We start from the raw sequence: 246,469 nt of genomic DNA on the forward strand, positions 1-246,469 counted from the left end.
CCCACGCGCCGCCAGTGGTGGTGGCGCGTGGGAGGACGCGCCGCCACTGTTCCTGCACACTGTTTCGGCTTGCAGAAGGGTTTCCTTGTAATTTCAGATTGTTTTGGGCTATTGTTGTAATTTTAATGTAATGTTTGTTTATTTGTTTTTGAATTCTTGTATTTTGTAAATATGGATGTAAAAGAAAAGAAAAGAAAATAAAAAAAGAAAACAAAAGAAAAGAAACAAAAATAAAATAGTGAAAGTGTATGTGTGTGCTTGTATTTTGTTTTATTTATTTGTACATATTTTTTAATGATAAAATTGCAAATATATTAAAGAAGAATTTAATATTTTGATCGGATCACGGTTAAGAATTATTAACTTATACGTAAGTGATATTTCTAATTTTCCGATGAAAAGACAATTATTAAAACTTCTTTAACACATCAAATTCGCGAAGCAGCTTACCTTAGGTAGGGTGCGTTAGGGGTGCTAATACCTTCCCTAACCACAACCAGTCCCGTACCCGTGAATCTCTGACGAGACCAGTACATCCGGTTTTCTAGTAGCCCGCAATCAATTACTAGGTGGCAACTCCAACGAACCAAATTCAAACCTGACGCAACGAGACGCAAAATCGCCAGCCCGATGCCGCGCGCTGATTTTTTTGGGGTGCGACAATGTTCTTACCTCCGAACATCCATGGGCCTTTCTCTAGCACCGAATGCATATTCTCCTCAGTGTTAAACCGAAAGATCATAAAGCCATTGGCAGTGGCTGTGACAAGCTCTAGACCACATTGCTTCCATACCCGAGATGCAATTTTATTTACTGCATGGTATGGCATTTTGTATCCTGGAAAAAATCCAACCATGCATCGTGACCACTGATCAGAATTCTCCAATAGCATCGCTTCGGACACCTTAAGCCGGTGCCCTATAGGTTGGCGAGCAAGGTTTTCAAGGGTGAAACGAGTGCTGGAATCAGAAATCCTGACTCTATCAGCCCATGATGTTTGGTCAGCAGCTTTGGGGGTTGGTTTCGTCTTAGGAGGCATCATGTTTGTGTTTAGGTGGTATTTGGTAAAGGATAAACAGGATCAAAACAAAGAAATCGTAGCTGTTATGAAGGGTGGGCGAGAAAAAAAGATGGCGATGGTGTATGAGGGACGGTGATGGTGTGTGTAGATATATTTGTTGAAGAAACTGCTCGGTGGAAAGGTGAAGATACGTAAGGGGAACGTGTCTCAAGGTTGAAGAAGGAAAAACAATGGCAATTGGCGTAGTTCTCAGGCCAGTAAGCTAGAAAACCAATATCACCAGTAGCAGCCATTTTTTCCATGTTTTTTCCCTCCCTCCCTAAACCCCAAACCCCAAACCCCAAACCCCAAACCCCAAACCCTAAACCCTAAACCCCAAACCCGAAACCCGAAACCCAAACCCCAAACCCTAAACCCTAAACTTTTTTGTAAAAATTAAGATGTATATAAATGATGGAAGATTCTCTACATTGCTACGAGGGGCATACCCCAAGAGAAATTAAAGAAAAAGCTGTTTGCAAGCAGCTGGCAAAAAAAACGAAAGAACAATGTAAAGAAAAGAATAGAATACATACATGGCCTTGAAAATGAGTGCTCCTATGTGCAAAACCATGCAGACTGCACGTGAACAGTGGCCGATCATACTCCAATTGTGTTCAAAATGGAAAGCAGGCGATTCTTACTCTTTTTTTTTTTTTTTTGCTTTCCCACCTCTTTTAGCTCCTTGGCAGACTTCATAGGCATTTGAAATATGCTAAGTCTCTTGGGCTACAGGCCCCATCCGAAGAAAATAAAGAACAAAACAAAAAAATTAACCTAGAGATAATTCAAAAAACTTATTCATGGCATTACTCGTGAACAGTAACCGGGCCTTCAATTCTCATGTTTCAAAACTCCTCTGTCTGTCAACTTGCACTAAGGAGACCGACGCCAATCTTCATCAATTTTGCCAAGGCAACTGGATGAGGACGAAGGAGTTGAACCTAGAGTTCATGATTCTGGGAGACTCCATATGTTTTTAAAGCAGTTGGGGATCCTGTTTGGATCTTGTTGCAGCAGGCAAGCTCGAATGAGTTGAAAGATTTCTGCCCCCAACTCTTGCACAGTTCGGTTGACATTGTTGAATATCCTATTGTTCTGCTCATACCAAATGAAATAAACAGTAGTGGAGAGAATTGACTTGGCCAGGTTGTGGACGAATATCTTAGGACTCTTGAGTGTTGCAGCAGCCCACTGTAACAGATGTTGCCAAGGCATAGAAGGCCATGTTATACTGCTTTTCCTTGCAATTTCCCTCCAAACCGAAGCTGAGTAGGGGCATTGAAAGAAGAGATGCTCATGTGTCTCCTCTTGTGCACCACAGAGGATGCATGTGGCTGCATGAATTATCCGGAAGGATTGGAGCCGATCCATTGTGCTAAGACGTTCCAGTGATGCAATCCACAGGATAAAGGCATGGCGAGGGACATGTCCTGGGAACCAAATTAGGTGGTAGAAAGTGTTTGAGGGTCTGGATTCTCTTATCAGTTCCCATGCTGTGTTAATGTTGAATTGGCCCGAAGGGTGGCCTCTCCAAATGTAATGGTCTGGCAAGTGATCTTGTGGAAGAAAGTTGATAGAGTTCCAGAGAGGTAGGAGGTCTGCATGTCCTTCTGGGAATGCCCACCTTCCTTCTGAGATGATATCAGCCACTTTAGCATTCCATGGCAGGTTTGTAGATGATAGCAGTTTAAAGGGGAGGAAATCACAGAACCTTCTACCATTTGGCAGCCAGTAATCCAACCAAAGCGAGGTTTGCCTACCATTACCAATGAAGGGGGCAAAATAGCCTTTGCTCCAAGTTCGGCTGAGAAGCAATTTTCTCCAAGACCAAGTGGAGGATGAAGGGATATTGCAGAACCAGAAGCAACGACCACGCAGAAGAATAGAGTGGGTCCAGGCCACCCAAATTGAGGAGCTTTCGGTGAGGATCCTCCAGACCAGCTTGAGGATGGCAGCTTTATTCCAATCCTTTATTCTCTTTATCCCTAGACCTCCTTCTGTCTTCGGGTAGCATAGAGAAGCCCAAGCAACTTTTGCTCCTGTGGGGGTGAGGGAAGTGCCCTTCCAAAGGAAGGCAGCAAGGATGCCTTCAACTCTTTTGATGATGGAACTAGGCAGGATGAAGAGGCTAGACCAGTAGACTTGTATGGAGAAGAGAGTTTATTTTATAAGTTGGAGCCTACCTGCATATGTGAGTGAGGCAGAGGTCCACAAATTGATCCGTGAGATGATTCTCTCAACTAAAGGAGTGCAATGGCGATGGGATAGTCTGGAGCTGATGAGGGGCACTCCAAGATATTTTATTGGCAGGGCTCCTAATTGGAAATGAAGGCAGTTTGCAATGGCCACCCTGATGTTGTCCTCTACTCCTGAGATGAAGACAAAGCTTTTATTGTGGTTGATAATCAGACCAGAAATGCTAGAGAATGATTTCAGGGCTCCTCGGATTAATTCCACTGAAGCCAAATCTGCATGGCAGAAGACCATAAGGTCATCGACAAATGCTAGGTGGGTGATGGAGTTGAGTTTACATCTCCAATGGAATTGGAAACCTGGAACCTGAGCAACCCCCTTAAGTATACCCCCTAGGCCTTCCATGGCTATCACAAATAGGTAGGGGGGGAGAGGGTCACCTTGCCTGAGGCCTCGGCTAGATGGGAAGAAACCATGCAGGGAGCCATTTAGCCCCACTGAGAAGAAAGCAGAGGAGATGCAGGCATTAATCCAGTTGATCATACGTACTGGAATGCCAATACACTGCAAACCTTTAAGAATGAATTGCCAACTAATAGTATCAAAAGCCTTCTTTAGGTCAATCTTGAGGGCGCATCTAGCAGGGCCTTTGTTGAGATGGTAGTTGTGCAGCAACTCCTGAGTGAGAAGGATGTTGTCTGAGATTTGTCTGCCGGGAATAAATGCTGATTGGGAAGGGCTAATTACATCAGGGAGGATGAGCTTGAGCCTGGCTACCAAGACCTTAGAGATGCACTTGTATAGGACGTTGCAGCAGGAGATTGGCCTGTAGTCATCCATGCACGCAGGATTTTCTACCTTGGGGACCAAGGAAATTCTGGTGGCATTAATGCAGCGATGCATAATGGAGTACTCGAAGAAGTAGCTAACTGCCCTCATAAAGTCAGCCCCTATGATACTCCAGCTCTTTTTGAAGAAAAGGGATGTAAAGCCATCTGGTCCTGGGGCTTTGTCATCCGGAATGGAGAAGAGGGCGGTCTTGATCTCTTCGTTTGTAACAGGCTGCTCAAGGTCTGGTATTTGAGCACCAGAGATAGAGGATGGGAATAGTCTGGAGATATCCTCATCTGCTTGAGGGGGGGCAATAAGTAATCTTTGGAAATGCCTAACAGCCAATTATCCCATGTCTTCTTGGCTATGGATGAAGTTCCCGGATTCATCTGTTAGAGCATGGATCCTATTTATGGATTGTCTATGCACCAGGGAACGGTGAAAAAACTTTGTATTTCTATCCCCCAAGTGCAACCATTGAACTCTGGAGCGTTGCCTATAGAATGCTTCTTCCTCCCTGCAGAGTTGGGCATAGATCTTGGCCTTATCCTTTTCAAGAGCAATGAGGTCAGATGCAGCAGGGGAAGAATCCAATAGGACCTGAGCTGAAGTCCATGCTGCCTTAGCATCAGCCACCCTCTTAGAGATATTGTTTGAATTGTGTCTGTGCAGGTCCCTTAAGGCGAGCTTGACGGTTTTGAGCTTTGCTGTAAAGCTATAGATAGGGTTGCCAGAAGAAGACGTCTACCAAGCTGCACTAACAATATCCATAAAGTCCTCTCTATCAGCCCAAAAGTTCAGAAACTTGAAAGGAGAAGCAGGGGGGCGCTGAGAGTGAGGCTGACACTCTAAGATCAAGGCACTATGGTCAAAGTGATCCCTTGGGAGGACCTTGTAATACGCTGAAGGCCATTTGAGGAGGAATGAATGGTTGCCAAATATCCAGTCAAGTTTCCGCATGATTGCATTCCCTCCTAGCTGACCATTGTGCCAAGTGAACTTTAGTCCTGAGTAGGGAATCTGAGTTAACTCAAAACCTTATATGCAGGTGCCAAAGTCGTTCTGATGCCCATTCCAGTTCTGGTCTCCCCCAGACCTATCCGAAGGCTTGAGGATGGCATTGAAATCCCCTAATAATATCCATGGGGCCGGAGAGTACATAGGAGCTTGTTGTTTGATATAGTTCCATAGGGAGCTTCTGCCAGCGGGGGTGTTTAGCCCATATACAAAGGTAATTTTGAAGGTGTCCTTTGTAATAAGGGAAAACACATCACAAGTCACCCACTGATCAGAAAGCTGTAAGCAGGAGAGATTAAACATAGAGGGATCCCAACCTACTAGGATTCTGCAGGTGGGGGATGTGCCAGCATTCGATAAGAACTTCCAAGCAGGGAGGTTGATGCTTGTGGTAACAGCATTCAAATTTGCTGGAGAGATCTTAGTCTCAAGCAAGCCAATGATACCCAACATCGAATTAAGAGTCCAATTTCTAATTATAAAATGTTTTGGGGTGCTGTTAAGCCCCCAGGTGTTCCAACAACCGATTTTATTCATAATACATGGGAATGAAAAACCAAGCAGAGAACTTAAAGGCCAATGGCCTTTTTCACCTTCTTCCCCTTTTTTTTCTAACATGAAGAGAGGAGGTAGTACCTTGAGGGAAGGAAGTATCGGTTGAGGTTTCTACCAAAACTTTGCTGCTACTAGTAAGGGATGCCATTCTGTTTTCCATGCATTTAGGGAATCCTGTAAGCAGATGCTGACTTTCTTCCAACAAAAGGGGATCATGGACTGACTCTTGGTCTGAACTGCATTCATCATGCCATTTGGTTGCTAGGATTGGGTTGGCATAAGGAATAATGTGTAGCAGGGAGGCTACCTCTTGAGGTTTGTCAGAATCACCGTTGCTTGATGAAGCTGGTAAGGTCTGCTTTTGCATCATATCATTAGAGTTAACTTCATGGCCATGACTTGTCAGGGGTGGAACAACTTGAAGGGCCCTATCAGAACTCTCGTTGGGGGAGCTTGCAGATGCTGGAGTGATTGGTGTGACCTTAGTAATCTCATGCATCTCCTTGCCTTTGTCAGTAGGAGCTACAAGTGGTTCAGGAGGACATACATGACCAAATAAACAACGTTTTCCACACCTTGGAGGTTTCCATTCATACTTTACCCGTATGAGAATAGGATCCACATAGAGAGGGATGTCAATTTCAAATTGGTGGATGAGTGGAAGGGCTACATCTATCTCTATGCAAACTCTAGCATAGTCCAAACGTGTGTTGTTGAATGTTTGTTCATCACAAGATAGGGGCCGGCCTGCCATGCTGGCTGTGAGGCTTAGACCCGATTTTGACCATAGGGGAAATGGCAACCCATGCAACCGAACCCAGACAGGGAGCTTGGATATCTTGTTCTTATCGAAAACAAAGTGGGGATGCCATTGCTGCAAGATTACAACTTTTCCCCCAAACATCCAAGGTCTTTTTTCCAAAACTCCATGTATGGCTGCTACGGTGCTAAACCTGAAAATCATGAATCCACCTGTTGTAGTCATAACGTTCTCAAGTCCGTGATTCTTCCAGACCCTAGAGGCAATCCTATTGACAGTGTGGTAGTTCATATTGAAACCAGGGCAGAAGCCGACCATGCACCGATTCCATTTTTCTGAAGAATCTAGCAGAAGCTCTTCAGGAATGATGAGTCGGGTTCCACAAGCCTGTCTGGGGATAGGGTCCAAGGAAAACCTTGTGGTGGTGTCTGTTACTTTGACTCTCTCAGCCCAAGAGCCAGAGGAGGGGTGGAGGGGTTTTATGGTATGGGTAGATGGGGGCTGGTGCTTTGGCAGAGGGGGGATACAAGGGTTATGTGTTTGGTTTAGCAATCCCTCCATCATACCACAAAGCCCCCTCCACAAACAAACCAGCTCAAAATCCTCAAGACCTTCTCTCTCTAAAACTCAGAATTTTCCTCCCCCTCCCTAAACCCTAAACCTGAAACCCTAAACCCTAACCCCTAAACCCCAAACCCCAAACCCGAAAACTCTAAACCCTAAACCCTAAACCCGAAACCCCCAAACCCTAAACCCCAAACCCCTAAACCCTAAACCCCCAACCCCCAACCCCGAACCCTCAAACCTAAAACCCTCAAACCCTAAAACCCTAAACCCGAAACCCCAAATTCTAAACCCGAATCCCCAAACCCCAAACCCAAAACCCAAAACCCATAAACCCCCATCCTGAAACCCCTAAACCCCAAACTCCAAACCCTAAACCCCAAACCCTAAACCCTAAAACCCTAAACTTTAAACCCTATACCCTAAAACCTAAACCCTAAACCCTAAACTTTTTTTTGTAAAAATTAAGATGTATATAAATGGAAGATTCTCTACACTGCTACGAGGGGCATACCCCAAAAGAAATTAAAGAAATAAGTTGTTTTCAAGCAGGTGGCAAAAATAATGAAAGAAAAGAAAAGATTACATGCATAGTCTCTGCATGTACAATGGCAATGAAAATAAGTGCTTCTATGTGTAAAACCATGCAGACTCCACGTGAACAGTGGCCAATTTAGACTCCACGTGATGATATCAATAGAGAGTATGAATTTAGACTCCACGTGAACATATCATCATCAATTGTGTTCAAAATGGAAAGCAGGCGATTCATACTCTCTTTTTTTTTTTTTTTTGCTTTGCCACCTCTTTTAGCTCCTTGGCAGACTCCGATGCATTTGAAAGTGTCAGGGATCTTAGTTTGATCCTTTTCGAGAAGGCAGATATGGATGAGCTCAACAGCTTCATCCATACGCTCTTGTGTTGTTTTAAAAACTTTGTTGAAAATTCTGTTGTTTCGCTCAAACCAGATGAAATAAACAGATGTAGAGAGAACCAGTCTTGCTATTATATGGGAGAATTCCTTGTTGTTCCTCAGTGTGGAACCCGCCCATAGAAGCAATCCATTCCAAGTTAAAGAGGGCCAGGCTATAAGTGTTTTTGCTGAGATGTTACCCCACAATGTAGATGAGTATGTGCACTAGAAGAAAATGTGGTCATGAGTCTCATTATGCATGCCACATAAAATGCAGGTTGATGAAGATATGATACTGAAGGAGGTGAGCCTGTCTATGGTGTGCAGTCGCTCCATTGAGGCTATCCAGAGGATAAAAGCTTGACGAGGAATATTCCCTTGGAACCAGATTAGATGATATAATGAGTCCAATGGCCTGGAATCCCTAAGCAGTTCTCATGTTGAATCAATTGAGAAATTTCCTGAGGAGTGTGCCGGCCAAGTGTAATAATCACATAAGTGAGGTCGGGGTTGTGAAAGGATGGAATTCCAGACAGGTTGGAGGTCAGGGTGCCCAGGAGGGAATGCCCATCTTCCATCTGAAATTATATCCGACACTTTTACATCCCATGGTAGACCCGTTGAAGATAAAACTCTGAAGGGGAACAGATCACAAAACCTTTTATTATCCGGGAGCCAATAGTCCAGCCATAGAAAGGTGTCCCTGCCATTTCCTATGCATGGCGTGAACATGCCCTTGCACTAGCTTCTGCTTTGAAGAATTTTCCGCCAAGACCATGAAGAACTTGAGGGGACATTGGTATACCAGAAGCAGCGTCTTTTAAGAAGAACAGAATGTACCCAAATCACCCAAAGTGAAGTCCCCTCTAATAGCAGCCTCCATACATGCTTTAGTAGAGCAGCCTTATTCCAAATTTTAATACTTTTAATCCCCAAGCCACCCTCTTGGAGAGGGTAGCATAAAGAGGTCCAAGCAACTTTGGCTCTTGTATGAGTGAGTGTCATTCCTTTCCATAAAAATGCAGATAGGATGCTTTCAATTTTCTTGACTGTGGCACATGGCAAAATAAACATGCTGGACCAATATACTTGTATCGAGAAAAGAGTGGATTTAACAAGCTGAAGACACCCAGCGTAGGTGAGGGAGGCTGAGGTCCAGACCTTTATCCTAGAAGTGATTCTGTCAATCAAAGCCACACAATTATGATAAGTCAGCCTGGTGCTAATTAAAGGGATGCCAAGATACTTCACTAGCAGAGTCCCCGGCTTGAAGCTAAGCTGGTTTGTGATTGCTATCCTGAGATCCGGATCCACCCCTGATAGGAAAACATAACTTTTGTCATGATTAATAGCTAGCCCTGATATCTTACTGAAGGAATCCATGGCTACACGAATAATGTCAACCGAAGCCAGGCCTGCTTGGCAGAAGATCATCAAGTCGTCCGCAAAACTGAGATGAGTGATTTTGTTCTGTCTACACCTCCAATGGAACTTGAAGCTGGGATCCATAGTAGACTTACTTAAGATACCTCTTAATCCTTCCATAGCCAAAACAAAGAGATAGGGGGAGAGAGGATCACCTTGGTGAATGCCTCTACTGGACTGGAAAAAACCATGCAGAAGACCGTTGATACCAGCAGAAAAAGTGAGCTGAAGAAATACATAGGTGAATCCACCTAACCATACGGTTTGAAATGCCAATGGCTTTCAACCCCATCAAAATGTAAGGCCAGCTGATTGTGTTAAATGCCTTCCCGAGGTCCACTTTTAGTGCACATCTTGTCGGGGCCCTTTTTAAATGATAGTTGTGCATTAATTCTTGAGTTAGCAGTATATTATCTGAGATTTGCCTTCCAGGGACAAAGGCGGACTGTGAGGGACCAATGACTTCGGGTAAGATAGTCTTCAACCTAGCCACCATGATTTTGGATATGCACTTGTACATTACATTGCAGCAGGAGATGGGCCTGTAGTCATCCATGCAGGTAGGATTCTCTACCTTAGGGACTAACGCAATTCTGGTTACATTGACACATCGTGGGAGAGTGGTATGGTCAAAGAAATATTTTATTGCTGCTAAAAAATCAGCTCCAATAATGTCCCAGCAACGTTTGAAAAATAGAGATGTGAATCCATCTGGCCTGGGTGCTTTGTTGTCTGGGATGGAGAACAAGGCAGCCTTGATCTCTTTGTTTGTGACAGGAAGTATAAGACCTGGGATCAGAGAAGTGGGGATAGGGTTGGCGAAAAGCATCGAAGGATCCTCCTCTGGATGTGGGGCAGCAGATGTCAATAAGGATTGGAAATGCTTAACTGCCAAAAGTCCTATCTCTTTCTGATCATGGATTAGATTACCCGTCTCATCAGCAAGAACATGGATCTCATTCCTTGATTGTCTATGTAGCAGAGACCTGTGAAAGAATTTTGTGTTGCGGTCCCCTAACTTTAGCCATTGGATCCTTGATCTCTGCTTAAATATAGCCTCCTCATCCTTACAAAGCTGAGAATAAAGTACAGCACATTCCCTTCTTGCAGCAAGAAGATCTTTTGAGGTGGGAGACTCATCCAACAGAACTTGAGCTAGATTCCACCTTGTTTTTGCCTCTGCCACTCTAGCTGATATATGGCTTGAATTGTTTCTATGCAAGGCCTTGAGTGCATGCTTGATAAGTTGAAGCTTAGAAGTGAATTTGTACATAGGGTTGCCATTTACTGGAGATTGCCAAGATGCTTTGACAATGTCCTGAAAGTCCATTCTGTCCGCCCACACATTCAAGAATTTGAAAGGTGCAGGCATACGGGGTGAAGAGGGGGTTAAGGCTAGGATCATGGCACTGTGGTCTGAGTGGTCTCTTGGAAGGAAGTTAGCGTGGGCTACTGGCCAATTGGAAAGGAAATGGAAATTACCAAATATCCAATCCAATTTCTTCATAATAGCATCCTTTCCCAGCTGGCCATTATGCTAAGAAAACTTTAGCCCTGAATAGGGTCAGCTTCATGGATGCAATTGCCAAAATCTTCCAGATGACTACCAGTTTGTGTCACCTCCTAAGCGATCCGTAGCCTTCAGTGTAGCATTACAATCACCCATAAGGACCCAAGGTGATGATGAGAACTAAGGAGCTTGACTTAGTATGTAATCCCATAACACCCCCCTACCAGCAGGAGTATTGAGCCCATAGACAAAGGTTATCTTAAGACTAATATTAGAGGAGAGTGTAGTAACATCACAAGTTACCCACTGCTCAGAAAAATTAATGCATATAATATTATACTTCAAAGGGTCCCAACCCAAAAGGATTCGATAGCTTGCAGATACACTAATGTTGGATAAAAAAAATTCCAAGAGGGAAGGGCTAGACTTGAGATAACTGGATCCAGTCTGGCTGGTGCAATTTTGCTTTCCAACAAGCCAACAATTCCAAGCTTGTGTTTAGTAACCCAATCTCTAACAGTTTTTTGTTTGTTGGGAGAATTAAGCCCCCATATATTCCAAGTTCCTATATTTATCATGATTATTGATTATATATTGAAACAAACTAAACACAGCAGGCTATTATTGGTAGATAGCCTTCTTCATTTTCTTCCCTTTCTTTTTCTTGGTCTTAGTTGAGGAAGGAGAGGTACTTGTCTGAATCGACGAGGTGTCAAAGGAACTTTCTTTGGCAGTTGATGAAGCTTCACTACAGCTAGTAAAAGCTACCATCTTGCTCTCCACACAGGATAGGAAACCAGTTATGAGATGTTGGCATTCTTCAACTCTCAAAGGATCAGCTTCTAAGCTATGGTCTGACCCGTATTCCTCCTCTCCATGAATTCCTTGTAAGACAACATTGCTAGTTGAGGGCAGCAGATGCAACCCATCATCGTCAGAGCCTACTTGAGTACCATGTGCTAATAAGTTAGCTGCAAGACTGATAGAAGTGGGAGTAGATGCAGAGGGAGCTTGAACACCCTTAAGGAAGTTAGGTGCAGATGGACTGGTAACGGGGGAAGTAGAATTTGCAACAGGAGGGTTTGCAGCTACAGTCGGAGTGTCTGCATCCTTGACCTTAGTAGGAGGTTCTTTGCTTAACATGCTAACATTAGTTGGACAAGGTACAGTGTTTGTTTGGCCCACTGTAGTCACCCCACGGCATACATGTCCAAAAACACAGCATTTTTCACATCGGGGAGGCCTCCATTCATACTCAACCTGAATTAATACTGGCTCATCCGCCAGCTTGCTTTCTATGTCAAATTGGTGAATGAATGGCAATGAGGCATCAATCTCCACACATACTCTCGCATAATCCAAACGGGTGCAATTGTAAGTCTGCTCATCGCATGACAATGGCTTACCTGCCATACTAGCTGCGAGGCTGAGTCCAGATTTTGACCACAATGGAAACAGCAGACCATGTAGATGTATCCAAACAGGAAGTTTGGAAATTTTATTCTTGTCAAACACAAAATGAGGATGCCATTGTTGTAGGATTATGGCCTTTCCCTGAACATTCAAGGTCCTTTCTCCAAGACCACATGCATTTCGGCCTCAGTTTTGAAACAAAAAACCATAAAGCCATTGGCAGTAGTCATCATATTTTCTAGTCCATAGCTTGCCTAGACTCTAGATGCAATGGTGTTAACAACATGAAATAGCATTTTAAATCCAGGGAAGAAACCTATCATGCATCGGGTCCATTTCTCTATAGTCTCTATCAGAATTGCCTCAGGAATTTTAAGGCTAGCTCCAATCTGCTGTCTCGGTATAGGATCCAAGGAGAAACGTGTGCTAGTATCCATGACTCTTACCCTCTCCGCCCACGAAGGAGAAGGAGAGGCTTTAGAGTTGCTTGTGATTATTTTAGGCTGAGAGTGTAGAGGCAGTTTTTGAAAAGAAGATAAGTTTGGTTGTGCTTGTTTTTGTATTTTCTGGCTAGTTCTCGACAGGGGAAAGGGGTTATTGGCCATTGGTGGATAGCAAAGTGAATCAAACGATTGGTTTTTTCAAAGGTGGTAGGAGGGAAACTGGGAAGGGAAGGAGGCAGGGGGGATAGCCCCTAAGCCCTAAGCCCTACGCCCTAAGCCCTAAACCCGAAACCCGAAATCCTAAATCCGAAACCCTAAACCATAAACCCTAACCCAAAACCTAAAATCCTAAACCTGAAACCCTAACTCGAAACTCCTAAACCCTACCCTCTAAACACCTAACACTTAACTCCTAACCTCTAAACCCCAACCCCTAACCCTAAACCTTAAAACCCTACGTTGAGCCCCAACATCAAACCCGAACTTGAACCTCAAACCTCGTATCCCGAATCCTAAACCCTAACCCAAAACCCTAAACCAAAAACCCCCGAACCCCGTAACCCGAACCTGAACTTCGTTCCTTAAACCTGACCCGACCTCAAACCCCAAACCCGAACCCTATACCGTAAACCCTAACCCCGAACCCGAACTCGAAACCCAAAACCTAAATTGTAAACCTTAACCCCTAACCCTAAACCCGAACTCGGAACCTAAAATCTTAAACCCTAAACTCCAACCCAACCCCAAAACCTAGAACTGAACTCTAAAACCCGGTACTCGAAACCTGAACCTCGAACATCGAACCCTGAAACCCTAAAACATGAAACACTAAACCCAACCCTAAACCCTAAGATCCTATACCCAAAACCCAAACCACAAACCCCAAACTCTAAACCTGAAACCCAAACCTCAAACTCTAAACCCTAAAAATCTAAACCCTAACCCTTAACCCCTAAAATCCTAAACCCTAAAACTCAAACCTCAAATTCCAAACCTAAACTTGAAACCCGAAACCCAAATTCTAAAACCCCAAACCTTAAACCATAAAACCTAGAACCCAAAACCCAAAACCCAAAACTTGAAACCCCAAAACCGAAACTCTAAACCTCAAACCATAAACCCAACATGTAAACCCTTGTAAAAAATAAAATAATATATATATTATTTTATTTTTTACTGGGGTTTACACAACCTAACCCCAAACCTTAAAACCCTAAAACTCAAACACTAAACCTAACTCTAACTCTAAACTTAAGCCCTCAACCCTAAGGATCGGTAGGTATTTAAAGTTGTGTCAAGATTTTCCACGCCACAAATTAAAGGCAAATAACTACCAAACTGAGCTCCGACAGGCCATCGACCTAGAAATCATTCAATTTTTTTCTTATTAAATCCAATCCTTATGTTTTTTTTATTGCTATTGTTTTTTACTTTGATAAATTTTTTAAATTAATATTTTTTCTAGTTTATCTTTCATCATTAAATTGGTGAGGAATTAGTTAAGCTTCTTAATTGAGCTCATGTCTAAAATTTAACAAGTTGTGAGCCTAGAATATTAACCTAAGTTTAGAAGATTTTATCAGTTTCGATTGGGTTTTTTTTTTTTTTCTTTTTCAAAACTTTGTTATTTTTTAATTTTATCATTTAGCATTTATTTAATTGAAAATTAAACTTTGTTATTTTTTCATTTGATTTCTATAAGATGTTTTATTAATTTTGAAAATGATCGGAATTATTTCAAGTTAATATTTTCAATTAAATATTTAACTTTGTTAAAGTTAATGTTTCATAATATTTTGTTTGGTTTGCTTTTTAAATCATTACTCTAAAAACATGTGTTGTCTGATTTGGTATTGTTGTGCAGCTTTGTACAATGCCATTATAATCATCTCTGTGAGCACTTTCTACTGAGTATTGTTGTGCAACTTTGTACAATGCCATTATAATCATCTCAGTGAGCACTTTCTAGTGAAGCAACAGTAAATCTTCAAATGCAATTAATAAGTTTAGTTAATTTAATAATATAATAAAAATAAAAAAAAATATTGATAAAAAATAAAATAATAAAAAATAACACAGTAGAGGCTCGCAGTTGAAGTAGAGGCACGCAGCAACATTCATTTTCGCACACGGCAACCTTTTTCTTTCAAGGTTCAAAGCGGAACGAAAATAAAAAAGAGGAAGATTTAGCCTGTTATGCTACATGAAATGCAAAATTCCATTAATTGCAAATGGTCGGACAAGTTTCACAATCACTACAAGAAAGAATACATTCTTGAATCCTTACCAAATTAAAGACCATGGTTCATAATCATTACAAGGATGGTACCGAATAAAGTCAAATTATATCAAGGGAGACATGCCACTATATCATTCATATATTCCACATTGCCATTTCCCTTGTGATCATTCACATTACTGCTACATTTCATATCTGGGATTCACCCTAGATGCCTGAAATCAAGAAGAGCAATTAGACTGTAATTTTCTTTTTCTGAGAAAAAATAATCAATTTAGGGACAAGCAGCAGCATATCTGCTTGAATATTTTGAATGAATAGTAACATTATATTCCCCAATTATTCAAGGGAGATAACATCAGCCCAAAACACATCTCCAGAATGTCTTCATTCTATGGCACAAAGGAATACAGAAGAATTAACCAAACAACAGCACAAGATTATTTACAAATCAAAGTAGAGGATTGGAAGTAGGTTATAAATATCTGGAAGTCTCTTTCGTTATTCCCACATGCCAACTCATTCAAGCTTTGAAAGAAAGAAGTAAGATCGATAATTTGTTCACTCATGCACCATGACTAGCACTATATACAAACAAGGCAATGATCTTTGTGCATATCAACTTCCTCACCAAAGGGGTGGGTACCTAAAAATTCAAAGACAATTGAATAATAGAAAAGACTTGTCTTTTGAGGATTTGGTGCCCAAGTCAACAATTCTTGACATGAATGGATACTGGACCAGAAAGATTGCCTGAACTAGAGATGATTATTTTCTGTTCAGTTCAGTTTTTATCTATAAAAATAACCAAACCGAAATTTTGAAAAAAAACCGAAACCGATTCCAACCGACCGGTTTCAGTTCGGTTCAGTTCAGTTCAGTTTGGTTTTTTATGGAAAAAACCAAAACCAAGATAAGCAATGCAATGTCATTAAAATATGTACTTAATCACAACACCATCTCCATAAACAACCAAGATATTTACAAGAAATTAACCATTTGAATAGGCTTTTAGTATACTTCACTGCAAAAGTTGCAGGTATACCTGCAGCCTTGGTAGCTGAGGCTGATAAAGCTTTATATGGTTGTTGCTCAACAGCTGTCTCCTTGGTAAGGATGACAACCCCGGCCATGACTTGCACAAGTAGTGCTTTCCCTTTTCTATGCCCACATACAAGGCAGTGAGGTGGTAGCCACACCCACCCCAGGAATATTTATTGAGCATAAACGAAAAGATAATCTTGTTGTTTCTGAAGCATTCTCAAGGTACGGACAAAAAACAACCGATGAACCGCATCCCCAATTACAGAATAACAGAGAAAGAAATCTTATTATAAAGAACTGAAAAAGAACGCTTAGATGGACTCCTGTTGAGTGCTAAGGTTTGGGAGTGCTGCAGAGATGATACAAATTGAAGAATAAAGACTGGAAGGTGGCGTGTTTATGTCTTTAAAGGGAGGGGGCGGCTGCTAGGATTACTGGGTTTAGGTTAGAATATAAAGCATTTTTTTTTTCATGTATAGTACCTTTTTCTTTTAATATGAACCGGTTCGGTTCGGTTCGGGTTTATCGGTTTCAACATTACAAAACCAAAACCGAACCGAACCGAACTGGAAGTTTTCTAAATATTATAATCAATTTAATCAGGTTTTTTTTTTTTTGTTTGGTTTTTTCAGTTAATTTTTTTTCGGTTTATTGGTTTTTTTGCTCACCCCTGGCATGAACTATAGCCCTAACTTCCCAGGTGACAGCTAATCATACTTGGGCATAGTTTTAATATCCCTGGATTTGACAGCATGTTTCCAATGGAACTGGAAGTTCCTGACTTTGCATCTGGACCTTCCATTGGGTTTCTTCCAATTGGTAAAGATCTGGAAGGTTCAATGAGCGTATTCCAGTGCCCCTTTCCTTAACCAACTGGGAAGTATAATAATCTTTATCCAATCTAGCAAGGGATTCTATTAAATCCAGTCTATGAATACTTCAAGCATGCCTAATAACGAGAGCACAAAGGGTAAGTATAGTATCTATTGCTCCCAGATAACCCCCTCCCTCCCAATATGCAACTAAACTTGAAGATTCCAATGATAGGCAGTCTTCCTCCATTTCTCTTCATTTTTTTCATCTTTTTCATTCTTGTTGCTCTCCATTGTAATTCAAGACACTGAGATTTTTCTTGTTCTACATTCAACCATGGGGGCTACAAACTAGTGATTGCCCCTAATATGATATTAAATCAGCTGGACTCAGATTTTTGTTTATTGAATCTTTAAAGAAAAATCAATTTAGATATGCAGGGATTGATTGAGTTTTGAAACAGTAAAATCTGAAAGAATTCCAAGATCAAAAGGTGCAACTTCTATCAATTCTAGCTCAAAGATAGTGAGAGTATTGATGCTACATACCTCTTGCAAAAGTCAGTGACGTATCGCGATCCATTGTAGAAAATGAACCACATCAACACGATCACCAGAATATCTGCCAAAGTTTAGGAACTCACAAAATCGAATTCAATATTCAAAATAAATTAAGACAGAAAGATGAAATAATAAGGATCTATCTGATCTGATAAAATAATGGAGGATACTGAAAAGGCAACGCTCCCACCAATCCAACATGAAAAGACCAAAAGTGACATTATAGAGGTAGATCTTACGTTGAACCCAGTTCATTGCTCTTGAGCCTGAAAAGAACAGATATGTTGGAAACGAAAGACAGGAATAAGATCTGTTGAGAAAGGAGAGGTTATTACCTTGCTAATTTTGAAATAGTTGATTTAGAGTCTCTAGGTAAGAGATTGGTCTTGTGATTTTGCAGGCCTTGTCTGGTGTAAGTTTTAAAGGTTTGCTTGTTATATGTTACAAGTTTGGAAAAGAAAAATCATTAATCTTATTGCACACCACATCAAAAGAAAACACACAAAATCAACCACAAACCACACCAAACACAAGATCTACAATCAATGTATAGCAATTAGGACTCAAACTTCAACAAGATAAATTGCAAAGCTTCATCACAAGAGCTTCTTAAGAGAAGAATGAAACAACTCAACAAGATAAAAGGAGAGAGAACCATATCTCCAACAAAGATCTTTCTTTCAGCCTCCATGTCATTCCTAGGAGAAAGTCAAGAAAAACTCTTACCAAATGCCCAGAAAAACAAATTACAACCCCATCAACCAAACAAAATACCTACACAGCATATAGACCTTAAAAAGGAATACAAGACAAAAGCTAGACAAAAGAAAATCTACAAAGAACAGATATGCATATCCAGTTATCAGCCACTCTTCATCTTCTCAAAATCAATAACCAAAGCGAAAAATAAGGCACAAAATCAATTCTTATTCTCTCTTTATCTCATTCAAAAAAGAATTTCAAGTTCAAATCAATTAAAATAAAAATAAGTTAAATTATAAAAAAAAGATTCGATCTATGAATCTCTCATTTCAATTCATGCATTCTATTCTTAAAATTAAAACACAATCAAACAAGCGGATAATTCATATTCAAAACAGTTCAAACTTAATAACTCACCTAAACACCAGATCCTTAGATCAAATACCAATCAAGCCAAAATGAAACACAAGAGTACCTAAAAAATATTGAGACCCTAAGCCTACTTGTTTTTGCTTGAAAAAAAATACTAATATAATATCTCGGAAAAGGAAACAAAAAGAGAAACTTTTTTGCGTTAATAAAATCGTTATGAGAGAGATAGTACCTGAGGGAGTACTTGCAAAAAGACGGAAAATTTCAGAGAAAAAGTTTCCAAACGCGGAGCTTTCTTGAAAGTTTCCTTTGGAGAAGTCAATGGCCGTTACAATTGAGGTAGTCGTCGTTGCAAGCGGCTCGGCCGAGGTTCCGATGGCTAATGTATCATAGACTTTTCATAGGACACAAGTATCATTTTAAAATTCAAAGGGATCATGGGGTCATTTTATATTTTGTTTAAACAATGAACATTAAAATAATTTTTTGGGAAAAAAATTGAACTTTGTTTTAAGTATTTTGTCATCGTGTTGTTTTCTATGAACAATAAAAAGATTTAAATTCTCTAGTAATAAAAAATTAAAGCTTCATTCTTGGGCATTTCATTTTTATCTTCTAGAAATATAAAATAAAATAAAAAGTTATTAACAAGTTATAAATACACGTCGGCAAGTAAAAGCTATTTGCGCCTTTCAAACAGCATCCGCCACCTTTATTAGTGGTGTTGAAAGCGTGTTGTCGTCCTCTTCCTATAGATACTGTGCATATAGATGGAGGAGTGACGGTTAGTTGTTGGTGTTGTTTCTTTTTTTTTTCTCTTCTTCTCCCTCCCCTCCTCCATAAAAAAAAAAAAAAGTACAAGTTTGTCCTTTTTATTTTTAGTATTTCAATTCAAGTCCCTATTCTTTTGATTTATAATTTTTGTTCTTAACTCTTTTATAAAAATTTTGTTTGTTTTCAATTTAGTCATTTAATTACAATTTGTCATGCATTATGTTTTCTAGTTCCACCCTTATTCTTTTTATTTCTATTTTTTTTCATTTATTCTTTTGTTAAGTTTTATTGGTTTTAAATTTTATTATTATGTTAATCTTTGAGTCACATAGTAATGTTTTTATATATTTTGATGATAAAAATTAAATGAAAAATAGACAAATGATATTCTTGTTTGAGAATAAGTTTAAACAGGTTTATATGAAGATCATATTAATAAGTATGAAGAATTGAATGAAAAAATTAATCAACAAATCTAAGATGCAAAGCAAGCGAAGATTTAGTTTTTAAATATTCATTTTAGTGCTAAATGTATAAATTTTTTATATATTACTTGATAGCACAATTAAAATGAACTTATATACTTCACATTACATGCATTACAGGATTTATATATAATTTGATAAAATCTAGATTAGCCAGCTCAAGATTCATTACGTTTAAAATTGTCAAAACTAATATTTTGCATGAAGTGGTCGACCGCTTGACTATACTAAATGAACTAGTTAACCACTTGTTCATTAAAGATAGACACTTGAAAATTTGTAGGAACCAATCAATTAATCGGTTTGAACAATATAAATTAGTCGACTGTGTTTAGTTATTAGTGACTAGTTTCTTTTGTAAATATATAAATAACTCTCATTCTTGCCAAAATAAAAGAGGATTTTGAACAAACATGATATAAAAGCTATTCTAAAAGAAAAACCAACTAAAAATTATCAATCCTAAAATGCTCTAAAGTTGTGCTAAATGAACCTTCATATTTTAGGATAAGAATACAAATTCTCACACTCATTAAGTGCTACTCAGTGTGTTATAAGGATTATAGATTGAATTTTGTTATCTACTTTTTAAGAGAGTATATCACCAATGTGGTATATCACCTTAATGAATTTAGGTGAAAAACTCTTAGCCATTGATGAGGTATATCACCAATGTGGAAAAATCTTGAATAAAGTATTTCTTCAAAAGGTGAAAAGAAGCTTGGTGAGAATTCATCAAGGACATTGCAATCTTTAGCTCGGATTAGTAAATAATACAATGCTTGAGTACAATTTGGTACTTAAAGTGTGGATGTAAGTTTGTTGAACCACGTTAAAAACTGAGTTTGCAATTTCTTTTCCTTACCTATTTATTTTAAGCACTTTAATTATATTATTTGGTTATTGTGTTTAATTTAATTGAATTGTATTATTTATTAATATTAGTAGAACACCTAATTCATCCATTTAGGTTTTATTTTTGTATTGATCCTAGAACAACACATTCAATCAAAGTTTATGGTACATTATTTTTTCTAATTTAATCCATATTCTTTTGATTTTTTTTTCTTTTGTTAAAATTAATTTTCTTTTGGAATTAACCCTCCAATCAAATATCTTTGGTTACCTTTAATTTATTTTTTTTTGGATTTTCACCCTTATTTTTTTTCCTGGTTTAATCCTTCTGTGTTTTATTTGTTAAGGATTGGGATTTGCGGTTTTTCCATTCACAATGCTTCTGATCTAATTACTTGTATTATGAGTTTGAAAAGCTAACGTGGGCTAACATCATTTTTTGTCTCATTTTGTTTTTTAATTTCATCATTCAACATCATAATTTTTTTTTTAAAAAAAGATTGACTTTATGGTTTTCTTCAATTTCTTTTCTATCAAGTTGTTTTGATCTCATAACTTGACCCATAAGTTTTGTGGGTTAACCCAGGTTTTGATTTCATTTTATTATTTTGGAATATATTCATTTTGTCATTTCTCTCATTATTTTATTCATTAAACACGTTACCAGTTTCTTTGTCTTTACGAATTCTAAAACAAAATTCATTTTATGGAGGTCATCCCCTCCATTATATATCACTTTCAGTCTTACGTTTACATGGCAGGTTATACATCCGCATATTTAAATCATAAATTTTCTAGGGTTTCACAATTCTTCTAGTAATAGGCTTGCTAAAGGATGGCAACATGGTATAGATATTGATAAGAATTTTAGAAAAGTTCATTGCAAGTATTTTAAAAAAATTATAAGTTGAGGTATTTTTCATTTCAAACAGCATTTGGCTTGCACTCGTAAGGATGTTGAGTCATGTCAGCAAGTACCAGAAAATCTTAAACAAGACCATTACAACAAGACCACTTTGAAAAATCTCTATATTTTTCACCATTTTAAAAAAATCTTCAAAAATCTTTGCATTTTTTCACTTGGGTATGTTACAAATTACAATAAGACCACCTTAAAAAACTGTTTTTAATTTTCTCTAGGTAGGTCACCCACAATAATTCGACTACTTCAAAATCTATGAATTTTTAAAAGAAAAATCTTCCAACTTTTACTTAGAGTATGCTTTCTAGCCCTCAAAAGGATTAATCATTTCTCAATATGATGAGTCCATCATCTCTCATTCTTTTTTTTCCTTCTTTACAACGCTTATTATCTAAAGTCTCTTATGAGACTTTCTATCGTAAGAATTATAAAGAAGGGGGCAAATGTCATAACCCAATTATGGGTTATTCCCAAAAAAAAAAAAATTTTATTCCCCAACCTTCTATCCCCGAGTATGGTCCGTTCAGGCATATTAACATCAAAACTGCTTTGGTGATTGGCCTAAAGTTGTTAACTCGGGCAGACTTGGACTGTCAGATTTGGCAGTTCAAGGTACATACCTTGAACCAACGGTTTAAATTCTTCCAATCAAATCAAGGGCTAAAATTTTTTCCCAGTGAAGACAAGATCGCTTTCTTCTACTGCTTATAAATAGAGGTGGATTTCATGGCCTGAGGGAGGAGAAAATCGAGTCCAAAATCGGAAAAAACTAGCTTCCTCCCTAGTTTTTTTCCAGCCAACATTTATCTCTTCTCTCTCTCTCTCTCCTCGCTGCTTCTTCAGCCTTTGAAGACCCCATAAAAACATTTCTCCTCCACCAACAGATGGCGTCTCAGCCTCCCCACAAACCCAAATCCTCACCAGTGATAGGAGCAGCCATCACGAGGGCTTCCTTCTCTACTTTGCAGATTTTGTTCTTCTGCTTCTTCTTCTTCTTTCTTCCTCCACCATTAGCAACCAGCACCACAACCATTTCTTCCACCAGCACCTCCGCCAACTTCATGTCAGGCCAGTGATAGCAGCTTCTTCTCCTCCACAAGGTTACCTCCCATTTCACTACGCCGTCTGCAACTGCAAAGTTGCATGCAGAACGTGAACTTACTGTTCACGTTCTACAAATAATTCTTTTCTCATTTGGGTCGAGCTAGTTATAGCCCAACCCAAATGTTTGGATGGGTCCGGCCCGACCTTAAAAATTAAAATTAAAAATAAAAAGAGCATATTACGGGTCGATATCGGCCAACTATTTTCGGGGTTTATGCGTGGCCCAGTTATCTGGGTCGACTTGACCCACATGTTTTAATAATATTTAATTAATATATAATATTTTATTATATATTTCTTTTTTTTAAAAAATCTAAACATTTTCAAAAATCCTTTGAAAAAAATTGTGATTTTCTTAAATATTTTTCTACCAAATTTGCATGATATCGGGTTGTATATTTACACTATAAAATACAAATCCGATATTAAAATACTCGATTCTCTCCAAAATATTTTTTTTTAAAAATCAAAACATTTTTTAAAAAAATCTCAAAAACTTAAAAAAATAATTTTCATACATACGGCCAAATCCTAAAAATTTTCCAAGCATGTTTTAATTAAAAAAATAAATTGCATCTTTCTCATGTTTTGAAAAAAAAATGGATATCATAACCAATTTATGATCATCCATTAGGGTTTGGCTAAAATATCAAAAACCTCTTTCCATTCTTTTTTTCTAGGATCCAGATGTAGACTTTAATATTTGCGGAGTGTAAAATTATACGATAAAGTACACCCTCAGGTATTAAAGATATAAGGTGTAAATAAATGCGATGCTAAAATTAAAACTTTATAACGGTTAGGATTTAACCCGATAAGGTAAAGATTCTCTCATAAAGACAAATCTGCCTTGAATCTTAGAAAAGACCAACGAATAGAAACCCGACTTAGAAGAAAAAAAAAATCAAACAACAATGCAGCTTACCTTAGCTAAGATGCACAAACAGTTCCTTACTTAGACTCTCACAGACCATAGGTTCCTAGTGACCATAATATTAGGTGGCAACTCTTAAACATTAATAATAATTTTATGATTAAATCTAAAAATCCTTTTCAACACACAACACCTCACACAGGAGGCATGACAAGAGTCTCCGCTATCGCCAGATGACGTCGTGTCGCTCGCACCCCCGTAACAATTATGTTGAAATAAAAGAAATTAGCTCCAGGGACAAAGGAAAGAGAGCAGCTAGAGGGAGTGGAAGTACACAAACAACCCTAAATCAATTGCTAAAAAAGGATATTAAAGAAGAAGCATGTTGATAAATTGCAAGGTTTTTCTACATTAGTACAATTCCATTTAATTGTGTAAAAAACCCTGAGTTTTTTAAGACATTTGAATTGGTTGCAAAGTATAGGCTAGGTTTCAAGCCTCCATCCTACCATGATATTAGAGAGAAGTATTTGAAATAAGAAGTGGATCAAATAATGAATTTGCTTGAGGAGTACAAGCTAGAATGGAAAAAAATAGATTGTTTAATAATGTCTTATGGATGGACATATAAAAAAAGACGTTATATTTATAACTTTTTGGTAAATAGTACTAAAGAGGCAATTTTTTTGGTCATCGGTAGATACTTCTAATATGTCCAAGATTGCATATAAAAAAAGACTGCTTATCATTTCTACTGGCCTAATATGAGGAGGGACATCAACACTATTATGAGCAAATGTTAAATGAACAAGGATGGTAAGAACAATAGTGGCTTATACACACCATTACCAATTCCACATAGACCTTGGGTTGATTTGAGTATGGACTTTGTACTTGGCCTTCCAAGAACTATTCAAGGTAATGACTCTATCATGGTGGTGGAGGATTGATTTTCTAAGATGGCTCACTTTGTTCCATGTCGTAAGACTTTTGATTCTTACATGGCATTCCAGTCTCAATTATATCTTATAGGGATGTTAAATTTGTTAGTTATTTTTGGAAGACTCTTTGGGCTAAGTTGGGTATCAGACTCCTATTTTCTAGTGCCTTCCACCCATAGACGGATGACCAAACAAAGATGACCAACATAAGCCTAGGCAATCTGCTCGGATGTTTTGATTAATGAACATGATGCAAGTTGGGATCTAATTTTGCCACAGACTGAATTTGCATATAATAATTCTGTCAATCGGACAATAGGCACCACACCATTCGAATTAGTTTATGGGTTAAAACCAAAGATTCCTACTGATATTACTCCTCTGCCTCTACCTCAAAAGGTTAGTGAGGCAGGAGTGGATTTTGCATCCTTTATGTCAAACCTACATGAAGAAGTTAAAAGCAAGATGACAGAGGATAGAGCTGCATTTTAAGGAAGGGGACTTGGTTTTGGTAAAGTGGGCATCCAAGCTGAAATCAGAAGCAGTCTGGTTACAAGATCATGAAGTCCATCGTCTTAATCCTCAACTTTATAAAGATTATGTTGAACATTACTTGCTCGAGGCAAGTTAATGGGGAAGAGAGGAAATTGATGCAAATGAAAGGGACCAAAATTCCAACAAGGAGCAATGTGTTGCAACTACAGATTTTGCAGACTCTAGAGGATTGAAGTACTCTGTGCAAGCCAAAATTCCAACAATGCATGTTGACATGAATGTTTCAGCAAAGCATGTTGACAAGGAGGCAGTTAATTAATAATGGATGAAGAATCTTATAATTCCAAGTGGCAGGAGAAGTTAATTATAAACTGCCATTGTCTTATCTTAGTTGGTAGTTATTTAATAAATATATAATTGTAATATTTATTTCTATTTAATATAGAATGTATGTCTGGAAGGGTAGATTGTAATGAAAAGTTTTTTGATTTGGTGTGATTTCAAAATGCGATTGATTCTCTTGAGTCTACTTGTGTCTAATTCCTTGTAATCTTTATTTTTTTCTGCAATTCAATATCGGACTTCTTTCCTTTGTTAATTCTTTCTTTCTGCTATCTTTTCTATTGAATCCTAGAATCAGTAGACCTAGTTCTTCTTGATATGGCTTGAGATTAATAAACCTTACACAACAGTATGATCCATAGAAAGTGACGTAAATAATGAACAAAATCCAAAAAAAAAAAAAAAAACACAAGAAGAAGAAGAAGATCAAGAGTATAAAGACAAAACATACCGATATATATATATATATATATATATATATATATATATATATATATATCTATATATATTTTACTTCTGTTGTTCATGTAATGATAGATTCCAACTCGAAATATTCTAAGAGAGGAAGAATATTAATATCAAAATTGAATTATAGTTGATCTTCGCGAGGAACCCACTTGAAACCACATACAATTAATTAATTGATATTTATTTTGGCAAGGAAAGTAACTAGTACATATGTATATTATGAAATTATAATGATTGGAATAAAAAACAACAATAAAAAAATATCATGGCGTTTTTTTATTTTAAAAAAAGGTTGATACAATCATAATATAAAATTGTCAAAACAATAAAGGTTGTCCTCAACCTTTCTTTATCTTTTAATCACCGTGCCTCTACTCCCTCTTCAAGTTGTTCGCAATTAAGTACTTCATACAATCCGAAGAATTATTCTATGGTTGAGCACCACCGCTTTGCTGTCATTATTCTCTCTTCTCTCATACAGCTACCCATTCGACGAAACTGTATCAGGTGGAATGGGGTCTGGTAGCTTGACTTATATGGTGTATGGCTTAGGCTTGGGCAAGCCCTTGACTTTCCCACAAAGCAGAGCATTGTCAGGAATGTTGTACTCATCCCTAAGAGAGAGTTCAGGGGAGAGAACACTGACATAGAGCTGCTGACCAAGGTATGTTTTCTCCCACATCTCAGACCTGATGTTCCACATCCCAGCGTTATCAAAAGTTAAGAGGATGGCAGCCCAGGATTTGGGAAAGACCTGGATAGTAGTCCTGCTCACTGCATCAAGGAGATTATAGTTCTTCCTCTTCTCAGGGGTCCAAGTGCCAGGCTCGATACTGTGTGCATATAGATATATTATTGTATTAATCAATATAATTAGTTCAATCTCAATTAAAAAACATATATAGAATATTAGCTTGCAAATTTGAGAAATCTAATTAAACTAATTAATTAGATAAAATATATACTTACGCGACCGCAAAGAAGGAATAACCATCCAAATGGTATGATTGCATGCTCTTCTCGTGGTTCTCGAAGATTATTTCAACAAAGTTGCGGAAGGTTTGGTTGAGGACATTGGGTTGTGTGACAACCTTACCAATCTTAGCTGATGGCATGTCCTTGATGGTGTTATATTTGAACACCTTGTCTGCAATCCCATAGTACTCCGCAAGTTTGAGAGGTGTCTCTGGATCAACGTGAGAGACGCCGTTGAGGGCATAGCGAAGCTTGCCACCTTCTCGGCTAGCTGAGTTTACGAGCTTAATGGTGCGGGTAATGTTGATGGAACCGTAGTGGTAAGAGCCTTGAGGGTTAGGCCTAGCAGCACTGGCTGTAAGGTTCCAGCGGAAGGAACGGAATTGATTGAGAGACCAAGCCCATCCAACTGGTGCCTCAGGGAGCTCAGGTGATGCTGGACCCTTGCCGTTGGTGTAACGAATGATGCCCTTGGCGGTGAGAACCTGCTTATTGAATCGGGTGGAAGTTACCATGTAGTAGTCTTTGGGAGCTTGGTTAGCTGTCACGAGGACACTGAAGCATTGTCCAACATGGACATCGAGGGCCTCATACACGTTTTGCACCACATGGGATCCCTCCATCTCCACAAGCTTCATTGTATGGCCTTGGATCCTGAAATTGAGAGTATTCTTGATCCCAGCATTGCAGATCCTGTACTTGTAAGTCTTTCCAGGCTTCATTGTGAAGAGAGGCTCATCCTTGCCATCTCCCTTGGCGTTTTTGCCATTGATAAGGACACCAGTAGGCCTTGCAAGAGAGCGGCCGTCATCCAAGTATTTCCTGAGAGTGGCATGACTGCTGGTATACCAGTCATTAAGTATGACGGTGTAGTCATCCTCGGGATCAGCATAAGGTACAGGGATGAGTAGGCGGCTGTTGATGCGAAGGCCGCCAAAGCCTCCAGCTGCACGGTGCATGCCCGTGGTCGGGTAGTAGATGTAGCTACCAATCTGGTCCTTAACCTGGAAGTGGTAGGTGAAGTTGGTTCCCGGGAGGATTGGGCAGTTGGTCCCAAGCACTCCATCTTGCCATGAGTTCTTCCTTTGTTGGACGCCGCTCCTGCATGCATGCATGCATGGATTTATTTATTTTGATCAAATGAAAATTCAATTAAACAATATTATATGGGTGTGTGAAATGAAGCAAATTAAAGAAATTACCATGTCAGAAGGAAGGGCTCATCAAGGTTATTGAAGACATTGAGGACGATGTTGTTGTTGGATGTAGAGTTGATGTTGGGACCTGGAAATTGATCGTTAATGAGAATGACTTGCTGAGGAATTCCCAGAGGAGAGCGGGTACCATAGGTGACATTCCATGTGAAAAACAAGTAAGGGTCTTCACCCTGGACTCCCAACATGGTCCCTGCAGAGAGGCAGAGCAACACCATTATCATAACCCCAGCCATTTCGATGATCGGGTTATGTAGTAATTAACCCTTATTTCCTCCCCTAGATCTAATCACAACGAAATTCAAAATTCTCTCTTTTCCTCCCTAGTTAATGGAAGAAGATATATGGATTTGCCTTCTTCTCTACATTGTCAATTCTGCTCCCTCTCTTATACTCGGATCCTCCATGCATATACTAAATATCAACCATTGAATTCCCGCAAATTCCTCTGTCCTCATTCTTTGCTCTGCCCCCTTGCATTTCTCCCTTCCTCACATCTCACATAATCAAACTATACGACTCCGAGTTTTATGCATTGCTTTCCTAGAATTTTGCTTTGGAAGACATTACCTCCTGCCTAAATTTACACGTACCTTTTTCTTATTATATATTCTTCTCCTTTTTTTTTTTCTTTGTTTGTTTTTTTCTTTTGAAAAATAAATAGAATACTACTTACACACACATGTTGATTCTTCTTTTTTCTCCATATCCTCTGTTCACCCCCCACCCATCACTCTCATTGTACTAATTAATCGTTAATTTGCTATGATGAAGTCTCATAAATTTAATCCCGGGTTAGATAATTGGTCCTAATAATCTTATTTATTCTTCCTTACTAAGGTGATTGATAACTTGTATTTGAGACTTAGTAAGCCAAAATGGCTTTTAGCTAATACATGTAAAAGATCCACTATGGTGGAGGTGTAGATTCCTCGATGCTTAAATAAGTATCTTTTTAGAGAGAAAAAATACAATAATACTCTATAGAGAGATGCTCTGAAAATATATATGCAATAGAGAATGAAGATTGTGAATATTTGTTCTAAAGATTTTATGGTGTATTTATAACTCATGAGTTTTGCCTTTTGGTGGAGAGGATAGACTAAAGTGTGATGTCATCTTTGTGATATTTTAAGTTGTATTGTGGGCTGTATTTTACTCATTTTATCTAGCTAAAAGATGATAACAAGATTGACCATGAAAAACTTTAATACATCCAATGATCCTGGTAGAGTATAGACCTGTTTAATTAAGTTTCTTTGTTGAGAAATGATTTCTCTATGATTTTATATAAAAATCTATAAAATTAATGTTGTTAGACTCAATTATCTCTTGGGTTTGGCCAGCACCAAACCCACCGTGCCTAGGCTAGGCATATTACTAAGCCCATCCATGGCTGGGTTTGGTGCTACTGCCAAGCCTAGTTATGGTTGAGTCTAGCTAGCATCAAACCTATCATGTCTAGGGCTTGGCACACTATCAAACTCATTCATGGCTAGATTTGGCTAGTGTCAGACCTAATATGTCTTTATTGGGTGTGTTTATATTCCAAAAAATATATACTTGTAAGTTTTTCTTGATCTGATGTTATTTGGTAAGGACTTATTGATAAAATCTTGGTTCATCATTAGACCCCCATCCTCTGTGATATAATAATATGTGAATAATTTAATTAATTTCCCAATTTAGGTAGAGATACGAGGTTTGCTAATATAAAAAGCAAATGTAAGCTAGAAAACAATACGAAACAATATGTATCTAAATTGAAATAAATTCTTTTAGACGTAAAATACCAAGAATCTATACTTAGAAAAATTCTAAGAGATTGAGGATATTATGCCCATCGTCTATACAAATTTCTAAATGGCTGTGTAAGATCCAAAAATGATGAACCTATACTTATAAATTTCTAGCTGATTACAAATTCTTTAGAGAATGGGAGTATGTAACTTCCCCAACATTGTCATGGGATTTAAGAGCTCTTCACTAAATAGTGGTCATCATGATCATTCATTTTTTTTTTTATGAGGGCATGAGAGTCACCACTAAAGAGTAGTGATTAGATAATGTTGCTATTTGTACTAAAGAGACCAAGTCTATCCATTGGAGAATGATGCATATAGCTTTAAGGCGACCAAGTCTATTTCTTAGAGATTGATGCATATAGTAATGGGGAGATCACATTTATCTTTTAGAGATTGATATATATATAACACTAGAAAGATCACATATGTAACAACCCAACTTTTTCAAAGCCAAAATTAGTGGTGAATTTTATTTTTTTTATCATCAAATTATTGATGCTTTCACAATATCATTCTGCGAATCTATAAACGTGTTCCATTCATTAGTAAGGCACAATCCACATAAGGTAATGTAAATCAACATCCCATAAATAATGACAGTGTGCATTCTTGCAATAGTATTCAGGGGTTTATTATAATAGAATTTATTTCTCAGTATAGTACAATATTCAAGTGATTTCACCATACAACATTCTCATAAGAAAGAATACCATTTACATGAATTTATAACATAATGTTTACATGTCCATACATTTGCGTCAATGTTCCATTAAAACTATCGATACCAGTCATTCCAAAAGTGTCGAATAGTAAGTACACACTTAGTATATTCGTCCCTACAAAATACATAACACCGATAACAAGTGAATATAGTTCTTTTCAAAATGTGTGAGCCACGAAATAGATTTTCTTATGCACCTTGTTAGTATGATGTCCTGTTACAACACAAGATAATTTCAAGCATTATAATTAATTTAAAAACATATAAATGGATAATTAAAGAATTATTAATGATACTTTTTGTTTACAGTCCAGAAGAGTACAATTCTTTCATTTCTCCTTACTTACATAACACCACCCTTAATAATTCGTCTATTATCGAGGTTAATTACAATAATCAAACTTGGTCATCCATCTCAAATACTGTTAATTGTAACCAACCCTTGAATTCAAACTGGTCATCATTCTAGGCTGTTTTTAGTCAAAACTAATCATCAAATGTAATGTGGTCATCCTTCTAGGATACCATTAGCCAAAATTGATCAACAATCATAACCCGACCATTTGTTTTTGATGTTATTAGTCGAAACTAATCATCAAACGCAACCCGATCATTCTGCTAGGATACTGTTAGCTGAAGCTTGTCAACAATCATAACCCGGACATCCGTTTCAAATGTCATTAGCTAAAATTAATCAACAATCATAAAATGGGACTCAACGGTACAAAAAAAAATTGATCCACTATTTTCTTCTTTCATTTTTTTTTTTTAGCTCCGACGCCACCATGTTGATTGAACATACATATGATCAACTAAATTACACTCGAGAACTCACTTCGATGGTTGTCCCTGTACTCTTTATTAATATTATCATTATTATCCCTTTATTCGAATTTGGATTATATCAACCCTTTTACTAATGATATTAATAGGTATTAAACCCTCCGTTAATATTATTAGATATGAAAATCTGTTAAATTAGATGAATAGTTGATATTACCACTTGTACGGGTATACTTGATTAAAATTAAAAGAAATATATATATATATATATATATATATATATATATATATATATATATATATATATATATATAAAACGGGAAAAATTAAAGAATTGAATTGATGAAGATTGAAAACAAGAAAGAACAAACTTAAAATAAACTATTTGCAGTACTTCGTATTTCTTTTTGTGAGCAGTCTCTCTCTCTCTGCCCATGAATTTAGTGCATCTTCTCCGCAATTTATATATATAGCAAATGGTAAAAGATGATGGTGTTCTTACTGATAATGGAGACTATATTAATTATGCCAATGTCTTGTGCCTTGGTCAATTATGGGTTTTTTTTTTAATGTAGTTTTAATTCATTACTTTTTATACATTCTCTTTCTAGTAAAATACATAATGAAGCTAAAACTTCGAATTCGTCATTTTCTAACACGTCATCCAACCCACTAAATTAAGAAGGATTATATATTAATTATAAATAAGGATTTGGTGAAGGAGTTGATATAACCATAAATAAAAAGTTAAGGGGGCATGAGGTGATTTTTTAGCCTGTCAGCCATGCATGCATGCAATAAAACTCACGGGATTTAATCTTGAGAGGTATAACTTAACTGGTTAAATTCTGAATTTGCTTTTTATATATCACCAGTTTAAGTCTCACAAATCTTAGGGCTACTAGAGACTTACATGGTCATTAGTTTCAGGGCCCGTGAAATTAATCGAGATACACGTAAACTGTCTTGTACACCTATGTTAGTAATAATATATATATATATATAAAACTCACGGGATTTAACCTGCACATTTTAAGATGATATTCATGTTGCCCTCATAAATTGATGATAACTTTGCCTCAACTGTCCTGTAAGAGATATCAGCGCAGCGTCGTTTCATCTTCTTCTCTGTTTCAATAGATAGTCATGCCCTAATTTTAAGTTCTTAAGATGACAGACAAGGTCAAAATAACCGAAAGCTGTTTCCAAAGATGGACGAGAAAGGTACTCTCCCCACTTTTATAACATTCGATCTCTAAATTAACATAGCATCTTCTCTCTCTTTCATTTTCTTTTTTATAAAGATATGTCGAGCCTTAGGTGCCTACCATATTAACTTCTTACAAAGTGTCTTTCGATTAAACCATGTTCGTCTTGTCATGAAAATTATTCAATTTTGTCAACTTTTCTTAATATTAATCAATCTATTTGATTTAGAAGAAAAAAAGAAATCTTAATTTAAATTTAAATATGGATTTAATTCACATCTCATGTCCCAAGAAAAAAGGGTATTTGTCAAATTTAATTTGTACGATTCGTATAAAAAAAACAAACGGGAAGAAAATATGCGTGCTAATTGAATTACAAGCACGCACGCTAGTTTAATCATTAGAGATCATATCAATCGATTATCTGCAAGGCATCTCGTGTCTGCTTATGTTCATCCAATGGGCTTCAAGGAAATCTCTGGGGTCTCCAAACTCTTTCTTTTTCCCATTCTGATATAGCACCCACAGATTTTCTTTTCCCGTTGCATCTCCAAGCAGTTGAATTTTCCTTTCACAGTAATATTATTAGGTAGTTGTTCTGGTGCGAGGAAAGTAAATTTTTTAAAAAAGTACAAGAAAATTATTGATATATTTTGTAATAAAAAAATTATTTTAATAAATAAATTTAGCAAACATAATAAGATAGATATCTTATTTTATAATTTTAAACATCTTAATCTATATTTATCTTTTAATTTTTTTATTTTTATTTTTAATTATTGTTTTATATTTTTTCTTTATTTATTGATATATATAGTTCTAGAGTTTTAGATTTATTTGATTACATGTAAGTATAAGTTTTTTTTTTTTTTACTTAAGAAAATTATAAATATAGAAACATGTTGAAAATATATATATATATATATATATATATATATATAGTTTTTTTATTTAAAAATATATCTAACACGCAATGAATCTTAAATTAAATATCTTAAAAATATATCCATTAAAAAAATAAAAAATAAAAAAGCAAAAATACGAAGAACAAAAAAGAAAGAGACGGAAGGAGTATCCTCAAACTAAAAAATTATTACAGAAAGATTATTTTGTTCATATACGTACCTTGGCAGAAACGATTGATTTATTTCCACAAAGAAATCCGATCACGAATTTCTCAATGGCACTCCGTCACCAAATGTTTATCCGATTTCTTTTCAAATCGACCGAGAAGTTTGAACAATCGTATAAAAAAATAAACGGGAAGAAAATAACAGAAATATGTATCATAAAAAAAGGGTATTTGTCAAATTTAATTTGCCACTCGTGATATATTGATAAGTCTTACACTAATTTCCAAGTTTAAATTCTCGATCGGTTTTAGCCTTTACTAGCTTCAAAATTTTATTTCTGCAAATATCCTAATTAATTAAACTACAGATGGGGATTTGTTCCAGTTTGATTAAATATAAGTATAGTAATAGCTTAGAAAAATAATTTGGATTTAAAAAAAAAAAAAAAAACCAAGGCAATTCCCTAGACATTTGACACAATATTTGAATTTCATAAAAAAAAAAAATAATAAGGCAGTGTTTTAGACATTTGACTGAATATTTCTCTGTATTAAGTAACAAATTGGTCATAGTTGGTTGCGATTGAAACAAAAATGGTGGAAAAGATAACAAAATAAATTAAAAGCCTTTAAAAAAGAAAAAACCCTACTCATTTGAAACAGGGGAAACATTAAAAGCATTAATTTTGATCATATAATATATCAATCACGTCAAAGGCACTTGATATGAATTTTAGGAAATTAACATGAGTTGTGGGCATGCATCTGTTAATTTTGTAAAAGGAGAAAAGAAAAGCAAACTTAGGAGTGCATTAAACTCGGGGTAGATCCTCATTTATTGTTTTGAATGTGAGGAAGGGAGCAATGCAAGGGGGGAGAGCCTAAGAGAGGAATATGCGGAATCGGATGGTAGAATTTCCTTGCATGCATGGTATAAAAGAGGAGGGGACGCAGCGCATTCCAGATGTAGAAGAAGGTAAATCTCTCTTCTTAATTATAGAAGAAACGAGATTAATTGTGTGAGGGGGGAAGCTGAGGAAAGGGATACACGATCCAAAATCACACACACAGATCAGAGATGGCTGGGGTGATGTTCATGGTTTTGCTTTGCCTCTCTGCAGGAGCAATGTTGGGAGTCCAGGGTGAGGACCCTTACTTGTTCTTCACATGGAACGTCACCTACGGCACCCTCTCTCCTTTGGGGGTTCCCCAACAGGTGATTCTCATCAATGATGAATTCCCCGGACCCAATATCAACTCCACCAGTAACAACAACATTGTCATCAATGTCTTCAACAACATTGATGAGCCCTTCCTTCTGACATGGAGCGGCATCCAGCAGAGAAAGAATTCATGGCAAGATGGAGTTCTTGGGACCAACTGTCCAATCCTCCCAGGAACCAACTTCACCTACCACTTCCAGGTTAAGGACCAGATTGGTAGCTACATCTACTACCCAACCACAGGCATGCACCGTGCAGCTGGAGGCTTTGGCGGCCTTCGCATCAACAGCCGCCTACTCATCCCTGTACCTTATGCTGATCCCGAGGATGACTACACTGTCGTACTTAATGACTGGTACACTAAGAGCCACACTGCTCTCCAGAAGTTATTGGATAGCGGGCGCTCTCTTGCAAGGCCTGACGGCGTCCTCATCAATGGCAAAAACGCTATGGGAGATGGCAAGGATGAGCCTCTCTTCACAATGAAGCCTGAAAAGACATACAAGTATAGAATCTGCAACGCTGGGCTCAAGAATACTCTCAATTTCAGGATCCAAGGCCATACGATGAAGCTTGTGGAGATGGAGGGCTCCCATGTGGTGCAAAACGTGTACGAATCACTCGATGTCCATGTTGGACAATGCTTCAGTGTCCTCGTGACAGCCAACCAAGCTCCCAAAGACTACTACATGGTGGCTTCCACCCGATTCAATAAGCAGGTTCTCACCGCTAAGGGCATCATTCGTTACACCAACGGCAAGGGTCCAGCATCACCTGAGCTCCCTGAGGCACCCGTTGGATGGGCTTGGTCTCTCAATCAATTCCGTTCCTTCCGCTGGAACCTTACAGCCAGTGCTGCTAGGCCTAACCCTCAAGGCTCTTACCACTATGGTTCCATCAACATCACCCGCACCATTAAGCTCGTAAACTCAGCTAGCCAAGAAGGTGGCAAGCTTCGCTATGCCCTCAATGGCGTCTCTCACGTTGATCCAGAGACACCTCTCAAAATTGCCGAGTACTATGGGGTTGCAGACAAGTTGTTCAAATATGACACCATGCAGGACAGTCCACAAGCCGACATTGCTCACGCTAAGATTGTCTCACAACCCAATGTCCTTAACCTCACTTTCCGTAACTTCGTAGAGATCATCTTCGAGAACCACGAGAAGAGCATGCAATCATATCACTTGGATGGTTATTCCTTCTTCGCAGTCGCGTAAGTAATTAATTAACTAAACAAACGCAGATGCATGCAGTGAATGTCTTTAAAAAACTTATTGTGAATATTTATAACCAACCAACTAATTAATTAATTAATATGCAACAGAGTGGAGCCAGGCACTTGGACCCCTGAAAAGAGAAAGCACTACAATCTTCTTGATGCAGTGAGCAGGACAACCGTTCAGGTCTTCCCCAAATCCTGGGCTGCCATTCTTTTGACATTCGACAATGCTGGAATGTGGAACATCAGGTCAGAGATGTGGGAGAGGGCTTATCTAGGACAACAGCTGTATGCCAGTGTTCTTTCCCCTGCTCGCTCCCTAAGGGACGAGTACAATATTCCTGATAATACTTTGCTATGTGGCCTCGTCAAGGACTTGCCAAAACCCGAGCCTTACAGCATCTAATATATAGAGAGCGGCTGATCCTCCATGTGTTAACCCTTTCCAATTTGTTGCCATGACTTCTTTTTTTCCGAATTATTATTATTTTTTTCATCAGACAATTGTTCTGTTCGTTCTCTCTTTCATGTAGTCAGAATAATATATATTGAATTCAATAAAACTTAACCTTCTGCTTCTCGTACATGTTTTCTTTAATCTCAAAGAAGAGGTCTGTCTCGGTTGATGAGTTAATTATTAATTTTAAATGTTCAAGAAAACAAACACATTTATAAGGCAATGTCTATGATTATATATCTTTAAAACATTAATAAAATAACAATATCTTGGAGTTATAAACTATGAATGTTTTTATTTATTTAGTGTAGGTAATGATTTATCTACTCACTCGGTCAAAAAGATATATCTTATTCATTTTGTAATTTAACTAATTACTGATCTACAATTATGATAATAACTGATAATTAAATATAATTTTAAAAGTATTATTGTTATGTTATCAATTGGAGTAGAAAATATTATTTAAGTAAATAGAAACTAAAAAAATATAAGTGTCCTTTTATTACCTTTTTCCTTGAAGTCTTGATAGATCTATCATCTTCAGTGTGGAACATAGATGAGGTATATGTAATACCTTAGTTCACTTTAAGGTAGTCGGTAGAAAAAAAATCAACACATCTCTCAAGAACTAATCAATGAGAACTGGATCAATTACCAAAAATAAAAACCTAGATCATCCAATCCTAATATCAAGAACTAAAAATCAGTTCCTCCACCCGAAGTTGTTTCTTGTAACCCATTTCCTTCAACTTGTTTCCTTTCCTTCCCACTTGTTTCACAAAAGGCAAAAAACAAATGGAAACCTGCAACAGCTGCCAAGAATACACAGGTTTCATTGCATGCTCATGTTCCATCTCACACAAACCAAGGCGATTCTTTGGTTTTAGGGCTAAAGTCGGCTTTTTGAACTCTCTCTGGTGCTATTTCCCATATGCCAGTCACAGATCTACCCCCTCCCTCTGCTGTCTTATCATCTAGCGGCATAGGTACAAGCACGGTTAGAGAGGCAAATGGGTCTCCGATGGCTAACAACTCTCCACCTCTTGATGGGTTTATTGTTGAAGATTGTTCTGATGATGCAGAACTGGAAGAAGAGCAGATAGACTTCACTTTCTCTGAGGAAGAAGATGAAGGGTCTTCACCATCTTCTCTGGCTCCGGTCACTCTAGAACTACCAGCTAGTCTCAAAGGTGCCAACTTTAACCCGTCCAACACTGTTAAAGCAGGTAAACCTCTCTCTTCTCCCCTGTTACTGGTAAATGGAGAGATTTATTCTCTTCCAATTGAAGCATCTCATCTTGCCTGAAGCTCATGCATTTTTCAGCCTTAAATGATATTCAATCCTACCCTCTTTTAACTGAAGACTTAGATCATTCTTGTGATGACTAGAAATTGTGTGCCATTGGTTATGTTTCTGGTAAATTTCTTGGTTATAGAGCCTTGAATAACATCATTAGGAACGTCTGGAAATGTGAAGCCACCCTTAACATACATGAATCAAGCTAGTTAGTTTATAGATTCCAAAATGAAGAAGACAAGTTTTCTGTATTGTGTGAAGGGCCTTATTTAATATATGGCAGGCCTCTTATCTTACATCCCATGTTTGAATATTTTGATTTCTCATATTCTGAAATGACTTAAGTCCCTGTTTGGCTTAAGTTCTCAAACCTACCATTGAAATGCTGGACACCGAGGTGCTTATCAAAGCTTGCAAGTGTTCTTGGTAAACCAATACAATGTGACAAGTTAACTTCCACCAAGGAGAGATTATCCTATGCTCGGGTGCTTATGGAAGTGGATCTACTTGCTGATCTTAGATCCTCTATAAATGTTACCCTGCCTAATGGAAACCCCTTCATTCAAAAGGTTATTTATGAGACATTGCCTAAATTTTGCAAACATTGCAAAGTGATCGCCCATTCCACTGAAGCGTGTTTTAAAGGTAAGGAAGAGGCCACAACAATTAAGAAGGCAAGTTCAGCTAGTGTTGCTACTAAGAAAAATGTTAAAGGCAGTGTCTTCACTCGTCTCAGCCCTATTGTTGATACCCTGGTTGATGCCCTGCCTGCTGCTGCTCTCCCAATTAAAGTCTCCCCTGTTAATGCTCCTCTAGTGGATGCTCCAAAGCTTAATGCTCCCATTGTCCCTTCAGAGACTTGCGTAGCTCAGGATGAGCAACTTTGTTCTTAAGCCACAACTGCAGTTTCAGAAGAGTGGCAAACTGTTTGAAAAAGGAGATAACATAGGTAACAAGCAACAGTCATAAAAAATTTTGCCCGCTGAAAGTAACATGCCTCCTTAACAGAATGTTTCCACTGGAGCGTGTTCTAAAGGTAAGGAAGAGGCCACAACAGTTAAGAAGGCAAGTTCAGCTAGTGTTGCTACCAAGAAAAATGTTAAAGGCAGTGTCTTCACTCATCTCAGCCCTATTGTTGATACCCTGCCTGCTGCTGCTCTCCCAGTTAAAGTCTCCCCTGTTAATGCTCCTCTAGTGGATGCTCTAAAGCTTAATGCTCCCATTGTCCCTTCAGAGACTTGTGTAGCTCAGGATGAGCAACTTTGTTCTTAAGCCACAGCTGCAGTTTCAGAAGAGTGGCAAACTGTTTGAAAAAGGAGATATAACATAGGTAACAAGCAACAATCATAAAAAATTTTGCCCGCTAAAAGTAACATGCCTCCTTAACAGAATGTTTCTTCCAAAGGAAAATCTCCTACTATCTCTATTGACATTGCTTGCAACAAGGCTCCCCATTGTCCAATTTCAGGTATGCTCACTAGGAGCTCGGTCCAAAAGAGTTCCAATATATTTTTTGGCAGTGGTGGGGTTCCTCCCACCCTTCCCCACCTATGATTGTTTACTGCTGGAACGTGAGAGGGCTTAATATTCTTCTTAAACAGCATGAGGTTGTTGGCCTCATGAAGGGTAAAAAGATTGATGTTTGTGGTCTCCTAGTGACTAAATTGTCATTGGCAAAAGTTGCATGCATGCATAAGCTATGGTTGAAGTCTTGGCAGTTTGTAAGCAATGCTAAAGCTGCAATGTATGCCCGAATAGTTGTTTTTTGGAACTCTAAAACAGTGGAGGTTGAGATGCTTCACTTATATACCCGGGGGATACATGTTCAAATTACAAGCTTGTTGCAACAATATAGTTTTATAGCCACCTTCATATATGGTTTCAACATCATTGCTGCCAGGAGAGCATTGTGGGAGGATTTTAAGAGATGGGGCACAAAATCTCCATGGATGCTTCTTGGTGATTTTAACTCTATTCTCTCCCAAGATGATAAGCATAATGGGAGCCAGTCTCTAACTATGAAATTTTAAACTTCAAGGAGTGTTGTTCTGATCTTAGGATAGCTAACTTGAACTCTACGAGTTGTCATTTTACATGGATGAATGGTATAGTCTGGAAAAAATTTGACAGGGTTATGGTAAATACCCATTGGTTCTCATTGCAGCAAATGGCCCATGTTCACTTTGGCACCCCATGAGCCTTCTCCAACCATTCTCCAGCTACTGTCCAGCTGAGAATTCAAGAGTTTCATGGCAAACAAAATTTCAAATTCTTCAACATATGGGCTACTTATCCTCAGTTCTTGGAAATCATTTCCCAACATTGGTCCTTGGATATATATGGGACGTACATGTATATTCTCTGTAATAAGCTCGAGCAGTTAAAAAGGTGCCCTGAAGTCTCTGAACAATCTTTATTTCAGCCACATTTCGGAGAGGGTTGCTAGAGCAGAGAAAATGTTCTTTGGCCAAAAGTTGAAATGTGCTTTCTTTAAAGATTGTGACAAGGGAACCAGATTTTTTCACTCTTTGATGAGCCAACATCACAGGAGACACCATATTCTTGCTATTATTCGAAGTGATGGTTTGCTCACTTCTTCGGCTGAAGAGGTTGGTAGAGAGTTTGTCTCATACTATTAAAAGCTTATAGGGACTTCCAAGCATACTATTTCGCTAAAAGTTGAGGTAGTTCATTGTGGTGCCTGCATTAATATTGATTCTCATGACTTTTTTCTTGCTCTAGTTTCTGCTGATGACATCAAGCAAGTTCTCTTTAGTATGGATGATGACAAAGCTCCTGGCCTAGATGGATATACCTTTGCCTTCTTTGAAAAAGCTTGGAACATCATTGATGAAGACTTCTATTCAACTGTTCAAGATTTCTTTGCCTCAGGGGAGATTTTCAAGCAGCTTAATCACTTTATCATAGCCTTTGTTCCAAAATCAGCTAATGCCAACTCTGCTGCAGATTACATACCTATTTCTTGCTGCAATGTCACTTATAAAGTTATTTCCAAGATCCTAGCAGGGAGGCTGGCTCATGTGCTCAATGATATTCTTAGCCCTTCTCAGAATGCTTTTTTTAGTGGGAGATTCATGGCTGATAATATTAACCTCATGCAAGAACTTGTGAGGAGTTATGGGAGAAAACGTGTATCACCTCGCTGCACCATCAAGATTGACTTCATGAAAGCATTTGATTTGGTCCAATGGTCATTTCTTCGTGATCTCCTTCATCTCTTGGGGTTCCCTACTAGGTTTTTTCATCATGTTATGAAATGCGTTGAGACTGCCTCATTTTTTATCTGTATCAATGGTAATCTCTTTGGTTTCTTCAAAGGCAAGTGTGGTGTTCGGCTAGGAGATCCATTATCTCCCTACCTCTTTATTATTTGCATGGAGTACTTCTCTAAACTACTGAAAAGTAATACTCAGCATTCTGGTTTTCACTTTCATCCTAAATGCCAAGCTTTGGGAATCAGTCATCTTGGTTTCGCTGATGATATTCTTTTGCTCTGCCATTATGAAATGGTCTCTGTTAACACTAAACCCTTAACACTATTCTCCATCAGCTTCATGTCTTTGGGGTGTCATCTAGACTGGTAATGAATGTAGCCAAATCCTTTATTTTCTTTGCTGGTGTTTCGGGGGATATGAAGCAAGCTATTCTCAACGTCTCCCAGTTCACCAAAGGGAGCTTTCCCTTTAAGTAACTCGGTGTCCCTATATAACAACCCTAGTTTTTCTATTAGTTTATTCGTTAATCTCTCCCCCTATAAAGGGTAGATGAAGCAATTTTATTTTTTTTACTCGACGAAATTTCGGCAGAGTCTCCTCTATACCAGGAGATCCCAAGTTATCGACAATGTACCTGCACACATTTTGAATCACATCTCCTCCACAATCACATCCATGTTTAGTACAATTAACTACATAACTCATTCTAGATTATGCTCAGGACCATATTCATTCCCAAACTCCATCTTACATCACATACACAACTTAAGAATTAAAAGAGCCAATTTCAACACGAAATTTCATATATATATATATATATATATATACACACACACACAACATAGTTTAATATTCTAACATAGTCTAGTACATTCTAATATCTCAAGCATAGGTTGATACATTTAATATTTCACAAACAAAATATTACGAATAGAGTATTCCATATAGGCTACATGTTTACTGCATGAAAAAATTACACCACAAATCCCTAAGTTCCTAACTTATACGGAAAGGGATCAAAGAACTTTAAATCTATTCCTGATGTGAATGGGAGGGACCTGCAAAAATATAAATTTTCCATATAATTAAAAACAAATGATTAAAATACAAGCAATTTACATAATAAAATTAAACAACATATATATCTACTTAAATCATATGAGATTCTAAATACAACCACAAACCCCCTTTTATGGTTATATAAGAATTCTTTATTCTTCTTCTCTTTTTTTTTTTGTTAACTATTTCTTCCCCCCTATCAGAAGGACTATTGCTGACACCAATGACCTCCATTAGTGTCTTTAGTTGCCCGTCCTGGAACAACTAATTAGTTTCATGAAAATGCCGACACAAATGTAAACGTTTGTGTCATTAACTATTTTTAAAACTAAAATAGTTAATCATTGTTCCATATTACCTTGGGAGGTTCTCAGGTATGCCGATGTCAAAATTCTTGACATCATTAGCTTTCACCTCGGAAAGCAAATCAAGTTTATAAATTTTGCAGATATCGACGTCACGTGCCGATATCATTAACTATTCTGAAACCGAATAGTTAATCAATTTTATAAATTTTGCCGATATCGACATCACGTGTCGATATCATTAACTATTCTGAAACCGAATAGTTAATCAAGTTTATAAATTTTGCCGATATCGACGTCACGTGCCGATATCATTAACTATTCTGAAACCGAATAATTAATCAAGTTTATATTTTTCCTCTCACGTACCAGTAATGCCGATGTTATCCAGCTTGGTTAACATCATTAGCCTCCCATATCAGGGACAACAAATCAAATTGAAGAAACAATCATTACTAAAATTCCTTGTTACGATCTATTTTGCTCCAAAAGAACCCATAAATTAAATCTAGTTCTCCGTTCCATTTTATTTTTCATCATTTAACCTTTCCTTTTCCTTTTTTTTTTTCATCAGTAAGCACCAAATTTTTATAGTTCAAAAGTTAGTTAAAATAATTATTAACTAGAGGAGATATAGGTACCAAGTACCTACCTGTTGTGGACGCTCGACTTGTGTTCCCCTGTGGTTGATGTACTCCTCCTACGGTTCCTCCTGAAACCAAAAACACCCATCATTATTCCATATTAATCCACATATCACACGCAACATCAACATTGAAAATAATATTCATTTCTCTTTTACCAAATCTTTTCTTTCTCATCACATACATTCCTCATTATTATCCTTTAACTTTTCAGCTCATTAGTAGTCCAAGTGGATATCATAAATTCAATTTTTTATTACAGTTTATTCTTTTTGAAGATCAAGACACACTTTATGAAAGGCAAGAAAACAAATTCTACACTTGATATGACTAAATTTTGTTGTTTTATCAACTTGGCCGAATCTGCCACCAGGGGTTGCAGCTCGACCTCTCCTTAGTTTTTTATTTGTATCTGGAGTTCTAGGACTCCAAATTAGGCGAGGTTAGATTTGTTGGAAAGCTAACACTCCTAGCTACACTTCTATGAGGGGACCCTCCCTAAATTTTATAGTTTTTAGGTCCAAAATGCCCTCAGGAAACAGGGCAACGAACTTGCCCTGTTTTGCTAAGGGAGAAGGTATCTCCATTTCATCTTAAATCCCTGCTTCCTCATCAGTCACAACCATGCCTTTCCTTTATTCATGGCATTCTCGTCTCCTTTTATGTCTTTCTAAGGTCACTGGTACCAAATTAATTAATTAAACACATCATAAGTTCTCATTCCCTCTCTGTTGTATCCAGTAGAGAACGTGGCCAAGGGAACCAAGAGTTCCCTTCTTCTCTTTTATGCACTCATTTCTTCTTCTTCTTTAAGGAACTTAGATTAATCTAATCCATTTAACCTCACTCATTTCTGCATTTCCCCAACATTTTATGTTAAAGAAACCTAATTCCCAATTCAAGAAAGGCATAAACTTCTAATCAAATTGAAGTTGATTTCATAGAAATTGGAATTAGAACTCCTTACTTGGATGGAATCTAAACTTTACTTCACAAATTTTAGAAGAATCTTAGCCTTCTTCTCCTTGTATGTTGTCAACCACTCTTCCCCCTCTTTTCTTCACCAATTCTTCACTTTTCTTCTTGTTAATTCTTCCACCCGATTGTGTTCCTCCACTCTATAATTCCAAGGCTTATTTGGGTTTACTAATTTTAGGTGTTTACTCCAAGTTTTGATGAAAGAAAAATCTAAAATTCTCCCCCCTCCTTATTCTTATTATCAGCCGGCCATGGATGAGAGAAGGGATGGGTATTTATAGTCCCATCTCTTCTTAATTTCATTTTGGCCCTATCTTTCACCCCTTTTTTTCAGTATTATTATTATTATTATTATTTATTTATTTTATATTATAACAACATTTAGAATTATTATAAACCTCCCCCTCTTTGTATACTTTATTCTCGGGCTTCACACCCTAAGTCAATTCTCTCCTCTTATTCATAAGTTAGAATTGGCTATTTATAGTTAGATGGGAAAGCAACTCTCGTATACTGGTTGGTTGGAGTTAATAAAATCGATCATGCATGGCATGGTGCAGTTTTAGATTAGTATCTTTCCTATTCTAGCTGTAGTTATCAACAAGATTACCAATCTGTGTAGAAATTTCCTATAGACCAGGGATGTGCTTAGAAGTAAATCTGCTCTTTATGCTCGAAAGCAGGTGTGCTTGCCAAAAGATGAAGGGGGTCTGGCGGTTCTTGACATCAAATCCAGAAATGACAGTTTTTTTTGCCAAACATCCATGAAATATTCACTTGAAGTCCGATTCCCTTTGGATTCGATGGATAGATCATTATTACATTTCGCATGCCTCCATCTAGTCCTTGGACACAAAGAAAACTGACTCTCCTCTATGAAAGTCAATCTTCTCTTTTCGTAACAAAATGATTGATCTTTGTGGTGGGGTTGCTCTAGTGCAACAATTACTCTCAAGCTGGCACTTTGGATCGGGTTCTTTTACAGCCAGTGCATTTGATTTCTTCAGATATAAAGTTGATCATGTCCAGCGGGCTAGTGTAGTTTGGGAGCAATGGTCTCTCCCAAGACACAGCTTCTCCCTATGGCTAGCAATGTTGGGCAAGTTGCGAACAAGAGATTGACTTTAGTTTCTCTCCACAGATTCTAAATACCCTCTTTGTTAGAATGTTGATGAATCCCATACTCATCTCTTCTTCAATTGTGACTGGTCGTCTTCTTTTTGAAGTAAGGCTAGATTTTGGCTTAAGCTTCATAATAATATGCCTTCCTTAAACATAGCCACTCGGGTCTTACAAAACACCAAAAAAAGGTTGCAGCTAAAAAAGAGAAAAGTATCTCTTGCTATTCTTGTGTATTTGATTTGGGAAGAAAGAAATAGGCGCATCTTCAACAACACTGCAAAATCAGTTGAGACTATCTTTAGGAAATTCCAGATATTGTTCTACACTATTTTGTATTTCCATGAAAAAAAAATCACCCAGCCTACAGTGTTGCTAATTGAATGGAACCTCCTTGGTCTTTCGTATAGTTTGGACATGCATGGTTCTCCATGGTTTTCTCGTCCCTTTATTGATGAGCCTCGACCTCCTATTTTTGGCTAGTATTGTATTTATTTGTTATGGCTGTTTTTATTGGCAGTTATGCATGGTAGGTTGTAGGCTTCCTTGTCCTTTCATGGTGCTCAGGGGTAGCTGGTGATGCATGGAGATGTTTGGTAGAGCTGATAGGATATTTTAGCCTATGTTGATATTATGAATCTTTGTTCAGGGTTGGACGTGCATGGTCCCTCGTTTTTGCATGGGTGAGCAGTTGTCCACTGTTATTGGTTGTTAGTGTTTTCAATTTGCTTGGTTGTAATTTGGATGGTCCTCCTTTCTACATGGTGAAAGTAATTTGTGTCTTTTGCTTGGATGGCTAGCGTTATCTCTACATGGTTGAGTTGTGTTTGCATGGCTTCTTCATTCTACATGGAAAAGATGTTGACTATCGGCTGGTTCCTCTGTCTTGGCTTGGCTGGCTGGTAGCTAGGTTGGCTTTATTTCTGTATGGATAAGTTTTGTCTCTGCATGGAAGAGTCAATGCATGTTATTGCTCCTTGACTGGTGCTGATTTTCTGTATGTCTGTTACTGGCTTTTGGCTTTAGTTAATTATTTGATTTGGTGGTGGTTTGTAATGCTTTCCAATTGTCTTCTTATTTGTCTCTTAGGGAGCTTGTCCCTTTTTTTGTTCTTCTTGTATTTAATTCCTATTTTGTTGCCTTCAACTTTGTAACTTTTGATCTATAATATATTCTTACATTTGATAAAAAAAAAAAAAAACTAACTAAAAATCTTTAAAGAATAAAATAAAAGAAAGTGGAGAAATTAAATATAAAATCTACGATCACAAAAACTAAAAAATCTTTTAATGATTTTACGAGAAGACAATAGAAAATTTAGTTTTATGCTACTAATGGATGATCAGTACTAGAATACATATGTTGAAGTGGTGGCATCAAAACTAGAGGTTATTATTAGTTATTTTTTAGTTTTACTTATCAATTTATTATGGTATTTTCTTTATAAAGCTATGAGTAAAGAAGTCTTCACCATAATTATGGCTTGTCAAACTGTTAAAAAAACATGAAACAAGTTAAAAGTTGAATTTCATGGTGATAAAAAAAGTCTAGAAAAATGCAAATTTTGAATTTCAAAAGACAGTTTAAAGGTCTGAAGATGAAGGAAACAGAGATTGTCAAAGACTTCTAAAAAAATTCAAAGATTATGAATCAAATGAGGCTATTGGGGGGAGATTTTCCTTATTCAAGGATAGTAGAGAAGGTTCTAGTAAGTTTACCAAATAAATTTGAGCATAAAATTTCCTTTCTAGAAGACTCAAAAGATTTCTCATAAATGAGTCTTTAAGAGTTAGTAAATACATTACAAGTCGTAGAGCAATTAAGGCAAGCTTATAGATAAGAAGGCACAAGTAAAAGAGCCCTTATTGCAGTTTCAAAAGAAAGGAGTTAGGCAAAGAACTCTTATAGGAGAAATCAAAAGGGAAAAACAAAAAAAAAATAAAAAGATTGACAATTAAATAACTGGTAACAAAGCAACTACACTGAAAGGAAAGAAAGGAGAGCACTTATCTTCTTTCAAATACCATCAGAAAACAAATCAACTTGAAGTTTATTGTTGGATCAAGAATGCACACGCAAAAAAATACAAGCAATTTAGCCACATTCAAAGATTTTGTAAGAACAAGGTAGAGAATTCAGAAGCTAAGGAAAAGCTTGTGTTCATGGCAATAATAGAAGAAGTGTGTATCACAACCAAGGTAAACAATTCATCATGGCTTATTGATATTGGTTGTACTAATCACATAACTATAGATTAAAGTTTGTTCAAGGATTTTGTATAAAAGCTATTCGTTTAAAGTCAGAATTGGTAATGAAAACTATATGAACGTTGAGGGAAAAGGAATGGTCAAAGTACAAACTTTGTCATGTAAAAAATCTCTCAAAAACATTGTTTATGTACCTAAGATTAATCAGAATCTTATTAGTGTAGGACAACCAATTCAATTTGGTTACTCATTGTTTTTTAATGATGGAGTGTGTGACATTAAAGACAACTAAGGGGTATTATTGATCACTATTAAAATGATGGATAAGAGTTTTAATGTTGATTGGAAAGAAGTCTATTTGTGTTCTAACACTATTGTTGAAAATGATTATGTTCTATAACACAAAAGGTTGGGGCATTTTAATTATGCAACTAGTTTACAGATGGCCTCTAGTTTACCAAAAATACAAAAACAAAATGACATTTGTAAAGCCTGTCATTTAGGAAAGCAGACCAGAAGTGTTTTTCTTGATAAAAGTTTTAGAGCTTTAGTAATACTTCAGTTAGTATACATAGATGTCTGTGACCTTATGCAAAATAAATTTTTGAATGGTTCAAAGTACTTTTCTCTATTTATTGATAATTATAGTAGGTATTGTTGGTTTTTTTTTTTTTTAATCCAAGGCTGATGTATTTGTTAAGTTTGTGAAGTTTAAGATACTAGTTAATGATATTGAGGTCTAATAATGGGTTTGAGTATACCTCTAGGTAGTTTGAGGGTTATTTGGTGAAAGAAATGATCAAACATAAGTTGACAATACCCTATAATACAAATCAGAATGGGGTTAGTGGGAGGAGAGCTAGAACGTTGATGGAGATGGCAAGATGTTTGCTAAATGAGAAGAAAACGCCATTAAAATTTTGGGTTGAGGCGGTGGTCATTATCAAAACCACAAAAATTAATTATGACTTTTCTTTCTTTTTAAAGACTTAATTTTTTTGTAACACTATAGTAAAAGCCAGGTCAAACCTAGTAAAAATTATTCTAATTCTTCTTACAAGAAACTAAAAAAACAAAAGACTTGGGATTAATAAGAAAACTTAAATAAAATTAAAACTCTAAAAAAAAACACAAAATATAATTTAGTGTTTATATACTTGGCTCAAAGATATTGTCCATTCAACGAATTAGATTGATCATTGAATAAAATAAATATTCTTTTAATTTGAGCAAATACTAAAATTCCTTTAAGCAAGGAAAATAAAAAATATATCAAATTAATTAGAAAACATCCCTAATTAATTTCTTAACATTAATTAAATTAAGATTGAAAATCAATTTTTATATTTGGTGAAAAAAGCTTTAAGAACGAAAAACGATCAAGTATTTCAAGCTATCGTTAAAAAGCTTAACAATTTTTACCTATCTTATTCGTTTAACCTGCAAGTTAAATTAACCAAATTCACTCATTTTTCTTCCTTCTTGATTCAAATCAACAATTACAGATTGAAAATTTATAAAAAAAAATGCCTACTACAGAAGCTATTCAAAAAGTTTGAATGAAAAACAATAGCTTGCATACCAAATTCAGGAAAAATAAGTACTTGAATGTCCAAAAATAAAGTTAGAAATTATTTCTTCTCACAATCTAACACAATAATGGAACAAAACTCCTTTAAACCTAAAGCCAAAGTTTAGTTGATAGCAACTGCAAAGTTGAAAAATAGAGAAGAAAAAAAGGTTGCCTCCCTCTTGTTTCAACCATGTTTTGCTCTATTTATTATCTTCCTTAGCTACTGAATTTCTTCATGATTCTTGTCACACGTCACTTGCGCGGCGTTTAATGGTGATTTTTCATTTGTTTTGCTTGATTGGTTCTTTGGAGTCACCACCTAGTATTTTGGTCACTAGAAATCCTAACTGGTCTTTCAAAGATTCTAAGGCAAGTGACTGGATGTGTAAAGGGAAGGTATTAGCACCCTTAGTACACCCTACCTAAGGTAAGCTACTTAGTGTTTGGTTTGCTTTATAATTGATACGGTGTTGGTGTTTTCTAATCCCATCAGTTTTTCCTAGGTTTGATTCAAATTAAATTTATTATGATAGAAATCCAAGGAGATTCAATGTGCTTTAAAAGCTTATTTTTCTCTTAGTATTTCAAGAGCTTGTGACTCATAAATCGCAATGAGGAGGGACAAAAATTTAGAAATCTAATGAAATTCAGGGCGTTTTAAAAGCCTATTTTTGCCTCAGTATTTCATACTCTCACAACTCGTAAACCGTGGAGTAAAAAAAAAGGCTGGACTTTATTTCCAGGCTAAACCCGGTTACTAGCTCAAACTAATAACCGATTCTGACAGCAGGAGACCCGCGTAAACAGTTACTGGGGAATTGAAATTCACATGCATAATAACATGTACAGTAACAAAGTGAATTAAATTCATGCATGCATAGGGACGAGAAGAGCTTACCTAGTGCAGGGACGAAGCTGGTGCTCGAGGATGAAGCTGGTGGGTGGTGTCGACCGGGATGGAATTGGTCTCATGGCTGGGCTGCTGTTTCGGTTAATACCTATTCCTATGGAAAAAAAGTTGCACCACTAGAGGAGAAGAAACTAGAGATGGAACGAAGTGACAAAGGCGTGCTGGTTGGTCTCTCTGGTTTTCGTCTGTTTATCTTATTTCCTTCTGCTCGTCCTTCATCTCATTCATGTATGTCTTATCTCTATTGAGAAGAAATGGTTGCTACTGTTGTGGGGCTCGGTGGAGGCTGGTCTGAGGCTACATTGACAAAGAGGGCTGCTTCGAGTGTAAGGGAAGAATTGGCCAAGAGAGGGGAATGGCCAGAAGGGGGACTGGTTTTGGGTGCTCTCTCTCTCTCTCCCGTTCTTGTTCGAAAGAAATGGAAATGAGTAGGTTGTTAGGAAGAGTGAGATGAGGAAATCGAGGAAGGTGGTTGGCTATGGATAAAAGGAGAAAAGGGTTCTCTATGGGAAGAAAAAGTGAGCGAGGAGATCTGGTTTTGGCCGGTTGCGAGAAGAGACTACTGATCTATGGCTGGATGAAGAGGGAAACCGAGAATTCTCAAAGGCCAAAGCAGGGGCTTTTCTGGTTTGGCTAAAGGGAGGAGATCCCGTGAAGGAGAGTAAGCTAGATGAAGGAGAGGGGCTGGTCTTTATGTAAAAAAAAAAAATCGCTAGGCCAAGGGTGGAGGAGCGGCTTGGCTTCGGTTGGGAGAAAAAAATAGGTTTAGGTTTTTCTTTTTTTTTTTGCGATAGCCCTGAATCTCTCTTTAAAAATTTTCCTATATAAGTTTTCTTCTTCCTCTTTATCATGGCTGGAGGTTCACTTATATAAAAAATCTCTACACGCGCTATTCAAGGAAATATTACAATAATTATTACAGAGATTGTCTTCTATAATCAGCAACAAAAAAATCCTATAAATATGGTATTCTATATTGTAGAGATTGTCTTCCATAACTAGCGCGAATCAAATCATATAACTATTATATTTTATATTGCAGTAATTGTATATGATTCAATAATTATCTCTTTTATATATTGCTTTTTTAATATTAGCCCTTGCTCTATGTTATTGCCATATGCAAACCTTTATTTTTTATTTTTTTTATTTTTTTGAAAATTTATCAAAACATGGGTAAAATATTGGGTAGCAACAATTTGTAGGCTAATTAAGGATCCTTATGCTATGTAATTCCTTCCTTGTTTATCTGGTCCTCAGAGTTGGTTAAATCTCTCAGAATTTATTTTGAAAACAGACTATGTTGTTGTCATAACTCTATTGTAATTCCAACTCTGCTGTAAAATAAACTATGTTTCTGACTTGATTTCTTGCACTACCCGACAATCTTAGCTTTATTATTTCATTCGTTACATGTTAGAGGTTTGTTCTGCCTCTTTTTTGGATCCTAAAATAAACTATGTTTTTGGATTCTTTCATCGTTTCTATGTCAGACTTTCAACCTTTAATGGGATGCTCTGCACTTAAAAAAAAAAAAAAAAACATTTGCGTTAATAGCAAATATTTTATGAATTCCTTAAACTTTGTTGATTCTTCTACAAATTCTTAATATGCTTATTTATGCTTAAAACATAGTATAAAAACATATCATAAAAGGACTAAAAATATATTTATTGTATGTTTATCAAGCAGTGAACACAACATCCTTCCCTCTCAATCACATGGCCACAAAAGTTAAGACTTGTTATGTTTAAATGGTCTGCTAAGACTCTCAATTGAAAGATAAGACTTTCTATGAAATATGGTATGGTTTTAAACCTAATGTTAATCATTTAAATGTTTTTGGTAGCCCTTGATATGTTTTGTAACTTGAAGTTAAGAGGAGTAACCTTGATCAAATGGCAGATGTAGGAATTCTTATAGGCTATAACACTTAATATAAGGCCTATAAAATCTATGATTTGAAACTTAACAAGGTGGTGATTTTTAGAGATGTAAAATTTACAGAAAGTTCTACATCAAACTGGAAAATTGTTTTAACTAAAGGGCCAAAATATAAGCAACAAAATGGAATGGATGATGGAAAGGATGATGATGTTGATGAAAAACCATTAAATGGGACAAGGTCTGTAACAACCAGGCTGTACGACTAGATGTATTTATAAAATTTTAGCTTAGCATATAGTACCTTAGTTATCTTGTAATTAACCCTTTTGAAATGTTTAACACTTATTATGTTGTAATGTTTTCTTTGCATGTTAGTATTTATTTTTTCTTTTAAATTTTATGATATGATATGTGGACTATATTCATATTGAACTTACTTGTAGGATATATATACAGTAACAGTCAAAGTCTAGACAGTAACGGTTGGACAGTAACAGTTCAATGTCTAGACAGTAAAGGTTGGACTGCAACAGTTCAATGTCTAGACAGCAACGGTTGGACAGTAACAATTCAATGTTTGGACAGTAACAGTTGAACAATAACAGTTCAATGTCTAGTTCAATGTCTAGATAATAATGGTTGAACAGTAACAATTTAATGCCTAGACAATAATGGTTGGACAGTAATAGTTGAATAGCAACAATTGGTATTGGAGACCTGGTATGGGTTTTAGGAAGAATTCAAAAGAGGTTGTTGATTGATTAGTACTTAAAAGTATAATTTTATCAAGGTTTTATATCATCATTTTGCACTTTAAGTATCAATAACTCCTTAATAAAAACATGTTTTACAATAAACAAGTCTGATACTATAAGATACCTTTAATTTATGGTAAATGTTCATCTTAAATGCTGGTCTATCACATAAATCAAATGATTGATTGATGAGTTTAACTACTAAAATTTAAAAGACAAAAAAAAGGTCAAACTTAGAAAAGAGATGTTGATTCAGTCCGAACTGGAATACTATTCGGTCATTGGGTCATATCTAGAGCTGTAGATCTTGGATTTAGGTCTGCTTTATATGGATGGAAAGTTAAGACATAGGCCTACAACTTTAATGTGGAATCCAAGATTTAAAAAAGGCCATTTTCAAGTCCAAATTATAGCAACAATGAAGAAGTCTGAATCTGTTCTGCAGCCCATACACTGTTCAATGTTCAGCCCATATCTCAAGTTCTAAAAGTTCAAATGACCTCAAATTTTTTTTTTTCTAGAAAGATAAGACAATTTTCTTGAACTTTCATGAGTATAGTTGGTACCAATTCTAATGTTAGCAATGACCTTTTGTTCAGACAAGAAGATAAGGATTTTCACCAAGTCAAAATATGGCTACCCACTCAACAATTAGTCATCAAATCAATAGTTCTAAATTTTAGCCTATAAAAGGAGGCATTTTCCATGCATTTAGGCATCTTGTTTTTCATATCAAGATCATGCTTTTTATTTCTTTCTTTATATTTTTGTAATGTTTAAGTTTTATTTCATGTTATATTTTCCTTAATCTCTTGTTTATGTTTTTCATTTCCTTTACTATACTTATATAATTTTGTTCTTATCTTCTTTATTTATATTTATCTTCTTTATTATGTTTAGCTAAGTTTATTATGTCAGGTAAAAAGGTTACACTAATGGTGTAAGAATAAGTATAATATAAACTCAATATGGACTTCAATGTTTATATCCAAGAAAGTTTGTTATTAACATGTCTTATCTTTTTATCTTATTAATTCTTAATACCTTGCTTGTTAAATGGTTAATCTAGATTTGTGTTGTATAACACTTGGTAGAACAAATGCTTGGCACTTTCATAGCCAACCGTATGGTATAACCTACACATGTGTTATGAAAGGAACTTGATTTGTTGTTAACATAAGTTAGCATCATGAATTCCTAAAAATATTTAAAAGTATGGTGTTACTTAAATAAGATAACTAATATGATCATGTTAAAAATTTATAATGAACTATTAAGAATAAATCATCTGATTGAATCTCCTTTGAGTGTGGTTTCCAATTTATTAATAAATAAAATGTATACTATATTTATTTCTAATACTATTAGTGGATCCTCTAACCGTGACAATTGTTTTATCATTATTTAATCATTACATCAATATCCCATAAAATTCTCATAAACTCTTTGTTTTATTAATATATATTATTTGTAATTTATATAGTTCACCTCCATATGGTTCGACCCCGGTTTTACCGCGTTATTTATTACTTTGACACTCCTGCACTTAGAATAAAACATCAATCTTTCGGTCGTTTCATTGATGTTCAATAATTTATTGCAGGATGGTACATGCCCGCTAAGATATTAGAACAGATCTAACCTTTTCAGGGAGGGGTAATAGAGATATAGACTTTTCCAAAGGGCAAAAAAAGAGCCCTTTGGAAGATATTGCTTCACATGCACCAATAGTATCAACTCAAGCAGGGCATGAAGAATCAACGGGGCCTCAAATTTGAAAGGCACCAAGGCAAACAAGGGATGTTCAGCCGACCATGTCAGCCCCATGGGAACGAGTAGAGGATCCCCCTCCGACTACACCTGTAGGGCCATCTATTTCTTATGTTGATCCGATGCTTCTAACCTAACTAGTCAAAGCAATAATGGAGGGTATGGCTAATGTTGTTGCTCATATGTTAGCACCCTCACCTGCACCCGTCATACCAACCATTTCAGAAGCAGCTACAACTACTAATGACATGGTACATCTAGTTCATTTGATGAGAAGTATAAGAGAAATGAGTTGTACACCCTACTCAGGTGAACAGGATGCTGAAGTGGCGAGAAGTTGGATTAGAAAGGTAGAGAAAACAATGATTCAAATTAAGATACCACATGATCTACGGGTAGATTGTGCTACTCAATTACTATCAGATGGTGTTATGACTTGGTGGGAAACAATTCAATTGAGTAAAGCTATAGAAACCCTATCCTGGGATGATTTCAAGACAGAGTTTAAGAATCAATATTACTCCAAATACCATTGGGAGATGAAGGAACATGAATTCCTAGCCTTGAGACAAGAGAGAATGTTAGTACTTGAGTACGAGAGATGATTTCATGACCTTTCACTATTCGCACCATATTATGTCCCTTCAAAACAACACATGATAGAAAAGTTAAGGGATGGCTTCAGACAAGAATTGAAGCAGGGGTTGATTGCTTTACAATCCAAGAAAGTAAGGGAACTGATTGAAGCATCACAGGCTTTTGGAGGCTTGTATGGAAGAAGGCCAGCAAAGTCACAAAGGTGCAGGAAAACAAAAGGATATGGAATTTTTAGGCAGGACATCGCTTTCAAAGAAAGGTAGGGGTGAACAATTCCTTCAATTAAAAAAGAAGGGGGGACATCAAATAGCTTTCGACGAGATATTAATGGGAAGTCAGGAAGTGGTCAGACATGCTCCAGGGCTATAGCTGCACGGAGGGTTAATGATCAGAAGGAAATTATGTACCCTCGATGTGTTTAATATGAACAAAGACACCCTAGAAGTCATTTATTTTCTCCTGGACAATGCTATATATGCCGAGGAGAAGGTCATAAGTGGAAAACCTGCCAGTACTTGGGAAGAGGATGTCATCACTGTGGTGAGAAATGTCACTTTAAAAGGGAATGCCCTTAGTTAAACACTGTAACAGCCTGGCCCAATCTGCCATATATTATCCGCTTTAGGCCTTGCCACCCTCACAATTTTGTTCTTAGTGACGCGAGCCCACATCTCAGCCTGACGCCCCAAAACGCGTATGACAAGTTAGCAATCAGCACTACTAATAAGCCCAGCTACGAATCCTTTACCCACTGATGTGGGACCCAAACATTCTTTGTTTCTATTTTTCTTTCCCCATCCTTCCTCTTCCCCCCCCTATGTTCCTTTTTTTTTATCTCCCCCCTGTTTTCTTCCTTTCGTTCTTTGTGTCTCCTGGTTTTTGCCTCATTTTTCTTCGTGGTTCCTCTGTTTTTATAGAGCCCAACCGGTGGTAACGGACGATATACAAAGGGATGACAACCATTAAAACGTCCATAACTGAAATGAATGGATGATTACTGCTACAACGCTTCTCCGCCTTTACTATTGAAAATGGACTTTAGTTAAAGGAGAAGAAGATAAACAGCGTTCTTTCAAATAGCGCCAATTTGAGATATAAAATGGCCATTTGTCTTTTGACCCATGAAGTTTTGTAATTAAGCCCCTGGTTAAACTATAATTGGACCTTTACATTTCCACGCCATTTTCAAGTCAGTCCCTGGATTTTAATTTTTGCAATTTTGACCCCAATTAAACCCCAAACTTTGATATTTCTTCAACTAAGTCCTTGAATAAATTAATTCCAAGTTCAATTAAGTCTAAAAACTTATCAATTCTCCAATTAAGCCCTTGATTTGATTAATTAAATTAATTCCAAGCTCAATTAAGTCTCAAAACTTATCAATTCTCCAATTAAACTATTAATTTGATTAATTAAACTAGTCAAGAGTTTAATTAAGTCCTTAAACTTCTAATTTAATGTTATATTCGCCCAAATTTCAATTTATTCCTTATTTTTTCCATTTCATATTTTTTTTGTTTTTTTTTAGTAAAATAGGAGTCAAGATTGGGTTATGACAGTTACCCCCTTTTTATAATATTTACGATGCAAAGACATTGGAAAATTTTGTTTTCTTTTGGCTTTGCGTAGTAAATTTATAAAGAAAAATGGACAAAACCTTTGACAATAGTAGATTGACAAACGACCTTCATAGAGAGATGTTAATATCGAAAAATTAAGTCATTTAAAAGACGGCCAACCTTGTAAAGGAAAAAGAAATTACGATTCAAAGTAATTTGATTACTTGCCTAGTAGAAAATTACGAGGATTTTTTATGATGGTCATATTGTAATGGGTTACCTGCCCAATGGAAAAATATGAAAATTCTTAAAGGGATGACATGATAAGGCTTGAAGGTGAACTATTCAGGAAATGGAAGCTCGAAGGAAATGAGGGCTCACATGCGAGCTTGAAAGGAAATGAAGGCTCGAGAGCACACTTAAAAAGAGGTAGGATTAGGAAACGCGCTACCTTGGATGATCGAGGACTCGAAAACACACTCGAAGGAGATGAGGGCTTGAAGGCACACTTTGAAAGATGGTTGTGGGCTCGAAGGCGCACTCGAAGGAGATGAGGGCTCAAAGGCACACTAGAAAGAGATAGGGTGGAAAACACACTACCTGAAGGATGGTTAAGGGCTCGAGGGTGCACTTAAAAGGAGAAATGAGGGCTCGAAGACGCACTCAAAAGTAGATATGGTTAGGAAATGCACTACCATTAATGGTTGAGGGCTCGAAGGCGCACTAGAAAGGAAATAAGGGCTCGAATGTGCACTTAAAAGGAGGTAGGGTTAGGAAACGCACTACCTTTAATGGTCAAAGGCTTAAAGGTCCACTTCAAAGGAAAAAATATGGAAAAATAGAAAAAAAAATTTCAAGTGGCTTAATTGTCGTAGGTGGCCTACCTAGGTCAAAAAATTTCTCAAAAGTGAAAAAATTTTGAAAGCATCTTCAATTTTGGCCCTTTTTGAGGTGGCCTTCCTTGTGATGGATCCTATTGAGGATCTATTTTGAAAAATTTGCAAAATACATTATTCAATGTTTCAAATTTAAATGATATGCGTGCATATTTACATAATTTGAAATATAGGCCCCTATTTTTTCTTGGTGTTTGATTGATGAGGACTTCTTATCTCTATTAAGTCATTTTCATCATTTAGCTTCTAGCCCACTTGAGTTGGCCCATATAAGTCATTTCCCAGATTTGTTTACATAACTCAGCATTCAGGGTGCCTATCATGACCCATTTACTTGTTGGAAATTCTTTGTCTTGTTGATCAATATGAGATGATCATTCGTTAATTCCTTGTCTCACTTCAACAACATTCAGTATCACTTGTTGAAAAGATCAAGATGCATTTTGTAAACAATAATGCCCCCTTGTCTCATTGTAGGAAATTTCCCTTCTTCTTTTTCTGTTACCTAAAAGAATCAAATCCCCTTCTAAGAACAATATTACCCCCTTGTACGAGTCATTGTTCCAAAGTGTGCTCCATCAATGACTCAGACAAAATGATGGTTTTAAGTAACCCTTCTCTCCTTCTTTTTTTTTGGTTTTGGTGAAAGAATCTTTGTCTAGAATGAATCTTGAAATCTTGATCATGCATTTTGACAACAAAAATTGTTTTGATGTGAGTTTAAAACAATTTGCTTTTGAAATCTTACAACTCCTTAGTTATTTTCTCAGAAAGGAAATAATTTGTTCTTGTGCTGGTGATGTTGCCATTGGTGAAAGTATATCATGAGGTGACCTTCCACTTTTATGGGTTTTAATGTGAAAAGCTCAAGAAAAAGCTCAATGTTTTGTTTGAGAAAAATTTCTCTCTTTGAACATTCATTTTATCAATATGAATAATAATGAGTAGTTTGTTCTTGATATTATGAGTACTTATGAAAAAGTATTCTTTGCATTTTAAGAACACCGTTTATTGTTTCAAGTCGTTTGCTTGCTTGATTAGAAAGGACTTCTATAGGCATATAACGTAGGTTGTGGTTCTTAGCTATGAAAGAAAAGGATTTATAAGGCTCAAATAGTGTTTCAAGGTTTCAAAGACTGAGGATCACTATTAATAGTTTGACTATTTATGTCTTTCAACTTTTCTTGTATTGCTTTTTTTATTTTCCCTTTTTCATTGTTTTGGCCAGGACATATATACTTTGTTTTAGCTGTCACTTTTATTGTGATTTGGGCATGCCCCCTAGCATTTGAGTTTCTTGGGCACTTTTTCCTTTTGACTTTCTCACGGCGTTATCATTTTTCTTGATCATTGAAATTTCACTTACTCCTAATGTGAGGTGTGATCCTAGTAGAAATTTTTCATGAAAGAAAATTTATTTAGGCTAAAAAATGAACCACAAGGGATTTATTCATTTTAGAACGTGAAAGGGATAACCAAGATGGCCTTTCATCATTTCAAGCGCAGGTAGGTAAGATCAATAAACTTTGATCTTGTCCGGTGTGATGGTTTGGAGTTGGCAAAGAGATGTATTTCATCAGTCCATGAACAATGAATTCACTACGTATTATTATTAATACATTTAAAAAACCTGGTTCAAAAGTTATGGTGTGAAGGTGACAATTCATTTTTCTATTCATATTCTCTGATTTAGAATTTGGTCACCTCGATGAAAGAGTTGCTTGGTTCATGTTATTTTTAAATAAACATCAAATTGTTATTTTGAAACCAAAGCAAGTTTAATTTTTCAAAATTCATTCTAACAAAACAGATTTTGGTAAAAGAAATGAATTGGATCTATGAGATCATGCAAGGCTACAAAGGTGTATTTGTGAGTTTGTAAAAGGAAACTCTCTTAGAAAAATGAATAATGCTTGGTCATAAACATAATTAAAGGATAAACTCAATATTTCATTGATACTTTGAAAAAAAAGGTTCAACAACAAAGATCTTATGCCAATATCTTGAGCTACGAATATTGGTATGATAACACATAAAGGGGCTAAAAATTTAGCGATCATTGATTGGAATTTCTGAAATCTTTCAATCATTCATTCTCCTCGACAAAGGCATCTTTTCAACGGTTAATTTAAGTCATACGTAGACCATTCTCCACAGTTAATATCACCATAGCTTTATCTTTAAGATAGTTGATTTCTAGAGTCGGTGTGAAGAAATTAGCTATAGGAACGATAATTGCCTTTGCAACCACCTTCAGTGTCCTTTTCTTTTTTAGTAAAACCATTCTTCTTAGTCATGTCAGCAAATCTTACCTAACCCAATGGCTTGTTCAGTCCTCTCAGCTATAACAACTAGGTCAATGAAATGTTGTGCAGAGCTTCTAAACAAGTATTCTAAGTAAAGAGCTTTAAAGATGTTGGGGGGGAAATTGATCATCTCTTTTTTCCAATATGAAAGGGTTAAATTGTGTAGCTACCTCACTCCATCTTCGAGCATATTCCCTTATGGACTCTTTATTGTCCTTCTCCATAGCTTCCAAGCTTAATCGATTAAGGCCCACATCTATATTGAACTTATATTGCCTCATGAAGGCATCAACTAAATCCTTCCATTTTTTAAACTTGGTATTGTCCAATCACATATACTAAGTGAGGGCAGCGTCACTCAAGCTGTCTTGAAAGAAATGAATCAACAATTTCTCATCATCAACCACCTCAGCCATCTTGTTGCAGTGTGCTTTGAGATGAGTTATAGGGCATTAAGTTCCCTTATATTTGACAAATTCAGGCACTCTAAACTTTTTGGGAAAGACCACGTTGGGCACCAAACACATCTCAACAGCCTTTATAGGATCATATAAGCGAATTCCCTCAAGTGCCCTCAACCTTTGCTCTAAAGCAACAAATTTGTTCAGACCATCTTCTTTTTTCCATCTTGCCCTTTTAAGATTCCTTCTTTGTAGAATCAATGGTAAACATCATTCTCGTAGGGTATGCTGGTTGGAAATGCATGGCTTGTTGAAAATCAAATGACAAACCATTTGCCCCCAGATTTTGTGGATTGAAAAGATTTACGGGCATAGGTTTAAGTTGAGCTATATGTGTTGCTGTTCCGAATTTATCTCTCAAGGCCTGTTCGAGTAGACTAGTAAGCCTTGCGACTTTTTCTCTAAGATTGTCCACCTCTTTTTGGTGTTGAGCTTCCAACTAGGCTCTTTCTTTGTTTTCTATTTGTCTTTTTCTCGAATGATTGTTATAGGTGGGTTTCAATGAGGAACCTATATTTCAACCTACTAAATGTAAATCATGCAATTATGCAAAATATTGATTCAATTAAAAAAAAATGTGTTTGAAATACGAACTCACCCTTCATGGGATGACAACCTAATAAGAAAATCCTAATTATTGAATGCACCAAGGGGTTGGTCATTATCTAGTTTCAAAGGGTCTCTCGCATGCTCAGTGATCATCCTTGAAAGGTCAATATGAGGCTTACAAATAGCGTGAAGATAGAGGCCCTAAGTAATATCAGTTTGGCATATCAACCACTTCCAAGTAAACAATCAAACAAGAGTTGGATGGTTTCACGAGTCTTGCATAGGCTAAAGTCGTTGGGGTACCATTACTTCCCCACCTATCCTAGATTTTCAGGTATATGCTCTTAACGTGATGCATGACAATATAAAAAAGGATGCATGCTAAAATAGTAAATGCAAGAAAAATAAACAAATAAACACAACATAAAAAATATTATAGCAATTGACAAACAAAAGGCAAAGCTTAGTCCATTAGTCCACAGTGGAGTCGCCATTATGTCGCACCCGACGTCCCGACGTCCCTAAAAATAACTCGTTGGAAAGAACATATTTTTGACATCCTATTCTTTGATGGGGAATGGTCTTATTTAAGGAGTCGCCACCTAGTATTATGGTAACTAGAAAACCTGACTGGTCAATAGAGATTCTATGGTGCAGGACTGGTTGTGGCTAGGGAAGGTATTAGGACCCCTAGCGCACCTTACTTGAGGTAAATTGCATTGCTAATCTTATCTTAAATTGTTAAAAATTTTGTTTATTTGTGTTATGACAATTCACTGCTAATATTCCTAACTCTAGCATCAATGAATATTTAATTACAAATACTTTCAATTGTAGTGTTGGTAAATATTCAATTGAGGGTAATTCCAACTCTAGCGTTGGTAATTACTTAACTACGAATAATTCCAACTCTAGCATTGGTAAAAATTCCATTATGAATAATTCCAACTTTGGCGCTGGTAAAAATTCATAGCTAAAAAAATCAGTATATATGTTTTTATCTCTGATTCTGACATTAGTAAATAAATTAGTAAAATACATTTATTTTTTTTTCTAAGACATGCACAATTTCTATTTCTTTATTTTTATTATTTTATTTATTTATTTGGGGTTGGGTCCAGCTCAGCCCATGTGAGCTGGGCGTGACCTAGCCAGCCCCGATAGGTCACTAGCCCTAGCCAATGACCCGACTGGGCAAAAGAAGAGGAAGCACACGTGAAGTAAATTCAGTGTGCATGAACAGTGTGAAGGTAATTAAATTACCTTCACACTGCATTCGAACGTTTTATTGAATGCGGAGAATGGAAACTTACCTGTGCAGCGAAGGACGACATCAAAGACGAAGGCGCGGTGGTTGGTTATTCCCTTTCTCTTTTATTGCTTCTTCTTCCTCTGTTTTTGTTTTTGTCTGCCTGATTTTTGTACTCTCTCACCTGCTCGCTTTCCTCTCTTTCTTTTTTTTAGATTGTGTTTGAGTACAAAGCTTTAACGTTTCTCGACGGTTGATGCAAAGGGATGGCAACCATTAAAACATCCATAACTAAAATGAATGGATGATTACTGCTACAACGTTTCTCGGCCTTTACTGGTGAAAACAGACTCTGGTTAAAAGAGAAGAAGATAAACAACGTTCTTTCAAACTATGCCGGTTTGAGATATAAAATGGTCATTTGCGTTTTGACCCGTGAAGTTTTGAAAGTTTTGTAATTAAGCCCCTGGTTAAACTATAATTGGACCCTGCATTTCCACACCATTTTCAAGCTAGTCCTTGGATTTTAATTTTTGCAATTTTGACTGCAACTAAACCCCAAACTTTGATATTTCTTCAACTAAGTCCCTGAATAAATTAATTTCAAGTTCAATTAAGTCTAAAAACTTATTAATTCTCCAATTAAGCACTTTGATTTGATTAATTAAATTAATTCCAAGCTTAATTAAGTCTCAAAACTTATCAATTCTCCAATTAAGCCCTTAATTTAATTAACTAAACTAGTCAAGAGTTTAATTAAGTTCTTAAACTTCTAATTTATGTTATCTTGGCCTAAATTTCAATTTATTCCTTATTTTTTTTCCATTTCATATTTTTTTGTTTTTTTTTTTAATAAAATAGGAGTCAAATTTTGGGTTATGAGAGCAGTAATAAAGAAGGAGCTCACCATGATTGAAAAGAATCAAACTTGGATATTGATAGACAAATAAGTTCACAAGAAAGTAATAGGCGTGAAATGGATTTTTAAAACTAAATTAAATATAGATGGGAATATCAATAAGTACAAGGGAAGGTTTGTAGTAAATAGATATTCATAGGAACCATGTATTGATTTCACTCACACTTTTTCCCTAGTGTCTAGGCTTGATACAATAAAATTTTTGCTCGTTTTAATAGGTCAAAGTGCTTGGTATATCTTTTAATTGGATGTCAAATCTACATTTTTAAATGGCTTTTTAAGTGAAGAAATATATGTTGAACAACCTGATGGTTTTAAAGAAAAGAATGCAGCAAATAAAGTATATTTGCTAAAGAAGGCTTTATATGGACTTAAACAGACTTTTAAGGCCTAGTGTAGCAGACTAGATGGTCACTTTTAAGCTTAGGCTTTGAAAGGAGTATAAATAAAGTAACTTTGTATGGGAAGCATGCTAGTAAACATAAGCTAATTGTGTCAATATATGTAGATGATTTGTTCATCACAAGTGACAAAGAGAAATTGGTAGAAGAATTTAAAGCCAACATGAAGAATAAGTTTGAGATGAATGAACTTGGTTTGCTGACATGTTTTTATAAGCATGAAGGTAACTCAATATGCATATGGTTATTTCTTGTGTCAAAAGAGGTTCCCTTTAAAGCTACTAAATAAGTTTGCAACGAAAAATTGCAAACCAGTTAGTACATATATGGTACCAAGAAAGAAGTTTTAAAAAAAAGGATGGAGCTCAAAAACCAGATAGTAAAGCTTATAGAAGTTTAGTTGACATCTTGTTATATTTAACTACTACACGTTTAGATATTATGTTTGCTATCAATTACCTTTCTAGGTTCATGCAAAATCCAAGTTAAATTCACTATGTGGTAGCCAAAAGGGTTCCAAGATATCTAAAAGGGACCATAGAGTTTGGCATACATTTTGTGAAATCTAGTTTTATTAAACTTGCTTTTTCTAACCGTCGTTGGGTTAGAAGTGATGATGTAATGATGAGCACCTCAAGATATTGTTTTGCTATAAGAGGAAGTATTTTCTGTTGAAATTCAAAGAAGCAATCATTGGTTGCACATTCTACCGCGAAGGCAAAGTATATAGCATCTTATATGGTAGTAAAACAATTGATCTGGTTAAGGAAAATGCTAATTAATCTTGACTTTGATCAATGAAGTCCCACAGAATTGTTCTATGATAACACTTTAGCAATAGCTATTTTAAAAAATTATGTTCATGATAGAACTAATCATATAAACATTAAGTTTCATGCTGTTAGACAATTTCAGCAAGAAAGGGAGTAGAGTTAGTTTATTGCACCTCATCAAAACAGTTAGCATATTTGTTTATTAAGTCTTTAGCTAAAGACAGATTTAAAGCTACAAGGAAAAGGAGTGGAATGTGTAGCTTTGACACCAAAACATGGAGGAGTGTTGAAGTGACACAAAGCTTAAGGTTATTATCAGCTATTTTTTAGTCATACTTACCTATATGTTATGGTATTTTTTTTTTATGTCATGAATTTTAGGCTTAAGTTTAGCTAGATATTTACTTGACTTAGAATAAGTCTACGTAATTACATGATCCCTTAGATAAAGATGGATATAGCTGTTATGATTCTTTTATTTATGATAATTGATAAACATCTTGTAATCTTTGATTTTATCTATAAATAAAATTTGAGGGATTGCAATAACCTCTAAGTTCCTGTTCTGCTCTTGATTCTTTGTTCTTCGAGTAAGCTAAGTTTTCTAAATACCATTTAAAAGGCATCTTTACAAGCTGTCTGAGAGAGACATGAAACTGAAGCTGGACAAAACATCTGCAATAAGCATTATTGATAGATGTAACAACCTTGCCAGTGCCACACTATCAAAAAAAATAAAATTAACAATTACAATTATCTGATTCGTTTCTTCTGTTATTCACTACATAGAGCGCACTGTAAACTATCTCCGAAACTTTTCTGTTCATCATCATACAGATAAATCGGATTATTAGACTTGAATGAGAAAAAAAAATAGGGAAGATTGAAAGAACAGAAACACAAACTGACCACAGTCACACCCTAATCAAACATCTACTTTGATGTGGCAAAGCAACCCCTTGACAGAATACAGAGTGACATGCTTCTTCACAAACCCACTATAGTCTTCACCATTTCCTGTTTTCTCTCTATCTCTCTCTGCAAACCTTCAAATCACAAGCATTCATCTTCGAGGGGGGTCTATAGTCCGAACATTAGCTCCTGTCATTCCTTCAATTCGATCTTTGGTTATCTCCACAAAATGACCCACAATCTCATGAAACTGCTTCAGCCCAGAAAGTGGCAGAATTATGGAGGACCTATCATTACCTGCAACCTGCATTTCGACAACATTCCATCACGATTTCAAATGGACACCATAAGCCTTCACTTCACAACACAGAATCATGGATACGTGGCTTTCCTGACCCAGTATAGGGGCAGTGCCCATTGGCCATTGGTACCTCTTCTTAAATAGAAATTTACATTCTATCAAATATTAATCACTCCACCCTTCCCACGGCCAAAAAAGAAAAATAAGAAAAACTCTTATTGGACTATAATTAAAACTTCTCTTAAAATCTCACCTCAGAAATCCTCAGAAAATGACCTCTGTTGTTGCTACCCAGATCAAAGAAGAATCTTTTCTGATCAACTCTGATTACCTTTGATACCCCCAGATTACCAATTTCATCCTGTGGGGGCAGTTCAACCGATCTGTCTACATTCAGTTCAGAAGTAGGCGCGGGTGATTGGCTACTGTGCCCAGATATGAAGCCAGCCCCTACGTCATCAGAAAGTCCAGCAAGTTGCTCTGAAGTTTCAGAACTTTGCTGTTTTGGCAAGCATAAAAACAGATGGATGAAATAATACAAGTGAGACCCCCTTAATAAATGAGAAAGTTTTTCTTTTTAGTGGAAGAAGGGAAAGTGATTGCACATGTAACACCGCATCACCTGATTGGGCAGCATAAAAAGTCTTGATGCTTCATTTATCTCAGCCAGAATGTTCCTAAACGCTGCCCACCCTTCATCCCGCGAACTTCCAGCAGGAATAATAATAGTACTTCGGTTTCTACTGACAGAAGCTTCAGACACCTGTACAAGTATGTCTATTAGAGAAGTGAACTTCGATCATTGTAGCAAGTTGAATAGTCCCTGAAGGGGAAAAAATGTACAAAGAACACCGATTTCCTTTTTGTTTTTTTCTCAAAGTGACGGCATGCTTAATGTCTGAAAGTTCTGCTGCTCTGTCACTCTTGCATATGTTCAATCATTCTTCTGCACGCAAATTACATCTCCTAAAAGGAAAAAAGCTAAGCAGACTTTGTATAACTTACCCAGGAGTTTTGAAAGAATGAGCAAATGCTAGTGAAGATCAAAAAAATATGTCAAGACATTATTACATTCTTTTCCTTGATAGTTTTTCTTCTCATATTTCATTGAAGCATAAATATGGCTTTATCTCTCTTCTTTTTTTAGGTGATAAACTTTATATAGGATGAAGTTTCTTTATCATGCTCCATTACTTCCCATCAAGTTTCCTCATTATACAAAATTACAACATACAAGTTAGGAGATTTTGAACCATGTTTTGACTTTGTGGCATCAACAAAGACTCCCAAAAATAAGGGGTGTATAAAATAAATTATACAATGACAGAAAGAAAGGTTTTGAAGCTGAAGGGAACAGTAAATTTGATAAAATATACAGCTTCTTTAAAGGAACTTTCCATAAAAGTGGATTTTCAGGACATGCATAGCAATTCCTCTAGTAGAAATCTGATCATCCCAAGGGATGGTGATTTTGATGCAATGGCCACGAATAGCCTAAAATGGTCTTATAGGTTGCAAGTTCATACTAGGTTCTGGATCCACTATAGATAGGAAAGACAACTTGATGTGGTCAAGCTAGAAGAAAGTGAAGGTTTTGAAGAGTTAGATGGGGATCTGCCAAAGTTAGATAGGGGTTTGCCACCAACAGGTATGCAGATAGCTTACCAGATGCATTTATAGATTTGTGAGACAGAGCTACGCCCAAACCAATAACTTAGCAATAAAAGGCCATAACTTTCAATCCCCCAATATCAGGTCCCGAAGATATTGTTTGAGCCAGCATTGTTATTTTTCTGAATTTTATGTTGTTTTTGGATATCTTGTTATTTTTTTCTTTTTATTTAAGGATTCTGATTTTCTTTTCTTGTTAAGGTCGGTTTCTGAGATATAAACCTCTTAGAGAGGCAGAATATATCAAACTTCATTATGATAAATAAAACTAGGGTTCTTGTTGTGCTAACCCTATTATGTCAAACTCTGTCATTCTTGTTGTTGTCTTCTTTGTTTTTGTGTTTCCATCTACATCACAACTCATACAAATTTCTTTCACTAATTGGAGTTGGAAGGTACGAGCAAATCAAACATTTCCTAGAAGAAAGTACGTTCTTGAAAAGAGTTGGCAGCTTGCAAACTATATTCATTGTACAGTTGATAGAGTAATGCTCAGAGAACTTATATAAAGGCGATTGCAGCTCCCTGGAAACTCTCTTCCTAATAGCATGTCCATGTGCAGCATCGAATGGTCACAACAGAGGAGAGTTTACGAGAACAGTAAGACCTAGGCAAAAATCTTGTTTCCATTTTGCTCTTGTGATTTAGAATGACCAATGTTTAGACATATAGATGTATCTAGACTTTTGCTGAAACATCCAAAACTGGGAAATGTTCAAACTCTTTCATGCAAAAGCCTGCCACTACATGAAGCCTGGTTGTATGAATCCTATACTCTGCAAGGATTGTACGAGATTATTGATACCCTACCAATTTGTCCCCTTTTTTTACGGAAGAATAGCATAAGAGCATGGAAGTTGACCATTTAACAGCAAGTGCAAAGATAAAATCCTGTCCATGTGTATGTTCTTAACAGTTCTCAAAGACAGCGCCGAGGTTAGCCTTAATTTCAAGTACAGCATTATTATTATATAGGAACTAGTTATTAGTTGGAGGAAAAAATAAAAAACTACTAGGAGGGAAATATACAAAATTTTGGAGAATGAGTTTCTCCAAAAGAACAAGCTAGAGGCAACCAAAAGAAGGGAAATAAAAGCACCCTCGGATCTTCAGGAATATGGGTAAATGAAGTGCCTATAAAGGCTCTTGTTGCATCATAGCGGAGTGAAGAAGAAGTGCTTATCCTATTCCTATCCTGGGTAAATAAATTTAAGGAGATGACAAGAGTAAAAGGAGCTGTAGTCTCGGCAGCTGCTTCATGAAGAAGAGCCCACGGAGTGGCAGAATGATATTTTATTGAAGTAGGAGGTTAAGAGGTGGCAAGCCCTCTCAATTCGATGTTGGGATAGATAAAAATAAGTACCAGGTAACGACATAATCTCTCTCTAAACCTTAAACCCTAGACCATGCCACGGAGCATAAAAGGCTGTGTATAGATAAGCATGGCTTGTTGTCGGGTCTGCTTAACAGCAACAAATAAGAAGCATAGCATAGCACAGTGTCACAGCAAATAGATTGAGAATCAATGTGGTTATTAAAAGCAATTAAAATAGGAAGCATAGCATAGTTTTATTTTATTATGTGGGGAGCAACGATTTAAATTTTGGAGGGGGAACAGTGTACCTTCAAGAAGCGGCCCCTTCTGTTTTCACCAATGTCAAAGTAGAAAACCTGACAGTAATGGAAATGGGAATTAATTAATTGGAATTTGGAATGAATGGTAACGCTATTAGTGATTAGAGATAGTGGTAACAGAGAAGGAGGTGGAATTAAAAAGAATGCCTTGGTGTCGAGCTGCAATTCCTTGCTAAAGAGGTCCTGATCATCAGCAGAATTATCAACGTAGTGATTGAAGAGATCCAAGAACCAAGAAATCCCAGAGAAGGGGACGATGATGGTGGACCTGGTGGCTGAAGTCTTCTCCGATATCTTCAGGTAACGACCCCGAGGATTCTCTTTTAGATCAAAATAGAAAAGCTTGTGTTCCACTTGTAGAGTCTTACACATGAGCTCAACATCATTCCCTCCTCCTCCACCCGCTGCTGCTGCTCCACTGCCACTACCTCCACCAGAATTCCCCTCCATCTAGTCTACTAAATAATAATAAGTTATTTTGATTTTTTTAAAAAAGGACTGGTGATGGAGGAGGTAGATCTGAAAGATAACGATAGATTGCGACACGCTCCAATCGGGAAGAGCAGGAGCAGCAAAAACAAGAACAACAATAAGAAGAGTAAGATGTGGAAGTTAGAGGTTTAGGAGGAAGATCGAGGAGGAGGATGGCGTAATAGAATTTTGGTTTAGGGTTCGGAGAGAGAAGAGAAGAGAAGAAGGGAAGGGGAAAAGGAGAAACTGAAGCAAGAGGGATAGTGAACGAACCACCATACCATTGACTTGGCCCCATTTTCATTTGGTTTTTAAAAAAACAAAAAATAAGGAAAATATAATAAGACAGCCAGTCTAGTCTGTCTGGTAAAATAAAATTTACAACTACTTACTTCTCTCTGTCTCTCCCTCTCTGTGAAAAGTGAAGTGAAGTCTCCCTCCTCCAACCCAGTGAAACTCTTGTGAGCTGAACTCAAGTCAAGGACTGAACTGGACGACTAAAATAACAACAAGACAAGGCTTTTATTTATTTTTTTATTTATTTAACTGCTCGCTTGGAGTTGGCGAGCAAGCAGGGCCCTTAATTTGCACAATTCCCTTGTCTTGTTTACCCCATCTATGCATTACTATTACTTATTTATTACAATCCAGCCCACTCCTGTCCTCTTCTTTTTTCTTTTTTTTCCTTCAAAAAAAATAAAAATAAAATATAGGATGCAATTCTACTTCTAAAGGTTACTAATCCAACTTCCGGTGGCGTTGGATAACTAAATGCTGTAACCATCTCAAAGCCTGCCGTACTTCACATGTTCAGCAGTCAAGCAATAATACTCACATTGACATGGGAATGGCTTCGACATCTCATTTCTCAGCAAGGAGTTGTGTCTTTGCAAAATCTGCATATTTTTCTTGGCCTGTTGGTAGATTTTCATGTTCACACATATCAATTTTCCTTTTCCTTCCCTGCTTCCAATGTTTTGTTTCTGTGCTAATATAATTCCAGGTATGCAGAGTTGGCAAGTTCAGTTGCAAAAATGATGAAAACACAATCAGCCTGTTAATATTGAGGTTCCCTTTTCTTTTAAAAAGACAAGTGAGTTGACAGATAATCAGCTTGTTTGACACTCCTTCCTCCAAAATCCCATGTAGTTCTATTTAAATAATGCTGCTGCTACATTTTGTGAGTTCTCGTTCAGGAAAAATAAATAAATAAATAAAAATACAGACTGGACTCACAGCATAAGAATTTTTTATGCAAGATAGCTTCTAGGATATCCCACTGTTGTAGCCTTGCCAGGGATAGTAAAGTTGAAATGAGCATATTGTATACAGACAGAAAAATAAATATATACATTACACAGGTCGTCATCCACTGGAGCTGCTTCAAAGCATTAAACCATAGAAGAAATCATGGTCAAATCCCAGGTTATAAAGTCCTAATCCTAGAAGAGCACTTGAGCATAAAATCTCGATTTTCTGCATAACAACATGGCATATTCCTGCCCAAAACATGAGCAAATTGTAAGAAGATGAACTGTAACCTTACTAAATAGGAATAACCATGAGATACAAGTTGGTTTTTATTTCATGGAAGTTACCTTAGAGGTTTTGTTTTTAAATGTTAAAGGAAGAAAAAAAAAGGGGGGGGGGATTTGGAGGTTGGCCATTGCTCCATTTATAACCATGAACATGGTCAAGACATGAGAGAAATATTTAGTTTAGACATTGAAGTTTTACCTGTGTTCTGAACTTTTCCTTCTGGTTTACCAAATGGCACAGCTAAGTCCTCATGATTTTCGCTGCTCGTAAATAAAGCTCTTTGAGATTTCAACTGAAGAAGGCCATGTCTTGTCTCTTTTTCCAAGGGTTGAAAGGAGTAAAAACCTTGAGTTTCACTGTCTTCCATATTTGATTCAGTGGGTGCTTGCTGACAGCATGATTTCAGTTCTAACATGGAAAAGGAGACACCGGAATCTCTTTTTGAACAAACAGAAGTAGTATATAACTCAGATGGATAACATTCACTGCACCCACTGTTTTTTAGCAGGAAACAATCTGAACTTTGTATTTTTCCTTCTGGTGCCTGTGTAGTTGACATAGCATTGACCCCGTTGCCATCCTCACATTCTTCAAGTCTAGGAGAACACTCATCTGGTGGAAAAGAGGTGTCATTTTCACTATCCCCTGTTAATGAGCCATCCATGGAATGCTGTATTTGTATCGTTGTTTCCCCTCCAGTTGTCTGTAATGGAGTAGTAACATCGGATCTTGAGTCCTCATTAAATAAATCTCTTAACATCTTCAGTGGTTTTTCAATGACCACTTCTGATATGGGCTTTCCAACTGCCCCTGTAGTTGCAAGATTATTTAATTTATCATGGTTGACAACTTCTTGCTTTGTATACACATAGTCTTGCACTTTCTCGTCTGCTTTGCTCTGTACATCAGTCTTATGTTTCCTCTCTGGAATTGGAACAGCCAAAACCCGTTTTGTCCTTTGACTGCAACTACTTAGAGTGGATTCACTCTTCTGTAGATGCAGCCAATTATCAACCTTCGAAAATTTGATATGGTTAATTTTGTTCATCTGTCTACTGCTATTTTTCTGGATGTGACTGATGCCAACCTTTTGACTAATCGAATTTCCTGGTGCTCTTTCTTGTTCTTGGAGACCATTGGATTTAAAATCAGTTTCGGATGCGTCTTGGCTGCATTCTGTTGCATTATCAGCACTAATTTTCATGTTCAACTCAGCCAAACAGCTAGATCTGGAAATGCTGCGGTCTGAATTGTATTCTGAATGATCCTTTACAGGGAAACTCACTGACTCTGCGCGGTGAGATATTGGTCTTCTCCTTCTTGTCAGGACTGTGTCATCTCTTCCTTCAGAAGTTTGATGCCCCCTCCCAGATTTTCTTTTGCTGCAAATGGTTGGCCTCATAAATCTTGGTACCTTTGATAAGGGAGTCACTGTATTATCTACTATCCTGCTCTTTGTAAGCTGTTCGTTGATTAAAGAATGGAATGCCTGCAGTTGCTCCTTAGACGATGGATTTGTCCCTGTTAGATTTTCTAATTTCTTGTTTAAGTTCTCAATGTCACTTCTAACAAGCATCCGTTCATCTTCAATATGTTTCATCTCTTGCTGCAGATCTGCCATTGCAACTTCCTTTTGCTCTTTCGCTTCCTGATTATCAAACGTTCACCTCATTGGTCAGTTCGTCTATTATTTTATTTTACTAGCTTCACTTAAACTGTTCAATAGAATTTGAAAATCTAATTATGTTCATGAGATTATATTTAACAGACTTCTTCTGGACTCAAAACATAGTCGTGGAAGAGTTTTTGGAGTTAATAACAAGTGACGTAGTTAAATTTTATAATTTGACATAGTCATTTAATCAAAGGTTTTTTTTTTTTCTGTCTACTTACAATTGTATCCTGATCATTTCCTAGATGAACGCTTTTCACCCTTGTTGCAAAATTTAAAGAACATATGGTCTCACACAAATCTTCTTCTCTGGGACTGACATGGACCAGCATAATTGTTTTTGAATCATCACCTGAGGATAGGCGCGGAGGGGACTACATTAGCAAAGAATATTTAGATGGAAGTGAAGAAGATGGTCTATATGACAATGAGTTATTTTCTTCAACAAGTCACGTATCAAGAAAGGAATATATAACAGATATGAGAGAAATAGCTCTGATATAAATTGTTGTTTGAGAATTAGTAGAGCACTAAAACAGAGATGAGAACAAAACACCCCGCGTCTGGTTAGCGGCTGTAATCACATAGATAGGAGTGTGGACATGATTAAGGATAGTTACCTAAAGAATCTTTAAGAACTTGTGTCAGCTTGCTATTCCTGTCAAGAGTAAAACCATAAGTTAGCTTTTAGTTGGGACTCTGGAGAAACCATAAGAACTAGTGACAATTCTATGACTGTTTTAAACAACCAACTGCGGATTCTTACTTTGATGGAAGATATGAACGAAATAGGGCTGAATGGCCAAAAGGCCAAACTCTCATATTTGGTGAGCTCACTGTTACCTGTAAGGTATATGGTGCCTTTTCCTTTGGAGGGCACTAATCACATCCCCAAGAGCAGAGAGTGACAGATTAATGGCTTTCCCTTCATCGAGTCTTTTGCCCCATGCCTTAGTCTTCAATACACGCTCGCTTCCCCCGAGGTCAACTAACCATAATTTATTTGTTTCCCGTCGCCTTTCAGCAGCATCGAAGCAAGTTATTGCTACCCGTATCATGCTATTATGAGCAATATATAAGAAACAAGATTAGAACAGAGGATAATAACTTCCTTTTCTCAAAGGATGTTCTGGAATCAGTACATATATCAAGACCACTGCACGGCTGGCTGTTTTTCAAGCTCTATTCTCGTGCTGAACTGCACTGACTGACATACAACAGTCTAATCAGGTAAAGTCGATTACCAGTGAGATCTGCTGGATGTCAGGTTGGAATTTGTGGAGGCAGTTGTTCTGAATCGGCAACCCAATCTGTACAGCCTCAGAGCTTGGTTGAAGTCGTTCACTTTAATGGCCACAAGGTTGTCAATTTCAATTCCTCCCTTTGGATCTGTTTGAATTGAAAGGCTGTATTTAGAGATTTTGGATCGTGTCAGAAAGGATCGCCTTAATACATTTAAAATGATTAAAAATGCAGCTAGATAACCCCGTGCCTAGAAAACATTTATGACCTGAGAATATACTGTTCTGCAAAGGCAGGTTAGTTACTGATTTATGACCTGTTTCTTACACTGATTCCAATGACTGGTGGATTAGCTTTGTGGACTCTTAAAGAGAACAAACCTTCTGTTAATTCTAGCAATTTCGCTAGTTAAACTTACCAAGGTGGCATCGGGTCTGTAGCTTTTGTTGGTTTGGGGACAAGCAAGTCCTTTAGATGCCCCATGTAAATCTCAAGCATACTGAAACTGATGAGAAATGCATGGTTACAATCCACTGCTTGCTTAAACAGAGCCTCAATAGCCCGTGGCACTATGCCTGTAGTATCTGCACTACCTTCCTATTATTTATTAAACCAAGAACAACATACAGTTAGAAGAGTCAAACGTAGATTGAATACCTTAATCCAAGTAGAATTTTTGTCTTCAGCATAGTGTGTGCCGTTAGGACTCTAGACAAAGGGCTGTGTAACAAATAACCTCTGAAATACCTAAAAATGTTGCGAGTGAAATCTTAGATATATAGTTAGTTCTTACCATTGTGAAAGTTTTTCCTGTGCCGGTTTGCCCATATGCAAAAATGCAGGCATTGTAACCATCAATGACTGATTTGATGATGGGTTCAACTTCTGTAAACACTTCATCTGGAAATTTCCAACTATTAAAGCATGGTCATGTCAAATGAAGATAAAATAGCTTTCTACTTGCTTTTTGTTCAAGGAAGAATAAGAAACGAAATCACCAGAGAAACTTGATCTTCGTCAAGCACCTTGGGAGGAACCTGGATGGAAAACCTTGTCAAAATTGTAACTCTTGCTCTTATTCTCCATAAGCTTTAGAACAACTTCATTTGAATTCGATGCTACAACAGGTCTTAAATGGCCTAAATTCTCCCCAAATGCGATAGGTCTTATTCGACAAAATACACGGATGTTCCCTGCAATGACAAATATGATGATCATATATACAGTTGTAGTTAGTTGAAAGCAATCATCCATGCAATGACTTGTTGGAATGGCGTGAAGTGTCAGTCCAGCAACTTGTCTGCCTCTACTCAAGCTATCAGTCGATATTTAAGGTGACAAAAACATGATCATGATTTCGTAGAAGCCAAGTCTCAATTTATGGCTGTTTCTCTGCACAACTTGATAATTTTTTATGCTCGTTGAATCACAGTAAAGAAACCTGACTAACCTTTCAAGTCCAAGAACTCATTTAGGATCTGCCTCCTCTTTATGTTCAGTTGGTTTATGTGGTTATTCAAGACAGTCAGTTCATCTGTTCACAGAAAAATTTTATAGAAGAGTGAGCAGTAAATATAAGAAGAATAAGGGACACGGGAGCATCTAGATTTAGGAAGAAAAAAAATCTAGATTTAGGAAGAAAAAAAACGAGGGTTTTTCTTTTACCTTGTATTTTTGAAATTGAATCACCATCATCATCGGTATCAGACTTGGTTGGCTGCATGTCAACTGATTTTTCAGATGGAAGGGTTTTTATTGTTTCAGAAACTGATTTAACCCAGTTGGAAGTCAGATGTGCCTCTAGCCCAAGTAGAGAATGAAGGGATACAGCAAGATTTCTAATAGATTTTCCCGAATCCATCTTCTCTGCTTGTCAAGACTAGTCTGTGGAAAACACATATATGGTTTCTTTGTTTCATTCATCTACATGACCTCCAGCCCTTTATTTTAAGTCCACACTCGGCAACTGAACAAGAGAACTGTAGTCCATAAACAGTTGAAATAGTCTAGTTTGAACAAGAACCTTGACTTTCAGAAATAATAAAGATTGAATGCTTCACTTTCTAGAAATGGCTGAAACTATTAAGAAACTAAAACTATAATTAAGAACTGAATAACATTATAGCAAAGGCAGGAGAAATTTCTTGTATGCCAAGTTGTTGAAAGCTTCTATATGCTGCCATTTTGTATTGAAGAAAAAAAGGACAGAAAATGAACTCAAGAAACAGTCAACAATAGTCAGTTGAATGAGACAGGGCAGCTAGGGAAGTAAACAATACAAGAAGATTCAATGTAAGCTCTCTGCTTACTGTACCTCTTTAATTTATTTCCTGCTCAAAAGAAAGATCTACAATGATGCGTTGAATTATATTTTAACACTAATGAATTGAGGAGAAGCACAAAAAGAAATAAAGTTAAATTTTGGGGGATGAGGATTCAGATAAAAGAAAATACCGGTAATATGGCTATGGTACTTGAGAGTTAAGCTCATCCACAACTAACATGGCCGATCCTGGACCAATTAGACACATGCATGATGATACAACATTAACAGAAATTCCTTTCCTTGAAAAAAGAAAAAAGAAAAGGCTTTGAATGGGAACAGAAGTAGTCCTGATGATATGAAATATAGCTAGCAGAAGGGAAGAGAAGCGAATCAGGCTATGGTGGTGGTGTTATGGTGAACTACAAGTAATACCTGTCAAGATTGCTCAAATTATGACAACTGAAAATAACACTGTTTATCTGATCTATCTATCTGAAACCCCATGTGAGAGCCAGCAGAAATGAACACTAAAGCATTCAATTATGTGTTGTGATGCTACTACAGATTATTAATATCGGTGGTCTCTAGCCAACATCGTGACAAAAGGCCTGTCTGCCTTGCCTTGGAGGAATACTAGAGAGAGGAGAGAGAGTTGTCTGTGGTGAAGGGCACATATATACCAAATATGCATACCCAACATATATAGAGGATGCATATGATAATTCACACAGCCAGCACTTCTTCTTTAGATGACTAATTGGGGTGAAATGATATTACCGGTTGATCATGATGATGAGCTGCTGCTGCTTCTGCTATGTATTGATTAAAGACTTGGTATATAATTCCATTAATGCTAGCTCACCAACCATAACAATGGTAGTCTTTGGATTGAGTATGCATATATTTATGATCCAACATTCATGATCTCATGGCTACTTAATAATTGATGTGCAAAGCACGTCAGAGCCATTCAGTACTGGGCCAGAGAAAACACAGTTCCAACTTACGATAATGACACAAACAACAAGGAAGTTAATATATAAACACAGAGTGAGTGGTGGGCTTTGATACTTTTTCACAAATGAATTCCCTTCAACTTAATATAATTTCGCGTTCTTCAAATTAAATATGCGAGTTACACTAGTCATGACCGATGGCCACCAACCCTAGCTATGCACGTTGTCTTTTTCGAAGAATTTCACATGCACAGATACATATACTGGAGTACTGCCCGAAACTACATACATGGTATTTATTAAATGTCTAGATATTTGGATTGGTCCTGACAGAATCCAATGTCCGTTGAAGATATATAGATGAGGGGCTGGCTAGTAGCTCTTCATCATTGTAACAGTACAAACACACACGTTAATTAGGAGGGAGGGAGGGCGAAGATGAAGTGAGGAGGGGTCCAAGCCAAGGGAGTGAGGGAATGAGAGTTAATTAGTTTCTACATATGCTTGTCGTATGTATAATTATGTAGGTGAGGGAATAAGAGTGGGTTCCTAACCATGTATGTCGTGTATTGATGGTAAAGGTATGTAGGTGTGGGAATATCTAGGAAAGGAACAGAATCCTACTCTAAACTAATTAAAGTCATCACAATCATATATAACCCTAAACATTATTCTTTTTTATTAAGAAAAAGTCTTGGTTGGTGGAGACGTGGGAGTTCTAATTGAGCACAAATATGTAGGGATGATGATAACTACTGCAATTCAGTCCCCAACTCTTATGTTTATTAAACACACCAGATCATTCATATCCTTGCTTTCAAGATCTGGCTAGCGGTTTCTCCCCCATGTACTTAATTCCCTTGGTCTAATTAACAATTCCATCCCTCATCAGTTTTCTCATGATAAATTTGAATTTATTAACTCAGTTTTATGGATAAGATGGATATTTTAACTTGGAAAAAGGGAAATAATCAATTTACAAGCATAATGACATAACGTGAGAGAGAGGCTACTGCTTTGATCTCTTGGCTAGGTTAGGGTCTCTCAAAAAGAGTAGTTAAATAAAGTGATATGGATTGGAATCCTTTGATTATTTATTAAATCTCATTATTAGTGATGGGTATAAATAAAATGGATCCATGAAATTATCTCAAAAATCACTCTTTTGGGTTGGGGTTATCATGCTCGAGCCCAATATATTTAGATTCAGACACTATCTATTACTGCTATAGTTATTGGTCATTTGTTTTACGATGCATCACTTGAGAGAGAGATAGAGCAGGGGGGCTACTGCTTTAATTTTTTAGCTAGGTTTAGAGTACTAGTCAGGTAGAACTCTTTATTAAAATCATGTTAATATCTCAAGGTCAAATTCAGACCTTTTCACTTTGACAAATCTTGACAATCTCAGTAAAATAAACACCTTAGCACCACAGTTATCAACCACACCAAGTGTCCATAAACAATTACACTACTTAATGAAGACTAAATATAATGACAATGTAGAGAGCCTCTTAAATGGTCGCTTATGTTATTACGATACTTGTATACAAAATCAATACTCATGAGATGAACATCAGTTACTATAACTATTATTCCATGTCAAACTCTTAAGCTCCCAGATAGAGTTTTTAACCCCGGCCTAAAAGTAGGGTCAGTAGTTTTACTCGAGTTACGGAATTTTAACCTAATCAATCCAATTTTTTTATAAATCAAAATGATGTTGTTTTGATTAAAAAAAATAAATAAACAATGAATTGCAACCAGGTTTTTAAATAGATATTGTTGAGTTAACTAAGTCGTAAGGTCACCCATGTTTTTACTTTTTAAAAAAGAAACTTATCCGATTTCAACCTTGGATTAATTAAATCTCAGATTGACCTGTTGAGTCGGACAAGTTTTAAAACCATGCTTCAGTAGTCTAACAGACAAAGGTTGGTGTTCCCTCCGGCCGTCATCCCATAAAAATAAAAATAAAAAATCAAAAGAAAAAAAGGGCTTGGTGTTCCTGTTGAAGTTTGCTTCTAAAGCTGTCATTGGAGGAGCTGTCAACGAGTCTTTTACTTTCTGTTATTTCTAATTATCTTGCTAATAATAATCCATTGTCCTAGTCTCTAGGAGTTAGTTTTTCTGTTTTGATGTTAACAGATAATAACATGATTACATGCTATAAGTTTGGAATTCTGTTATTCTATTTTTCAATAAATATGTGTAACGATTGCATGGAATGTATGTAATCAGGATTATTCATTTCTTTCATCAAAATTCAATACAACAGTTTCTGTATTTTCTCTTCTACTTCTTTCTATCAGTTTTCTTCTCATACACGTTTACTATTCAAACACTTTCAATTGGTATCAGAGCAAATTCTTAAAGGGACCTGTAATGGAGTCTGAAACAAGTTTCTCTCACATTTCTTCTCCAATCTTTGATGGAGAAAATTATCAACTATGGGCTGTAAAAATGGAGACTTATTTGGAGGCGATGGATCTTTGGGAAGCTATTGAAGAAGATTATGAAGTCCATCCTTTACCAAATAATCCAACAGTAGCTCAGATCAAGAATCATAAAGAGAGAAAAACAAGAAAATCAAAAGCAAAGGCTTGTCTATTTGCAGCTGTTTCAACAATAATCTTCACAAGGATCATGTCTCTTAAATCAGCAAAAGATGTATGGGATTATTTAAAGAAGGAGTATGCAGGAGATGACAGAATTCGTGGCATGCAAAGTCTTAATCTAATAAGAGAATTTGAGCTACAAAGGATGAAGGATTCTGAAACCATCAAAGAGTATTTAGACAAATTACTTGGAATTGTCAACAAGGTAAGATTACTGGGCACACTATTTTCTGATTGCAGAATTGTAGAGAAAATACTTGTAACTGTGCCTGAACGTTATGAAGCATCCATAACCACCTTGGAGAATACAAAGGATCTGTCAAAGATTACCTTGGCAGAATTGATAAATGCTTTGCAGTCTCAAGAGCAACGACGACTTATGAGGCAAGATCAAGTTCCTGAAGGAGCTTTGCAAGCAAAATATCCTGGTTCTGATAAGAAGAAATTCTTCAAGAAGAATCAGATGTCAAACAGTAGTAAGACTACTGTTAATCAAAGTCAGAACAGAGGAAAATTTCTGAAGAGAAACTTTCCACCATGTCAACACTGCAACAAGTTAGGTCATCCACCTTTCAAGTGCTGGAAAAGACTTGATGCAAAGTGCAGCAAATGTCATCAAATGGGACATGAAGCAATTATCTGCAGAACAAGATTTCAGAAACAGGATGAAGATGCTCAGGTTGCCAGTCAAGATGATGAAGATCAAATGTTTGTAGCCACATGTTTTTCAGTCCAAACTTCCTCAGATCACTGGTTAATTGACAGTGGATGCACAAATCACATGTCTTTTGACAAGAGTCTCTTCAGAAATTTGCAAACTACTGAAGTTGCAAAGGTCAGAATTGGAAATGGTGATTGTATAGCAGCAAAGGGAAAAGGAACAATTGCCATCACAACCAACTCAGGTACAAAAACGATTTCTGATGTTCTTTATGTACCTGATATAGATCAGAATTTGTTGAGTGTTGGACAATTAATAGAGAAAGGCATGAAAGTGGTTTTTTAAAATCAATCTTGCTATATTTTTTATGCTGCTGGACAAAAAATATTGTAAGCAAAAATGAGAGGCAAAAGTTTTTCATTTTTACCATTTGAGGAGGAGCACACAGCCTTTCCTATCAAAATAAATGACATGGAAATATGGCATAAGAGGCTGAGTCACTGTCATCAACAACGGATGATCAACATGAAGATACATGAAGCAGTAAGAGGAGTGCCTTCATTTTCTGATTTGCTGCCAAATTGTAATGCTTGTCAGTTTGGTAAGCAAAACAGAAAACCATTTCCAAAGTCAACATGGAGATCTAAACAGAAACTTCAGTTGATTCATACCGATGTTGCTGGTCCAATGAGCACACCGTCAATAAAAGGTAGTAGATATTATATACTTTTTATTGATGATTTCACCAAAATGTGCTGGATTTTCTTCATGAAATTCAAGTCAGAAGTGGCTGGAATTTTTTGGCGATTCAAGAAAAATGTGGAGAACAAAAGCAGATGCAAAATTCAGTCCATTCGGTCAGACAATGGAACAGAATACACTTCATCAGAATTCAATATCTACTGTGAAGAAGCTGGCATTGAACATCAATTCACTGCCCCCTACACTCCAGAACAAAATGGAGTCAGTGAAAGGAGAAATCGATACATTATGGAGATGGTGAGATGCATGCTGCATGAAAAGAATCTGCCAAAAATGTTTTGGGCAGAAGCAGCCAACACAGCTGTCTTCCTTCAAAATCGACTTCCAACAAAGCTACTTGAAGAAAAGACTCCTTTTGAAGTGTGGTATGACAACAAACCTTCACTACATTTTCTTAAGATCTTTGGCAGTATTTGTTTTGTTCATATTCCACAGATAAAAAGGGACAAGCTTGACAAGAGGCAATGCAAGGAATCTTTGTTGGCTACAGTGATGTATCTAAAGCCTACAAAGTTTATCATCCTCAAACTCAGAAGATGGTTATTACAAGGATGTGCATTTTCATGAAGAAAAACAATGGGACTGGGGTGATTCACAAAGTTCTGAGCAGCTGTCAGGTTTATTGCAGGATGAATCAATTGATGATTCACAAAGAAGAGCCACTGCTGATTTGTTGCAGGATGAATTAATTGATGATTCACCAATTAGAGGCACACGATCCCTTGATGACATTTATCAAAGGAGCAATGTAGCTATTTGTGAACCAGAAGGCTATGAAGAAGCCAAACACAATCCAGAATGGAAAAAGGCAATGCAGGAGGAAATATGCATGATTGAGAAGAATTGCACATGGGAGCTTGTTGATAGACCACCAAGCAAAAATGTCATTGGCGTGAAGTGGATTTTCAAAACTAAATTGAATGCAGACAGTACCATCAACAAATATAAAGCCAGGTTGGTTGTTAAGGGGTATGCTCAGATTTATGGTGTTGATTATTCAGAAACGTTTGCACCTGTAGCAAGGATGGACACCATACGATTCTTGCTTGCTGTTGCTGCACATAGAAACTGGAAAGTCTTCTAGTTAGATGTTAAATCAGCTTTCTTGAATGGCATTCTACAAGAAGAAATTTATGTTGAGCAACCTGCTGGCTTTGTGAATCAAGGAAAAGAAGACAAAGTTTATCTTCTAAAGAAAGCTCTCTATGGCTTGAAACAAGCACCTAGAGCTTGGTATGGGAGAATTGATGATTACTTGACAGGTTCTGGATTTCAGAAAAGCTTGTCAGAAGCAACTCTTTATGTGAAGAGATTCAATGATGATGTGCTTATAATATCTATTTATGTTGATGATCTCTTAGTGACAGGAAGCAACACAGTGCAGGTTGCAGAATTCAAGCTAAATATGATGCAAGTATTTGAAATGACCGACCTTGGTCTCATGAAGTTTTTTCTGGGAATGGAAATTATGCAAAACAGAGAAGAAATTTTCATCTGCCAGAAGAAGTATTCAAGGGAAATCCTGAAGAAATTTCAGATGGAAAATTGCAAGCCAACAGCTACTCCTATGAATCAAAAGGATAAATTCAGCAAAAAAGATGGCACTGCCAGAGTAGATGAAGAAAAATTCAGAAGCTTGATTGGATGCTTGCTGTATTTAACAGCAACTAGACCTGACATACTTCATGCAACAAGTCTGTTATCTCGGTTCATGCATTATCCAACCGAAATTCATATGAGAGCAGCTAAAAGAATTTTGAGATACATCAAAGGAACCTGCAGTTTTGGAGTTAAATTTGTGAAGTGCCAGAATTTTAAACTTCATGGTTTTTCTGATAGTGATTGGGGAGGATCTATTGATGACATGAGAAGTACTTCTGGGTTCTGTTTTAATCTAGGATCTGCTATATTTTCATGGTCATCTAAGAAGCAAGATATTGTGGCTCAATCTACTGCAAAAGCAGAGTTCATTGCAGCCACAGCTGCAGTGAATCAAGCATTGTGGTTACAAAAATTATTACGTGATTTACAGATGGAAGAAGATGAAGCAACTGAAATCTCAGTTGACAATCAAGCAGCTATTGCAATATCTCATAATCCAGTTTTTCATGGAAAAACTAAACATTTCAATATCAAGCTTTATTTCTTGCGTGAGGTGCAGAAAAATGGTGAAGTTAAATTGATTTATTGCAAGTCTGAAGATCAATTGGCTGATCTGTTTACTAAACCACTTCCAGTAAACAGGTTTGAATTTCTAAGACAAAGGATTGGAGTTTGCAGCTTCTCAAGCAAGGAGGAGTGTTGAAGTTTGCTTCTAAAGCTGTCATTGGAGGAGCTGTCAACGAGTCTTTTGCTTTCTGTTATTTCTAATTATCTTGCTAATAATAATCCATTGTCCTAGTCTCTAGGAGTTAGTTTTTCTGTTGTGATGTTAACAGATAATAGCATGATTACATGCTATAAGTTTGGAATTCTGTTATTCTATTTTTCAATAAATATGTGTAACGATTGCATGGAATGTATGCAATCAGGATTATTCATTTCTTTCATCAAAATTCAATACAACAGTTTCTGTATTTTCTCTTCTACTTCTTTCTATCAGTTTTCTTCTCATACACGTTTACTATTCAAACACTTTCAGTTCCCTTCAGGCCGTCGTCCCAACGCGGCTAACAAAACCAGCAAAAACACCGTCCCTATCCCTCACGGCTGACTCTCTATTAATGAGAGACAAGACAGCGAAGCTCATTCGCGTGGACATCGATCCCTCTCTCACAGGATACTGCATGCTCAGCCGCATCTCCCTCATTCTGTCAGCAACCCGGTAACAGAGTGGCATCTCGCAGAATCGGCTTTGCACTAACTCGTCAGCAGCTTCGCCCTCTCAGCAACCCGTGCAACAACAGTTCAACCTTCATCTCCTTTGTGCCGGAGCAGTGGTGAAAGATATTCTTCATCACCAACCATTGGTACCACCATGACCAGTGGTTGTCCGGCAGCTTCCTTCATGTAACAGTAGCTGAACGTGCAACAATAGTCCAGCAGCAGCGTCTTTCAGTTTCTCCAGACAGCAACGATAGAAGTTCCCCCTTCGATCAGCATCATCTTCTCTGCATCGTGAACAAGTAGCAGCAGAAGTAGCGGTGGAGCACCCTCTTCATCACCAGCAAATTCTCCCAACCGTGAGAAATCTAGCAGTCTCATGTCCTCATTCTCTTGCTATTAAAGCATGCAGCCACCATCAACAGTGCCCAGGTAAGCCTTCTTTCTCCTGCCTCGTAGGTAATTATAATTATCTTCGCGTTGTGCAGGAATGCGTGAGCTAAATTAGTTCACGCCTGACTGTGATTAAGCTGGGCCGGCTGGGATCAATCCAGTGAAAAAAACAATGGGTTGGGTCTTAGCATCAAACCCAGTCAACCCAAGTTATGTTTAGTTAAGGGTGTATTTCATAAAATATACCCTTTTACCTTGTCCATGTATTTTATTTCCCTTTTATTTTGATATTTATTATAATGAGTTCCTTTTTACTTTTTGTATAAGAAGATTTCAAAAATATTTTGAGATCTTCTGCTCAATATGTAGACTATTATTTTTAAATGCAAATATATTGTACAACACTTTTTTTTTTATCTTGTCTAAAAAGAGCAAAAAAATAAAAGGTAAACAAAAAGAAAAGGCATAGAAAATTGTTTCTTCTTCATTAAAAATTTAAAATTTTGCAAACTTATTCATTGGTGTCAGAGTCAGAAATATCATATTTTTTTAGGTTTATGCAATATTTACCAACACCAGAGTTAGAAATATTCATAGGTATTATTCACTGATGCCAGATTCAGAAACATGAGAGAAAGAACATAAAAAAAAAAAGAACAAATTATTAGTAATTTTAGACAAAATCAACAATACAATCTACCTCAGGTAGAACGCTTAAGGGGTGATAGCATCTTTCCTTTCATGTAACTAGTCTCATATTATAGAATCTTTGTTAACTAGTTAAGGTTCCTAATAACTATAATATTAGGTGGCGACCCCTTGAACTAAATTTTTTCCTAAAGAATAAGATGTCATATATCTGTTCTTTGTCCTATAAATAAATTGAATTTTTTTAATTGGTTACTGTTATGTCCGAATGTGACAACCATGATAAGATCACGCCATTATATTATATATATATGACATGGTGGTTATAGAAAATGATCATAAGAAAAGAAAGAATTTACAGAGTTACTTGTCTAGAGAATTTGAAATGAAAGATCTTGGTCCCTTGAAATATTAAGTGGCTAGATCTAAAAAAAGGTATTTTTCTTTCTCAAAAGAAAATATACCTTTTGATTTGTTATAAAAAAATTGATATGACAGCATGTTTATATAAAAAAAAAAAAGGTTCCAAAGACTTATAGGAAGATTGATGTAATTAGCACACACAGGCCATACCTTACCTATGTACTGAATATTATTAGTCAATTCATGCATAACCCTAGAAAGCAACATGTAAATATAGTTATTTATGTGTATTTTGAAATATATGAAGGCTACTCCTAGAAAAGGAATATTATTCACTAAAAATATAGATTGTCAAGGTGTAGATACATATACTAATGCTAATTGGGCTAGTACAATAGATGATAGACAATTTACTTCAGGATATTTTATTTTTATAGGTGGAAATCTTATTACATGAAGAAGCAAAAAACCAAAATGTAGTTGCATGCTCAAGTGCAAAGGATGAATTTAAAGGTATGTCTTTTGAATTTTGTGAAGCATTATGACTAAGACTTCTTTTAAGTGATTTGGGTTATCCTCGTAGATGACCACTTATTATATTGTGATAATAAAACAATATGTAATATTGCTTATAATCCAATTCAACATGATAGTATACAATATTTAGAGATAGACAGATTCTTTATTAAATAAAAGTTGGATGAGAAAATTATAGAGTTGTTTAAAATTCGATCCAAGGATTACTCACCAAAGAAATTTCAAATCATGTGTTCTCAAAGTTTTTGGACAAGTTGGCTATATGTGATATTTATACACCAACTTGAGGGGGAGTGTTGAAGTATTGTGATTCTTTCTTTGTGTGTGTGATTCTTTTCTGAATTGGACAATCAGTATATATACGGAGAGGAGGAGAGGTTGGTATACACACGCATGCAGTGAATGTGCTACTCCGTACTTGGTGTGTGTGTGTTGTGTGTGTGTGTGTATAAATATCCTTAGAGCTATATACTCCAGTCTCCAAATTACAGCATGTATGACGGTAGGACGCAGGCTAGTAGCTAGTTGGGATATTGGGGTAGGAGGGGGAGTGGTAGAGGAAACATGCGACTGCGAGAGGTGGTCAGAATGAGGGAACTGGTGCTGCATGCTTGTGCGAACAATAGTATTGTAAGCTGAAGGAGTAGTCTTTTCAAGGCTGCAAGTAAATTAAATCTTGGGAAATGGAAGTGAGTACTGGCTCGAACATCAAGGGAAGCCCTGAGGGCGTGCGTGTTGCTGCGCTGGCTCTTCGCATTTTTTAACACAGACAATACCACTCCTCAATCAACAACAACTCAGGCAGGGGGAAGTAACCCCTGCACGTTTTTCCTTCTTCCGCGAAAAGAGAATATATATATATATTTTACAATCTTAGTTTCTCTCGTTAATCAATCTCCATCCGCATCCACACCTCTCTTTTCTCTCCTAGGGCTGCCATATAGCTAAACACGTGGCGTGGTCAAGTATAAATTAAGGTCGGTCTCGCGACTCACAAGGGCAGTCTGTGTTAGCAAAGCAAGCGGACGTTGACTGCAGCCAGCAGAACCAGAAGCTGGCAGTGAAGGAAAAGAAGAGGCAATTAAGAGTTATAGCCACCTCTATTTTATTTATGCCTAGGGCACCAGACGGATATTTGAACTTAATATAATGCATTTTTAAAGCATACACGCGCAGTTAGAAATGCAATACAAACAGACACTTGAACGAAAGCCAGCCGCGCCTGATAAGAGAAACTGCTCGGAAGCAAGATTGCTGATTCCAATAATTATTTGAAATCAATCATTCATCCTGTTATTGAGCAAACTAATCTCTCAAGAACAAATAGACAGACGCTTTGGAACTGGAACTCCTAGCATATCCCGCGCTGCACCATATTTTCATGTGCTTGCCCTAGAACACAGTACGAGTTTAAACAATAAATTATATATAAAAAAATGGCCTAAATAACACAGGTACCAAGGCCATTGTTCCATTATCATCAATTCCTGGAAGCTAGGGAAATCTTTAAGCACATAGAATCCAAACAAACAAGGAAAAACCACAATAATACCCAGTGGTATCATTTCCTATCACATGCTCTAATAGATAGATCACGAAGACGGACGACAAGACAGAATCATTCATTAAGACGAGACATCAATCTGAGTTCAATAGTGATCATAACAGAGCTTTATATTGACAAGCAAACATTTTCAAGTCATTTCCACTACAAAGTTCATATCATTGCAGCGGCTAGATTTTCAATGGATATACAGACCACTTAATAAAACCTCCTCAAATCAAGAATAGACCCTACACGGCACAAGGACAGCAAAAGGGTACATAATACAGTGTGTTCACAAAAACAATATAATGCTCCATTATTACCATCATAAGATAACACTTGTTTAAATAATACAAAACAGCATCTCCGTTCAGTGAGAACTATATAACAACCAAACTAATCTCTTTCACAAATGCCCAAGACAAAAGTACATGGTGGTACAAAACAAAGGCATCATCTCCTCCCATGCAACCGATTAAGAGTCTTGGGGAGCCTCAAATCTTGTTGGAGTGTCAATGCCCATCATACAACAAAGGCCTGATATCAAAATGATAAGCAAAACAATCCCCTGGTGCATCACAAGCAACCACAATATCAGGACTTCATAAACATGGTGATTTAATGGACTACAGAGAAACTCTGGGCACAAGGATATCAAGAAAATGAGTATAATGAACCATAGCAGCATAGACAAACAGCAGAAATTCATGCATAAGATTAGGGGCTGCCAAGTTTATAAAATTTACTTGGACTGCTTGGATACTCACAAAAAAATAACACAAGGAAAAAGGGAAGAGAAAAAAATCTCCCCTTTAAGCTAAGACACCTCTACAATAATGCTGAATCAACTTCACAATAAGCTTGGGAGAATCAAGAATGTATGAATTCATGGAAGAAGCTAAAACTACAAGGGTAGCTCTAAATGCCATGAACTCACTGGAGATTGACTAGAGAGGCAAGAATAAGACCACTCAAATATCTTGTTAGATTTCAAAGAAGATTTTTGCCTTCTAAAATCAGCACTTAGTATTGGGCCTATTTTATGATACGAGGGATTATCGATAACTAAGGTTTGATTTAGCTTCCAAACTCTACTTTATTGCCACTAATAGAGCCACAACCAGGAATAAATGGGGAATAGATTTAGAAATGGTCATAGAGAAGTTTAGCTGGTAATGTTTGGGGAATAATGGAGGAATTCTCCTTCGAGGCATTTCTTGCAGGTGTATTATAGCGGGATGACAAGATGTCATAGAATTAAGTTATATTGACCAACCCACTGCTTAGACTTTATTCTGTTTCTCCATTACTTCTTCTAGTCCAGGATGGTATTGCTCTTGTACTCACCTTGTGTGGTACTTGAGAACCATGTGCCTGTCGGCGTTTGCTCAATAATTCACTTAATAAGAGAACTTTTTTCTTCTTCAAAGACATGAGATCAAGAAAATCAAAACACTCCTGATGACTACTAGAAGTTTACAATTAAAAATCAGGTCATCACCAATGACCACAGCCTACATGATATACCAAAAGGTCTTTTTATTCAACTTAGAGACTGGGGAAGAAAAAAAGCACTATCATGAATAAAGCATACAGAAGAAAGGCTAACATGGAAACTTACAACTAAAACTCCTTCCAGAAGTGATGATTTGATCTGGCAAACTTCATCGCAGTGTGTCGAATTCAGTGATGCATTTCCTGCAGCACTTTCAGCGAGAAACCTTTCTCGATGATAAGGAAGGTGGATTGATCGGAAGGGATCTGAAACATAGAGAACGGAATATTTCCCCCCCAACATCTCCACAGAGCTGATGAGCTCAGAGAAAATTTCACCTGCATAAATCCAGTTAATATATATATATATGTTTGAGCATTTCTCTGGCAAAGACATAACTTTGAACAAACAGTTTTGATATCATCTAGCAATAAAAAAACTCAACACACTTTCACTTTGTGGTTGGTCAAGTCCTTTCATTGAATTGGAGCCTCCATAACAGAATACAACCAGGTCAGTATGGCCACTAGGCCTCTTCTCCATCCTTGAAGCCAGATAGTCCTGCATGTTTTTAATGGTCAAGAAAGTAAGAGGTCTATCATACACCACCAAAATTCCATAACCAGTCATCCAACATTTCAATTTCATTTACATTGATGGCGTGCAGGTTTGCAAGCTTTTGAAAGTTTTCACCCTCTACAGAACATGACTCTGAAAAAGCAACATTACTGATTCCTAAATCCTGCCCACAAGCTTCTGCAAACCCAGAAACCAATGAATTCTCCATTGCCTCCTCTGAAGCAGCAACATAAGGAAATGCCATGGAAAAATTGGACTCGGTATAAGAAACCTGTTCAGAGTAGGAATGCTGAGTATCAGAACACAAACAGGCAGGACTACAGCAATTTATGCAAATCATGGTCTGTTGATTTCAATTAAGAAACCATTCCAAAATAGTTAGAGAAGCTTTGGTTACCTTGAGCAAGTTCACAAGAGCTGGATCTGTGTTTTTGTTTGCAGAAACATCAGTGGAAAGCAGCTGTAGAAAACAAAAGGTGTGCAATTAATGGCCTGGGCCTTTAAAAACAGCAAAAAAGTCGCAACATATTGCATTTCCAATGAAATATCACACTACCAAAGTGCAAAGTTATCAACAAAGACCAGATAACAAGCAACCAGAACCTAGTTTGGTTGCATAATACCACAATAAAATTAGCATACGAACAACATAAGAGAATAGCCCCTGCAGCATGTTCACTAGATCAGGCCTATGGAAATAAAAATTGTTATTGAACTCATGCAGTGTCATCATAGTTGACCTATGATAAGCCCCAAAAGTTCTTACCCCCCTGCCAATAAATACAAGCGCCAGATCCACAGACTGCTGAACTTTCTTTTCTGAGCACTACAAAGAAGAAAAATGAAACAAAAAGTGAACAAGGAATTTCATATCTTTATGATTCTTTTGAAGAAAATGTGTTTGGAATTTATTACACTGAAAAAAAACAACTATCAGTATAAAGGAGAGTTTAGTACCAGTAAGTTTGACCAGCCTCCTTCAGACAGAACTGACCTGGCAAGATCTTTTGAAGAAATGGTCTGATAATTCACTACTTCACTCATTCTGTTGTTTGAAAACCCATGATCAGAATCTAACATATTTAAAGATTCTACTGACAGAAGAATATGCAGCAAGGTGTAGCATTTTGATTCCAATAGGTGGCACGGCAAACAAACAGATAAATATAACATATCCCATATGCAGAAGCAGTTGTGTTAGCATTTAGTTGAGGTTTAAGGGATGAATTGATCTTCACTTTCTTTTTTTTTTCTTTTTCGGGAAATCTTTTACTGCTTCATGAATTTCAATAGAATTGATTGTATTATCCAACAGCTTTACCATGGAAAAATATAAAAACTGAAAAGGGAAGCACATGCCTAACTTAAAGAGCTAATGAGATATCAAAATGGTGTTTTATAATTTGGTCAGTATTGCTACGTAAAATAGGATAGCATACAGATATTGATGATGAGACAGTGCCAATTTATCATGCTATAATTTCAAGCAAAACAGGTTATTGGTTTGAATTGGAAAATGAAAAGAAAAAGGCAAAGGTAAGGAAAAATAGATACATACTGATGATGAGGATGGTGAGGAGACCAGAGGAAAGCTGGGACAGTAGTTGATGATGGAGAGGAGGCGTGCAGGAAAGAAAGACAAGATGCAGCAGCAACCACCGTTAACCACCATATCGCAACAACAGCTCCCATTCTCGTTGTCGACAAATCCTTTCTTCTTCGTTTAACAGCAAAATCATTAAAACATATTAAAATTTGCAAAATAAAAATAAAAAACCCATCCAACAGAAACAATCAGCAGATTTGTAATCAATTTCATATAAAATCGATACAGATCAAACCAATAATAGTAGAAAATTTGAAATGAATGAGCACACCATAGCAAAAAACAAACCAAAAACCAAATATAACTAACCAGAGACGGGAGGAGAGGAGAATCAAAGTTATGGATGGATGTGGAGCAAATCAAAACGCTTCTTTCTTCCTTCTATTACTAAAAAACAGCTCCTCTGATTCGTCGAGATTAATAGTTGATCCTCTCTCTCACACACGCACACAATCGAGATCCAGAACTTTTTTATTTTGTATTTTCTCAAATAAAATAAAATCAATAAAACGGATTGATTTGACAAAGGAAGGGGCGTGTATACAAAGAGACAAGCCCACTCACTAGATCCATTGGCATGGGTAATGGGCTTTGAGCCCATTTTCTCATCCTGATAAAGCCCAAAAAACTCTTTGGATCCTTATAAAAGGCCCCGCTCGGCCCCCCATTAATGATATTGTTGCTGGCTAAAGCAGAATGATGTTTTTCTACTTGATTCTCGTATTGTCCCAGCCCAGCCCATCCCAGCCCAGCCCAGACCAGAAAGGTAGTGGCATTGGTTAGATTTACTATTTGTTCAGTGGACCCAGCCCATCGTAGCTGACTCCCATGGTTGGTTTGGTTGGGAACAAGAAGACAAAAAAGGGAAAAAAGATTGTACTCCAGACCGTTGAAATATTGTGAACACTAACCACCATTTAATGGACTTGGTAACTAGCCAGCCAGCCAGCCAACCATCTCCTTTTATTTTCACCCAATTCACTTAAAAATGGTTTCTGCTTTGTAAGTATGTATACATGCTTGCTTACCATTGATGATATATAATTAGCTATTTATTATTAGAAAAAAAATATAAATTATATATTAAGTTTTCATTTAATAATTTAAGTTTTTGAATTGAAATACTCTTTAATATGGTGATAATCAAATAATTTCAAGTTTAAATTTTAATTATTTCTATTTATTTAATAAAAATTAAGTATAAAGTAATATAAGTTTGTTTTATATAAATTTTAAATTTTAAAGGACTCTTAATTTAAAAATATATATTAAAAAATAATTTAAATTATATCTCGAAAATATAAATTTTTAAATTTATGTGATTTCTGCCTGACCAGTACTCTTGAATTATTAAGGGCTAGCTAGGAGCTTGGATGCTAATCGATCGGGTCCTCATCGTACAGATAGATAGTAGCTAATTGCTCGAATAATTCCCAAGCCCGTATTTGCACTTTTAAATGTAGTTAGCTAGTAGATGAAAATCATAACACTGAAGGATCCATATTCCAATCCAAGTTAAGACGATCATCAAAACCATGGCCAGACATTATTATTACTACACAGTTTTAATAATCATGAGTTAATTAAGACCTTCAGTTTTGCAGGTACGGTAATGGGAAAGAACCCTGTGATCAATGTCCCCCCCCTCCCGCCCTCCCGCCCTCCCCTCCTCCCTCCTGTATCATGTATCATGTGACTGCCATTAAGGCCTTGGCTCAAAGCCGCACCGCTCCCTGTCACAGCATTCACGTTCTTAATTTAGTGTTCAACCATCAACAGCCTGTCGGTCATGATCTTTCCTTGGGTACTAGGCAAAACCTCACCTGTCAAGCCTGGCCGGCTTGTAAATGCTGGCAGTACTATTATAGCTACAGCTAACTGCCCAACTCTTGCCAATGAAAGATCTGTGCTTCCTCCTCCTTAAGAACTATCTAGGAGCCAAGATGAAGAAAGGGATTCGGAATTTTTGTAACGGTGATGCCTCAACTTCTACACTCGATCAACACAACAAGGCCAATTATACCGCCGATGACCACCCTTGCTTTGTCACCTCTCCTTACACCCACATGAATCATGCAGATACAGCGCAACAAGGCTCACCAACACTGGAGCAGATGATACTGCAGTTAGAGTTAGAAGAGGAGTTTGCAAGAAAAGCTAAGCTCAACAACTATGTTGATGTCGGTTTGCGGGCTGGTAGAATGTCATGTGTTAACAATTCTGATATCTTGCGATCTGCGAGGAACGCATTGAGTCAATATCCTCGCTTCTCTCTCGATGGAAAGGATGCCATGTATCGGTCTTCTTTCCGGAACTTGGATTCTGTTAGTAAGGCAGCAGCTGGCAGGAAATCAGTCTGCTGTGATCGTGGACTGAGAGAACGAATGAATAGAAACAATCTTGGTGCTAAGTTTGAGAGGAAGTTGAGTTTGCCACCAACTTTGGCTGGGGAAAGGGTGGTATGGTGCAAACCAGGAGTGGTAGCAAAGTTGATGGGTCTCGAGGCAATGCCAGTGCCAATCAACAGCAGAGAAGATAAAGAGACGTTAGCTTCCATCATAAAGAGGCAACATCTTAGGAGAAGAGCTGAAAGACATGAAATAGAAAGAAGGCTGGCCGGAGATGTGAGCGCTTTCGATGGAATGATCAAGAGAGGGAGATCATCTATGCCTTCCTGTTCAAAGCCTGGATATTGTGTGACGAAACCGGTTGCGGTAGAGCCTGCTAACGACGGAGGAGGTTGGCCAACACGGCGAAATCGTTAGATGCTAATTAATTAATCCATCCGCAGCCAGCTGGGAACAGTCATCGACTGTGGTTGCATTTTGTTACCTTTGATCAATCCTACGTGTGGAAACACTGCCACATTGTAACAAGTGTTGCCAGAAACGGAAATCTCACTCGATCTGAATTGCAAGTTTCACAAGTGATTTATTAGTCTATTAGCATAATTAGGAATTCCCAATAGCATTTTAGGAATTCTTATATCGTGTTACAGGAGAAGAAAAGAATTGTCATCCAGTATGAAATGAGTTGCGTTGTAAGGAAACAGGTATTAAAAATGCCCCAGGTAAGGTATAAAGAGAGAGCCTCTTCCTGGCTATATACATATCCAGTAAAACCTGTCGTCTCTGACAAACTCTAAATTGATAGGGGTGAAACGAGTTTGTAGCAGCTATTAATTCTATTCAGGCTCACTCAACTTGTCAAATTGTATCAGAAAAATGGATTGACAACATTCACGCATCACGTCCTAGTTCCACAATATCGTAGTAATTGTGAAGAATTGTGATCTGGTTCTGCTACAAAGGCCGGATACAGATGAAAAAACTGAAAACCATATACATAACTACTCATTTTTAACCCGAGACTTCTACCGACCCGACTATATATCATTACTGCAGGTGCATGTAGCTAAACTGCTGAAGTACTGGGGCTTGTACTGTTGACACCCATTCGATCCATTCGTTCTCTGGAGTCGAATTATAAAAGAGTGCTATCTTCTTTTACCAGGTAGGATTGGTCGGCATTTTAATGCCAGACAGGTACTTGGTCATTTGAATGAAGTGGTTGCTCTGATGACTTACCAGTACTTGAATCTTCACGCATCCTGCAAGTCCGATCTGGCCAAGACTTGATTAATTTGTGTATCAAGTTTATATATATATGGTCTCTTATTTTAGTAAGTACTGGTCAACACTTCAGAACCAGCTTGAGGTGACCTAATTCATATAGAAACCTGTAAATTAACAGCTAGTATATGACTTCCAAACTTCACAAACACAATTGTATTAATTTCTTTGGTTTCTGCTGTAGTTTTGGCCTATTCTGCTTGTTTGCTGCTGCCCGCAGGATTTATCAGCATTTTTAATGACAACAAGCATCAGTAAATGTTTGTTTATGGCCGGTTGGTTTCTACTTGGGTAAACACACACACACACACACACACACAGAGATGACTGTAGGATGCCAAGAATTGTGATATACGTTAAGTACTGTCCCATGTTGAGATACTTGTTTTTAACCTTATTGATATTCCAGGTATCCCAAGCGTTGTGCAAATTAATGGAGAAATATTGTACCCGTCTTTGACTCTAATTAATTACGTACGTACATAGCAATATTTATCTCACTAATTAATACTGCTCAAAGAATAATTTACTACTAGTTAAGTATAATCCAGGACCTTTATTTTGACTTTGTAGAATTAGTGATCAGATGATGAGCCTCGCACATGTCTAAAATTAATGGCAATCGCATGCTTATTGCTAATGACATCTTTTTCCTTCAGCTTTCGCGGCGTGGAATAATGAATCTCCACATAGCAGCTGAGGCTTGCCTGACACAGAAGAAACTTTTGCTCGCTTTATTAGTTTATAATACACACACACACACACACACACACCATACATAAAGGAAGAAGAAGCTGCATATATATATGCTGCTATGCTTGATTAAAGATTGCGTATAAGTTATGGCAGTTGATGAGGAGATTCCAATCCATGTGGGGTTTTTACAAGGGTATCAATTTCGTCACTTCTTTTAGGAGCTCCGAAGGGCTGGTTTAAAAGATAAAGAGAAGGTACGTAGATGTAACATGTGCAATGTTCTTCATCGGATCGATCCATATATATATATATATATATATATATATATATATATATGCATCACCGTGGAAACATGAATAGCTAATTAATCATCAGTTTACCGATAGTTAAGCATGCGCATGAGCCCCTAATTATATCATCGCACTTTACAGCTCTCTCTTTATTATTTTTCTCACGGCTACTAAAATATATGCATACCATACGGTATGGAAACCAAGCTTTCCATTATCTGCTTCGCGAACAAGATTCATACACGTATAAATGTATGCACTTTAAGGATAAGTTCCCATCCATCCTGCATCATCATCATCATGTTCATTCGTGCCCTCGATCGGTTGGTTCTGATCACAAGGTGTAAGGTTTATTACAGCCTATACATGTGGTTACAGCTAAGAATGCTTAACAAAGAGAAGAACAAAGAAAAAAATAAAAATAAAGAAAAGGTCACAAAAAGGATCGAAATTTGTGAGCTAGCTAGGTAGTGATTAAAGATATCAGACTACTAGTAATTTTTTAAGGTTTGCCTGCACATGCAAACCACTTCCATGTAATCCAAAATAATATAATAAGATCCTGAAATTAAGATGGTCTAGTCTTTCTGCTAATATCCTTGGATATAAAAACCATGCATCAGATTCTTTGTCATAGAAATGCTGCCAAAAGTCAGTAGTGGATTTCCCAACAGTAGGGCCAGAGTAAAACTATTTCTTTTTCATTTTTCTGCTTACAGCTTCCAAGAACCATCAATCAAGAATTCAAGATGATTGTTAACAAGTCAAAGAGAATTATCCTTAGCTAACACCCATTGCCCATGTGCTTAGTCTAGTTGGAGGAGAAAATTAATACATACGACGACTAATATTAGCAACCCTTGATTTGCACAAATGGTTAGTTGATGACGAAGAGTAGGGGTTGAGCTACTCGTACCAGCTTTCGTGCTAATATTCTGTCACTAACAGTAGCTCCAAGAAGCAGAGGACACGAGTTTGCTTTAAGATGGATACAATGGTGGAGATCACGGGAAAGGGAAAGCTTGGAATTTCAGCCTCTTCCTCTTAGAGACAGAATCTTAGAAGAATAGCATAGGACAATTAAGACTTAATCTCTCATCTGTCAGACTAAGTGCTGTCCGGTTCTTGTTGTCTTAATTTGGTCCTCGACTAAATTGAATCTCATTCCAGAATCTAGCTATAATCACTAAACGATTGACTGTCACGTAAAATTAAGCTGACAATTAATTACTAATCACAAGTGCCCCCCAATTTATTGTCAATTAAAATTTAATGCCAAAAAACTTTAAATTCTATCCTGAGATCTCTTGTTCTTAACTTGATACTTGTATTCTTAGGCTAGTAGGCTGATCAGATTGGAATATGCTAAGTACCGATACTGCAACGAAAGCGAAACAATTGATCAAACTGGAATAATTTTGCTTTCAAGAGACTTGGCAATTTCTAAAGAAGGATAATTTTCTGTTTTGTACTTGCCATATAATTACAATTTCTCTTTACTTTGCTTGGATTCGATTAATTTCAACACGCAGGAGTTTCTGGTACAAGTTAACATTTGGAGTGATGTTATTGTCTCAAGTATAATCTAAAAGCTGTTTAAATTTAAAATGCTGCAGGCAGGGCAAGTTGAAGTTCACACATTCTGCCTGAGATATCTTTCTGCATACACATGGAGTCGAGACCACTCTTTAAGAGTATTCCCAAGGTATCTTGGTTTTGAAAGAATGGAGGTCAAAAAGCTCATTGATTGCACCACTAGGCAAGCCTAGAAGGAAGAGGACATTGAAAAAGAAAATGAAAATCTTTTTAATATGCAGCAGTTTTCAGTTTCTGTTAGCATACTTTTCTCTCAAGTTTCAATTTTTTATTCTTAATTAATTTGCCCATATACTGATACAATATTATAACAATCCACTTCCTCGAGTTGCATTCTCGTCTATATAAACAACTCAATTGCTTCACTTCCTCCCATCACATCCTCTATAGTTTCCCCACTCGTGCTACCTGCTGCCCGCTGCTGTCTCAATCTTGATCAAGCCATTAATGTAAGGCCAAACTCTGATCATTTATGTCCCGCCCCCCTCCAATATTTGTCTTTTAAGCTCTCTTGTTTATTGTCAACTCAATTAATGCTATGTCTCAAAATGTTTTCTTGATTTCTAACTAACCATTATCTTGGTTTTCCTTTGTGGAAGGAAAATGGAATGCCTTGGATACACCATGGTGATTCTTCTTACAATGTTAAAGATTGTCGAGGGTTATGGCACTGGGTGGACTGGTGCCCATGCAACATTCTATGGAGGAGGTGATGCATCTGGAACAATGGGTAAGAAATTAAGAAGGAAAAATAATAAAATTCGTTTTAATTTCTTGTTTGCTCTTAAATCTGGCCCCCGCTATTTAACTTTTCTCATCGTATATGACTGGTTGCTCCTGCAGGTGGTGCTTGTGGATATGGGAATCTCTATAGCCAGGGGTATGGGACAAACACAGCTGCACTGAGTACCGCTCTCTTCAACAATGGCTTGAGCTGTGGAGCCTGCTATGAGATTAAGTGTGTAAATGACAATACTTGGTGCTTACAAGAGTCCATTATTGTCACAGCCACTAATTTTTGCCCACCAAACAATGCTCTTCCTAATAATGACGGAGGGTGGTGTAACCCTCCCCAGCAACACTTTGATCTTTCTCAGCCTGTTTTCCAAAAGATCGCCCAGTATAAAGCTGGAATAGTGCCTGTCCAGTACAGAAGGTCTACACCCTATTTTACTCAACAGATAATATTCATATGATCTGTTTCCAAGCTTTTGATATGGCTGTACAGGCTATAATTAACACCAGTTGTTGTCTTTGTTTGTCGTTTGACTATATATACGCAGGGTTGCTTGCAGAAAGAGTGGTGGCATCAGATTCACGATTAATGGGCACTCCTACTTTAATCTGGTGCTCATAACAAATGTGGGAGGAGCTGGTGATGTAGTCGCGGTCTCCATAAAAGGGACTACAAGCAATTGGCAGGCAATGTCCAGGAACTGGGGCCAGAACTGGCAGAGCAACACCTATCTGAATAATCAAGCCCTCTCTTTCAAGGTCACAACCAGTGATGGACGAACGGTGGTTTCCAACAACGTGGCTCCATCCAACTGGGCTTTTGGCCAAACCTACACGGGAAGTCAGTTCTAACTTCCCAATCCCACACCTTAATCTAATAAGAGCAAACCAAAATCACAATTTCAAGCACTCAAATTAAACCCTAGCTTTTACCTTTAACTAAACTTCCCTTTAAGTACCTCTTGCCTGTCCTGTTAGTTACTAAATAGTATGTCCTTGTTTAGTGTTACTAGTATATATGGTGTTTTAAACGTGACATGCATGGCGGGGTTCTTTTGAAAATCCCCCCATACATATCAGTTTTTGCCTGACTTTCGTGGCGTTGTTGGGCTTTAATTTGCTTTACTGGAGGAAGAATCAACCTCTACATCTAGGGGTCTCCTCAGCCTGCAGAGTGCATCTACTGGTATTAATAATTAGATAACCTCTAGCATAGCAACTTGAGCTAAGTGTAAGGGGGTGTTGTTGTGTTTGTTTCTTCTTTTGTTGAAAGCTCGGCTGAGGTGAACAAAAGATTTTCACCCGCCCAAAGACGGAATCCTTTTGGAATAGGGATATATGTGTGTGGTTTCAGACCTGTAACAGAGTTAATTACTATAAAGAGAGGAAATGAAGAGATGTCCAAGGGCGATCTTTTTTCTGCTCAGGCATTGAGTGAGTTGTAATTAGGAGTTGTTGTTAATGCACACACAGCTTCCTATGTATCTTGAACTTCGATATTAATTATAGAAGAAGATAAGTATTGGAGCGTGGTTTGTTTATTTTAAGGCTTGAGTCTCTTGTAAAATTGACCATTACTGCAAATCCAACTGATCATGAGATTTACAGTGCAGCTTGCAAACAGTAAGTGCCTGTACTCTGGTGTGTCGACCTTGTCAATTTCTGTCCCCGGGAAATGCTTAAAATGTTTTGGACTGATACTGGTTGCGAATTTCTGATATATCATCATGTGTCATCCATCGTGTCAAATCTTGGGTTGAGGGGATAAGAGTGATTAATGTGCACGAAAGTCTGATGAGGATTCGGAAATCAATATCTTGGTAAATGCAACATTATACAAGCAAAAGCTTCACAGCTTTTGCTGAATCTTGAAGATCATGCCAGAAGATTTACAGCAAGACCTCCGCCACAAAAAAGACTGCACGAGGTAACACCAGGGGTAAAACTAAGAAATGCCAGAGCTGGATTTTCACGAATTGCAACATAGACAGAGGATTAATGATTCAAGAAAGAAGGGAAAACTTCAACTTAGTCCCTATTCTCAATTACATCCCAATCCTATAAAAGTTATCAATTAGGTCCCAAATACTTTGCACATCTCTCAGTTGGGGTCCTTTTGTTGATTAATATTAATATTTTCCATCTCATATGAATACTTAAGAATCTTTTTTAATAAAATGTGACAGAACAATTGATGAGCATGGATTAAATCGAAGGACTTGATTAAGAGTTTTCGGACCAAACTGATAAAATATATAGGTTGGGATGAGAGTGATTTATCTAGTTTTAAGAATTAAAATGACGTATCCTCAAGAAAGAAGGGAAGTATTAATGTTCATGTTGGTGCTGCAAATGTTCCTGGTGACCTTGGTGGTAAACCTTTTCTCGTGAAGGATACTGCTGGTGAATCAACCTGTAGACCACCTCTTGATGCAGAACAGAGAGGTTTGATTGTGCCAGGTACAACTGAGGCATTACCTGCATTTCAAAGTTCACTGTTATCATCTCACGTTATTTTTTTCTCAGCAATGTCTCCAAACCATAGACCCAAGTTGTTAAAAGATGACTACAAAAATTAATCCCTGAGGGGTTCAGAGCCATACTTATCAAAACAATTTGGTAGTGTATGTATATTTTTCCATTTGTTTCTCATATGTTTACATTTTACATGATTGGCTTGTTACCACATATATGTACTTGTATGCCCACATAACTGTGTCTATGTGTGCCCAAGTTTTTCCTTTGGGATCTTGGTTGTTTCTTTATCTATTTCTTTTGGGGAATGGGGATGAGGTGTTTCTAGTTTTCTCAAGTGCAGTGTATTTGCCCTGTATTGTCCTTTAAGAAAATCTTCTGCTCCAGATTAAAGATATGGCCGAAGAATTGGATATGCTTCTGGAATGCATTGATGAACCAGGTGGTTTCAGGGATGCCTGCACTGTATTTCTGAGAAGCTCAGAAGTGGAAGCTTTGGAGGAGGGCATGGGAACTCTCTCTGAAAATTGCAGAATGTTGAAGGTGATATTTCATTGTAATGGCTCATTGTTATTTCTTGGTTCAGCTATCATGTATCATTATCAACTGTAGCTTTGACTTCTTGTTCTGTTAGTTGCTATATTCACTCCAAAACTATCCCTTCTTAGAATAGAGTAACAGGCTCTTTAATCCTTCAAGTTTGTAACTGTAAAGCGAGATTGGGATGGGAGAAAGCTTTGTGGTCTTTTCATCTCATAGGAATAGTATCACAGCAAAATAAAGAAGGCTAATCACCTACAGAACTATCCTCCTACAGTTCAAACAACTTGTTTTTTTATGAATCATAAGAGAAGAAAGGTGCACTAGGGGTACCTTTTGAGTGAGCCCCTTCTTGTCAATATATTCTTCTTTCCGTAGTTTCTTTTGTAGCTATATATTATATTCTTCTTTCCTTATTTAGTTTCTTTCATAGTTGCATATCCCTTGATTATCTCTCTAAGATTTTCATTATTGTCTAGGCCTAGGATTAAAGGATCTAATTATGTTTATTAGACCCTAGAATTAAGGGATTTGATCATTCTTGATGAATATATATATTATAACTCTCTTAATGAAATATACAGAAAACATTTCAGAATTTCTCTTGTATTATCTTGTCATGGTATCAGAGCCAAAACTCTGAAATCAATTCATCCTGTGTCTGGTTCCTTGTCTGGTTCTTCTAGTCTGTTTTTCTTGAACTTGATCTCTTGGTTCTTGTTTCTAGTTAAATCATCATCTTGTGTCTGGTTCCTTGTCTGGTTTTTCTATTCTGTTTTTCTTGGACTTGTTCTCTTGGTTCTTGTTTCTAGTTAAATCATGTCTCTTGAATGATCTGAACATTTTCTTGTTCGTTTTACTAGAAAGAACTATTCTGCCTGGGCTTTCCAATTTCAGATTTTTGTCAGGGGGAAGGAATTATGGGGTCATATTGCTGGGACAGATCCTACACTTGACAGTGAGAAGGAGAAGTAGAAGGAGAAATATGTGAAATGGGAGGTGAAAAATGCTTAGATCATGTCTTGGATCTTTGGAAGTGTGGAACACTCCATGCTTCTCAATCTTAAGCCTTACAAATCCTGTAAAGAAATGTAGGATTACCTTAAGAAAGTTTACAACCAAATAATACAGCACAAAGGCTCCAATTGGAACTTGAGCTGGGTCAACTCAGTCAAGGCAGTATGTCAATACAAGAGTTTTATTCTTCCTTTATAAATTTGTGGGTTGAGTACACAAATATTGTGTATGTAAGTGTACCTCCTGAAGGACTTATTGTTATCCAAAGTGTGCATGAGACCGCAAGCATAATCAGTTTTTAATGAAGTTAAGGGGGGAATTTGAAGCAATTAGGTCTAACCTGATGAATAGAGAGCCAGTTCCTTTCTTGGATATTTGTGTAAGAGAGCTTCTTAGGGAAGAACAACGGATCATTACACAGGTTGTCTTGGAACAAAAAGCTTAAAATTTTACTCAAAGTCCTATTGCCTACGCTGCTTAAAGGAGATCTAAAAGAGGTAAGGATATATTTAATGTTCAGTGCTATAGTTACAAAGGATTTGGGCACATTGTCACTACTTGTACTAAAAAATTCTGCAACTATTGTAAGAAAACAGGGCATATCATCAAAGATTGATCCATCCGGCCTCTAAAGAAATCTGAAACTGCCTATAATGTCTTAGTTGGTTTCTCAAATGCTCTTAGTCCTAGTCAGTCTTCTATTACTCTTAAAATGATCCAACAAATGATAGTCTCTGCCCTTTCTGCTTTAGGCCTTTTAGGTAACTGAAATTCTATTCCTAAGCCTTGGTATTTTGATTCTGTTGCTTCCAATCACATGACCAACATTGCCTTACCTTTAAATAATATTAAAAAATATAGAGGAAATCTTCATATTCGTACTGCTGATGGTAATCCTTTGTCTATCACAGTTGTTGGTGATATTTCAGCCATTTTGAATATTGTTTTTATGTCTTCTAAGTTGTCTACTAATCTTATATCTGTTGGCCAATTAGTTGACAATAATTGTGATGTTTATTTTTCAAAATCTGGTTGTCTTGTGCAGGATCAAGTGTGCAGGAAAATGATCACGAAGGGACCTAAAGTGGGACGCCTATTTCCTTTGCTTCTATCTCCCTCTCTTGTGTCACATTATGTTGTCTGTAATGTTGTTCAATGTGATAATCAGGTGTGGCATAGAAGTTTAGAACACCCTAGTTCTTATGTACTTCGAGTCTTGTTTAAATCTGGTTTACTTGGAAACAAAAATTCGACTTCTTCTAATAATGATATTGTTGATTGTGCATCTTGCAAACTTGGTAAAAGCAAAACGCTTCTTTTTCCATTGCATAAAACTCGCACCACCAAACCTTTTGAATTCATGCATACTGATGTATAGGGTATTGCACCTGTAATTTCTCATGAACATTACAGATACTTTGTTACATTTATAGATGATTTCACTCGCTTTACTTGGGTATATTTTCTTCGATCTAAAAGTGAGGTCTTCTATGTGTTTAAAGCCTTTCTTGCCTTAGTTGAAACACAATTTTCTGCCAAAATCAAAATTCTGCAATCTGATTCAGGTGGTGAATATATGTCAAATGAATTTCAATTTTTTCTTCAAAGTCATGGGATCATATCACAACGTTCTTGTCCTTTCACCCCACAACAAAACGGTGTGGCTGAAAGAAAGAATCGTCATCTTTTTGATGTTGTTCGAACTCTTCTAATTGAGTTATGCGTTCCTTCTTATTTTTGGTGTGAAGCTTTATGTACTACTGTTTATTGATTAATCGATTACCATCTCCAAACTTGAACAATGATCCTCCCTATTTTCATTTGTTTAGATATGCACCAAATTATTCCAATCTTCATATTTTTGGATGTATTTGTTTTGTTCACCTTCTTACACATAAGAGAAATAAACTTACTGCCCAATCTGTCAAGTGTGCTTTCTTAGGATATACTGGAACCCAAAAAGGATTTCTTTGTTATGATCCACATGCACGTTGAACTCATGTCTCTAAGAATGTCATATTTTTTTGAAAATCAGCCCTTCTTTTGCACACAACAAACTTCAGCACTTCCTTCTCTATCTGTTTTACCATATTTTCCTAAGCCGTCAACACTAGTACAAAGGTTTAAACCTGGTTATGTTTATCATAGACGCACTCCTGCTTCTGATCCCTCTATAGGTCTCACTGAGGTTCCTTCACATCTTCCTGCGACATTTGATTATGTTCTACCCACTTCCTATGATCCACCACCTCTTTGTAAAAGACCTTACAAACCTCTTGAAAGGTATGTTTTTTCAACTCCTGTGTCTATGTCTACTACTCTGTCTTCTATTTCCATTCCCACTTGTTATAAACAAGCTAGAGAACATGAGTGTTGGTAACAAGCAATGAAGGCAGAACTTCAAGCACTTGAGGCAAATCATACTTGGGACATTATTTCTTGTCCTCCATATGTTAAGCCCATTGGTAGTAAATGGGTCTATATTGTGAAACTTAAGTCTGATGGCTCTTTAGATAGATACAAAGCTCGATTGGTTGCTCTTGGCAATAAACAAGAATATGGCTTCAACTATGAAGAAACATTCACACCAGTTGCTAAGATGACCACGGTGAGAACAATTCTTGCTATTGTAGCCTATAAAGGTTGGCCTTTACATCAGATAGATGTAAAAAATGCCTTCTTGCATAGGAATCTTAAGGAAGAGATTTACATGAAACTTCCACCCGGTATGTCCATAATGGCTTCTGATGAAGTTTGCAAGCTAAGACGCTCTTTGTATAAGTTAAAACAGGCACCTAGAGCCTAGTTTGAGAAGTTTCGCGACACTCTTCTCACCTTCTCCTTCACACAAAGTCAATATGATTCATCACTCTTCTTTTACAAGACCACCACTGGTATGGTATTTCTCTTAGTCTATATCGATGATATTATCATCACTGGTAATGACATTGGACTGATCACAAAGCTTCAACATATATTGCATAGTACATTTCAAATGAAAGATCTTTGACATCTCACATATTTTTTTAGGCTAGAAGTTAACTCTAGAGATCATGGTTTGTTCTTAAATCAACATAAATATATTCAGGATCTCATTGAGCTAGCGAGTTTAAAGGATGCTACTGCGGTTGATACACCAATGGAGGTGAATGTGAAATACCAAAAAGATAAAGGCGAGCTTTTGCTTGATCCTTTTTTATATAGGAAACTTGTTGGTAGTCTTATTTACCTAACAATTACAAGGCTTGATATCTCCTATGCTATCCATATAGTTAGCAAATTTATGCAGGTACCTCGACATCTTCATCTTGCTACAGTTCGTTGTATTATTAGATACTTAATTGGGTCACCTACTCGTGGGTTGTTTTTTCCTAAACAATCTACTCTTAATTTGACTTCATATAGTGATGCAGATTAGGCTGGCTACTCGGATACTAGGAAGTCTATCATAGGCTGGTGCATTTTTCTTGGAGATGCCTTGATTTCTTGAAAGTGTAAAAAGCAGGATTGTGTCTCTAAATCTTCTATAGAGGCTAAGTATAGAGCCATGTCTGCAGCTTGTTATGAAATTGTGTGGTTACGTAGTCTTATTTTTTAACTTGGGTTCCCTCCAAATGATCCTACTCCACTTCATGGTGATAATACTAGTGTTATTCAAATAGTTGTGAATCCAGTATATCATGAATGCACAAAGCATATAGAGGTGGACTGTCATTACATTAGGGAGCCTTTTACTTGAGGTGTTATCACTCTTCCTCATATTAATACTAATCTTCAAATAGCTGATGCCTTTACAAAAGCTTTGACACGCCAACGACATAAATTTCTTAGTAGGAAATTGATGTTGTTAGACCTACCAGCATCAATTTGAGAGGGGGGTGTCAATATATTCTTCTTTCCTTAGTTTTTTTCATAGCTATATATTATATTCTTCTTTCTTTATTTAGTTTCTTTCATAGTTGTATATTCCTTGATTATCTCTCTAAGATTTTTATTATTGTCTAGGCCTAGGATTAAGGGATCTAATTATGTTTATTAGACCCTAGAATTAACGGATTTGATCATTCTTGATGTATTTATATATTGTAACTCTCTTAGTGAAATATACAGAAAACATTTCAGAATTTCTCTTGTATTATCTTGTCACTTCTAAGCTGACCATCTACGAAACTATGGCATTTTAACTCAGATGTGAAATATGATTTTCCATTGTAACAGTCTATTCAGATCTGTATGTTCGTAAGCATGCACATTTCTATGAATTATATATGTTGTATAAGGTGTGTCATGATGTTTGATGTCTCAATGTTCATTGCAGAACATGATGGATGAGTTGTTGATAATAGGTATATAAAGAACTAAATGTTGACGATAACCAGAAAAACAAAGAACAAAGAACTTGCAACAAAGAGCAAAGAGCATAATGTTTTTTATATAGGTTACTGTCATCCCTTAGCCGTTATTTATAGATGAAATCAATCACAACACAATTAAGAAACATAACTAACACAAACTCCTTCATTTATGGAGCTATGTAACTTATCCTAAATAAGTTTCATATCTAAAGAAGTAAAAACTGACTAAACAACATTAAGATAATGATGTTACTAATAAATAAACATTAACGAAAGATAACATATGGGTGAGACATTAATTTCAGCTTTGGTGTCATAACTTCAACACTCCTCCTTGGTTCCAAAACTGCACATTCCTATCATCTCCCTTAGATCTTCAAATCTCTTTTTAGCTAAAAGCTTGGTGAACAGGTCTGCTAATTGCTCTTTTGAAGTGCAGTATATCATCTCTAGTTCCCTTTGTTGCTGGAATTGCCTAATAGCATGGAACTTGATCTTCATATGCTTGGTCCTGTCATGAGAAACAGAATTCTTTGAAATAGCTATTGCTAATGTATTGTCACAGAACAATTCTGTGGGACTTCGTTGATCAAAGTTTAGATCATTTAGCATTTTCCTTGGCTATATCAATTGCTTTGATGCCACATATGTTGCTATGTATTTTGCCTTTGCAGTAGAATGTGCAACCACTGATTGCTTCTATGAGTTCCAACAGAAAATGCTTCCTCCAATAGCAAAGCAATAACCTGAGGTGCTCATCATTTCTTCATCACTTCCAGCCCAATCACTATCAGAAAAACCAACAAGTTTAACAGAACTTGATTTCACAAAATGCATGCCAAACTTTAAGGTCCCTTTCAGATATCTCAGACCTCTCTTGGCTGCAACAAAATGGATTTGACTTGGACTTTGCATGAACCTAGAGAGGTAATTGACAACAAAAACAATGTCTGGGCGTGTAGCAGTTAAATACAACAAGCTGCCAACTAAACTTCTATAGGCTTTTCCATTAGTTTTAGGAGCTCCATCCTCCTTCATTAGCTTTTGTCCCAGTGCCATAGGTATACTAACTGGTTAGCAATTTTTCATTGAAAATTTATTTAGTAGCTTCATTGTAAACCTCTTTTGACATAGGAAATAACCTTGCTTCGATTGAGTTACTTCCATGCATAAGAAGTATGACAGCAAACCAAGTTCATTCATCTCAAACTTATCCTTCATGTTGGTTTTAAACTCCTCTACCAGTTGCTCCTTGTCTCCTGCAATCAATAAATCATCTACATACACTGATACGATTAGAGTATGTTTGTCAACATTTTTCACATATAAAGTTACTTCATTCATGCTTCTTTCAAAGTCTAAACTCAAAAGATACCCATCCAATTTGCTATACCAGACTCTAGGAGCCTGTTTAAGTCCATACAAAGCCTTCTTTAGCAAATATACTTTGTTTGATGTGATCTCCTTTTTAAAGCCATCAGGTTGTTCAACATATATTCTTCATTTAGAACACCATTCAGAAATGCAGACTTAACATCCAATTGAAAAATATGCCAACCATTTTATGCTACTAGAGTAAGCAAAAGCTTTATTGATCAAGCCTAGATACTGGAGCAAATGTCTCAACGAAGTCAATACCTGGCTCTTGTGAATAACCCTTCACTACAAGTCTTGCTTTGTGCTTGCTGAAAATACCTGGCTCTTGTGAATAACCCTTCACTACAAGTCTTGCTTTGTGCTTGCTGATACTCCCATCTGCATCAACTTGGTTTTGAAAATCCATTTCACACCAATTACCTTATTGTGAACGGGTTTGTCAACCAATATCCATGTTTCATTCTTTTCTATCATTATGAGCTTCTCCTTCATTGCAGCTATCCATACTTGTGAGTTGATAGCTTCTTCAAAATCTATTGGTTTTGTTTCAGCAACATTGCACCAGCTATAAATGTCAGCTAAGGACCTTGTCCCCCTTACTGGTTTGTCATCGACAGTATCATCATCCTCTGTAGCATCCAGTTCAATTTGATACTCCTGTTTTGTCCCTTCAATTGATGCAGCTTCCCAGTTCCATATACCATTCTCTGCAACTTTTACATCTCTAGCAATCACAACTTTATTAGATTTCAGATCATAGATTTTATAAGCCTTAGATTTTGTGTTATATCCTATAAGAATTCCCATATCAGCCTTTTGATCAAGTTTTCTTCTCTTAACTTCAGGTTGCAAAACATAGCAAGGGCTACCAAAAACTTTTGAATGATCAACACTAGGTTTAAATCCATACTAGATTTCATAAGGAGTCTTATCTCCTAACACTCTTGTGGTCATACGATTTAGAAGGTAAGATGCTGTGTTTACTGCCTCTGCCCAGAATTTTAATGGCATTTTCTTCTCATATAGCAAACATCTTGCCATTTCCATCAATGTCCGGTTTCTCCTATCACTTACTCCATTCTATTATAGAGTGTAGGGAATTGTCAGTTGGTGTTTAATCCCTTCTTTTGCCAAGTATGCCTTAAATTGTCGAGAGGTATACTCTCCTCCATTGTCAGATCTTAATATCTTCAATTTGTTTCTTGTTTCCAGTTGAACTTAACAAACTCAGCAAACACATTCGATTTTGATTTCAGAAAGTAAACCCAGTAGTACCTACTATAATCATCAACAAACAGAAGAAAATACTTTGAACCATTCAATGATTCATTATGCATTGGCCCACACACATCTGTGTGTACAAGCTGGAGTTTTGACAGTGCTCTATATGTATTGTCAGGAAAAACAACTCTAGTTTGTTTTCCTAACTGACAGGCTTTACAAATACTCTTTTGTTCTTGTATATGTGATAAACCGTGAGTCATCTGTAGGTCAGCCATTCTCTTTAAAGTTGCATAATTAAAGTGCCCCAACCGTTTGTGCCAAAGAACAGATTCATTGTTCTCATAAGTATTAGCACTCAAACATACTTCTCTCCAATCAACATTAAAACTTTTGTTCATCATTTTTGCAGAAAGCAGTAACACTCTATTTTTATCTTTAATATCATATACTCCATCATTAAAGAATATTGAGTAACCAAATTCTAGTAATTGTCCCATACTCACTAGATTCTGATTAATCTTAGGTACATAAAGCATATTTTTTAGAGTTTTTGTACCTGACATTGTTTCAACTTCAATCGCCCCTTTGCCTTTAACCTTCACATACTCTCCATGGCCAATTCTTACTTTAGACATGTAGCTTTTATCCAAATCCTTGAATAAACTCAAATCTGCAGTCATATGATTAGTGCAACCACTATCAATAAGCCATGATGAATTGTTTACCTCTGCTGTGTTACACATCTCCTGTATTGTAGCCATGAATAAAAGATCTTCCTTGATTTCTGAACAACCGGCTACTTGAGCTTGTTTTACTGTTTCTGCTTTATTTTTGCAGAATCTTTGAATATGACCAAATTGATTGCAGTTTTGGCATTGTGCATTCTTGAGCCAACACCAGGCTTCAAGATGATTTATTTTCTGACAGAATTTACAAGCAGGAAAATGTTCTTTCTTCTCTTTCCCTCTAGTGAAGTTGTTGTTGTTTCTGTTCTGTTGCCATTTATTGGATTGCCAACTTCTCCCTCTTTCTCTTTTTCCTTCTTGATTGTTCTTATAAAAATTCTTAGATTGGCTCTGCTTGGAAACTGCAACAAGAGCTCCTTCACATATTTTTTCTTGTGTGTAAGCTTGCCTCTGCTTTACCGCTTGTAAAGCATTTACCAATTCTTGCAGGCTCATTTCAGAGAAATCTTTAGAATCTTCTAAAGAGCAAATTTTATGTTCAAATTTTGCTGGTAGACTTACCAAAACTTTCTCTACTATTCTTGAATCTGGAAAATCTTCTCCCAAAAGTCTCACTTGATTCACAAGTTTTGAAATTTGAGAAGAGAAGTCTTTGATGGTTTCAGTTTCTTTCATCTTCAAACCTTCAAACTGTCTTTTAAGATTTAAAATCTGCATCTTCCTTGACTTCTCATCACCATGAAATTCTACTTTTAATTTATCCCATGTTTCTTTGATAGATTTACAAGCCATAATTTGGTGAAGATTTCTTCACTCACAGCATTATGAAGACAGGTAAGAGCTTTGAATCGCTTTGCCTTTTCTTCATTAAAAAACTTCATCTATGCAATCGTAGGATTGTTTCCTAGTAGAGTTGGTGGCTTATCGCTCTCCACTATCTCCCACAAGTCAAAAGCTTTGAAATAAGTTTCCATTTTCACAGCCTACACACCAAAATTCTGCCCTGTGAACACTGGTGTTTTTGCTGGAAAATTTGCAGAATCCATTTCTTAAAAAAAACTCACTTAATCTCTCGTGTTTCACTCACAATCCCTTCAAAATGCTTTGATTTAGCCTCACTAATCTCTCGTGTTTCACTCACAATCCCTTCAAAGATCAAAGAATGCTCTGATACCAATTGTTGATAATAGGTATATAAAGAACTGAATGTTGATGATAACTAGAAAAACAAAGAACAAAGAGCATAATGTTTTTGATGTAGGTTACTGCCATCCCTTAGCTGTTATTTATAGATGAAATCAATCACAACACAATTAAGAAACATAACTAATATAAACTCCTTCATTTATGGAGCTATGTAACTTATCCTAAATAAGTTTCATATCTAAAAAGTAAAAATTGACTAAACAACTTTAAGATAATGATGTTACTAATAGATAAACATTAATGAAAGATAACATGTGGCTGAGACATTAATTTCAACTTTGGAGCCATAACTTCAACATGAGCGGCTTGGAGAGATCCAACATGTTCTATATTAAACTGTGCAAGGTATTCTTCAGTTTTGGAAATGTCTTGTTATTACTAGCAGTATATTCATTTTCTTGAATTGAAGAACTCGAAAAATGTCTTAATATGGAAACTTTCAGTAACTGAGATGCAGAAGTGTACATGTCATATTGATATAAATATCATTTCAATGACACAACAATAAATTACAACAATCTGGTAGGAAATACTATTCCAGGAATATGATGAAAGTGGTCTGGTACAATCTCATCCAATTTCATATTTGGTTTGTGTCTTGTTTTGAGTTGCCATTTGATTGTTCATCTGATTTTCAGTTTTGGCTAGAAGAATACATTTAGATGGTATTGTTAAGCAAGCTTCCGATCGCCAATGTTGGGAACTCTGGAATCGCCAGAAGTTGAGTTCTGAACCTGAGTAGAAGCGGCGGTGTATACTAAAACTAAATCAGGTTGGTCGTTAGTTACTGTTTACCTGTGATATTATCCCTCCTGACAGTGCTAAACCTTAATCCCTTTTCCAGGAGTTGACCAATCAGTTGATTCAATTGGAGAGACACTTCAATACCCTTGAACTTCGGAGTTTTGGTGGAAATGATGGATCTCACTCAGATCGGATAGCTTTGCAGAGTAGACAAGTGCCTTCAAGGTATAGTTGACATTAGATGTTTAGCTTGTATATGACGGTTAGTACTATGCACTCCATCGCTTGTTGCTTTTCACCAATGTATTGTTACCTAACCCAGAAAGGTAGACACTTCCAGTCCTTGAATAGTTTACAAAACACAATGAGTTCACAGCTTGCAGCTGCTGAACAACTTTCTGAAAGTCTCTCAAAAGGAAGTAAAGAATCACCTGTAGAACAAAAAGAAGTAAAGAATGAGCTTTTTGAAACAATTGGGATTCCCTATGATGCCTCTTTTAGCTCACCAGATGCAACGGAAGTTAGTGATACCTCATCATTGAAGAAACTTTTACTTTCTCCTGGTTCTACTGCCACCAAAGGTAAGTCTAGGAGACACCGAGCAAGTGCCATGAAGAGTTGTGATCCAGAAACTTCAAGGAGGAGGAGGGACTCACTGGATCAGGTAATTCTTTTTCAAGCCACTTTTATCAATCTTGATGCTCTCCCCTCTGGTGCCCCTCTAGTGTTATTTACTTGCCAACCGCAACTAGTTGGAATTGAAATTTAGCTGTCTTGAGTTGGTCCTCTAGTGATACTCAATTCACTGAAGCTAGTTTGCTTTTGCAGATAGCCAAATTCTTTCTTACAGGCATGGAATTAATCTACTAAACTGTTCAATTAGAAATATGAATAGAGCTTCGCTCAGATTATTCTGCTTTGTTGCTTGTGCTGTGGATTTCACTTGCTCTCTTTCCCCTTGACTTTTTGACGATGCAACTTCTTATGTTTAAAACAAACAAATTACTTCACAGGTAAACAAGTCAGGAGATGAAGCCGTACACCACTAAGATTTAATACAAAACTTGAAGATAAAAATAAATGATGATTGAATCTTCATAGACAAGTTTAGAATCCATTCAGAAGTGCAGTTCGGTTTCAGTGTTCATAAGATTATACTAAAATATATGGGCCTCTAAATTAGCAGACGCATTTTTAACTTGGAAGATAACCGCAAATTCCTGTTACTATTTTCTTCCAACTTGATTATGCTTTTATTAACTATTTTCTTACAACTTCGAGTTATGCTTTTATTAAATTAACTTCCAAGTATCTCATCTCATCCTGTGAGCTGATAGATTTTCTGGAAACATTAACATGCATGTTAATTATGACCCGAGCTGCAGAGCCGGGCTAGTTTTGAGCCTACAAACACTACTGTAAAAAGGGTGCTTTTGCAAGAAAGTCAGAAGAAAAGTGTGGATAGGTCATCCTTGTTGAAGGATAGTCAAGATGTTAGCTCTAGCTTGGTGGACAGATCAGCAGTTCACCAAGAAAACCGGACATTTCCATCATCTTTCTCGCACCCATCTGAAAGCAAAGGTGAGCTATTACTAAGTTAAGATGAAAGAGCACTTCAGGCATGTTTGCTTATTATCTATATGCATATGAAGAAAAAACAACTGATGATGGCTTTTTCTATGTTTAAGCAGGCTTACAGTATGGATTCACCAAACGGGCAGTCGAGATAAAACCACCTGCTGCATTTAAATTGGCAACTGATCCTCTGTTGCCATCACACCCTCTGGCATTGAGGTCTCCTGCATTGCAAAGTAACAATGCAATGACCTTATCGGTTTCCTCATCGCTAGTATGCTGACAGCAGAAGACAAACATACCAGGGAAACTTACAATATGAATGCTGATAAATCAAAGAGTATGTTTTCTCATATTGAGGAGCCCAAATCTGTTTTGATCAATGAGACCAAGTCTATTCAGCAAAATGAAACTAACCTAAATAAAAAATCTGCTGTCTCAACAGTGTCACCAACACAGACATCGTTGTTTCCGAAGAAGCCAAATGAGATTTTTGTTTCCACTTACAGTACTGCGCTCGCAAAGTCAGCAATTGAAAGTTTGAAGAATGGACCAGCAACCACCAAAGGTTCATTTTTTAAATCTGCTAGTAAAAATCATGAGCCTCCATGCTCTTCTGTCGGTGCTACTCCTGTTGCTCCCGCCCTACCTGGAAAAGTTCCTCGTATCAATGTTGCAACTAGCACAAGTCAGCCTAGTGAAAAAGCTTCATCTTCTCCAGCAGTCTCAATATCGCTTTCAGTTTCCTCATCTACAATGATCAATATATTAGCAAACATCCCATCATCAGTATCTACACTGATCTCGTCAGGCACAATGCCATCAAGCACAGCTTCAACATCCCTGTCATCAGTTTCTTTCCCCCTGTTTTACCTTCTTCCAGTTCATTATCTTTTCAGGCCCCCAAGACAGTGTTACCCTCATATACTCCATCTCTAACCTCAGAGACTTCTAAGGAGCTGCAGCCCCCTCTAGGAAAAAACTCCACCTTCTAGACATCCAACTCCTTCACATTTGACATCAGAGTCCCTTAAAAAAGAAGAATCAGCCTCTTATGGGCAAAACCGCACCTAATTTTTACCCCACTCCTACCCCTTCAGTGTCAGAATCGCTTAAAACAGAGCCTCAACCCCCTGCTGGAAAAAGTCAACCTTTCCAAAAGATATGGGTGCATTCTCTGGTGGCTTTTTCGACCTGCATCTTTCAACTTTCAATCTCCACAGCCTTCACAATCGTCTCCACCAACAGATATGGGTGCATTCTCTGGTGGCTTTGCTACAGGAGCAGTTGCTCAAGCTCCTGCTCAAAGCCAGTGTGGCCAGCCAGCACAGATTGGCCCAGGACAACAAGCACTGGGATCAGTTCTTGGCACTTTTGGGCAGTAGACAGTTTGGAGCTGGTTTACCTGGAAGTGGTTTTGATTCTACCAGTAATTTTGATGGTGGCTTTGCTACTAGTAGTTCAACAGGTGGCTTTGCAAGTGCTGCAACTGCTGGCAGGTTTGCCGGTGTTGCTTCTATAAGTGGTGGGTTTGCTGCTTTGGGATCTTCTGGTGCAGGGTTTGCTGGTGCGGCTGCGTGTAGTGGATTCGATAGTGTGGCTTCTGGTGTTGGATTTGGTGGTGCGGCTTCAGGTGGAGGTGGATTTGCTACTACAGGTAGCATTATTGGCTAATATTCTATTTTCCTCGTTTTTTGTTTAATGCATTCGATGCCTTTGCTGATTTGTAATGCAAATTTGCACGGGTAGTAGATTTGGGGCTTTTGGGAGCCAACAAGGTGCTGGTGGTTTTTCAGCTTTCTCTGGTAATGAAGGAGGCAGCCACCAAGGAATTGATGGTTTCTCTTCTTTCAGCGGTAATCTGGGAGGAACTAGAAAACCTCCAGAATTATTCACGCAGATGAGAAAATAGAGTTCGGAGCTTTCATACTAGGCTTTGAAAATTTTGCTCACAAATGAAAAAAATATTTCCGGTAATTGAATGTAAATTGTGATTCACAGCAGGTTACATCACATTATGTTGGATATCCGAGTTCTGCATTGTCTTATACTTGATCATTTTACTAAATATTTTACCAGTAGATGTGTCAATCCATGAATGAATAACCATATTATGTGCAGATATGAGAACTGAATAACAGGAAATAAAACGGAATTTGAGAATCTCCAGGTAAAACAAATGTTTGGTATTTGACATTGCAGGACGAAAAAAAACCGTAAGTTGGATTTGTGGCTGTTCAAGTTGTGAGCAGGAGTAAGGGGGTTTGAATGCTGGAATACAAAGCCCACCTTCTCTTCTACATCACAAACACATTACATCACAAACACATTATGTTGTATTATAAAATTCGAGAACAGCAGGAGCATAAGGAAAAGAGAGAACTAAGCAAAATCCAGGAGTCGAGAATTTTCAACCTCAGCATCATTCTAAACTATCAAACAGGAATTCCTAGTTCTGAAATCTTCATGATCCGCTTGTCAAGTGCAGCCCTTTGCTGCTTCAAAAGGGAGGTCATAGAAGCAACCTAATCAAATATAAGATAGAGAACCTTCAACATGGTTATCAATCAGGTCAACATACAAACACCATCAAAAGATAGAATTATCAAATGAGAATTGTCAAGACTTGCCTCAGCTCGAAGTTTCAAAGCATCCCTGCCAGGAATTTCTCGAAGTCCATCCATCAAATCTAATGCAAAATCACAAAAACTGGAATCAAACACAACGATAATTTTTAAAATGGGATGAATATTGGACTTGATGACTTAATCTTCGCTAATTGGTTGATGCTTGATGGATAACAAGCAGCTCATGAGTGCCCCATGCTTCAAGTTGAAAAATCAAGGTTTTCCAGCTATCATTTTAAAAATAGCTAATCTCTGACAGCCAACAAGTCAAGACCATAGGAGATTTTTCCTATCTTCCACCATGACAATTCAGTGGAAAAATCTCATTACCGAACACAAACCCATCACTTATAAAACTGAAAAGAATGCCCCAAGGACTGGTCAAAGTTCTCAACTCTATGACATAACAAAGAAAAATGAGAAAGTCTTTGGCATCCAGACCTGCAGTTTTGGTTTCAACCTTGTAAACTGATTTAGCAAGACGCTGAATTTGAATCCCAGTATCCCTACAGATATACGCATTGAATAAACAACCCTGAGATAACTAATGAAAGTATGGCAGCATATAAGAGATCACAAAGTCAAATTACAGGAGCTCAGTGTGGCCATTTTTCATTTCTTTTTCAGCAAGAGATGCCCTTTCAAGCAGTTTTCTGCTTTCCTTCTTCATTAAATCAACAGAAAAGCTGAATTCTTTTACATTCTTCTCTGCTCTTAGAAATTGTGCCTGCACGTGTACAGACAGAGGACAACATATCCGAGACATGAGAAGCAACCTTCAAGTTTTAATTGGAATACAAATCTAGGATCTTAGGGTTTTTATTTTACATAGTAACCAAGTTAAAATGAAGGGGGTAGATACCTCCTCACTTTGAAACCGACCCAATGTATTCCGAAACAAAAACCTTCTTGGCCCTGCGCAAAACTCCTCAAATGTCAGCTCATATTATGGTGCAGTAGCCAGTAGGGAACAAAATATATGCTTTATATTATATGATTGTAAAGGATGATCAAGCGAAAGCAAAATCAAGCACTATAATTTTTGTGGCAGTACTAGGATAGTTTGAATTGAAGTGTGCGAACCAGTCTTGAATGAGCTATAAATATGTCTCCTTAAGTTAAATGAATAAATTGCTATAAGCTTCTTTTTTTCCCCAGAAAGAACTCCTTTTATTATCAAAGAGTTGGGTGAAATCAACACTTAGATTATGCAGTTTCTAATATAGAATGAAGCCCAGGATGTGAAATGGCTTCCACTACGACTATGCCTGATTTTGGCACATAGGATGATCTATATATTATATAGTAGTGGGACATTATGGGACAAAGACACAAGATCATCATTTTCTTTGGTAAAAATATTTTTAGGGGCTGCAAGAAGATGGAAAAATAAAAAAGGAATGGATGTGATTCAGGTTACAGTATATTTCGGATTCTAAAAGGTATTAAAAGAAGGTAGAGAGAGCTAAAAGAAAGGAAGACATACATTAAATTCTTCCTACTAGTTATTGAGAAAAAAAAAAAAAAAAGGAGAAACAAGATTGAATAGGATAGGTAGAGGAGTGGAAAAGAAGACGAGACCTCGCATGAGGAAGAGCCCGGCAGCGAGAGTAAGTCCAATGGCAGCAGCTGGGTGGTCCTTGGCAGTGAGCAACTCCTCTGAGAATAACAAAATTAAGTAGAAAGCAAATTGATTTAAGAGAGATAGTGTTTGTTGTGCTAAATAAAGTGTCATTTTGAACAAAAAAGAAGTAGGAAACCTTTAACTTTGGAGAAGAAAGTATTTTCGTAAGAGTTGAACTTTGAAATGGCTTCTGGTACATGGTCCTGCAAAGCAATGTCAATCATCAATCTACTAAGCATATGATGGGAATTATTTTCTTATTTAGGAAGACGATTAATCGGAAGTGATTAATTAATAAATGTAGTTAAAAGAAGAAAAGAAAAAGGGAGGATAAACGCAGATTAGAATATATGATAATGGTTTGTAAATAAAAGAAGGAATTGCCTGAAAGGAGCGAAGATGGGAAGAAGAGGATTGTTGGAAGGAAAGAGCGGAGCGAATTGCAGAATCCTTAGATTCCTTGACAGTTCGCTGCAGATCCTCCATTACTTCCCAGCTGCTGCTGCTGCTGCTACTATTATTACTATTATCTCCTTCCTCACCCATCCCTCTTCTTTCTCTTTCGATCAAACCTTAAGCTGTCTGCCTGCGCTCTCTCTCTCTCCCTCTCTCTCAGTCGATCCTCCAACCTCTGTGACGCGGTCGCACTCGAAAAAATGAGACGATGGATGGATGGGGTGGGTGGGTCAGTAGTGATTGATAAACCATGAAGCCCAATAATAGGAGAAAGCCCAACCCAAGCCCACTCCGCCACAACACAGCTAGCCTGAAGAGTGAAGATTATAATTATAATAACAATAAATGTTGCTGGCTTTGTTTTGCTGTTATGCAAGATCAGGAGGGGATGTTAGTAACTGTAACATACATGCATAGATAGATAGATCCAAAGAAAGGAAGAGCAAGAAAAGGAAAAGCGATAAAGAAGACGAAATTTAAAAAAAAAAAAAAGGAAAAAGGCAAAGGAAGAAGAAGATTGATAGATGCCCATGAGGCTTAAGGCCAAGGCGCCTTTTCTCCTTCCCCTTCTTCTTCTTGTTGCGATTCATCTATTTGATATCTATTATCAAATCATTTTCTATTTTGTATGAGAGGACGAGACAGAGATGTTGTTTTGTAGCGGCGGCGGCGGCGGCGGATGTTGTACTGCCGCTCATCTCTTCAAACACTGGTTTCAGAGTTGGCTTCGCGATTACGACTCTCTCCAACATTTGGCCCTAATTCTCATTTACATTCAGGTATTTCTTATTCCAATAATTATAACTTACAAAAAAATAAAACAACAACTCATTATCATTTTCTCTCCTCTAAATCTTTTTTCTTCTTATTTATTTCAATCCCAATTTACTGATTAGTTTATTATGTATGTAGATTGGTTGCTCATTGATTGGATCCCTTGGAGCTTTGTACAACGGCGTCTTGCTCATTAATTTGGCTATCTCTTTGTTCGCCCTCGTTGCCATTGAGAGCAGCAGTCAGCGCCTTGGACGCACCTACGCTGTCCTCCTTTTTTCCTCTCTTCTCCTCGACATTGCCTGGTTCATCCTCTTCTCTCGCCCCATCTGGTACCTCCTTTCCTTTATCACCTCACTTTTCTATTCTACTCTAGTTTTCCTTCACCTGGTGTTTAAACAAGCAGCTTGGCCATTACCATTTCCCCCCTTACAAATTAGTACTCTGTTGCTGACACACACGCGCGCGCGCATTCCTGTTCATAACTATCTTCTCAGTTACTTCAAGGGGATCAACCCCCTATCCGTTTCTTCCTTTGAGGCTGATTGCCCAACAATAATGGCGATCTAACAAGGAACCGTGCAACATCTACTTAATTTTCTTTTCTTTTCTTTTCTTTTCTTTTTTGTTTTTATGGTTTTCTATTTTAGGATTATTATACTTAATTAAGGACTGCATGGGGGAGATTCTTCCTTTTGTAACATGTGTATTGATTGAAAGCATTATCTGTTTGTGCGTTATGTATGCAGGGACATTTCCTCAGACGACCGTGGAATGTTCTTCGTCTTTTCAGTGAAACTCACTCTGGCAATGCAAATCATTGGTTTTATAGTGAGGTTGTCATCCTCATTGTTATGGATTCAGATCTACAGATTGGGCGTTCCTTATATAGATAGTTTGGCTCCTCAAGAAGCTGATTTCGATCTAAGAAGTAGTTTTCTCAGTCCAACAACTCCTGCTGCTGTTGCTAGACAGTGCTCGGATTCTGATGTTGTTTTAGGGGGTTCCATTTATGATCCAGCTTATTTCTCATCTCTCTTTGAAGACGGACAAGACAACAAATGTCTCCGTGGGGTAAGCTATACCTTATTCGTATATCATTCTTTACTTGTTTAACTTGCAATTGATGGCTTTGATATCTTCACTTCCAACTGCTATATAAGCTTTCTTTTTTCATGTTTTTCTTTTATTCTTGCATAATACTTTTTTATGACGTAAATGACTTGCCCATAGACATTTTATGCCTGATTTTGGTTCAAGTGGAAGGGAGGAAATTGCTGGAGGAATAAGGCAGGAAGGAAATGGTGGCTCTTTTAATCCACTTTTTTGGATGCAAGTGCATTGATGGAAGGAAGGGAGAGGGTAACTTTTTTTTTTCTTTTCTCTGCATTATGATAGCCATTCCATCCAAATTTGGAAGGGTTAATATGTTGTCTTGAATGTATTAGTGACTTGGCTGAGTATAGTTGTGAATAATTTAGGAAAGCATTAAAAATAGAGTTCAAATACTACTGCATCTCTAATGCACATGTAAAAGTATTTAATGCCACATGTGATTGTTTTTAGTTGAAAGAAGAATATGTTATTAGGAGGAAGAGAATAAATGATCGCAGCGTGATGGAGAAGGCATCCTTCAAGGGAATAGAAAGGTGAACTTAAGAAAAGGGTTCACTAGTCACACAGGCTCCTAAAAGCTCCTAAGGGCATGTTTCATATAGAGGCTATTGAAATGCATATAGGGCAATGTTGAAAAAGATGATTTTGCATCCTCTCACTGCTATGTACATAAAATATTTATATGGAGACAAATCCATTCTATGACATCATAACCATATTGAGAACCACCATGTGAATTGAAAGCTTAACCTGGGAGGACTCCTTTTCTTTCCAGATAAATTGACCAAAGGGAAGCAGGGATCCAGGGCCTGAGCTATGTGAAGAACAAAAAATAATGAGAAAAATAGCTAGACCACGCCAATGACCGAACCCCACTGTAACACCTCAAAGAAAGAGTCCTGGAATTTCTTACTGTTTGAAATTTTGTGCTTTTACATCCATTTTCTTTCTTTCTTTCTTTTCAACTCTTATAGTCCTTTTGTCTTGTACATTGTAAGGAATGAAAAATTGTATCTTAATTTGCATGGTTTTTTATTTAATTATAGGATCAAAATTATGGCATTTGTGACAATGGATCTACTTCTAGTGCTGAAGCTTCTCAGGTGAAGGTGACTACGCAGAGCTTTACTTAGAGTCAAATTACTGCCCTTAAGGATTATGTAGTAATTTTGGCAAGAAATTTAATAGAATCCTATCAAATTTCTTCGAAGAGGGCATCTGCATCAGAACTTTTAACTGGATGACAACGTAATGTAATCTGGTGTCTGGGAAATGTCATGCAATACTCTGCTGGAGTGTACTGCCTTTAGTTTGTTAGGCTGCAGTCCTGTTTAGAATGCCTTGCTTCTTAAATTGTCTATGGAAAGAAGAATTTAGGCTACATCTGCCTTAGCAACCAGAAGTCTAGAGTTTTCTGATTTCATTGTCAGTTTCATCTTGATTTATGGTTCTAATTGCTTTATATATATATTTGAGCTCTTGGAAGTAATTTTTTTTATTTATTTTACATGTACATTTAGCTATCGCAATGGACTTGTGGAGGTGTGGTTTTTTAGTATTTAGTATTCTAAGTTATTATATCTATCGTATATTGCACATTCTGAGAAACTTGTTTAGGCTTTTGTCAACAAATTTTTCCCTGTTTCTTCTCTAGAGTAGAAACAAAATCTGGTCTAAGCCAGTCAGTAGTCCTCTTCGATCTATTCCTGGCTGGATGGTAGAATCCAAGGGAGGGCCTGGGGGAAGTCAGGGTACCTTATTTAACTGTCAGATGTTTAGGCTGATTCAACATTGACCCCTTTCGCACCTATATATTCTGCTTACTTTTGTCCCTTCTGTATATATTTTGCTTGCATCAGTGACATGATTCAAATATATTATTCACCAGAAGTGTTGATTGGGTGGATGGCTTATAATGGATGCAAGTTTAGGTGTGGTCAAATGGAGATATTTGTAGAGTTTTATTATACTACTAAACGGCAATGATGTATATTTGATAGGCCAACTCATGCTCTGGCTTTGCTTGCTGTGGGCCTGTTGTGCTGCATGTGCCCAAGTGTTAAGAATAAATATTTATTCCGCACTAATTAGAGCTTCATGGGTTTTCTGTCATATAGGCAATACTGTAGCTTAACACTACTTTCGGGTCATTCATGCAACACATTTTCTGAGTTGGTTCAACTCATTTCAAATAAGAAAGTTGTTGTACAGTTATGATCCTCTGAAGTGGCCAATCCCAATACTCAAAACTCATGGTCTTATGATGAAGATGGTTTTTAAGTTGCCGGCTTTGCCTTTGTAGTTGTTTTTGTGATTGAACTACCAGTTTTGAATTCCTTATCCTGTGCTGCTTGGATTGTTAAATAACAGTCTACTGGTATGCTATTTTGTGTTGGTTCTGACTAGTTTTAGCCTTTGCAGGAGGAGGGTGCAACAGGCAAGCCTCAAACTGTTTGAATCGCGTTACAGATTTGGGAAGATTATGGCTTCATAGTCATTCCCCATACTAATTTTTTTCAAAATTCAAAGAATTCCCTTGAGCTGGGGTATGCGGCTATTTTTATGCTGGGGTGATACCTGTACAGCTTTTTATACCAGCCATTTCTTCTCGAGAGGATAGGTGCCAATCCCAAAGTTCAAAAGACCACAAGTTGAGCTTCTTCTGTGAGGGGCACAAAGACAGATTTGCTTCATGAGAAGCAGTTTCTGGGAGAGTATGGATTTGGCACTGGGGTTGTCGAAAGGTCCTCCTGACAAGGACTGAGGCCTACCACGAGGTAAGGGGTGCCGTTTTGCATGAGGCGAACTCGGATTGGCGAGGAGGATCTGGGTGTTCAAATCCCCAGCGTCATCTTATTGGATTATTATCGGTTAGCTCATCTCAAGGTGTTCAATTTTTGGAGACCGTAGTTTTCATTAACATTATATAAAAATTCATTACTCAGAGTTGGAATCAATTTGAGGGTTCGTCAACTCTCATTCGGGATTGGAGATAATCTATTTAGAAGAGTTTGGTTTTACGTGTTTTCTCGGCTTCAGCGATCACAGACAGCGTATATGTCCGCGCATGTGCGTGTGTTTAAAATGAGTTAATTTATGCCAACAAATAAATGCTTTGTGTGATATGATTATAAAATCTTAATTTAAGATAAAAAGGCTGCAAGGTGTTCTCTCGTGCACATAAAAAGTTCGTATAAATGACTTTAACAATTTAATCTCATAAATGTTATGTGTTTTCCTAAGGAAAAGGTTATCACCACCACTAAATATTAGTTATTTAGTCTTCTATTTTTGTAAAAAATAAAATAAAATAAAATAAAATAAAGTATCAGACTGAGTCCATGTGACCCTTAGGTTATCCACCGATTCCAATCAAGTTATTCTTATCATTGCTCACGTCGACACCACACGGATCAGGCTAGAAGGATTCAATTCATTAAAAGAATTAGTACAAGGACCAAATCCATAAGATTGGAAGAGCAAGAGGATGAATAGTGCTATCAACCGCGCCGTATTAAATGACTGAGATTGTCTGGTCCTCTCCTGGTCTGTGGAGTCTGGCAATGACAAATTGGCAAATGACAATCTAAGGTGGCTCTTCTCCTTCTCCTTTCTCTTATTTTTTCTTCTCTCATCCCCTCAGAGTCAAGACGAAATACATATATTGATTGATTCTTCTCTTCACCTCACCAAATTTTACCATTCAACAATAAAGAATTAATTTTGGGTACAAATCGCTAATCTTTCTTTGATTCTCTCATTCATACATGAATGTAATATAATGTGCTGTGTGTTTGCGTGTCAAAGTCGACCACTTCCATGTTTTGAAAGTTCGTTATGTTGTTGGGTCAAATACAATGTACATAATATTCTGTGTTCCTTCTTCCTGCTCGATCTTTCCAGATCCTTGTGCTGCCTCGTAAATTTGCGGGCTTCTTATAAATCCTCCCTCTTACCGGCCTTTTTTTCTTTTGTTTTTTTTCCTCGTAGAAGCTTTGCTAATAAAAAAAACAAAACTATCATCTCTTCTTGAAGAAGAAGAAGAGGAGGATTACAGACCACGTGTGATTTTGGTGTTTTTCTTGTTTGGTTGGTTGGAGATTTCTGAGTTTTCCTTTGATTTTTCATTGGTAAGAAGATCTCTTTAATAATCTCCTTTTTGTTTGACTTGTTTGCTTTGTGGGGATCTTGTCCCAACAATTTTGTTTTCAAAGATGAACCCTTTATCTTCTAATTTCAAATTTTTTAATGGGTTCTTACAAACTTTTCATTTGGCAGAGATCAGTTTTATTACCAGTGTTTTGTAGATCTTGAAATTTGTGCTTTGGTTTTGCTAAACCATGAGCTTTATCCTAAGAATGAATAATGTCATATGGTGGTATTTCTGTATTACATCAGTGCGTCCCTGAAAGAATTTTTTTTTTTTTTTCATTTAATTTGTCCTGTGAAAATGGGCTACTGATTTGGTTGCTTGCTTGTGCATAGCTTTACTTGTATTTGATTTATTGCTTTGGTTGTGGCAGAGACATTAAGAGAAGGTTGTGGTTATTGGTGAAGGAGGGAGATTAAAAAAAAATGGAGGAAGCAATTGCTGCACGGTACTGGTGCCATATGTGCTCTCAAATGGTGAATCCCGTCATGGAAGTTGAGATCAAATGCCCTTTTTGCCAAAGTGGGTTCATTGAAGAAATGAGTAGTAACACAGGGGATAATCAGGTTCCTGATTCTGAATTTGGATCTGATCGTGCCCTCTCACTTTGGGCTCCAATCTTGCTTGGCATGATGGGAAATTCTCGTCGCCGTAGAAGGCTTAGAAGGATGGAGTATGAAGAAGGTGAGGATGACAATGATGATGGTGAAGCAAACCTTGGAAGAGAGACTGAGTTTGAGCATGAAATTGAATCATTCATAAGGAGGAGGAGGAGGAGCAGAAGAAGTTCAGCTACAATACTGCAATTACTTCAAGGAATTCGTGCTGGAATTTTGGCATCTGAATCTGAGAACTCAGAAGGAGATAGGGATGGGGAGAGGGTCAGGGACAGCGACAGAGAGCGTGTCATTTTGATCAATCCTTTTAATCAAAATATTATTGTTCAGGGTTCTTATGATTCAAACAATGATGAAAACCAGAATCAAAATCCAATCGGGTCATTCGGTGATTATTTCATTGGACCTGGCTTGGATTTGTTATTGCAGCACTTGGCAGATAATGATCCCAATAGATATGGAACTCTGCCAGCTCAAAAGGAAGCCGTTGAAGCATTGCCTACTGTGATCATCAAGGAGCCTTTGCAGTGTTCAGTGTGCTTGGATGATTTTGAGATTGGCTCCAAGGCAAGGGAAATGCCATGTAAGCACAAGTTTCATAGTGGCTGTATATTGCCATGGCTGGAGCTTCATAGTTCCTGTCCAGTTTGCAGGCATCAGTTGCCTGCTGAAGAGTCCAAGCTTGATTCTGAGAGAGCTAGAAATAGCAGTGATCGGAGGGAGTTTGAGGATACTAACAGTGAAAGTAATATTAGTCATGGAATTAGTGTTGAAGAGGGAAACAGTGAAGAAAGAAGTGGAAATGGGAGAAGTTTTTCCTTTCCATGGCCTTTCAATAGCTTGTTTTCTTCTTCATCGGGTTCACAATCTGGTGGAAACCATCCATCCTCAGCAGCATCATCCTCTCCAGCGAATGCACCTGGAAGCTCTTCTCAAACAGATGAGAATTGAATATATTTTCTTAAGTTGCCATATTAGCTTCTTGCTCTCCATGTTACTTGAAGCCTTTGCTTATGTACATAGCATCTTACTGAAGGTTGGATCTCGGAAGAACAAATTGTGTTTCAATCTCTCTGGTTTTCGTAGATGTTTTGCCTTCATGAAAATCTTTATTTTTCTGCTGTTTCACTTGTGTAATTATTTCGAAAACTATTTTGAATGGCTCAATAGCAGCGTTGGTTTTCTCTCCCCGGTGAGTGAATGGACTAACATGAATGACATAGTGGTATTGATTTCTTTAGCCCAGTCAATGAATGGCTCGAGTGTACTGTTATTTGTTCATGGCTCAAGTGGAGTTTCTTTCTTCTTGTTTGAAAATGGTAGTAATCAATAAGAAGGGAGCCATATGATATACAACGGGCTCTTTGTAGATGGTCTTTGTTTGTGTGAAAAGCCGTGCAGGTGCTTTTGACATTTTCGTATCAAAAGCATCAATAAGATCCTTTTCAGCAGCACCGCGTCCTAAAGGCATATAAATAACCAAACGGAGCCAAAGCTTTTTTGAAAATAGGCCATGACTTGGTCACATGAGCTACAAGCTGCAAGGCGTGTTGGTTTTCCCAATCACTTTGAACTTGACGAAATAGAAAACAAATCCCCTTTTGAGCTTTAAAATAAAAGGGGGTGTGACTTGATGAAGGTTTTTAAATACAGTATGTATCAGTTCAAGCTTTCAGCATTGTTTGAGTTGATTTGCCAGGTACATGATGAAAAAATCAAAGGGGTGGATTATCAGGCTGGAAAGATCTGGCCGAGACAAGGAGATGGTCCACCACTTCAATTACACGCTGGAACCCGTCCTCTTTTTCCTGCTAGCATACGTTAAACCCATGTGAATTGCCTCTTGTTCAATATTCTGTTTTGAATTATAGCAATCTCTCTCTTTGTATGGACCGTGGAGTTTTTAATTTATTCCGAATTCCAATTTCTAGAAAGGTGGAGGAGAAGTCTTCTTTTGGGCGGAGGGAGCTTCCACCCGTCGGGTCACGGATCCCGTGGCAGATATGGCAGTTTACTCACTCTTCAAGTATTCAGACACCAGCATCTCTTGATAAATTTTGCCAAGATGGAAGCCAACTTGTAGTTCAATACAACGAAATAAATTGAAGAAAGCCTAAGAACTTCAGAATTGTCAGCACTTATGGGAGCTAGCATCTCCATCCAAAAGGCAGTACACCTCTTGTGGTTCAGAAAGATAGTTTCCATGTAAATGAAAGATCTGTGTGCCTGATTGAAATAAACTCATACAGGAATGAATGATTCATGCTCTCAAAGCTTGAAGGTCAAACTTCATAACATTCCGCATGCAAACAGTATCATATGACAACAATTTGGTTCCATGGCCAAAATAAATAACAGGGTTCCATAAGGTCAAAACTTCTAGCAACCAAATTGTAGCTCGAGGATACAAGTTTCATACCATGAGCTCAACAAAACAGCATAAATAATAATCGAGTTTCTTTCAGTCCTAGAAAAGAAAAGGACGGAGGAAAAAGAAAGGAAATAATGAAACCAGCCAGCATTATTAAAAGTATCCTTTCCGTCCATATTCATGAGATCCCCCCCAAAAAATGAAAGTAGAACAAAAGGTCAGTGTACCCAGTCATCACTTCACTGTTATAATCTTGATAACAGATGCAGTTCCAACCCGGTGCAGAGCCACCACGGGATCCCCAGTCCTGCATAGTCCCTTCCCCTTGGCATGTTGAAGGGAAAAATCCAAAGCTTCTTCTGTTGTCTCAGCATTTGAGGCTTTAGCAGATCCTGCATATAAAACCGGCACTAACCCACGGAATATAAGGCTATGCCTTGCAGGAGCTTCATCACTGCATGTCCAATCAAAGGAATCAGTCTGAATCTCTGGGACAACCACGGACAAAATGGGTATGCCCGGTCTGTATTTAGCCACCAGTTTTGCAGTACTTCCTCCCCTGGTTAAAACCAGTATAAGAGATGCTTTTACTGAATTGGCAGTTCTAACAGCAGATGAGGCCAGACTCTCCAATGGGCTCATGGGCACAGGTGAGTGTTCCATAGTTCTTTTAAAGACATCTCCATAATCAAGCGTGTTTTCAGCTTCTATGCATATTTTGGCCATGGTCCGAACAGCAAGTTCTGGATAAGCTCCAGCTGCTGTTTCACCACTCAGCATCACACAGTCACTACCATCAAGAACTGCATTGGCAACATCAGTGGCTTCTGCTCTAGTTGGTCGGGGGGACTTGATCATGGACTCCAACATCTGTGTTGCAGTGACAACTGGTTTTCCTTGGATGTTGCACTTGTAGATCATCACTTTCTGAGCAAGGAAAATTTTTTCAATTGGGATTTCCATTCCAAGGTCACCACGTGCCACCATAAATGCATCTGAATTTGCTAAAATATCATCGAAATTTGCCACTCCTTCTTGATTTTCAACCTACCAAAAAAGTTTCAAAGGAAAAATAAAATGACAATAAAACATCATAAAGCAACCATCTAAGCAACAAAGACAAGTGTTTAATTTTAGAACAATTATTTCATAGGCATTAGCTCAAAATTTAAATGTAGATGATGACCTTTTCTACAAGTTGCTCGCATGGATTCTATCTCCTAGTAAGGTTTGGCTAACAAACAATACATACTCATGCCAAGCAAAATAGTGAAAAGCACACATGCTAGTGTAAATGCCTGGTTCTGACTGCCAATAAAACCAGGTAGAAATTTTTTTTTCTTCTGTCTTAATGTGATCAACATACCTTGGACATGAGAAGGATGTTCTTAGAATGCTCTCCAAGCAACTTCCGAACCTCCACAAGGTCTGAGCCTTTACGAACAAAAGATAAAGCAATCATATCAATTTTATTGGGAACCCCCCAAGCCAATATATCTTCCTTGTCCTTCTCTGTCAAGGTTGGAAGATCCACTATAACTCCTGGGAGATTAACATTTTTTCTCTCACCAAGAGTAGCAGAATTCTCACAGCGACATCTAACCAAACCAGCTTTTGTATCACAGGATAATGCTGTAAATGATATCGTGCCATCTGCACAAAGTATTACCATTCCAGGTTTGACATCCACGGCCAACTTTTTATAGCTCATGCAAATCATTTTCTCATCACCCTTTAAGCTATAGTCAGTAGATATGGTGATTTCTTGACCCTGTTTGAGCTGGATGGGTTTCCCATCCTTCAGGAAACCAGTACGAATCTCCGGTCCCTGTGAACAAAATGAACAAAATAAGTGCTGTTTTTAAACCTATTAATTTAAACAAAGAGCCTGACTTGGAACTAAAACCTGACCCTAGAAATGGCTAAATGATAAGCAGCTTTAGTTAGCACGAGGTGAACATACAAATGAATAAATAAGTAGGTTTGCACAAAGTGTTACTGATAAAATAAAATCAAAGTTTTCCACTATCTTTGAGAAAAATATAAAACCATTAGTGCAATATGTCCACACTGGTTCATTAAGGATTTGGATGCATTTTCACTAAACCTGTATTCTATCTTTAATGACAGCATTCTGTCTGGCCCCTGCCCCCAATTTCTTTCTTAGATGTGAAGAGTTTGAATAATGAAAACGAGTTTAGAATGGCTGATTACATGCAAAAGAACATTTGCTCATTACGGATGATGCTTCATGCTCTATTTAGCTTCATTCTATTTGATTTTCACTGGTGTACTACTAAAGACAATTACTAGTAAGAGCGTAACCTCCAATTATAATTTAGGATGAACAAAGTTGCCAAAAACAGTTGCATTATGAAGTTCCACTTTATATTGCATATCACAAACAAGAAATTGATTAGTGATGCATAATTAGCAGCTTCATAGAGGATATAAGCCCAAAAAAACCAAGTATTATCAGTCTTATGCCATGGGCTATTTTTGATAGTCAGGCATCGCCTAGAATGGAATAACAACTTCCATAGTTAAGAGAAGTTTTTCGCAAAACAACAACAACAAAGCCCTTATCCCAAACTAGTTGGGGTTGATTATATGAATCTTGAACCAATTTTTACCCTAGCGTTGACAGAGGAAGCACAATCTGCTTGCTACTAAAATATGGCACACTCTTTTAAAATCCGAGGGAAATATTGTTGAGAAAAATATGAAATGATCTCCACCATTTAATTAGCACATGAACAAGCCCCACAAACTTTAGAGAAACACCATAGCCAAAAAAAGATCAAGTAACTGATGAAAAAGGCTGCTACAGACATGATTCAGTCATTTCTCAGTCCGTACTTGAAAGCTGTAGCGCAGCAAGTAAACTCAGTTAAGGCCCACTTGGCGCAACTTAGTTTGTTCATTTCTGTGATCAAAATAAAAAACATCTATCTTCCATAGTTTTCTATTGAGCCAAAGGTGTAAGAATGGGTCAGAAATATATAGTCACGCCCTATTCTATGTATAAAGAGAGTTTTATTGGAGCAAAACTAAGAGAAATCAACACACAGTAAAATCAGGTGTGATATTTCTTTCATGTTTTCGGTTCAGTACTGAAATAAACGGGTCAAAATGTTCTCTTAACTCAAATTCGGGAAAACCAAAAACAGCAAAACAGATTTGAGAATAGAAAAAGACAAAATCCAAATCCAAATGGACCAAAAGCTCCAAACTTTGGCACCCAAAATTACAAGAAAGGAAAGGATATGAATGATGGTGTAAGTGTACAAAAGGACAGATATAACAAGGAAGAAACAGACATACACAACCTTTTTGCACAGGATCAAACAAACAATTAAACAGACTCCCAAAAAAAAGGGATCAGAAATGAAAATAATCACAAGATCAGACAAATAAAAACCAGTTTCGAAAATAAATAGAAAACAGCAGAATCAGACAAGAAACAAGAAACAAGTAATAAGGTAGAAGAAATGAAAAGCCCAGATGGGAAAAAGAAAACCTTGGTGTCAAGCATGACAGCACAGAGAATGCCAGTATTGACCATGGCGGCCTTGAGATTATCAAGGGTTTCTTGATGATACTCATGAGATCCATGAGAGAAGTTGAAGCGAGCGACGTTCATGCCAGCCCTCAAGAGTTTTTCGATCATAGGGACAGATCTTGATGCAGGTCCCAGAGTACAGACGATCTTGGTCTTCGGCCTCATCTCCATAACTCCTGCTGCTGCCGTCACTGCATCTCCTCCACCGTTGCTGGCCGTCATTTATTTGTCAGGAGGACTAGAACAAATTTAGGACTTGAAGTTTTAGGAATTTCTCTCTCTGTGGTTGTGTTGCGTGTTATACCCAATACTACACACTAACTATATGTATATATAGAAATGACAAATAGAGAAAGAAGTGGATTTATGGATTTTTTTTATTTTTATTCTTGGAAGGGTTGTTTGGCAAGATTATTTAATTATTTGTTTATATATGAAGAAACCAAGAAATGGGAGGAGCACAATACATATATCTTGAGAAGCAAGACAAGTTTAGGAATATCTTCTTTTTTCGCTAAGGGGTGTGTGTGGTTCGATTTGTACGATGGTGTAGGGCATGATTTTTGCCCTTTGGTAGGTGACGGTCACGCCCCTAGAAATTTGGTTATCACATGTACAAAACCATCGGCTGCTTCTGCCACCTTCCCCCTCCCTCTTGCTAGCTTCTGCTTTGAAGGACTCTCTCTCACACTAGCTCCATCCAACTTAAGATGTTTTCAATTCACGATTTAAGTTTCTCCTTCATTGGATTAAATCATTTACTCTTCAAGAGTGGATGTAAACCAGCCATGCAGATTCACAAATCAGACGTCAAGAGGACACCTATGAAGTTGTTCATATGTGAATGGGTTACGTATAGGAGACCTTTATGTGATTTGATCAGCAAATTCTAATGAATGTAGATGGGAATGAGTTTGATTCTACGAGGGAACGTGCGTCCATTTCCTTGTAATTAATCTAATGGCGGGGGTAGAAATCCACGGATATGAAAAACGAAAGAAAAAGAATGGATCTACTATTCCAATTCCATTTGACTTTCAGAACAGTCACGATTCAGAGGGTTAGGCCACTTACTTTTTCTTTTGTTTTTTCATGGCTCTATTGGCGTCACTCCACCAATACATCCTATTGCCCTCGTGCTTGATTAGTAATGACCCGAAGCACAAGCTGTTTGTAATTTCCCACAAACCAAACTGGCCCTAGGACACTGCGAAAAGTAAACGAAGGAAAGGAGAGAGAGAGAGAGACAAGGCATAGATTAGAGGGACAGGACATCAATCCAAGCACAAGCACCGCACAACGTCTAATTCTCAATCTGTAGGCAACGAAGGTGGCAGATGTCATCAAAAAACGCTGGCCATTTGAAACACAAAGGGGTCAATGCCTCTTACTTTGATTTTTTATTCATCTGGTCTCACCTCGACGCTCATCCTTACCCCACCATGCTTATTTAATTCAACAGTGATGACCAATCTCCAAAACCAGAGATGGTATTTGATCATAACTCATGCGAGGTTGAAAGAAATGTCTGCTTTAGTTTTACTCGTATCATAAACGAAAGACACCAAACACGAAAGTGATGATAACGAAGAAAATCATAGAGATCAATAGTGGAATCCTGTATAGGGTCTTGCTGAGAACAGCTGGAGTTGCATGGAATCACAAATCCTAACCATCCTTGTGCATCACGGTCACCATGATTTGTGAGTTTCAGGCACGGCTGTCCTGTCCTTTGCGTCGCCCTTGTGTTAATGATTCCATGGATTTTGGCACTTCCATGGCACAAAATAAAAAATAAAAAGCCACTGCTAGGGCAACATAAATGCTCTCTATTATTGTACTAATGATCCAAGCTTAGTTCAATAAAAGTGTCACTATATTTATCATTAGTTTAACTTTGCCAGACTTCGTCATGATTGCTCCCATGCCTCGACCCAACCTTCACAATGAATTCGACATGTTACACAAGGTGTGATCCAGAATAGAAAAAAATTCGGGAGCACTGTTCTAATACCGCTCAAAATTTCTCACTACCAACCCAAAAATGAATAGATGAGTTTTCAAGCGATCAGCATCCTCTAGAATGTTTGTGGTAAACTCATTCAGGCAAGTTAAAGTTCATCATGGCTCCGTGGCTGTTGTTTGTTCATCAACTCTAGTTTATTTTCCAGTTCCTGTCACATCCAAATCCATCAGAATGTTCAATGCAGAAAGTAAGAGTTCCAGTCTTAAAAAGTTTAATTACCTTAAGCTTTCCTTCTATGCAAAGGGCTGGGGTAGATAGCAATGCCACATACCTTGCACGGGAAGCTTGAAGGGTTAGCCAGCAATATAAAGCATATGATCACACACAAGAAAGGGCATAAACAGGTCCTTACTCGCAACGGCTTGGTTCATCTACATCTGTAACCTCATTATCCAGTCCGCATCTTAGCCTGACCTGTAAAAGGACATAAATCACAGACATAAAGACAAGGCAATAAGTCTTTTCTTCATTGTATTTTATTTCTATTTGCCTTGCAGCTCTTGTTTTTAGGTCAAAAGTAGATGTTGACACCAATCCAAGTGTGAATTTAACATCTAGACTGGAATGGAAAAAACAAATTATCTTCATTGACAGAAGTTCATATCAGTTTCACTTTCACTTTCATTAACAGTTTGCATAGTAATTTAAGACGTTGAGAGAAAAGAAAGGAAATATAAAATGAAGTTAAGAGATGAAATGAAGTCAGAACTCTTTTTTTTTTTCCCTTTCAACTAGCATGGACTTATGCCCAACACGTTTTCAGCAATTGGATTACTTGTTTCCTTATTTTCTTTTATCCTGGATGTTATTAAAAAAATCAAAAAGAAAGTAATTATGCCCATCACGTTCACAGCAATTGAATTTTTCCGTAACATGATTCAGCATGAAAGTGTATATACCTTCAAACTTCGATCAGGCCCATTCCAGCACTTATCCCCATTTGAAAAGACCATAACTCGGTATGAGTCCTCGAATTTCTCCCAGCGCCTTACCCAAAAGAAAGAAATTATCAGGTACACAGAGAATAAATACCATGTAAGCTAATCAACACCCAAAAGAATAAGATGCTTAGGTTCATCTCTCCCATGGATATCCAGGTTAAATGAAAGAATAAACAAAATGTTGCGAGCATCCCTAGAAAAGCACAACTATGCATGATTTTTTTCCAGATGATCCCATAATATATGAAGGAGGCAGGGAGATTTCTAGATAAAGAACAAAAAGAATTCCATAGACACATTACCCCAAACGAGTTGTTGAGTGGCCCTCTGACTGGGAAGCTTGTTTGAATGAGCAGACTTTGTAAACATACCTGAGGTGTGAATTTCAATTGTCAAAAGGTAAGATAAATCAGTGATCACAACTGAAACAGAAAAGGAATATAAACTAGCAGAAGCAAGGTTGTGAACTTGTTCTGCTTGCTCTCAAAACAGCGATCATAGAATGAATAGAACTCCTTCTCTGTTCCTGAAATATTAACCTTTACAGTTAACTAATAGAAATCTGCTAACGCCACAGGGGTGCATACACGTACAGCTTGTCAATACTAACCAAAATCATGTTCAAGCTTTTGCGTCAGCCTTGATATCCTTGACTGTATTTTAGACAACTTAGCACTGGACTCGTCGTATTCCTTTCGTACACGAGCAGCCTCTATAGAAGTCAAAAGGTAACTGGTGACCTGATTTTCACCCATTCATTTCCAACATTTAAGTTATTCAATAGTAACATAGTGTTTTAAAATTGACCTGATTTATCCACTGGAGCTTGGAATAATTTAAAGGCTTGTAGAATGCTCCTAAAGGTTTGCTGTATATTCTCCAACCAAGATGGATTACCTGGGGAGGTTGTATCTGACAACAAGTACCTAATATCAGCTCCTTAAATAAAAACAACTGAGCACAAAAGGCAGTGGCAACAAACAGTTGCAAACCTGAAAATTCAACTTCATCATCAGGGTCAGATTTATAAGGAGCATCATCAACATCATCGTGAACTTCCTCTTCATAAGTCTCATCTACATCATCTTCTCCATCAACATCATCATCCTTGCCAGTTTCATCAGCAGTTTCTGAAGCATAGCCATCATATTTCTCATCATGCATGTCATGGGCCATCTCTTCATGGTCTCCATGGTCGTTGTCCTTTGTATCCCTAACTTCCTCAGTCTGCTTCTCTGAATTTCCTGTCCAACGAGAGCCAACAAGGCGGCCCAACTCTTCCTTTGACAATCCTTTTGCATCAGTGGATTCATCCTTCTCCTGAAGACAGCATTTAGAGAAACCACCAAAGGTAGTCAAGATGGTGAGCTTCATGGGATTATCATGCCATAAGCAAATCATCAATCAAGAAAAGTATGATGAGAGACAAGAGGGTTATCATGCCTTATGCAAGACTGTAATACCAACTACTGGTTGTATATTTTAAACTTTTTCTAGAGAACTTAAGGAATGGTGTCCAAAAAAATCCAGGAAAGGGGTGATTCCATGGTGAACCCCTCATTAAAATGCAATTATAAATGAGCCAGCCAAGAACTGTACTAACCCCCATGTGAGAAGGTCAAATGAAGAGCTAAGGCTTGATATATGAATCCCCAATCAACAAAATATGGGAACAGGATAAGTATCATGACACTACTCTTTTTTACATTAGCAAGGGGTGGGGTGGGGTGGGGTGTGGGGATTACCTCTTCCATAGGTTGAGCATGAGACACCTCATTTCCAGCATCATGGCCAGTTTCAGGCACAAGTGTAGACTCATCCTTGATTTTTGTGGTGACAGGCTCTTCATCCTCTTGTCCCTCATGCTGTGTTAACAAGGAATGGCATGTTATATTTTTGACAGTGACTAAGCTGCCAAGACAGTGTAGCACCACTTTCCAGGAGTAGTAAATGTGTACAAATGCACTCTTTTTTACCTTCTCCACTTTGCTAACTGGAGATCCTTCAATTTTGGAAGCATCACCACTTTCATCTTCAGCTCCATGATCAGCAAACTCGTCCACAACATCCTATTAGAGATTACAAAACTTAAAAAGAATTAGCTACAGCATTGAGTTATGAGTATCAATTTCTTCAAACCAAGTCAGTCATCTTTCAGCAAGCATTTTGTACATGGGGATACCTTACTCATTCAAACAAATGGAACATTTAAGGATATTGGAGAAACCTCTTTGCAAGAGTAGGAATACACCTATTCACTTTTCTATCAAATCAAGCTTTGATATTTATAGCTCATTTTTTTAATTTATGTCTTAAAAAAATTAAAATGATGGTGGCGTCAGTGAATTTAGAATTTCTGTATCAAAATATGTAATGGATATGCAAATGCAGAGAAAAAGATTGGGATGCATCTTTCAATTTTTATATGGGCTAATTTGATCAGTTTATCAGCAGAGTAATTAAGTTTGGAAGAGAATTGCTGAGCAGGTAAGGAATGCGCATATCTACTTGTTCAGACCACTCCTATATGCTTTTAGAAGATGTTATAAAGAAAAGCACTTTAAACATCCTTGACAAATTATGAGAGTTTGAATGTGTGCATGATCACATAAAGGTTGATGAATGATGAACATCAAAATGAGACAAACAGTCAGACCTGATATGCAGGAGAATCATCCAAAACACCAATTTCATCGTGTTTGTTTTCCATATCTTTGTCTTCATTGTCGATTTTCTCCTCAGCGTGGCCTTTTTCTAGGTTAGCTCCCCCCTTAATTGCACTTTTTTCCCCATTGGCCTCTTCTTCAGCTTCTTTCCTTTGTTTCTCTTCCTTTTCTTTCTGCAAACGTTCTTTCTCTTCTGTCTTCTCTATCTGTTCTTTAAGCTCTACATCGGGAGGTAAAGCAGAAGAACATTTACACAATTGTTAACCCCACACGTGAAGAAACGTACAGAAACACCCAGGTGTTGTTAGATATTTCAGTCTATCTATGTTTACAATGCTCAAATCTTCTTCAACAAGCCGAACAGACTTAAAGTTCAACAGTACAACATGGAGAAAAATTACACACCTTTAAGCTGTTCAACAAGTCCTTTTAGTATCTTCTCCTCATTTTTTAGCTTGGATAGTTCAGTCACATCTTTGGCGAATGCCATTTTTGCTTGTTCAACTTCTTTTTTTCTCAACGCAACCCCTTCCTTATATGTAGCAATCTTTTTCTTCAACTTATCTCTTGCCACTTTGCCAGCTTCCCAGCATGTATTTGGACACTTAACTTGGCCAGCATACTCATCACTCCCATCACAACAATCTACATTATGAAGCAGTCAATACAAACTACAAGGAAGAAAAACAGAGAGAGAGAGTATAACAATACACATATTATTATTTTGTTTACATGTAGCATATGCTTACCACAGATGCCATCATTGACTCTGGAAGAGAATAAGAAAACGGGATCATGCCCTGCATTTCTACAATAGAATTGCCCACCGGGGCATGCTGATGTGCCTGCATTGCATCCATAAGATATATAGTAAAAGAAAAAGTAAGAATATACTAGTATTTTTTGAGAAAAGGAAGTTCCTTTTATTGTTTTTTCTTCTAAAGGGGGCTAAATGAGATATCTACGAGTATCAAGACAAACTTTTAATGGAAAATAGAAAAGGAAGAAATGCCCAATTGCTACAATGGGAAGATGTGTGAAGGCACGAGAGACATATAAGGAAAGAAGAAGCAAGAGAAACAGACCAGGCTCATCGGTACCATCAGGGCAATCACAGAAGTCATCATTGAGGTGAGCCTTGGTGAAAGTAGCGGATCCATCTTTACATTTTATAGTAGGTGATGATGTCTTGTAATAATTCTCCTCTGGGCATCCCAAAAAGATAAATAAATAAAAAAAGTCTCAGCATGATGATGATGTTAGAAAACAAATCGAAAAACAACAGAGTTAGAAGATGGGGTAGAAAGGAAGGAGTGACCTTGAGGAGGGATTCCAAGAAAAGGGTTAAGTGGAACAACAGCTGATGTAGCAATGGAAACTGTAGAACATAAGAGTGCATAAACAATCGGAGGAAATAATATGAAGAAGCTGCTGCTGCTCTCTCCTTTCATTGTTTCTTTTTTGTTGTTATTATTATTGTTATTATATATTCGTTACCCTCTCTGTGTATCGAACAGCAAAGCAAGAAGATTCTGACTCTGAGTGTGAGAGGGGAAGAGAGAGAGAATAATCAATTATTGTGTGAGCTCGGAATCAGAGACGGAGGACGATGGATGGCAGGCAGAGGCAGGGAAGGGAAGGAGTTGCTGAGTGATGTCAAAACGACGCTGTCTCCATTCCTTATATTTTATTATATTATTATCTACCACCCTAATTAATTAATGGCAATTATGTATAATACTGAAAATGAAGGGTTAGGTTACTGAAAATAAAATAAAATATCATTATCCATTTCAGTGAGAGGAGAGCAGAGAAGAAATAAGAAGAAAAGGAGGAGGTGGAAATGGAAGGAAGCTCACTTTTAGGCTGTTACAAAACCCATTTCAATTCCATCTTCTTCAACCCTTCTTCTTCTTCTTCGTCTCGTTACTGTTACCATTAATATTCTACGACAACTACTACTAGCAAGGCAATGTCAGATTGGTAGCCTCAATTTCATACCCACCAACAAGAAGGACAAAACAAGAACAACAACAACATACGGCCCATTCTTCCTCTACCATTCACATGCCACCGGTTGACAAGACTGGGAGGTTTTGCAGCCCGGCCGAGAGCTCGCTTTGTATGCCCCCCCTCGCGATCTCTCATTTGTTTTTCTTTTTTTCCTCTAGAGAGAGAGAGAGAGAGAGAGAGAGAGAGTAGTTCTTCCTCCTTGCACTCACTATCTAAAGCCTGCTTACTTTGTAAGAGAAACAAGCATACTGGGTCTTCATTTAGAGCCTTGGAGAGAAAGGGAAGAAATTACTACCTTAGGGGTGCTTTTTTTTTTTTGCGTGAAATATTTTACACGAATATTTTCATATCTTAGCATGTTTGTTTTTTGAAAATAAATAATTTACATAATAAAAAAAATTATAGTTAATAATTAATATCTTATTTGTAAGAAAATATTTTATATTCAAAAAGTCACCACCATTTTTTTTCACTATTGTCGTCATTTAAAAATTATTTTATATGTAATTACAAGAAAATATTTATTAAATTAAATATTAAAATATTTTTTATTTACGAAATATTTTACGCAAGATAAACCAGAATAAATGGATGCGCTAATTTGTATTTTTTAATTAATATAGGTATTTGGAATGATTTAAAAAAAAAAACAAATGTGAGGTTGAAAGTTGAAATTAGCCCAGCATACGGCCCATTCCGTATAAAAAGAAGAGCCGTAGGCCCCCTAGATGAGGTAGAACAGAAAGGCCCATATGTAGCGGCTGCAACAGCGCCCGGGGGTTCTAGGATTAGGGTTTTCCGTGCCCCTCCCTCTTAACTCTCAGCTATATATAAGAAGAGAGGCAGCAGAACTAGAAGCAGCAGCGGGGCTAACCAGGATAACACTTTCTGCATCTTTTTTTAGGGTTTAGCATACATGCTGTTTGATTGTGTTTGTTAATATGAATGAAGTAAAGCCTGATATTGCAATTCTTTGGTCTTAATGAATAGATTATTGGCCAAAGAATCTATCGTCAGGCAATAGTGATGTATATCTGTATGTATATACATGCATTCATTTTCTACCTTTAGCTCCGACTGTCCATTTTTTATCTTGAAGAAGTTGTTTTTAGGGTTTGTTGGTGACAAATCTTATTATATTTTGATCTTGTTCTCCTCTTTCTTCTTTGACCTGTCTCAAATTTAAAAATTTGGTGTGATGATGATGATGAACGATTAATTGATTGATGGATGATGATAAAAATCAGACGGATTCCCACTGATTTATACTATGATTACACAACCAGCTACTTCTGACACGATCTAATCTTCATCATCATCTTCAAGCACTTTTTTCTGTTTTTAATTATTATGATTATTATTAGCATTATTATTCGGGGGCCGGTGATGCAAGAAATATTTGCTACTCTTGATGGAGTTATATATAATTCCATTTGATGATTCCTATCCACCAAGATCTCTGAGGCCCTGATCTGTTTTTTTGTTAATCTTAAATACTGAAACTGGCTGATTTTACTTGATTTTGATTGCTCATCTAAGGGTGGTTTCGGTCTAATCTTGCCAAGGGATGACGACGAAGAAGAGGAGGAAGAAAGTTGTAGGGATGGATAACCAGAGAAAGGCAAGGCTTTTTTACTTTTATTTAAGCTTCATTCATGAAAAAAAAAGGTAAAAATGGCACCTTTTAAATGGGTGCAGATGAAGCTATTGATTTTCGAATTTATACTATTTTCTGATTCCTCATGAGTGTCTTTCCCTGCTTGATCAACAGGAATCAATGCTAAGTTCCTGAATACTGTCCTCAGCAGCCAGATCAGCCGAACGAATCCATAATTTAAGGCTCCCTCACCATTTAGTTTGGCTTCCCTAGAATTGGACTGGAAGGGTTTATTTTCATCATTTAGTGGATGGAAATTAGCATCTTAATCCTGGGGTTCATACATACGGACATCCGAAGTTAGCTTGTTAGCATGGAGCAGCTACACGACTGCCTTGCAACAAAACAAGAGACTTGACAGCCCAAATGGAGCTCGAACATTTCAAAACTTGATTTACCTAAATGAAGTATAAAGAACAGAAACAAAAACTCGACAAGAAAACATGGACTGGAAATCGAAATATAGGAACCAAAATACGAAACGGGTAATGCTAAAAACTTACCGAGGGTCGGTTTCGAATGCGTTGTGGAGAGCTGCACGTTAATGCCTTGACACAAGTTGAGAATTCAATGTTGTTTTGCTAACAGAAGCTACTAATCTTCTTCCACTCTTGCCATTCCCATTTCTGCTAATATTTTCCCGACACCAAAACAAAACTCTATCCAATCCCATAAAAAAAAGTGATGATATCCCAAATCCTTGAATGTTTATGAACAATGGTTAATCAAGATGTTCGAGAAGCAATTTTCTTAGCTCAAGAAGCATTAAATTAATGGTAAATATTCAAGTACATGTAAAAACAGACTTAATCAAGAAGATTTGAAGATAATTTAATCAGTAATTTTTTCGAGAAATGTGATAAATAATTTAAAAGAATGTTCTTGTATTTTAGGATAATTAATACTTGAAAGTAAATTATTAAGAAAAAACAATTATTATTAGGAATATTTTGAACCTTGTTTTCAAACAATGAAATTACTAAAAAATCACTTGCTTTTTATTATATTTATAGATATAGAAAGATCTATATTTATAGATATAGAAAGATCACCACCTCCATGAATGAATAATTCATGAAATTATTCTAGAGATAGTATTTTTTTTGTGCTGGATTTAGCATATTGCTTTAAATTTAGCTGAACACAAATATTTTGAATTTAGCATGTCACCTTACCTACGTATATTTCTTGAAACCAAACTTGCTAAATTTGGCATCCCACCGCACCAAGTATACATTTTTAATTGACAGCTTGTCTGAGTTTTGAATCTAGCATCCCACCATGTCATGATTGCTCCTTTGCCTTTTATCTTGTTATGTTTTCTTTTCTTTTATGGAAAGAAATTAATAGCTGCTTGGGAAATTAAAATTAATGGAATTCTTAAATTCCTAATTAGCAGGCATATTGCATATCCAGAACAGAGAGTCATTCCATGCAAAGACATTAAGATCCATTCATTGATTTTTCCTTCCTTTTCCATCTGATTGGATATTGTGGGACAATGCAAACTCACTTTACCACAGGAAGGGTGGTATTGGAGTTTCATTGGCCCGTTCTTCTCTGCCACTCAAAAAAATGTCAATTGCAAGCTGATCTGAATCTAGCCAAGACGTTAGTCAACTGGGAAGCCGCTAGGATCTTTTCAAGAAAAACCTCCAGCACTTCTGATGCTTTTAATCTTATAATAGCCTGCTGCTCTCAACCACAACCACACGGCACACGCAAGGCAAGGCAATCAATGAATCTTCCCCCTCTTGCAAACATTCCAAGAATAGAAGAAGATTATAGCAAAAATAACGATGGCTTGTGGTGATAATAATATTAGGCTAGAAAACTGTGAAGGAAGGAACAAGGAAGCCATAAAAGGGCATTAAAAGCTCCTCTTACTCAAATCTATTGCACATACTTTTCCACCCTTGCCAACCTAACGAAGGGGTTACATGACAAGGCAGAAAAGAACCAAACAGGAAAATAAGAATAACTATAGAAATTTAAGGGGAAAAAAAACAAATATCAAAATAGGAATATAATGGCCCTAAAGCAGAAAACCCTAAGCCCCCCAAAACCTATCATCTGCCATATTTCTCATTGCCTCTGATGCATCTTTAGTTTTACTAACCAAACATTCTCAGAATCATTCAGGTCTCCATTGGAATATGCAGTTCAAGTATGTTCTTAGCTCGAATCAGAGACATTGCCCAGAGACTTCTATGAACCATTTACCAGCTCTTTCTTTTCATCACTTGGCTTTCCATCCCATACCTGCACTAATGCACAATGAGACAGCAAAAGTTAGAAAGTATTCTCAAAGACAGTGGAAAGAAACCATAAAAATAATCTAAAAAACAAGAAAAACATATGGTGAAGATCAAGTGCCTGTTTCTTGAGCTGCTGTTGCTTGGCCTTCTTCTCCTGAATCATCTTCTCCCGATCCTCATAAAACCCAAAATCATCTAATATGCATGTTTTGCTGCTATGTTCCTTGAATATCTTTATCATTTCAAGCCCTTGCTCTAACTTGACCTAAAATCACCAAGAGTGCACTTTACAATGAAAAAGATGAGGGGAAAAAACCAACAAAGAATTAAACAAGCAACTATAACTACCTCTTGAGTGTCCCTGCTGTTGGTTACAGGTTTGTTCTCATTGTTTTCGAGGGTAATATGCTTCAGCAAACTGTTGGGAACATCCTTCACAAAGTGCCACTTCACAGGGAAATAGCCTGTCCACTTGTCTTGTTGCCAATATTCCACACTCTTGTCAAAATCAACTCGGCCCGTCATCTCTGCAAGTCCCACAAATTGCCCACTAGTATTGACCTGGAAAATAATTTAAAGAGAAAGCTAAGCCCATAGCCATTGACAGTTGTGGAATAATAAATCGGAAAGATTGATAGCATCCCTATGCTCACCGAAAATAAAAGGAACACTGGGCAGCCACCAGATTTCTGCCCAGCTTCTTGATATGCTGCATCAAGCTTCTTGTTACCATTTGGTGTGCTAGCCCAGACATTGTATTTAATGCACTTATGCACATCATCCTCGCTGTATGATTTAATAATGAAAAATTTAGCATCAGCATATTCCACTGGGAAATCTGCTTTGTTATATTGTTCTCGATCAGGAACCTCAGTTGTCTTATCCTTCTCCTCGGCATTAGTATCACTTGATGGCACACCCTGTCCCTTGACTGCTGTGGAAGGAACAAAACCCTTCTGGTTTTTGAAATAGCCCTTGGCCCTAGGTCCTCTGTTCAGCTCATTCAAGCCATCAATATTCTCATTGCGAAAACCAAAATAACCATTGCCTTGCCCCTTGGGTTTATATTTGCTGTCGATAGGCAACCACCCTTGACCATTTATTCCTGCATTATAACCACCAGATCCGAAGCCCATGCCAGATTTGAAACCATTCCCATATTGACCATAGAGTTTGTTGGAATACATCCTATTCATATATCCATGAGTTGAACCCATGCCTGATGCCAGACCGGGGTGCTGCCATCCCTGACAAATCAAGCAAAATCATCCATGAGAAAAAATACACTATAAATGAATGTTTGTAATTGGAAAAACAAGGAATGTTCACAAAATGAGTCTGAAAATATTATGAAAAATCAAAAGTCAAACACAAATCTTAATATAGCCCAAACTTTGATATACAGGTTACCAATCAAAGATGATATTATAGAAATGAAGAATCAGAGGGTAGACTAACAATGACATCAACTTAAGTTATCACAACTTGAACAAATAAGTAATAGAATGAAGGAGAAGGATTTAACCAACTGAATAAGTTTATTTTTCTGAATCAAAAGTTAGTTTATTTGAGAAGGATATTATGAGTAGGTTATGAAGAATAAGTTGGGAGACACAATCCAGAATCACCAATTTAGTAAAAAATATGTAATAGATGGAATGTGGAAGATCATAGATGGCATACCATGAAATGAGAATTTTGATGGAAATTCTGATTTCTTGAAGATGGAGCATTGCTAGCCTTTGAAAATGAAGAAGAAATATCAGTGTTCCTATACAGGCCATCGGAAAGTACAGAACTATCCAGCAACGGGATATCAGGCTGTAACCTATCAAAACAAGATCTCAGATCCTTGTAACCAGAAGCAGGAATGCCCTTTGTATAACTACCCCTTCCATATGAATTTTGATACTTAGGTTTGTAAGGAACTGCACCATTGGCTCCTTTAACATCCCCACCATTTGCAATGCCATTAGAATTCTCTTTACCTGTTTCCACAGGCAAAGACTTCTGGTCAGCAGCTGTTGTGATAGAAAGATCGCCTTGTGATGGGGCTACGTGGCTGGGGATGAAGGGCTCACTGGTAGGAGTCAATGGCTGGAAATAGGGAGTAGGATATTGGTAGTGCTGAGGACCATATAATTGACCATCATTTCCCATTGTAGGAACTGGAGAAGCTGCTGGGGAATATGGGCCATAGGGTCCATACCAATAACCATGAGGATACATAGCAGATCCGTTTCCCTAAAAACACAAAAAGGCACATTAGAAAACCAATTGCTTAGAAGAGAAAAGAATCTCTACTTATCGAAGAATAACAATGACACTTCCATTTGAAACAACTATCAACCATACAGATGTACTCACAGAAGTCATATCTACTCCTTCTGTATTCAGATACTTTGAGTAGTCGTCCCACTCGCCAGTTCCATTATACCCTAGAAGACCAGCAGCGAGACATAATTTATCAAATTTACATTCATCTCTTAAAGATATCACGGTAGGAATAATTCAATACAGAAAGCATTTGATATCAAAATCCAATAGCATTTCAGCATGTTAAACTCACCACCATAGTAGTACGAGGGATAACCATTAGGAAGATAGCACACAGTTGGATCCATGAAGTTGGATAGCGCTGGGGTCACAGACCGGTCACTTGGCTGGATCTAGTAATAACCAAATTAACAAATATAAGCACAAGCCTAAACCAAAGATAAAGATCTAAATTTAAAGGCTGAAAATTACCTTGTTGGTGGGCTCGGGCATGTCTAAGGTTTTTGTTTGTGAGTCTAGGGATAATTTCTGCAGCAAATCTGAGGTTTCTATGGAAATTAAAAGTAAAGGAATTACATATGTTCGAAATCATTATATTTTAAAAAATATTAGGAAAAAAAGTCCCAACTTTGACTAAGAAAAACCAAGATATTTAGAGAAAAAAAGCACATCACCAAGAAGCAAGCTTTCAATAGACAAATCAAGCGAAATACAGAAAACCAAATCTCACAGTGTGAAATTCAATTCACTTGTCCTGCATATATGCCAAACAAATCAATCTGACAAAGGCATAGCTATCAGTATAGTAAAAAAACACTCGAAGACCATCTCAAGTTCAACAAAATCCCTGAAAAGGAGGCTATAAAACAAACCAAAAACAAGAATCCAGCAGATCAAAAGCAAAAAAATAATAATAACAGAAAACAGCAGCAAGCCAAAAGAAAAGGAAAAGCTCAGAAGAGTAAATAAGGATACGTTCAGCAGAAGATGAAAGGGTAGCCATGATAGATCTTGGGAGATGATAAAACCCTTTGGTGGGTTCAGTTGATAGCCGCCAAAGGTTTGAGCTTTTAGGGTTTTTGGGGGAAAGAGGGTTTTTTCACTCTATGTTTGTGATTCAAATACCTCCAGCAGGACCAGCACCCTCCACTCGCTTCGATCACCTATTTTTGTCTCACCCGCAGGTCGTTTAGTGATATCATCAATGTTTTTTCACTGGACCACGTGTCCACTCGGCAAGCCACGAGTTACTTATTTATAAGGTTTTTCGATTGATGAGTTTTTATCGGCGGGTGAGATAGGTGAGGGTGACAGTAGGATGAGTTAGGAATCATGTGGAAAAGGGAAAGGGACATGGAGGCCACCATCCTTCCCCTGTAACTTTTGTAAGGAGTCGTTTGTTTTTTAATAAAGCTGAGATCTTTAAATATTGAGAAAAACACTCTCTCAACTTGATTTTTCTCTCCCTCTTTTTTCTTTTTTTTTGAAAAAGAAAAATTAGAATCCGATTGCAATTGTGCAATGCAGTTGTCATTTCCTGGGGTTATTATCTTAATTTGTGAGCAGATAGAAAAGAAAAGGAAACATATTTGATTGAAGATAAAACACAAGGTAAATCAGTTTTCTGATAATTTTAAAATCAAAACTAGAAAACATATTCACTTTATCTGAGCAGTTTCCAAACATTGCCTTAGGTGTACGCTATGTTATGGGTCACAAAAGAAAGAGCAATGTGAAGTCTTGACGATAAAAGTAATGGCCCAGCTGCATGCCGGCCAATCCTTATGGAGAAGAAGCAGCCGACAAGAACCCCAAAGATTCTTAACAGATAAGAAACCGTATAAGCTGGCTTGGTATAGTGGTCATGTATCCGTCCGACCAATCCATGAAGTAAAGTTCCAGAGCAGATCAATTATAATTTAGGTACTAACGAACAAGAGAGTTCTTATACCTCTTGATTCCACAGTGTAATCAACGGGTATAGTCTTCAGGAGTTGTTTTTTGCTTCCTCTCTTTTCTCAATCCATTGATGGAAATAGTAGGTGCGAACCTTTTCTGATCAATTCCTTCATGTGCTCTCAATTCAGACGCTGCCGATCTTTTTCCCTTCCATGGCTATGTCTTAGAACAAAGAGTTTCTGGTGGCAAGCAGAAGCACCAAGGCATGCTGATCTAGGTACATTTTGTTTCCATCTATGTTACTTTTTGCTCACATAAGGTAAACCAAGCAAAGATAAAAGGAAAAGAAAGGGCACAAGGATTTTATTCAATAATGAAAGGAAAACCAGTCACCTAGGCAGAAGCCTAACATGATGATTAATGGTACAGTACATACATATCAATAAGACATGAAAATCCCCAATCTTCAATCATAAAAAGATACGCGTAAGAGCAGCTAGGGTCTCAAGGGACCCTAAATACTGCTGCTAGCTGCAGTGTTATTAGATGCAAAAACACTAGGATCATCATCATCATCATCATTGCTGTTGTTCACTAACACAACCAGCGGACTCCTAACTTTGTGGAATCCATCAGACCACACTATCTCTCCAAAATCATATCTCCCTTGAGATTTCTTGAGTGGTTCGAGTGTCACAAAATAAGAGAGTTCCTCCTTGAAGCATGAGAAGATTAAAATCCTAGGCCAGATTAGCACTTCCACTCCATGAGGCTTCACAATGCTAACAAAGTATATAGCAGTTGTTTTTCTACCCACATTTCTAACAGTTCTCTTAATGGTCATTGTGGATTGGAGATTGGAAACTGTGATTGAAGGGTAGTTTATGTTGGAGTTTGTTTGGTGTACATGAGAGCAGCTTGTGTCAGTCCCAGGAGATGGAAGAACCAACATGTTTATTTGATTTTTGTTGTAGCCAATGTTGCAGAGGAAGATTATGTAGTCTCTGGTTTTCATGTCATAAACTAGGCCCGGATCCATTGCTTTGGAAGGGTGTATGTGGCCAGCACCAATGTCAAAGGGGTCGGAAACTTCCCTTGATCCTCCAGCTAGGATGCTGTCAAATGTGTTGTCCCTTGTATATGCTGGTGAGAGAACAGAACAAAGTGACAAACTTTCACGCATACCATTAAATCATACAAAATCTTTGTTTTCCACTAGGAAATGTGGATCCTGGATTTTAAGCTTTCAGCTGTAAACCAATGAAGAAATGTTTTGGGGAGGATTTGGGGTCTTTTAGAATCTTCTTCCACATCCTATTCTATATAAAAAAAAAAAGTGAGGAAAGCAAAGGAAGGAAGAAAATTAGGTGACCTTGTAGTGAAGTCCAGTAGTATTATAGGCATGCACCATATGGTCCATGGACAGCAATAGCATTGTGTGAACGGTACAAGAAAGGGTTTCTTTTTTACCTGTGGTCATTAGAGCAGATCTAATGGCTGCGGGAGACCAATCAGGGTGAGCTGATTTGAGAAGTGCGACTACTCCAGACACATGAGGGCATGACATTGATGTTCCTGATTGAAAGTTCCAATTCACACGGCGATCATCAAATGGTAACAATGTTGGAGAAGTCTTGGCGGGCCATGCTGCCAATATGGTTACTCCTGGAGCAGTTACATCTGGCTGTCATGAGAAAATAGATAGGAAAAATGAAGAGAGCACAAGGAAGCGGACTGTAATTGTGTAAACTGGATATTTTTTGCAAGAAGCATACCTTGAGGATGTCAGGAGAAATTGGACTCGGGCCTCTAGAAGAGAAGGATGCTACAACAGGTGCTGGTGACTTTCCAATAGCAGTTTTACTCGGCAATATCTTCACCACAGGATTCCTTCATGGTCCAAAACTTTCATGTTAGAAACTGGTCGAGTTTGTTCTGTAACAACAGTGTATTGTTTTCTAGTTCTATTAGCTGTTCCCATCCATTAATCATCCTTCTCACAATAGTAATTTTAGACTTTTAGTTAGTGATTTCCAGGGGCGAGGAATCTATGAAATATGACGAATCCTTTTCACTCACTGAGAAGATTGAGCAATATAGATTTGAATTTTATTCCCTTGACCAACATCGACACGCACTGTGGGGATGATATCAACATCGACAATTTGCCTGGTGGGAGGTTCAACGAAGATCACTCCCGATCCACTGGCCGCCAAGACTGCTGCTTGTGCAATTCCAGCTGATGGCACCGGGCCTCTGTTGGAGAAGCATAGAATAATCTTCCTTTTAGCTACTCTTTTGTTCCAATTCTCCATCAAGCAAGCCCTGAAAAATGAATATGATGTTCTGTTGGAACAAAAGGAGTCTTACCTAAGAAAAAGTTGATACTTGGACCTACCTTGGACCCACATCTCAGTAGTTGCTGGTGTACAGAGATGTAAACGGTGATTTTCAACAACTTTTTACAACAAAAATTAAATCAAATACATGCTGTGGTGATCGTAGACAGAGAGGGAGAGAATGGTACCCGTCAGCAAAATAGGAGAAGGCGCTCACCAATCTTCCGTTAATCTCTTTTGTGATTAAGCTTTCCCCCTGTAAATCATGACTGCTAAATTAGCAGAACTGATTGTAGCCCATAAGCATATCCCAACACATAATAAGCCAAGCTAGGTAGGGGCCTAATAGTGGTGACAACCCTAAATATAGAGCTAATAATTAAGATCACCCCACAGCAAAAAATAGATTCTGCATCTCTTTCCTTTTTTTCTCCTGCCATGCAAAATTATTTTGTGTGCTCCTTGCTCTTAATGCAAAAAAAAACTGGTAAGAAATAATTACCATGACAGAGAAGTTACTGTCAATGACTATCTCAGTTGGAAATACGCGATCAATAGAGGAAGCAGCAACAGATATTGTCCATGGTGCGACGTTTCCCACCAGAGATGGATCAGGGCCAGCATTTCCAGCTGAGAACACTGAACTTACACCCAGTTGCATTGCATGAAATGAACCAATATCAGCACTTGATGAAAAGAATGGAGTCAATGGAGGGTCGGAACCAAACGAGGCCGAGATTATATTAACCCCATCATGTAAAGCGTCATCAAAAGCAGCAAGAATGTCAGCTTCTGCACAATTCCCATCAAAATTTTTGCCCCAACATACCTTGTACACTGCTAACCTAGCCCTTGGAGCTCCACCCCTAGCAGTTCCCAGTGCAAATTCAAGGAAGCTTGCATTCTTCACCATGGATCCTACTGCTGTTGAAGCTGTGTGTGTCCCATGACCAAGAAAGTCTCGAGCTGATCGATATTCTGGGTTGCCACTTGTATTTAATGACCCGAATTCTTGTTCGAAGCCTTGGAGGTAGTAACGTGCACCAATTAACTTCCGATTGCAGTCCTTTTTTGGTTCAAAATCTTCCCCTTTAACACATTTTCCCTTCCAAGAAGATGGAATTGGCCCCAGGCCTGGCTCTTCCTTGAAACTCTCAGACTCAGGCCATATACCTTAAGTATCAGCAACAAATTGATATAGATAAATACGAAACTTTCTGATACCATGCATTTATAGGTTACATGATGAGACACTGTACCAAGGTAAATTAAAATATTACTGTTATCTATGCTGTGCACTCAAATATTACACGAAGACACCCTGTAAACTCTCAGTGTATACTTTATTTGCCTTTTTTCAAATTTTTTTCAAGAAAAATGGTAATTTGCTTTTATTCCAGAAAAAAAAAAAAAAAAAGGAATGGATTGCTTTAACAAGAAGGAAGAACAAGCACAAAACCTGTATCAAAGACCCCAACTACAACATCATCACCGTAGGTCAATTGCAACGGAGTTACTTCACCGCTATACAAGGTAAGGCCTAAGAAGTCCCAGCTTCTTGTTGTGTGCAACTTTAGTACCTTGCTTCTAAAAACTGATATCACTCCTTTCGTATCTGGATGCACGTAATATTTAGTTTCTCGACCATATGTGTCCATGTTATTATCATAATTTGTTGAAACAATGAGGAAAGATTAATTCCTTACTGGCTAAGATAGTTGCTTGGGTTGAGTTGAGCTTTGCCGAAAAACCAGAGAAACCATGCTTGTAGCTATAGAGCATGGATTGCTTAGCTTCTTCTTCACTGCAAAAGGAAACGATATAAAGGGATTGAGTTCAAGCATTATTAGAGAGGGGGTCAAGACTTGATTATTCAAAAAGTACCTGGAAAACACATTAGAAAGGAGTTGAATGTGAGACTTTGAAGTGACCAAAGGATCGTGAAATTGGCTTCGTCCTAAATAGACAACATAAACCTACATAAAACAAGAAGATCAAAGTTAACAAGAGACAGGATCATCATTGGAGCGGGGAGAAAAAAAGGCTGAAGCACTTTTGATTATAAAGTTACATGAGATGTGGATTCTGATTGAATAAAATAAAGAGTAAGTGAGAGAAATAGGCCCCAAAAACATTGAAGATAAGTTGCCATGTCTCCCATGGAAAAATCACATGTCTGCTTGGGATTAAATAGCATTTCATGAGCTGAAATATCATTTCAAAGATGGTGGGAATGGAAACATTGGTTACAGTGCGTGCATTTGAAGGCTTTTAAGGCTGAAATAGTACTGACATACCTTCTTGAGTCTATAATGTTATTTTCCCTCCCTTCAAAGCTATAGTACCAACACGATGAATATAAGCAACCCCTACACCTTCCCTATCTCTTTCTTTGTCTCTCTCTGTCTCTACCCCCTCCTCTTTTCTTTTTTTATCACTAGTGTAGTGGACTACTTATGCATAGAGGTAGAATTACAGCTGAAGACTACCTTCATCATATACCATAAAGAGAAATGCATGTGACCCTCATCATTCCTGATAGAATAAAATCTTTCCAGTTATTCTTTTTTCTTAGAACAATTTTAGTAGACTAAGATGATTGCTTAGCTTTGGATAGCTTCTAAAATATAATATTCAATGTTTTGAAAATTGAATTTTTGAGAAGCAAAATAATGCAACTCAGAAAATAGGCAAATAAGGTGCATACAGAACTGTTGATTTTGCTGATAGATTTATTTTTGTTCGATAAAAAGGCACCCTAGTTTTGGAAACCTTGTAATCAAGTTAGCTAATAGTTATAGATGAGAATTTTTTTTTGGATATAGGCAGTGGCAGTAGGGATTTATACTTTAAAAACACATAAAGAGATCTAGCAATCATTGAAATTCTACTGATGTCCAAGCTGCAAATGCTTCTCTGAGTAGAAAATTCAGGTGACACTACAAATTCAGTCTTTTCTAATATATTAAACCTCAGTATCTCAACTTCTTTCCTGTCCTACGAAGGTATATAGCTATGCTAGATGACTAACCTTGCATATTAAGGTATAATCCTATCTAAATATCAGAAAAAGCTTGTGTAAGTTGCTTGTAGAAGCTTTGCTGTCTACTGAAAAAAAAATACTGATTTAATGATCAATCCTACTCAATTGATTGCTTAGCTAAACTTTCGCTGACACGTTGCGTAAATTGAATCCATTCTTGTTGCATAATCACAAGTTTACAATCTAAGGCCTTGGAACTTACGATTAAAGGTTCACCTTCCAATATATATCAACTTCAAATCATTAAACCTCTTCAACATGAACCCTAAGAACTTGCTTTGACAATAGGCACCACATTTCTATCATAGAATTCCATAATTGAATCTTAATGAATCATCATAATTTGATTGAAGTAAAGCATCTAGTTTGCTTTGTTAAGCAGGAAATTTAAGTGCAGCATAAATAATTTATCTTTCTAGGGGCACTATAATAGTTAGATGAGTGATATGTGGTTAAATCCAATCCACCTTCTAGATCTTTATCATGTCATTTGACAACAAATGCCAACTCTCCCAACTAAGCAAATCATTTCTGACATGTTCATAGGTTAGATATGCATGCTAAACCTCAATTTCGCATTGAAAAATGTAAAGGGTTATTTCATTGCTATGAGAGCCTGGCATGTTATCTTTTACTGCTGTTTTGATGTATGAAAAGATTTTCAACAGACTTGAATATGCTGTATGCAATTGCTCACCACTGTAATAACTTCTTGTCAAGATTTCACCTATGAAGTGGCAAATAAATCACCGTGTATTATGATCAGAAAATCTTGAACATCACAGCTCAAAATGAAACTTGGTCAGAGACAACTCATGAAGAAAGGGAAAAAATCACCTTGCATTATGATCAGGAAATTTTGAATATTACAGCTCACTGTGCAACTTGCTCACAGATAACTCATGAAAAGTGTCAATATGGATATTTATCAATAAGATAAACTTCCCTTGTTAGAATAAGGGTTGACCAAACAATACCTTATGCTTTCATATGGGCATATGCTTAAGTGAGAGTTCTGATGAATAACCTTCCAAATATAGGTAGTAATGGAAACCATATGTGCATGCAGATAGGTCTGCAGCATTCTGCACATAGAAGGTATTGAAAAGTTTCATACTTTGTAATTTTTGGTGTCAGGAAAAGAAAACTCCCCTTTGTTGCATGGAGTTTAGGTATTCAACAACTCAAGAAGTGACGAGTCAGATATCAAAAATAACCTTTTGGCCCCAGGTCCAGCTCGACATTTATTAATCACAAAATAGTAAGCTGTCCTCTTAGTAAAGGTGGGCCCAAGTTCTAATATATTTTGGAAGCATTAGATTAGGAAATGGTAGTATATTGGATGCAAGTAATGAAGTTCATCATACAATAACTAACCTCCCAAAGTTGCATTTAGTCACTGTGTTAGTAAAAAAAAAACAGTGCTTTATAATTGTATGCCAATCTGTAATGTACTGATGCCAAAGTTGATAATCATCTAGGCAAAGATTATCCTTCATTTCGGATATTTAGATTACGGTTATGATTAACAAATACTTCCACATTCTCTCCTAATATCCGCATTACTTCAGCCATTATTGTCTGTAGAAGGCATCGAGGACTTTGCTTTTGCTGGTATCTGTAATGTGTGCTTTAAAATTCTACTGTATGGCAATGTGGAGTGCACTAATTACAGCCCTGTTGATGATCATCTAGTAGAAATCCAGCATCATTTCGTTGCAAGCATTACACGATGATTGTGTTTGACAGTACTTCTACATTACTTTCTAGTCACTGCATAATTTCTCATTGTGAATAAAGTCATTATTAGATATAAGCAGAGGATACTGACTTTGCATGTGCTGTGCTAGCTGAGTGCCTTATTGTCCTCTATACATGTCTGCATGCAATGAGTAGATTCCCATTTTGGTGATTAATTGGAATAGGATAGATTTAACATCACTTTGTTAAGTCTAAGTATACCATCATAATATGATTATGACTATGATTAATTAAACTTGTATACTACTCGATCTCCAATTATCTACACAACTTCTCATTATATCTGCATAAATTGTCTTTAGTTGTTAGGCATTATATAATTCTAAGATATTGCCTTTGCATTAGAGCATCCACATGGGTGTTTGCGTATGCATGCGACTAGAAAACAGAGATGCTAAAGAACAAGTATAGTGGTCAGCTTGTTTTCATTTTGATCCATCCATCCATGTCATAGTATATGGTTATCTCCAGGGTTTTGAAGTCCAGATACAAAGAAATCAGCGGAGACCATGCATGAAATTGGACCCACCATTCACTAACATTCTTTTTTTCTTATATGAATCTGATATTTCAAAGGAGTGAAGAGACCAATATCAGTCACGAAGTAGGACATCTCGCTATACACTTTCTACTACTAGTCCAAGTTTCTTGCAGCATTCAAAAGAATCAGCATTTTAGTCATACTTGAAAAGGAAAGGGCGATGGAGACAGTTAAAATTCCCCTAAATTTCATAGCAGCATTGGTAAACATAAGTAGTGTTATTAGTTACCAGCCATTGGATTCAATTACCTCCCGACCCATGATTAGCGAAAGCACAGTAGTTTGATTTATAGGTGCTAACAATAGAGGTTTATTCTTCCATAAACCATAATAGAAAAAAGACCCGTCCACCAATGCTGTTGCTGTCGTGCATATCCTGGACCTTCTTTCTGACATCTGTATCAATTCCATGACATCTGTATCAATTCCATCCTTTAACCAAATATGCTTGAATCAAAGAACAATCTGGAAGCCAGGAAAGCAAGAACTTTTGCTAACAGCCAGTTGAAAGTGACTTTCTGGGCCTTATTCTGTTACCCTCTCATTCCTTTCCATAGACACCACTAACGGTAAAGCATAACCTGTGCTCATTACTCATTAGATAGTAACAGTGAGACACCATATACGACACACAGGAAGCATGATCTGTGTTCCTAGCAAGAACTCCTTTTTTTCTGTCAACAGATATAATTTCTTTCATACTGGTCAAAATATGCAATCTGCATATGATGCTTGTATTCAACTTTCCATGATCAACCAACAGCATTCAAGAAGAAGCTACTTCTTCCTTCACATATTAGCATTAAAATTAAAAACAAAAAACTTTCGATAAATGTGCGTAAATGAACGTGTGTTCTTTCAATTTTCACTTTTATTCAATCTCCTACTTAATAGTTGAACAGGAACTTCTAATTACATCCTTCTTGTCATTGTGTTGAAACTAACGAGGCTCCTAAAAAGTTGTGGTGGTAAGCAGAAAAGGGAACACTGGCCTCAAATTCAGCTCTTAATTAAGTAAGATGAGGTAAGAACTTAACATTAGTCATCAAATGATACGATGGATTAGTAAATCATCATCGTATTCACTCACAGCATTGCATCATACCAACATTTAAGCACTGTTCTAAGTTGATATATTCTTGCCCAGTATAGTCTGGAGGCCATAACCTTTCTGCACCGTCTTTGGTGTTGATCTCTTGGAAATCACAAGTATACAGCATGTGATGAACAAATAAATCAAAAAACCTGAATAAATTGATCCCAACGTTTTTCATTATTTCTAAAGCAAAATCAGCAGCCTTTGCTCCCACTATGACTAAAATATATCAATAGCTTGTGGTATCAAATTCATTCATTTATTTTTTCAATTTTAAATTGATTCACTATAACCTTACCTCAAATTTGAATTTATACATTCAAAAAGAGAAAAAAGTGACATCATTCAACCCACTAAAGTAGTGATTTTTTAAAATCAAAATGATAATAATAATATCAAAGAAATAATGGTAGGTAAAGTGGTTGCAAGTTTCTTGAATAACTGTGTTTGTGCGCACAAAATAGTGAAAAGAGTGGAGCGAAGTGGGAACGAGAAAAAATGAAACTCGAAGCTTAACCAAAACCAGAATGTAAGGGGAAAAAAGATTGGTGCTGTACAGTGTGGTGTGGGAAGATTGGAATGCGCACTAGAGAGAAAGCTCACGAAAGCAACTACACTTGCTTGGTTTCTTTGAATATCTAAAGAAGCAAACAGAACAATACAAGTAAGTATGCTCTTTGGTGGGACCATCTCCTCCATAGCCAAGAAAGAATTATTCCCCATCTTTACATTCAATTTCAACTCATCATACCCATAAACCATTCTCTCTCTCTCATCAACGTTGGCATTCACTCACAAACCAACTTCTTTCCGTTTCACACTAGATAAAGTTGTTTTCTGAATTGTTTCCTCTGTTTTTCCTTGATTGTTCATTTGGTGCTCGGTCTAATACCCAAATAGCATTAAAAAAAAATGATTTTTTGGAAGATGGATTGATTATTTATATTTACTTATTGGTTCAGAAGCCTGGTTTCTCCGTTTATGGGTTGTTTCTTTTGTTTTTGGTAATTATGGGAAATTGTTGCTGTAGATGGGAGCTTTCTGTATGCAATGCAAAATCAGGTTGGTTACTACTAATTCCCAATTTTTTTTGTGTAATTCATGCAACTAAGTAGACTTCTTCTTCTTCTTCTTTCCTTCTTTATTGTGATTCTGTGGCCATCACTATCATCCTTTGATCAGAATGGTAATACTCTGTTTTCCTCTGCCTTTTCCCCTGTTTTTACATGTCCTGTATGAACCATATGTTCCCACTTTTTCATTATGTTAAGATTTCTTGAGGGATTTTATGTTAAAATGATTGAGTCTTGATGTCAAAGATATATGAGATTGAATATTCTTTTGTTGCTCCTTTAACCCCTTGTATCTTTTATTCAATAGGTTCTACCATAGTATAATTCGCCCTCTTCATAGCTAATTTTATTAAGATCATACATCTAGATATTCCATCCTTTTACCAACAAGAAATGATAAATTTTTTATTTATTTTCTTTCTTTAGTGAATAGTGGAACCTACTCTACTCACCATAGTGGTTTGATGCTCATCTCAAAAGTGTTTTTCTATTCCCTGTAATGAACTAAAAAACCTTACACATTGCTTCAAAATTAATCTTTTTCTTCAAACATCTGATATTACCTTCATCTTTTCCCTTTTTCCTCTTTTATTTTCTGTTCTCCTTTCCTTGTCTTGCTTTGGGAACTTGTCGGCTTCAATTTAAGGTGAGCTTTTTGGTTTCTTTAATTGTTGGCTGATGAATCTGTATAAAGCACAAGCTTTTGGTTGACCTCTCTGATGCTCTCTTATTCTGAAGAGAAGAAAATATAAGACAATTGGATTGTTATGACATCGGTTTAAACATGAAAGGAGTTGACATGGTATTTTCTCTTTATAGCATTTGATGATCGTGTTTGTGATTCTTTTGTTGTCATATTTCCATGTTAGTCTCCCCAAAAGACCAAAGTCCGTCAGGAAGACCAATACAGGATGATAGAAAGCTACCTTCAAATCCTGAAGAAGTAGAAAACCTGCGTCGTGATTCAGCGGCAAATCCGTTGATTGCATTTACGTTCGATGAACTAAAATTAATCACAGAAAATTTTAGGCAAGATCATTTGCTGGGTGGAGGAGGATTTGGAAGTGTTTATAAGGGAATCATTGCTAAAGATTCTAGAGAGGAGCTTCAGCCCCTTCAAGTTGCTGTTAAGGTTCATGATGGTGATAACAGTTACCAAGGCCATAGAGAATGGCTGGTAATCTTTTGTGCTCTTACTACTTTTATTCCTGTGGAATATCAAGTCATCGACATCGAGACACCATTTCTGCATTTCCTTTCCCTTCATTTATATGTAAAGTTTCATATTCTCCATAAGATTGATTAACAGTTTTGAGGATTTTTAGGCAGAAGTCATATTCCTGGGGCAGCTTTCTCATCCAAACCTGGTGAAATTGATTGGATATTGCTGTCAGGACGAACATCGGGTGCTAATATATGAGTATATGGCTCGGGGAAGTGTGGAAAACAATCTGTTTTCAAGTATGAAATTCATATAACTTATTTCAATCAAACAAGGCAATTATTTGCTGCGAAAGTGATTCTAAAGAATGTCCTTGTTCAAAAGAGTTACAGTCGCCCATCGTTTTTTTCCCTGCCTTTAGATTTGATTACCTCCATTTCATGTCTTCTTTTTTTGCAAGATCCGATCCAAAAGGCCTGGCTTTAGAATAATCATTAACCATTCTGTGATCACATTGTAGGGATATGATAACTTAGAACATTGGTATTAGATATGATAGGGCTTATATTGTGCTGAAAGCAGTTAAAAGATAAGCAATGATAAAAGGCTGCCAGAATAACTTCCAGCAGCCTATTTCAGATGTCATTTTTAGGAAGGTGAAGGCAAAGGAGCAGAATGATGTAAATGAGATGATATGTGTGATCTAGAGGTAGTTCTAATTAGAGCAGGAAGCGGCCCCTGCAAAAAATTAACATTTGAAGCTTCTTTGTTTATATTATGTGGAGAGGACGTCTGAAAGTGGAAATTGTAGGCAGCATAACTAGCATGTCTAGAGTTGGTATAGCTAAATGATTCAGGCTTTTCTAGTCAAGTTGGAAGCCATGAGTTGTTCTTCATTTTTTTGGCGTTTTGTTCTGGATGTCTGATACGTGCAAGTCTTTTGTTGTACGGCAGGAGTGTCGCTCCCTCTTCCATGGTCTATTAGAATGAAGATTGCCTTTGGTGCAGCAAAGGGACTCGCTTTTCTTCATGAAGCTGAAAAACCTGTCATCTATCGTGATTTTAAGACATCTAACATTCTCTTAGACCAGGTTAGTAACTTAAAAGCCTTGCACCTGTTGCCTGGAAAAAGCCTTTGTAAGTATTTTTCAACCCGAGTTGAAACTATTGCAAGGAAGAGTTAATGTAGAAAGGCCTGCTAGATGCTATGAGAAGGAATGTTCGATCCAGTCTTGTTATAATTCAACCAACCTGAGCTTAGAATCGTTTGTTGTCATGCATATTTCTGAGCAGGACTACAACGCAAAGCTCTCTGACTTTGGCCTTGCAAAAGATGGACCTATGGGAGACAAAACTCATGTTTCCACTCGCATAATGGGGACTTACGGGTATGCAGCACCTGAATATATAATGACAGGCAAGTTAGTTTCCCAACTCTGCTAATGTCATGCACAGCATTTCAGAATGAAAGGGACCAATTTCCTGGCGGCCTCCGACATGCTCAAGCAAGTTAGGTCTTATACACTGCCTGTCTAATTTTCATGCAGGCCATTTGACTCCAAGAAGTGATGTGTACAGCTTCGGTGTTGTTCTTCTTGAACTTCTGACAGGAAGAAAATCATTAGACAAATCACGACCAGGCCGCGAGCAGAACCTGACGGATTGGGCTCTTCCCTTGCTTAAAGAGAAAAGGAAATTGCTCAACATTGTGGATCCAAGATTAGAAGGAGACTATCCTATTAAAGGATTTCAAAAGGCGGCAATGCTAGCTTATCATTGCTTGAACCGAAATCCGAAAGCAAGACCTCTGATGCGAGATATCGTTGATTCCTTGGAGCCTTTGCAAGAACCTGAAGATGTTCCGAACAAAAAAAACTGTGTCCACTGTGATTAACAATGGTGTAGCGGATGTGGAGTTAAAAGGAAAAGAAGAAGATTCAGTGTAACTGACATGAGTCCTGTGTATTTTGATTATGCTAAGTTTTCTTCTGTTTAAAAAGAGATTTTTTTTGTTCTTTTTTTCACTTGCGTTAGATAGCTAGCTTTTCTTGTGCGTGACTAAAAGAAAATAAAGTTATGCCTTCACTCCTTCCTATTTGTCGTTTTCTTGGAATCCTTGGGGCAAACATGATTGTGATGTATGTTAATGAGAGTTGGATTATTGTACAAGTGAATACCAACACCGATATGCATTTAAATTTAAGATTTAGCCATGGTTTGGTGAGAAGACCTAGCTAAGATTTAGCCATGGTTATAAGATCTGGTTTGATGGGTCCATTTAATGATTCGTTGATCTGGATGGAACAATGGAAAAAAGTCGGATCTTTTTCTTTTCTTTTAGTTTTTACCTAAAAGACATTGTTTCACCCACGTCAACCCGCCATACAAGCTATTCGAGCCTTAGGCTAGGTCATCCTCCGAGTATGTTTTTTTATAGCCATGCTATTATTCAGCTATTGAGTTCATATGATAGTTAATTTTAGTATTTATGAAATTAATTAATATACGTATAAATTTTAATATATATATATATATATATATAACCGAAAGAAGCTCTGAGCATGCACAAGGAGGACATGCGAAAGGAATAGACGAAGTTGAGTGGTAAGTGACCCTTTTTTGTTATTGCTGGAAGTATCTCAATCAAGAGAAGTTTGCAGGGAAACGACGAGATGTTACATCAAGGGAGACTGGCTAGCTGCTTGCTATCTTGACTTGCTCTAGAAAGTTGAAGTCGGTGCTTCAAGACACAAGACAGAATTATAGGCGTAGTTTCATGGCAATACTGGACTCTGGCCGTCTTCAAGTAACAATTACATAGAAAACTGCTAGCTAGCTAGGGTTTAAATTTGATTTTTCAAAGAAGTTGGAGCTCGAAGGCCCCCTGACCAGGAGGAGGGAAGGTTCACTCCTCGATCGGGACACCCGTTGGTAGCTACGTACGTGGTATCTCAAGAAGAGAGATGGCGTCGAGCTAGTTTATGCTGCAAGTAAAGTAAATTATTTACTTACTCTCTCTGGATAACAGCTAATTAAACCCTAATATCTTAGCACTGTTGTTAACACTAGCTAGGTACCTAGCTACGAGATAGATAGTCATAGCACCGCTCAAGTGGCCCACAATGGAGAATTATGGCGGAGGAAATTACATATCAAGGGTGGTGAGTCGGCGTTCCAGTGTGAAAACAATTTCAGTGGCCACATACAGAGAGAGACTCTTCTCCTTTGTTTGTAGTAGGAGGATCCAACCCGAGGGAAATATAGCTAGCTAGGCTAGGAGGGAGCTTGCTCGCTAGGGTCAAGTTGGGTTCCATTTTGCTGTCAACTAGTCTCTTCAATATTCAACGTTGTAGGTAGCTCTCGAGGAAATTGCCATGAAGACGACAGCCTCAAGGGCAACGAGCGCGCGCTTCCTTCATCCATCGTCAGAGTTGAAATTTCCACCTTGGAAATGTATACGAAAACATTATTAAAAAAGAAGAAGAAGACATCATGTCATGTGTGTTTGCTTGCTGGGAAACGTGACGTGCTAAGATAATTTTATTGCTCTATTCTCAATTTCATGCATGTGTTGGGATGCAGCTTGCTAGCTTTGTGGTACATATATAATTAAACAATGCAATTAAATAATTAAGAGAGTGATTTAGTGGGGTTATAATGAAGGGACAAATTGCTAAAAATACACAATGTTATATATTATATAGACATGCGTTATATAGACAAATCAATTTAAAACATACATATTAACTCATATCAAATGAAATTAATTTAAGAATACTTTTAAAATGAAAACAATTACATTATAATTATTCTCTTCGAGTTTTTATATTTTAAAACTGCTTCATAATGGTTTCATTATCAAACCCATCGAAAATATATTTCTCAATATATAAAGCTAAATTGTTATTCATCTACTTATCTCTCATCATATTTCGCAATCTACTCTTGAGAATATACATGGCAGAAAAAACTCTTTCCACTTTAGCATTTGCAACTGATAAAAGTAATGACAATTTGATAAGCATATATGCCAATGAAAATATTAAATTCTTTTTTATTTTTACTATTTTATCTGCAAGATTAGCAATACCTTTAATACCAGAGATTCATCATCACTGCGTAGATCAATAATATATGTATCGAGTTGGTCACCAAGTACCATAAGGTCCATTATAGAGAATTCATTGGGATAAAAAAAAAAAAAAAAAAAAAGCAAGGCGAATAAGCTTTTTTTTTGTTGAAAGCAGAGAAAAAGTCACTTGGGTTTAACATGCCACGTATAGAAGCAACTCTATATCGTATTTGTAAAACGATCATTCAACTTATTAAGTTGCATGTCAATGATATTGTTAAATAATTCATAACAAAAATGATGTAGGTTTGTAATTCCTTAAAATTTTCACCTTAAACGCCCATGAAGCTTTGATATTATAGAGGAGCTAATGAAAGTATCAAACATAGAAATTTTTTATGGTATAATCACAAACTCTAGAAGCAGTAACAAAAGGTTCTCTCTATCTCTCTGAATGTTTCTAGTGTCCTTCTTTATATGCGTTGACTAGTTTTTATTTTGCCATAAAATAAAATCATCACATATCCCTTCACTTCTCTATTTGTTAAATAAAAATAAAAGGAAGATTTGAGACAACTGACTTATAATTCAAACATCATGAGCATTTATTAATGGATTCAAAGATAAAAGTTTATACTTTGTGAGGAGAATGCAGATAGTCGCAGTAGAACACATTAATATGTTGTCTCTTCACTCTTTACCTTTTTTGCCCTAGTGTGGCTTCGGGCTTGGTTATATATATAATATAGCTACTACCACGCAATAGTTAATTAAGTTTATGATTAACACATAACACTAATTATTAACTACAAAATAATAGGTCTAATTAATAATTGCATGTAGCTGATAGAAAACCAATAACTACTTTACAAATCTCTTTATGAATTTCCATGCAGCTGCTTATTATTATTATTTTTTATATGTATAGTTTGATTTAGATAAGTACGTGCATGTTTGGTATATGTGATGTACAATGCTTTTCAAATGTATTTTTTATTTATAAATACATCAAAATAATTTATTTTATATATTTTTTATTTATGATATCATCGCATCAAAATTTTAAAAACAAAAATACTAAAATATAATAATTTTTTCAAAACAAATGCACTTAAATGCAAGTGAAAACACAATATCAAACAGTCAAAGTAGACTTTCTTTCCATTTGTCACCTATGTTCTTTAGCTTAGCTATCCCTTATTTTTGGACATTGTGCAATGTTTATTTTTGCATTTCAAATGTGTTTTTAAACAAATTTTAATTTTTTTTTATTATTTTTACTTCAAATTAATATATATATTTTTTATTTTCAAATCATGTTGATGCGCTGATATAAAAAATGATTTAAAAAAAATATTATTTTGATATATTTTTAAATAAAAAGCACTTTGAAAGACAACTACAACCATCCTTCCAAACACCCTTGTAGATCACTACCACCATCCAAAAGCTCAACCTAATTTTTTTAGTGTATGTTGGGCATTTTAATAATTTTTGTAATTACAGTTTGAAAAAATAGATTAAAAAAATATATATTTTAGCTTTTTTAAACCAAAATCTTGAAAAAGTTTTCAATAAGATCTTTTTGAAACTATAATGTTTATAATTAATTAAATATTTTTAAATTTATAATTAAAATAAAATACAATTACATTTTATTACACTATAAAAATAAACAAAGCCTCAGTAATAACATAAAATAAAGAGGAAGTGTGCTAAATGAAAAGGCAATGGATAAAACTATCACTACAAGATTTAATAGTTTTACTGACGGACTTTTTTCGTCGGTGTAAGACACATATTCCATCGGTAATTAATTTACCGACTAAATCACCGACGGAGAATTTTCGTCGATGAATCTTTTGTCGGTAATTTTTTGTCCGTCGGTAATAATATTACCGACGGATTTACTGGCGGAACAAACACGTCGGTAAATTTTTTTTTATTACCGATGGATTTACCGACGGAAATTTCCGTCGGTAAATCCGTCAGTAATTATTTAAAAACATTTTAAAAAAATTCATTTTAAAAAATTATAAAATAATTAAATTAACATAAATCAACATTGTATAATATATACTCAAAATGCTTGGAAAAAAGAATAAGAAAATCAACTCAAACAAATTTGTAACAAATAAATAAAAAAAAAATTAATTCAACTAAAAATTCATATGAAAAAAATGAAGTTGCAATTGCTAAAAATTTAAAAATCCTATAAATAAATCAACTAAATTGATCTCATATGAAAAAAAAAAAAAAACTCACAACAACATTTATACAATTATTAAGAACAAAATCAATTAAAATTAAATAAAAAACAAATATAGTGAAAAATCATGAAAAAATAAGAAAAAAGAAAGATCTTACTTAATATACTTGCAAGTGAAGCTAAGGAAAAAAAAATTCATGAAGCATATTAATTAAAAAAAACTAAGAGGATAAGAAGAAGACATACCCGGACATGGAGGGAAAGAGAAGGAGATAAAGAAGAGAAAGAAATAGATATTGATTTTTTTACATATAGTGAAGAAGAAGAAGAAGAAGAAGAAGAAGAAGTAGAAGTAGAAGTAGTAGTAGAAGAAGAAGAAGAAATAAAAGTAGTAGTAGAAGAAGAAGAAATGAGTCTATCTCTTGTGAAATAAGCGGATTCAGGATTTTTACCGACGGATTTACTGACGGATAATTGAATATTAATATTTTTTAATTATTTCGTCGGTAATATTTAATTTAAATTTTCAATTTCATAAAATTTTTTTAGAAACGCCAAAAATTACCGATGATTTTCAATCCGTCGGTGATTCCGTCTGTAATATTTAAATGAAAATTTTAATCAATTGAATTTTTTAACACGCGACAAATTTTCAATCCGTCGATGATTTTGTCCGTAAAGTAAAACAATTAACAATGCAATTGGAAGATGAACAAGCTCTCTGTAAAATACCGACGGAATTTTTCCGTCGGTAATTTCCTTTGTAATTGACATGATGAACAGTGGTTTATCTTTTTTTTTTTGCTTTGCTTTATTTTTTTTTGGTAATTCCTCGGCATATACGAGGGAATCTTTTTGTCGGTAAAATTCCTCGGAACTCGGTATTTATTGATTTTCTGGTAGTGTATCGAGTATTTTATTTTTAATTTTAATTTTAAAGTTGTTTTTTAAAATATATTAAGATAATATATTTTTTAATATTCTCTACTGATTTTAATATGGTAATGTTAAAACTAAAAAAAATCTAAAATAAAATTATGTTAATATATTTTTAATTAAAAAATATTTTAAAATGCCTAAAGAAGGGAAGGGTTTAAAAAAGTTAGGAGAGGGGAATTGGAAGGGAGGTGGGTGACGCCATTAGGTAAACGTCATGCATTTACCCCGTCCACATCACTCACGTGGACCCTCTATATTCTCTTTCTTTTTTTCTCATTCACACATTGCCCATGACAAGTTTTTTTTATTTTATTTTTTCTAAAAAAAAGCAACATGGCCAATAAAAAAAACTAAAAAAAAACAGTGCAATCAAAAAAGATTTATTACTGAGTAATTTGTTAAGAAAATAATATAAATTGTGTTGATCCCATAAACGGAATCTCTTAATTATTTTTTATTTTAACAGGTTGCATATTGAAAATAGGGACCAATAAAAACATTTTATTTCTCAATTCTTTTTCATATATCGTTGTGCTATATTTGCATTTTTTTTGTTGATCATGATATTTTAAAAAAAATCCTTCAAATTATTAAATAAATTTAGTTTGTGACATTATCTATGAATTAATTAATTTTTTATAAATTAAAATTCATATAAATTAAATTACATGGATGTAAAATGAGGGATGCATAACGAGGAGGATTACTATACTTACGTGCCTTGTATTTCTTGAACTAATATATAAATATCATAATATATAGACTTGATTTATTTAGTGATTTTTTTCCATGACATGACAGGGCTACATCACTACCATGATCAAGCTAGTAGATGTAGATATATCCTAATTAAGTTTAAGAGGCTCATTTGGGGCGGTGGGAAACTTGACCTTTGAAAATTAGTGTTTAGTCATCACTCATGAAAAAAGCAAACATGAAGGTGTTGTCCCTCAAAGTTTTTTTTTTATATGTATTCTTATATTATTTTTTAAAAAATATTTTTAATTTAAAAATATATTAAATATATTTTTTAATATTTTCTAATGATTTTAATGTATTGATATAAAAAATAAAAAAATATTTTAATATATTTTTTAAACAAAATAATTATTTTTAAAAATACTTTACATCATAATCTTAAATAATCTAAAATTTCATTAGACTTCGGATAAGAGTTTGTTATAGACTATCATGACTGAGTCAATAATATTCCATTAAAGAATTAAAAAAATAATGTATCTATTTATAAGAAAATATGGTTTTAATAATTTAACTAATTTTTTTAAAACCACTTTATTGATATTTTTTTTAATTAATCAGATGGGTTTCATATATATATCTTCTGATGAAATACAATTATATATTTGTAGAGAAGCGGCCAAACCCATAAAATTAAGCTTAGGAATAATAATAATAATAATAATAATAGTAGTAGTAGTAATAGTAATAATAATAAATATCATCTTGCACTCCTTCTTTGTCTTTTGTATTTTCCACCAAAAGATTGAACATACTTCTCGCCGACCCCCTTTTCTCTTGGTGTGGATAATCAACAGTGACCATGAGTGAAGTTTCTCCGACCAGAGAAACCTCCATGTATGTTCTTTTACTATGCTTTCCATTCCTTTTTATCCCTTCTCTCTCTTCTCTTCGATGGAAAAGTATGGAGAAATGCTTAAGAAATTAAATGAGCACTTTCTATGCAGCTTCTGGATATCAAGCTAGGGTTTTAAGTTCTGATCTTTTCCTATCCTTCTTAGATTCTATTATATATATGATCAAAGCTACTATGAGATCCATCCATCCATCCAATGTATGTGCTTCTCTTAAAATTCGAAGCAAGAGTTCTTCTTCCTCCTCCTCCTCCTCCTCCTCGTCTTCCTCCTCCTCCTCCTCCACCTCCTCCTCTTGAATTAGTAATAGGGACATGATTTGATCTCGAGAACTCTTTTATCTCACTACTTGTAAGCATTACTGTGAAAAAATCTTTCTGATTATCGAAGAAAGAGCTAAGTTAGTGTTTTTTTAATTATATTTATGGATTCCATCCATCTATATATATATAGATCTAGATCCTTAAGAGCTAAAAACACAGTTTGATTATTTTTTTCTCTCCCAAGATTAGTTTGTGTTAATTTCCTGGTGCAAATATAAATCCATCCAATTTCCTGGTGCCAAAGAAATTATTTGTACTCCTGATCATATATTTATTTTTTTAAGGGAAAAGAAAATGAAATGTAACCTCATGATGTAAACACATGCTAGCCGTCGCATGCTCGTCGATATCAACGTCCCCACCATGATTATTATATGCAATAATGCACTTTCAGTTTTATTAAGATGATCTCTTCACTGCGGTGATTGTTTTTCATTCTTTAGCTAACAATAACCATTTTGCTCTCAGTACTTTACTTGATGCTAGCTCCAACTATATATATATATATATATAACAATCACCGCAGTAGTGAGTAGTGATCACCGCGTGTACAGAAATATTGATCTTCATTTGTGTTTTTTTCTTTTGATTTTGATGATGAATACACTCTCATGACCTTCTTGCAAGAGCTATATATATTGTATATATTCTATGCATATCCTACACACACACACACACACACACACACACACACACATATTTATACTAAAGCAACTAATCAAATCACTCCATGCTCTCTATGTATAATTATCAATCAAGGGAAACCGAGGAGCACACAGAAGAGCAGCAGCATACAGATCGAGGAAGGCAGAGATTGGTGCTGCCAGAAGATGGGTTTGAATGGAAGAAATATGGCCAAAAGTTCATCAAAAACATTGGAAAATTCAGGTATAGATACGTTGAATATTCTATGCATTTTGTATGTGTTGCATCTTTCTCTCTACATACGCGCGTGAGTGATATATATATAATATAGGAGTGTACAGTTTTGCGTGTATGTATATATTGATCATCATACATCAAGGGGTTCTTCCTGGCAAATTATATCTGGAAGATAAGATTTGAACCCGAACTATATACGCTACGTCCTTGTTGCAGCTGCCTTGTTGTTTAGGACCTTTAGATTTGCATTTTATTAGCATTTTAAAATTAAAAAACAAATACTAAAATTAAGGAATAAAGAGTTGAAAGAATGATCATGATAGAAATAAATCTACACCTATAATAATCTTTTTGTGATTTTTTGTTATTTTAAAATATAAAAGATATTTTCCTTCTATTCTAGTATAAAAGATAATAGTAAGCGTATAGAGTAAATATACATATAAATTTCCTTGTACAAATTAATATATATGGCCACGCCGGCAGCTTGTAATTAAGATATATAGCACGCATGGTGCAACTATATATTATATAATAAAATTAGAAGGGGAAGAGGGAGCCTCTGATTCTTCTATATATATCAGACGGTGTCCATATATAATTAAAACGAATATTGTTCTATGTATATAGAAGTGGCATGCATGGTTATATTAATTAATTAATTAATTACAGGGGCTATTTTAGATGCCAGAAGCGAGATTGTATGGCAAAGAAGAGAGCAGAATGGTCCAGCCCAGAAAATCTTCGAATAGTATACAAGGGATCACACAGCCATGCCTCGTCTACACAAGATTCTTCTTCTGCTTCCTCACAAGGGACTCCTTCTTCCTCAGCTGCAAACCAGTACAACTTGTACACCCAACTCTTTGGAAACCAACCGGCTTCAAGCACGCGTGATCAAGATCATACTTGATTCATCTTGTTAAGCGCTCCCTAGCTAGCATTTGATTTCGCTGCTCCTTGATCGATCATGTAATTAAGCGCTGTAAATATGATGAATAAGCCAGGCAGGAAGGATCCATATTATTAAAGTAATAGGAGTGAGGAAAACTTGCAATTATTTACAGTGTTCAAGGCCACGCGCTGGTTTCTTGCTTGTAGGTTCAGGATTGCCATTGAAGCCCAGTTATTCATGGGCTTGGCTGAATGAATCCTTGTGGTCTCATGGTGGCTCTCATGTAAATACGTGAATCGAAGACTATAATTGAATTTAATAATAGGATAGAAATTCATTCTAATCACCTGTATTCGACAACATCAAGGGTTCTAGAGTGTTCTAGTGCAGGACAAATCAAACGGCAACAAGTTTCAAACGAGGGTCTAGATTCGCTGAAAGTGGAACTGTCAAGACGAAATCTCAAATACGACCACCCTTCCATCGTTTAAGGAAAGAGAAAACCCTACTCCTACTCCTTTTCTCTTTAGCTCTCGAAGAAGTGCAAAGAGAGTGTCCATAAGATAAACCTACATAACCTTACCTAGCCACCATCGCCTCTTATCCATTAAACCCCCTTCTCCTAAACCCTGTTCCACCACCACCGGCCGTCCCACTTCTCTGTAAGTTCTCACACCCGCTTCTTCTTCTTCCTCCCCCGTCTCTTCTGCCTTTAGTGTGATAAAAGTTTCAATCTTTAAACTGTTACTTATCTCCCTTTTCTTCTTTTTTCATGCCAATCATGGTAGCTTATCAAAACTTGCTTCCTTATTTCAGTTCCTGCTGTTTTGATTCATGAAGGGAAATGAGTTATTTTAATTATGCTGTTTCATGCTTACTGTAATGCAATTTCGTTAGAAATCCACCTGTTCCTGCAGGTCTTATTGGTTGGCGATTCAAATTAGTTGAATAAACTTTTTGTTGTTTGGTTTTTAATTTGTGATTATGTGAGTTATCTAGTTCACCACATAGCTCTATTGCTTCATGGGAGCTTTGTTGCTGTAGTCAAATGAATTTAGCTTGGAAGAGAATTTTAGATGGAAAGCATAACGATTAAAACCTATGTGAGCTTAGAGAAAACAATCCTTGTAGAAATTCATTACTCTCTTGTTTGTTTTGTTATCAGGTATTAAATAATAAAAATGGCATCAACGTTTACTGCCATGTCCTCAGCTGGAACCTTGGCTGCTCCTAATGCCCGTGCCATGGATAGGAAGTTTGCATTTTCTTCAAACAAGTTGTCATCTTTTGCTTCCATTTCTGCTAGTCGATTTGGTAGACCACAGAATGTAGTTCTACCAAGATCGCGTTCTCTCAAGGTTAATGCGGCCAAGGAGCTTCATTTCAACAAGGACGGGTCAGCAATTAGGAAATTGCAAGTGAGTTTTGGGTTACTGGTCTTGTTCAGCGTTTGCCTCTTGTCGCAGCGTGTTTGTATGATTTCATCTGCCTTTTGCTTACAAGATTTGTTCCTGTATTGCAGACTGGTGTGAACAAGCTTGCAGATCTAGTTGGGGTTACCCTTGGACCTAAAGGCCGGAATGTTGTTCTTGAGAGCAAGTACGGTTCACCTAAAATTGTCAATGATGGTGTGACTGTTGCTAAAGAGGTATGCTTTATCTGGATTTTTTGTCTCTTTGATAACTTGAACATGAGATTTCTATCCTCTGGTCTCATTTTTTTTGGAACAATATTTGCAACAACAAGATGCATGCTAGAAATTGTAGTCGTAGCTATCCAATTCAGATGAAGCAAGCTATCTATGTTGCATTCCCCTATTTGTTATTTTGTTACTCCAAATAAGATTTAAGAGCTTTAAGTGGCTTTCTCTAGGCATGACGATTATTAAAAGAATGCTTTACCTTAAATTTCCAGGTTGAATTGGAGGATCCAGTTGAGAATATTGGTGCTAAGCTAGTGAGACAAGCTGCTGCCAAGACAAATGACTTGGCTGGTGATGGGACCACAACATCTGTTGTTCTTGCACAGGGCCTTATAGCAGAAGGTGTCAAGGTTGGTATGGTGGTTCCTACAATATATTCTGTGAAGATATGTTGAACGTGTCAATCTCACCCATTGTTTTTCTTACAGGTTGTGGCTGCTGGTGCAAACCCTGTTTTAATCACTAGAGGCATTGAAAAGACCTCAAGAGCTCTTGTAAATGAACTTAAATTGATGTCAAAAGAGGTATGTAAAGTCAGCTAGACCATGCTTATGGGTAATTATCATTATGCAACTGCGACCTTTGTATATATATGTATTGAAGCGTTGAGAAAAGACAGAGTGGTTATAATTTGGGTTTGCAGGTTGAAGACAGTGAACTTGCAGATGTGGCCGCTGTTAGTGCAGGGAACAACTATGAAGTTGGGAATATGATTGCGGAAGCTATGAGTAAAGTTGGTAGGAAGGGAGTGGTGACTCTTGAAGAGGGAAAAAGCGCTGATAATAGTCTCTATGTTGTTGAGGGAATGCAGTTTGACCGTGGTTATATCTCACCTTACTTCGTCACTGATAGTGAAAAAATGGCAGTTGAATATGATAACTGCAAGGTATGTGGTCACAGCTAGTCAAGCGAGCCTTTGCAGTTGATTTTTCCTGCTGCGTTGACAATTTTGTATGTTTTGGTGCAGTTGCTTCTTGTTGACAAGAAAATAACAAATGCAAGAGATCTCATTGCCATTTTGGAAGATGCAATTAAAGGTGGATATCCAGTTGTAATAGTTGCTGAGGACATCGAGCAAGAAGCTTTAGCTACTCTTGTTGTCAATAAGCTTAGGGGTGCTTTGAAGATTGCTGCCCTCAAAGCTCCTGGTTTTGGGGAGCGGAAGAGCCAGTACCTTGATGACATCGCTATTCTGACTGGAGGTTAGGGTTCTCCTTAGGATTCTTTGCTTTCTATCTGATTTTATTTTTGTTCATGGTGCTCTGCTATCATGTTCTCTCAATGTGGATATGAATGCCTTCCTTACTTGTTTGTTGTGGAGTGGATATGAATGAACACCACTGATATTAGTATTTTTATTTTGTTGATGTCGAGAGATTTATTTCATTGGCTTTCAGGAACTGTTGTTAGAGAGGAGGTGGGGCTTGCCTTGGACAAAGTAGGCAGTGAGGTCCTGGGACATGCTTCTAAAGTGGTTCTTACCAAGGATACAACCACCATTGTTGCTGATGGAAGCACCCAAGAAGCAGTAAATAAGAGAGTTGCGCAAATTAGAAATCTTATTGAGGTGTTGATTCTCCTCGCCTTTCACTCCCAACAAAATGTTTGGCGTTTTTATTTTTTTCCCTCTAGTAGTAGTTTATTGTTGCTAAATGCAAGATATAAAATGCAGGCTGCTGAACAAGACTATGAAAAGGAGAAGCTCAATGAAAGAATTGCAAAACTGTCAGGTGGTGTTGCAGTGATACAGGTAATTTTTCTATCACTTACAAAACAGAGACACAAAATAGTGTAGATTGTATCTTCACTTAAATGGACGTGCTTTTGAATGCTAAAGGTTGGGGCACAAACCGAAACAGAGCTTAAAGAAAAGAAACTGAGAGTTGAAGATGCTCTAAATGCAACCAAGGTAATTTTTCTCATCCCACTGTCCTCTGTATTGTTCTTATGTTCTAGGTCAGTTGTTTGGACTCAAATCATTCTTTATCTCAATGGTTTTCAGGCTGCTGTTGAGGAAGGTATTGTGGTTGGTGGTGGATGCACCCTGCTGAGACTGGCATCAAAGGTGGATGCCATCAAGGACAACCTTGAGAATGATGAAGAAAAGGTAATTTGCCAACATTTTAGGAATTCATTGAATGTTCTGTAAAGGAGGAACTCAGTAGTGATCTATTTTTGCTCCATGTAAAGGTTGTCACCGAGCTGCTTAAAAAGTGCTTTGCCTCGATTGTTTTTGCTTGATTACAGGTCGGAGCAGACATTGTAAAGAGAGCTCTGAGCTACCCCTTGAAATTAATAGCCAAGAATGCTGGTGTTAATGGAAGTGTGGTCAGCGAGAAGGTATCTAACTTTGCCAATGTCAAATTATGGTATTGTGTGTGGTCCAGGACTACCTGCATCTAAGATAATTGCTTCATCCTTTAGGTGCTTGCAAGTGACAATCCTAAGTTTGGATACAATGCCGCAACTGGAAATTATGAAGATCTGATGGCTGCTGGAATCATCGATCCAACAAAGGTGAGTTCCTATGTGGATTTATATCAGGGGGTTACAACTTGTGATTTGCTTTCAATGGAAAAAGTTTCTGTTGGCTCTGATAACTGTGTAGTTGGATTTAAGAATAAGATGTAGTTGGGTTTAAATATAAGATTTGGGAATCCTGTCCTTTTCAGAGTGGTTCAACTAGTTAGTTTGGGGATTTTGTTTCGAAACTAAATACGGAAATCTTCATTCAGGTGGTCAGATGTTGCCTGGAGCACGCATCATCCGTAGCAAAGACTTTCTTGATGTCAGATTGTGTAGTTGTTGAGATTAAGGAGCCCGAATCAGTGCCTGCTGGCAACCCCATGGACAACTCAGGTTTGTTCTTCTGAACGATGAAACCAAGTGGAATTCTGCTGCCGGTGTTGTCCTTCCACCGTTAAGTGCGTTGTTTCTCTAGTGACCGCCTAACCAAGTTTCTGTTATCTCGCCTTGTTGTTACAGGATATGGGTATTGATAAGGCTGCTGTGCAAGACATAACGAGGAGCAAATAAAATCAGCCCCCCCCTCATAGTAGCAATGACTTTTAGTTTGATGATGGTAATTTTTTTTGTTTGTAAATCTGATTACCGGTGCTGGTAGAAGTTATGGTTTCTGGTGAGAGTAGCTTGCCGGGATACGGGATGTATTATTGACTTGCAATTATTTGTACAATTGCGCAATGATTTTGAACAATCTCTTGAGTCACAAGTTTCATCGCTGCTCATAATACTCCTTCAGCCCCCTCCCCGATCGCCAAATCTGATGGTCTGTTGATATCACCATAAATGGTGGTTGGTATGAGTTCGTTGTAGTGCCAATAAATACCTGGATTCTTTCGGCTCCATCCTCGTGAATTGTGGAGGTAGTAAAGTCATGCACAAATAACTTGATGGTGGCGATCATAATAATACATAGCCATTAATTAGATTAGAGTAGGTGGCTATATAAATAGAGCCATGTACCACATGATCTAGATCGGTATGCCCCAGAGGAGGGTAAAGACACTGAGAGCTTTCTTTTGCCTTCGCGGAGGACATTGATGTCCCAAGAAGTCCTCTGGCGCTGCTGGACCCATGTCTGGTAGCTCACAGCAGGGTTTCAAGGCAGGGCTCCAACAACAATGAAACCAGGGCTCAAGTTAAGGTTGAACTGGATTTTATAATATAATTGACAAGAAGAAACATTATAAATAATGTGAAGGATGCAATATATGCATGGAAATAATAGAGGAGGAGCAGCAGTAATAATAAATTCTGTTATAACAGTTAATAATGGATCCGAACTCCCCGCCTCTCCTTCGGTTTCATTTTATTATTTTATCTTATTCATTCACCCCTTATTCACTACCTTCATCGTCATTATTATTTCAGAAAAGAAATAAAAATGACATTTCAGTATTTTTTTGGTTGTTGTTGTCGTCTCCATCCATCCATGTATGTGTATGGATGGCATGCGTGTGCATAGCCAGGTCATAGCCATAGTCATAGTTTAGAGCCCTGCAAGTACTGATATTACTCCATTTATTCTTCATATCACTCCATTGCATTCACAAGAGCAAATCCTTTTTTATTATATTACAAAATTATCTACTCGCTCCAAGTTTCTCAACAACCACAGTAGATTCTTGTTTAAGGTTCATATTTCTAATTATTATTATTAGTGTGGGAGGAGTCCTTGTCACACATAAAGTCTGAATCATGATGCACTTATGTAGGGAAATATATGTATATTGAATGGTGCAGTCCAACATCCAAAGTCTTTTTCTTTTGCCCCTTTTCTTCTCCTGCCTTGATAGTAGTGATCAAAATCTAGTTTTTTTTTATTTTTTTTAAATTTCTTTGTCAATTACTAAAATTCCCAAAAGAACGATTATTATTATTATTTATTAACAAGGAATTATAATGGGGCAAGCTTGGAAGCCTGCGGTGAGTGCCCCTGCAAGAAAGACACAAGGCTTGCTTGGAAACAGCATTAATTCGATTAGTTTATTTGGATGATGAAATTCCCTTTGAATTTACTTACTACTCACCAAGCAATAAACCAACCAAACACGAAAAGTTCAATTTCTTGGAAGCAGCAAAAAAGTTGTGTGGAAAGTTAAGCAATATTCTTTACTATTATAAGTGAATCAAAAATAAAATTATCTTAATACTTTTTAAGCATTATATATATACTTGATGTTTTTTAAAGGTGTTTTTTTTATTTAAAAATACATGAAAATAATTTTTTTATTTTTAAAATTTTTTATACCAACAACCCATAAAAAAATAAAAAATATATTATTAAAACATATATAAAAAAAGAAACTACCGTATACCTAAATATTCATTTACAAACACGAGTTTTACAGCAGGTGCAAGCGTGTTCTCAACCCAACAAGCAAGGTAAAAAAAAAATAAAAAATAAGAAAAGAAAGCATATACTAAGATTATAAATATACAAGCAAGCAGCATTGGATTGCATTGCATTCCATGCATGGATGATTGATAGATAGATAGATGGGTGGTTATGGTACTTGGAGATGGTGGGTGTGATTGGTGCCTTTTCTTTTTCTTTTTCTTTTTTGTTGTGATTCTATTCTAAACTTATTAATCTTGGCAATGCCATGACCATTCTATCTCTCACACTTAATTGAAAAAACTCTCCTCCTTCTGCACGCCGCCTCCCTTACCTTACCTACAAAGACTTCCACTCTCTTTGTATTCTTTCTACACAATTCTCACTAATTAACCAAAAAGAACCGATCTTCTCTTATAAAGTTTGCTGCTTTGTCCCCCTCCAATGCCTTCTTCCTCGCTTACTATCATCGTCTGTCACTGGTATGTCATGTCTTTGTTATCACTCTTGTACCCCTGTTTTCTTCTACATTGCTGTTAAATCGTTTGAGCTGGGTTTCCTTTGTTTTGTCTGTTTGGTTTGTTTTTGTTCCCAAAATTAAATCTTTTTTTGGTTTTTTATGATGATCATGGTTTTGATCATCTGGGTTTTGGCTCTTTTGATGAACCTGATTGAACCGTGGTTGTCGGAATTGTGTAAAGCAATGAGGTTTCTGTGCTTTGTGTCCTTTTCTGTTTGGACGTAGAAACCGAGGAAAAACAGTGGTCTTTTTAATGGTTTGATCACGGTGATCATGGTTCTAGAGTCATTTTTGGGGTCCCTCTCTATCTTAACTGGGGTTTTGTGCTCGATCGATCTTACAGTGTAGAATCTCTTGGTCTTGACTGATGAGATGAGTTCACCTCTTCTTGTTATTTGATTTTTTCTTCTTGTTTAAATCCATTTATGATGGCAAGGATTGCGGTGTTGATAGCTCATAGTGAGAAATGAAGCGATGATTGCTCATGGCAAATTTAGTTTTTGTCATTTCTTTTACCAATATTGTTTTCCTAATTGGCGGTACTTTGTGTTTCAGAAATTCACTGCAGTGAAGAGCTTGTTTGTGGATCTGCATTGTCTCATAGACATTGCTTGAAAGGAGTTTTTTAGCACATTGCAATTTATAGAATGGAAGATCAAAGAACTGAACTAGAGTTTGATGAATTTGAGAAGCTTCTTGGAGAGATACCGAATGCTACTTCTGGAAATCAGCATTCTGCTGATGCTGGACCTAAAAGTGCACCTCTAAATGGTAGCTGGGCACCCATTTCTGTGAATTCCTTCAAGGGGCCTTTTATTGAGAAACTTGAAAGCAATGGGAGTTTGGATGACAGACAAATTTTAGCAAATAAAACTCAACAATCTCCTACCACGAATGCTCAGTCAGAGGAAGCAAATCTGCCAGATGACCAATCCCTAACGTTAGCATTTGCAGAATTGAGTTTTAATAGTGGGAGTCCTTTGGCAAATTATAAATCCTTACCCAACCCTTCTGTATATACAAACACCATGAATAGTTCACTCTCCAATACAGATTCATCAACGATGGCTGCCCCTCCTTACCAATCACCAAATTATTTACCTTCTGGTTTTGACAAGTTTAATGCTGTGAAAGTTTGCCATGAACAGTCAAATTTCATAAAATTTGATGCCCGAGAACAGAAGAAGGTGCCAACTGATTTTTGTCAGCCTCATTCAATCAAAAAATTCTCCACAGCCTTGCCACCAACTCATGGCATGCAAGGTTTTCAATTTCTTTCCAATGTGGCTGTCCCAGGCATGGATTTTCCTTTAATGTCTGATCATCAACAATACTTCACTGATGTTCAGTCATCACTTCCTTACATACATTCACAACAGCTAAACCGGTCTCACATCAACTGGAGGAATATTGAAGAAGAACAATGCTACAGGATGCATCAGCAATGCTTATATCTGCAGCAACTCCGGAATCAAAGGTTGGAAGCTCAGAATCCAACTCCAGCAAATGGAAATGTTGAAACCAAGCTGATGAGTCGGAATGTGAGGCAACCTTATTTGGAAGTTCCATTCTCCCACCAACTTCAACAATCTAATCAAGAAACATTTTGGAGTAACTATGCTGTCACAAGGGGCTTGAACCAATCACAGAATGGTATACGCGTTTTAGACAAAGTAGGAAAGCAGAGTTTTCCTGAAAAGATTCTGACAAGGTCACAAGGACTGAACACGCTGAAAGCTTTGAAGTTTGGCTCCGTTGGAGGCAATGAATCACTTGCCCATCTCAACCATAATGGGAAACTTCTATCAAATGCTCACCTTTTCCATAGCTTATCAACTCCTACTGCTGGGTGCTTTCAGTTAGATCCTTTGAGCTCATGGAATTTGTCCCCTGATTTTACAGTCCTAAAGAGTACTAATCTCAGGGCTCAGCCTCCGAAGTATAACTCAGTAGATGAAGTGACTGGTAGAATATATCTTATGGCAAAGGATCAGCATGGCTGTCGCTTCTTGCAAAGAAAATTTTCTGAGGGGACCCCACAAGATGTCGAAAAGATTTTTCTTGAGATTATTGATCACATCGTTGAGCTAATGACAGACCCTTTTGGGAATTACCTTGTTCAGAAGTTGCTTGAAGTATGCGATGAGGATCAGAGAATGCAAATACTACGTACTATCACTAGGAAAGCTGGGGAGCTTGTTCGGATTTCATGTGATATGCATGGGTTTGCTCTCTGTCTCTATATGTGTGTGTGTTTATTTTCTTGTGCATTCAAAGACTCAAGGCATTCACCTTTCATGCTTTAATTGTTTTCGGAACGGCTCTCTTGAACACAGGACTCGAGCTGTTCAAAAGGTAATCGAAACCCTTAAGACTCCAGAGCAGTTTTCCATGGTTGTCTCTGCATTGAAGCCTTGTATAGTGACCCTGATAAAAAATATGAATGGTAACCATGTAGCCCAGCGCTGCTTGCAGTATTTGATGCCTGAATACAGTGAGGTAAGGGACACATCTTTCTTTTGGTCTGAATTACTTTGGCATTTGGAAGGTTTTTTTTTTTTTTTTTTTTTTTTTTATATATAAATTCAGGTAATCCATCCTCCTTGCTTTATTTTCCAAAACCCTTTAAACACCTTTATGAAGAAGCAAGCTTGACTTTGGTCCTTACTTTATATCTTGTTCTGCAAAGCATTTGAAACGAAAAAAAGAGAGGTTAAACTCGTTGATACATGTTATTTTAAGTGAAGAACATGACTTGGATCACATCCCCGGTAGAGTAATAGATCTTCACTGTCCCACTGCCCTTATAGTTGATCTTTTTAACTTTTCACAACTCTCTCCTTTTTTCTGTCTGTGTATTCAGATCCTGTTGTTTCCTATTTTCTCACAGAAGTACTCATTTTGCATGCTGTTCTCTACTACTGAACTGCAGCAACTGCCTTTATCAACAGAAAAAAAACTGCACTCTACTCTTACTAGCATATTTGCATATATTTGATTTTCTTTTTTTCCATGTCATGTATTTTGTTGAACCAGGCAATGGTTTTATTGCAGTGTACTCATTATAACATTTTGACATTTGTGTAACTAGTGTAATGGAAACTTAGAGGCTGTCTTCAGGCTAGTTTTGGTGTCATTAAAATGACTAACCTGATTATTACTAGGATCAAGAATGCAAACCCCAGCTTCTCCTGAAAAAAGGAAAAAGAAAAAAGAACAAAGAAAAAAGAAATGGAACATTTATCAAGCTCTCATTTGCAATCCGTTTTCCAAATAAAGAATCAATTCATATTAGATGTTTCAGAGATTTACTCATTTTGCTTCAAGTGGAATGGGCAATGTCAATTTTTCTCAGCTTCAGAATTTCTTCCATCATCTTTTTTTTTTTCCGGCTTTCCATATCAAATCAAGCAGAATGTTTTAAATTGTAGGAGCATTGGCACGGCTTGAGAAAAATTGTTGCCTTCCAACATTTGTTTAACTCTTCCATACACATGCAGAAAATGATGCCTATTTTAGCTATAAATCTGACATGACATACAGAATGAAGCAGATTTTGGCACTACATGAAACAGTGGTGATGATTTCTTTTGCAGTTCCTTTTTGAAGCTACAACTGCTAATTGTGTTGAACTTGCAACTGACCGTCATGGCTGTTGTGTACTTCAAAAATGCCTAAGCCAATCTAAGGGAGAGCAAAGACGATGTTTGGTCTCTGAGATCACATCAAATGCTCTAATCCTTTCGCAAGATCCATTCGGGTACTGTATTTTTCTCTTTTCCTTGAGCTTTTTATCCCATGCTTTTTTCCCAAGCCTGTATATCATGAAGGTGTGGTGACTTTTTCTTATTTTGCACTATTCCATGGAAGAATGTGGGTGCACATTTCACACATGATTAAAGTAGATATTAAGAAAGAGTTGTGCGCCAAAATAATGTCACTTTGTTCAGCTTACCTGAACTAGGATATGAGCAGTGACATGTAATACTGAACTTCTGTTTTATCCAGAACTTTTTTTTTTTTTTTTTTTCAATTCATTTTCGAGGTTCATAAAAAAAGCGAATATAAAGTGGACTCTTACTAAGTATTAGCTTTGTCTGTCAGAGGACACTGTGAAATTTATTTGTGGAAAGAACAAGTATTTGCACAATCTCATCATTATTCTCATCAAAACAATCAAAAAGTGAAGAATGCAGACTATAATTAAGCATTAAATGGTATTTTATGCTAGGTTCAGATTCAAGAAGTGAATAATGTTTACTATTACTAAGTATTAGGTTTGTTTGATAGAGGACCTTGTGGTTCTGTGAAATTTATTGGTGAAGAGAAAAGGTTTTGCAGTCTCCTCACGATTCTCAACAAAATAATTACTCAAAACCTGTTCTAACAATCCCAACTTTTGTTGTTTTTTATTTTTTTCATGCTTTACATACTCCACATGTCTGGTTGTTGTTCTTAAGAATTGTTGCTCCCATATCTGCTTGGAGATGAATGACTCACTAGTTCTGAGCATGCTTGGATTTACAACACTTGAACACTGAAATCTAATTTTTGATGTTGCAGTAACTATGTTGTGCAATTTGTCTTTGAGCTTCGTCTTCCATGGGCAGCAACTGATATTCTTGATCAGTTGGAGGGTAATTATGGAGACTTGTCTGTTCAGAAATATAGCAGCAATGTGGTCGAGAAATGCCTAAAATATGCTGGTGAGGTGCGCCGCAATCGTATCATTTGGGAGCTGATAAATAATTCTCGCTTGGATCAAGTCATGCAAGATCCTTTTGGTAATTATGTTATCCAGGCAGCTTTGCAACAATCAAAGGTTTGTATTTTGATTTATAATGAACATTTTGGTTTCAATAAAATCATGTGTTGGATGGTTCTCCCCTTAAGGAAAGATTTTCAAGTATCATTTACTTTTGGATTGTTCATTTTGGTCTTTCCTGGAGTGTCCTTTGGAGATAGTCTTATTTTCTGATATCTGTTGTATGAGGGAAAAAACAGCAGTTGTTGTTTAAAATGAAACTGATGCATTTGTATTGTCATTTGATTGGATCCTTCTTTAACTCGTTGAGTAGGGAGCTCTTCATGCTGCTTTGGTGGAGGCTATACGACCCCATGTTCCTACTCTTCAAACTAGTCCTTATGGGAAGAAAGTCCTATCTAGTAATATTTTGAAAAAGTAATCTGCAAGTAAGATCTCATAGAACTTTTCTCCTGGACATTGCCTATTTTCTGCTTACCCTTTTTTATTTAGTTTTTTGTTTGGCAGTGCAGACTTTATGTCCAATTGCTGAAGTTCCTGTAAATTTGGTTTCAAGATTTCTATGCTTTGACATAATGAGAAAACAGTCAAAGATGCATTCATAGCTCATCTGAACAGATGAAAGGTGAATTTATTGAGGGTTTTTTTTTTTTTTTTTTTTTATCATTATAAAAAGAAAATTTCACATGACACGGGATCCACATGTTTGTAGATCAATTTTATTTTTTTTCCCTTTTGCCTGGAAATAAAAGAAATGTGAAGGTGTAGAGTTCGTTGAGCTTATGGGGGTTACTGTAATATGGTTTTTTTGGACGGAAGCTCAAGAGTCGATGCTTGGCGGGTGATTGCAGGTTGGAAGAGATTTGGAAGCTACCTGATTTCCATGCCTGACTTTCATTTTTGTGGTGTACATTTCGTGTCCATAGATTGCCAAGATTAGGGCTTTGATTTGTCATATAAATATTTAAGTTCCCATGTTTGCCATTCCCGTGTTTGTCATTTTGACGATGTAATCTTGTTGTTTGTCTAGATATATGTGAAGTAATAATGCCGTTCTTGTTGCTCAAAATCTGTAATGCTTTGTGAAAACCAACGCCATTTCTCTCTTGTGTGCTATGAAGTCAATTTATTGTCTCCGAACAAATAATACAACACCCAGATCGGTTTGGTGGCATCATTATAACCTTAAATGCTGCGTTCTTCACCCTGCCCTCCTTGACAATTGCCACTGTGAGGGCTTTCTGTTTGATTCTCAACATCTTAATTCTTGGAGTAAGAATGCCGTTCATGTTGCTCAATCTGCAATGCCTTGCGAAATGACCTATCTTTTCTCTTCTGTGCCAAGAAATCCACACAGCTATTAATAATAATTTTAAAACATAAATATTACTCCCTCCCCTGGCTTCTCCTCCAACTTGTATTACTGCGAAATTCATGTGTTCTTGTAATGAAGCTTTATTCAAGCAATCCGATTACAGCAGTGTACGTATATGGAGATTTCAGCCGCTCCATTTACAGCTAGCAGGGATGCTGAAACAGATGGTGGGTGAAATTGGAAGAACATGGAGTAGTGAAGGATCTTGGAGAAGACGTCATGTGATCAATGCAGGATCATTCATCTTTGTACCGATTATAGAATGGAAGAGCAGAGCATGCATTTTGATGCCAAGCAGTGAAAACAAATCTGTGGTTTTGGATCAAACAAGTTGACTTATGTACTACTGACTGGCATGAAAGACAGGCACTGTGAATCTATACTTTCATGTTCTGGCTGTATTGGATGGCCCCATTAGCCTGCAAGAAGTCAAGAACAAGTGTAGGATCCAGGCATGCCGCCATTGGACAGAACAGTAGGAACCCCACTAGTGATGCACCTGTAATCCAAGCCTCTCCTTTGAGGCCAATCTCTCTCTCTCTCACCAAATGGAAAGCCACGCTTCTCACATTTTCATTGCCCTACATTCTGAGGAGTTGATGAAAAAGCAAAAGCTATGTCTTTAGCTTCAAGCGGATATCCCTCTCTCTCTGCTCTTCACCACCATTTGAATTAAAAGAGATGGGAAAAGGCAATAAAGTATTTGAAAGCTTAAAAAGTGGGTATAAATGAATGAGAGGTAGTGTAGTAATTGAATAAATATAATAAATATAAATAGGAAAAAAAAAGATCTGAAATTAAAAGTGAAAAACTGACGGGCGAAGACAAAAAAAGGGGAAGAAGAAGAAGAGAAAATAAAAAAATTAGAAGGGAGATAGAAAAGAGTTAAAGAAAATAAGTTAAAAGAGTAAAATTTATGCTTTAATGTGTATAATATATTTTTTTTTAGCTTTAAATTTCTATTTTGATGAATGATTAGTGTTTTGAAGATTTTATTTTGGGTTAATTGATGAATTAACTTGAACGTTATATGATTGATTATTTATAGATAATGGATTGTTAAGTTGATTTTAAGAGATTTTAGGTAAATATAATAATTTTGAGTTATGATTTGTGTAAATGATGAATTTTGAGTTAGAAATCTGGAAAGAACAGTAGGTTTTCTGTTGAAATTCTGGGTTTGAGGTTGAAGATAACAAACTTTCGGTTTGATCCCTCAATTTGTGAAAATTACATTTTAGTCCCTAAACTTTGAAAAAATTACAAATGAGTCCCTGTAGCATATTCCGACATTCTTGACAGAATAAAAGATGAATTATGGGCAGAATTTCAATATAGTTATGAAATTTTAACACTTTCAATTTGGTCTTCCCATTTGATAAAAATTACAATTTGATCCTAAAAATTTAAAAACATTCTAGAATGGTCCCTGGAGCATAATTAGAGATTATGGACATAAATGAGGATGAATTATGGACATACTTCCACTATAGTCATGAATTTATGATATTTTTAGTTTTGTCCTCCAAATAGATGAAAATTACAATTTGACCCTAAAAATATGATAAATTCCAGATTGGTTCCTATCTATAATATTAGCCTTTTCAGATTGGTTTGATGAATAAATAAGGATTATTTAGTGAATTATTATCAAGTCTTATTATTTGTTTTATTATGGATTAGATTTCAGGAAAACCGTTTAATTTTGGGTTTTTGAAAAACAATAACTAGTTTAGTATAAAAACATATAGGGTTATGGAATATACCCTTAGATAAGTATATTAAATAGGTTATATGTTCTTTTGAGTTATTCTTGAATATGTCTCCTTTGTATTCAGATAATTCTGATATTCTACCGATAGGATATTAGTATGATTTCCTTCGGTATCTGCTTTTGAATGTTGTTGCTTTCAAGTCAAGTGAGTGGATAATTTTCCATATGCATGAGAAATATTATAAATATTTGTTTTGTTAATATGAATTGGATCATGCTTTTTGATAATATATATATATATATATATATATATATATATATATGTATATATATGTTAATTATTATCCATGTTATGATAAAACATGATCAATTGTTGAATCTGAATTCTTGATATAAACCAGTATATATTTTGAATTGACTTCTGAATTGTTAGCTCCTCATTTGATTGATGTCATAAGTTGAGCCTTGAGATATGAATATGTCTATTTAATTATGATTATGAACCCATGGTATGTTAGTCAGAATACCCATGTTAATAGGGTAGTGTTAGTCTTTGTGCACATCATATCTGAACCCTAATTGGTCGGGGGAGTCACCAACTTGTGTGGACTGATCATCCCATAGTACGGAGCCTCATGCTCATTGCATTTTGATTTTCTAACAAGCTTTACCTTATGATATTCTTGTTATGGCCTATTTAAAAAACCTTCCTATAAGAATATATAGCCATAATTGTATATGTATTTCTCATTGTTGTATTATCTCCTGTGTGTGTATTGAACGTTGTTTACTTATTGAGTTGTTGAACTCACCCTCTCATTATTTATCCTTTTCAGGCTTATAACTTAATAGTAGGTTACTTTTGTTGGACCTTCATAACCTGCTTTTTTTGTTGTAATTTGTATCTTTTTCTTTATGTCTAGCTAGTGCTTCAAAACTATGAATTTACATGAACTCTTGTATTAAGACAATCAAATTATATTATGAAGTTAATTTTGTTATTAATGCTGCATTGAAATCTGATTGAGTTAGGAGAAGTTTGTATGTAAGTTTGTGTTTGCATAAGTATGGAACCTTGGAGGGGAACCTTACCTATGTGCTGATCATGAATATGGGATTTGGGTCGTGAGAGTGATAGAAGATCTTTTCTGTGGGACTCCATATTCATATCTCAAGACTTAACTCATGACATCAATCAAATGAAGAACTATCAATTCAGAAGTCAATTCAAAGTATATACTGGTTCATATCAAGAATTTAGATTCAACAATTGATCATGCTATATCATAACAAGGATAATAATCAACATATATATTATCAAGAAGCAAGATTCAATTCATATTAACAAATCAAATATTTATAATATTTATCATGCATATGAAAAATTATCTACTCACCTAACTCGAAAACAAACAGAACACAAAACTAATACTAAAGTAAATCATATTGATGTCCTGCTGATAGAATATCAGGATTATCTGAATACAAAGAAGACAGATTTAAGAATGACTCAAAAAAACATAAAACCTATTTAATACACTTATCTAAGGGTATATTTCATAACCCTATATGTTTTTAGACTAAACTAGATATTTTCCTAAAAACCCAAAAATTAATAGTTTTTCCAGAAATCTAATCCATAATAAAAAAAAAAAAATAAGAGTTGATAATGATTCACTAAATAACCCTTATTTATTCATCAAATCAATCTGAAAAAGCTAATATTACAGCTAGGGACCAATATGAAATTATCATATTTTTAGGGCCAAATTATAATTTTCGTCTAATTGGAGGACCAAACTAAAAATATCATAAATTCATGACTATAGTTTAATTATATTCATAATTCATCCTCATTTATGTCTAGAATCTCTAATTATGCTCCAGGAACCATTCTGGAATTTTTCTAATTTTTAGGGTCAAATTGTAATTTTTGTCAAATGGAGGACCAAACTAAAATTATCATAAATCCATGAATATACTGAAATTATGATCATAATTAGTCCTCAATTCTGTCTAGAATATCTCATTATGCTCCAGGGACCATTCTGGAATTTTACCAAATTTTTAGGGTCAAATGGTAAATTTTGTCAAATTAGAGGACCAAATTGAAAGTGTTTAAAATTCATAACTCTACTGGAATTCTGCCCATAATTCATATTTTATTCTGTTCAGAATCTCGGAATATGCTCTAGGGACCAATTCATAATCTTCCAAAGTTTGAGGACTAAACTGTAATTTTCACAAATTGAGGGACCAAACCGAAATTTTACCATCTTCAACCTCAAACCCAGAATTTTAACAGAAAACCTACTGTTCTTTCCAAATTTCTAACTCAAAATTCACCATCTACACAAATTATAACTCAAAATCATCATCTTTACCTATAATCTTTCATAATAAACTAAATAATCAATTACCCACAACAATCAACATTATAACATTCAAATTAATTCATCAATTAACTCAAAACACAATCTTCATAACCCTAACATTTATTAAAACAGAAATTTAAAGCTCAATTAACATATATTTATACATTTAACAACCAAAATCTTACATTTAAACTTATTTTCTTCAATTTCTTTTTATTTCTCTTCTAATTTCCCTTCTTTCTCTTCTTCTTTCTCCCTTTTCTCTCACGGTTTGCTCGTTTAATTTTCAGATCCCTCTTTTTTTTTCCTATTTATATTTATCAATTATTATTCAATTACCACAATATCCTTCATCTAATTATACTTACTTCTAAGCCTTCAAGGGCTTTGTGGCCTTTTCTTGCTCATTTACTTTCGAAACATTACACTAGCAACCAGCCGAATCTCTTCCTTGAGTGCATCACCAGATTTGGAAGCACGGTAAAATGTTGTGCCAGGTATCCAGATAGGAAAATGAATCACTCCTTTGAGAAAGATGTCAAAATGGTGTGCAAGCTTGGAAATGTGTATAGGATCATCAATGCTTGCAAACAGGCGACAAGACAGCTCAAACGTGTATAAATTGGCAGTTTCATGGTCATAAGAATTAGTGTTATATATATAGCCAGCATTATAATTTGGTTAAAGGATTAAAGGAATTCATTCATTCATACGGGTTCATAACTAACAGAGAATTATTGGGTTATATATAAGAGGTAGGAAATTCACACACACACATATCTTTCCCCTGCATATTATCAGCAGCAAGTAATTTCTGCAATTAAATTGAACAGTAATAATTTATTGGGAAAACAGAGTTTAGTTACCAAGATAAGAAAAACAAGCAGACGTTATACCTTCCCAGTGTGTCCTAATATGGTTTTGTGCGACCAAATCCATCCTGTCTATGTACCTCTTGAGTGCATCTCGATCAACGGAGGTCATGAGTATCTTCCTCGGCGTCTTAGCCTCATCACCAACTACATTAGCCAAACTTAACTTCATCAGCTTCTTCACTGAAGTTGGCCACCAAACATTGACCAGCTTGTTCTCCTTGCTGAACAAGAACTTGTTCCCAGCTGGTCCAACAAACACAGCCACTGTTTCTCCAAACAGTGAAGTCTTGAAAACCGGAGAATCATATTTGTTCATTCTATAATTTACAAATATCTCAGGTGGGAGATTTATGAGCAAAAACTGTAAAGTCTCACCAACGAGGGGCCATCCTAGACTTCCTGGTGGAAGATGAGGGTTTGGAAACAATCTTTCTTTGAGTGTTTTGATGACAAAATATAGTAAAAGAAGGCAAGGGGTTGCAACCAGAATCATAATACTATCATGATCAAGACTTGAAACCATTGCATTAATTCTACCAGCAAGTGTAGTAATTGTTATTAGCATGTGAGCTCGCTTCTACGATGATCCTTAATCCTTAACCGGAACTTGTATTTATAATGGATAATTCAGTGATCGCAGGAGCAATTGATTAGTGTCTCGGGAAGCAGTTGAGACAGAAAAAAGATGTTCTGAAAGGATAAAAATCAACTTTAAAATTATATCTATTCCTCCAACTGAACATAAACATATTTATGTTCTTTTAGTATTTGTTTTTTCTATATGAAACACACACTGACCAAATATAACTTCAGTGAAGACACATAGAGACAATCCAGCTTCCTTGAACCTCAGTGTCACGACCCGAATCCCGGATCCATGACCGGCACATAGGCAAGGTTCCCCTCCAAGGTTCCAAACCTATGCGAACCCAAACTTACATACAATCTTATCCTTCAAAACTCAATCAGAGTTGTTCAACGCAGCACTAATAACAAAACTAACTTCATAATATAATTAATTGTCTTAATACAAGAGTTAATATAATTTCATAGTTTTGGAGCACTAACTTGACATAAAAGAAAGATACAAATTACAACCAAAAGCAGGTTCGGAAGGTTCAACAAAAGTAACCCGCTATCAAGCTATAAGCCTGAAAAGAATAATAATGAGAGGATGAGTTCAACAACTCAGTGAGTAGATAACGTTCAATATACACACACGAGGTACTATAGCAATGAGAAATATATATACAAGTATGGCTTTAGTTCTTATACGAAGGTTTATCAAATAGGCCATAACAAGAATATCATATGGTAGAACTCGTCAGAAAATCAAAATGCAATGAGCATGAGGCTCCGTACTGTTGGATGATCAGTCCACACAGGTTGGTGTCTCCCCCGACCAACTAGGGTTCAGATACGATGTGCACAAAGACTAACACTACCCTGTTAGCATGGGTATTCTGACTGACATACCATAGGTTCATAATCATAATCAAACTAACATATTCATATCTCAAAGCTCAACTCATGACATCATCAAATGAGGAGCTATCAATTCAGAAGTCAAATCATATTGGTTCATATCAAGCAATCCGATTCAATAATTGATCATGCTTTATCATATCAAGGATAATAATCAGTATATATATTATCAAGAAGCATGATCCAATTCATATTAACAAATCAAATATTTATAGTATTTCTCATGCATATGGAAAATTGTCCACTCACCTGACTCAAAAGCAAATAGAAGCCAAAAGCAGACACTGAAGAAAATCCTACTGACGTCCCGTCGGTAGAATATCAGGATTATCTGAATACAAAGGAAATATTTTCAAGAACGACTCGAAAGAACATTTAACCTATTTAATAAACTTAACTAAGGGTGTATACCGTAACCCTATATGGTTTTTGACCTAACTAGGTAATTTTCTCAAAAACCCAAAATCTAACGGTTTTCCCGAAATCTAATCCATAATAAAAACAACTAATAAAATTGGTAATAATTCACTAAATAACCCTTAATTATTCATCAAACTAATCTTCAAAAGCTAATATTATAGCTAGGGACTAATCTGAAATTTTACTAAATTTTTAGGGTCAAATCGTACTTTTTGTCAAATTGGAGGACTAAATTGAAAGTTTGAAATTATCTTATCTATACAGTAATTCTGTCCATAATTCATATGTTATTCTGTTCAGAATCTCGGAATATGCTCCAGGGACCAATTTGTAATTTTCCAAAGTTCGGGGACTAAACTGTAATTTTCGGAAATTGAGGGACCAAATTGAATTTTCGTCATCTTCAACCTCCAGTCCAGATTTTAACAGAAACCCCACTGTTTCTCCCTGATTTCTAACTCAAATTTCACCATTTACACAATTCTATAACTCAAAATCATCATAATCTTCCATAATCAACTAAATCATCAATTAAACACAACAATCAACCCTTAACCTTCAATTTAATTCATCAATTTAAACCAAAACACAAATTCTCAAAACCCTAACATTCATCAAAACTGAAATTAAAGCTTAATTAACATATTATACATATTAAACAACCTAAATCTTACCTTTTCCACTTATTTCCTCCAAATCTCTTCCTTTTTCCCTTATTTTCCCTTCTTTTCTCTTCTTCTTCTTTCTCTCTTCTCTCTCACGGTTCTGCTCTCAAAATCAGATCATTCTTGTTTTTTTTTTTTCTTCTTCTTATTTATATTTATCAACTATTGTTCAATTACCACACTAACCCTCAATCATTTAAACCCTCTCTTTAAGCCTCCAAGGGCTTTGTTGTAATATCCTATCTTATAAATTTCAAAACATTACAATCTCCCCACCTTATAAAAGTTTCGTCCTCGAAACTTAATAGAAAAGATTGAATACTTACCGAGATTATAAAAAAGATGAGGATACTCCTCACGCATCTTATCCTCGAGCTCCCATGTTGCTTTATCACGTGAATGGCCTTTCCATTTCACTTTCACTGAAGCTATGTCCTTCGACCTAAGCTTCCTCACTTGTCGGTCAACTATAGCTTCCGGTTGCACCTCATAAACCATATCATCCCTCAAGTCAATGGGATGAACCTCCAATACATGTGATGGATCTGACATATATTTCCTTAACATGGAAACATGAAATACCGGATGAATAACAGACAAGTTTGGTGGTAATGCTAACCTATAAGCAACTACCCCAACTCTCTCCAGAATCTCATACGGTCCAATGAATCGAGGACTCAACTTGCCTTTCTTCCCAAACCTGAATACTCCTTTTGTAGGTGATACTTTTAAGAACACACAATCACCCACTGAAAACTCTAAGTCACGCCTTCTTCTATCCGCATAACTTTTCTGTCTACTCTGAGCTGTTTGAAGCTTCTTTCTAATTACCTCAATCTTCTCTGAGGTAATCTGAATCAACTCTGATCCCATTAGCCTCTTCTCACCAACCTCAAACCAACAAACCGGTGATCTACACTTTCGGCCATACAAAGCTTCATAAGGTGCCATCTCTATGCTAGCCTGATAACTGTTGTTGTAAGCAAATTCCACTAATGATAGGAACTTACTCCAACTAACTCCAAAATCCATAACACAAGCCCTTAACATATCCTCCAAGGTCTGAATAGTCCTCTCAGACTGACCGTCTGTCTGAGGGTGAAAAGCTGTACTCAACTGCACCTTAGTACCCATAGCCTCTTGAAATTTCACCCAAAACCGCGATGTAAACTGTGGACCTCTATCAGACACTATCGAGATTGGCACTCCATGCAACCGTACAATCTCACTAATAAACAATTCCGCCAACTTTGCATATCCATAAGTAATCTTAACTGGCAGAAAATGGGCTGATTTTGTCAACCTGTCAACAATCACCCATATCGAATCATAACCCTCCTGACTCCTAGGCAATCCTGTCACAAAGTCCATTGTGATCCTTTCCCACTTCCATTCTGGAATCAACAATGGTTGCAACAATCCAGGAGGTTTCTGGTGTTCACCCTTTACCCTCTGACAGGTCAAACACCTAGAGACAAAATCTGCTACATCAGCCTTCATCCTATTCCACCAATAACACACCTTAAGATCTTTATACATCTTGGTGGAACCTGGATGCATTGTGTAAACTGTCTGATGTGCCTCTATCATCAATTCTCTCCTCAGATCATCAACATCAGGTACACAAAGCCTATCCCTATATCTCAGCACATCATCATCACCAATCACAAAACCTGCAGCTTTACCCTGCTCAACCTCATTTCGAATCCTGAGTAGAGAATCATCTTTCTTCTGAGCTGCTTTTATCTTATCAAACAAATCTGACTTAACCTGAAAATGAGCAATCATTGCTCCAGCTTCACTAAGATCAAATCTGACTCCTTCATCCACTAACTCATGCAGCTCCCTAATCAGAGGTCTTCGTACTTCCTGAATATGAGCTAAGCTCCCTGATGATTTTCTACTCAAAGCATCGGCAACTACATTTGCCCTACCCGGGTGGTACTGTATGGTACAATCATAATCTTTCAGTAGTTCCATCCATCTCCTCTGCCTCAGGTTTAGATCCCTCTGCTGAAAGATGTATTTCAAACTCTTGTGATCTGTAAAGATCTCACAAGTTTCACCATACAAGTAGTGCCTCCAAATCTTCAAAGCAAAAATCACAGCCGCCATCTCTAAATCATGTGTAGGATAGTTCTGTTCATGCTTCTTCAGCTGTCGTGAAGCATAGGCAATAACCTTGCCATGTTGCATTAGAACACATCCTAACCCCACTCTCGAAGCATCACAATACACTGTGTAACCACCAGAACCTGATGGTACTGCTAGAATAGGCGCTGTAGTCAATCTCTCCTTCAACTCTAAGAAACTTTTCTCACAAGCTTCAGACCACTGAAACTTAACATTTTTCTGCGTTAACTTAGTCAATGGTGCAGAAATTCGAGAAAAGTTCTCCACAAACCTTCGATAGTAGCCGGCCAAACCTAAGAAACTTCTAATCTCTGTCGCCGAAGTAGGCCTAAGCCACTGCTTAACTGCTTCAATCTTTTGAGGATCAACCTCAATCCCATTCCTTGACACACTACATGCCCAAGAAATGCTACACTCTCCAACCAAAACTCACTCTTTGAGAACTTGCCATACAACTGATGATCTCGCAGAGTTTGAAGCACCATTCTCAAATGCTGCTCATGCTCCTCTCTAGACCTCGAATACACCAAAATATCATCAATAAAAACTATCACAAATCGATCAAATAAATTGGCCAAACACTCTATTCATCAAGTCCATAAAAGCTGCTGGTGCATTCGTCAACCCAAAAGACATCACTAAAAAACTCATAATGACCATACCGAGTTCTAAAAGCTGTCTTTGAAATGTCCTCCTCCCTAATCCTCAACTGATGATACCCAGATCGAAGATCGATCTTAGAAAAGAATTGAGCTCCCTGTAACTGATCAAACAAATCATCTATACGAGGGAGTGGGTATCTATTTCGAACTGTCACCCGATTCAATTGCCTATATAATCTATACACAACCTCAATGACCCATCTTTCTTCTTCACAAACAACACCGGAGCTCCCCAAGGGGACACACTTGGTCGAATGAACTTTTTATCCAATAAATCCTGCAGCTGCTCCTTTAACTCCCTCAATTCTGCTGGAGCCATTCTATATGGTGCCATTGATATTGGTTCAGTGCCCGGAACCAAATCAATACAGAACTCAATCTCCCTATACGGAGGCAATCCAGGTAAGTCATCAGGAAATACATCGATAAACTCTCTTACTATAGGGACTTCCTCTAACTGGGGAACTTCTTTCTCTACATCCACTATATATGCTAGGTAGCACTGTACCCCTTTTCGGGCCATTTTTCTCGAGATAGCCGACAACATAATTGATGGAGACCCAATCTTATCTCCTTGAAATACCAACCCAACTTCTTGATCTAGATCAAACATTATTTTCTTACCCCAACAATTTACCGAAGCCCTATGCTTAGCCAACCAATCCATTCCCAAAATCACATCAAAATCAACCATATCTAAGACATTTAAGTCTCCCATAAAGATCTTATCTCCAATCTCTATTTCACAATCCAGATACACATACTTTACTAATATTAACTCATCTAAGGGAGTGGAGACTGAAATGGGGGATTTTAACAAGGTTGGTTGTTTATCTAACCTCATGGCAAAATATGGGGACACAAACGAATGAGTTGCACCCGTATCAAATAAAACTTTTGCTTCAAAAGAGCAAACAGGAAGAATACCTGAAACAACTGTGTTGGATGCCTGAGCATCCTGCTGAGTCAAGGCAAAAACTCTAGCATGCCCCTGACCCTGCTGTATCTGACCTCTATCACCTGCACCCCGACCTCTTTGACCACGGCCACCAAAACCTCTACCCCCATGAGCCACAGACTGGCTCGTCGATGGTGTCTGAATAGGATGTTGGACTGAAGCAGATAACCCTGAAGTGGACAACTGTCTCCTCGGGCACTCTCTAATCTTATGACCTATCTGGCCACAGCTAAAACAAGCCCCAGTTCTTCTGTAGCACTCTGCACTGTTATGACCTCCTCCACAGTGCTGACATGAAAAACTATCCCCGGGTGAAACAAATGAACTACGAGGTGCAGTCTGAACTAAACTCTGGGTACCACTACTGCCACTCTGACCGCTTGAGCCACTACCTGACGGTCTCTGTCTAAACCTCCTCTGAACCCATGAGCCTTGACGGCCACTTCGTCCCCTAAACAGACCTGCACTTACTCCCTGTTGCCTAAAAGACTGACCCTCATCTCTAGGCCTCTTAGACTGGCCAGCAGTCATGTCCTCTATTTCACGCGCCTCTAGCAATCTGGCGCTATCAACAGCTGAGGAGTAGGATGGAAACACTTGTGGCGCCAATACCATATACATAGAGGATTTGAGTCCTCTAATGAATCTCTTCACCCTCCACTCCTCAGTGGGTAGAAGATGTTCTGCATACCTAGACAGCTGAGTGAACTTCAGATCATACTCATCCACTGTCATGCTCCCCTGAGATAGCCTCTCAAACTCATAAAGTCGAGCATCCCTGATGCTCTGAGGGAGAAACCTATCTAAGAACATGGAGCTAAACTCCTTCCATGTCCACTGAGTCTCTACTGGTCTTGCTCTTTCCCTAGACTCAAACCAAGAGATTGCCACATCTCCTTCCAACCTGAACGATGCCAAACTCACAGCTCGGTGGTCTGTACATCCCAAAGCTTTACATCGTCGCCAAATGTCATCTAGGAACCTCTGAGGATCCTCTGAACTGTCTATCCCAGTAAAAATAGGAGGTGCCAACTTCATAAAGGCATCCAATGGCACATTAATTCCCTGAACAGTGTGGGATGTCGAGGGTACATCTCTATCCCTCATTCTGTCTCTCTCCATAGTAAACTCTATCCAAGTCTGCACAACCTGGCTAAGTTGTTGAACATCTGTAACAGGCTCAGGGTCAGCTACCCCCACACCTGTTTCATCAACCATATCTTCCTCTTCTATTTCCTGAGGCTCTTCCTCCACTGGTGGAGGTACCTCATCAACATGTTGAGGCACGGGTGCACCACGCCTCCTTCTCTGCCTTGCAGTTATCAACTGCATAATAGGGACATCATCTTGATCATCATCTACCCTAACAGTTGTTCGTCTATTCCTCGACATTTCCTAAAATAAAAGTGAGAGCACTTAAGTCATGCTGGAACAATAGCATGATGATTATCACAGAATTTTAGGATAGCATATCTATCATAAGGAAGAAGACATACTTGATGAGAATTTAAAATTTCAAAAACAACAAACAAGACAATACGGATCCTAATGCTCCACTTATTATGAAATTAATTATATTATTGTTTCTTTAACCTAAAGCTCTGATACCAAGTTTGTCACGACCCGAATCCCGGATCCATGACCGGCACATAGGCAAGGTTCCCCTCCAAGGTTCCAAACCTATGCGAACCCAAACTTACATACAATCTTATCCTTCAAAACTCAATCAGAGTTGTTCAACGCAGCACTAATAACAAAACTAACTTCATAATATAATTAATTGTCTTAATACAAGAGTTAATATAATTTCATAGTTTTGGAGCACTAACTTGACATAAAAGAAAGATACAAATTACAACCAAAAGCAGGTTCGGAAGGTTCAACAAAAGTAACCCGCTATCAAGCTATAAGCCTGAAAAGAATAATAATGAGAGGATGAGTTCAACAACTCAGTGAGTAGATAACGTTCAATATACACACACGAGGTACTATAGCAATGAGAAATATATATACAAGTATGGCTTTAGTTCTTATACGAAGGTTTATCAAATAGGCCATAACAAGAATATCATATGGTAGAACTCGTCAGAAAATCAAAATGCAATGAGCATGAGGCTCCGTACTGTTGGATGATCAGTCCACACAGGTTGGTGTCTCCCCCGACCAACTAGGGTTCAGATACGATGTGCACAAAGACTAACACTACCCTGTTAGCATGGGTATTCTGACTGACATACCATAGGTTCATAATCATAATCAAACTAACATATTCATATCTCAAAGCTCAACTCATGACATCATCAAATGAGGAGCTATCAATTCAGAAGTCAAATCATATTGGTTCATATCAAGCAATCCGATTCAATAATTGATCATGCTTTATCATATCAAGGATAATATCAGTATATATATTATCAAGAAGCATGATCCAATTCATATTAACAAATCAAATATTTATAGTATTTCTCATGCATATGGAAAATTATCCACTCACCTGACTCAAAAGCAAATAGAAGCCAAAAGCAGACACTGAAGAAAAATCCTACTGACGTCCGTCGGTAGAATATCAGGATTATCTGAATACAAAGGAAATATTTTCAAGAACGACTCGAAAGAACATTTAACCTATTTAATAAACTTAACTAAGGGTGTATACCGTAACCCTATATGGTTTTTGACCTAACTAGGTAATTTTCTCAAAAACCCAAAATCTAACGGTTTTCCCGAAATCTAATCCATAATAAAAACAACTAATAAAATTGGTAATAATTCACTAAATAACCCTTAATTATTCATCAAACTAATCTGCAAAAGCTAATATTATAGCTAGGGACTAATCTGGAATTTTTCCATATTTTAGGGCTAAATTGTAACTTTTATCAAATGGAGGACCAAACTGAAATTTGTCATAAATCCATGAATAGACTGAAATTATGACCTCAATTAATCCTCAATTCTGCCCAGGATGTATCATTATGCTTCAGGGATCATTCTGAAATTTTACTAAATTTTTAGGGTCAAATCGTACTTTTTGTCAAATTGGAGGACTAAATTGAAAGTTTGAAATTATCTTATCTATACAGTAATTCTGTCCATAATTCATATGTTATTCTGTTCAGAATCTCGGAATATGCTCCAGGGACCAATTTGTAATTTTCCAAAGTTCGGGGACTAAACTGTAATTTTCCGGAAATTTGAGGGACCAAATTGAATTTTCGTCATCTTCAACCTCCAGTCCAGATTTTTAACAGAAACCCCCACTGTTCTCCCTGATTTCTAACTCAAATTTCACCATTTACACAATTCTATAACTCAAAATCATCATAATCTTCCATAATCAAACTAAATCATCAATTAAACACAACAATCAACCCTTAACCTTCAATTTAATTCATCAATTTAAAACCAAAACACAAATTCTCAAAACCCTAACATTCATCAAAACTGAAATTAAAGCTTAATTAACATATTATACATATTAAACAACCTAAATCTTACCTTTTCCACTTATTTCCTCCAAATCTCTTCCTTTTTCCCTTATTTTCCCTTCTTTTCTCTTCTTCTTCTTTCTCTCTTCTCTCTCACGGTTCTGCTCTCAAAATCAGATCATTCTTGTTTTTTTTTTTTTTTTCTTCTTCTTATTTATATTTATCAACTATTGTTCAATTACCACACTAACCCTCAATCATTTAAACCCTCTCTTTAAGCCTCCAAGGGCTTTGTTGTAATATCCTATCTTATAAATTTCAAAACATTACACTCAGGATTATATAGGATCTTCTCAGTTTTAGTGGTAAAAGGAAAATGTTCTAGATGTTAAGAAAGATCGCGGATAGGAGAAAGGAAAAGGAAAGCATGGTAGAAAGACATTTTATTCTCATATTATATCACTCTCATAATTAGGAGAGGAAATCCCATTGATTAGTACATCACTCGGTGCTTACAGCTCTTTCAATACATGTCTATAGAAGGATGATTCTGCACCCTGAATAGAAGAACCACATCATTAATTAACACTTACATATGCACATACAAGAACTAAGAGCAACCAACATTGGATTGTGGACGACTGAGAAACCAGTACTGTTTAACAGCCGAAATCCTTGGCAATATCGAAATTTGTCTCGCGATGAAACTCTTCTGGATTTGGGAAGTAAGCTGGGTCTTTAGTTGTCGAGTCAGGACTCCAGTATAGCTAGGGCACGCAGATCAAAACATCATTTTTCTCATCCAAACAATCTGAGCCGAACTTAGACTAGACAACTTGTTCAGTTGCTGCATAAAATTCGTTTAAGAGTACGAGAGAGTGATGGTACCTACCTTCCATCCTTTTGGGATTTTATAAGCTGCATAGGTGAAGTCAACCAATGCCTTTCTGAAAGTACCACGTTCAGGCGGTATCATCCTCAGAACTTCGGAGACCACATTGCATGAGTATCTCATTCTCTGAATATCCTCCCATTTCAACAACTCTCCTGCTTCTTTAGACTTAGCAATATCAAGCTGCTCTGTTAACCAAAGGCAATCAAAGATTATTTATTGCAAGAAATACTGTAAACCCGAGTCAAGAATGGGGGAGGGCTGTGGGGTATATCAAGTGGAAACAAGATAAATCTCCTGTTGTTTCTAAGTTGCCGTAATCATGTAATACAATTTGCTGCAAATTAAACAATCATATGCTATACGATAGATTAACAACTAACCTCTCAAAACCATTTCGTACGCTTCAGGCAATTCTGCAAGATACTTCATTACACATGTCATGGCTGATGTAGTAGTGTCATGACTAGCAAAGAGCAACATCAGCATGTTGTCAACAATCTGGACTCGGATAGTAACTTTCCGCTTGCGTCTGTAGTCACAAGCAAATGTGACAGAAGATCTTTTCTGTGCGATTCCATTTTCTTGTCTAGCAATCAACCGAAGCTCTTCCTTGATTGCATCAACAGCTTTGGAAGCACGGTAAAATGGCGTGCCAGGTACATAGATAGGAAAGTGAACGGCTCCTTTGAGAAAGATGTCAAAATGGTTTGCAAACTTGGAAATGTGTGTAGGGTCATCAGTGCTTGCAAAAAGGCGACAAGACAGCTCAAATGTGTATAAATTGATAGTTGGATGCAGTTTCAGCTCCTCTTTCCCTTCATGTCATAAGAATTAGTGTCAGTTAATATCACACAATCCAGAATTCTTAACTTGGCTAAAAGATTGAAGAAATTCATTCATACATACATGGTTGAAACTTTATGAAAACGTGACACAAGAGGTCCTGATAAGTCAGTTGCATTCGGATATGCCATAATTGGAATATGTGGATAGTCTTGCAGGGATTAAGCAACCAATGAAGATGGGGTTAAGCCTAAAAAGAGGCTTAACCCCGTCAGAATTATCTATTCTTGTGTTTGTTGTTTTTCTAGTGTTGTTTCCAATTGTTTCAAGACTGCACAAGGTAACTTCTAACACATGATTATAGCATTAATTATAAATATATATAGAAGGTAGCAAAATAATATACTATGTTAATTATCAGACATCATGATCTCTATTATTTGGATTGCATCTCGAAGAAAACATGTGCAGCAGCAGGTCATTTCTCCCATTAAATTGAAGAGTAATAATTTACAGGAAAAACAGGATTTCTTTACCAAGATAAGAAAAAGAAGAGACTTCATATATACCTTCCCAGTGTGTCCTAATATGGTTTTGTGCGACCAAATCCATCCTGTCTATGTACCTCTTGAGCGCATCTCGATCAAGGGAAGTTAAGAGCATCTTCCTCGTCCTCTTAGCGTCGTCACCCACTACATTAGACGAGCTTGATTTCATCAGCTTCTTCACTGAAGTTGGCCACCAGAGATTGACCAGCTTGTTCTCATTGTGGAACAAGAACTTGTTCCCAGCTGGTCCGCAAAACACAGCCACTGTTTCTCCAAACAGTGAAGTCTTGAAAACCTGAGGATTGTATTTCTTCATTCTATCGCTTACAAATCTCTCAGGTTACGGTGTGCGACGTGTGTTGGGATGTTGCCATTTAATGAACAACATCATTTGCAGCCAACTCTAAAAGAGAGTTTTTATTGTCAAAAAACTACAATGATAATTGCACCAATTATTGATTAAATAATGTATAAAAACTAACACAGGTTTGTGATTCCCTTGACCAACTAGAGTTTCAGATACGATGTCCACAAAAACTAACACTATCCTATAACATGAACATTTTGACTAGCATATTATATGTTCATATCATTATCAAATAGATAGACTCATACTCAATGCTCTACTCATAAAATCAATCAAATAAGGAGTTATTAATTTACAAGTACATAATAGTTCATATAAAAAATTCAAGTTTCAATAAGTGGTTATGCTTAATCATAAATAAGGAATAAATAATAATATAAGAATTACAAAGAAACATGATCAATTTGATATTAACAATTCAAGTGTTTATACTAATCCTCTTGCATATGAAAAATTGTGCACTTATATGATTTAAAAGCGAAAGATCTCAAAAGCAAATGTTCAAGGGAATCCTACTGATATCCTGTAGGTAGAATATCAAAATTATTTGAATATAAAAGAAAACATACTAAATAATAACTCAAAAAAAATATACAATTTATTTAATATTTTTAATTTAGGATCTAACTCATAACCCTATATGTTTAGAAATAATATGTAATTACAAACAAGGATTGGTCCACCCAATCATCCCAAACATAAACTAAATTGACTGGCCCTAAAAAAATTATCTAACCTCGTCGTCACGATAACTGGTTTACCGGTTTACCAATTTAATCCAACTGATCAACCGAAAGCATCCAGGACAAACCGGTCTGCCAAAAATCTTGGTAAATTGAAGCCTGCGAGCATGTAAACAGTACTACACGCATGCAACACATAAAAGGCCCTAGCTGAACATGTTATGCTGAGGATCGGTGCGGCTGAAGTCGAACTGGATGAGGATAAATTGTACTGACAGAAATAAGTCTGATGCTGGAAACTGAACATGCTATGCTGAGGGGCGAAGACGTATCGGAAGACCTTGGGATGGCGCAGGCATGGGATCATACGGAACTTTCTCATCAGGAATCATTAAATCCCATTTGAATCTCTTGACAATGTTATGCAGGAACACAAGTATTTGTGGTCGAGCGTATTCGTTCCCGAGGCAAATCCTTGGCCCCCCTCCGAACGGAACATATGAATATGGGGCGGGTCCAGCTCCTTCATACCTGGAAGCACCAAACTGTTCTGCGTTTGGGAATAGGGTCGGATCCTTGCTCGTTGTCATAGGACTCCAATATAACTAGTACACACAACACAAATCAAAACATTAATCTGACACAAATTAACACAACTTGCCGCGTAAAATTGATACAAGAGTGAGTACAGGGGAGGGAATGGATGAGGGTACCTTCCATCCTTTTGGGATTGTATAACCTGCGTAGGTGAAATCAACTATCGCCTCTCTGAAAGCACCACGTACAGGTGGCATCAGCCTCATAATTTCGGAGACAACGTTCCATGAGTATCGCATTTTCTGTATATCCTCCCATTTCAGCAACTCTCCTGGTTCTTTAGACTTGGCAATATCAATCTGCTCTGTTAGCCAAAGCTTGTGGATTTAGAAAAGAAAAAGAAAAGGTGCCAGTATCATGTTTGAGTACATTTTCAAGGAATTGCAAGACATTAAACCGAACTTGAATGCAGATGCTGTGTTTTCCGATAGTTTTAGAGGATCAGCACCCTCCTTCAAGCTAGCTATTAGTAAGAGTAGAAAGATGGGGGGAGGCATAGATTATGTGGTTAACGAAAGGAGGAGATCATTTCTGCTGTGATTAAAGATATACAGGATATGATGGATCAGTTAGGAAGGTCTTGCAATCAATGTAGCAGCATTCACTTGAAAAGAACCATGAGCTAGAAGAGTACTACCCTACCTCTCAAAACTGTTTGGTACACTTCAGGCAATTCTGCAAGGTACTTCATGACACATGTTATGACTGATGTTGTAGTGTCATGACTAGCAAAGAGCAACAACAGTATGTTGTCAACAATCTCTGTCTCCGACAGGAATTTTCCACTTGCATCTGAAGTCACAAGCAAATGTGACAGAAGGTCTTGTGTGGGTGATGCCATCTTCTTGTCCAATGCTGCCCTTCTTCGTCTAGAAATCAACCGAAGCTCTTCCTTGATTGCATCAGCAGCTTTTGAAGCACGGTAAAATCTTGTTCCGGGTATATTGATCGGGAAATGAATTACTCCTTTGAGGAAAACATCAAATTGATGTGCAAGCTTTGAAATGTGCAATGGGTCATCGATGCTTATAAATAGGCGACAAGACAGCTCGAATGTGTATAAATTTACAGTTGGATGGACTTTCACCTCCTCTTTTCCTTCATGGTCATAAAATTAGGATTATGATGCAATCCAACATTCTTAATTTCGTCAAGGAACAAATTAAATCACTGAAGACAAGATCTATGATGGTATTGCCATTTAACTGACAGGAATTCTTTCAGGGTTCAAAAATTTGAACAGTTGATAACAAACAAAAGATATTATAGAATCTTGATCTGTAAAACTTGAACTTATTATCACCTTTTCTTCTCATTTCACACAAAAGTTACCTGCATCAAGTCATTCACCGGAAAAAAACAGATTCAAGATTTCTTTTCCAACAAACTATCTAGTAACATACCTTCCCAGAGTGTGCTGATATGGTGTTGTGTGACCAAATCCATCCTCTCTATATACCTCTTGAGTGCATCTGGATCAAGGAAGGTCAAGAGTATCCTCCTTATCCTCTTTGCTTCATCACCAGCTACGTTAACCAGACTTGACTTTAAGAGTTTCTTCACCGACCTTGGCCACCAAAGGTTAACCAGCTTGTTCTCGTTGCTGAACAAGAACTTGTTCCCGGCTGGTCCACAAAACACAGCCACTGTTTCTCCAAACAGTGAAGTCTTGAAAACCTGGGGATCATGTTTCTCCATCCTATCTCTTAGAAACCAATCAGGTCGTCCTGCGAGACAGGTTCCCAGGTAGTTTAAAGTTTCACCTATGAGAGGCCATCCTAGGCTACCTGGTGGAAGATGAGGATTCGGAATCAGTCTTTCCTTGATTGTTTTGGTGATGATATAAAGTGAACATAGCAAAAAGATACCAAGTAGAATCAAAGTTGAAAACATTGCAATTTGCATTGATTTGAAGAGTATTCAGTAGTAATGTGTGAACTTGGCCACTCCTTGAGGCTTGAGCAAGAAAAGGAGACAAGTCTAGATTTGCTTCTTATCTCTTACCTTTAAGACATGAACAAAAGCTGATGAACGGTTGATTATGTGGCTGTTTAGTAGTGTGGTTGCGGGTGAGGTTCAGGTGTTTGGTTAAAGGAAGAAAAAATGTGGTTGCTGGTAGGACCCATTAATTTTAGTGGCTGGACCCCATGTTGTCATGCTGACAAGTTATTGTCAACAGTGGAGCCATGCTCCACTGCGCACTGTTCACATTTCCAGGTTTTTTCTTTTTTTTGATGAAAAACCATGAAAATGAGTTTAAATTTTTTTATTGTTTTTTTAAAAATTATAATGACGTAACATTTGTGAAATTTGATCGCAATTCCAATTATGTTATTGTCGGGTCCGGCCCAGTTAAAAAAAATTCAGTTTTTATTTTTATTTTAATTGTGTTCTATTCAAAAAAATAAAAGGAAATCACTTGATGACGTAATAAAAGATTCAGTTTTTGTTGTTGCGCGCTTAAGAAACCATGAAAAATATAGTCCTTGTTGGATAGATTTCGTATGTGATGACATTGTACATAGTGTAATATAATAATAAAAAAATATTTGATATCAATATTATCTATTTCATGATGTAATAACAGTAGTTAAATTTACAATATTTAAATTAAAATCATTAATATTAATATATATATATATATTAATTATTTTATAACCTCAATTTGAAAAATATTTTTTTTAACAAACACATTAAACTACTTTTTTCTTCGACCTCAATTTCAACCACAGTTTTAACCAATCACCTATTTTTTTCAAACCAACCTCAACTAAAAGTATTTTTTATAAAACAACTTTTTTCAAATTATAACTACAAAAAGCTACCGTAATACCAAACACGGTTTTGTGGCGTGGAGATTTGGTGTCAGAACCAAAGCAGTGTATATCTCTTCTTTAATATTTTTATAAGTTCAAGTGGGATTCTTTTAGCAGGACTTGGGATGTCCTCATCCAATCAATTTATTAAAAAACGTTATCTTCTGTCTGATCCAATGCATGCCTCCAATATCTCAAAATGGACTAGATACATAATTAATAATTCTAGTGTTTAGAACTGTTTCAAGTTAGGCTATTCTAAGATTGGTTACGTAATTAGTATATTCGCTCGTGTTTTGCTACAGATTAGATTATTTATTTTAAATAAAAAAAAAGTATTAAGAGTATAATTTTGTTTTCAATTATGTTACTTTATAAAGTTTAATAACATGATGTTTTTCTAAAATTTTTTTTTAATTATATGAGAAAAATAAACTATATAAAAAAAAATCAATTAAAAAAAAACAACTAACCAAACTTGTAAATAAGGCTAACTTGGGTTACCTTGCCAAACTCGTGAAACATGTTGACCTCATATAAAAGCAAAATAAAAATAAATAAATTACGAAGCTAAATTCTCAATAATCTCAATTTTAAAAGATGAAATTGATAACAACAGATTTAAAAACAAAAAGAAAAGGAAAGGAAAAAAAGAAAGCACAACATTGTGGATTACTATTGTAATCCATAGTACAATAAGTGTTGAGTGAACAATAGTTTCTCCACATCCTTTAATTTTTGTTATTTTATAAAGTTTAATAACATAATTTTTCTCTAAAATTATTTTTTTAACTATATAAAAAAAATAGACTATAAAAGAAAGAAAACCCCACTAAATCCATAAACAAAGGCAATTGGACAACTTGAGTTATTTTGATAAACCCATAAACCACACTAACCTCATAGAAAAACAAAATAAAAGAAAAAAAAATTGACAAATTTTTTTTGAAAAAAATCATGACAAAAGGAAAAGGAAAAGGAAAAAAAAAAAAACCATGTGTTCAAGTAGGAAAAAACAAACCTAGTATGCAAAGACACTATAACAATTTATAATGTTTTGTAAGAAAAGTTACAGTATTTTCTCCACATGCTTTAGTTATTGTTAATGTCTTGTGTTCTTGGAACAATATTCATTCCTCCATTTCTTGGCCCATCAACTTCTCTTTCAAAAACATGAACGAGATATGCTTCATAGGCATGAAACATTGACTGTTGCCTTTTGGTTACTAGGATAAATGAATGTTTTATACTTTCCAAGCTCAAACAATGATTTGTGCCCTTTAGTTACTTCTTTTTCAAGTTTGTTACTTTCTCTCAAAGTTAAGAAAATCTTTGTGCTAAGCTATTAAACCTTCACACTTTAAAGTTTTTTTATCAATTTTTTCCTCAACTCTTTCTCTATTTTTCTCTTTTTCCCACTTTCCCTTTTCTTTTCTATCAGATTTTCAAGGAGTATTTATAGGGTTTCAAGTTATGATTTTTATGGATTTAATTAAAGATTAATTATCATTCATCAAAGCTTGGCCCTCCTATTAAAATGATAGAGTTTTGAGTGCATTTTACAGCTGTGATGAGAATAACTGGTCATTATAGAAAGGGTGTTTTTCAATTGAATGGTGGTGGTTACAACCCTAGATGTGGTTAGAAATGCCACATTTATTCTCTTAAAGGTGTCTACTCGATCAGCCAAAACTATCAAAGAATAAGCTAAACAGTGGCTGAACGACGCGTCATTCACTCCCTTCATTAATCTTGGTTACATGTCTTCTATATTAAACCCTAAAAATTAGAGTTTTTAATTTGGGATTTGACAAATTTTAATTTGGTTTATATTCTTTCAATTGCTTTTTATTGTACCAATAATTGCCTCCCAACTTTCAATTGGATGCAATTTCACTCATTCCAAACTTAATTATCAGCTCCAAAGTTCAACACCTTTTTCATCTTGATCCTTAGTTTCTGATTTGTGCATTTTGGTTCTTAATTAACCATCAAACTTTTAGTTTTTTTAAATTTGGCCCATGATTTCACCAATTGCTACCATTGAAATTGCGCGTTATTTACAGATTGGTCATTGGTCTTGAAAATCTGTAATTATATCCTTAATTTGCCTTAAAACTTTAATATGTATGCAAGTAAACCCCTTATTTAACCAAATTAATCTTTCAAAAATATAATTTAACCCCTAGGCTTTAATTTCTTCAAATTAAAGTCTAAATTGACTTTAAAAGTTTTGTTGCAATTAAACCCTCAATAAATTAAATTAAACCCTAAAAAATTTTAATTGAGTTTTAAACACTTAATTTTGAATTTTTTTTTCAAATTGAACTACCCTTGCTAATAGATTTTTATTAGTCAAAATTGAACCGTAAATTTTCCAACCTTATTTTCCTGGGAAGATAAGGGCTTTGAAACAATCTTGTTTTGAATGTTGTTGTAATGTTTTGAATTAATGAGATAGGAAAATACAATAAAGCCCTTAAAGGCTTAAAGTGTGGGTATAAATAAATAAGGGTATTGTAGTAATTGTATAACATAATAAATATAAATAGCAAAAAAAAAAAAAGAGAGAGAGATCTGAATTAGAGAGCAGAACCATGAGAGAGAAGGGAGGAAGAAGAAGAAGAAGAGAAAATAAGGGAAAAAGGAAGAGATTTGGAGGAAATAAGTAAAAATGTAAGATTATGTATAAATATGTGTTATTGAAGTTAAATTTCGGTTTTGATGAATTTTAGGGTTTTGAGAATTTGTGTTTTGGTTTAAATTGATGAATTAAATTGAATAATAAAGGTTGATTATTGTGGATATTTGATTATTTGAATGATTTTGAGAGATTGAATTGAAAGATGATGAGTTTTAGTTGTGATTTTGTTTGAATGGTGAAATTTGAGTTAGAAATCAGGGGAGAACAGTGGGTTCCTGTTAAAATTCTGGAATGGAGGTTGAAGATGAAAAAAATTCAATTTGGTCCCTCAATTTCCGAAAATTACAGTTTAGTCCCCGAACTTTGGAAAATTACAGATTGGTCCCTGGAGCATATTCCGAGATTCTGAACAGAATAACATATGAATTATGGGTAGAATTACTGTATAGATAAGATAATTTAACACTTTCAATTTGGTCCTCCAATTTAACAAAAATTACAATTTGACCCTAAAATTTTGGTAAAATTCCAAAATGGTCCCTGGAGCATAATGATACATCCTGGACAGAATTGAGGATTAATTAAGGTCATAATTTCAGTATATTCATTGATTTATGACAAATTTCAGTTTGGTCCTCCATTTGACGAAAATTACAATTTGGCCCTAAAAATATGAAAAATTCCAGATTAGTCCCTAGCTGTAATATTAAATTTTTCAGATTAGTTTGATGAATAATTAAGGATTATTTAGTGAATTATTACCAATTTTATTAGTTGTTTTTATTATGGATTAGATTTCGGGAAAACCGTTAGATTTCGGGTTTTTAAGAAAATTGACTAGTTAGCTCAAAAACATATAGAGTTATGGTATACACCCTTAGTTAAGTGTATTAAATAGGTTAAATGTTCTTTTGAGTCATTCTTGAATATGTCTTCTTTGTATTCAGATAATCCTGATATTCTACCGGCGGGACGTCAGTAGGATTTTCTTCGGTGTCTGCTTTTGGCTTCTGTTTGCTTTTGAGTCAGGTGAGTGGATAATTTTCCATATGCATGAGAAATAGTATAAATATTTGATTTGTTAATATGAATTGAATCATGCTTCTTGATAATATATATGTTGAGTATTATCCTTGTTATGATAAAGCATGATCAATTATTGAATCTGAATTCTTGATATGAACCAACATATATTTTGAATTGACTTCTGAATTGATAGCTCCTCATTTGATTGATGTCATGAGTTGAGCTTTGAGATATGAATATGTTTGTTAGATTATGATTATGAACCTATGGTATGTCAGTCAGAATACCCATGCTAACAGGGTAGTGTTAGTCTTTGTGCACATCGTATCTGAACCCTAGTTGGTCGGGGGAGTCACCAACCTATGTGGACTGATCATCCCACAGTACGGAGCCTCATGCTCATTGCATTTTGATTTTCTAACGAACTTTACCATTTGATCTTTTTGTTATGGCCTATTTGAGAAACCTTCATATAAGAACCTAGAGCCATAATTGTATATAATTCTCATTGTTATATTACCTCGTGTGTGTATATTGAACGTTATCTACTCACTGAGTTGTTGAACTCACCCTCTCATTATTTATCATTTTCAGGCTTATAGCTTGATAACATGTCACTTTTGTTGAATCTTCCGAACCTGCTTTTTTGTTGTAATTTGTACCTTCCTTTTATGTCAAGTTAGTGCTCCAAAACTATGAATATATATGAACTCTTGTATTAAGACAATCGAATTATATTATAAAGTTAGTTTTGTTGTTACTGTTGCGTTGAACAACTCTGATTGAGTTTTGAAGGATAAGTTTGTATGTAAGTTTGGGTTCGCATAGGTACGGAACCTTGGAAGGGGAACCTTGCTTTATGTGCCGGTCATGGATCCAGGATTCGGGGTCGTGACAGTTGTGGTGATGAAAAGAATGAAGAGGATGCACTGGTAGGCCAAAATGGCTAAGCAGTCAGCAGTAAGCATCACCATCCTACTTCCATTAAGAAGCAAGCCTATTATTAATAACTTGGAATTCTCATCTTCAAACTTTAGGCTTGAAGAACATTACATTTTGGTCTATGTCTATATATATATGCTTAAATCTTTAAATTATTTGTCAAGTCAAATATATAGAATGGAAGAAAATAATAATTGTTTTAAATCAAACACTCTTATAAAAATGTTCAGAGATTTTTAATGCAAGTGCAAAACATTTATTCCAAGTGATTGAAAAAATTGCTTTTGTTCAATTTATACAAGTGATTTTCAATGAAAATGACCAATTTGTAGATAAATTATATCTATGAACAATAGAATATATCAAGAAATATAGTAATGATCCACCATTGACTGAAAGAGATGCTTGAAGTGGTAGCTTTTTCCTTGCGAGGAAGAAGAAATGGTCCTGGTGTTTCCATCTACAGTAGAGAGTAAACTGGTGAGGAGTAACGTTTCTTTACTTGTCAGACACGGTTCCCTCCACCGAAAACAAATCAAGTGGGACTGATGACTTGACGATGAGGTTTCTACGCGGTTTGCTGTCTTTCAAACTTCAAAAACCAAAAAACAAAAAAAACATTCCAAGTCTTATTCCGCTGATTAATGTCATTATTATTCCGAGTCAACTGAAGTAGCAGCTCAAGTCCATGCAAGGAATCAAACCTGCCTCCCCCTAGCCCACTGGTTTTTCCACCTTTCACCGCTAGCCATAGAGTAAGAGCGTGTTTGGCAGTATGATAGCGGTTGCTTTTTAAATAGCTTTTCGTGCCGAAAAGCATGCAAATGATGTTTTTTTCATTTTTTAAAAATTATTTTTGACATCAGTACATCAAAACGATCCAGAAAGTACAACCGTCATTCAATTTTAGCAAAAAAAAAAAAAAAAATTGAATTTTTAAAACACACCATGTTAGTGCAGCGTTTGAGCACTCACTCCTCCTATATACTTTCACAGCTGGGAACAAGAAAACCAGAGGAAACCATACTCAACTACTGATGGCTGAACTTGGATTACTACTGTTTTCCCTCTCCATCCTCTTCTCCACTTCCTTGTGCTGTCCAGATGATCAGAAACTAGCCCTTCTCCACTTCAAATCCTCCCTCTTGGACAGTATTAACTCTTCTACACAGTATTCCCTCTCCAGCCTGGATTCGTGGGATGCTAGCTCAGATTGTTGCCACTGGGATATGGTCACTTGTAGTTCTCGGTCAAATTCTAGAAAAGTAGTTGCCCTCAACCTTTACTCTCTGGTTTTAGCAGAGCAACCCATACCATTTCCTTCCATGGTTTTAACTCCTCTCTCTCTCATCAAAAGCTTGCTGCTGCTTGATATATCCTCAAATTATATCGTAGGTGAGATCCCACCCGGTGTGTTTTCCAATCTCAGCAAGCTGGTTCACCTCGACATGATGCAAAATAACTTCAGTGGATCCATTCCTCCACAGATTTTCCATTTGAGGCATCTACAGTATCTTGATATGAGTAGCAATTTACTAAAGGGGGTTATAAGCAAAGAAGTGGGCTCTCTTCTCAACTTGAGAGTATTGAAGTTGGATGACAATTCTCTGGGGGGGTATATCCCTGAAGAGATTGGAAACCTTACGAAGTTACAGCAGTTGAATCTTCGCAGCAACAATTTCTTTGGTGTGATTCCATCTTCAGTTCTCTTCCTGAAGGAGCTGGAAACATTGGAATTGAGGGACAATTCTCTATCCATGGAGATTCCTAAAGATATTGGTGATTTAACCAACTTGACCACTCTAGCCTTGAGCGGTAACAGGCTGACTGGTGGAATCACATCATCCATACAGAAGCTTCACAAGTTAGAAACACTCAGATTGGAAAACAACTTACTATCTGGAGGAATTCCAACTTGGTTGTTTGACATCAAAAGTCTGAAGGATCTGTTTCTTGGAGGGAATAATCTGACTTGGAATAACACTGTAAACTTGGAGCCCAAGTGCATGCTAGCTCAGTTATCTCTGAGTTCATGCCGTCTCGCGGGGAGAATCCCAGACTGGATTTCTACACAGAAGGATCTTCTTTTCCTGGATTTAAGCAAGAATAAGCTAGAAGGACCATTCCCGGAATGGGTTGCTGAAATGGACATAGGCAGCATATTTCTGTCAGACAACAATCTTACAGGTTCACTTCCACCTCGTCTCTTTCGATCTGAAAGTTTGTCAGTCCTTGCCTTGTCGAGGAATAGCTTCTCTGGAGAGTTGCCAAGTAACATTGGAGATGCCATTACAGTCATGATTCTTATGTTCTCCGGAAACAACTTTTCAGGGCAGATTCCAAAGTCCATCTCGAAGATTTATCGCCTTCTTCTTTTGGATTTATCAGGAAACAGGTTTTCCGGGAACATTCCAGATTTTAGGCCCAATGCATTACTCGCTTACATCGATTTCTCTTATAATGAGTTCTCGGGTGAAATTCCAGTGATCTTTTCTCAAGAAACCAGGATACTTTCATTAGGAAAAAATATGTTTTCTGGAAAACTACCCAGTAACCTGACAGATTTGAACAACCTTGAACACCTTGACCTCCATGACAACAGAATTGCAGGAGAACTGCCGATGTCTATCTCTCAAATGTCCACTCTTCAAGTCCTGAACTTACGCAACAACACCCTCGAAGGGTCCATCCCCAGCACCATAGCCAACCTCACTAACCTCCGAATTCTAGATGTCTCAAACAACAATCTCAGTGGCGAAATACCGGCCAAGTTGGGGAATCTGGTTGGAATGATAGATACACCCAATACTTTCAAATCAGTCTCAGATATGTTCACCTTCCCCATTGAGTTCAGTGACTTGATAGTTAATTGGAAGAAGTCGAAACAAGGTCTCTCAAGCCACAGCCTTGAAATCTACTCCTTGCTAGACTTGTCAAAGAACCAGCTTTCTGGCCAACTCCCAGCTTCATTAGGTCACCTAAAGGGTCTGAAGCTACTGAACATCTCATATAACCACCTCTCTGGCAACATACCAGCAACTTTCGGCAATCTAGAGAGTCTAGAGAGCCTGGACTTGTCACGTAACAGACTATCCGATTCCATTCCAAGAACACTATCAAAACTTCAAGAACTTACAACTTTGGATGTAAGTAACAACAAACTCGAGGGTCAGATTCCAGTGGGTGGCCAAATGGACACGATGGATGATCCAAATTCATATGCCAACAACAGTGGGCTATGTGGTTTTCAAATTCAACTACCATGTACACCAGAGCAGCCACAAGTAAAGCAACCAGAAGCAGATGATGACTCGTGGTTTTCATGGCAAGGTGCAGGGATTGGATATTCAGTAGGCTTTTTTGCAACAATAACAATCATACTTGTCTCTGGCTGTATAAGCAGGTTACCACCTCAAAATCGCCACCGATCACACAGAAGGCAACGGTTTTAGGTTTGGCTACTGACTGTTGGCAAGGGATCAATGGTAACAATTATACTTTATTTTTCAGAATAAGTACCTTGTGCTCCGAGTCTAGTTAGAAGTGTCACAAGCTGAAATTGCAAGAATATTTCAATTGGGCATGCCATTTCTAAATGATCTGTTCTATAATTTGTTTCCACTCTGCAAGTCTGTGAAGTTCATTTAGCCTTTTCAGTGGTTTAGAATGGTAACAAACGCACCATTTCCCACCTAATTTACTCTTTGGACCAGTTACACTACTAATCTGCACTTGAGGAAACATATTTTTGAATCATAAACATCACATGCAAACGGTGTAACAGTAAAAAAAATATATCTGATAAGAAACAACACAGAGAGCAGTGTCGACCCACTCTAACAACACTCCCGTAATTTTCACGAGAAGGAAGTGGCGTATATCATGCAGAAACATGCTACTACACTATTAATAGTTTTATGACAGCCATTGAGGGAATCATGAATCTAGCATGATGATAAGTGTCCAATCTCGTAAAAGAAGTGACTTAACAGGAGTTGGATTGTGAACATATATGTAATTTCATATTTGCTAAATGAATGAACCATTACATTGTAAAAGAATTGAAAGAGAGACAATATTTTCCCATTTCATATAAAGTATATATTGACGTCTCTTGGACATCTTTTGATTTGGGAGTTGATTCAGCGGAATTGAAGTAAATGGGAACCTGATCTAACTCCACTGCAGATTCTCCGAGAGGAGCCACAAATTATTTTCACCTTTCTCTTGTGATTGTTGGAGTCACTACAGAAGCTTGAACAAGAAGGATGTTGTTAAATAGGTGTCAAAGAATTGTACAAACACAGCCTCTATTGCTCTGATCTTCACTGTCACTATTGCTCTGATCTTCACTGTCACTATCTTCTGTTTCGCTGGTTAGAAGGTAAAAAACAGATTCAAAGAAATATCAGGTCGGGAACAGTCCAGGTATAAAATTTATTGGTTATAAACGATCCATAAAAGTAGAATTCAAGAAAATGCTACAAGCGGCATTGACATGTTAGATAAGCAACATTCTAGTGTGTTGTTTAGGGCCACAAGTACGTTGCAGCACACAATGTAAAAATGCAGATTTTCTATTTGATTAGAGCAGCTAACGCGATGAACAATTGCACAAGCTTCAGGGGATTGGGAACTCATTTCTCCCACAAAATGATGATGACTAGATATATCTCAAGCCAGTGATTTGTTTTCGTTTTCAGGATTTTTTCTTGGAAATGTTTGCCATCGTTTGATGCAAGTTGGATGGCTTGAAATCATTTGATCAAGCCAATCTGCTGTACAGTTAATTTGCAAGCACTAAATGATTAAATTGAGGATTTAAATCCTGGATAGATAGAAGTTTCATGTCAGAATCCCTTAGAACAAGGCGAAATACATATCTCTATAACTCTCAACAGAGAGCATATATCATCAGATGAGTGCAAAATCAAACGCTATCCTCGCATTCCTACTCAGGGAGGGAGTAGTAGACAAAGACAGAAATCACGAATCTATAAGAGAGACAAGATTGTATGGAACACGATAAGCTACTGAATATCCGTTTCTGTTAAGCCAGTTTCTTAACTATACCACGAAAACCAGCAACGGATTTTCCATTCTTTAAGATATCACGAGGGAGGAGCTTAATACATTCATCTCTGTTCTATTCATCTGTTCCTTAGAAAACATTAGCCCATCCCAATTTTCCCAACCAAAAGCTTTTCTATCCGATCACAATGGTTTCTGAAGTTATGATGCCATTGTCTTCATTTTATATACAGATCAACGTAAAAGTATTGTTTCCCACCAATCAAAGCTCATTGTTTCTAACAATTCTAATCATGAAAACTTAACCACCACAGGAAATGCAGCCTTAAGAGGGAACTGCCCTCCCTTACCCTAGAAGAAGCTTCTTTGCACAATATTTAAAACCAGTAGAACAACAATATGCTATAGCTGAAAGGACTGGAAGTGCTACAGTCAATCAGTGAGAAAATTAACAAAATTTAATGAAACCATTCTTACTTGTCCATCCTTAAATCCATCAGCTTCATCAAGTACACTTATACAGAAATACATTTGTTTTGTATAGCAAAAATGTCGATAGAGATAATAGAGACCACAAAAAAGTACAAACCTGGGCTCAAATTCTCTGATCTCAACAAGTTCCTTCCCTAAGAAATCCATCCACCGCACTTTCTTCTTATCAACCTCTTTCGAATCAAAATCTGCCTTTTTAAGACTACTTTTGAGGCCATTCTGAGCCTGTGATTGTTTCCTATCAACACCTACACTCCCTTCTTTCACCTCAACGGAATCATTCAGCACATGATCATCATCACAGGAGGCATCAACAACTGATATAACTACAGTTGAAGGAACATGAGGGCTGTTTTCCAATTTCAGTGGTACTGGTCCGTATATTCTAGGAGAGGGCTTGCAGAAGCAAATGGAAGGACAATGGATCTTGCAAAACAAGACCCTCATGAACAAAATATTTTCTTGATCGTCAATCAAACAACAAAAGAATTTGCCCATTTCATGACTCCAATTCAAAAGCATGGATCTAAAACTTGAATCTTTCAAATCATTGAATTCCTATAATTTGAGAACAATGAAGAAAGAAAAAAAAATGAAAAGCAAGCAAACCCGACAAGGCGGTTTGTAAAAGGAACTGTCTTTTAACAGACAAAACTGCTGTCAACTTGGCAAAAAAGTTGTCGGAACTAAATGTACCCCATTGAAGAACATAGAAACAAAACAGCTTGCAATAACACAACCAAATTAAACTCAAATGGGGTACTTTTGTTTTGAGTTTAGAGATCAAAAGGAGGGATCAAGTCAAAAACTTTCAAAGAAACAAGTGGAACCCAGAAAGCAATTTTGAGTCTTAAGGTATTTGGTGATGAATTAGAAGACTCTATAGACTAAAAAAACCTGTCCATCCAGAGTTAAAACACACCTCTGTTTCAATGATAGAAAAAGACAGCACTTGTAATCCTAACAAGACAGGACAAAATATGGAATATTACTATTGCAAGAAATGACAATCCTAGCCTCTTTCATTTCACCCCAGCATTGTAAACCAGCCATGACAGGAGGAGCAAGAAATCCAGTCAGACAAGTAAGAGCAAAAAGAAGGGACAACCTTAGAGAAACTAGGATTTGGAAGATAAAAACCAAATGCCAAGTATTCTTGTATTCTATAATGTAACTGTTAGGCCCTCCAAAATCCAAAAAAAGGGATCTTATTATTAACTGCCTTAAATACTTTATTTTGCATGCAGGAGGAATATTATCACAGTACAGAAAAGATGAAAAATAACATAAATAATAAGAGGATATATCTATTTTTATACTTCTTGTTTTGAAAATAAAATTTATTCCAAAATTATTTTTTAAATAAATCTATTATTTTATATCTTCATCTTTATTTCTTCGATGAGATATATTTTTATCTTTTTTATTTTTATATTTTCTATATTAAAACACTAACAAACACAACCTATATTTTTAAAATCTCTTTCATTTCAATTTTGTGGGTCTCAAGGGTAACATTTTAACTTACTGTGAAAGAGAATATTCAAAGAATCTCGGTGCATGTTTGGTATTATATTTGAAATTATATTTGTATGTATTTTTAAAAGTGTGTTTGGCATGAAAAAATATCAAATTTATAAAAAAAAATTTAATTTTTTTTTACGCTTATGAAAGTACTATTGTCTAAAATTAAAATAATTTTAAAAACATCATATATCTCGTAATATAAAATACAATGAATTGCATGTAGCAAGTAGTTGTATTCGAATAAGTTAACTTGAATGTAGAAGCACCATGCATTAGCCAAGATAATTCTCCCATGGTTTGCCTAATAGGCAATTAAGCACCCCCACTAAGTTATGACTTTCCTCTTCATCCAATGATTATTAGGCATCGAAGTTTCCAAGTTGACTCACATGATGATTCGGATTTATTCTAATGATATGGAATTAAGTTTTCTAAGGAATTTTAGAAGATTTAATCCAAAAGCAAAGCTATTGGTTGTGTTTTCCCCTCGATTTGCTCTCCTCTTTATTCTTTCCCTGGTTGTCTCCTCGATTCTATAGAAAATCCGTCTTGAAAGCTTTCTTAGCAGACACAAAAGTGCTCTTGGGTAAACTGTGATTTTACTCCTATTTTTTATGATTTTACAAGTTGATCCTTTTGGTTTTGAAAATCATAAGCTAGTCCCTTGATCTATGTTAATTGTTAAATTTTTTAAAAAAAAATGTATAAACAATCTTTTCTAAGTGCATCTTTGATCTTATCTATGGTATGCGAGGTTGAAAATTTTGATGAGGAATTAAGAACCTTTCAGAAAAAATAATTAAATTGTCAAAAGAAATCCAACAAAAGATTTCTACGAATGACACAATATTATTTTTTAAAAAAATTAAAGAAATTAAGTAATCATTTCACTAAAAAAAACTTAGATATTACACATGTCACAAATCAAATATGTTCGATTTTTAATTTTCATTAACATCTAATATTTAGATTCAAAATAACACAAGTGGATGAAAGATATGTTTAGTAACGCGATGTGTAGGTATTGAGATTCTATTTGTTTTTGTATTTTAAAAGTGTTTTTAAAAAAGTTTAAATTTAATTTATTTTTTCTTTGTTTTAACTTAATATTTTTTGGTGTTTTAGATCATTTTGATGCGTTAATATCAAAAATAATTTTTAAAAAATAAAAAATATATATTATTTTGATACATTCTAAGTGAAAAATCCTTTAAAAAAACAACTACAATCACACTTCCAAAAAGCCCTAAAAATATTCAGAGTCTGTTTGTTTTTGTGTTTTAAAAGCGTTTTTGAAAAAAAATCAAAAATTTTTTATTTTTTTTCTGTACTTCAAATTAATTTTTTAATGTTTTCGTATCGTTTTTAATATGTTAATGTTGAAAATAAATTTAAAAAATAAAAATATTTTTATATATATATTTTTTTAGATAAAAACACTTTCAAAAATAATAATATTAAACCGAAAAAAGTATCATGCATCCAAGAATAAGTAATGATAATAAGAATTAGGTAAAGGCACTCATTTTAAAGACGTGCCAAAAGAGCGGACCCATCAATCGAAATTCGAATGCTAGACATTGGAAACCACATGATTAGAGAAGCCAATCAAAGGCAGTGATGATGCAAGGAAAAGTCACAAAAGCCAAGGTAAAAAGTTTATGATATGAACTTCATGGATGTCAATTTCTTCATCTCCCTTTCTTTGTGTTCTTAGGGACAAAAGCATGCCCATAAGTGTTTGCTTTTGTCAGAGTTCAGCATCAGAAACTCTCTTAATCACAGACAAATTTACTAGCAGGTAGCAGGGATTTATGTGGATATGATGAAATGGATTATAACTGCAAACAGAGCAACTCCTTTCTCCAGTAATGCATATATATAGAATTTGAAAGTCTCTAATTTTCAAGTTGAACTAATAAGATATTACCGATGCAATCAATTAATGTCAAATCAGGTTCATAGTGACCCATTGTTGCATCGAAGGACCTCTCCAATCAGCCAGTGGCTATAATAGAACTAACCATTTTGTTGTCCAGACATGTTTGCTCTTTCAAAAACTGTACAAGGTAAAACAAGTGACAACAATCAGGCCTGCTAACGATCGGCGAAGTTCTACACACGAACTATTTGTTCAAGAAGCCCATCATGAAAAGAGTAAAGGCCGGATGCTAACCAATATGACCAGTTTGATAGAGTATCATTGAGTTTAGCTTGCTTTTAAACCCGAGATTATTGAATTCGGCTAAATTTTGTGCCTAAGTGTCTACTCATGTTGAGTACTTATGGGTCTGGAAAGATATCGAACTCAACACCCTTGAACTTAATTGCACGCTTAGCTCAAGTGCCTATAAATTTGGCAAGATATCAGACCTAATACCATTTGACTCAAGTACGCACTTAGCCCAAGTGTCTATGGGTATAGAAATGTTTCTGACCCAATAGTCTTAAATTCAGCTACATGTTGCACCCGAATACCCGTGAATCTGACAAAATGTCAAACCTAATACCTTTGGGCTCAGTTATGTGCTTAGCCCAAGTGCATATGGATTTGACAAAATACCGAACTCAACACTTTTAAGCTTGGCTACACACTTAACCCAAATGCTTGTGAGTCTAACAAGATATCATATCCAACACCCTTAGACTCAGATATGTGCTTAGCCCAAGTTTCTACGAGTCTGGCAATGTGTCTAACCCAATACCCATAGAATTATCTATGCATTAGACCTAAGTGCTTGTGGGTCTAGCACAATACTCTTGAGCTTAGCAACGCGCTAAGCCCAAATACATATGGGCCTGGTAAGACACCAAACCCCACATCCCTGGATTTAGAATCAGTCCAGGTCCGGATACATCTTGAATTGAAAGTCTTTACAAGTCTCATACCAGGTCACAAGGCTATTCTATAGTCCATGACATAAAATGTTAAAGACCTAGGATACTCCTGTCCTCACCATCCATACATCATATTCTAGACATTTCCAGTCACCTATGTCCTCACCACCAGTCTCATGATAAGGATCTAATTCTTCAATAGACAATGTAATTGTAACTGTTTTTCAAGGTAGATATAAAAAAACTACTTGCTTCATCATTTTATATATTATCTTATCTTTGGATCCCTACTTTTAAGTACTTCAACCATAAATGACAGAAGAAGATATGTAGCCTATTATGTAACCAAACTTTACCAAAGTGTGACGTTCAAACAATGGAGCAAGATATGAGAAATAAGATCAGCATGACTAACAGGAGTAGAGAATGCAAATAGACGAAGTGATCTTCATATGTGATAGAGATTAGAAGAATAGAGTTGAATTTGCCAAGATTCACAAGTGGAGAAGACAGATCAATTGAGTGTTATCTTCTCATTAATTAACCTATCAATCTATACAAATTCTCATAAAGACTGAGAAATTAGCGAGCAGATCCCTCAGGAGTTGTATCCATTTCCGAATCGAAAGAAAAACATAGGTTTTTATCTTGGCTTTGTATGACAGGAGTTGTGATAGATGAGTTCACCTCATTCCGGCCACCATGTGAGTCATAACTAGCATTGGAAATATTGTTCAGCTCACTCTGCAAATCAATTCAAAAAAAAAAAATATGAAATCACAATCAGAATTTGCATAACTAGTCAGGAAATAACATAGCCTTCCCAAAACATGTTTGCAGCTTCAACTAAAGGCCATGCCTTCCCAGCAGTTGATTGCCTTTCCAGCATTCAGCCAGTACTTGGAGCATAAGATCATGCTCCCACCCACTAGGTTAAATATGACTTCTGTTCCAAAGTAACATTGAAAAAGTTGTACTTTCTGGTATCGCTAGAGCATTTTCTATTGATCTTCTCAAGAGATGGGATAGCCTTAATTATATTGTCAATGGCACCTTCCTCTTAGTTATTTTCCTATTCGTTCAATGCAGCACTTAAAAACAGATAGTATGGCTACCCGTAAATATCGTAAGACAAGATTGGGTCTTGAACAGTCTACAATCTTCAGGATTTTGGAAAAGAAGAAAGGAGTCGGATATTTATATGTAAAGCACAGGTCAACAGAATTTAAATCAGCAACAGATTGCAGCTGGTAAGAAACAGGCATTAAAGAAAACAAATTGGTAGAAGAGCATTTAATATATCAGTTTCTCCGCACTGGTTTTATCATCATTCACAATCTTCACACCTTAGTAAATTTAGAACTTTTACAAAAGGTTTGATGGACTCCTAAGATAAAATAAAACAGAAAGAGAAGGAATGCTTGAGCAGCAAGCCTACCTTTATGATGCAATAAACACTAAGAGAAGAATATTTAATGAAGAGTTACTTCCATGTTTAGCAATCATAATACCAAAGATGAGAAACATGTTTCAAATGAATGCCAAGTGCTTTTCCTGAATTGCGAAGAGAAGGATTGCAAGTAAAAATTTCATAACAAAACCTGCAGATAAGTAGAAATGTCTTCTGTTGTCACCATTATTCCACCTTGCTGCTTCACTGCCATCCAGTTACTCAGTTTCTCCTGAAGAAAACAAATGGTAATGTATGAGTGGATGGTCTTCGTGAACATCAAAGGCATGTTCTATTTTCCAAAGGGTTGAATAAAGCTAATAATGGAGATGCCAGCAATCATGCACATGATTGCACCACTCTTATGCAGCTTATCATGATAATCCCGTGATATATAGAGGAGACTTGAGAAATCCAGTTGAGCAATTTCAGCCCTAGAAAATAATTACCACTAAGCTTCACTAAAACAGTGCCAACAAAAATGGGAACCAAACGATGCAGTCCAACAAATATCTAGTGCTTCCTTGTTTGTTTCAGCAATAACCCAATCTGCTTATATTAACAGAAATGGCAGCGCCAAAGCTAAGGCTAAATAACTACGACTAAGCAACATAATTAAGTTTGTGCATGGAAATACAGTCAAATTTATCAAATAGCTAATGGACCCTAGTCGAATAAACATAGAACAGAATTGTCAGAACCAGTTTAATCACTACATTTTTCAATCATTTTGCTGCTATCAATCTCAGATTCAACCAATTTAATGCAATTACTTCACTCCTCGGATACGATTTTCAGCATCCAACAATCATAAAAATAAAAACTTGGAAATCTTTTTTTGCTATTTGATCATTGAAACCCAGAAAATGAACAAAATGTGATAATTAGGAGTCTTCTCCTTGTACCAAATACGATCTTTAACTAAGAACATTCAAATCCCATTACTTTTCCAAACTTGCCCATAGCTTCAGACTTCCAAAATGACACCAAGCATTCAATAATCCATAAGAGGCCAAAAGAAAAGAAAGAAAGAAAGAAAGAAAAGCATCGTTCATATCATTCAGTAAACACGGTACTCAATCAATTCACTCAAGTTAAAACAATAAATCAGTAAACTTGATATGAGGCTACACCAAAACCAACACCTATGATAATTCATATCACATACGTTCCAAAAAGCATAATAATCGTAACCAATTATACATTAAAGATCAAAACTTTCAACAACAAACACACCATCTGCCCTCAAAAGTAGAATCAAAACAATCAAACCCCAAATGGGTTTTCACAAATTCAATAAAGATGAGTCGTGCCATACCAAAACAAGAAAAAGAAAAGAAATTGAACAAAAGAAAAAAGAACTTTTAGTGGTCTCACGAGAGCATGTCTTTGTCCAGCTTCAAAAGAAAGCTTGTTATGACTGATTGCTTGAGAGTACAATTGAGAGAGTTCGTTAGCAGAATTTCTAAACGTTGAGTACAAAACTTTGTCACTCTCATCTACTATCGCTGCGCTACTTTCCACTTTCCTCTTCCTCGCCATAACTTTCGTTTTCCTCCTCTTCTTTCTGAGTAATTTTTTTTTTTTGTGGCTATTTACAATAAATAATCTAATCCTTTTCCTTTATGTATCCAGTTCTTGTAGTGGCCCACAGAATCCCCACTTTGGTCTTCTATTTGGCCCAAAAAACTACACTGCTCACAGCCACGGATGAATCAGTAACTGAAGATGGGACTCTTTAGTTTTCCCAAAGTTTGGAACTTCGAGAGAGAGATTAATGGAGTGGATAAAGACAAACAGTTTATAGCGTTCAATGCCAATTTGCAAGTATTTGAGGAGTTCTCTTTGGTGTGTTATCTTATATGGATTGGTGAGTTAATAGGTTGTTAGAGGGGTTAATCACTCCAACTTGGTCCCTGTACTATTCTAGTTTGATTAATTGAGTCCTCTTACTTCCTATACATTTTGATTTACAATCACGGCGGGGCTCTCTATCATGAGGTTGTTAAATTTCAATTTGCACTATTCACTTAAAAATAAACAGTGCAAAATGAATTAATTATTTACTTGTATAGTTTACATGAATAGTAAATAATATCTACACTATTCATAGTCAAACCAGGTTTGGTCTGAATTTAAATATATTGGATCGGATTTGACTCAATAAAAAGAATTCAATTTTTTTTTTTTATTATATTTTATTTAAAAAATGAGTGTTTAACATTATTTAATAACACTACACAAATTAGAAGAAGATCGCATGATGGTGTAGTATTTGCAGAATTTGATCGTAATCTCAATTTTGTTCCTAATGATATTTTACTTGATTTTGTTACACACTCAAAAAAATCATGAAAACTATAGTCGTTGTCGGAATGAATTTTATAAGTGATGGAATTGCAAATAGTTTAATGGAAATAATAAAAAATAATTTATATAAAGTATTGTTTATTTCATGATATAATAGCAGTAGTTAAATCTATAATATTTAACTTAAAAATCATCAATATTAATTATATCTTTTTTAGTTATTTTATTACCTCAATTTAAAAAACATTCTTAATCAAACACATTAAACTACTTTTTATTTAACTTCAATTTCAACCACAGTTTTAACCAAACATATATAAATATCAAACCAACCTCAACCAAAAATACTTTTTATAAAACAATTTTTTTCAAGTCAACCATAAAAACTACCACAATATCAAATACATTTTAAGAAATGCTCTCTATCTATGACAGAGTTAGCAACGGCTTGTTGTCATGCTCTATGCATGAAAAATGTCCTGTTGATTAAATCTACCCCGTCAAACTAATTAAGAAAAAGAGAAAAATATTTTTTTAATGAAAAAGAATAAACAATCTTGAAAAAAAAACTTTCTAATAAGACTTATGAGATAATTTAGGGTTTTTACATTTATGTTAGTTTATATTATTATCCATTGTTCTTAAATAATTGAAATTTGAAAGTATAAAATAAATTATATGTAATTTGGTAAGCATTTTTTTTTCTTTTACAAATAGAAGAATGCACATCCGTCATTGTATTCCACATTAAAATCATCTCTTAATGTTTAATGTTTAACTCGTATTATTCTATATGATTTATATACCCTGTCTAGTTATGAAATTGCAAAGTGAAAGAAAGAACAAAAATCTGACAACATTGTCGTATCAAACACGTGTGAAATCAGAAAACCTGAATTGTCCCAGTGTCATCTTTACGAGTGATGAGAAGTGCAAGGTTTCCAAGAGCTCTGCAGGCAACAATTCTCCCAGCAATGGATACTTGATCATTCTCAATATTCGACTCGAATCATTGGCTAACTTTCACCTTCATTTAATCTCACTTGTGTGTTTAGAATCTCACAGTTTTTTGTTTTTTATTTTCCCTGGTTATAGATATATGGTTTGAGCTTCTGGTGCCTGAAGAAGCAACGACTGAACGAGGTGAGATTGGTGGATTTATGGGACCAAAAACAAATTGATTTTGCAACATATTTATTAGAAAATGTTAGTACATTTGTGCAGATGACTGAAGGAGTCTTCTCGTGAACCATATTCTGGTTGTTAGAGTCTGTTAGAATAAATAACAAACTAGAAGGGAGAGTCCTAGTTTTACAGGGCATTGCAAATTACAGTTAGCAACCTCTCTGTTAGAGTTTGTTACTTTTCTGTTATTCTGGTATCATGTATTAAAGGCTATATAAAGCCAAGAGCTCTTGCTGAATAATACAATTCTATTCATCCCAGTTCATGTATAATTCTTCAATCATCCATAATCCTAACAAATTGGTATCAGAGCCTAGACTAGGCCTGAAATTCAAAGCAGCAGCAGACTTTGAAATCCTTTGCGGCAGCATAGCAAGATGACTACAGAGGGATGTTTTGTCCGGCCAGCTATTCCAAGATTCAATGGTCATTATGACCATTGGAGTATGTTAATGGAAAATTTTCTTTGATCCAAGAAAATGTGGGAACTGTGGAGATTGGATATACTAAGGCAAGTGGATTAATGCAAACTGATGGACAACAAAAGAAGAACGATGAGATGAAGCTGAAAGATTTGAAAGTAAAAAATTCTCTCTTTCAGATAATTGATCGAACAGTTCTTAATATTATTCTCAAGAAAGATACTGCCAAAAATATATGGGATGCAATGAAGAAGAAATTCGAAGGAAATGTAAGGGTTAAGAGATCTCACCTTCAAGCTCTCTGCAGAGAGGTTGAAACACTTGAAATGAGGTCTGGTGAAGGAGCGACAGAGTATTTCTCTAGAGTCATGACAGTGGCCAATAAAATGAGAATTTATGGAGAAGACATGCAGGATGTTAAAGTAGTGGAGAAGATTTTACGTTCATTGACTGAGAAATTCAACTATGTTGTATGTTCTATTGAAGAGTCAAAGGGCATTGATGCTCTCACTGTTGATGAATTATAGAGTTCATTAATCGTCCATGAGCAGAAATTTGTGAGACATAAAAGTGAGGAACAAGCTCTGAAGGTGACATATGAAAGAGGCAAAGGTCGTGGTCGAATTTCCTATCGAGGAAGAGGAAGAGGCAGAGGACGAACAAACTTCAATAAAGAAACAATTCAATGTTACAGATGTCATCAACTTGGACATTTCCAATATGAATGTCCCACTGTGAACAAAGAATCACTTTATGCAGAGCTTGATGAGGAGGAGGAAATGCTTTTGATGGCTTATGTGGAGAAACATCAAGCCAGAAAAAAAGATGCATGGTTTCTTGATTTAGGATGTTCTAACCACATGTGTGGTTATAAAGCCATGTTCAGTGATCTCAACTTAGAATTTCGACATTCTGTGAAGTTGGGGAATAACACAAGGATGAATGTAATGGGTAAAGGAAGTGTGAAGATGCTACTGACTGGAATCAATCATGTTATTGTTGAAGTATATTATGTCCCCGATTTGAGAAATAACCTCCTGAACATAGGCCAATTACAAAAAAGAGGGTTAGATATCTTATTCAAAGGTGGAACCTGCAAGATATTCCATCCAAAAAGGGGATTAATAATTCAAACCACCATGAGCATAAATCAGATGTTCATTTTATTGCCTGATTCCCAATCTTCTTCTCAAGAATAAGCTGATCAATGCTTCCACACAAGAACACAAGATTTGTGCCATTTTTGGCATCGAAGGTATGGACATTTGAGTTACAAAGGCTTAAGGACTCTATCATACAGGAACATGGTGCGTGGTCTTCCTCAACTCTCAACCTTAAATGTTACCTGCACTGATTGCTTAAAAGGAAAGCAACATCGTGATCCCATTCCAAAGAAAAGCACCTGGAGAGCATCTCAGAAACTGGAACTCATTCATGCTGACATTTGTGGGCCGATCACCCCTACATCCAACAGCAACAAGAGGTATATTTTGCTATTTACAGATGACTATAGTAGGAAAACCTGGTTATATTTTCTGGTAGAGAAGTCAGAGGCCTTCAGTTCATTTAAAAGCTTTAAGTCCATGGCTGAAAAACAAACAGGTTTGTTTGTTAAATGTCTTCGCACTGACAAAGGAGGAGAATTCATTTCCAATGAATTCAACGAATTTTGCAAACACAATGGGATTAAGAGGTAGATGAAAACTGCCTATACCCCGCAACAAAACGGTATAGCGGAGAAGAACAACCGTAATGAACATGGTTGATCCATATTATCTGACAAAAACATTCCCAAAACCTTCTGAGCAGAGGCTGTAAACTGGGATGTTTATGTTCTTAACAGGTGCCCCACGTTGGCAGTAAAGGATGTTACACCAAAGGAAGCTTGGAGTGAGATGAAACCCTCGGTAGATCATTTTAAAGTTTTTGGTTGCATAGCACATGTTCATGTTCCGGAAGAGAGAAGAACAAAGCTTGACAACAAAAGCATTACTTGCGTATTATTGGGGGTTAGTAAGGAGTCAAAAGGTTAAAGACTCTTTGATCCTGTTGCAAAGAAAATTATTGTGAGTAGAGAGGTAATTTTTAAAGAAAAAAAGTTGTGAAAATGGGGTGAGAGTTGTGACCAACAATCAGTGGAAAATTTAAACTGGGGTGATGAGGATGAAGAAAGGGCGAGGGAAAATAAAAACAGAGGAGATGGTATTGATGATGCAGAACAACCTGGTGGAAATAATTGCAAAGAGGGTGATGAAGAAGCCTGTGATACAGGAGTTGAAACAATAAATTCTAGAGAAGGTGACGAGAGAGTGAGGGACAGTGAAATCATGCAGCTTAAAGAAAGAAGCTCAAGACAATTATGTGGTAGGCAGCCTCCCACATGGATGGGAGATTATGTCAGTGGTGAAGGGCTATATGAGGATAAAACAAATATGGCACTTGAGGTGTCAACAGATCCCTCAATTTATGAAGAAGCTGTGAAGAGTACAGATTGAAGGATGGCTATGAACAATGAAATTGAATCTATTGAGAAGAATAAAACATGGACACTCACTGAATTACCAGCGGGAACAAAAAAAAATAGGGGTGAAGTGGGTTTATAAAACCAAATACGATGAGAATGGGAAAATCGATAAATACAAGGCTCGGATGTTGGCAAAAGGGTACTCTAAAAAATATGGTGTAGATTATACAGAAGTGTTTGTCCCAGTAGCAAGAATGGATACAGTACGAATGATTATCGCTTTGGCTGCGCATAAAAATTGGATGATTTCTCAGCTGGATGTCAAATCGGCTTTCCTTCATGGCGAGTTAAGTGAAGATGATTATGTAGAGCAACCAAAAGGATATGAAAAGAAAGGGAGCGAGCATCTGGTTTACAAACTGCACAAAGCACTGTATGGTTTGAAACAAGCTCCATGAGCTTGGTTTAGTCGAATTGAAGCACATTTCATTAGCGAAGGATTTCAGAGATGCGAAAGTGAGCAGATCTTATTTACAAGAAGAACCCAAGAAGGAAGAATCATCATTGTGAGTATCTATGTCGATGACTTAATCTTTACTTGAAATGATGAGGTAATGCTATCTGATTTTAAAAACTCTATGTTAAGGGAGTTTGATATGACTGACTTGGGAAAAATGAGGTTTTTCCTTGGAATTGAGGTGTTACAAAAGTCTGATGGCATTTATATATGTCAAAGGAAGTATGCTTTGAAGGTTTTGAGAAAATTTGGTATGATGGAAAGTAATTTGGTAAGAAGTCCAATAGTTCCAAGATTCAAGATAAGCAGAAATGAAGATGGAAATACTGTTGATGAAACCTACTACAAACAGTTAGTGGGTAGCTTAATGTATCTTACTGCTACAAGACCCGATATGATGTTCGTTATTTGCCTCATAAGTAGATACATGACGAGACCTATGGAGATTCATCTACAAGCAGCTAAGAGAGCTCTTTGATATCTAAAAGGAACTGTGAACTATGGGATTCATTATAAAAGGGGGGGAGAAGGAGAGTTGTTAGCATTCACGGATAGTGATTATGCTGGCGATATGGAAGACAGGAAAAGCACATCTGGTTATGTTTTTTTTATGGGTTCAAGTGTTGTCTCATGGTGTTCGAAGAAACAGCCTATTGTGACTTTGTCAACAACGGAAGCTGAATTCGTGGCAGCAGCAGTATGTGTCTGTCAAGGAGTATGGATGAAGAGAATTTTAAAGGAACTGGGACACTTAGATGAAGGTTGTACAACCATAATGTGCGACAATAGTTCAACTATTAAGTTGTCTAAAAATCCCGTAATGCATGGTCGCAATAAGCATATTGATGTGAGGTTTCATTTCTTAAGAAACCTTACTAAGGAGGGTACAATTTAGTTAATTCATTGTGGGAGTCAGGATCAAATCGCAGATATAATGACCAAGCCATTAAAGCTCGAAGTGTTTCAAAAGCTTCGGAAGTTATTGGGAGTATGTGAAATACTACCATAATATAAACTAACTACTTCATAAGCATTTAGTTTAAGGGATGGAATGAAGGAGTTTTCTCGTGAATCATATTCTGGTTGTTAGAGTCTGTTAGAATAAATAACAAACTAGAAGGGAGAGTCCTAGTTTTATAAAGCCAAGAGCTCTTGCTGAATAATACAATTTCTATTCATCCCAGTTCACGTATAATTCTTCAATCATCCATAATCCTAACAATGACTCTGTCACTGCATACCAAGATATCCTCAAGATCCAGGGAGTGGTCAGAGACGTACGAGGCCATATGGGACCATGAAAGGAAACATCCATGATTCTTTGAACAACTGCAACAAAATGCCTTGTCTGAAAATGTCTAGGTGGTCATTGGATGATATATTTTATATGTATGTCTCCGTCCTTCCAATCAAATTTATTTCATCCATGCTATGTGCATAGGGAAGTCTTCTATGCCCATTTTTTCAATGTTTATAGGTTTTTTTATATTTTTTATCAAATGTTTATGGATATGAACGGCTGGCTTTCCTGTCAAACTATCCATCTTTAAACATGGTGCCCAAGTTGTGCTTGACTTCTCTTTTCATGTGTTGCCAACCGAAGGTCAACCCTGAAACTATGACCCATCTTCTCTGCTCCAAAGTCCAAACTGTAAGGGCACTATCGAACAATCATTTTGATCACAATTTACGTTATTGTTGGCTGCATCCAATCTGAGAAGCAACCCTCTCGTTCAGATCGTGTGTTTGATATGATGATAATTTTTACAGTTATAAATTCTTTAAAATATATATATAAATTACAATTTTTTAACGTAAAAAAAAATCAAAAAATAAGCCCATATCTGTGTCACTACCTGTGATTTTTAAGGATTTTTTCCTCTTTTTTTTTATCTAAAAATGTGTCCCGACATGAAAACAAAACAGCAGCAGCAAGCAAACAACAACAAGAGAGAGTTAGGGCAGTTGAGAAAGAGGATTAAAAATCTGTCTTGAAAAAAAGGAAAGAAATAGCAAAGAGAGAAGAGAGAAGAAAAATGGTGTTTAACAGCTCAATTGTATTATCAGTCGCCCACGTATCAGCAGACGTATGGCAACAAATAGCATGCATAAGGTTCCAAGATCGTGTAAGCAGTCACCAGCTCCTTGATCTTGTTTGCTGCTTTCCTCTTCAACAACTGGGCCGTTTAGCTCTTTTCGTCTGGACTTTCCTCTGCTTGCCTCCACCTGATTCTTTCCTGTCTTCTTACTCTTATTACTCCACATCATCAGATGATGAAGATCACCATCAGTATGGTCATCATCATCATCAAGCCTCTTCCTCCTCCTCCTCTGTTGATGTTGAATACTACTACCATGACTCTGACTGATTTACTCCATTTTGTTTCATCATTCGTGTACGGTATCTCTCTCTCTCTCTCTCACTTGTATATGTTTAATTTGTTTCTTTTGTTTTGTGGGGATTTTGTTTTGTTTATGAGGAAATTGTTGGGTTGTTTGGATTGGTGTTGCATGATAATTTTGTGGAGACGAGTGTGTATATCTACTGATTTTGTGGGTTTTTATCAAGATTCTTTTATTTTTTTGCCTCAATCTGGCTTTTCTTTTCTTTTCTTTATATTTATATGTCAAAATTGCATATTGATGAGTGATGGCATCGTTAAAAGGCTAAGTCATAGCCATGGAGAAGATTTTAAAAAGAAAAGTTTGCTTGCTATCCTTGGAATTTGCTGACTTGTATGTGTTTGTGCATATGCAATACCATTGAGGGTTATGTCCATTTTGAACTTGGATCCAGTAGGACTCCGCTAGTTGGTGATGATTGCTTTTTGTCTTATACTTGTTTGTTATGAGGATGCTGCCCAGAACCAAAGTTGATTCTTTTCTCTTTTTTGAGCAGACAGCTAATAGATGCCTATCCAATATCATGTTATTTGACTAAAAAGATATGTCAATTCCTAGAAGCAAACTTTTCTCTTGAGGTGAATGAGATCTTTATAAGTATCTGATCCTCTCGATGATCAATTAGTTGATTACCCTGAACATTTTAGTTTAGCTATTAGAGATGGAAGATATATAATCTTGAAAATTTTCACCTAGATTATCATTTAACGCTATCTATTGATTGATTTCATTGGAAGTGCAATTTTCAATAATCATTCTACTTTCTCAAGTTCTTGGTTGCTGAAATTTCATACTTCGTGTGGAAAACTTGCAGGGATAGAATTTTTTTGTAGATTGCTTAGTCTCTTGTCCATGTATGCAGTTGTAGAGTTTGTCTTGATAGAGGATCGGAAAAGATGACTGTGTTCAAGTTTTGACTTCAGTCGGCTACATCAAGCAAAGAGTTTCCAGATGAGTAAGATAACTAAAAGGAGCTTGTTTATGTTCATCTTGTTTGTATACCTCTAGCTGTTGACAGAGCTGAATCTTTGTAAGTAATTAATTCCAGATTTTTCAAAGTTCCGTATTTCATGGTTGTGTGATTGCTTTAAAACTACAGATACAGTTTCTAATGCAAAAAGTATTATAGTTAACTGTTTGTACATATGGATGATTCTGGGACCTCTTGTTTCATTCGTTTCGAATGACTCTTTAAATTGTCTGCTTTACATGTGTGACCATTATGAAATTGTGATATTGGCCTAATTTCATTCAGATTTTTTGGGATCTTTATTTGTTATGTAGATGCATCCAATCTTGTAACTTTTTGATTATTGAAATAGAAATTTATACAAATTCTGGATTGGTTATACATGATGGGATAGGATTTCGATTTAAGCAATTGAAATAAACCATGAAAGACTGGATGAGTACTTAGAGGCTGAGTTACTTTTAACCAAATTGTTCTTGGAAATTAAATTGTTGAAAGTCCCACAAAAGAGTTGTGTTGCAATCAAACTTGTTATGCCATATCCCACATTCATGTTCCTTGTGAAATAGCAATAACAACAAATGATATTGATAGAGAGATGAAAGGAACTGCATATGTAGCTGAATATCATAGCTCTATACATTGAAGTATGGAAGAAGCAAGTAGTATGAATATTCTCCTTCAAAAACTGTTTTACAAATACTCTTAAGATCGTATGAAAAATGCAAGAAATATGTAGGAAAGGAGATGGAAATGTTTGGGCAGTTGCAGAAAAGAAGACAAAGAAGTTTGAAAAAAGAAACCAGAAAAGCACAGGTGAATGCCCATAAAACAGGCAAATGATATGGCCTCTCATTTAGATCTTGAGGTCGTGAGTGATCCTCTGTCAGATTGTTTTGCAAATTGCTGAGAAGATAGAGATAAGAAACTCTAAAAAGGGTCTATGATTTGGTTGATAGAATATTGTGAGTTGGAATATGCCTGGCAACAGTTGGATATTGTCTGTTATTATTCTCACTGGTGTAGGGGAATCCAGCCCTAACATCAAAAATTGAAAAGACAAAAGGCCAGCTCTTTCCAATAGTTAAAAGGAATCCATTCCATTTTATGAAATGGCATGCTGGTCCTTTCGCGTGAAATATATGATTTTCGGTTGCACTGCCACATTTAACATGACTCAAAACATTGCTGCAGCTCGATTGCCCTAACCTACAGACAGACATCCTCTAGGAGAAACATAATTTTTCTCAGATGGCTTTTGAAGATTGCAAACCATATGTAGAGACTGCAGGTTTCTCATTACTTTTGACCCTATGTTTTCCCGTCTTGCTTTCCCGAGAGTTGCCTGAAGCAGCTATGGTTGGTATCCCTATGCTCAAATTCTAGCAGCTGCATTCTATGATATCGCATCTGCCTTACTAGTATTAATCAAAACGATCAGTCTCTTGAGAATGAGTTATCCAAATGTGGTTTTCCTGTCCTTTGTGAAAACAGAAACTAGATATGGACAGATAAGAAGAGCATCCACTGGCCATTTTACAGCCTTCAGAGTGTTGGGGGAAAGTCTCTGCTATCATCAAGTAGCTAGAAAACTTGTGTGCATTGGGAGATTAGAGGGCCTTGAAACCTGGGGTGAGTAACAGTTGGGAGTTCTGGTACTCTGTGTGTAGAACACAGTTGAAACCTGTTCAGGAAGGCTCATCGTTCGTCGGCAACAGCCAGGCCATCTTCAGTGAGATTCAGGGGACGATATCCCAAATCAGGGGAAGCATTAATGTGCAGGACATGCTCATGGGATTGGTTCAGCGTGCATCTCCGAGTCTCCATGTGCAGGCCACGCACAATGACTGGAACACAACATGACCAGAACAAAAACATCATACAAGTCATTCATGTTAATTCTTATATGGTAATGGGTTTTCACAAATCGGATTTTTATTATATTTATTACTTAACGAGTAAATTTCTTAAAATAGAGTTTTGGATATGAGAGTTTAAATAGTGCCCGTGCTATTTATTATTGTTTAAAATAATATAATATATATTAAGTATTACTTGCTTTTTAAGAGTAAAAGGGGATCAAGATTATATAAAAAAAAAAAAGTCAACGAAATATTAAAAAATCAATAAATTAAAATCATCATCTTAACAAAATGCGAGGTCATAACACATGTTTATTTTAAGCTTGACAAACACCTAAAAGAGTCTTTGGAAAAATAAATAAAATGGATTTCATTTAACTAAAAAAACCTTTATAAGTGAAACGCAGCGTTTTTCGTACTCTTATTCTACGGTGCTCTCACACACCTCTCTATCTAGCCTGTGTTCAGTCAGTCACCTTCCCGCCGCTTCCTGCCGCTACCTCTTCTCTTCCTTCGACCTCCGCGTCCCGGCTTATTGCACCGGCTGCCTCTTCCGGTGAGTTTTGCGGCTACTCTTTCTTTCTTTCTTTTTGTCTCATATCACTGTTAGACTTGGGACTTTTGAAGCATAAAAAAGTGTGTGTGAGTGCAAGGACTATGAACTAACTCCTATCTAGTCAAAGGCATGTGCTTTATTTCATGGACACAAGGATTGTTAAATTGAAAACACAATCTGGGTTTTGCTCGTTTGATCAAAAGCAATTAATTGCGTGGTTAAAGCTTGAATCTTGATCTTTATAGATTAGTTTTTGTCCACGGTTTTTAGCTTGATTGAGGTTGATAGAGAACACCCAAATATCCAATATAAATGAATAGTCCTTGTTTAAGGAATGTGCACCAATACCATTAATCTGTCAGGATATGCTTTTGACATGTGGTTACATTGAGGAAGAGAGATGAAGCTAGGCCTGAGCCGAGCGTGTCTTTATAGCTGCTGTTGCACACCGATTTTTCTCTTCATCAATGCCGTCTTTAACAACAATTAAATAAAAAATACCCCTCAGGCCGCCTAATTATTTAGCTACTTCATCAGAACTTAAAAAATGTCATGGTTGGGCAAAAAACGTTGCCTCCTATATTGGGTCGTCTTTTGTGGAGTCTGATAATGGCCCTGACTCCACTCTCCTGTCCCGTGTAGGGAGCTCAATTGGCTCATCGAGGACTCACTTGTAAACCGCGCCCACTCCCCCTTGTGCTTTTCCATTTCCCAGTATAAATATGATACTAGTGGTAAAAATGAGAATGTCGTGTTACGGATAAGTTTGGATGATCTTTACCAATTGTGGAAGCAGACGATTGAAGAGAGGAGGCCTTCCCAGTATATAGTAGGGTGTGAGCACTGGAGGGACTTGGTGTTGAGTGTGCAAGAAGGGGTCTTGATTCCGGGGCCAAATACAGAATTGATTGTTGATCTAGTAAGTGATGTAGTTTCCAATAATGAAGAATTGGGGCAAGGGTTGTGGGCAGATGTGGGTACGGGTAGTGGTGCTATTGCTATAGGTATTAGAAGGATTTGGGGAAGTTATGGCACTGATTTAAGCCAAATCGCAGTTTTGGTGGCAACTCAAATGTGCCTGTATGGCCTTCAGGATGTGATTGAAGTAAGGCAAGGATCTTGGTTTGAGCCATTAAAGGATGTTGAAGGACAACTTGTAGGTATTGTGAGTAATCCACCATACATACCAAGTGACAAGCTAAAGTTGGTGGACATGAACCAAGACTCCCATTAGATGGTGGCACTAGTGGGATTGATTATCTTGTTCGTCTTCGCAATGGAGCTTCTGCAATGTTGAAACCTGATGGATTTTTTGCTTTTGAAACTAAAGGGGAGAAGCAATGTGAGTTTCTAGTAGATTGCATGCAAAATGACATTGCTGGAAGCTTTTGTAATCTGAACATTGCTGGTATTGAAAGATATGTGACTGGGTTCCGCAGATGAGTAACATAATTGGTAGATGCCCCTTTACCAGCCATCAAGAAAGATGCAAGACAAGTTGTGTTGCTGTGTAACTAAATTTAGTAATATCTAATGAAATCATAGTACCATCATATTAGTGCCCCTTTGTCATATCATTGATGACCTGAATGTGTTGAGGTTAAAAAATTAAAACCTATTTTGCTAGTCAGTGTGAATGCATGAATCTTATGAGATACTTTTGCATGTAGAGTCGCTGTAACTTCTCTGTCTCAAAAGTTTTGGTTGTTTTCATCTCTCTGTTGATTGATTTCTGAGTGTTTGATCCATTACAAAAACATATAAAGGAATACTGATTCAAAGAAAATAATCTTTTATGTCTCAATTTTTCTGGCTTTTATAAAATCTGAAATTCTTCTCAAGAGCTGTGTACTACATTTTAGGAGATGTGAAACTTTGTTTTTGTCATGCTACTGGTAGTGATGTGGTTGTTTTAGTTTCAAATTTGTCAGCAATTCTTCAGCCACCAAAATGAGCATTGTGTACAAAGATGCATGATGCATTTCGTATCTTTGGCTTTGACATAAAATGGGAATTTCAGATGCTTCGTGCTTTAATATCTTGTTTAAAAACCACTACTGTTCTGATACATCATATATAACATATTCAGCTTTGATGTTCTTTCAGCAGGAATGAGCCGTGTACAAGGACCTTCATCCCTTAAGAGGAAACGGCCAGAACTGAATTCTCCAGTTCAATCTCTGACTGAACATGAGCGTATCCTCTATGATGTGATCCGAAGCAAACAAGATATTGGAATCTGGACCAGAGACATGAAAAAAGAAGCCAAACTTCCAGATAATGTGGTAAATAAATCTCTCAAGGCTCTGACGGTCAAAAACTTGATAAAAGAGGTGGTGAACATCCAAAACAAGGGGAGGAAACATTTCATGGCAACAGAGTTTGAACCTTCAAAGGAAATCACTGGAGGGGCATGGTATCTTGAAGGGAGCCTTGATACAGAGTTTATCGAGTCACTGAGGCAGTTATGCAAACGCCAAATAGAAAAGAAGGGGGTCGCCACTTTGGAGGAAGTTACAGATATGATCAATAGTTATCCAGCCTTCAATGTTGAGGTGACAAAACAGCAAATTGACGAGATCCTGAGGACTTTGATTTTGGACAATGCAGTCATGGAAGTGAAGAGTAATGGAATGGGCGAGTTTGCTTCAATTCCTTTTGGAAAAGTTTGCTACAGATACATTAGCAAGGGAGCCCTTGGAGGGGAACCAAAAGCAGGGGCATTAGCTTCCATCCCGTGTGGAGTTTGTCCACGGATAAGTCATTGTACACCTGATGGCATTATCTCTCCAAAGACTTGTGTCTACTACCAGAAGTGGTTGGATTTTTAATTTCTAAGCATATATTTAAAAAAATTATCTCGTTATTTTACATTTAAGATGTCGAAAAATCTCCTTTCCAGACACCATGTTATCATTTATATAATAGCATAGTTTGCATTTTTATTATTTCTCTTTGGAGTCCCCTGTTGTTCTGTGCTGCAATGTTATTAAGCATCTCCATTCTTAATGTCCAGCGGCTGGGTTTCAACTTCGAGACTTTGTGATATTTTGTAAAGCCCGTGCATCTTCCTGCTCTGGCATTGATGGAACCAAAATGATGCTCATGTGATAGGTTTTACTTTTCATGCTGTCTTAGCTTCTTTTTTGTTTCTTCATTTGCCATCACTGATTATGCTCTAAAGCTAATTCACCTCCATTATCACTTCTTTTCTTTTCTGAACATCCTCCATTATGAAAGAGTCATATTTACGATGCTTTGTGCATGATTTACAATTATAGCTGCAAATTGATCGCCCCCTCGCTTATTTGTGAGATTCTGAGTGGAATATATTGACAATTTGGAGTCAAGAAAGAAGTGAATGGCAGCGGAGCTCAGGGCACTGTGCACAGGCATTTTGTTCTCTCATGGCCTAATTTCCACAGATGATCCAAAGTTAATTATGATGGTGGTTCAGTTGCTTTCCCATGTTCCTAGCCTTCCCGCGTAAAAGTGCGTAAACTGGAGAATGCATTACAGAGGGGACAAAAGTGGGGTTGGTCAATCTTTGGATGCTAAATTAGGTATTGCATTGAAGAAGGTGCTGGTTGTTGACATGGGAGGTTGAGAGGATTGCACGCACTCAAGCTTCCATCATGCAAATCAAACTTTTCAAGGGACATTTCGCAAACTCCACAGCGGGCTACGGAAAACATGAACAAACGCATTAACTTAGAAAGATGATATCAATTACCAAAAAAACAAATATTCAAAATTATAAAAAAAATAACAATTAAAATAATACAAGATAGAACAAAATATTTTTTTATTTTTTAATTGAAAGATAATATTGAAAAGAAAAATTACTTAAACAAAAGGATAAAAAATCAATTAAAAAGAATAAGAATAAGAATCAAAATTGAAAAAAAAATAAAAATAAAAAATTTGATTGAAAGGATGAAATTCAAAAGAAAAATCAATTTAATAAAAAAATCAAAAAATAATCAAAAGAATGATGGTTTAATTAGAAATAATAATACATTGCATATTGAGATTAAATGATGAAATTAAAAATAAATAAAACTTATATATAAAGATACCATGAACCAAAATTAAAAAATTAAAAAAATAAGTATTGAAGTTGAGATATCAATAACAAAGAGTTAAACACTAATTTTTATGTGAGGAGAGAGAACGAAAAAATAAAGATAAGACTCATCGATGAAAAACCAAACTGTTACTTGTCGACACGAGTTGCACCATTATAAAGAGAACATGAAAATGCTTCTAATGATATGGCGTAAAGGTTTTTTTAGATACTGGAAGACACCACACACACCGCAGCTTTTTTATTTTTTATATTTGATCAAATACTAAATTGCTTCTAAACTGAATTGATTATATATATATATATATAAAAAAACTATTATAAAAAGATAAGAAATCCTCTTAATACAGTTTTTATTTTTATTTTTTGTTTTTAAAAGCATTTTTGGTTGTTTCATTGTAATTGTGTGTATATAATCAAATACCACTAATTGAATTTATAAAAAGACCTAAATGTCTTGAACAGCAAGTTTCAAGATTTACAGATGGAGGGGCAAATCCGTTAAATCATGACAGAGAAAATTAAAGTAATCAAAGAGAAATGAAAGATTAAAGCAACGGTGTAGCATGGAATATTTTTCTTTTTGGTGCTAGGAATGGAAAGCAAGTGAGATGCATGTCTTAAACTTCCACATATCACGAGTGGAAGGTACTGTAATAGTTTTTTATGATCACTGTTTAAAAATACAGGTCTAACAAAGAATTACAAATTAAAGATCTTCCTTGACCAAGGTTCTTTAAATCTTTCTGGGTAAATCCTATGCAAAACTATATAATATATATATTAATTAAGTAAACATTTTCAAAACCAGAACAAGAACAAAACACAAATTTCAGCTACGCCGCACCACACTGCGTGCATGACGACACCTTTACGCATCTAGAGAAATCTCCATGGCAATGAAGCCATGAAACAGGGAGTTCTCCCAATAATGAAGATGGAGCAGTTAATTATTCAAGGAAGCAAAGATTGGAGAACAACTAGCGAGCTAGGAGCACCAATCACGGCACACGTATCAAATCAACGTGGGGCCTTGGATTTTATTATCCAATGAGAGGGGACATGAGTGCCCTCCGGCTAGCTTAGAGCTGACCATTGGAGTACTGGTACTGGTATGGCGTGTACATGTTTTTCTAAAGAGAAAACATTAACTTTCTTTCTTTGTGTCCAGCCATGGCCTGTAATGCTGTCTTTTCCCGCCTAGCTTTCTGCCAAACCTCTGTTGACTTCTCTCTCTTCTCAAGATATATTGTAGCCTTGAATGATCTTGCCCATGTCCACACTGTGAGCCCACTCTCAAATACAATTCAATGTATTTGAAAGAATTAACAAGAACAAAGAGGGAGAGAGAACACCTTCTTTTTATTTACCATCAATTATAATGATTCCTCGACCATGATCGTAAGCTTTTGGAATATTTCGCATTATTTATGATCTGCAAAGCACACAATCATTCTTCGCATAATATCAAGAGCAATGCTCTTAAAAAACAAAATCCCTCGACTTGATGAAGCCTCCTCACTGTCTCCCCTTCAAGTTTCCTTCCTTCATGCCTCAACGGAAGTCTTTAGTTTTAGTCAGAGAAACGAAAACAAAACTATCTGTGTAATGAGCTGTTTGGCACTGCGGTCCAAACAGCTTTTTATAAAAATTCAAAAAATTCTTTTTATTTTTGCTAAAATTGAGTTCAGTTTGTACTTTCTAAATCGTTTTGATGTGCTGATATTAAAAATGATTTTTAAAAAATAAAAAAATATTATTGGCATGTTTTTCGGCATGAAAAACTATTTGAAAAGCAACCGCTACCACACTCCAAACACCCCAAACACAGTAATTAAACACTTATTTAAGACTTGCATCTGTCTAGAAAATTATGTGTATTTGTATTATCTTTATTGTATTTAAACAGGAACAGTAAGAGGTTTCATATCTATTGAAAATATTTAACTCAGATATTGATCTTGTATGGTTCATCAAAAGGTCATTGACAAGTGGCGTGTGATGGCGACAATGGCTGCTTTTCTAGAGATTCCATTACTAATTAATCCATGGCAGAGGAAAATCCTTCAATTATTCTCTTTCATCTTGAAACTTATCTGGAATCATGTAATTTATATTATTATTCTGTATTCAATCATAGGAAAGGGTCTTAATTTATATATTTCATAAATTAAATTCAAAATCTGGGGTGAAAATACAACATAAATGAACTTTAGAGAATGGGCCCGGCCATACAAGTGTCTTGTTATTTCAATGCATGCAAGTATGGAGGATGGGGAAGAGGGAAGGGGGGTGTGGGGCCAAAATCATATAGTAGATGACGACGTGTGGAGCTATGGCCACGTGTCATATCATGGAGAAGGACAAAGGGGTCCTGTAGCTACTGACAGAAATACAAAATAGTCCTACCAACCACACATTTACCATATATACAAATCCACACACATATTTTTTATTCTTGTTTTGTTCATTTTCCTCGTGTATATTCTGCGAGAAAACACTAAATTAATACTTCTTTCCGTGTTTTCCTTATAGTTTTAATATATTAGTGTTAAAAATAAAAAGAATATCTTGATATATATTTAAATAAAAAAGCATGCTATATAATAATGATGGACTTAGAGATGGCAAACTGCGTTTCGTCAAATTTTGAATTTTTTTTTTTTTTTTTGCTAAAATTGAACTTTTCAGATCGTTTTGATGATCTTAAAAAATGATTTTTAAAAAATAAAAAAACATCATTGGCATGCTTTTCGGCACGAAAAGTTATTTTACCACACTACCAAACACGCTCTTACCGTGACACGCTGAAACTAATTACCGGTGCTTCTCCTGCATGTAGCAGCAATGTTGGAAATATAAGTAGATATTTATGAAAAAAAACAATTATGTATTTAGTTAATGAAGATTCCCACATAATTACCGTGCTTCCCGCAAGTTCTTTCACTCGCGTCAAAATATAAGTAGATAATTATGAAAAAAATAATTATGTATTTAGTTATTGCAGATTCCGTTATAATTAACAAGAATCTAAACGGTATGAGGACAATGCTTATATCTTTTTGGACCTTTGAAAATCTTTTCACTTCTACCACCAAACAATTGTTTTTCTCAATTTAGCCATTTTAAAATGTGTTGGTTGGGAACTGTACTCAATGATTTTTTTTGATTTATTTTCATGTGGTTATTGAGATGTTAAAATAACATACTGGTATTGTTTTGGTTCTTGATTTAAAAAAAATAACATCTAGGGACCAGATTGAATGGAAGTCAACAATGAAAGGGCCTTTTAACTTGTAATTTTCCCATTGGATTCTCCTTTGCTACTGTTACTTGCCATCAGCGGCAGTGGTCAATCCTCTTTTTCACATTTCTCTCATTCCTGCCCTTTTCCTCGTGATGTGTGCCGTTTTCGCACGGGTGTGTCTCTCTTCTTGCACGAGTTTGTTACACGTGTACGGATCATGATGCGGCCACACGTGGTAAGGCCTACACAGGACACACACCATGGCGTTGATTATTATTCTGGGTAACACGTCACCTCGTTCGTGTACTGCAAACTGTGGCGATTACGGGGTTAAGGGCGACGGGCAGGCGCGTGAGGTAAGAAACGGCGTTAAAAAGGACATAACGGTGGCGACAACTAGTAGCCCAGTACTGCTGCCTTGGTGGTAGCAAACGAGGCGCCGAAGTGAAGGCGGAGGAGACCCTTGCTCGGGAACAAGAATTCCTGTTTGGTCCCCTCTGATTACCAGTAATTACTAACTTCACTACTACTACTATTATTAAATATTTATAAGTTGAATGGATGAGATTTGAAAAATATTGTTTTTAATATTACCATGTTAAAATAACATGAAAGCATAAAAAATATATATTTAAAAAAAGGAAAAACGAACAGTAACACAGTAATTAACTCGCGGTGACTGTTATCAGGTTAACTTCGCTATCGGGGTGAGCTTGCATGCGATGATGTTTCTTGTACGGTGGACGTCTTGATTATTGATGGCTAATGAGCACGATCCATCAAAGCTCTTCCTCAAAGACAAGTTACCCTTGTCAATTTGAGTTACCAGTGGTTATGTTTTGTTTTTAATGCCTGGGAAATGCAAACGAGGAGGGCTTGAGATTGCATGCATGAGAGAGCTCGAATCTGAGCTAACGTGAGCATTGGTCCATGGAGCCGAACAACTATATTATAAACTAGAATCTGCTTCCACCATTTTTTTAAACTCAAGCTTATGTATAAGCCTCTCTCTCCTGCTCTCTTTCTGGCAATAAAAACAAGGATGGCCATTCTTTTACAAAATGTTCTCTCTTTGTTAGATGTTTGAGCTCCTGCAGCTTTGACATATTCTATCGGCTTGGGAAATGGTGCCCTGTGCCTCCTTCGTTTTAGCGTTTGTAACTGCGTTTCGATTTTGAATTTTTTTTTTTTTGCAGTTCGGTTTGACTTTTTGGATCGTGAGTTTTAGCACTTCTCTCTTTTGTGTTTAACCAGTTGATTCCAGAATTATATGGCCATTATCCCACTAAGAAAGTGTTTGGGATCGCGGTGCAAACGTGTTTCTCACCAGGTTTAAATTTTTTTTTTTACTAAACATTTAATATAGTTTATATTTTTTGGATTATTTTGATGTGTTGATATTAAAAATAATTTTTAAAAAATAAAAAAATATCATTAATATGTATTTTCAACACAAAAAATTATTTAAAAAACAATCATTATCACATTGCGAAATACCCTCTAAGCCTTGTCATAGAGCATACGAAGTACACTTGGTCTCCTTTATTAATTATTAGAAAAACCAACACTGTGACCAGACAGAGGAATCTTTTGCCTAGAGTATTAACGCAAAAACATGATCGTGGATGAGACGCAAGTTGTAAGCGATTCCCCGCTGAATTATGGTAAAAGGGCCATGGAGATTACCATCTCATTCTCAAGCACAAACAAACCTATTTCTCTGAAATTCAAGCAGTCAAAGCAAGTAAACAACAATAATAACCGTGGTAACATTTGTGCTGGCCATAATGTTATAGTTACTCTCTCTTGCCATCAATTCTATAACCCTTTTACCTTGAACCACCATGAATAAAAGATTACCATTATTTGAAGAAATTTGTAAGTGTGGGGATCAATTCTGAACAAAAAGTGGGGCAAATGGGGAGCCTAAAAGGGAGGGCCTCACAAAAAGCAGGCTTTTGAAAAAGACAGCGAAAAATTGTTTGTTTTTCCACCACCACTCCCTTCCCCATCCTCCACAAATCCTAATCCCCATTTCACCCCTCTTATCTTTAATTAAAAAAGTACAAAAATAGATAAATAAAACAATAAAAAATTGCTTTCTTTCTGTGAGAGAGGAGTGAAGGACAATAAGATCACATGGTGGAAATTGGAAACTTGGAAAACGAAAGTGGGGTTGAAGCTATTTGTTAACAGGAGGGGGGAAAGAGACATTTTAATAATAATAAAAAAGTAGAGAGAGTCATGGAAAAAGAGAAAATGACAAGAAAGGTGATTTTTTGAAGAGAAAGAGAGAGAAAGAAGGTGTTTTTTCAGAGAGAGAGAGAGAGAGAAAAGGCAGAAGTGGGCAGAGAGCTTGATTGGATTTTCTGGAGGAAACAGAACACAACAAGCAAGACCCACTTCAAAGCTAGGTGGGAGCTGAGGGGTGCGTAGGATAAGCAGAAGCAGAAAAAGTTTGTCTTTTAAGCGCTCTTCACATTTTTCTATCCCTTACATGGTGTAGCGTGGTGGTGTGGTAGTGTTTGCTCCTATGCTTAAGCTTTGACCTGGGTGCGTAGGATAAGGAAGAGTTTGCTTTGGTTCTTTTTTTTAGTGAAGATGGGTTCTTGTGCTTATGGTGGTTGTGTTCGTTTTAGTAGAAGCAGACTTTCGGTTTTGGTATTTTGCTTGTGCAGTTTGGTTTCACTATCTTCCGCAGCTAGATTGAGTGTGTCAAGACAGAAACTTGAGGTTCAAAAACACTTGGACCGCTTGAACAAGCCAGCTGTTAAAAGCATTGAGGTACTTTTGTTTTGTTTTTTTACTTGAGGTTCCGTTTGGTGACTGAGAAACCGAGGGAAAGTGAAGGAAATTATGTTTTTAAAGTTTTCTTCTTTTCTTTGCCTGAATGAATTGGTTTAAGAATTTAGCTCAAACTAAGCCTCATAGTGTTTTGTGTGGTTTTGTATTCCTTTTATTTTCATTTGGTTTCTAGCATTTTCCCAGTAAAGTGGGTTAAGAATGTAAACGGGTTTTCTTTAAATCTCCCTTTTGGTTCTGTGACGATCACCAAATTTTTTGTTTTTCTTGAAATTTTAATATTTGGAAGCAACAATGATGCTTTGATTATTTTCCATCTCTCTTTCTTTATCTCCACATGATGATGTCCTTTTTGGAGTTATTGAAGCAATAAAGAAAGAAACTGCAAATTTTCTAAGCAACAAAGCATGACATTAATGCAAGTGGGACTGTAGTTTCTCTTTTGCTTTCAATTTCATGTGGACTAAACTCCTTAAGACGTTGCTGATTTACTAACTTCTAGCATGATTTGATAGGACTGACAAATTTGTAGTATTGCTGCAAGATTTCTCACTATCTTCCTTGGATTTTTGATGGCTATACAGAGTCCAGATGGAGATACAATCGACTGTGTTCACATGTCTCATCAGCCAGCTTTTGATCACCCCTACCTCAAAGACCACAAGATTCAGGTCAATCTTCTTCAGCCACACACTTAAAGTCTATCTATTTTTCATGTTTTTGATTTCTACTGTTTCTGATTCTATCAGTTGGGTTTGTTTTTGGTTAATTAGATGAGACCTGGTTACCATCCAGAAGGGCGAGTCTTTGATGATAACAAGGTATCTACAGAATCCAAAGAAAGAACAAACCCGATTACTCAGTCGTGGCATGTGAATGGTAAATGCCCCGAGGGTACTATTCCCATTAGAAGAACAAAGAAGGATGACGTTTTAAGAGCTAGCTCTGTGAAAAGATATGGCAAGAAGAAGCACAGAGCAATCCCCCAGCCCAGGTCTGCAGATCCTGATCTCGTCAATGAAAGTGGTCACCAGGTAAAGTTTCTTTCTCTTATTCCTTCTCTTATACATAAATTTATTTAAAGGCATATTTAAAGTAGCTTTTGTCGTCAACTTTGTTGATTCTGTCATGCTCTATTTGTTCCCAATGTTCATATTCTTTTGTCTGACAATATTTTTTTGGGTGATTAGCATGCAATAGCTTATGTGGAAGGGGATAAATACTATGGAGCAAAAGCAACCCTTAATGTATGGGAACCCAAAATACAGCAGCCTAATGAATTCAGCTTGTCTCAGCTGTGGATACTGGGAGGCTCCTTTGGTCAAGATCTCAACAGCATTGAAGCTGGTTGGCAGGTATTATTCCAATTAGTTTAATCTTGTTTTGGCCAGAAATAATTCAATTTTATTGTGGAGTCAAATAACCCCATCTCGTTTTTCCTACATCATCCTTTATTTTAATGCTTTCAATGTGGATGGAAACAGGTTAGCCCGGATCTGTATGGCGATAACAACACACGGCTCTTCACCTACTGGACTGTGAGCTGCTAGTCCTGTCGCTCATTAGTTAGTCTTGAAATTTTCAAGGATTTACTAATCGATTTCACTCACTCTTGTTTTACTTGTGCAAATATTACACAGAGTGATGCATATCAAGCCACAGGTTGCTACAATCTTCTTTGCTCAGGCTTTATTCAAATCAACAGCGAGATTGCAATGGGTGCAAGCATCTCTCCTGTTTCTGGCTATCGCAATTCCCAATATGATATCAGTATACTTGTCTGGAAGGTAAAATCCAAGGCCCTCTCATTCACATCAAGGCCTAGTCATTAGTAAATTTTTCATCATATAGGAGCCAAATATAAAAACGAAGTGACTGATACTTTCTGAGGCGCATGTGAAACTCTACAGATATTGTCCCTCTGAATGGTTTCATATTCAGCTCCAAGTTGAATAGCAAGGTCTAGTCTTTAGTAAGATTTGCAACATATAGGAGCCAAATGTAAAAATGGAGTAGCTGATACTGTCTGAGGCGCGTGTGAAACTCTACAGATATTGTCCTCTGAAGGTGAAGATGGTTCTTTGGCCGTATTTGAAGTTATGTATTATAGAAGCTAGGGTGTCAGAAACATCATTGTGGTGCAGATGCTGAGAATCTTTTGGCATTATCTTTTGATCATTGGTTTGGACACTCATTGAGTTTTTTGAATAGATAGGAGGACATTGACCCCGTTTGGGCTGCTTTTGCACAGAAGTTACATCAAAATTTGAAGTTTTTTTTTTTTAAAAAAATTGTTTTGAGATGATTTTTAAAAAAAAATAAAATATTTATATATAAAAAAAACATTTTGAAACCTTACATAGCATGGCACAGGCATGACTTAGATACTGTTGTAGAACAATTGTTGTCTAGCTCGGTACGCAAGAGGACTGCTCACCTATTTACTCGAAGCACGCCTTTAAGTTTTTAACTTAGTTGTTTCGAAACTGTTGCAGGATCCAAAAGAGGGGCACTGGTGGATGCAATTTGGTAATGACTATGTGTTGGGTTATTGGCCTTCTTTCCTGTTCTCATACCTAGCAGATAGTGCTTCCATGATTGAGTGGGGAGGTGAGGTGGTGAACTCAGAGCCTGATGGTCAGCACACCTCCACTCAAATGGGCAGTGGTCGTTTCCCTGAAGAAGGGTTCGGCAAGTCAAGTTATTTCAGGAATGTTCAAGTTGTTGATGCCTCCAACAATCTCAAGGCCCCAAAAGGGATTGGCACCTTCACTGAGCAATCCAACTGCTATGATGTTCTAACTGGCAATAATGGGGATTGGGGCCATTACTTTTATTATGGGGGCCCTGGTAGAAATGAAAATTGTCAATGAAGTGAAACACACCCTCCCATTTTCACCCCTCCCCATATATTCTCTCCCTATGTATCATTCAACCTAGTGTAATGCCTCCCTCCCTCCCTCCCTCTCTCTCTCTCACTCTCTCTCTCTTGTATACCCCTTTTTAGTTTTTACTGTTAGGTTGGGCTAGTGAACGTGACATCTCTGAAGTGGGAAGTTTTGACCCTTGTTTTTTTCACCAAGATTCTCCATGCAAGTGGCTGGGGAAGTGGCCAAGTTTCTCAAAAAGCTAAAAGAAACTGGCCATTTACTCCCTGTACTCTATTTGTTTGTTAATACTTCTTCCTCGGGAGTGGTTTGTTAGTGAATGAATGAATCTCTCACCCTTCTTGGCCATGAAAACATTGAAGCATGCCCCATTTTCTTTGTTCCTCCACTTTGAATACAAAAACAAAGAAATGCAGGGTGGAAGGGAGCAGTGAGATTTGAATAAAATTCTCTTTTCAAAAGAAACAATATTTGGATGATAGGAGTTGCATGTGAGTGGATGGCAGTATACTTCTCATGAAAGCCAGAGACTTTTGTTATGGGCATAAGGGCTCTACTTTCTTCACCTAAATCTGATCATTAAAGTACAAATAAATTGGTTTGTCAATCGTTCATTCCTCAAAACAAAAGGGACTTCCATTTTCATTTCATAGTACAAATAAATTGGTTTGTCAATCGTTCATTCCTCAAAACAAAAGGGACTCTTCCATTTTCATTTCATAAAGGCTTACGATTAGAGATTCTTTGATGCAAGTGTCTTAAATTAAGATAGGTTTTACAAGATTGGCATGATGCTAAAATGTCAATTTCTGGCGGCAACCTACAATGTGCAGGAGAATATCAATTGATTTACTGCTCAGATCCATCATCCAAGATCTTGTTTTGGATTGATTAAGATCTAATCTATCAAGAAATCAAGGTGGAAGTTACAGTCCTGGACCATTCAAACAGATCCAGTTGTTTCAAGATAAATAATCCCAGGTAAAAATTCTCAGCTGTAGCTAGAGAACAACCTTAGAGTTTCCCCACAGTTGAGGATGTTTTATAGTTGAATTATGTCGGTAGCTTTGCAGAAATATTTGTAACTTTCAATCCAATATCTTCATGAAGATGTCCACACCTATAACTTTCAATTTCTTCTTTTGCCATGGCACTCAGATTTTACCAAGGTTACAAAGACCCAAGTTCGTAGGGTTGGCTGGCTGTTGTGCCTGTGGTTAGGCTTTGATAATTCAACTGATCTGAGTATTCTATGGTAAATTTTTGCTTGACCAATTAATGATGCTCAGTTTTAAAAGATAATTATTGTCCTTGGAATAGGAAAGGGATGATGAGCACTTTACCTATTTAATAAATCGAAGAAGCGTGAATCTGGGCAGAAAACTGAAAAAAGTAGAGACAAGATTGGACCTTGGCCCCTTTGTGCGTGTGAGTAAAGACAAGAAAAATCAGCACAGGGCAGCGGCAAGACTGCAAGAACAGGTTCACGTACATGGAGCCCTACACCAAAAACAAAAAAGAATACACGCATGAGTTAAATCAAGTGTGACAACACTAGAATTATTGACAATATTCAAGATAATTGCGATTTAAGAAGCCATACAAAGAAAAAAAATCAACCGAACATTTATTAATTTTTAATAAGAAACTGCTGCTAATTAAGAAATGTCGACCTTTTCAATCATAAGAGAAGCAAAATCCCCCCTTCAAAGTTATCCATGATTATGATTGGTGTTTTTTTAAAAAAAGTCAATCTCAATTTAAAAATTTAAATGGTTAAGTGAGGTTTGAAAATATAATTTATATTATATTTTAATATATTCTTTTGAATAAAAACTTTTTAGACATGAAACTTGCACAAATTCACGTTACTTTGTGTAATTAATTAATTTTAATTAAAAAAGAATAAAGATGTTGAGATTCGAACTTGTGATCAATTCATCAAAGCTTTGATATTGTATCAAATAATTATCTCAATCCAAAAACTTAAACTCTTGAATAAAACTAATGTGATATATGAAGTCTGATTGTGTAACACTTGGAATATAAGTGAAATGTTGAATATTCGAAAGTAAAGAAATTGTGAGAGGAATAAAAGGCATTCGTAACAATTAGTTGCTCTTATGGGTAGTAGAAGATTGACTTCTATCCAAGTGAGGGAATGTTTCTTCACCAAATACCACATGTCTAGAGATAAAAACTTTGTCTAGGTCATAATGTAAGTAACGATACCTTTTTTTATTGATTTGAATGTCCTAAAAAAATACATTATTTATTTATGAAAACTAACTTATGATGATCATATGGTCTGAGATAAGAGTAATGGATGTAACCAAAGGTTTGAGTTTTGGAATATATAGATGTTGTTTCATAAAGGACAAAATATAGTGGTAGATTTTTTAGAACCTTGGTCGGTAAGCGATTGATCTGAAGAAAACATCTATCCAATAACAATTTGGAAGAGCATTTTTTTCTAAAAGAGTTAATCCTATTTCTTGAATATGTTTATGTTTGCGTTTAACTATACTATTTTATGGAGATGT

The 246,469-nt window shown here is 36.6% G+C and overlaps 29 protein-coding genes, 2 long non-coding RNA genes, 2 other non-coding genes and 1 pseudogene across 69 annotated transcripts; 17 read left to right on the top strand and 17 right to left on the bottom strand.

The window, feature by feature from the left end:
* Positions 1 to 2,011: 2,011 nt before the first annotated feature.
* LOC118032750 (uncharacterized) lies at positions 2,012 to 6,980 on the bottom strand. The gene is made up of 5 exons (XM_035037541.1): positions 5,741 to 6,980; positions 4,836 to 5,094; positions 4,563 to 4,802; positions 3,247 to 4,421; positions 2,012 to 3,102 (listed from the first exon to the last, which is right to left on the bottom strand). Exons 1-5 carry the CDS (start codon positions 6,978 to 6,980, stop codon positions 2,012 to 2,014), a joined length of 4,005 nt encoding a protein of 1,334 aa, XP_034893432.1.
* Positions 6,981 to 14,887: 7,907 nt separating this feature from the next.
* LOC118032747 (uncharacterized) lies at positions 14,888 to 19,049 on the bottom strand. The gene is made up of 4 exons (XR_012170185.1): positions 18,650 to 19,049; positions 17,583 to 17,609; positions 17,332 to 17,404; positions 14,888 to 15,141 (listed from the first exon to the last, which is right to left on the bottom strand). It is a non-coding gene; the product is annotated as an uncharacterized lncRNA (long non-coding RNA).
* A 7,160-nt stretch (positions 19,050 to 26,209) lies between these two features.
* LOC118032748 (L-ascorbate oxidase homolog) lies at positions 26,210 to 28,102 on the bottom strand. The gene is made up of 3 exons (XM_035037540.2): positions 27,855 to 28,102; positions 26,647 to 27,753; positions 26,210 to 26,510 (listed from the first exon to the last, which is right to left on the bottom strand). The coding sequence occupies exons 1-3, from the start codon at positions 28,100 to 28,102 to the stop codon at positions 26,210 to 26,212; spliced, it is 1,656 nt and encodes a 551-aa protein (XP_034893431.1).
* A 6,431-nt stretch (positions 28,103 to 34,533) lies between these two features.
* Positions 34,534 to 36,306, top strand: LOC118032746 (L-ascorbate oxidase homolog). The gene is made up of 2 exons (XM_035037538.2): positions 34,534 to 35,894; positions 36,006 to 36,306. The coding sequence occupies exons 1-2, from the start codon at positions 34,534 to 34,536 to the stop codon at positions 36,304 to 36,306; spliced, it is 1,662 nt and encodes a 553-aa protein (XP_034893429.1).
* A 28,231-nt stretch (positions 36,307 to 64,537) lies between these two features.
* LOC118032745 (transcription factor Pur-alpha 1) lies at positions 64,538 to 69,049 on the bottom strand. Its single transcript, XM_035037537.2, has 5 exons — positions 68,477 to 69,049; positions 68,318 to 68,365; positions 65,646 to 65,786; positions 65,277 to 65,522; positions 64,538 to 65,026 (listed from the first exon to the last, which is right to left on the bottom strand). Exons 1-5 carry the CDS (start codon positions 68,777 to 68,779, stop codon positions 64,874 to 64,876), a joined length of 891 nt encoding a protein of 296 aa, XP_034893428.1. The 5' UTR covers positions 68,780 to 69,049; the 3' UTR covers positions 64,538 to 64,873.
* A 67-nt stretch (positions 69,050 to 69,116) lies between these two features.
* LOC118032743 (kinesin-like protein KIN-14T) lies at positions 69,117 to 76,258 on the bottom strand. 2 transcript variants are annotated; one of them, XM_035037533.2, is made up of 12 exons: positions 75,708 to 76,258; positions 74,919 to 75,219; positions 74,704 to 74,787; positions 74,279 to 74,446; positions 74,047 to 74,153; positions 73,672 to 73,850; positions 73,256 to 73,417; positions 72,855 to 73,070; positions 72,632 to 72,669; positions 72,233 to 72,363; positions 70,538 to 71,987; positions 69,117 to 70,299 (listed from the first exon to the last, which is right to left on the bottom strand). In XM_035037533.2, exons 2-12 carry the CDS (start codon positions 75,112 to 75,114, stop codon positions 70,184 to 70,186), a joined length of 2,847 nt encoding a protein of 948 aa, XP_034893424.1. In that variant the 5' UTR covers positions 75,115 to 75,219; positions 75,708 to 76,258; the 3' UTR covers positions 69,117 to 70,183. The 2 variants fall into 2 exon arrangements, with proteins under 2 accessions (XP_034893424.1, XP_073268206.1); XM_073412105.1 differs by having other exon boundaries at positions 74,919 to 75,232.
* Positions 76,259 to 87,117: 10,859 nt separating this feature from the next.
* LOC118032737 (uncharacterized) lies at positions 87,118 to 91,005 on the bottom strand. Of its 2 annotated transcripts, none has more exons than XM_035037523.2 (9): positions 90,816 to 91,005; positions 90,459 to 90,617; positions 89,858 to 89,945; positions 89,667 to 89,726; positions 89,298 to 89,360; positions 88,974 to 89,171; positions 88,771 to 88,882; positions 88,448 to 88,659; positions 87,118 to 87,394 (listed from the first exon to the last, which is right to left on the bottom strand). In XM_035037523.2, the coding sequence occupies exons 2-9, from the start codon at positions 90,590 to 90,592 to the stop codon at positions 87,302 to 87,304; spliced, it is 960 nt and encodes a 319-aa protein (XP_034893414.1). In that variant the 5' UTR covers positions 90,593 to 90,617; positions 90,816 to 91,005; the 3' UTR covers positions 87,118 to 87,301. The 2 variants fall into 2 exon arrangements, with proteins under 2 accessions (XP_034893414.1, XP_034893413.1); XM_035037522.2 differs by having other exon boundaries at positions 90,459 to 90,614; positions 90,816 to 91,004.
* Positions 91,006 to 92,229: 1,224 nt separating this feature from the next.
* On the top strand, positions 92,230 to 94,307 carry LOC118032738 (uncharacterized). Its single transcript, XM_035037524.2, has one exon. It carries the CDS (start codon positions 92,402 to 92,404, stop codon positions 93,269 to 93,271), a length of 870 nt encoding a protein of 289 aa, XP_034893415.1. The 5' UTR covers positions 92,230 to 92,401; the 3' UTR covers positions 93,272 to 94,307.
* A 2,535-nt stretch (positions 94,308 to 96,842) lies between these two features.
* LOC118032741 (expansin-A15) lies at positions 96,843 to 99,002 on the top strand. Its single transcript, XM_035037531.2, has 4 exons — positions 96,843 to 97,166; positions 97,320 to 97,450; positions 97,564 to 97,876; positions 98,004 to 99,002. Exons 2-4 carry the CDS (start codon positions 97,324 to 97,326, stop codon positions 98,305 to 98,307), a joined length of 744 nt encoding a protein of 247 aa, XP_034893422.1. The 5' UTR covers positions 96,843 to 97,166; positions 97,320 to 97,323; the 3' UTR covers positions 98,308 to 99,002.
* On the top strand, positions 98,853 to 114,649 carry LOC118032749 (nuclear pore complex protein NUP214-like; annotated as a pseudogene).
* Positions 114,650 to 114,825: 176 nt separating this feature from the next.
* On the bottom strand, positions 114,826 to 117,579 carry LOC118032742 (RGS1-HXK1-interacting protein 1). The gene is made up of 8 exons (XM_035037532.2): positions 117,290 to 117,579; positions 117,042 to 117,108; positions 116,863 to 116,940; positions 116,144 to 116,196; positions 115,872 to 116,008; positions 115,723 to 115,787; positions 115,285 to 115,343; positions 114,826 to 115,179 (listed from the first exon to the last, which is right to left on the bottom strand). The coding sequence occupies exons 1-8, from the start codon at positions 117,449 to 117,451 to the stop codon at positions 115,090 to 115,092; spliced, it is 711 nt and encodes a 236-aa protein (XP_034893423.1). The 5' UTR covers positions 117,452 to 117,579; the 3' UTR covers positions 114,826 to 115,089.
* A 132-nt stretch (positions 117,580 to 117,711) lies between these two features.
* Positions 117,712 to 122,271, top strand: LOC118032739 (uncharacterized). Of its 8 annotated transcripts, none has more exons than XR_012171404.1 (6): positions 117,712 to 118,140; positions 118,274 to 118,467; positions 118,885 to 119,209; positions 119,396 to 119,497; positions 120,027 to 120,360; positions 121,673 to 122,271. XR_012171404.1 is itself a non-coding variant. In XM_035037528.2 (5 exons), exons 1-4 carry the CDS (start codon positions 118,009 to 118,011, stop codon positions 119,450 to 119,452), a joined length of 708 nt encoding a protein of 235 aa, XP_034893419.1. In that variant the 5' UTR covers positions 117,712 to 118,008; the 3' UTR covers positions 119,453 to 119,497; positions 121,673 to 122,271. The 8 variants fall into 8 exon arrangements, 4 of the variants coding, with proteins under 4 accessions (XP_034893419.1, XP_034893416.1, XP_073269024.1 ...); XR_012171405.1 differs by having other exon boundaries at positions 120,298 to 120,361; positions 121,671 to 122,271; XR_012171408.1 differs by lacking the exon at positions 119,396 to 119,497 and having other exon boundaries at positions 120,027 to 120,128; positions 120,298 to 120,360.
* Positions 122,272 to 122,689: 418 nt separating this feature from the next.
* LOC118032736 (E3 ubiquitin-protein ligase SIRP1) lies at positions 122,690 to 125,206 on the top strand. 6 transcript variants are annotated; one of them, XM_073412907.1, is made up of 3 exons: positions 122,784 to 122,842; positions 123,242 to 123,381; positions 123,775 to 125,206. In XM_073412907.1, the coding sequence occupies exon 3, from the start codon at positions 123,827 to 123,829 to the stop codon at positions 124,967 to 124,969; it is 1,143 nt and encodes a 380-aa protein (XP_073269008.1). In that variant the 5' UTR covers positions 122,784 to 122,842; positions 123,242 to 123,381; positions 123,775 to 123,826; the 3' UTR covers positions 124,970 to 125,206. The 6 variants fall into 6 exon arrangements, with proteins under 6 accessions (XP_034893410.1, XP_073269008.1, XP_034893411.1 ...); XM_073412912.1 differs by lacking the exon at positions 122,784 to 122,842 and adding an exon at positions 122,855 to 122,978; XM_073412916.1 differs by lacking the exon at positions 122,784 to 122,842 and adding an exon at positions 122,855 to 122,978 and having other exon boundaries at positions 123,242 to 123,313.
* A 1,132-nt stretch (positions 125,207 to 126,338) lies between these two features.
* LOC118032735 (pyruvate kinase, cytosolic isozyme) lies at positions 126,339 to 130,372 on the bottom strand. The gene is made up of 3 exons (XM_035037517.2): positions 129,910 to 130,372; positions 127,756 to 128,217; positions 126,339 to 127,436 (listed from the first exon to the last, which is right to left on the bottom strand). Exons 1-3 carry the CDS (start codon positions 130,171 to 130,173, stop codon positions 126,624 to 126,626), a joined length of 1,539 nt encoding a protein of 512 aa, XP_034893408.1. The 5' UTR covers positions 130,174 to 130,372; the 3' UTR covers positions 126,339 to 126,623.
* A 1,371-nt stretch (positions 130,373 to 131,743) lies between these two features.
* On the bottom strand, positions 131,744 to 137,898 carry LOC118032734 (glucosidase 2 subunit beta). Of its 7 annotated transcripts, none has more exons than XR_004684699.2 (17): positions 136,903 to 137,327; positions 136,670 to 136,789; positions 136,334 to 136,429; positions 135,990 to 136,229; positions 135,575 to 135,804; positions 134,895 to 134,987; positions 134,664 to 134,783; positions 133,911 to 134,238; positions 133,726 to 133,830; positions 133,529 to 133,630; positions 133,387 to 133,444; positions 133,221 to 133,289; positions 132,877 to 132,964; positions 132,330 to 132,391; positions 132,197 to 132,248; positions 131,990 to 132,125; positions 131,744 to 131,890 (listed from the first exon to the last, which is right to left on the bottom strand). XR_004684699.2 is itself a non-coding variant. In XM_035037512.2 (17 exons), the coding sequence occupies exons 3-17, from the start codon at positions 136,742 to 136,744 to the stop codon at positions 132,063 to 132,065; spliced, it is 1,809 nt and encodes a 602-aa protein (XP_034893403.1). In that variant the 5' UTR covers positions 136,745 to 136,789; positions 136,903 to 136,962; positions 137,444 to 137,897; the 3' UTR covers positions 131,744 to 132,062. The 7 variants fall into 7 exon arrangements, 5 of the variants coding, with proteins under 5 accessions (XP_034893403.1, XP_034893404.1, XP_034893401.1 ...); XM_035037512.2 differs by adding an exon at positions 137,444 to 137,897 and having other exon boundaries at positions 131,744 to 132,125; positions 136,642 to 136,789; positions 136,903 to 136,962; XM_035037513.2 differs by lacking the exon at positions 136,903 to 137,327 and adding an exon at positions 137,444 to 137,898 and having other exon boundaries at positions 131,744 to 132,125; positions 136,642 to 136,789.
* A 923-nt stretch (positions 137,899 to 138,821) lies between these two features.
* Positions 138,822 to 138,898, top strand: LOC118032757 (small nucleolar RNA R12). The gene has a single exon (XR_004684711.1). It is a non-coding gene; the product is annotated as a small nucleolar RNA R12 (small nucleolar RNA).
* A 77-nt stretch (positions 138,899 to 138,975) lies between these two features.
* On the top strand, positions 138,976 to 139,064 carry LOC118032753 (small nucleolar RNA SNORD24). Its single transcript, XR_004684709.1, has one exon. It is a non-coding gene; the product is annotated as a small nucleolar RNA SNORD24 (small nucleolar RNA).
* Positions 139,065 to 141,107: 2,043 nt separating this feature from the next.
* LOC118032730 (YTH domain-containing protein ECT2) lies at positions 141,108 to 144,918 on the bottom strand. Of its 2 annotated transcripts, none has more exons than XM_035037506.2 (9): positions 144,765 to 144,918; positions 144,261 to 144,337; positions 144,082 to 144,175; positions 143,880 to 143,950; positions 143,196 to 143,756; positions 142,166 to 142,759; positions 141,861 to 142,073; positions 141,631 to 141,777; positions 141,108 to 141,516 (listed from the first exon to the last, which is right to left on the bottom strand). In XM_035037506.2, the coding sequence occupies exons 1-9, from the start codon at positions 144,790 to 144,792 to the stop codon at positions 141,463 to 141,465; spliced, it is 1,839 nt and encodes a 612-aa protein (XP_034893397.1). In that variant the 5' UTR covers positions 144,793 to 144,918; the 3' UTR covers positions 141,108 to 141,462. The 2 variants fall into 2 exon arrangements, with proteins under 2 accessions (XP_034893397.1, XP_034893396.1); XM_035037505.2 differs by having other exon boundaries at positions 144,082 to 144,181; positions 144,765 to 144,917.
* Positions 144,919 to 144,983: 65 nt separating this feature from the next.
* LOC118032733 (uncharacterized) lies at positions 144,984 to 147,766 on the top strand. Of its 2 annotated transcripts, XR_004684696.2 has the most exons (4): positions 144,988 to 145,400; positions 145,484 to 145,767; positions 145,877 to 145,965; positions 146,663 to 147,766. It is a non-coding gene; the product is annotated as an uncharacterized lncRNA (long non-coding RNA). The 2 variants fall into 2 exon arrangements; XR_004684695.2 differs by lacking the exon at positions 146,663 to 147,766 and having other exon boundaries at positions 144,984 to 145,400; positions 145,484 to 145,965.
* Positions 146,045 to 149,221, bottom strand: LOC118032729 (subtilisin-like protease SBT3.18). The gene is made up of 6 exons (XM_035037504.2): positions 148,530 to 149,221; positions 148,216 to 148,283; positions 147,768 to 148,013; positions 147,464 to 147,578; positions 147,159 to 147,372; positions 146,045 to 146,831 (listed from the first exon to the last, which is right to left on the bottom strand). Exons 1-6 carry the CDS (start codon positions 148,938 to 148,940, stop codon positions 146,203 to 146,205), a joined length of 1,683 nt encoding a protein of 560 aa, XP_034893395.2. The 5' UTR covers positions 148,941 to 149,221; the 3' UTR covers positions 146,045 to 146,202.
* Positions 149,222 to 149,427: 206 nt separating this feature from the next.
* LOC118032731 (probable serine/threonine-protein kinase PBL16) lies at positions 149,428 to 158,792 on the top strand. The gene is made up of 7 exons (XM_073412358.1): positions 149,428 to 149,560; positions 155,499 to 155,530; positions 156,411 to 156,718; positions 156,867 to 157,002; positions 157,658 to 157,794; positions 157,997 to 158,120; positions 158,251 to 158,792. Exons 1-7 carry the CDS (start codon positions 149,448 to 149,450, stop codon positions 158,595 to 158,597), a joined length of 1,197 nt encoding a protein of 398 aa, XP_073268459.1. The 5' UTR covers positions 149,428 to 149,447; the 3' UTR covers positions 158,598 to 158,792.
* A 9,294-nt stretch (positions 158,793 to 168,086) lies between these two features.
* On the top strand, positions 168,087 to 172,555 carry LOC118032727 (chaperonin 60 subunit beta 2, chloroplastic). Its single transcript, XM_035037502.2, has 15 exons — positions 168,087 to 168,298; positions 168,802 to 169,054; positions 169,159 to 169,284; positions 169,551 to 169,688; positions 169,767 to 169,862; positions 169,982 to 170,224; positions 170,306 to 170,540; positions 170,736 to 170,905; positions 171,011 to 171,088; positions 171,176 to 171,247; positions 171,341 to 171,445; positions 171,586 to 171,678; positions 171,763 to 171,855; positions 172,074 to 172,197; positions 172,324 to 172,555. The coding sequence occupies exons 2-15, from the start codon at positions 168,818 to 168,820 to the stop codon at positions 172,335 to 172,337; spliced, it is 1,824 nt and encodes a 607-aa protein (XP_034893393.1). The 5' UTR covers positions 168,087 to 168,298; positions 168,802 to 168,817; the 3' UTR covers positions 172,338 to 172,555.
* Positions 172,556 to 174,352: 1,797 nt separating this feature from the next.
* On the top strand, positions 174,353 to 180,553 carry LOC118032725 (pumilio homolog 12). Of its 6 annotated transcripts, none has more exons than XR_012169576.1 (8): positions 174,353 to 174,681; positions 175,275 to 176,964; positions 177,056 to 177,218; positions 178,316 to 178,479; positions 179,283 to 179,541; positions 179,798 to 179,912; positions 179,992 to 180,109; positions 180,197 to 180,553. XR_012169576.1 is itself a non-coding variant. In XM_073408484.1 (7 exons), the coding sequence occupies exons 2-6, from the start codon at positions 175,367 to 175,369 to the stop codon at positions 179,903 to 179,905; spliced, it is 2,292 nt and encodes a 763-aa protein (XP_073264585.1). In that variant the 5' UTR covers positions 174,353 to 174,681; positions 175,275 to 175,366; the 3' UTR covers positions 179,906 to 179,912; positions 179,992 to 180,553. The 6 variants fall into 6 exon arrangements, 3 of the variants coding, with proteins under 3 accessions (XP_073264585.1, XP_073264590.1, XP_073264591.1); XR_012169577.1 differs by having other exon boundaries at positions 180,336 to 180,553; XR_012169578.1 differs by having other exon boundaries at positions 179,997 to 180,109; positions 180,336 to 180,553.
* A 4,803-nt stretch (positions 180,554 to 185,356) lies between these two features.
* On the bottom strand, positions 185,357 to 186,346 carry LOC118032724 (beta-amyrin 28-monooxygenase-like). Its single transcript, XM_073404788.1, has 2 exons — positions 185,901 to 186,346; positions 185,357 to 185,531 (listed from the first exon to the last, which is right to left on the bottom strand). The coding sequence occupies exons 1-2, from the start codon at positions 186,344 to 186,346 to the stop codon at positions 185,357 to 185,359; spliced, it is 621 nt and encodes a 206-aa protein (XP_073260889.1).
* Positions 186,347 to 186,677: 331 nt separating this feature from the next.
* On the bottom strand, positions 186,678 to 194,518 carry LOC118032723 (uncharacterized). Its single transcript, XM_035037491.2, has 3 exons — positions 192,116 to 194,518; positions 187,558 to 187,639; positions 186,678 to 186,974 (listed from the first exon to the last, which is right to left on the bottom strand). Exons 1-2 carry the CDS (start codon positions 193,536 to 193,538, stop codon positions 187,605 to 187,607), a joined length of 1,458 nt encoding a protein of 485 aa, XP_034893382.1. The 5' UTR covers positions 193,539 to 194,518; the 3' UTR covers positions 186,678 to 186,974; positions 187,558 to 187,604.
* A 1,237-nt stretch (positions 194,519 to 195,755) lies between these two features.
* On the bottom strand, positions 195,756 to 199,045 carry LOC118032721 (beta-amyrin 28-monooxygenase-like). Its single transcript, XM_073405336.1, has 5 exons — positions 198,904 to 199,045; positions 197,822 to 198,203; positions 196,850 to 197,284; positions 196,467 to 196,654; positions 195,756 to 196,341 (listed from the first exon to the last, which is right to left on the bottom strand). Exons 2-5 carry the CDS (start codon positions 198,114 to 198,116, stop codon positions 196,234 to 196,236), a joined length of 1,026 nt encoding a protein of 341 aa, XP_073261437.1. The 5' UTR covers positions 198,117 to 198,203; positions 198,904 to 199,045; the 3' UTR covers positions 195,756 to 196,233.
* Positions 198,741 to 201,449, bottom strand: LOC118032720 (beta-amyrin 28-monooxygenase). Of its 3 annotated transcripts, XM_073405326.1 has the most exons (5): positions 201,316 to 201,449; positions 200,851 to 201,234; positions 200,090 to 200,545; positions 199,564 to 199,751; positions 198,741 to 199,455 (listed from the first exon to the last, which is right to left on the bottom strand). In XM_073405326.1, the coding sequence occupies exons 1-5, from the start codon at positions 201,350 to 201,352 to the stop codon at positions 199,159 to 199,161; spliced, it is 1,362 nt and encodes a 453-aa protein (XP_073261427.1). In that variant the 5' UTR covers positions 201,353 to 201,449; the 3' UTR covers positions 198,741 to 199,158. The 3 variants fall into 3 exon arrangements, with proteins under 3 accessions (XP_073261427.1, XP_073261432.1, XP_073261434.1); XM_073405331.1 differs by lacking the exons at positions 200,851 to 201,234; positions 201,316 to 201,449 and having other exon boundaries at positions 199,564 to 199,764; positions 200,090 to 200,230; XM_073405333.1 differs by lacking the exons at positions 200,851 to 201,234; positions 201,316 to 201,449 and having other exon boundaries at positions 199,564 to 199,746; positions 200,090 to 200,229.
* A 6,369-nt stretch (positions 201,450 to 207,818) lies between these two features.
* Positions 207,819 to 210,970, top strand: LOC118032718 (uncharacterized). The gene has a single exon (XM_035037487.2). The coding sequence runs from the start codon at positions 207,913 to 207,915 to the stop codon at positions 210,325 to 210,327; it is 2,415 nt and encodes an 804-aa protein (XP_034893378.1). The 5' UTR covers positions 207,819 to 207,912; the 3' UTR covers positions 210,328 to 210,970.
* A 1,409-nt stretch (positions 210,971 to 212,379) lies between these two features.
* Positions 212,380 to 212,845, bottom strand: LOC118032719 (uncharacterized). The gene is made up of 2 exons (XM_073404805.1): positions 212,496 to 212,845; positions 212,380 to 212,392 (listed from the first exon to the last, which is right to left on the bottom strand). Exons 1-2 carry the CDS (start codon positions 212,843 to 212,845, stop codon positions 212,380 to 212,382), a joined length of 363 nt encoding a protein of 120 aa, XP_073260906.1.
* A 4,351-nt stretch (positions 212,846 to 217,196) lies between these two features.
* On the bottom strand, positions 217,197 to 220,044 carry LOC118032717 (uncharacterized). Its single transcript, XM_035037486.2, has 3 exons — positions 219,591 to 220,044; positions 218,365 to 218,445; positions 217,197 to 217,507 (listed from the first exon to the last, which is right to left on the bottom strand). Exons 1-3 carry the CDS (start codon positions 219,753 to 219,755, stop codon positions 217,346 to 217,348), a joined length of 408 nt encoding a protein of 135 aa, XP_034893377.1. The 5' UTR covers positions 219,756 to 220,044; the 3' UTR covers positions 217,197 to 217,345.
* Positions 219,942 to 225,052, top strand: LOC140954611 (uncharacterized). Its single transcript, XM_073404809.1, has 9 exons — positions 219,942 to 220,083; positions 221,619 to 221,666; positions 222,185 to 222,600; positions 222,682 to 223,134; positions 223,325 to 223,385; positions 223,496 to 223,613; positions 223,974 to 224,158; positions 224,267 to 224,614; positions 224,715 to 225,052. Exons 1-9 carry the CDS (start codon positions 219,942 to 219,944, stop codon positions 225,050 to 225,052), a joined length of 2,109 nt encoding a protein of 702 aa, XP_073260910.1.
* Positions 225,053 to 226,719: 1,667 nt separating this feature from the next.
* LOC118032716 (uncharacterized) lies at positions 226,720 to 228,722 on the top strand. Of its 4 annotated transcripts, none has more exons than XM_073406031.1 (2): positions 226,720 to 227,512; positions 228,329 to 228,722. In XM_073406031.1, the coding sequence occupies exon 1, from the start codon at positions 227,148 to 227,150 to the stop codon at positions 227,478 to 227,480; it is 333 nt and encodes a 110-aa protein (XP_073262132.1). In that variant the 5' UTR covers positions 226,720 to 227,147; the 3' UTR covers positions 227,481 to 227,512; positions 228,329 to 228,722. The 4 variants fall into 4 exon arrangements, with proteins under 4 accessions (XP_073262132.1, XP_034893376.1, XP_073262130.1 ...); XM_035037485.2 differs by having other exon boundaries at positions 226,720 to 227,507; XM_073406029.1 differs by having other exon boundaries at positions 226,721 to 227,512; positions 228,377 to 228,722.
* LOC118032714 (uncharacterized) lies at positions 228,403 to 233,854 on the top strand. Of its 5 annotated transcripts, XM_035037483.2 has the most exons (3): positions 228,403 to 228,544; positions 229,679 to 230,902; positions 233,009 to 233,854. In XM_035037483.2, the coding sequence occupies exon 3, from the start codon at positions 233,014 to 233,016 to the stop codon at positions 233,731 to 233,733; it is 720 nt and encodes a 239-aa protein (XP_034893374.1). In that variant the 5' UTR covers positions 228,403 to 228,544; positions 229,679 to 230,902; positions 233,009 to 233,013; the 3' UTR covers positions 233,734 to 233,854. The 5 variants fall into 5 exon arrangements, with proteins under 5 accessions (XP_034893374.1, XP_073262125.1, XP_073262127.1 ...); XM_073406024.1 differs by lacking the exon at positions 229,679 to 230,902 and having other exon boundaries at positions 228,404 to 228,544; XM_073406026.1 differs by lacking the exon at positions 229,679 to 230,902 and having other exon boundaries at positions 228,406 to 228,544; positions 232,992 to 233,854.
* A 6,621-nt stretch (positions 233,855 to 240,475) lies between these two features.
* Positions 240,476 to 244,280, top strand: LOC118032713 (protein neprosin). Its single transcript, XM_035037480.2, has 7 exons — positions 240,476 to 241,020; positions 241,623 to 241,709; positions 241,812 to 242,072; positions 242,229 to 242,393; positions 242,523 to 242,576; positions 242,679 to 242,825; positions 243,534 to 244,280. The coding sequence occupies exons 1-7, from the start codon at positions 240,838 to 240,840 to the stop codon at positions 243,909 to 243,911; spliced, it is 1,275 nt and encodes a 424-aa protein (XP_034893371.1). The 5' UTR covers positions 240,476 to 240,837; the 3' UTR covers positions 243,912 to 244,280.
* The last annotated feature ends 2,189 nt before the right edge of the window (positions 244,281 to 246,469 follow it).

This window comes from Populus alba, chromosome 1 (genome assembly GCF_005239225.2).
Source record: "Populus alba chromosome 1, ASM523922v2, whole genome shotgun sequence".
In the NCBI taxonomy this organism is placed as follows: Eukaryota; Viridiplantae; Streptophyta; class Magnoliopsida; order Malpighiales; family Salicaceae; genus Populus; species Populus alba.

Excerpts from the sequence above, each read along its gene's own strand:
- LOC118032750 (XM_035037541.1), bottom strand. The coding sequence starts at position 6,980 with ATGGAGGGATTGCTAAACCAAACACATAACCCTTGTATCCCCCCTCTG. Across the intron at positions 5,095-5,740 it reads CGATACTTCCTTCCCTCAAG|GACTAAAGTTCACTTGGCAC; the intron begins GTACTACCTCCT and ends TTCCCTACTCAG. Across the intron at positions 4,422-4,562 it reads CAACGCTCCAGAGTTCAATG|GCATTTCCAAAGATTACTTA; the intron begins GTTGCACTTGGG and ends ATTGGCTGTTAG.
- LOC118032748 (XM_035037540.2), bottom strand. The coding sequence starts at position 28,102 with ATGGCTGGGGTTATGATAATGGTGTTGCTCTGCCTCTCTGCAGGGACC. Across the intron at positions 27,754-27,854 it reads GAGCCCTTCCTTCTGACATG|GAGCGGCGTCCAACAAAGGA; the intron begins GTAATTTCTTTA and ends GCATGCATGCAG. Across the intron at positions 26,511-26,646 it reads TATTCCTTCTTTGCGGTCGC|TATCGAGCCTGGCACTTGGA; the intron begins GTAAGTATATAT and ends ATATGCACACAG.
- LOC118032746 (XM_035037538.2), top strand. The coding sequence starts at position 34,534 with ATGGCTGGGGTGATGTTCATGGTTTTGCTTTGCCTCTCTGCAGGAGCA. Across the intron at positions 35,895-36,005 it reads TATTCCTTCTTCGCAGTCGC|AGTGGAGCCAGGCACTTGGA; the intron begins GTAAGTAATTAA and ends AATATGCAACAG.
- LOC118032745 (XM_035037537.2), bottom strand. The coding sequence starts at position 68,779 with ATGGAGGGGAATTCTGGTGGAGGTAGTGGCAGTGGAGCAGCAGCAGCG. Across the intron at positions 68,366-68,476 it reads AATTGCAGCTCGACACCAAG|GTTTTCTACTTTGACATTGG; the intron begins GCATTCTTTTTA and ends CATTACTGTCAG. Across the intron at positions 65,523-65,645 it reads TTTTTATGCTGCCCAATCAG|CAAAGTTCTGAAACTTCAGA; the intron begins GTGATGCGGTGT and ends TTGCCAAAACAG.
- LOC118032743 (XM_035037533.2), bottom strand. The coding sequence starts at position 75,114 with ATGGATTCGGGAAAATCTATTAGAAATCTTGCTGTATCCCTTCATTCT. Across the intron at positions 73,071-73,255 it reads ACATCCAGCAGATCTCACTG|CATGATACGGGTAGCAATAA; the intron begins GTAATCGACTTT and ends TGCTCATAATAG. Across the intron at positions 70,300-70,537 it reads AGGAAAAGTTCAGAACACAG|GAATATGCCATGTTGTTATG; the intron begins GTAAAACTTCAA and ends TGTTTTGGGCAG.
- LOC118032737 (XM_035037523.2), bottom strand. The coding sequence starts at position 90,592 with ATGGGAGCTGTTGTTGCGATATGGTGGTTAACGGTGGTTGCTGCTGCA. Across the intron at positions 89,946-90,458 it reads CCTCACCATCCTCATCATCA|AATGAGTGAAGTAGTGAATT; the intron begins GTATGTATCTAT and ends TTCAAACAACAG. Across the intron at positions 88,660-88,770 it reads TGACCAACCACAAAGTGAAA|GTGAAATTTTCTCTGAGCTC; the intron begins GTGTGTTGAGTT and ends GGATTTATGCAG.
- LOC118032738 (XM_035037524.2), top strand. The coding sequence starts at position 92,402 with ATGAAAGATCTGTGCTTCCTCCTCCTTAAGAACTATCTAGGAGCCAAG.
- LOC118032741 (XM_035037531.2), top strand. The coding sequence starts at position 97,324 with ATGGAATGCCTTGGATACACCATGGTGATTCTTCTTACAATGTTAAAG. Across the intron at positions 97,451-97,563 it reads TGATGCATCTGGAACAATGG|GTGGTGCTTGTGGATATGGG; the intron begins GTAAGAAATTAA and ends TTGCTCCTGCAG. Across the intron at positions 97,877-98,003 it reads GTGCCTGTCCAGTACAGAAG|GGTTGCTTGCAGAAAGAGTG; the intron begins GTCTACACCCTA and ends ATATATACGCAG.
- LOC118032742 (XM_035037532.2), bottom strand. The coding sequence starts at position 117,451 with ATGGGTGAGGAAGGAGATAATAGTAATAATAGTAGCAGCAGCAGCAGC. Across the intron at positions 116,941-117,041 it reads TTTCTTCTCCAAAGTTAAAG|AGGAGTTGCTCACTGCCAAG; the intron begins GTTTCCTACTTC and ends TGTTATTCTCAG. Across the intron at positions 116,197-116,862 it reads CGGGCTCTTCCTCATGCGAG|GGCCAAGAAGGTTTTTGTTT; the intron begins GTCTCGTCTTCT and ends AGTTTTGCGCAG.
- LOC118032739 (XM_035037525.2), top strand. The coding sequence starts at position 118,009 with ATGTTGTTTTGTAGCGGCGGCGGCGGCGGCGGATGTTGTACTGCCGCT. Across the intron at positions 118,468-118,884 it reads CTCTTCTCTCGCCCCATCTG|GGACATTTCCTCAGACGACC; the intron begins GTACCTCCTTTC and ends TTATGTATGCAG. Across the intron at positions 120,361-121,672 it reads CTGAAGCTTCTCAGGTGAAG|GAGGAGGGTGCAACAGGCAA; the intron begins GTGACTACGCAG and ends TAGCCTTTGCAG.
- LOC118032736 (XM_035037519.2), top strand. The coding sequence starts at position 123,827 with ATGGAGGAAGCAATTGCTGCACGGTACTGGTGCCATATGTGCTCTCAA.
- LOC118032735 (XM_035037517.2), bottom strand. The coding sequence starts at position 130,173 with ATGACGGCCAGCAACGGTGGAGGAGATGCAGTGACGGCAGCAGCAGGA. Across the intron at positions 128,218-129,909 it reads CTGTCATGCTTGACACCAAG|GGACCGGAGATTCGTACTGG; the intron begins GTTTTCTTTTTC and ends TTTTGTTCACAG. Across the intron at positions 127,437-127,755 it reads ACATCCTTCTCATGTCCAAG|GTTGAAAATCAAGAAGGAGT; the intron begins GTATGTTGATCA and ends CTTTTTTGGTAG.
- LOC118032734 (XM_035037510.2), bottom strand. The coding sequence starts at position 137,035 with ATGAAAGGAGAGAGCAGCAGCAGCTTCTTCATATTATTTCCTCCGATT. Across the intron at positions 134,784-134,894 it reads CAGTTAGCAAAGTGGAGAAG|CATGAGGGACAAGAGGATGA; the intron begins GTAAAAAAGAGT and ends TTGTTAACACAG. Across the intron at positions 132,965-133,220 it reads CACTCAACAACTCGTTTGGG|GCGCTGGGAGAAATTCGAGG; the intron begins GTAATGTGTCTA and ends CTTTTGGGTAAG.
- LOC118032730 (XM_035037505.2), bottom strand. The coding sequence starts at position 144,792 with ATGGCTACCCTTTCATCTTCTGCTGAAC. Across the intron at positions 144,338-144,764 it reads CCTTTCATCTTCTGCTGAAC|AAACCTCAGATTTGCTGCAG; the intron begins GTATCCTTATTT and ends TAATTTCCATAG. Across the intron at positions 142,760-143,195 it reads ATCAAAATTCTCATTTCATG|GGATGGCAGCACCCCGGTCT; the intron begins GTATGCCATCTA and ends TTGATTTGTCAG.
- LOC118032729 (XM_035037504.2), bottom strand. The coding sequence starts at position 148,940 with ATGGTGAAGAATGCAAGCTTCCTTGAATTTGCACTGGGAACTGCTAGG. Across the intron at positions 147,579-147,767 it reads TATATTGCTCAATCTTCTCA|GAATCCTGTGGTGAAGATAT; the intron begins GTGAGTGAAAAG and ends TGGACCATGAAG. Across the intron at positions 146,832-147,158 it reads ATCTGCTCTAATGACCACAG|CATATACAAGGGACAACACA; the intron begins GTAAAAAAGAAA and ends TTCTCTCACCAG.
- LOC118032731 (XM_073412358.1), top strand. The coding sequence starts at position 149,448 with ATGGATTGCTTTAACAAGAAGGAAGAACAAGCACAAAACCTGTATCAA. Across the intron at positions 156,719-156,866 it reads AAGGCCATAGAGAATGGCTG|GCAGAAGTCATATTCCTGGG; the intron begins GTAATCTTTTGT and ends GAGGATTTTTAG. Across the intron at positions 157,003-157,657 it reads GGAAAACAATCTGTTTTCAA|GAGTGTCGCTCCCTCTTCCA; the intron begins GTATGAAATTCA and ends GTTGTACGGCAG.
- LOC118032727 (XM_035037502.2), top strand. The coding sequence starts at position 168,818 with ATGGCATCAACGTTTACTGCCATGTCCTCAGCTGGAACCTTGGCTGCT. Across the intron at positions 170,541-170,735 it reads CATCGCTATTCTGACTGGAG|GAACTGTTGTTAGAGAGGAG; the intron begins GTTAGGGTTCTC and ends ATTGGCTTTCAG. Across the intron at positions 171,089-171,175 it reads GTGGTGTTGCAGTGATACAG|GTTGGGGCACAAACCGAAAC; the intron begins GTAATTTTTCTA and ends TGAATGCTAAAG.
- LOC118032725 (XM_073408484.1), top strand. The coding sequence starts at position 175,367 with ATGGAAGATCAAAGAACTGAACTAGAGTTTGATGAATTTGAGAAGCTT. Across the intron at positions 176,965-177,055 it reads TTTGCTCTCTGTCTCTATAT|GACTCGAGCTGTTCAAAAGG; the intron begins GTGTGTGTGTTT and ends TCTTGAACACAG. Across the intron at positions 178,480-179,282 it reads CTTTCGCAAGATCCATTCGG|TAACTATGTTGTGCAATTTG; the intron begins GTACTGTATTTT and ends TTGATGTTGCAG.
- LOC118032724 (XM_073404788.1), bottom strand. The coding sequence starts at position 186,346 with ATGGTTTCAAGTCTTGATCATGATAGTATTATGATTCTGGTTGCAACC. Across the intron at positions 185,532-185,900 it reads GATCGAGATGCACTCAAGAG|CATTGATGATCCTATACACA; the intron begins GTACATAGACAG and ends CCTGTTTGCAAG.
- LOC118032723 (XM_035037491.2), bottom strand. The coding sequence starts at position 193,538 with ATGTCGAGGAATAGACGAACAACTGTTAGGGTAGATGATGATCAAGAT. Across the intron at positions 187,640-192,115 it reads ATCCAACACAGTTGTTTCAG|ATAATCCTGATATTCTACCG; the intron begins GTATTCTTCCTG and ends CTTTGTATTCAG.
- LOC118032721 (XM_073405336.1), bottom strand. The coding sequence starts at position 198,116 with ATGAAGAAATACAATCCTCAGGTTTTCAAGACTTCACTGTTTGGAGAA. Across the intron at positions 196,655-196,849 it reads GTACGAAATGGTTTTGAGAG|AGCAGCTTGATATTGCTAAG; the intron begins GTTAGTTGTTAA and ends TTTGGTTAACAG. Across the intron at positions 196,342-196,466 it reads AAATCCCAAAAGGATGGAAG|CTATACTGGAGTCCTGACTC; the intron begins GTAGGTACCATC and ends TGCGTGCCCTAG.
- LOC118032720 (XM_073405326.1), bottom strand. The coding sequence starts at position 201,352 with ATGCAAATTGCAATGTTTTCAACTTTGATTCTACTTG. Across the intron at positions 199,752-200,089 it reads GTACCAAACAGTTTTGAGAG|AGCAGATTGATATTGCCAAG; the intron begins GTAGGGTAGTAC and ends TTTGGCTAACAG. Across the intron at positions 199,456-199,563 it reads CAATCCCAAAAGGATGGAAG|TTATATTGGAGTCCTATGAC; the intron begins GTACCCTCATCC and ends TGTGTGTACTAG.
- LOC118032718 (XM_035037487.2), top strand. The coding sequence starts at position 207,913 with ATGGCTGAACTTGGATTACTACTGTTTTCCCTCTCCATCCTCTTCTCC.
- LOC118032719 (XM_073404805.1), bottom strand. The coding sequence starts at position 212,845 with ATGAGGGTCTTGTTTTGCAAGATCCATTGTCCTTCCATTTGCTTCTGC.
- LOC118032717 (XM_035037486.2), bottom strand. The coding sequence starts at position 219,755 with ATGGCGAGGAAGAGGAAAGTGGAAAGTAGCGCAGCGATAGTAGATGAG. Across the intron at positions 218,446-219,590 it reads CTGGACAAAGACATGCTCTC|GAGAAACTGAGTAACTGGAT; the intron begins GTGAGACCACTA and ends TGTTTTCTTCAG. Across the intron at positions 217,508-218,364 it reads ACATTTCTACTTATCTGCAG|AGTGAGCTGAACAATATTTC; the intron begins GTTTTGTTATGA and ends ATTGATTTGCAG.
- LOC140954611 (XM_073404809.1), top strand. The coding sequence starts at position 219,942 with ATGGGACTCTTTAGTTTTCCCAAAGTTTGGAACTTCGAGAGAGAGATT. Across the intron at positions 221,667-222,184 it reads AGAAGCAACGACTGAACGAG|AAAATGTGGGAACTGTGGAG; the intron begins GTGAGATTGGTG and ends CTTTGATCCAAG. Across the intron at positions 223,614-223,973 it reads ACATCCAACAGCAACAAGAG|GTGCCCCACGTTGGCAGTAA; the intron begins GTATATTTTGCT and ends TGTTCTTAACAG.
- LOC118032716 (XM_073406031.1), top strand. The coding sequence starts at position 227,148 with ATGGTGTTTAACAGCTCAATTGTATTATCAGTCGCCCACGTATCAGCA.
- LOC118032714 (XM_035037482.2), top strand. The coding sequence starts at position 232,193 with ATGTTGAAACCTGATGGATTTTTTGCTTTTGAAACTAAAGGGGAGAAG. Across the intron at positions 232,245-233,008 it reads AACTAAAGGGGAGAAGCAAT|CAGGAATGAGCCGTGTACAA; the intron begins GTGAGTTTCTAG and ends ATGTTCTTTCAG.
- LOC118032713 (XM_035037480.2), top strand. The coding sequence starts at position 240,838 with ATGGGTTCTTGTGCTTATGGTGGTTGTGTTCGTTTTAGTAGAAGCAGA. Across the intron at positions 241,710-241,811 it reads TCAAAGACCACAAGATTCAG|ATGAGACCTGGTTACCATCC; the intron begins GTCAATCTTCTT and ends TTGGTTAATTAG. Across the intron at positions 242,394-242,522 it reads GCATTGAAGCTGGTTGGCAG|GTTAGCCCGGATCTGTATGG; the intron begins GTATTATTCCAA and ends GGATGGAAACAG.